Genomic DNA, 288358 nt, shown 5'->3' on the forward strand with positions numbered 1-288358 from the left:
AGTACACTGGGTACGAGAGTTATGAAATACCGATGTAGGTACCTAAGATATGTGCTCACGACTGATTAATCATACATAACAAATCTTACTTCATAGTTAGTATTTTCGATGACATCGACTGCTGTGACCGAAATCGGTCGGGAGGATATCCAAATTTTTTTTCATATGAATTATTTATTAGATACTTTAAATTTTGACAAAAACAAGTTGATAGATAAGTTATCTTGTTTAATGGCCTCTTCCTTAAAAAAGTTTCAATCTTAGGACTTATCGTTCAGGGTTAGACCACTGATTCTAGGGTTCCGACCCTCTGAGGAAAAACGAAACCCTTATCTCTTTTGTATCCGATTGTCAGTCTGTGACAGCTGTTTTTTCTTGGAATCTGGTTATTTAATTTACGAAAACACATTAGGTTATAGCTGTAAGAAATTATTGTCGGTACGTAATCGATAGAAGAAAAAACAGACTTATACTTTTAGTTACATGCATGCAAAATGTATAAAAGGTACATAGCTAAAACTGTTTAGTAGTCGCTTGATGTGGGATATTAAGAAGTAAAGTTCTTAAAATAGAGTCTACGTCAGTCAATTGTATTTTGTCAAAGTCAAAAAAAAAATCTGTTTGAATGAAGAAAATAAGTAAAAACAGTTTTATTCAGTATCCAATTTGTTGGAGTTATATTATATTTTTCGCAACATTCACACAAATATATAAATTATTATTTATGCTAGTGACTGTGTCTTGTATAAAGCAATATTTAATAAAATTCATTAGATACTAAGTTTTAATAAAGGCATTATGAGAGTTTAATACACGAACTAAAGCCAGGGACATATGAATAAAAAATGAGCTAAGTCATTACGTGGAGCGTTTTTGCTTCGTTCGCCGTTGACGATGCTAATGTATTGTATATTGTGAAAGAAAACACTTTCACGAAAAAATCTACTTTGTTTAAAGCACACGATGGTAACATAGTAATAATAATATATAGAATAGATCTATCATAATACATATAGTTAACGCATCGCTCCCTTAAGGAAAGGTTAGAACTGCTTCTCGCATTATTTACAAGTGTATTATATGTTATGTTCACTTACATATATTATCAGCGATTCAACGATAACTAAAGCTATTTGTCGACGTATATTTGTAGAGAAATTGTCGACAAAGTATCATGAAAAAGATAACCTTAAAAAATTTGTGCGTCAAACCCCCATTATGAAGTATCACCGTAGAATAGAAAATACATAGTAATATGTACTTCAGTAGTTACTTAATACTTTGATAGTATTAACAAATTACCCTTTACATTATTATTCTGTATTCAACATGATTAGGTTAATTCTCCTATTTATAAAGATATGAATAACGAGAAATATGACTAAAAGATTAACTTCTCAATCAATGGGGAACCGATTTACCGTATAGAATATCAATTATTCACCGAAACATTTTCTTTTACATGCCAATAACCATACCGTCTTAATAGAACGTCGACGTTATTAAGAGATAAGGTATTTTTCTAGTTTATATATTAATTTATTATCGTCGTAACAGCGGGTAAAGTTGGGAAGACGTTGGAACTTTCTCAACAGAGTTTAGCTGCAAGCCGAGACTAAGAACCGATGTGTACTATCAGATTACTATAGACTGTATCGAGGAAGCTAAAATTACTTCATATAAAAGTAAATTTACGTGTAAAAGACAGCTACTTTATATATTTCTTTTATGTGGTATATTAAGTTTATTTCGTACTTATAAATCTTATCCATCTTAATAATATTAAAAATGCGTATGTTTGGATGGATGTTTGTTACTCAGCTACGCCAAAACTACTGAACGGATTTTGATGAAATTTGGTACACAAGTAGTTTATTACCTTAATTCTAATCCTGGGAAATCTTTGCAAGTAGTCCAGATGCTAAATTTGAATAATAAAACTAAAAACTGCCTTGCTTCCATAGGAGAAGGCAGAGACTAAAGATTGCCACTTTTTATCTTAAGTACAATTTATTCTAAGTATCTTTCTGTATAACACATTTGGCTATACCTTAACCTAAACAATTGACTAGCAAACAAGTAAAGAAGAATTTCGCATTTCTATTAGACGAGATGTCTATTGTGAATCTCCTGGATAGTCTATTGTGAAAGGAAAATCTGTAAACGCGTACCAACCCTTAACTCAATGAGGGGATAAAGGAGGACATTAATTTTAAACACCTTTCTATACATTAATAAGGGAACTTTAAGTTATTAATGTTAGAATTTGTTATGAGATTAGTTCTGTCGTAAAATATTTTATGTTAGGGTACGTTCGATGTTTTTATTGCTATATTTTATACACTAGGTAAGCAAGCAGAAGTTTATAAGCGCAATATGTGTCATTTTATTAGCAATGATACAATAGTAACTACGGTCATGTGGTTTTTGTAACAAGCCGCGTTATACACAATTTTAGCCAGACCGTTGTCGAAATGATATAGGTAGTCTTGATTGCTGCCGACACGTTTGTACCAATCATCTTCCATTAGGACTTACCGTTTCAAAGATGTGATTCTCGAAATTGTGCTTTTCGCGCATACTAGGCTAGTAAATGAGTGATTTTTATATATTAGGTCGAGGAAAAAGTCTTTTCGCATTATAGTATGTATGAACTTGTAATAAAATCTCTTTGGCTTCAAGAATCACAAATGAGTACACGGTTTATTAGGCTTCGTTCAGTGAGCTCGTGAGGTACCCAAATATCGAGTTTTTTTGTGTAGAGAAGAGATTTTATTACAAGTTTATACATACTATAATGCGAAAAGACTCTTTCCCCGACCTAATAATTACTTAGTTTTGTAGTGCATACAGCACATCATTTCAAGAGTATGAACTGACGATGTTTCTCAGAAATTTGAAGGATTAAGGTATTGTAAAGTATACCTACATATGATGTATATATGCTTTATTTCATAGAGAAACACTAAGTCTACAATGTTGTTTCAAATTGCAACACATGAATTAAGGTAGAGTCTTATTTCATCAAATTAATCTAAGTTATTACTCTGTGCACGTTCTCTGTTTGGTGTAGAGTGAGCACTGCAATTATATTGCACCCAATTCTCAGTAATTACTTCAAAGATATTGTTACAGAGAAGTGAAATTAGTTGCTAAAATTAGTTCTCGAAAATGATGTGAAATTGGCATTACAACCACTAACCAGAATTTAGTTTTGGGCTACTTTAAATAGAAGCTTTTTGAGTAATGAACATGTATGAAAATTTATTGGATAGCCTTTACCTAGTGCTTCAATAACGAGCATTTTTTATTGTAAAAAAAATTACTGATAAGTACACATATTTAAAAAAATATTGATATCTTTACAAAAATAAATGTTTTTTTAGCTTTTAATTTACTAAACATGTATATTTCTAGACACAAATTAAGGCGCAATCATAAGAATGAATGTGACACATAGTTCTCAATTTCCGAAAAAGCCTGTGAAGATGTTAAAGACTTTTTCGGAAATTGAGAACAAAAACCAAATGTGAATCGTTCAATTGTATCGACTTTAACCCACATTAACCTTCAACAAATCAATCTTATCTTTTTCTCCTCTAAAAATGTAGTAAATCCTGAACAGATTGCATTAATATTTTATCCAGCGAGTATATAATACCAATCGGAGTCTGCCTTCGGAAAACAGATTGAAATCCATTATTCTATAACGAGTGAGATTTCCTCCGCACGAAACTCAATTGTACGAGTAGTCTTGTTACCGTACAGGTAGGTGGGGTGAATGAACTCAAGATGAAAGGATTTTAAAATTAATGGGTTCTTTAATCGTCTCGGAAAAGTGGATATTGGCTGCAGTCTGTAAGACTTTCCGTTATATCGAGTGGGCAGTACCTATTGAAAGCATTTTGAAACACAGAGAAAATAGAAAAATCGTATAAATATTGACATTTGATATAGCTAAACTTTATACCGCTTATTTTTGCAAAAAAGTAAAATAGATTTTTTATGGAACTCTATTAGAGAGCTTTTGGTTGAATGGTTTTTATGGTTGTTTGCCACGTCAAAGGCATTTGAGTGGCTGAAACCACTTTGACACTAGCTTGACCCATAACCATACGAAGGAAAAAAAGAGAGAAAGCAGAAACGTTTATAATATAAACTAATCTCTGTTAAACACAAGTGTCATAAAACAGTACCATGCAGAAGTCAAATAATTTTAAACTACATCAAAAGTGAACAGTGAAGCCCACAAAAGATCAGTATACATATCAAAACAACAGCTTAAACCAGATTCTGTGAATACAATAATTAAGGCAAGTACACGTTACGTAGCACCCAGCCATCAGATTATCCTGCTGTCGGGAGATTTACCAAATACCACGTTCACAGACTTATTTGAGCTGGTAATATGCTCACGAAATGGCTCCAACGTTTTCGGCTATTTATATTTTAACGTCGAATCTGCCAGTTACGGCGGATTTCGGTCGTATCGGTGCAATTTTGGATTCGTGTTTTAGTATTTCCCCGCTGTTATTATCGTTTGTGGCTTTTGTTCAACGATTCAGTGTAATACCTACTGTTGAGTGCTATATATTTGTTTATAGCACGATTAACAATGGTGATTACTGTGTTGTTTTGGTATAATTCCTGAAATTTTAATGGAAAATCCACAACTGCAGCAAATATAGTTTTATTTGAATATATTATTATATTATGAACATAAACTACATGCAATGTTTTATATTCCAACTACGTAGGCATAACAAAAAAGGGTCGTCATAGATTCAATGTTTAATAAAACGAATTAGAAGTGGCAGTTACAAAAGAAGAAAAAACGCCTGAGAAATATTATTATTTATATAGTAATCTCTGCATCACCCCAAGTTAGACCGGCAGAAAATGCTCTTGCGTTTAGTCCGGCAGAAAGTGCCTTTTGCATTAAGTTCGCCTTGATACATCTTTGTATAATAAGATTAAAATATAGTCTCCTTATCAAACACATTTTCAACGGCATTTCTATCACAGAAAAATAATACACCTTCTATTTATTACACTCTGTTTCTACAGTTAAAATAGAACAGTAATAAGTAGTGTATTTATAAAATTAAGCCAACAGTTGAAGTCGTCATTGTATTAAGCGTCCTTGCCGCGCGCACATGCTCCGAATTGTCCCCACTATTCATTAAACTCCGCGCCCGTTACATCCCGACTCTGCAGTGGACTCGAGTGCGTGACCCACTACTAAGGTTTTTAGTTAATATTTATTGCACTTATAATAGAAATGTGAATGTTTGGAGGTTTCAATAGATTTTCGTTTCTTAATCACGCCAGAGCTACGGGTTTAATGAAATTTGGTTGACAAGCTGGATCGCTGGATGGATGAATTTAGTTTAAACTGGTGTAGAACCGAATGTAAAAAATCGTCAAGAATCGTTTAAAGAATTTTCAGAAGTCCTCACAAGATGGTTACGTCAAAGTAATAATATATTGGCCCTAATTGGACGGTGAGAATAAGTTTCATCGCTTAATTCTGTGTTTTATATTCGCGCATTGCACAAGCCGGCAACACAGCAATCTTCAACTCCAAAGCCTTTTACCAACTTATAAATTAAGCGAATATTACCAAAAACTTATCTATAGATACGAAACTCCATTCCATTAAAATCTGGGACTACCCACTCATTTTATCTGAAGCCATTACACTTATAATGAAACTCAGACAATATACCTACTCATAATTACCTGCAGAAACTTTAAACGTCGTACAGAAATAAGTTTGCGTCGCTAAAGTTTCGGAAAAGCGACTCAGAATGCCTAAGTATGCTATTAATGTTCCTACTTGAAATTGATGGATGTTTTCAAGTCGACACTCGCGATATTAAGCGTATAATCTTCTGAAATATTCCTTCGTTCAAGCCTGATAAATATTATTCATTGAAAGATATTTATGTTCTTCAGCTTCTTTTAATCGATAAAGCTGATGTTCTTGAAGAATTTGTAGCTAAAAAATCTTACTTTAGTATTTATGTCTTACATGATTCTATTTACGACATTCTCAAGCACTATAAAGGGATTCTACTCTTCAAATTCTGTAGAAGAACTGATTCAACAACAGAAAGTTGTCAGACCATATAACAATTTAATACAGAAGCAATTTAATTTTACAAAATTAAAACAAACCCCGTACAATCTAATAAGATTCTCCATAACCGCGACACAGGGGCGGAAAATGATCAACTTTTCCTCAACATTATACCGACGCATGTGACGTCACAAGCCTGTGACTACACTTATCTCGAGCAGAAATTCCACGCACAACACGCGTACCGTTCATAAAACAATTATACTGGAAACTTTCTTAATAATCCGCCTTTCCCTCCCCTCTTCCCCTTCCCCTTTACACCTGTAGTACGGATATGGCAAATGTAGGAAGGCTGTCGTTTCACTCTTCGTTGCTCGAGTGCAAATGACGAATGACATTTTGAGGTGAGTTTGAAGTCATATCCGGGAAATGACGATTCTTTTGTTGATATAATTATATATTGGGTTTATATTATTTTGCTAAAGTCAAACAAAACAACAGCTGCAAATTTATTTGTTGCTTATAATTGCTTTCGAAATTATATAAAATCTAACACTACGATACATCACCGACCTAGAGACACAAAGCTTAAAACCAAAAAGGGATTTAAACGCAAAAGACTATACTTTCCATTATTCATATTTTGTCATGTTTCAGCTCGTTTTGATACCGGTAGATTAAGTTAAGGCGCTTAGCTCGGTGGCAGTAGGAGTTTTACGACACAAGTTACGGTTTATCTTGTAACCAGATGTGCGCTGATATCTGTCGCGAGTTTGTGTCGTACGCACATCATTATGTAAGGGACATGTACTGACTAACTGTTGTTTTAGCACATATAACATGTTACCTTAGCATAGTTTTAGATGTATTTTCTTTGATATTGCATCATGCATAGAGAATCTCATTAATACGGTTTGGTATCGTAGTCCGCTATGGACTATCAAAAGAAAGCTCACGTTGATGTTAAGTGTGTATTTTTTTGCCTATCTGTTTATGCGGGTAAAGCTGTTTTCAAAAAGAAATTAGTAGTCAAGGAAGAGTTGAGAGAGAGAGGTAAGTTTTTAAGGGGTCATAGCAAGTAATGTTCTTTGCTCTTTGCCTACACCTATGGGGAAAAGTGTGATTTTAGGTTATGATATGTTTACCATGCCAAAATGCTTATTTTTGGACACAAACAAATGAAAATTGCTTTAGACAAACATTTAATTTTAATTCAAGTTTAATCCAAACGAACTCTACACGGTATCTAGTAGTGAACACTTATCAAAGTTCTCATAACAAGTAGTTGGTTCATGTCAACTAATCCGACTGCGAGATTTCTTCGCCTTTGTTCTAACTTATCTGTGTAACAATTGACGGTGAGATGTACTTAGTAACGCGAGTTTACTTTGTATCTTTGTGAGATATGCTTCAGAAACCGCGAGGGAATTTCCATCCTTAGGGATCAAGTGTTCGTTCTTCATCAGAATAAGCTGCAACTGTTTGATATTTGTTGGCGTCTGTTTGTCTTTTTTTTTTCTAATTACATTCTAAGCTATCACCGGTTTTATTTTAATACTAGCTGACCCGCGCAACTTCGCTTCCGTCACTTAAGATAGAATGGGTAAAAATTTTCCCCGTTTTTGTAAAATTTTTTTGCTACTCTGCTACTATTGGTCGAAGCGTCATGATATATAGCCTATAGCCTTCCTCGATAAAAGGACTATCTAACACTGAAATAATTTTTAAAATCAGACCAGTAGTTCCTGAGATTAGCGCGTTCAAACAAACAAACAAACAAACAAACAAACAAACAAACTCTTCAGCTTTATAATATTAGTATAGATAATATTAGTATAGATTAGTATAGATTCAGTAATTTTTGTGAAATTGAGTAGTCAAATCACACAAAAACTCTCAAGTAGAGTGTGTGTGTGAGTTGTGAATTGGCGTTCTATGTATTGTATCGCTAATTTTCGATATTAATGTGATGCTTGAAATCGAGTACTTGACGATTAAAATAAGCATTTCGCTTTGATCCATCATCAATACCGAGAACTGGTCCCTTCTCTGCAAGTTTAAAAGGCTTTCTTCCACCTTATGACAATACATTGCCATCACAACATTAGAAAATTGATGAATGGAGATCGCACAAAGCGCGACATCTATCGTCATTTCGTCGAAGTTAAGAGGCTCTTGTTTGACGCCTCTATGGGGTATTTTGATTGATCGACCCTAAGCATGGGATGCTCGAGTTTTTGACAGTAATTTACTGCTTTGTTAGGGAAAATTAATGTTGACGGGTTGGCTGCGTCGAGCGGCATATCTATCGATTTATTATTCGAAAAATGGACCCGGCTTTTCCAAAAAATAAATGCTTTTACAAAATTAGATAATTGTACGCAGCAAATATATGTTATGTAACCTAATTCAGATATTGTATACACCATTTTTACAAAATCTTACAACAAATTTTACAAAATCTTGTCATCATAATGTTGTTAGTAGCGTTTCGACAAAAGCCTTTTCAAGCAGTAAACCAAATTACACTTTTTGAAGCACTATTAAATAACGATAACTGTCCCAACTTATTATTTACACATAATATAATTCTATTCTATTGATCTCTATTGATTGATATTTTCAAAAAACGCAACAAGGGCTTTCCGTACAAAAACGATAACAATTACCGTAAATAATTACATTTAAAAATGTAGCTAATTAGCCAAATTTCCATTAGTAGGGGCCACAGTAGCACTAGAACCGCAGTTATCTGCGCGCATCTCTCGGTCGCAACAAATATGTAAAATGCAGAGTATTGTGAGCTCGTTAGAGTGCTCGCTACTTTTGTCCCGAGTACACATTAGTACGGTCGTGTGCCTTGTTTAGTTGACATCCAACTAGTTAGTCTATTAAAACTAGCGCTTTCGAATATTGAATCAAATTTCGGTTTGAATTTTATGCAAATGTCATAATTTTTGTCAAACTTCGAGATAAATAAGCTTGTTTGTTGCAAAGAGAAACTTTTCTGTATGTGTTACCTTTCATCTACATCATCTAAATCTGTATAGGTTATTTTTGCGTTATTTAATATCAAATAATAATATACAACCAAATGTAAGACTCTTTTAGAATTATTGCTGAACCGTGATATAAAAAAACATATCATTATTTTCCGCAAATTATTGTATTCTATTGTAATAATGTAATTTTGGTTAAATAAATGATAATAAAGTAAAATAAAAAAAAATATTTAATAAATTTTTACCCAAATTTTTTCAGTTGTTTTTACAGAGAAGAAGTAAAGAGCAACAAACATCCACCTCTACAAACTTTACGATTAATTATAGTAGAACGCAGTATACAATCAATACCTACACCTATAAAAAGCTCAGTACCTACTCGGCTCACCAAATGACGTAGATAGGAAGTAATTGTCAATTTATGCACGATCATTATCTTATCTTAAGCGGCATGCCGTATTACCGCTCTTATGTAATGACGGAATGTACTCATCTATGTATAGATTTCATGCGAATTGGTAAGAGAATACGCAGGTAGTGTTTATTGTAGCGAGAACTTTGGTAATGGAATAGACAGGCTGTATTGAATTGCGAATATAAAGTTTCTTGTATTATATTGCGTATGGCAGTGGGTGAAGTGGCCTTTGGAATATACATTTTTTTGGTTCTTTTTTTTACGACATTTCCTGTTCTAAGAATTGCTCCTGTGTCGCGTGGACTTATAGCAACATAGAAACAACGGACACAAAGTACAACAAGACCCGAAACAATAATTTGTGGATCGCACGAATAATTGTTCCATGTGGGAATCGGACCCACGACCTTCCGACGCAATGGTAGCGGCGCGGCGTGACGACGTGTTAGAAGTTAGATAAAAGGTTCAAAATATTAATCAGAACCAAATTATTACCCTAGTTCTAGTAGGGGCAGCAAGTGAATTTAAAGCTAAACAATGTTTTTAAAGACTCACGAAAATAGGTTCTTGTTTACTTAGTGCGGACAATTCTAGAAGTCTCTTTTCACTCAAGCAAAATCTCTTTCCTGTCGTTTATGAAATGTATTGTATTTTGTCTTAGTTTTCAGTCTAGTCTACGTATATTTTTGACACTTCCTTCATGATACAATATCGTCTAATAATATAACTAACCCGAATTCGGTTCAATATGAAAATCAATATCGCAATCACCCATAGCACGTTCTGATCCGAACTAGATGCTAAGAACGGATGACCGCAACACTATCAGCTAGCTCTATTACGGAATATCAAAGAGGAATTGAACCGACGACCTCACGACTCACTCACCTTTGACCGACGGGTAATAGTCGCTCTTATTGAAGCGGTATCAAAGTGATTGTGACTTGTTACTGGCTGGCTGTAAATCAATTGAATGGGTATTAAATATTTTAGGTTTTGTTGTCAGGTGACTCGTAACTGGCGGTCCTGTATGATAAGGTGCATGAATGTGAATGGAGTGAAAGAAGATTGAAGGCATCACAAGTTGTAAACTGTGGTCTCTAGCTAACTTAGCCTTCGTGGAGATAGGCATATACGTATTCGATTTATTAATTTCGTCTGTTGTAGAACCGATTTTTATCCTCTGTTTATAATGATTAAATTCTATCAGCAACTTTTTCAAGGTTCTTCACGGGTTTCGCATTGTTTTACTGGTAAAATCTTGTTTGTCTATTATTGAAAAATCAGCATTTATTATTATTTATAGACTGGATAGTCAGTAATATTCAAAACTTCATAATATATTACTTTTATAAACTATACCAATTATCATACTAACACATTATATAAAGGAATAGACATTTTTTCAGGCTAAAACGTCTTCAACAATTTATTTAACCGAACTCAAAGATCGCAATGAACTCAAAGATTTATTTAACCAACGTGTACACAGTACATCGATATAGCACAACAAGCACTAGATACGGTCTAGATTCCATCCTATAATCTAGATTCCGTAGCGTCGTCGGTCCATCTCCCTTACAATCGATATATTGGGTCTGTGAATAATAAGACAGTTCGTGTACCTGTGACGATGACCTAAACGCCGTTTGCACTTTACTACAAATGTATAGTACACTACCTACCACTACCTGCATGAAAGCAACAAAAAATACTAATAAATTTACACATGCATAGAAATACGTATGCATGCTTGCACGTATATTCGCACGCATGCACGCATAGTTAAACGTACACGTATGCACACCTGCATTTTATTGAATTGAAATATACTTTCAGAAGTGCCTCGAATTACGGACTGTGATAACCAAATAGTTCGTATTTTTAGATAGAATAGACAGCTTTTATGTAATGTTTTTAAATAAATGCTATTTTCATTGTGGGTTGACATAAAACAATGAATTCTTTACCAAAAGACCTTGAACTAAAATGATCAATTTAAGACGTTCTACTTTCTTTTAATTTTTGTCCCAATTTTTATTTGGTGGGAAAAAATTAAGTACAAATTTGAAAGGGATCTTTGTAACGAAGGTTTTCCCATTGAGGGAATATTAAGTTAAAACGTTTGGTGTAAAAGAAAATTAAGAGCGCTTGATTTTTTACTTCATTTCACAGTGAATAAAAAAATCTATTATCTTGAAACATTTATTACATCAAAGTAAATTTAATTAGGAAAATAAATGGATTAAGTCTAATGGCTAGTACTCATTGGGAATTCAGAATTACTCGCCTAGTTTCGTATTTAATTACGGCACTTAATTATAAATCTAGAATGATCTGAATTAAATTATTGTCGAGTTAGATATTCTGGTTAATTTACGTTCTGGCTAAAAAAATTTAGAGCATGCTTTTTTACGGGAGTTATTTTTTTTGTTAATGTATTTTTAAAGATGAGAATACGAGAATGGCACACTCATCTTTAAAAACATATTATCAAAAAAAAATGGACATTGTGAGCATTTTAGATTAACCTTTTACGAGTATAAGTTAATAATAATAATTTTCAGTTCAGTTAAATATCGTTTGTGTGTTTGGTTAAAAGTGTAACAATTTACAAAACTACCTACTTAGTACTTAGGTGCTAGTGGCGCCACCTACTGTACATAGTAGTACTAAAGTGTGTTGAAATTAGCTAGAGTGTAACCCGAGCAGGATTAACAATATTTAGTTAGGCGAGCTTCGTCATTTAGTTTAGTCTTGACCTTGTGCCTTGGTGGCCATTTTCAGACTTAGTGTTTGTGATGTTTTATATTACTTTACAAATGATAAAACTCTAAAAATATTACATCTATCTATAAGTTTAGTGAGTGAGGGTGTAAATTAGATTTTTGTGGTTTCCATGTTATTTCTTCGGGTACTTGTACATAAAGAAAGCTTTCTTCGAAATAGGTTTTATACTTTAGAAACTGTAACAAGTTTTTCAATTTTTAAACTAATATCTCTGGTTTCCATCTACCCCTACGGGTGGCAGGCGCAATTTTATGTAGTACGTATGTATATGTATCTCTAACGTCTACAAGAATGGCAATATAAATACACTGTACAAAGTTATTTCTATCAGATCACTTCACAAAAACAGTATATCATATCCTGTGTCAATTTATCTATTACTAGCTGACCCGCGCAACTTCGTTTGCGTGTATCCCGCTACTTCGACAAATACAGTCAACGCACCAACACATATTGGATACTAATTTTCAATTCACAATAACTTCTCTTTCCCTTAACCGCGTTTAAAATATTAAAATGTTTTTTGGTTTCTGTGACTCTTCTTTGATCGCCCCCCCAATCAGTTTTTGGAAAAAATATTTAAGTAATGTACAGATTTTTTTGGTCTTATATGTATAGATCAAAGTCGTAGTACCTACTTTTTAATATTATTTATTTAATGTACCGTTTTTTTATATTTTTTGTTTTTTTTTTATGTACTTACCTACTTTTGTTATATACATCTAACTATTATTTTCTTGTTTACTTTTTAAATTATTTACATTCTACATTTTATTACTTTTACTTATTTTTTATTTACATTTATTTTTAGAAGATTAACTTTGTCTACATTTTTTGAAATATAATATAAGGTATACATACATTTTCATTTTAACGATGAGAAAGGTTTCCCATATATTTAAAATTAAAGACTATCTACAATTAAAAACTACCTGTAGGTAGATATACATGTTATTTTTTTTTATTTTCCTTTTATTCTTTTTTTATTTTTTTTTCTTTACCTTTTTTATGTATTAGATTGTACTTTATTTATGTAGGTACACTATCTATTTTAATTTTTAATTTAGTACTTTTTGTATCTTTTATATTCCTTATGGACTTTTTTTTACTTTTTATTTACTTAAAACAATTAATTTTTAGAAGATTAACGTTGTGTACCTACATTTTAAACTTATTTACTTTTTACATTTTTATTTTATCTTTACAACAATTATTACCGATCGCTTCCAATTTCAAAGTGCTAATGGGGAGCCGCTGCCGCCGACGCGCTATCTATAGGGACGCTGCCCCCGCCGCCGCGGCCGGCCCGTACCGTGCCGCAATACTAATATCGTGATATCTCCTAAACTATATGTCTAAATAACACACTGTAAACTGCAAAAATAATCTAAATTAAATGCTCGTGATGATGAACTTACTTATTTTGATAAGGATATATGTATTATTGGTTATATCACCAGTTAAACATCACCCAACGAATTAAATGTTTTTTAATACAGAAAAGTAGTTTTTGTGACTTAAATAAAAAAGCTGGATATATGTCATCGCAGACTTTTTTGTAGAACTAATAAAGACCAATGTTTTTGCTATACATTGTTCTTACTTGTATCCAACGGTATAAGCGGCGCACGCACAAATGCAATCTTCAATTAGATTTTTTTTCTGACTTCTTGGACATAAATCGCTATAACTCAGCTAACATAGTTTCAATGTATTTCAATTATATATAAAAACCTGTCGGAGAAAATACTCTTTCTATTAGTGAAAACCGCATCAAAATCCGTTGCGTAGTTTTAAAGTTTTATGCATACGAAGGGACTACAGACAAAATGGGCGACTTTGTTTTATACTATGTAGTGATTTTCCTCTTCTTGAGCAGAATATAGAATTACAGCGGCATATTTGAGGAAGTAGGGGTTGGAAAACACCCTGTATTATATCGACGTTATATTGAGGTATATTTTTATTATATAGGTAGTAATTATGGAATGCAGCTATCGCGATATTTAGCTTTCTTTGTCGCCATTAGTGCTAGTGAATACAATTGCGGGACCTTAGGTCTCGTTTTAGAAGTCTCGTTTTTTCTTGAGCTTTCATGGAACTAGATGTTGAGGCCGTATCGATCGGGCATATAAAAAGGACATTATTTGACAATAAATAAAAATGGTTTTATGATCACTCACACTCAAAGATCAAAAATAAAGAAAGTTTTTGAGGCTTAATGCTCGATCGACAAAACCCATGAAGTAAGTATTTTTTCTCCAAGTTATTAAAACATAACTTCACTATATTCTGATACCTTTAATACAGAACTTCACGATGATAAAAAGATCTGAAATAACAAAATACAAAAATCTGGAAACAAATAATTCTACTCTAGAATAAAAATACTTATAGAGATATATCCAACTGTAAGTCGTTGACACCTGATTCCCGTGTCTGACACTAGTGGGAGTTCAAACAGTACATTCCTGAATGTGTCGCGAATCTCAGACATTTGCACATACCGAGCACATTTGTACATCACACTTAACGTCTTTCTGTATCCTTTGAACACACGGCGAAAAAGACTTTGTATTATGTCTGTTCAACTGCATTGCTGGATTTTTGCTTTTCAATCGCGGGTTAGTGAAATTTTTATAAGACTTAAGAATGTAATGTAATATTGGTATATTTTTTAACAATAATTTTAGTCTATGTAATGAAATTTTGACTATTTTGTAAGTAGTCTTAACCTCGTTTAGTAGTTTGTAACCTGGATTAAATTCTTAGTGTCTTGTCCAGGAGCTAAACGCATTTGTTTGTAACAAAATATTGTTTTAAGTGAGGTCCTTCTTTGTGTGCTTCTTAAGAAGACTACGCCAATTATGTCTTGCTCAAAACCTTGAATAAGATTCCACTTATTCACCTACCTGTAATGTAGTACTTGCTTTAATCTTATGCAAAGCTATCTTCTAAGTACCTTATCCTATACAAAGTCAAGTAACATTACACAATCCGTTTCCTCTGTGATTCAGTAATATTTCCTTCGGACGACTACCGACTACGACTAGTGTCCGACACGGAACGTCACGGATAATAACAAAGCGAGCGGTGCGGAACTAGCTCCGGGCACTTACTGTTAAATATTGTACTATTACTTTACAAGTTACAAGTACTACACAAGAGGTATGTGCTGGATTGTACAGATTTACCATTGAAGAAGTCCTATTGCCTGTTATACTGAACAAATGAATACAATTTTGTTTTAAACCGTTTTAAAATAGGCTACGTAGAGCCTAATATTAAAATTGGAGAATTAATAAGAACGACGATTTCTTAACCAGTATTTCTCATAAGCCGATAGAATGGTACATAGACGACCGATGTTTTAAGCGCTATTAACTCCTTCTATGTAAGGCCTATGAGATCAAATTTGCGTACCAACCAGTAGTCTTTTAATCTTGCAACTTTAACAAATATTCAACCAAAACGTACTTTGCAAAGTCTAGAACTTTTAAATTAATGAAATCTCAAGACTAACGCCTGAATAGCATAAAGTTTGGGTGCACTATCATAAGTTTCTGTCAGAGGCATGACGTCACGGCTGACGTCACGAACACTGGCTCGTGACGCCGCTTTACCCACCGTCCCGAATAACAAAAGCAAGCTTAAATCTGTTGCTGACTTACCCTTGAGACATACATCTCATTTGAAACTCACTTTGAAATAGGGTAGCCATAATTATGGTCCTCTACGAAGGCAGACTGTACTTACAATTGTTATCAAGTTGCTGTATGAAACTCAGGTATTGATTAACATTTAGGTTTTGGAAAGAAGTTCCTAATTACGCTTAGTAATTTTTAAACCCAAAATCTTTCAGAAGGACGATTTTTAACTAGTCTACTGTCTATTATTGAGCCGAATTATATTCATATACTTTCATGTCAGATATTATTATTGTAGAAAGATTGCTTTTAACTTTACTCTTAATTTTATTTTATTTTCTCTTAATATAATTCCTTCCAGATATATATTCCCTATAAAACAATAAAAAATACGTGCAAAACGAACCATACGGAAACTACATAGTTAAACTAACAATTTTTCATACTCGATCATTTCTTGTTTTCAACATTTATATAAAGAATCCGAAATAACCATAAATACTTGGTGGCCCTACTTTCAACGTACTTTATGCCTCTTACTAGGTTATGCTTTATATTTAGAATGAGGCTTTATAATTAAGAATGTCTTCTGTTGTACTCTGTCTTTGATGTTTTAAGACGGGAAAAATTCAGACAGGTCTCTTTTTGTTGTTCATTCGTTTTAAATATTAATTGTTATAAGACTGTTGTGGGCCTGTAGGCTTGTTAATAAGGTCGTTTATTTAAAGATACATTTCAGAACTATTTACTCCTTAAAATATGATTATTGTTAAATAATAGAGTTTGCTATTTAGGCGTCTAGTTCCTATAAGAACCCAGACCAATGATAAGGAACTGTCAAATTCTCGAGTGATAATTCTATCAACGCCTCTACCGGGCGCCGTCGGAACAATATTGCAGTACATTTTAAATGTCAAACTCTCGACATTTCATGGTACTGACGGCAGAGAATCGCGCTACAGGATCCTGCTACTGAATGCACCATATAACTTATTTGATCCTTCTAGTTATTGTTTTCTGTCATTTTGAGCTCATAAGAAAATTCTTCAGATTTTCAAACAATAAATGTCAATTAAAAATAATTACAAAATAATATTTTCCGAACAACATTAAATATAAATTACGTAAAATGTTCATCATAACCTCACAATGTTCGATACAGCAAAATTAATATGGCTATAAACGTAGGGAATTTCACTGTCGACGTTGGAATGTTCTGAATGTTATTGTGCCTATTAGACAAAGGCAATCATTAAGCAATTATGGGAAATGCTCTGATTGCCGCCATGCTCATAACTGAGACCGCTCTTTCATTTATAAGCTCATATTTTTGCTCGTTGGCATTTAAGTGTGTAGAATTTGTGTTGGTACTGTGACATCATGACTATAAGAAAATCTGATTACTTATTTTACTTATTACGATGTGATAGATGTTATTATTATTTTGTTAAGTAAGGTAAAGGATATCAAGCAAGAATTTTGGATTCTTAGCAGATTTCAGTGGCATAGTGTTTTGTTAATATAGGTTAATAAAAAGTACCACTATATAAGTTCCAAATTAAATATATTCTGTTAAGACATTTCTGCCTGATAAAATCTATACTTCTATACCGTTGATATTATAAATGTAAGTTTAGTTGTTTGTTCCTCAATCACGCCAACATTATAGGCTATAGAGACAAGGGCAAGAGCTAAAAAGTACTAAATATATTAACTATTACAATAATTATTGTATACCACAGAAATATAACCCCTACTCCATCTCAAAAATTATCCCATTCATAATAGCTTCCCAGCCAACTTAGTAATAATTTCCTCACAAAAAGGCAGTAACCACACAAGGGCTCACAAACAGGGAGGTTTGTTCAGCTGTGTAAACGACATGTAACCGGCAGATAATACTCGTCTTGGGTTACTAATTCACTCATCATGTGATACGGTTACATCTGCTTCACCGCCATATTGTTAGTAGGAAATTGTGGCTATATGATAGTCACGACGACGTTTTAGGTAATGAAATGAACACAATATTGTGGAGAAGCTTAGTAGACTTGTAAAATAGAATTTCTTAGTATTTGACAAGTAAACTCTGATGTTAAAGAGGTTAATGCCTTCATTCAAATGCGAAAGCTTGATTTAAACTCCATATAATTATGATTCTATAAAAAATCACATGTGGATAATATGTTTTTTTCATTGGGTAAGCAGCACTTACCCAATAAACGTACTACTCATTCAACTTCTATTTTAATAAAATTATTCGCTTATTAAAATATCACTTTAAACTAATTAACGCATTTCATAAGATATATTATGCCTTAATTACACCTACTTAACATGCTTTACTTGGCTAATTTGTCTCAAAACGTCGTCGAGTACAATAAGAGCTTTCAAGGTGAAGAGAGTTGATGAACCCTTAATTACAAATTGAAATAAAAAAATATTATGAACCCAGAGAGTGGGATAAGATGAAAGTTTTATGAATGTTTTTTTTTCTTGTCCCATGTTGCGTGAGGTCGGCGCAACAAGATTTATCTAAAAACGTGCTGATGTTTTTACAATCGGCCGATAGCCTGACGTCAAACCTTAGTATTCATAATTATGTAACTGATTAAATATAATATATAATATCATAAACTTACTTGATTTTTTGTAAAGTAACGTTTATTCATCGTGTTGCGTTCCAAAATCTCAAATAGACGCTAATATCGTGCCGATTCAAATGAATAAGCAATATATTAAATTATTTTAATGCTTTTTTAAATAAATACATAACTTGGTATAATATATCTACGTCTGAAAGATATCAAAAACGTTAAGAAGATTTGAATCCACAAAAGACAGGCCTGTAAAGAACCTTAACGTACGGGATTTTAAAACCGCTGAAAACCAGATTTAATATACAAAGACTATTTATAAAGATTACTGAGGCTCGCAATGTTGACTGAAAACCGAAAAACCCATGTTTTTTCTTTAATGGACCGTTTTTAATCGAAGGATCGACTGTTTATTTCGAATATGTCTATTGAAATAATATTGAGTAATGTTACAACTTTATATCGGACGTCCATGACTGGTCTTTACCAGACAGCAAGGAGATGTATGTTTTTTAAAAACAATTTCTAAAGTTATAAAATAGATTTTGCTAGAAAACAGATAACAGAATGATAGTATTTTTAACGAGATGTAGTAAATTCTACTTCCTATACTTTATGAAGGTTCCGTCTTTATTCATGACGTGTGATAATGAATTGGTAGATACTATTTTTTTGAGTTAAAATGGTATTCTTGCGATAGCATAATATATCCTAGAACTAAATAATTTACTTAAAATCACTCGAAATCAACCGCTCGAAACAAAATGCTTATTCAAATACATAGGTGCTCTAATGTAGCAAACTATCAACCTCCTAAAAATATTTTTCAACGGCTTCATGTCAGATTTGTCGAGTTATACCCGATGAATTATGATGACTGAAAAAATAAACATATTCATGTTGATTGGACTGAAGGCAGTAAATGAATCCGGCAGCCATCGCACCGTCCTTTGTGAAGCACAGCCTTTCATCCACGGCGCGGATTTATTACCAATTGGATCCTACCTATCGTATATTACATTATTTACAGTATAAAAATATAGTTCGTTACAACTGTGAATGAAAGTTGAATTACCTTTCATGGTTTTTGTATGAATTTTATCGTTAATTATGTTACATGATATTCTTTTATTCGAAAGGCAATTTTTGGTTTACAGTGGGAATTGAACTCAAGTACAAACTAGTATAAGATGTGAAGTCAATTTATTTTCGTGAGGTTAATGTCTATCTCACTTACTTAATGGTTAGGTAACGAAAAACAGTTGCCTAATTTCTTATAACAATATGATATAAAATTTTATTTTATTGTTTCTATCTACCAATAATGAGATTACAAACTTACTTATCATTAAAATGGTCGTTGGTTATATAAACAACATTCACTGCAAAATATTCTTCGCTACAATTTAAGCTCCGTGTGAGTTCATATCAATTTAATGCGTAGGTACCTAGCATATTTCTTCATCTACAAATTTTCAAAAAACAAAAACCATATTATAATCAGATCAAGTCATAGCAGAACAAAAAACCTCGTCCTTTGATATCTTATTTACGTTGTCAGAATTACAAAGAGAGAAGAAGGGCCAGTGCGTACAGAACAATCGCTTGCCCAGTCCAGTTCCGCTGTATTGTGATGTCATAACTCATTGTAGGGAGTTATTTTTGGCAACTTATTGTGCTATTATAAGATTGTTATATAATGTTATTTTGGTTTGTATCTGTATATTTAGGAATTGGTTGTAAAGGTCATAATAGTTCATATATAATAATGTGATAATTTGTTGTAATTTTGGAAAAATACATATTATTATAAGCGTAGTTATTATAAGAGGTTTACTTAAGATTATTCAAATGTCAAAACCTATTGACCTACTGTGTTCAAATATAATTTTTGAAAGATATATTATGTGACTGTAGGTCACTACAGTCACTTTAAACGAGATTATACGATAATGAACTAACAGTTTAAACAGATGGGACTGTCAGATTATAGGGCAAAAGCTAAGTAGGTACTTTACCTCTCTTGTGGCAAGTGTATTTTATTTTTAAATCGAAAACAAGATATATTTTAAGCCACAATTTTGTATATCACAAAATAGATACAACTACAAATAAAAATACCTAATTCAATTCATTATTTTCCAAGTATTTTTACAATAATATTTTGTACTAAATTCAAAGAAAACCATCTCGTTAGCAACGCCCGGGGGCTGTTATCAAATTTGTTAAACTACTAAAGAGCATTCACTCAGACAATTTACTTGTTCTCAAGAATGTACATCATTATTTCAATGTAGAGCATATTATAGAGCTTAGTAGTAATAAAGGGTTTTATAATTGTGTAGGCTTTGTAATTATTATGTATAATATAAGGCCTTTTGTTTCCATGATCCGTGTGCATGAGGTAGCGAGATAATTTTAATGAATTCATTTTTACAGTGAGTATAATAGTTAAAATAAGTTTAACAAATAAATTATGTCCCGATTTAGTACTTGCATTTCTTATAATTATTAAAATAAATAATAGTCTATGTGAGGTAACAAGAGTTATGCGCCTTGGTTTAGTGAAGAAAATGATAATAACCTATTATATACATATAAGCGCCAAATCAATTCTGTAAGTGGCAAGAAATATTTTGTATAAAGCCAAATAATAAATATTAATAACCACTCACACACGGTCATCTGATTCCAAACTAAGCAGAGCTTGTACTATGGTAACCAAATAATTTATAAACATACTTATATACTTCAGAATAACGACGATAGGTATCGCGGAAAATCATTTCAAGTGAACAGAAATGTGTTTTTAGGCACTTCCACAAAAAACGAACACAACACTCAGTCCTAAAGGAATATGTATGTAGGTAAAAGAAAAATAGCTCAAAGCGTCGATACAAGGTCAATCGTAGTCTCGTAGTAATAAGTTAACTTCAGCAATGCTAATAGATACGAATGGAATGAAAACAGGCTCGTCCCGAAACTAAATACTTTCTTGTTAAAGCAGCCGGTTTTGATACAGTTGTATTGATTATGCTGTTCGTGAATACGAATTCATAGGATCTTTAAGAGGCTAGCGGCCAGTTTTTTCATCAAAAGTAACAGCCAAATTATACTGTTAAATTAAAAATGACTGAAATAAATGTCAAATAGAAAACAATAGTTTTGGCTGTTACTTTAGATATGTATGAAGAAGCTCGCCGTTAAGCAAGCGGAAGACGCAGTTAACACTCATTCTTGACCGAATGCACCTTTAATAACATGAAATCAAAAAACAATATATAAATGAAGTGTGAAAAAAATTGCCTTTATCACACTAGAAATGATAATAAATGTCCGAAAACCGTTTTTCGATTGACCGTTTTATACCAAGTTGTCTTTTAGTCGTCTATTCTAAGCAAAGTGATCGTAGTTATTGCTGAATTTGATGATTTTTCATCTTTAGTGAAGGTGCTTCTTTCATATCAATCGGCACTTACTCTTTCACTTGACCAGTAAATGCTTGCTCAGTAAGTCAGACAAATCATTTTTAAACATTTATTTATCGTTTTATACCGCTACAAAGTTTAACAAGCCGTAGAAAACACAAGGCACGTATTGAATAAACTTTAACGACACACTCACTATAAAACAGTGGCGAATGCGTCGTCTATAACGTCACAACATTGTCGGTAACCGTTTTATTCGTTGGAAAACCTTTTATGTTCACAGCCGAGCTTGGAATACCGTACTAAAGAAATAACTTGCACGCATCGGATAGACTTTAAAGCTAACAAATTACGCGATTTACTATTGATTCTTTAAAAACACTAGATTTTTTGACTATAAATATGTGTTATATTAATAAAACTACTCGTTTAGTTACATAAATTATGAATGAATTTTCAGCATAGCGCTTATACTCGTAGTTTTGAAAAGTTATGTGATTGTGAGAGAAAAACGTGTGTAAAGTTTTTGCACAATAGAAATGTGTCTGTTGCAGTTTGTATAAGCCGTTCTTAGATGATAATCAAGTCTGCCAACCGACGTAATCTACATCTATACTTAATATTATAAAGCTGAAGAGTTTGTTTGTTTGTTTGTTTGTTTGTTTGAACGCGCTAATCTTAGGAACTACTGATCCGATTTGAAAAATTCTTTCACTGTTAGATAGCCCATTTATCGAGGAAGGTTATAGGCTATATATCATCACGCTACGACCAATAGGAGCAGAGTACGAGTAAAAAATGTTACAAAAACGGGGAATAATTTCACCATTCTCTCTTATGTGACGCAAGCGAAGTTGCGCGGGTCAGCTAGTTCCTTCTAAAAGCAATACTTAAAGTCTATGTAATACTAAAGTATAAAATATAATATTTATCGTTATAAATAAAAATCTGTTGTTGAGAACAAAGCCAAAATAACAGATTAAATAGCCAACATTGTTGCGTTTTCAATTCAAACGAAGCGTAAATTGCTATTATAGGGGTTTATGATATTCCAGAGTGCTTATCGGGAAAATATTTACCGAAATATTAGCTCGTTGTCAATAAGTATTGAAAAGTCAATGAAACGTGCCGTTATCGGCACGGGGGCCGGACGACACGAATATTTCCACATCATTATTATTTATGAAAATAATAATCTACGTTTTGCGAAGGAAAGTAATTGCTCTTTGATCGATCATGTCATTAAATGTAAATGGGATATTTATTTTTCTTTTCCCGTAATGAGATGAGATCCGTGGCTTGAGCACAAATACGGGACAACAAAAATATTTCATGGATGAAAATATTTTGCTTAAATATTTTATGCTAGGCTTCAATAATGATAATTATATTGCCATCCTCAACAACGATAGTTTAAATGTTATATAATATATTGGTATCCCACGTATTGTATTCAAATTATGGCACTTGCATTAACATCTATTCAATAGCGTTTTTTGTATATGAGTTTAAACGCTATTGAATAGATAAACTACCACTAAATGTATGACGTACGTAAGTATTTCAACATTATGACGTAAGTAACGTAATAATGTTGAAATACTTAACTCAGTTCACACAAGGCATCGAAGTTCTAAACAAACGACTACACTCACAAAACAAAAACACTAGAAAAAACAGTAAGAAATCCGTTCAACAAAGAAAATCAATCACTTCGATAAAATCACTCAAACAGCTAAATAAAATAAGGGTTGTGCTACAATCTCTGCTGGGAGTTACACGTTCTTAAATTAAAGACAAACAGACAATGTTTGTTTAGGCTTGGAACTACAACATTCTTTAGCGTTACACAAATATACCACAATGTAATAAGTTTCATGTGTGATTGTGTGGAAGTTTACGAACAAACGATATTATAATTACGAGATTTATTCCTTAAAGTTGCAATGTATGTATATTTACTATTGTACTGTATGACAAGATGTATGGATGTGAATGAAGCAAAGGAAGTTTGTAAGGATCGCACCAAGTGGCGTTCTATGGTCTCTGTCTACCCCTATGGGAAGAAGGCGTGAGTTTATGTATGTATGTTTGTATGAGATTTATTCCTTAAAGTTACAATTTATATTTACTATTAAGTCGTCAGGTAAATAGGTGTTTTGATATGATACTACGAAATGAATGGGCTTAAGAATTTGAAAGGTTTCATTCAATATACTAAGTACTAACAACATAATTAATTGAAATAAACTTCGACGTCGCGTCGTTTACAAAATTCTACATTGCTAAAAACCGGTAATTTCTTACTGCTTTGTATTAGGTACTTAAAATGTAGAATGCAATTTCGATTCGACTACTGAGAACCACCTATCCCAATAACCTATTTTAAATAAAATTTGTATATTACTTGTTATCAGCAGGATTTACAACTATAAAATACACGACTCCCAAATGAACAGTTCTATAATAACATTATTACAAACTTTTAACGCAACCGATCTCAAGGGAAAGTATTACCGACCGAAAACATAACGCACATTATATCCTAATATATTATTATGACTTTAGGGTGTTAGCGATTACAAAACGAAGTAATTATACATTTGATTTATAGCGGTTTATAATTAAAGATAACAACAGGGTCTAGTAACGTGTGGCCTAATCTACCTGTAGGCTAAATATGTCCTTGCGAAAGCTCATATAAAGTTATCGGGAATTGTTGTGATAATTTCTTGTTAGGTGGGCAGTTGACTACTATTTGAAAGCCACTATGCTGTACATTGTATGCCCTCTTAGATTATACTGATTAACACGTTACGTCAAAGCAGCAATGTACTTAATAGTGACCATCAATTTGATGTACACTAGTTGTCAACTGAGATACGTAATACGCTCACTGGTCTTGATACGTACTGACAATTACTTTTTCTTTAATGTTGAGGGAGACAGAACCTTTTAATTATAATGCAGCCCTAGCTGTGATCCCGACATACTTATTTCTAATACCTATCTATAATGGTAAAAAAGTATGTAAAGTTTATTATCTTCCTACGGTTCAACAAAGGTCCTTCTATTTTCCACGGTATTCTAGCGGAAAAAAAAACAACACTTTCAAACATTGTCTAGAAGCAGCATCCATTGTATAGATAGGTGGGTGTTTTTTTATTATAATATAAAATACCTAAAAATCGTATAATATTTTTCGTAGCCATTTTGTCCAGGGATTATATCAAAACCTTCGAACTATGCTTGAATAAGACCATCCAAATCTTTATATATAAAATATCTGGGGGCACGGAAGTGCCCCCGCAAGTCGAGCAAAAAAAAAGCGGCACGGCCGTAACATCCTTTTCTCGAAGCAATTCGGGCTATTTTTGACACCCCTATAATTTCGTTGTGGATAAAACAAGAAGCCTGGATTTTCAGCAACTAATCAGTCATTGTATAAACACGGTATATTTAAAATTTCAGTTAATTTGAACCAGTAGTTTAAGAATGACGACTAGTTAAAATTTTGAATTTTGTCACTCACTGATTCACTGACTCACTGACTCACCGATCATCAAAAGTCTAAGGTACTTCTAGCAGACTTAGAAGCTTAAAATTTAGAATACAAATAGGGTTTAGTGTCTTAATCATGGGAAAAATTTAATATTTTCTAATTTCGGTCCAGTTTTCTAAATACACCAACTGCAACAATAACTTTGTAATCTCATATAAATGTATAAGATTACAAGGTTACATTTGCAGTTAATGAATTATTATTACTGTAGAAAATAAAATAAATAGGTGTAAATAGATACCTACTATATGAGGCATAACGGGAGAGGGTATAGGGTGGGTAAGGGTGTTTAGCCCATGAAACTGAACAACATTCCCATAGGAAAATATGTTGAATTATGAAAAAAATACGTCTTTCCATACAAATTGGACTTATGCTCGCTCTACAAAAAGAAGTGAGATGCCATCAAAACCATTCTGTAAAAACCTCAAGTCTCGCCGTAAAAAGTTGTGAGATCTATATAATACCAAGTCAATTAATCTATTTAGTCTCTACTTAAAGGACCTTCTGTCTTAAGTTATTACGTATGTTATTATCATGCCAATTTTTAAAAAAATACCTTTAAAACAAATAGATCGACTTGGTCATCGCAAGAAAACACAAATTCGCCATTAACATTTCAGGAGTATTAACTTCTCGTCGTGCTGTGTAGTGTGATACATACTAATAATCAAATCATGCGATGGCCAGGTCGGTCTATTTGTTTTAAAGGTATTTTTTTAAAAATTGGCATGATAATAACATACGTAATAACTTAAGACAGAAGGTCCTTTAAGTAGAGACTAAATAGATTAATTGACTTGGTATTATATAGATCTCACAACTTTTTACGGCGAGACTTGAGGTTTTTACAGAATGGTTTTGATGGCATTTTTATATCACGTATATACTGATGGATAGATATAAAAAGAAATGAGAATTCCGTTAGTAATCCGAACCCGTTCGGATTTGCTTGCGGATTTACCTGTATTAACTTTTTGATTCCATGGACGTAGACTTCATCCGATACTATGAGAAGTTTAATCAAGAACTTACCTTAGGGATCAACAAAAATAACTCTGTCTGCTTTGAAAATTTTATACATAGAAACATAATTAAATAGCACAAGAAAAACGTGACTTCTGAAAATTAGCTCAACATTTTTCACGAAAATAAAGAGAAACTGATTTGATATTGCTGTTTTCTTTTGTTTCTTACTTTTTCAGACTCACGGATAAGTTAATCTTTTTCTATTTTGTAAACTCTGCCATGTAATTCACATCAATAACTTATTTTCTTTAAAAGATAGTAACGAAGAATGTATCTTGTTTCACAAACTTCGTTAGAGCTGTTGCATTTAAAATTTATAAACACGTTTTTTAAAGTTCCACGAAGTATACAGAGATAAAAACTGGGCACATTATGCGATAGTTAAGAATGCGTCCTTTACTTTGTTTACCACAACCCCTAAGCTACAGACCGCTGACTCGGGCATAATCTGTGCGATCACTTCATACCGTCCAATCGTGACCAGCCCTAAGAAATTAAATCCTAACAACATATTATTTACCTTATTCTAAGGCGGTAAGGTTTAAATTCCATTGTGAGTAATTTTCTTAATTAAAAGTCAACATTTTCAGGAACAAGCGAATTTTCTAAGTTAGTACTCTCTTTTGATATTAACCAGTGCGTTGTTTTCGTTTTAAATGAGACTCAGATTGTGTTTTGTGGTCTTGTAGCCACTAATAAGTTACTTAGTTAAATGCTACTAAGCGCAAATCAAATGTTCTCAATTTTTCTCTCTCATATAATCATACATACATAAAATCACACCTTTTTCCCACAGGGGTAGGCAAAGACATGAGAAGGCTTGAGAATTGTCATGATCCTTACACACTCATATTATTATGATCACTCATTTTTAAAAACAATTATGATATACTCTACCTCTACTTTCTACTATCATAATTATGATATAGATAGGGGGGGATATAGGCTTTCTGATAGATATACTATGGTAAGCAAGCATAATCGATAGAAAATACCCCGTTAATGTAGACTTAATTAACAACAATAATCCAAAATCGCTGTTACGTGTTCTCAAAGTACAGAAATATTAATGTAAAAAGCTAATAGTCAAAAAAGTCTATCTTATCTGTCTCTATATATTTGACGAAAGACAAACGCACAGCATAAAAAATTAAAGAACTTTGTTTACGTTAACAAACAAAACAATTCCCTTATATTTCGAAGCGAACAACAAACCGAATATCGAATAACAACAACTTGGTGTTAATATCGTGTATTGTCTCTTAATCCGTACATAATCAGCTAATAGTAGTGCTCACTAATTATCCGATATCGCAGGCTATCACGGTGTACTAAACAGATAACACAATTTCGGGTTAAATCGGCTTAATTCGCGGTTAAGTTACGGTTACGGCAGTACAAATGCGAACATTTAAATGCATTGGATTGTTAGTTACGATTTCATCGCCTTAACTCACGGTGTGTGAAATTAAGTGCTTAGTTAATCGATACTGTTTTAAAGGTGATACAAACACGCATGTATTTCGAAGTTGTTTTTAACCGACTTCAAAAAAAATGGTTCTCTCGATTTATTTTTTGAAAAAAGTTTGCTTTGGCTTGGTGCTCCTTATTTATTGAAGACACTCAAGAAATAAAGTACTTCCTGAACCACGACGAATATACACGAATTACGAATACACACGTCGATATAAGTTAGTATTTAAAACGGTTAATTAAAAAACATAGTATTTATCTATCGCGCGATAACTTAACAAACCAAATCTAGTTATATTAATGGTCCAAAACACCTTCAAAACATACTTTCTGAATTTTTTGTGTAAAAAAATCTCAGTTTAGTGTGAAAAAATATCCACTAGCTAATAAAGCCAGTCACAGTAAAATTCCCAGAATTTCTCATTGAGTCACAAATACTAACAAGTCTACAATACTCTTGAAAAAAAATTTACTCCATTTTTCACTTTCTGAAAAGTAAACACTCTGTGCATACAAATTACTTAATAGAAACGTGCCTTTACGTCTGTGTTGTGTCGTCAACTACTTAATTTATATTAGTACGAATGAAGTACTATCAATGACATTAATTGTCAGATAAGCGGGTGTTAATCGGCGTTAGTAATGCGTTAGTGAGACTATCAACCACTAGGTTTAGTACTACTATTGTGCTATATATTTTTAGATAAGTGTAGTGCTGCCACATATTATTTATGAACAAAGTAGCTTTTGCTCGTATTTTGGGAATATTCTTGTAATTTTATTTATTGAAACTGTAGGTTGGATTTTCAGGTCTCATATTTGTCGTGTAATAATACTGTGAGCTGTGTTGTGTCGTCAACTACTTAATTTATGTAAGTACGAATAACGTGCTATCAATGACATTAACTGTCAGATAAGCGGGTGTTAATCGGCGTTAGTAATGGTGAGACTATCAACCACTCGGTTTAGTAGGTAGTATATATACCTACTACTATTAATTCTGCTATATATTTTTAGATAAGTGTAGTGTTGTCACATACTTTTTAATTACAAAGTAAGGTGCTTTTGCGTGTATTTTGGGAATATTCTTTAATTTCATTTATTGAAACTTTTGATTCGATTTTTCAGTAGCGTGATTTTATGTTACTATCGACTATTGACAAATTTTGTCTCTAAACCTTATAAACTCCACTTAGGTGTGCTATAAGAACAAATTTTTAAGCACATTTGAAATGCCAAACTCTCGGTACTCGATGGTACCAATTTAAAAAAATCGAGCTTCTGTTCTTTACTTTGCATCTCGTAAAACATAAATAAATAACTACTATACTAAAAATCTCTTTAAGTGTTTTTTGTCAATATTTATTTGGAGGAACATTTTTACATTTATACATACATACATAACTTGAATTAAGGAATATCTGAATAACAATAAGCCTGAATAACATAAACCTCGAACATTATACACCGTTCCGACTTCGCCCACATATAAAAAGATCCTAATAATATTATTCTGTGTTAGAATATTCAATAAGTACTTGTAGTCCGTCGATAAAACGAACATTTATCTAGAGTGGGAGTTTTTAATACGTTTTATTAGCTTCATTGGAGTTTGAAACAAAGTTTCCTTCACCCACTCATTCATGGACCAACAGGTGTGGGACTTATTGTTTAAAAAAATATATGATATTTTTCATAAAGTCCTATTTATAACGTTAGATTGGAATGTATATAACGACCTACGCTTGAAAAACATTTGACTAAAAGTGATATAAACAGAGTTATTGAAGTGGTATCTACTATCGACACGGTCCAGCATATGGAAAGTCAAAATAATGGATTGAAAAACTTATAGCTTAAAAGTTCCAGTTTGAGATCCTTCGCAATCAATCATTGTTGCTGAGACTGTAAACGAGTTGCTTTCAATGATTTTTTGTAGGAATTAATTTGCGTGTCTATTTTCAACAAACAAGACAATGCAAGAGTGATTTAGTTTGAAATCCCGCTGTAATAGCAGTGATGCTGGTACACTCAGCCGTAAAAACTAAAAAGCAATTACATCAAATTATTCAAACGAGCAAAGTTAAAAATCAATGTTTCAGAAAGCTTTGATCTCAAACTCGTTATTTGTTAAATTGGTCATGAATACTAAATGGTTCATCCATTTAAAACTATCACTTTCGCTTATTCATCCAAGAATACTGAAACGAAAATATCAGTTTTCATTAAGAATTTATGGAAAACATTTTCAATCAATCAAACGAACCATTTACGAATATTTCGAAGAAAACTTCGTTACGTAATGATGGCTTTGTTGAAAAGTCTTTAAGTTATGAAAAACGTCAAGGAATTGCGCCCAAAAAGGTACAAGTAATTAGGGATGTATTGTTGAGCCCCGGGATAAAAGTGGATAGGAGACACCCTTCCTCACTCCTTAATTAAAGTATAACAAGAAAATCTCTCTGTTATTTGTATTTTGTTTGTATGTTTGTGACCTCCATTTGTTAAAACGCCGGTGACCCAGATCAAAATTTATTTATACAAACTCATTTAAAATTAAGTCTTTAATGGTATATTGCATGATATCAGGAAAAGTGGTGAAAGGGTTAACCTTCGGGATGATTAATCTTGTTATGTGATCGCCAAAATTGAGAATATTCAACATACTAACATAATATTAAGCCTTATTTACCCCAAGTTGTGGGCAGAGTTTTTCCATGGAATATACCACGGAATATTCCCAAATTTGGCACGTTATCAAACTCAAAGCTACTTTCAGAAATATTTTATTGTAAACTAGAAATTACCAAAAGCAATAAGCACGAACCGAGAATCAAACCCGAGATCTCATGATTAGCAGACGAATACACGGCCGATTGAACAGAGACAATCAATCAGTCATACTTAGCATCAAAAATGGAATCAAACCTCATAAATCTTTTTTAATAGATAGATACATTACAAAATGTCTTAAGTATTAATACAAATGACAACGCAAGTATTTAGTACCTTCCTTTCATATATTAGTGAGGGTAGTCCCGGATATCCGTGTCCAGTGGCTATTGTGGGCGACTGTACCGCACTGTAGATGTTCGTCGGAACGTGAGCTCAATAGTACTTGTGGTACACTCGGCTCGAATATCTTGTTACATACATCGAGACTAACCGTTGAGGGGAATAAGGGTATTTTGCTTAAAGTGCTAACGAGAATGTTTGTGTATCTCATATCAAGGCTGAAATAACTGACACACTTTGAGTATTTTAAGCTTTCATTCTTTGCGATTTTTTGACGACCAATTTAGAATGTTACATGAAATTAATGTATTAGATGGCACATCAGGAAAAAATAATATAATATTGCCAGTCAATAAAGCTTTTCTGCGAGAATTAAATATTTTGAAATCTACTATAATTTGCATTTCGCTTAAGGATAACAAAATCCATTCCAATCGTAAAAACTGCTTCTTAAAATACTGCATACAATATATTAGCCGTTTATGATTTATTACTATTAAGGAATCTTGCCAAATTGTCAAATGTACCTCAATATAACATGACTACAAATAAAACACCGAAACCCAAAAAGTTTAGGTTACCCTATTAACTCAATTTGTTCGTTGTACATGTGAATAGGAACCCTCATTCATTCCATTCACTCTTCATTCACTCCCGGTTAATCCCAGTGTATCTGTCTACTGTCAATTGTCCATTGTGACCGAGGGATGGTAATCTCCGGTCAAGTACCCAATAATATCCCACCCAGAGCCCATAAATTGTAATAGATAGATTTATCTTTTGGGAGCTATTCACATGTACTCTTTTTTTGTTAACAACGTGTTTTAACAATTATAGGGTAAAAAAGATACATTATCGTTAACTAAGTGCAATGTAGTAAAGCCTAAAGGTCTGCGGCATCCTTAAGTCAAATAAATATTAATATTTCAAATAATGATCTTCATAATATTATAATCCAATAGTACTTTAAGATACCTGATGAAAATGGCGTTGAACGTTTAGTTTTTCTCGAATGAAAGGCGAAATGTCAATTTAATGACGACTACGTTGTGTCTTTATGATATTTTTCACTGAGGAATCATCAGACAGATTAGTACAATACATAACCTAGGCAAAAAACGAAACTGCGTGAGCCCTCCCAAATACCTTAACACAAAAACAAATCCGCAACACCTCTAGTTTCCTAAACACTTGACTGGTAAGAAACTCTACTTACCTCAAGCTCTGGCGAGATTTTGACAAAGAAATCCCGACAAAAAGATACAAAGAAACATAAGTACACTACGCCGGAGTACTCTTGACGACAAACCCTAAAAAAACGGTACATTATACCAACATTACGGTGCTAGGTCAACAACATCGTGTGGAGGGTGTGAACGAAAATATTACGTACCTTAATGTGGTGTTTTAAACGTACTGTGGACTTTTTACCCTTATCGACAACCGAGAAGCTGGCAAAAAAAATTGTATCACAAATTGATTAGCGCCTTTAGTGTTTTCCGCGAGAACTACTTTCAAACTAATTTCGAATCTCAAATGTTCGTTACTCGATAGTACCGCATTGCCATGGTCGATACTCGAAATTACCGAGAAAAGAAATTTAGTTTCTGTTTTTTCAAATATAACTAAATATGCAAATTGAAAATCCTTACCTCGTGTTTTTGTAATGCGTTATGTGATAGGAATTATTTACATCAAATTTTGAGCTACTATATACGGAAAAGACACTCAAAAGTCAGTTACTAACATATTATGCAAAGTAATTACTCACATCAAACCATAAACTAGTATTACTTTAATAGAAAGATAGCGGAAACTACTCTCAATAAAATAACTAAAATTCATACAACGGCTACTAAGCCGACATATTGTATGGTGAATTCTCCCCGGACGCGGTTCAACGTGAAGATAAATGAAACAGCCGTAGAGTCGTAATCTTTATTGTTAAAGGTGCACGCACACATGTCCAGTCGGACACTGATTGTTATCGTGACACATTTTGCAGCTCCATAAGGCTTATCAGTTAACCAAGGTATCAAGATTTTTTTTATGAAAATCTGAGCAGCGCATCTAGCTACGAACTATTTTTGCTGTACATTTTAAATATCAATATTTCAATACTCGATAGTATCAACTGTACAAAATCACGCTACAGATTTACTGGTCCGTCAACTCTTCGTTGCGGCGGGCGTGCCTACAAGCGGCTAGCTACGAAACTGTGGTGTGGCGTCAACAGTTTTATGCAAAACGTGGACAGAAATACCCTCGAGACACTCTCATTCTGTCCGAGCCGTCAGGGCATTTATTTAAGTTACTTCAGGTTTACGCCAACCGTATGTATACTACGAGCCTAACCGACACATGTACGCGATAAGACATGCTCAGTTTACTGTTGGTCCTAAAAGGGTTATAATTATAATGTCCGTGGCTATTGTTCCTGATTTAATTACAAAGGGTTGCAGATTGCGTGTGTTTTGTTCAAGCCTGTTTACATCTGCGGGGGTTGTGTGATAGATACCAACATTAAACAATGAATTTGAAATGTATAATACTTAAGCATGATATAACTTGCTATTTCCTACTTCATCTGCGTTAAAATTATCCAGAGCAAAGTACCTATATCATATTAATATTAATTCTATCGATATGCCAAATAGAGCTATCGCTGCTATTTTTTACCGATTTAAAAAAGGAAGAGAATTTCAATTCGACGAAATTTTTGTAGCGTGATTAATAAACAGTTTAAACACCCTAACATCTAAGTTTACATAATTTAATAAGCAAAAGAAAGGCACAGAATTACAGGAATGGGCATAAGCTGGATCTGAAGCGTCCTGTACTCCTGTACTCAATAGTAAACTAAGCAAAGCTACGTATATGCATAACGTATCTCAGTTGATAACTAGTGTACGCCAAATTGATGGTCACTATTAAGTACATTGCTGCTCTGACGTTACATGTCAACCACTATAAACCAAAAGAGAAACCGTACACACACAATGTACAGCGAAGTGGCTTTCAAATAGTTGCCCACTAAGATACGTATGTAAAAGCCTCCCTGAAAATAACAGAATGACATTTAAGTAATTAGAAAGTTAAACTTAAAGTTTAACTTAAGCGATCATCTCGCGTAAACCGCAAGACCAAATACAGTTTCTACAAAGTCCCACAAAGCTACATATTATTTCAACATTAGTACTAGTTTCCTAGTGAAGTAATCTAAGCAAATGTGAGTAAAATGAGCACTTATGTAATTAGCACTCGGCTAAGTGTTGCCTTAGGCCCGAGTGATTAATTACCCCTGTCTTTGAAATCTAGATCTATCTTTGATAGAAGACTATTTTATCTGCGTACTACTTACCGTTTTAGGCTGGTTGCCTGTCTCTAGGTAAATTCTGGTTTTTAGGATGACCTTTAACGTAATTTAAGAAAGTATGTTTTAGGCCACTATATTTTTTATTAACGCGTTGGTTTAAAGTGTTTAGGTGTGTAAAACAAACACAGGCATATTGCGACTTCAGTCACTCTTGTGTCTTGATGGGATGGCAAGACGACATGACGTGGCGAGAAGTTTGTCACCATTATACATGTATATAAAGTTAATTAATAATTAAGTACAATTTCGTACAATATTTTTAAGTAGTAATTATATTTTGGTTTTAAGGCTAAAAACACAGGGCTACCCTAGTACAGGCTCCAAGTCTCTTAAAGGTGACCTTCTATCTTTAAGATTCATTGTAAAAGTGAAAAATTGTACTACCTTTGAAGAGAAATATATTTTTTTTTATTTATTATATTACTTTTAGTTAGTTCATATAAGATACTTCTCTATTAATAAAAACAAGCAACTTATCTATAATACAGGTCTACGTAGATTTATTAAGAGACCTTCAAGTATTACGAACTGAGGAACCTTCGTGAATATAACATGACAACCTTTCCTCCCCTTGACCGCTGCCCTAATAATTAATAGTTAATTAATAATAAATATTGTGCTTTGTATAATTAAGTTGTGTCTTGGATAATAATAGAAACTTATATTCGGCACGTGGATACCTGTACAAAATCATGTTATGTCGTATAATTTAGAATTATACGGTGGCGCGGGAATCATAAAATACTGCCATACCTGATTTGTTAATACAGTATACTATTACATTCATACTAGATAGTTACTTGCAACTTGCGTTAGTTATATAAGAATAGGGAAAACAAAACCTCAATTTCTATAATTTCTGAATAATTATTTTGCTTTAAACACACCTGCAAGCTTAACAAACAATCAACATTGGTTTATAATATATTTCTGATTTTACCTGACCTTTGGTTGTTGTGTTTCTTATGTTCGTTGAAAGGCTTTAAAATCTTCCATATAACTGAATGTTTCTAAGTAATAGAGAATGATGACGATCAGTTATTTTGGTTAAAGAAGCATAATTTCAGAAGTTAATGTTTAAAATTTCCTCCAAACCCCCATGTGTGAAGTTTTGACAAAGTAGACCCATCAATTTGTCCAAATCTGTTCAGTCATTTGAGTTAAGGGTGGCAAAATAAATGCATGTGCGTACAAACTCAAATAATCTTTTTGGGTTCCACATATAATCCGATTACATTTCTACACAACTTCCTTACGTTTCTTTTCATTAGAAAAATCAGACTTATGTCTCAAGGAATAAGAACTGATTTTGATTGTTTATAAAATGGTAGGATTACTGTTTATTTTCCGATTTATTTTACTTCAAAGGTACGTAAGATTTTCTCGACCGAACGTGATTCATGCTTACAGGTAAAAGTTTCAACCAATGAAATGTGATGATACCACTTTTCACTACTTAAACACTCGGAACAATTTTTTAGACATTCTGACAAAAACATGTTTTATTTTTAACTTTTCATGAGAATGTACTTAGTAAAGTAAGTGTAGTAGCATTGGAGTTTCAGAAACACTTTTCGTTTATAATTACCAATGAGTGATTGTCACTGAATAAAAGGACCGATTTCCTACCACTATCTTAACAACATCTATCAAATAACGCTATCAACAATAGCTATGTACAATACATAGATATGTATATCAAAAAAATATCAGCGCCCCTAGCGTACTTCGCAAGAACTATAAACTTCAACAAATTTTAAATGTCAAACGCTCGCTTGTCGACAAAACCCACTCAAAAGTAGGTATTACTCGAACCAGTAGTCGTATTTAATGCTTTCTTGTTGAAAGTTTCGAAGACACTAACTTCTTACTTGCACAAAGTCAGTGACCTGTACCTGAACAATATTCAGTATAAGAAGTATCGCTCATGAATCGATGTGCGATGTGTTCGAACATAAATATTGACTTTAAAACAGAACGCGGGTGCGACCGGCGACGGTACATTATCAAACACCTATTCACTATTTACAGATTATGGATATACGGGTGGAAACACGGTCGTGACTAGGTACAAGATGGTACAAGACTTATGCTCAAAAAGATATACAACTTACTTAAGGCCTTATTTAGGAAATAGTTATAGGAATTAATGTACATCGAGGTACTCATTAGTACTATTCTTCTTTTATAAGGAGAAGGATTTTTATGTATCTTTCTAAGTTAAACAAAACGTAGAGTAAATGGAGTGGGATGGATTTTTAATATTGAAAGCGTCAAAATTTTGAATTGAAATGAAGCATGTATAGTTTTGGTCTAGTTGATAGACTTTCCCGTAATATAATAATTAAATTTTTTTTCGACTACGTTTAAACCTACTTACTCCTTTAAATTTTAATAGTATTTTGTACTGTCGTACCTATGTTTCCACGAAGTACAGTGACACGTCTGAGGTAAGAAATAACATTTTCCAGTCGTTGACATAACACATGGACGGCATAAGTCTTCGACTTATTCTGAAAATATTGCTTTAGACTGCGGCCCCACTGACAGCGAGTAGCGATTTTAAAGAAATTACCGTACACGCAAAAGTGTATGAAATAATACTCTTAAACTCAATGTTTATTCGTATAATAATTTTAGAAAAATATCTGAAATCAGGCCACGAAGGCGACAAATACACGCGTAGTATCGTCACTCCTCTGTCGTTGAAAAATAATGTTTTTAAGTGTGTCGAAAATGTCCTCCATTTGATATAAAAACTGTTTAAAATAATACATTTTCTTTTATATAAAACACAGTGCTGTCTCTACAGCTCAAGCGGTCAATTTGTAAACTTCTTTAAAAGTGTTTGTCGTGTATAAAATCGCTGTCACCTAGCAGTGGGACAGACACTCTATCAGTAGCTGAGACGTATGAATGTCTGTCAGGGTTTTGTGTAAAAAATACTGAGAGGTGCCCACCACATCGTCTTAATAAAACTCAAAAGTGTCGTAAGTAGAAACGAATATACATGAATGAAATAACATTATCTAAGTTTTAGTTAAAATTTATGTTCACTCCAGTATATTTTTTTAAAATCAGGCCACGAAGGCGACACATACGTAGTGTGTCCACTCCTCTATCTTCAAAACATATTGTATTTAACCGTGTCAAGTATAGATATATAAAAACAGTTTAAAAAATACTCAAACATCAATAAAACACAGTGCTATGTCTTGAGCCCGAGCGGTCAATTTGTAAACTTCTTTAAAAAGTGTTTGTCGCATACAAAATCGCTGTCATCTAACAGTGGGACAGGAGCTCTATCAGTAGCTGAGACGTATGAATGACTGTCAGGGTTTTGTGTAAAAAATACTGCGAGGTGCCCACCACATCGTCTTAATAAAATATTATTCGACTAGAGAAAATGTCATTGATATTTATTGGAATGTTTCGAGATTTTTTGTCGAAAGAATCTATTTTGTACATTTTTTATTAGAAATAATATATTCGTGATTTTCAACTTCGCGTGGGGGTGTCTATTAGACGAAAGTATCTGATTATATTAGATCAAATAAGAAATTATATTTTGTGCTTAAAGTTCTTCATAGCCGAAGCTAGCTGATAAATAAAAGCTCCCTGATATTTCTACATTTTACATGGTGTTCTAAATCACTTCAAAATATTTTAATTGTTCCCACTGCAGGCTAAAAGCTTCCTTTCCTTCTTCTACCTATCTCTATCTAAAACTATCTGAAGCCAGTGTTTATCACGAGACTCCAATTCCAAATCAATGCATGAAATAGCTGAAGTAGGCGTGTTAATGGTGGCATAATGATGGAGTAAATCCTATATTCCCAAATGGACAATTGAACACTTTTCCCAGTCAGTTGTACAAGGAAAATTGTCACGTTTTTTTCCATCCGGGACACTAATAGAAAATGGGGCGAACCGGACGAAGTGACCGCGGGACGAAATACCAGTTTTTATGGACGATTTCGTCACAAAAACTTGTAAGCGTCGAATAATGAAGGTCCCGGGAGCTTTTTGTGATTTTCCTATAGTTATGAAGTTCATGGGTGAGTTGGGTTAGATTAAATTCTGATGGCTATTTGATTGTTATGCTTTAGTAGTTATAAATTGTGTGCACCATATTACTTTTCGCTCTTATATTCCACTATATCTTTCATTCAATACTTTTAATCGAGGTATTATGTCCTTAGGCCTTAAAATTGGGCTTTATTAAAAAATATATATTTTTGTAGGAAGCCGTGTTATTTTAGGTCCATTTAATTGTCTCTAACAGAAACTAGTAAACGAATCAAGCTTCAAAACATTATCTACTGATATTAAATTTGAAATGAAATAACAATATTCTGCTATCATTTCATACACATATAACACTAAACCGTAAAGCAAGCGGCACGGACAATATAATCCATAAAGCCACAATACGATCGGCTATCAACGAAAACATTATGCCATGTGCGGCGCGGCCAATTTAGCCGGCCGGCTATTTGTGACGTCATCGCGTGGATTAGACCGCGGTCGCTCTGTCCACCGCATTACTCTGTACTGTGTAAAGGCAATACATGATTTGGACGGGATGTAAAGTTTAAAGGTGAATGCGTTTATGTCAATGCTGTATTCTGCCTTTTCTGAAGGGGTGTTTTTCATAAACGTAGTGTTTTGTGATGTAAAAATAATATTTGGTAGTATTTGGTGATTAATGCGATTTGTAATCTTTTAATGTGATCATTTGTACTAAAGAACTATAAAGTGATATAGTACAGTTGGTTTTGGTGCCTACAATTCCTCGTTGTGGCGTTTGTTACGATTATTTGACTCGTTTTGGGCTTATTACACAAATACCCATTATAGAACATCATCGCTTTTTTGCCCTTCAGAGATAAGAGTTAGAGTTCTTCCTTTTTCATCTTTCAAGTTATTCCTCTCAGAAGTTTATTCTATTGTTCACCGTTCAATTCCTTTAAAAAATCCTTTAAGAAAAAAGCTCAAATATATTTTTTTTTATTTAGAATATCATTTAGCATTAACCCTCTTTAATTACAAACGTAACGAAACCGAAACCTACGAAATATCGCCGTACAATTAGTAACAAAATTTAATCAAATACGATACAATATAACATGTTCGGCCACAGAGAGAGGGCTTTAATTTAATGCTATCTGCCCGTAAAACGGACCCTAACTTATTTGACTATAACTCGCTAAAGGACTGACCTGACTGTGGTTAATTTAATTCTGTATACTATAAATAGGGTTGCTTGATTAATGAAATAGATGTATGAGATGTATGGAGAGTGTATTTTCAATACTACAGTAGGGAAAAATCGGTTACGTATGAGTATATTATATGTACGGAGAACAACGAATGAATGAGAGCTTCATATCGACCGAATTATTTATTTATTTATTTATTTAAAAAGCATGGACGACTTACAGCTACATTAACTTATCAATGAAAGTGACATAGATACAGCTAGCCAATTACAAGTCGACACGTTTAGAATTAGAGTATACATTTTATTCTATTATGCATACGTCTCTATGCGTACAACCATTGCGAAGCTTGTAAGATTGTTTTTTTTTTTTTATAGTTAGAAGTTAAGCTAATACAATAATTTATTTAAATGACATTATACACCTTTGAAAAAGGAAAAACTAATAGACTTCCTAACCGTATCCACCCTGGTACAAAAGGGATCAATATCAACGAGTTTGCTGAATTTATTAAAGGTTCTGCTGGCACGAATTATAAAAGAGTTTTGTCTGTAGTTTGACATAGCGAAAGGGACTCGTATTGGTGGATTGTTGCGGGTTCTAGATGGAACATTCAGACTGAATCTGGACAATAGGTCTGGGCTATCAATATCATTCTGAAGGATTTTCGATATTAAGACGCAGTCTGATATATCGCGACGAAGGGTTAACGGCAGAAGATGGAATTTCTTACAAAGATCGAAGTAGTTATTAGCCTGGTATGGTATTTTTTGATGGTAACAAAGATATTTGATGAACCTTCGTTGTATGGTTTCTATTCGGTCAATATACTTTTGATAGCATGGATTCCAAATTTCACATGCATACTCTAACTGACTTCTAACGAACGTACAGTAGAGAATTTTTAATGTTTTGGCCTTTGTAAAACTTTTTGAAAGACGCATTATAAATCCCAATGACCGAGATGCTTTGGCCACGATAGCATCTACATGCGACTCGAAGATAAGCTTGGAGTCATGATATACACCTAAATCGCGAACAGAGTTACACCGGGGTAATGGATAACCGTCTAAGGTATAGGTCATGGCTAATGTAGACCGCTTACGGGAATATGTCATCACCGAGCACTTTGAAGGATTAAGATCCAGCATATTTGCTCGGCAATAATCCCCGAAACGTCGTAAGTCAGCCTGAAGTGCGAGCATGTCATCAAACGATGATATCGAGGCATAGACCTTCATGTCGTCGGCGAAGCACAACAGATTAGAAGACTGCAGGCACAGGCCGATGTCGTTCACATAGACTGTAAATAAAAATGGTCCCAGCAAGGAACCTTGAGGGCATCCGCTTGGTATAGGGATCCAACTAGAAATATAATTGTTTAAAGCGACAGCTTGTGACCTGTTTTCCAAATAGGAAGAAAACCATCTGAGCAGATCACCACATACACCTATATTATTTAATTTGCTAAGCAGGATTGAATGGTCTATCCGGTCAAAAGCCTTGCTGTAATCAGTGTAGACGACATCGACCTGTAAACCCTTGTCCATAGCATCTGTGATAAAGTCATTTAATAAGACAAGGTTTGTGACGGTAGATCTACCTTTTAAAAAGCCGTGTTGAAATGGGCTAAATGAGTTTTTAAGAGCAGAGTAAACCTGATCATACACAATTCTCTCAAAAAGCTTGGCTATAACACATAACTTGGATATGGGCCTGTGGTTTGAAATCTCTGATTTAGCGCCTTTTTTATGGATAGGGGTAATAAACGCTGATTTCCATAATTTAGGAAACACACAAGCACGCAAGGTCATTTTAAATAGCAAAGTGATAGGATTGGCTAGAGAGACCGCGCATTTCACAAGTAATTTAGGTGAAATGTTATCGGGCCCAGGCGCCTTTGATGTGTCTAGTTTTTTAAGAGAATTGCATACGAGATCACTGTTAACAGAGATAGTAGATATATGATAGGAATGAGCTGGCATCGCTAGAGATGTAGTCGAGTAATTAGTAGTTGATGAATCAAGAAAATTAGACTTAAAGTATGAGGAGAACGCCTCACAGATTGATTCGCCTGTAGTGAAGGTTTGGTTGTTATAAGTTAAGGTGCAAGGGATGGCATGTGAATTGTGTCGCTTCTTCACATATGTCCAAAAGTTGTTAGGATTACATTTAATTGACTCTTCCGTGAGTGCTAAATAGTTGTCGTAGCATTCTTTCTCCATGGTTTTCACTCTATCTCGCAGAAGCCTAAATGTTAATTCGTCCGATTTGTTCCCGTAAGTCTTGAATTTTTTTAAGTATTTATGTTTTTCTTTTATAGTTCTTATAAGTGATCGGCTGTACCAGATAGGATATGAATTGTTACGTGAAATCTTGTGAGGAATGTATATTTCTTGGAGATCAAGAAGAGCGCGGTTAAAGAAATCAACAGATTCATCTACCGAACGGGATGCGAACTCATAATCCCAATCAATCATATTAATTCTACTATTGATACTGTCAAAGTCACCCTTATCATATAGAAATTTGATTCGTGGTGCACTCTGTAATGCCGTGATTTCAAAAAAGTTTATTTCGATTAAAAGTGCGGGGTGATAATCATCAATTGGTACTAATGGATCTGCACTAGAGGTGACACCTACTGACGTAGTATTAGATAAGACTAGATCGAGCGTTTTACCATATTTGTTGACTACACTGTTACATTGATTGAGATTTAATAGTTTTAATTCGTCAACTAGAGCATATTCGTCGATAGTGCTGACATTCGTCGGCACTAAAGATAATTGACCAGAGGGGAACCAGTTGATTCCACTCATATTAAAATCCCCTGCGATAAGGAAAACGTCCGAATCGTTGCTGATTACTACTTGATTTAATTTTAATAGAAAGTTGGTAAGTTGTGAAGTGAATGAAAGGCCTAAATTTTGATTACATAAATATATAACGCACAGATATAGATTAATGAACGTGCGGCTATTAGCTTTTCTTACTCGAATACTAAGCCAAAGATCTTCTGCAGTGGAATGCAAAAATGGGTGAGATACAACCGGCAATTCTCTGCGCGTAGCGATAAGTACCCCACCACCGCGCGATTGCCCCGTAGTGACATAATCCCGGTCACGGCGCCATACAATATACCGGTCATCAAATAATTCTGAGTCTGATATTCCATCCAGTAGCCATGTTTCTGTGAGCATTATTACGTCATATGACTTGCACAATACTTGACGGTAAAATAAATCAGTCTTGGTACGGAGCCCACGAACATTTTGGTAATACAACTGCAAGTTGTGTATTACATTAACAGCCATCGCCATAATAAACAATAACATGATAATTTAAACTATTGTACAATTTAAGTTCTTCAATAAATAATACATGAGTAATTGGATAAATGAACAAGAAACCAGGAAAAACAAAAAGTCCGTAAAACACAGTAATAAACACTTTTATAACCGAAATACAAGTCAATAATTCAGTGAGTTTATAAAAAGTAACTAATGCAGACCACCCTCCCAACACAAGTCCCAATATCCGTGCTACAGTGACCAAACAACAATCATCAGAAGCAAGATAAAACTTAATAGTTGAATGCGTACGTATAAAATTCGGAGAAATCATGCAAGTAGTGTGTACTATTTTGTAATTGTAGGAAAAAATTAACTGTAAATAACTCGCGGTTAAGGTAAAAGAGATAGCAACGTAAAGCGCCCTATATAATAAATATTGCTTTCTATATAATACAAACACTGGCTGGCTAATGTACTTAAATAAGTAATAATAAGCAAAGTGCAAGCTTTTTAATAAAACATAATCGTCGCTAATAAAAGTAATTTGTGGGTAAGCTTTCAATACGTTCACTAAGTCAAAGTTGTAAACAAGTTTGCGAGCGAGCGAGACAAAAAGCAATGTGGATGCCGTGCGCAGGAGTGTAAGCGAGACACAGATGTTGTTATTAGTTACGCCCTTTGAACCGAGGGCCAGGTAGTAGAAAGAACAATAGAAGCTAACTCGATGCTCGCCCAACACAGGTGCGCTAAACCTTTTGTACCAGGGGAAGAAACTAACAATGTAAACAATAAAAATGAATAGCAAAATTGGTAATAAAAATATGTAATGTGATAAGTTATATCTTAAACAATCTTGTTTAAATCAAGCTCGCTTCTTATAATTAAGACTTTACTATTGGTATCTTTGAGTATATGTATTTTACCGTGCTTAATCCATACAAACTGATAGTTTTTGTCCTTAGATACTTGTTTCACTTTACTGAGAAGCTTCTTATGGTCGGCACTTAAGTGGTCATTGACGTAGACTTTATGAAATGAACCAGCAAAGCCCAGATCAGCCGTCGATAGATCCTTCACTGCACGCGCTGCCGCAATAAAATCTTCTTTAATGTAGCGGTTCAAAAAACTGACTATTATAAGTTTTTCTTTAGAGTTGTACATAGGCACCCTATATATATAGTTTATTTGGCTTTTTGGGAGGTTATAATTGATTTTGTGATTAATTTTTTCCATTATAGTAAATAAATTTTCTCCTTGCTTGACTGGTACACCCTTGATTTCTACGTTATTGAGACGAGAACGCTGTTCATATGTAGATAGCTCATTTTTAGTTCTTTGTAAGTCAGTTTGCAGGCAATTAACTTGGTCTTGAAGCTTTTCGAGAACTAAAACTCTGCTTTCGACATCGCTGACTCTTGAACCGAGCTCGTCCAGCTTCCCACACGAGTATTCACAGGATGCTTTAAGTTCAGTTAACTCATCTTTAATCGTCCGCATGTCTTCCGCCAAGGTTGGTAGTGTAAGCAGTTGTCTTTTCATGTCACGTATCTCCTTTAAGACAGTATCAAGCGTGACTTGCTCTGGCACCTGAACTGCTGGTGACGACGCTCTACACCCGGCACACTTCCACTGTATGCGTCTATCAGCGCCAAGCTTCCTCCAACCTGCCTCGGATATACCAGCACATCCGAAATCCAAGTGTCTTTTACAGACCCCACACTGCACACCATCGTTGAACTGGTTGTTGCAAGCGGCACAAGACTTCATCATATTATAAAGATATCACTTAGTGAGGATAGGAAAAGGTTGACGATTTATGACTTGTTGCAACGGAGCGAGCGGTACGACCGAGAGTATGCACAAGACTGATTTATGATTATAAAAATGTAATAGTTCGCTGTATTTAAGATATGTATATGGAAGGAGTTTCATTGATAAAGACACGGCTATAATCACAAAAATGGTTGTCAAATTAACATAATTCTCAATTTACAAATACCATTTTATCAATGGATAATGGAACTTTAAATATGGGTATCTGTATTTAGTAACCTTAATCTGAAAACTTTGAAGTACAGCAAATATTTTTGACTTAAGATAACTTTCTTTATATGGTAAGTTTATAAAACCATCTATGGTAGCTAGTTAACTATCCGATACGTAATCAGCCGTAAACAACATCAGTCATTAATGTACATACAAAAACTACTCAACTATATGCAAACGACACACTCTACCCTATTCTATCCTACAAAACAATCCATACCCTACAATTCGCTGTATACGATCACGTTTTATCACATTTCACAGTTAGATCCAATTAGAAGGAGTTGTACGGATGCTAGGCACGTCCGTAGTAAATATTAGGCGTATATCGTGCGTGTCATCGCGACAGACGTGAAGTGAACCGATCAACACGTATCCACGGAACGGCTCTTGTATTTATCTATAAACTATACCCATTCGTGTTCAACCTTTATGGCTGGTGGAAGTTACAAGCGATTGGACTAAACAAAATTTTAACGTAGTTTTGAGTATGTTTGTATATATATAAAAACTATAATAGAAAAGTGACCGAGCCTTTTGATGAGCAGCTATTTAAGTAGTTTAAAGTTCTCTCTTCATCAGAATTCATCGTTGAGAACTAAAGCAAATAGACACCGTGTCTTTTTAACCGGAGTTATGATTAAATTGATGTGTACTATTTAGAAATTTGCTTTCATAAACGGTGAAGGATGTGAACCTAAAAAAATATTCGCCATAGATCATTTTAAGTAATTTCTGAAGAAGTGCCCAATCTACTAACTTCGACTTGAATTAAAGATAAATCTTTCTATACGATTGCAACAGATTGAAAATAATCTACGCACGAGCTAGAGAAATTATCTCTTTACACTGTACATAGAACGAACAGCTTAGATTTTGTGTAAAAAGAATTGATCGTGGTCCCGCTATCGGCTTATCACTTGTAGAACAACCGCTATCATCTATGTATGTTAGGAGCGATGTTATATTGACACGTATTATCGACCAATCAGTGTTTTCCTCCCGAGCTTTAAGACATGAGCAAACAAACCTTTACCAATATTGAGTATTCGTGTCGTATTCTTTTGCTGATGTTCTGACAAATTATGCTTTTGAGGATAACTTCGAAAGAAAATAAAAATAATATATTTTTTTGTTCGTACCAATTGATTTAAGAAAGCATTTACCGTCGGTTTCATATTTTTAGATTGTCACGCTTGTTGTGGACGGAGGTGTAAGGTGCAAAGCTTTAAATAAATACTCTAGCAACAAATATAAGTGCCATAATAAATAACAAGCAACAAAGACATTGAAAGACCTATTTTCTTTTACCTAATCTTATAGAGCTTACAAGAACGCGACTTTAAACGTAGTTTATTAATGACGATAGATTAATTTTAGGACTAATTAAGAATCTTTTTTAAGCAAATAATTTGAATTTCGTTATTATGATAATGTAAATACGTCATAGGCAAAAGCTTCAGTGATTGTCATGAGTGAAATGGTCCAGAAAGCAATAGTGAACGTCATTTAAACACAAAATCATGTTTTTGCTTGTCAAAATGTGTAATGGATTATGTTCAATAATTTTTGATGAGCTTGTAATGACGTCATAACAGAAAAATATACTCCGTCATATTCCCATCTTTAGTAGGTATTTTGTAAAGCAACTATTGACCAATTGCGTTAACACACCTTTAAGCAGTCACCTGCCTGAAGAATTAGTGTAGTTTTATCTTTTGTCATGCAAATCAGTGAATGCAATATATCAAAAATCAAAGCGTTTGTAAAATTAAATATTAAATCAATATCGTCGTTTAATATCAAAGCCTAGTCAGATATTCAAGTCGGTATATTGCCTTCAATTCTGGGAAAAGCAATTATTTTAGTTTAGTTTTGTATCAATCTGAGTTATACTATGTACATTCATAAAATTTAGCGCTCATAGCTAGGTGTGCTCACTAGTGATCGATCACTGGGTTAAGCAACCTGTAGTGCGGGCATTATATAAATGGGTGGGTGGGTTTATGAACGGAGCGTGTGCGTTCTTAGGATGGCACGTAAAAGGTATCATGGTTGTTGTATTAAGATAACACTCGTTACACCATGTCAAAGGCCTTCCCAACTTTGACACTAGATTTACCACTAACCATACGATAAATAAATAAATCTGACTGTATCGCGGTGTACATTCAGGATTTGTTGAAAACGTATGCGAGTAACGTAATCCTAGCGATTTAGAATACTATGCGGTTGTTGCAGTCGTCGTTTTTTATTTAAATCTGAGCTCGGATAACACTTGTTTTTTTTAACTGAAAATACTGAAAACCTTTACAAAAAGTTAATTTTGATTTTCCTTATTTTTGAAATTTATTTAAATAGTAAGTAGTTTTTAAATTTTTTGGATGTTGATATCAATTTTGAAAATTGATTTATTGGCTTGTGACGTAACGTCTCAACTATCAAGAAAGTTTGCGATGGTCATTAAAATCATAGTATTATTGCGAAATAAGTACCAGAAAAAATACCGAGACGAGAAAAAATTGATTAGTAATAATAATGTAAAAAAGATTTTGACTAAATTGAAGGCATATTATAAGAAAACAATCACAGTCACAGAACAAAAATGTTCCAGTCTAGATTCTACTTTTTCGTAACTTGATTAAGATATCTCACTGTAACTTCACACTCTTACAACATCAGCTAATAGCTTATTTACCCTTCGCAAATGACTAAAGCAAATGTCTTGTGTGACGTCATCGGTTACGTCACAGAAAAAACACACTTCACCGATTGCCACGTTACGATGAGTCAGTATGCCGTTCATCATAAAACCTTGACTTTATATGACGTCTAAGGTCCGCCATTACTTTGATAGTCTTAGCTGGAAATGGCGCAAGATAATTTTGTAAATGGATTTTATCTGGGATCCTGAGAATTTTATGGGTGAATAATTAATAAAGAATTGCTCAGCTGTAATAGAGAATCGTTTTAGTAGGAGAGAAACAGTGGTATGGAAGTATACTTTTGTTAATGGCTCTTAATACATTTTGATACTCAGAACTTAGATCTTGCAAGTCTGATGTTTAATTGGCATTCATTGTATGATGCACTTACTCTAACACTAGCTAAAACCATTCTTAATCTACAAATATCTGACTCTGAAACTGAACTGATTGAAGTACAAGTTTCATATAGGCTACAACTAAAAAGTGAAAACTCTTTTCAGTTATAAATATAAAAATTGAATATAAAATACACGCAAGTCTATAAATCATTACTTAAATACAAATCCATTAACTTAATAGTTTCGAGTTGAATAACAAACATTTATACAGCACATTAAATATCAACTTAACAAATGAATATCTTTATCAATTTTATTCTATTTTAAACCTTTCGCAACACACCATTTCATAATATGTAGTGTCCTTGAACTTCCATTGTGGCTTGTTCAAGGTCAACCTTGTCATTGACAAATGATTTGAGTGAAACAAAAGACAGAGGAAATGCTTTCAGCTTTCAACATGGATGTGTGTGTCAGTCTGTCACTGTAATGAATGTGTTAGAGTCCGACAACTTAGTAGAAAGCTTCGGTATTCACGATTTATCTAGATTATCATGTGCTACAGCGTATATTTCCAAAATTAAGTAGCTTTATCAAATGGGCTACCTTCAGTTGTATAAGCCAGCGAGTCACTGATGCCCAAAAATCTGATAGTAGTCTAAATATTTTTGGATAACTCACTCACTGATTCCAAACTAAGCAGAGCTTGTACTGTGGTAACCAGACAACTGGCAAACGTACTTATATATTTCTAAACACATACTTACATACATATGTAAAACAACCAGGTTCAGAACAAATACTTATGCTCACCACACAAAGATTCTCGGGTGGGATTCAAACCCGCCATACACGGCGCTATGGTTATTGTGGTGTGGTGAGCAACTTCACCACTGCGCCAAACGTGTACTTATAGATCCACCAGTCTACCGTCTTGCATACAAGTCTCTCTGTGTTGTTAGACTATAGTTTTATATGTGTGGGTATATTTGTCTGTGTGAGTCTGCCCGTCTTTTCCATATAATGACTGCCAGTCGTACACATTCATACACAGTTATGTATGTGTGGGTGTCAGTCTCTGTTGTTCTGTTTTGCAGAGTCATTGATGAGCAATATCTAGGCGCAGCATTATGCCAGGCGTTGAAATATTCAGCCTGTATGTGATATACTAACTTTTGAGCTGTAGAGGGTGTTGCCTTTTGAATTCTTTTTGTAATGGGTTTTTTTGCATCATCTACAATCGTATAAGTCAGATCGTATCTGTGTTTTAACTTGTCTCTTACTAAAATTAAACTTCTTTTTCGCTTTGATGAAATGTTTTTTATTTGAAATTGAAAAATGTGATTTTTACAGTTTAGAATGCTAGAGCTACCTAAATCATGCGAACAAAAAGGAATCAGAAAAACCCTTTCGAAGTAAACACTTTCACTTATTAAAAAAGTTGGATATTTTCGACAGCCCTTCATAAATAATTTTCAGAAATAATAGTACCTATAGCACGATTCTCTACAGTCGGTACTATCGAGAATTAACAGTTAAAATGCATAAATGATTAACACGGTGCCTGCTAGAGCCGCTGATCAAATTTTTTAACAAAATTTGCCGGTACTATCCGGTTGCCGGTAGTGGATAGACGATAGAAGTAGGAAGGAAACCACCCTTCGGAAAGGTAACAAACCATCAAATGAATTGCTATAGAAAACTGATATTCGATGAGTAACGTCCAAATATTTGCCGAGAGTGCTCTCAAAACGAGGAAATGAAAGGCCCTGAAGGAAAACGTTAAAGAGATAGTGTTTCGTCAATAAACATTGACGTTCTTTTGCGGACAGTATCGATTGATATGAACCATTGAGGATATTGTAAGTAGCAGGAAGCATTACTAAGGATAGTAGTAATAAGCTGCTTATGATATTTCAAAAAGGATTTTCTTTGCCAACAGATCGTTACTAAATTTGTAACTAGTTGTTTACTTAAATGAGTTTTTTGAAGGCGTTTTTTGAAGAGATGCGTACATAGTGCTAAGGCATTTATCCTTTTAAAGTAGGCATTGTATTGTTCTCACACGAAACGCCGACGAGTGTTTTCAAAGTTAAGGCTAGTTTATGTTTCGTAGCTAGAACGTCAAGCCGGTTCGTTTGTTACTCGTTTATTAAAACTTCGTTTAGTTACTTCATTTACTATTACTTAGAAGTTACTAAATTGTCTTAATTAAACTTACTTTGTCATTTATCTTACAGATAGTTTTACGTTAGATTTTAAGCGTCTACCCAAATCAAAGGGACCGATGGTCATTTGATTTGTGACCTCACAATCGGTAGCCCTCAATCATTTGTCAGTGACAATCTCAGTTTACCCCTCGTAGCACCCTCTTGTTAAATTAATTTAGTTGCTATGGAGCCATTGGGACCTCTGCCAAAAAATGAAAAAATCTTGCATAGTTACTGCTAGGTGTGGTTTTTTGGAGCCGTTGTTAGCAGTATGTGCGTTCAAATTCCGGTTTAATCCGATTTACTTAGCTACTAATAAAATATGTTCGAATTTAATCAAAAAGTTGCCTTTATTTTATAATCTAGATTACTTGTTATACTTTGTTTGACTTAATAATAAAACTTGAAACACGAAGTAAGCTTTTAGAACCAAATTATATTTTTACAAATTACGAGTAGTGTTACCACAATTTGGAACGCTACTCGGAAAGGTTTCGTTGCAAACTACTTAATGATAATATAAAGAGGGTGACCACTACCCAACATAAGGCCTTCCACACATTGGGAGTCAGGATAATGCCAGTGCGAGTGCCACGAGACGAGTGCCAGTGCCATTTTCCACCAGCACTCCACACGGTCTCGCTGTTTTTCACAAGAGACTAGTGAGGCAATTTCCTACTACTATCGACAATCAGATATTAAAAAAAATAAGAAATCCCGAACAATGCTTAGCGAGTACCTTGGGAAATGATTTTTTAGGACATTTTAACCCTTTGACTGCCACGGTCGGCTATACTCGACAAATCAGAACGAGCTCACAACGCTATATTTTTGTCGACATTTGCCGACGAAAGCGTCGTGAGCACTAAACTTTAAACACTATGGACTGTAGACCCTACAGGCGCCCGAGTTGCTTACAAGCTCGAGGGACGCATGCCCAATGTGGGCAAGACCTTACAATAACCTTATATTAATACGGTAAATCCCTTGTTTTCTGCGCCGTTTTTCACAAAAGGGTTGAAAAGGGACAAAACACAATGTCTGTTACAAATGGGTCGATTTGGTACATGCGTGATAATTTGGGGGGCACATTAAGGGAGTCATCTTTGTAATTACAGAGGTTCTTTATATAAGCTGTTTACATTTCGTAATATCACGGTCGTATTTCCATAAAGAGATTTTGAAAAGGTTTATTAGTAGACCTACATTTTGAATTAGATACTTACATATTTTGTGAAATAATTTTAAGTGAGGTAAATTATTGCATAATTCTCATAACGCGCTGGGGAAGTAAAGCATTTAGTTAGGAGCAATCAATATACGAAATATTTTTTTGTTCAAGTGTGGAATCTAATAAAAAAAAAAAAATCACTACACCTCGACAGGTATATCCAAATGACAAAAATTCTTTTAAACCAAAGCAAAAAATACTTACCTAAAAATGCTGGCACATACAACATCCAGCCAACACAAACCGCAACACTATCCAAGCTATAGGTATTTAATTTTTTTTTTTTTTAAAGACAACTCCCGCACTAAGAATTGCTCTTGTGTCGCGGGGACTTTTACAAACATACAAACAACGGACACAAAGCACAACCAGACCCGAAACAATTATTTGTGGATCGCACAAATAATTGTCCCGTGTGGGAATCGAACCCACGACCTCCCGACATAGTGGTATCGGCGTGGCGACCTAAACCACTGAGCCACGGAGGCAGTCGAATAAACCTCTGAAAACCATTTAGTCTCACCTCAACCAAAATCCTCTAACGACTTCCACAATCCATGTACAGTCAGTTGAAAATAGCAAGGATTTTTCGAGATTTTGGTTAGCTAAAATACGGTATGTTAGCGCTTAAGGGAGTTAGTAAGGCGGCAACCTGATCCAAATGGACTCCGCACTGCAGGAACTGTTTATTGGTGTGTAAATACAAAATGAAATTCTACGAGCTTTTTGGCCAGTTTCGGAGTGCAAATGCAGATACAGATATTGGTATTGGGTGGAATTTACGTGTTTTGGAAATTGGCTCTATTGTAACTACTTTACGCCGTGTTATTTTTTAATCTAATTCGGATATTTTCGCGATATTTTATAAACGCATTATTGGCTTATTTAAAAATCTTTGCTTAATCTATGCAAAAAATAAATTTATACAATTCAATTCAATTCAAAATAGACGTTTAAAAAGTTGTAATAATATTTATGCCGGTCATTGTACATCGATAAAACATATTTTTTGTTATAAGAACTCGATTTTACGTCGATATTATCAGCTCAACACAACTACTAGAAATGTAAATTAATTCGTACTAATATTAGTTTCTTGTTCCAAACTTTCGGGTCAAACGGAATGGCGGTCGACTGATTACTAATAGATAAAGATCTCTCTCGACTTTTGTTAACAAAAATAATGTTATCATGAATAATAACACTAACTTTACAGTGTATAAATGTCACTGAATTAATTTGTATGTTTATAGTAATATTACACGCAAATTAGTGATGTTTTTTCAAGCAAATTGTGATGTGTTCGAAAGGTAAGTTATTTCGTGTGGTGTGATTTTAGTAGTAATTATTGTTTGACTATTAGTAGTTGAAGTTTGATAATAATATGACGTTTTGATGGGGATGGTTTTATAATGAAACTATTATATTGCGTGCATTTATTATTATAAATCAGTCTTGAAGATGTGCTAAGTATCCCTAATAAAACCTGAAATATGGTAATTAAATTTAATAATCTTAATACCCACTGGTGAAACCGTAACAAAAAAAATATTTCATTATTGGGTTCATTAGCCAAGCGGCTGATTTGTCTGTAGCAAAATGTAGCAAAGGATGCACTCGTAGGCATCTACGGTTTTCGTAGAACTCTACAGCTACGAGCTCGTAGCAATTTTAATTCGATTTTAAATAAGTAGCTTAAGCACAGCTTTTTGAGTTATAAACTGACAAGCAGTTACCCTCTTTACCTGCGATGCCTTTGTGTTCACTTTTAGAGGGAAACCCGACGCGTAATTAACTTTAATTTGGAACAGCAACAGCTAAAAATAGAAGCGCTTTTCATCATTAATATCATGAAATAAAAGGCTAGAAACAAAAATTTGTTAGGTAAAAAAAAGTTTTCTGAAGTTACTTGACAGTATTAGCCTTTTTGTCACCAGGCACTTTATTCTCTCGACTCAAAGTAAATATATGAGCTGCTTTGATGATATCAAAATGGATAGCCATCTAAATAGATGAAAATGGGCATACATTTATAGTCAATAGCGTCACTCGGTGATTGGTTTTTTAGACGTTCTTAATATAAGTTGAAAGACAAATTCAGGGATTGGTTGAAAAGCAATTGCAACTGTGCTTATTTAAATTTTAAGTTTCTAACTCCAATTAATGTCTATGCAATGAACTCGTAAACATGTAGATCTGGGGGCACGGAAGTGCCCCCGCAAGTCGAGCAAAAAAAAAGCGGCACGGCCGTAACATCCTTTTCTCGAAGCAATTCGGGCTATTTTTGACACCCCTATAATTTCGTTGTGGATAGAACAAGAAGCCTGGATTTTCAGCAACTAATCAGTCATTGTATAAACACGGTATATTTAAAATTTCAGTCAATTTGAACCAGTAGTTTAAGAATGACAACTTGTTAAAATTTTGAATTTTGTCACTCACTGATTCACTGACTCACTGACTCACCGATCATCAAAAGTCTAAGGTACTTCTAGCAGACTTAGAAGCTTAAAATTTAGAAAACAAATAGGGTTTAGTGTCTTAATCATGGGAAAAATCTAATATTTTCTAATTTCGGTCCAGTTTTCTAAATACACCAACTGCAGCAATAACTTTGTAATCCCATATAAATGTATAAAATTACAAGGTTACATTTGCAGTTAATGAATTATTATTATTACAGTAGAAAATAAAATAAATAGGTGTAAATAGGTACATACTACATGAGGCATAACGGAAGGGGGTATAGGGTGGGTAAGGGTGTTTAGCCCATGAAACTGAACAACATTCCCATAGGAAAATATGTTGAATTATGAAAAAATAACGTCTTTCCATACAAATTGGGCTTATGTTCGCTCTACAAAAAGAAGTGAGATGCCATCAAAAACATTCTGTAAAAACCTCAAGTCTCGCCGTAAAAAGTTGTGAGATCTATGTATATAATACCAAGTCGATTAATCTATTTAGTCTCTACTTAAAGGACCTTCTGTCTTAAGTTATTACGTATGTTATTATCATGCCAATTTAAAAAAAAAATACCTTAAAAACAAATAGATCGACTTGGTCATCGCAAGAAAACACAAATTCGCCATTAATATTTCAGGAGCATTAACTTCTCGTCGTGCTGTGTAGTGTGATACATACTAATAATCAAATCATGCGATGGCCAGGTCGGTCTATTTGTTTTAAAGGTATTTTTTTTTAAATTGGCATGATAATAACATACGTAATAACTTAAGACAGAAGGTCCTTTAAATAGAGACTAAATAGATTAATCGACTTGGTATTATATACATAGATCTCACAACTTTTTACGGCGAGACTTGAGGTTTTTACAGAATGTTTTTGATGGCATATATTTTATCATACTAGGTTTACATTTACCACCAAACCACATTGTCCACATCCACTAGATGCGAAGGCTTTATTATGCAAATCTAATTTCCTAGCTAGCCCGAGGGCAATGACCGCTGCAATAAATAATCCTACGTTTATATTTGACATGGTTATGAATATAATAATATTTTGAGACCATCACGGTAAGGTTGACTTACTACGTTGACAAACAGGACTTTATACATATATATATATATAAGTATATATGCTGGTTGAAGTTACCACTTCTTACTGAGTAATGCCATTAACACATTTATGAAGATTTATGAGCAAGCTAAAACAAACTGTATATTCGTGCACTATAATATAAAGTCTTGAGATTATTAGCGCGATTCTCTACGGTCGGGATTATTAAAAGAGTATTAAAAGTTTGACATTTAAAATGTACTACCAAAATAGTTCCTACGGCGCCCGATAGAGGCGCTGATCAGACTTCATACGTTTCTCGATAGCTATCGGTAGTCGATAGTGGTAGAGAATCGAGCTACAGCATTTTTGGTTTATCACATTTAATAACATAAGGAAACGCATCGGATGTTGGTGATAAGGAGGGATCTAAATGGCTAGTTAGAGATCGTTATCTAAACCGCCAATGACATCGTGAATAAGTTTGTTGTTGATGTCTTGTATTTCCTACAATACGTGTATTGTGTTATTTCATAATAGGTTTAAGATGCTGATCAATTTACTGTATATAAATTCATGATCGATGATGATAGCTTGCTCCATACTCGTTGAAGTTGTTACAACAGGGATACTCTTATTTATTTCTTTATCTCCCTCAAGAGTCTACTTGACTAAGACGTATGTGAAACAAACTTTAAGCCAGTCTTTGGTTCTTTATATGTATACATATAATATATTTTTACTAGCTGACCCGCGCAACTTCAGTTGCGTCTCATTAGAGAGAACTAATTTTCCCCGTTTTTGTAACATTTTTTACAGATACTCTGCTCCTGTTGGTCATAGAGTAATGTTGTATAGCTCATAGCCTTCCTCAATAAATAGGCTATCCAACAGTAAAAGGATTTTTCAATTCGCACCAGTAGTTGCTGAGATAAGCGCGTTCAAACAAACAAACAAACTCTTCAGCTTTACAATATTAGTATAGAGACATACTTACTTTCTTTTTTACCATCTTACATTTTTCTTCCCCTCCGGGAATGTTTTAATCAAAGAATGTTCGTTCCCAAGTTTCGTTGTAATCGGCCTACGCATTAAAAAACTTCAGCCGCAAACTTAAACGTTTTTGTTGTACCCTTTTGGTCATTCTTTATCACTACGTTCGCAAATATTTTACTCTGTAGTGTTTCTTTTCTAACTGCTTTTAAATCTTAGAAATAAAAACCTCTTGTTCTTCTGATAAAAAAAATATATAACGAACCTAAAGCATTGTCACATAACACGTATGAATTGGAAACATATATTAAACAAAAAACTGGTCGAATTGTTAACCTGCTCCTTTTGAAGTCGGATAAATGCCATATTTATTGACTAACACACTAGCTCTCTTATTCTGATAAGGGACCTTAGCTAGGACTATAGCCTTAAACTGGGACAGTTAAAATTATTTGTTTATCTAAATGTCTATCATCCAATAGCAGCTCATTGAATTTAACAACTGTTCTGTCTTACAAAATTGTGCAGAGTACAGCAACAGTTACTAAGATTGTAATAAACTTTTCATATGCTTCGATGGTCTTCGTGAAACTTATTGATGCGTGCGACTAAGCTTTGGTTGTTATAACTTCGAGGGCAAACTGCAGGTAATCACTTTATAATTTAATCAAAGTTAGGTTAACTTGTAAGTGAAATCAAAAGATATGCGTAGCTGTAACTGACACTTAAAATAATCATAGCTTAAGCAAAAAGTTTTTACTGGCTTAAGTACGTTAATCTATGAAACAAGTAGGGTAAGAAAAAACTATTTTGTGCATGCCAACACATTCAAGAAGGATATTTAAATTCTTACTAGGACGCGAACTCCCGGAGCAAAATTGTTATTAAAAACATTAATGGAACCATGGTGCATAGTTATATTACTTCTAATCTGACACAATAACATATGAACTCGCAAGATCTTATTTAATTTTATACAAACACAAGCGACATTAGCGATTTTACCTTAACTTATTTAAAAGAACTGCCCGCCATTCGTGATTTTCAAAACATCTTTTAAATAACATTAAAAAGTTTGAGCGGAAATCCTGAAGAAAATGAGTGGGGCAACCTCAGAACGAATTCAATTTTATTTATGGAATATTTAAGTGAGAGGCCGCTTGAAATGAATATTTCCCGTTACTACTTCTAAGTGTTTTCACAGTAAGTTCATCTGAAGCGAGAGGGATTATTCAAAGGAATAGCTTTTACTCCTCTTTCATATTATTCTAACAAGCTTATACTTAAGCTCTTTATAATGAAGCCTTTTTTACCTTACTGTTGAATAGAATATCGTCGATTTTCAGACTGAAATTGTCGAAAATGTATTAATCCGTTTATTTTTCTCTGATTTACTAAAATGTTATTTATTATTTCTGAGAATCCATTTTTGGCTTGTTGCTAGTCAGATTACACACAGACACAGAAAATACGAGAAATTGTGCCGCGGAATCGTTCCCGTAAGTCTGACATTTGGAAATAATTTTTATATACCGGTTCAAGGTTCTCTTACTCATTTAATTTTTGAAATATTTTTAATTTCAATAAAAACTCACCATATTAATATAAGTTTCACTTCACAGACTCAATCAATATTTCATAAAACACTATTTTCATGTATTTGGTACCACCGTTCACGTATTTATGGTCTGTAATAAAAGTTATTGGTCACGTGCGCGTCGTTATTTAGGCACAATGCTTTCTCCCGAGAGAGGTTGTATTTCACGATGCAATGGACACTACAGTGCAACGGTACTAGTATAACTTACAAATACAGGCTATATTTTAGGCACTGCGGCAGTCACATGTTGCGTTTTATGGTCTTGGATCTCTATACAGGTAATTTGGGATTGTATTTTATATCGATTTGTGGTGGCAAAGAAAATATTTTAATTTTTGAGCCGTTGGTGGCCGTTGGATGGAAAAGGAGAAAAGAAAATTTGACCAAAGTAAGAGTGTAGAACAGACGTATGTTAAGTAGTGGTCCTCAATACATTGTTTGTTAATATAAGCATCTTTACAAATGCTTTTGAGGAATTACAATTTGGATTTAAAACTTTATTAGCTTACTTCTAAAACACACTTAGCGCCGTGTGTTGGTTATGTGCTATCTATAGATTTTATACGCAAAAGCAAACCGTATTTATAATCATACTTAATTTTATTCCTCTTTTTACTCACCTGTCATAGTGACCTACTAAAGTATTAAAATAAATGAAAAACAAAGGTCGTTGACCGCACGCAATTATTTTCGTTCATAATTTCCGATTTTCATTTCATTATAACGATTTCAACAACATGTCATGTTCAGACACTTTTAATATCACTATTCAATTCGAACACAATGAAGAATGAATGTGGAAAACGGAACAATGTGAAAAATATATCATTTTGTGTTCCGATATACGTTATTAAAATTTACAAGTTGCTGAAAAATATAGCAACTAACTTATTTAGGTCGCCACGCCGCTTCTATTGCGTCGGTAGATTGTGGGTTCGATTCCCACACACTCTTTATGCGATCCACAAATAGTTGTTTCGGGTCTGTCTTACTTGTGTACTTTGTGTCCGTTGTTTGTATGTTTGTAAAAGTCTTCGCAACATAAGAGCAAATACTAGTGCGGGAATTGTCTTTTCAATAAAATAAAATTTTGAACTACGACTTAAGTTTAGCATTTAACATTACGTTAAGTGCGTTCTATTTTGAATAAAAATTATGGAAAAAACATACAACGAATGAAACAACAAATTTCAAATAAACCCTAAAATTACTTAACAAGCATATTCCCATTTACAAAACGATTTACTTTCAACAATTTAATTCAATTTTAACCCGAGTTGTATGAAGCATCGCCCACGTAAGACAAAGTATTCTGGCAGCTTATCGCAATGATTGATCGCGAGTAATGGCGCGAAAGGGATCCAATCATTAATCAATGTAGGTATGGCAGGAACGTAGAATGGGCTATTGGGTCATAGTGCGTGACTAATTCCCGCTTGGTTTCCTGTAATGGTACTCAAATGATTCGAATGTCTAAGATTTAGTAACAGGTGAGAATGTCTATTTAGTTTTTTTGCACTTATAGCTATCAATAAGTTTTTTTTACGACTAAAGTTTTGAAGTGTATTGTGATTCTTTGGTCTCTGCCTACCCCTGTGGAAAAAGGAGTGATATTATTTATGTATGTGTGTCATGAAATGGTTTTCTATCATAAATTTACTAGAGTTTTTATTAACCTTGATTAAAGCATAACCTGTAAGTACCTAATTGTTAATCTACTCGAAAATGCTGGAGATTGAATAAAACTAACAGCTTGACAAATTTAAGTACTTCGCTGTCTATCATTTTGTTTTAGTTGTCGCATTATGCCAGAGTAAGTAATGTTTTCGAGATAGATAATTTTACATTCAATCTTTAAAATGTAGTTGTACACTATACGGTCCTCCACGGTCCATATAGGCATTGCACTCTGGTTTGCATAAGATACAAATATTCATTATTTATATACCGTGCCTTCTTATCCTCGTCACGTATGTTCAGACGTGTTGCTAGTCTGTTTCAGCCACAGTGAAACAAACGCTACATACTCAATGAAGACAGGAATGTAGGTACGGACTGCGTCAAAAATATGTATGCGCTGTCACATTTACAGCAGTATTTAAGCAATGAAACTAGGGAAATTTCTACTGTATATTAACTTACAAGTAATTAAACAATTACTGCGCATTGTTTGGCGGCAACAGCAACAATTTAATAGATAATAATATTATTGTACAAAAAAATCTAATTATAAATTGGACTGTGCATATATATTTTTGACGCTGACTGTACTAACATTGCCTTACTAAGGGATTGAAAATGTTTTTCCAATACTTTGAAAAATTGAATTCCAACAATGTCTTCAAAGCAAATCCAAATTAAATTTATTTACAATTCATTTATGGAGGACTTAAAAACTTTGCGGGCAGGATAAAAATATCGTTGAATTTTAAGTGAAAAAAAAGTCAGACGACCGGAAATTTAAGGTCTGTCCCGGATTCATGAATAAGTTGGGAAATTCCTCGCAAAACATCCAACGTAACACAATATGTCGCATACTCAGTGCTACAAAGGCGTATGAACAAATATGTAACTTTTTATCGCAGTTTTGAATAGTTCAAGTTAAACTTTATTCATAACATAATGTTTTGTACAAAACAAATGTTTATGGTTTCCTTAATTCTTTATTTTGTCAATTAAAGAACTTAATAAACCAACATATGCATGTAAAATAGTCTTAATGTCTCCTTTTTTTTTGCATTTTTTGGCACTCAGTATCAGAAACATAAAAAAATATTCCCGATTTAACAGTTTTAAGGCTCTGATGTGAAGTAGCTTCATTCCACTTACGCTTTTATTTTCCGGGATATGTATATTTTTAAATGGCAACCCTGAATTAGCAATAAAAAAAGGACCATATTTATATTAGCCAGCTGTCTGCTTTAGCGGTTTTTGAGTGAATGAAACAATTACAATTTTTCACATCAATAAATTAGTATCTTTTTGTTTGTGAGATGAAACTGTGAGACAATGGGATATAATGAATTGAATCAGTCATGAATATTGCAGGCTTATTTACAAAACAATGGGTTGTCAAGCGCCGAGCGTGTTATCCAATTAAAATAATTTTGCTTTCATATTTTATTACGTTTCTGGATTTATAAATCTAGACTTTCACCCATAAGTGCGGTGTGCATACCTTTACAAAATTTAATAATTAAAGAAGAAGCAGAATTTTTTACCACTATTGAGTGGCGACCACCAGCTAGATATTGAGAAATTTAGTATGAAAATTTAATCAGCGCCTCTAGCGGACACCATAGGTACTATTTTTGCAGTACATTTTAAATGTCAAACTCTCGATACTCGATAGTTGCGCAGGCAATCGCGTTACCGGATTCTTGTGTTTTTTATCTATACCTCTGCCTAAGTAAATAACTGAATAAAGAGAAAAAAGTTTAAAGGAAGTACATACTCGCACATCTGGAATTCAGTTAATCTTTTCATCTGGTTCAATCTATAATTTACTTACTTCAGTATTCCCTACACGGGTTTCGTCTTAAACAAAAACCAAGGCCATATTTTTCCGAGGTTTTTCCTTCTAGTTCCTCAAATAGGTTAAGCAAAATATTTAGGTTTTGATTTCAACTGCAAACGTCACAGATTACTGTGTAGAAGTAATTTAACTGGTGAAACGAGTCAACACAATGTATCAATAATTCTACGAAACGACAGTCAGGTCGCCGCCCTAGTGCACGACATCAGCAGTTCCAAGAAACTTTCAGGCTTTAGTGTTACTGAAAGCGACTTACAATAATTTTAGCTATTGAATATTATGGGCAAGGGTGTATGGAGCAGTAACTAAATATTAAAATAAAACAATTGCTTTTTAAATAGGCTTTATTCCATGCATTGTTAAAGCTTATGCAGTGGGCAGAAAAGTGTTGATAGCAATGAAGATTTCATTATGATTACTGATTCCAACATGAACACGTTAAACAGGAATTGACGGGCCATGCGTTGTACTTTGGATTGCCTGACCCATAGCACAGGTTATACAAGCCTGGGACAGTCTGACTATCAATGAATATTTGTGTGATTAAAAAAATATAATAATGACATCCTTGTGGTCATATATAAGGTTTCGAATACACACATGACATTATTTTTTTACACCTTTTGCACTTTCCACCTATCAAGCGGTTTCTAAATCGCTTCTCGCTCTCACTGTGACACTGACTTACCCGGTACTACGCTTTATACATTATGACGAATGAACACGACACATTCACGGCTTATACTCATATACTACTACGTGTTTACTATTGATAATGTTTTACTATCGCTCGTATAAATACATAGGGGTGGTATAATTGTATGACTGTTTATGACAGCAGCATTATAGAGGTGTGCTCTGATTTAATCCGTATTGTTATTTGTTTACGGTTGGTATTTCTGTGGGGTTTTTTTATTTTATGAGTGTTGTACGATATGCCGTGTGGTCCGATGGAGATTGAAGATACCTTATTGGTTAATTGATTAGCTTAGAATGAATATGGGTTAAATTTTTCGCCATTCGGCTACGGAATCTTAAAAACCACGCTTGAAAAAGAAAAGGTTTTGTTTGGGTCCGTTTTTTTTAAAGCTTATTTAAAAGGGCCTATTTTGTGTCTGACTTCTATACTAAATTCATAACCTGGATAACGCTTATTTTAAATAAAACAATACCTTCAATAAATAGAAATAAATAAAAAACTTTACTTTATGCAAACTTACTTTAAATTCAATCCAAGATTTGCAAAGATGTCTTTATTACTATACCTAATACAAAGTTATTGAAACTACACCAGGCAATTGAAGTTGTATTAATAATTAGCACAACAGTTCCACTCGGCTGTGGCGTGAGCTGCCATTTGAAATTATAATCACGACTTGCAAGTATTAATTTTGGTGAATTTATTACCCTCAGTCCCCTGTCGGTGGGTGTGATTGCAGTAATATAACTGAATTGGTTTGTGAAGCGTTTAATTAGGTGCTTTTGTTGATTTCCTGTCTAAAGTTAAGTTTAATATTTTAATATTTCAATTGCAATGTGTTGCTTTATTCATCAGAATTTATCTATGCCTTCATACTGTAAATGCAAAGACCCGTCTGTGTGTTACACTATTACTACAAAGCCGCTGAACCCGTAATGATGAAATTCACTGAAAAATTAATGGAAAACGGACCTCGAACGCAGGGCTTTTTAAGTTTACAAATCTACTTTGAAAAGTAAGTATAGCAATTGAAATATATTCGAGCGGAGTCACTGGGGCAGTTAATTTTTTTTTTAATATGTGTTAATTGGTCTACAACATGTTTCGATGATGAAAAATGCCTTCTATTGATAAACAACGTTGTACAACGGTTCACTACAAAATTATTTTCAAGCACATCTTGTTACAGACTTACTGAAGTTTTTTTGTATATTGGTTGTATGTAATGGCACTTTTTTCATTATTGTACGACGGAAATTATTATTTCTGTTGTATAATATTCGGCTATTTACGTTGACTTTAATTCACAGAAATAAAGACGGCTGTTTAAGAACCGTACCGTAACTGAGGTTTACGATTTTTCTCGGAAGGAAATTATTTTGTGCTACTTTAGAATGATAAGTTGGTAAACATATAACGTGTACCTTAAATAAGTAATAAAAACCTGAAAATTAATTCTTACTTTCATTTTTACTTTCAATAATCATATTTAGACATAACATAAACGAAAGATTTATAACCGTACATAGGCAAATTAGTTCATAGTTTAGTATTATTAGGTCGGGGAAAAAGTATTTTCACATTATAGTATGTATGAACTTGTAATAAAATCTCTTTGGCTTCAAGAATCACAAATGAGTACACGGTTCATTAGGTTTCTTTCAGTGAGCTTTATTTGTTCAGTATAACAAACACAACTCTAAAAATATTATAATACTTTTCAAACCTATCACTAGGCTTATAAATAACTTATTTTTATCTTAGCAGTTATATTAAAAATAGTTTCAAATCTAAAAAAAATGATACAAAACTAAATAAAAATCAACACAATAAAGTCTTTTATCGTCTTCCTGTAAACCCCTTCCCAAGCATACCAGTAAAAGATCTTGGAATGTAACAACATAGTACTAGGTAGTAAAGAAACGCGCATTCAGTTCTAGAGAATAGTTTAGATGTTGGTACAACTGTTCCTACAATGTTCAACAATACTTTTATGCGTTTTTCTTCTTATATTTCAAAGCTGCTTACCGCTTTGTGTCGCGAATTTAAATTAAATTTTTATTTTTAGTTCCTTTTTAACTACTTATATATGTAGATACTAGCGGATTTCGATTATGGTTTGTAGCATAGCGATTTCTTCTGAAATTAAGTGCACAGTTCTTGAATGAATGTTAAATAACCTGTTAGAAATATGGGACAACTATGTTAATTCCTTCTGATAAGCTATCTACTACTTATCCAGTAGTAGTGAATCCTAAGAGTCGTGTTTTTCATTCATCATCCAAATTGTCAAATATCCGTTGTAAGATTATTGACAAAAATGGCTTTAAAGTTCTCTATTCTATATTTAATTTTGATAGGCGCCCATAGCCAGTTGCGCTCACCGGTCGGTAAACGATTTGTTGGTTAAGCAACCGTTGGTGCGGTCATTCCGTAGATGCTTGACGGCATGAGGGAATTTGAGCTGGGCGACTCCGTGCTTCGGAGGGTACGTAAAAAGTCAGTCCCGGCTGTTGTCTACTAATATAACAGTCGTTAAGCCATGTCAAAGGGCTCTCGGTCGGCTTGAACAACTTTGACACTAGATTGACCACTAACCATACGACAAACAAACAAAACGGTATATAACTTTGTAATTACACTAATTAATTACTTAATGAATTACTTTATTAGTAATTTATTCAAACCAAACCTAACATCACGGCTCACATTTCCCGGAAGGGCCATACAGAGGTGATGTTAATAAAGCTACACATCGCGAGGGGTTCATTAAAAGCCTATGTAAAATCAACATCCTGTAAAGTTCTAAGCCGAGTACACTAGGGATGTTACGATACAAGGTTTCGGATATGAAATGTGTCGTGTTATCCGCTAGTTTCGGATACTTTCCATTTCCGGATGTAAGATTTTTTTTTAACTTCTCCTTTTCTTCTTCTATCTTCTTTAAAACAGACAACTACCGCACTAAGAATTGCTCTTGTGTCGCGGGGGCTTTTACAAAAATACAAACAACGGACACAAAGTACAACCAGACCCGAAACAATTATTTGTGGATGTCACAAATAATTGTCCCGTGTGGGAATGGAACCCACGACCTCCCGACGCAATGGTTGCGGTTATATCGGATACGGTTTAGGATATCTGTTAGTTTCGGTTACGAACCTGGCACTCCATCACCGTTGTATACACATAACTAAGAGTATAACGCGAGTTCGCATGATGTACAAGTTTGTAACAAACTCTTGGGTCAGTCCCCTGGGTGCTATCATGTCGTTTGCTCGCTTACGACGGTTATGTCGCAGACAAGGTTTTAAGTTCATATTGTTATAATGTTTCCTAGAAATTCTGGGACTTTCTTAAGTATAATTTAGAGCATAAAATGTATCAAAATATTACTTAGAAAATGTAACATGAATGTGACTTTTGGTTTGTCGAATTTGTAGGCAATTGGATAGCCCTAATTCATAGTCCACAAGTGAATATTACTTTAGTTTAGCGTAGTGACTTTATTTGATAAAAACTTAGCTATTAGCTTTTAGGTTAAAGGCTTATTTAAGCCTGAAAACCTACAGACTGATGAATACTCGAAGTCTTGTGTAAAGATACGAGGTCACTAAAATAAACTAAACGAAATACCACTATCTCTTTCAATGACCTTCAAAAAAAGTAATTTTTGAATAATTCAGCCAGCAGCTCTATTGACAGTAGCAAGTCAGTTTTCTGTATACAAAGAGCTGTTTAACTAAAATTATAATTTGAAGTACTTCTAAAAATAATTTCTACCTAAAGTGCCGTCAGTGACGTCATCGTGTTATTTATGTCAATTGTCAAAGTTTAGCATAATGGTACTGTTATGTAAATCGAGCGTTTTGATTGTTTAGGGCCTGCGCACGTCAGTCGCATAGATTGTACGGATTTGGATCCTGTAACTTAGAATTAGATCGATATAGCTTGAGAATGTGATTATATTTTTTCGATTTTCCTGCCAATCTTTAGGATTACCGTAAGTGCTTGACCGGTGCCACCAATTAGAGATCAATAGTAATCAGATTTAATTATACCTTTGTTGTCACTTTATCTACCCAATATATCCGACACTTAACTGTAAACCGTAAAACTAGTACTAGTATTTTAGTTTTATTTAAAAACTAAAGTTGTGCTCCAAAAACATACCTTTAAAACAGATTTTACTTTCACAGAACTCACTCATTCACTTTCGTTTTAATCAGGCTTACCTTCACCGAAATAGAAAAGAAAAACCGAATAAATACTCCGCTTTTTACCACCCAAGTTTTAAAGTCCTTTGTTAAGCCGATAATATAATTATTTTCACACTACTAATCTTAAACAGTTGCACCAAAACATTTGCTAAGCTCAAAGGCATTCTCACTGAGAAGTAATAGTTAGCTAACCAAAAGCTTTAGCGCAATTACTATCTAGTTGGCTGAATCTTTAGTAATTCAGAGACTGTAATGAAACCTCGGGATTTGTTGCGGTTTTATAAAACAACAGACAAACGAAAACGAACAAGCTGCGATTTTGTTGAGTAGCTGTGAATTTGTATTTATTTGGTGAAAGTATCTAAGATATTTTTGTTATAAGTGTTGATTGTTCGATACTATTCAAAGGCAATGTTTGAAGTAGACGGTGAGGTTGTTACCAGTTAATCATGTGTGTTTGATACCCACACGTCACACACATTTGTGTGTAATCCATCTCCTCTAGAAGATGCATTTCAAGGTAAAATGCGTTAAACATTCAACGCGCAAGTTTAAAAGTAATGTTAGCAGAAGATGTCTTTTATTTTAGGTTTATTAAGTTTCTAGCACAAGATAAATTTAATGAGAGTCAATCGAGCAATGAATAATTATAGAACTTATAAATTTTTCTTCCAAGAATATTCTGGATACTTTATAAGTATATGCCAAAATAATATGTTTAGCAACAATGTAAGGTCATTGTCGTTTATCGCAAGTTGCCAAATGCGGGCGATGAAAGCGCGGTTAAAAGTCGTTAGCTGACACGCAAACTGGCAACGCGACAAATTGGGTGGGGATGGCTTTATGGGCCATAACAGGAGCGATTTAAATAGGATTTTTTTCAACTTCGGAAAACGTTTGTTGGTAAGAACAGTACAATTTTAATAGCAATTTTAAGACTTAATTATCTTAACTAATTTAGAGTGTTGAAATATCAAAATCACCTATTGTTTTATAATGTTCAGAGTGAAAATCCTCAAAGCAGTTGAAAGAACTGACAATCAAAGTTGAGTCATAGGCTTCGCCGTACCCACATTTTGCGATGATGAGTTTCGATGTATCGAAGTAGCTAATTACCTTTTCCAATATAGTACCTTGTCAAATCACGATCTGTTAGGTCCATCAATAGTTTATTCATCCACTAAAAATAAAAATAAATATACTAGCGTCTTCTCCTTTATTTAAACGAAATAAACAGTACATTTTACCAACATATAATTCTTTTGCACAAAATTATCGTATCCGAAAAGGCGAAACGTATATTCATAAAAAAAAGACAGAACGTTTAGCGGATAGCTCATGCTCGGACGAACATGAGTGTTTGAGTCTGTTTACTCACAATACTCGCTCAAGTATAATATGTGGAAAACGAAATACATTACTGTATCGATATCTCGTTGTACACGGTTAAATAATTCGCTAAATTATGTGGATTTGTTTTTTTGTGAAATATTTTTCGATGCTGTATTTGTGGGATATGTTTTGAAGATACCTACCGCTTAAAGAATATAATTCATTCGTTTGTCGGTATTTTATCCCTTTTGCTATGAATATAATATATTAGAATTGGCATTCGACTCACAAGCGACATAAATCGCACCTGAATATGACAATTTAATTGACAACATAATAACATCTAGTTGATTATCGTGTACTGCACCAATAGCAACAAGGTTAATTACTTATTTAAAGCAACAGTTATTACAGTATATAATTATTATGAATTCTTTAATCGTGTCAATTTTATAAATATTATTTCGGGGAAAAATCTCTTTGGCTCCAAGAATCACAAATGAGTACACGGCTCAGTCTTTTGCAGTGGGCTCGTGAGGTACACAAATATCAAGCTTTTTGTGTAGAGGAAAGGTTTTATTACAAGTTCATACGTACCTTAATGCGAAAAGACTTTTTCCCCGACCTAATATAATAATGTACACAGTACACAGAATAGCAGTAATTTTGCGAATTGCAAAGTTAGACACAAATACATCTACATTTCATATACCGAGCGCTGCGCTGTAATATCAAATTAATTTAATGCTCTATAGTAATTTCGGTCAAACAGTTTAGACGTGGCACGTGTATCTATGAAGCCCTGACCTTTCAGTGCACACTGTCGGACTGTCGGCTTTCCCAGTATACAACGATCTAAATATAACACAGTTTTATTTGTCAACTTAAATTATTGATGTTGGGAATCGGTTTGACTGTGGCCGAAACCAGTGTAAAGAGGTTTTTTTTCTTTTGACTCATTAGTACAGACTATATTTAGCTAGAATTTTGTTTTCTAAGCTGCCTGTTTGTAGAATTCTATGAAATTTAATTCCGCTTAAAAAAGTCTTTTATTTTGTGTATTTCAACACTTTCGTTATCATTGCTTTGATCCATATGCGTTGTAGTAATATTGTGATGTGTCTGTAACTTTGGCTAAATAAATAAAAAAATAATGTAGTTGCTATCACGTTTGCAAATAATCAACAATATTTTTTAAAGTATTCCGCTTATTATCGTGATCGAAGTTTATTGTCATCCTCTTACCACATACATATATGCATACATATGCAAACCACAGAATGCCACTTGTAAGATCCTTACAAACTTCCAAAATCTCTTACTCCTATAACTTACACCTGTAAGAGTAACATATGCATAGTCATGTTAAAGCGGTCAAGTGTGTACCGTACAATGTGTGAACGTTACCGATTCAATGAAGTCGAAGGTGCGGTGCGAATCATTTCAGGTGAACGAGTAGACCATCCATCTGTGAGTAGTACTTAATATACTGTTAGATTACAATGTTGATTTGAAATTGTGTTTGAAGTTCACTTTTGTCTCTATGATTATAAGTAAGTTGGTTATTGAAAACGTTCCCAGCCGATTCTGATTGATTGCATTACATGTGGGATTTAAACTCACAACTTCAGCTTATCACGTATCTAGACAACTAGCGCGCGTTAAATTGATGGCCCTTATTCAGTACATTTAACGTAATGTGTGAATCACAATAATCTAAAGGAGGACTCAATTTATAGCTTAAGGTTTTGAAATAGCTGTCAACGCAAATACGTGATTGCCCCACTGGGCTGCAAGTTTTGTCTTATTTGATTCTTTGAACGTATACACACAGTTTTTTGCCTAGCTTGTTCGAATAGTAAACATCAACTGAAAATTACCTATAATTTCATAAAAAACATGTTTTCTACAAACACATAAAGGACAAAGGTAAATAAAACATGCCAAATCGAATCTAATTTTTATTTCGTCGCTTTTAGGACCCCTACATAAGAAAAATACAACGATGCCAAAAAGATAAGAATTCCATTCGTTTTGCTACAAAGTTTTCCATACATTAAGGATTTACATTTTCACAATTGTATTACGACGACAAACTCTAAAGATAATGCTGTCACATCGAATATAACATTTGTTTAACAAAACCACAGAGTAAATACCATTAGTGATGAATGTAGGATTTATGTACAATCCAGTGAAAGGATTACGGTTTGTTGACTTTGGTAGTACTTTGAAAATATTAGGCCTTAACTCTGTCAACGCCAACATGTTATATTATTGATATAATTCAGTTTTTGAGTCTGTTACTCTTCTTTTTATTTGATATATGTAGGTATAACGCGGGGCGTTGTGGAGGTTTTTTTTACCCTTTTAAACGTTTTTCGGTATATTAATACGACATGCCATTTGAAAGGATTGTGTTCAAATAATTCCAGTTTACATGAAACAAAATACTTTTAAATATTTGTCTCCATTTATCGTATTTTAAATACTTTAAAGGAGACTAAAAATACGTAAAAAAAATTATGTATATTTTTTGGAATTTAATATTACATTCGATATGACAACAGTGTTTACATCACCTTAGATTATTGACAGAATAAATATAGTTTTATATAAATAAATAAAGAACACAAATAATTAACAAACGTAACATGTTTTGTACTTTAAGAGCTCTATTAATTATGTACAATTTACTAACGAAAATAAACTGAGACTACAAGAAATTTGCCGGGCGTCAAATATCCACAATACGCATATTCATTATAGACTGTTTAAATAGACAAATCTATTTTGATTATTAAAATTGGATGCAAATAAAAATAAACTCACATGAGTACTTTTATTTCGGTCTTTTGAAAGAAAACCTTTTCTGCATTTTCTTGCTTCTATAATTTCTGAAAATATGATTTATGGAACCAACTTAATAACATAGCAAACTATTGAAAACAATAACATTTAACTATTATTAACCAAATTTAATCTGTCTACACACAGCAATTTAAGATGTAATTCGTCAATTTTACTTTTTTGTTATTGCTTATTGTGTTAATTTTCGTATTTATTTGACGCCTCGGATAAAACACAAGATAAAAGTTGAGTTCACCAAGTTATTTACTAAATCACAGGTCTTAACATTACACCCGTTACTTGATACATCTCAACGTGAAACAATAACAAACAATATTAATATGTATACATACTTTGGATGGCAGAATACGGCATTAGTTCTAACTATTCAAGATTTACAAAATGAAATAGGGTGTACGCTAAAACTATCGCGGGCACGGGTCGACCTCAAACGATACATCATAATATTGATCAATATCATAATTTTTCTTTTTGTTTTGTGAGCCTATATGTCTATATTGATAGATACGAATGGATCATAAACATAATCCTCTTTTTGTTTTGTGTTGTCGGGTAAATGTGATATAAGCAGTCTGTTTAACGTTTATTTTTCAAAGTTAAGTTATGAAAGATTCAGATAATGAGACAGCTAATTACAGAGTAAACCACTGTCATAATTCTATCTGATAATCTTACCGATACTTATTCAAAAGAAGTGAACGCGGGGCTTAATTCTTTAAGTTGAGACAAAAAGTCGGTTCTATGCGCCTGCGCAAGTTTTACCGTACACCCTTAGATCTAATAGTACTGAGAAAGTTTGTGGTCAATATTTATTATTACATCTATTTATTAACAACCACGATATTTATTCACACTGGAAAGAAACTACACCAAAAAAACATTTTAGTATGTACGTTTATTAATAAAAACATCAAATTGAACTGTCAAATTATTTTTTTTCCAAGCGTAGTTTCCCCACACGGTTTCTGCGATATATTCACCTACTATTATACTTATAGTATTATTATTTATGTCTAAAGTGTCATTAGTACTATCAACAATATTTACAACACTGACTCTTTGTTCTAAGTACCTAAATCTATTTTGAAACAAGTGATCAACTAAATAAAATATGATTATGCACCAACACATATTATTTTATAATATATAAGCATACATTATTATGTTTTTAATGAAGAAGAACACTTTTTGAAGGAAAACTAATTTAAAACATCGCTGTGAAAGTTTCGTATGACAAGAGTTTCATTCAAATTTGCGTAGAGTCAAAATATAAATCTGCTTTAGTGTGAGTTGCTATAGAGTGTAGACATAGCAAGAGATTTATTCTAAATTATTATAATGTATTATTCTGTTCAATATTTACCTGGCAGTGCCTATTTATTATTAATTACTGAGAACAACGTTACTTCGGATAGATGCTTTACATCGTACTATTTACATAAAACATAGATACGCTATATCGTATGAAAACAGATAAATAATAGAAAATGAACAACAATGAAACCCAAACAAAAGTTGAATTTATATCTACTATCACATGGATTAATACTTCTGACTATTTTAATGTCATATACATCATATAATATGTAACAATATAATACATTTCTATTAAATTAAGTTTATGAAATTCACAACATCTCATACATTAAGAAACCCCGTTCTCAAGTAAATTACCTCTTTGGTCATTCCGGAATTATTAAATAACTCACATTCCATAATTCTACGTATTTATAAAGTGACATAATTACCATGTGATTTAAATTACCTTATATTTAAACGTACATTTATCTGATGTCCACAGTTTACCCCTGCAAAGAGCAATATGTGACCACGACATGTGTCGAACATAGACAATAAATTATTTTACTGCTGTCACCATTCTAATTAATTTAACGTGAATAATTTTAATATGTACAATATATGCTTTGTTATCTAATACACATGTCCACACATTCGCTACTTGCAGATATAAAATGGCTTAACATTATTTACTTTACATCATCAAAAGAAACCTCGAGTACATTTACATAAGTAACGACTAGTTGGGTAGAAACAGCCTTTTATAATACACAAGTTATATAAACGAATGAAATCGACAAATTCAACATTGTTAGACCTCAGTTCTATATAAAAAGTCTTAATTAGATCACAGTATCTAGGTCTCTGGTATCGACCTCCGGCATTGTCAATCATAGAAAACTCTCCGAAGCTCGGGTTTCCTCCCTGTCGACGGCAGAAACTATTTCAACACCCTCATCGTAGTTGTACAGTTTGGTCGTGTTGTTTATACAATAGTGTTGATCAGGGTCACCGTACTGGCTGTGGTAGAACTCCTCTCGCATCATATGGTTCAAGTTAGAACATCGGAAGAAGAGGATCTCTTGGAAGGGCTTTCTAAAGTCCCTGTTGAGGGTCGCGTAAATGACTGGGTTAAGCAAACTGTTCAGGTAGCCCAACCAGAGGAAGATGGCACTGACTGCGTCAGGGATGGCGTCTTCTTCAACGAACGGTCGAATTAAGGCTAACACGAAGAATGGCAGCCAGCAGATCACGAATGCTGACATTATAATGCCGAGGGTTGTTGATGCTTTGCGCTCTTTGGCTAGTTGGAACCTCAGCTTCTTATTATGTGTAGCTGATGGATGGAGCAAGTCTTTGGCGATGTGGCTTTTTTGAGCAAAATTGGAGAGCGACGATCGAATCCTGTTAGTCGATACTTTCTGACTGCTTTCAGAGGACTGTCTTCGCCTCTCCTTGACTGTTAGTTTACCAGGAGCCACCTGTGTTGGTGACTTGTTTATGGTGTGGATGGGCATCGTAGGAGTCTTTGGATGCTGCAACATCGGGCACTGTGACTCGTTAGACTTTCGCTGACCGCTGAAGCATCTCCCGATGGTGCTTTCTGTTTTATCTACGCTACACTGTAACAAAGAAATAACCATATGTATTTCCTGTTTAAATGTTAACTAAAGTGTGTTGGATAAACTAGCCCAATAAATAAAATACAATTTCTCTTTTGACTAAAGTTATGTTTTGTTAGAGAATTAAATGTGCGTGAGTGGCCCATATTTTCTTATTAGGTGTTCGCGTCTTTTATACAACAAAAACTTGGACATCATTTATCAAGAAACTTTGGAACTTAGATTTATTTTTCGTTTTTCCTTAGAGAGACAAAGTTTACATTGTAAGAACTAATTTATATAAACACTTACGGTGGTGTTTGTGCTCGCTGTGGAGCCTCTCGGGGGAGGCTGCGACTGGGACTGGTTGCCCAAAAGTTTTGCTTCCGCCGCTCCGCCATTCTTCACGTTTATCTCAAGGTAGCAATGTGTCTCCAAGTGTGACTGAGCTCTTCTCTCGTCTTTTACAATCTTCCTAGCAGCGCTAAATATCTTATAGTACACCACTACCATTACAGTCAGTGGTATATAGAACGAACCCATGGTCGCGTAGATTTGGTACACTTTGTTCTGTGACACAGAACAGAATGTTTCAGTCTTCTCATTACCTAGTATTAGGACCGGCGGCAGGGATATGAAGGCTGCGCTCACCCACACAATGAACACGCACGACAGCATTCTCCGGGGAGTTCTCTTAACACCATATTCTAGAGGTTTCGTTATCGCGTAGTACCGATCGACGGAGATCATGCAAAGATTGAGGATGCTTGCGGTGCAAGACAAAACATCGCTCGATACCCAAAAATCGCAAATGACCGGTCCGAAAGGCCACGTTCCCATAATATCGTACACGGTGGCTACAGGCATCACTATCAATGCCACACAAAGATCGCTCACTGCCAGCGATACGATTAAGTAGTTACTCGGTCTTCTCAATTTTCTAACTAAACGGACAGCAACACATACAAGTATATTCCCGATGATTGTGCCTACTATAACTATCATAAAAAGTATTATTAGGAAGATGGTAACGGGAAGTGAATATTTTGAATGTTTAATGTGGCCGGGTCTGTAAAATGTGGAGTTGTCTTCTAAGAGTCCAGTCCAGTTGCCTGTGGAGTTTATGTTACTGGCATTGAACTCCGGACTAAGAACTGGTTCGAAGTCAACCGAGGCTAGTGCCGGTTGCAAAAGAATAGATGCCAGTACGAGAAGACACGAAGGTAAAGCAACAAAGCTAGGCAGTGAACGGTAGGAGTTATGACTTTGAGTCGCCATACGAATCCCTTGGTTGGGTGTCGATTAATTTGTTCGTATTCCCGACGTAACCATACATTGGCTTTGTTTCTCACTGTGTATGTCTGCGATGCTCAAATTGCGTAAACGAATCAAGTTTGGAAAATAACCTCGTCGCGAAGCTTTTTGGTCTTAGAGTGGCGCGTTTGATTACAATTGAGAATGGGCTTTAATTGACATATTGCTTGGATTGTGTTTTCAATTCGGAGCAGAGCCATTTGACTGTGAGATGGCGAGGAATTGTGGTCCTTGTGCTGTTGTGATAGGTAATGTTTTAGTTTGAGTTGGTTTCTTTGGCTGGAGTCAGCGGGGTGTGTTGTTTTATTGCGCGAGGAAGGCGGCGCGAGCGGCTGCTACTCCAATATCCCGGCTGCGGATTGCTTCATTAGTGCCGTTGATTGGTGAAGAAAATTTCCGATCTGAAAAGAAAAGAAAACATTTTTAAGTACATTTCGATGAAGCGGCTAAAGGTCACCGGTAACTTAATAAGTTACACTATTTTTTCGTACTTTATTTTCCTCTTGACGCTTTTTGACTTCGATAGTTTGTATATTTTATGGTCTCAGTTTTATTTTATAATTTTGTACCATCGTTTACTAAAAAAGAGATAATATTTTATATGAATATTTTATAACTAGCATTAAACATGTGATTTGGAACGAAAAATATAAAACTAATAAAGTTTTCAACAAAGCCTAATCCCGATTATTACTAAAACATAGTAAGCCAACAAAGTTATTTTAAATTTTATTAAAAGGTTTATAATATTAAAAAGTTTAATGTTACTGATATAGTTGTACAATACACTGTAGTTGTTTCAAATAAACTCAGTTTATCTCAGTTAACAATACTAAGCTAAGTCCCTGGCTCTAGAAAATGCAGTCTTGAAAAAGAAAATTCAATTTAAGTAGTTCTTTGGCGTGAGAACAGATTTTTCCTCGTTGCGAAATATTATTTTCTAGTGTAAATTGCAGCTTAAGAAATAAGATATTTAAGTTGAAGTAAATTTAAAAAAATATATTAAGTGTTTGATGAACTTTTACGATGTTATCATAATTTTATATTATTATTTATTATTAACTGGTAAAATACTTAAAGTTTTCTGTGCTTGAGAATTGTTTCGTTTTTGGGTTTGTTTCAGCTTTAATATTTAATTTAAGTCCGAGTGAATCCTTAACATAATCAGGTCATAATCAGCCAAAAGTGCAATGCCACCGTTTTTGTAAGCTAGAAGTCATACGCGATTTCCACAAAATTGCATGTTATTTTAAAATTCTGCATATATGCTTCAAATAATGTAACCATGCAAACTTATGGCCGTGATTCCGAACAACACGTAAAATACCATCGATTTTCACCACACCATATTCTAAAATTCTACCAATATATTATCTACATATAGCCATCGTCGTTTAGCCATGAGTCGGCGTATTCCACCGACGCGGCGGGCGCCATTAACGGAAGCGCCGCGTCACGGCCTCAGGTGACTGTAATGTTTTAAAGTGAACCGTGTGGAACCATGCTGTGATTTTACATGGCCTGTTCTGTGGTGTCTATTTAATAACGTATTGAGGAGTTTAGGGACATTGTTTGGGGTTGCTGGCTTTGTAAATATGGCTGTACAATGGAAATAACTGTGTTTGTTAGCATGCTATATGTTAAACAGCTATATTTAGCTTTTTATGATTTGTTTCTATGATCGAAAATGGGTAGATGATTGTCTGATTGTCCGAGATATCCGATCCGTTAAAGAAGCAACTAATTGTTAATTAAAAAGATCTACTAATTCTTGATACATTAACATCCAATGATTAGGTACTAGCATATGGCAGAAGAACTAATCCAAAAATATTTTTAGCTAGTAGAAACGTCTACAAAATAATAGATAAGAAAACAGTATTTCCAAGTTATAAAGCTAGTACTTAAAATATAATAAAACTCGAAAGATGATGCACAAAATCTAAACTTAAACGACAGAAACGTGTTCTAAGAGCTATCTCTAAAAGGCGACAAAACAATTAACCTGATTGATAGCCATCACACAAAACTGGTCGACACTAGAATAGGTCCCTCGCGCCTAATAGGGACCCAGTGACGTAATTATGACGCTATATACATTTTTAATTATTATTTTTACGAGCAACATTGAATGTTAGAGCCGTATAATATTTTTTATGTAGCCTTCGTGTAAGGTAATGAATTTTGTGCCTTTGTCTCGGTTTTCGGTTATTTATAGATATTTCGTAAGAGTAAAGTATTGTGAATTTTAATGAGAATTCTATTGATTATTATTTGTGATGATATTTACATCTGTATTTTTTTTATTAATTGAAGACAGTATTCTTTTTGTGTTCTATGCCTCGCGTCAGAAGCGGTAAAACTGTAAGTAACCGGTCTGTGCTTTACTTTCGGTATTGTAATTGCCGTATGAGGTCTCAATGAAAGTATACCTCAAGAAATTCAAAGGATATTTTAGTTACACTTCCAGATTTTAACGCAATCGTTACAGCCATTTAGCAGTTAAAACTATAGCAGAAAGATGTTTACGTACATTTATGTAGATCGTATACTAAAAAATATGAAGAATGTATCAGTTTCGTAATTAAACAATTACTTTCTTCAATTTATAAACTCTTCCAACATAGAGTAGAATAAAATTTAAATAAATATTATTCAAGGAGATCATCTTTATTCTATCTCTTGAGAAAATTGTAGGCTGTTTCTGAGACCAGAATAGGCAATGTCCCTAGACATAAATTATATTTAAGATTATGATAAATCTCATGATAAGGCAATTTATGAAGCGGTTAAGGGCCGGAACGCTTTTAAGGGTTAACCAAAAATGACTAGGATTTATGTTAAGCTATATTTTAAAAGAACATGAAAATATACACTTTGCAAACTGTTTGTTGCTGACTATTTGCCAGCATACTACGACTTATACGTGTTTAACTTACAGTAACCTGTCGATCACGGAATCCCGGTATTAATAACTTATGGCAATAGGTTCATACTCTACAACATAGTACTGAGATTGTAAAATTTGGGATAGGAATATTTGCGAAAAAAAAACTAAGAGATTTTTCAGAACAATTGTATATTGAAATGCTTTTTAAACCTGTAAAATAGATTCAATTATACTCAGCAGTCAACTATTAGCGTAATAGATTTGACACATCATATGAATTTATCGAATACATCTTTATCTTGGATTTCATTCAGCATTAGTAATATAATAAAGAGAGTATCGAGCCGTATTTGTGATATAAATATCTCATCGATTTGCGTGGGCTGGATATACGTGACAACTGGGGGATAATACTTGGAGTAAGGGATTTAAGAACAGATATTCATCTACTTATTGAGCCAATGTAATTTGATATGTGGGCTTATTATTACGATTACGGTGAGATGTTTACGAGATGTACGCTTTGCTTTCGTAACTTTAAATTCGGTGGCATCGTTTTCGTATCTGCGACTCGGTATTATAGAGTTTTCTTTTTTCTTCTTTTCTTTTCTACTGATACCGATCAGTACTAGCAACCGGCTAGATATCGAGAAATTTTATACGAAAATCAGATCAGCGCCTCTACCGGGCGTCGTAATAACTATTTTTGTAGTACATTTAAAATGTCAAACTCTCGATACTCGGTGACTCTAACTGTAGATTATCACACTTCAAATTAAAAAATGTCTCTAGGAAACATATTAATGCCTATATCAATTGTACACAAAACTTCTTCTGTACCGATAATTTTGTAAGTGAAGTTTGATCATTTCAAACACTAATTGGCTTATAGAACATAATTTTGCCTGTTTTATCTCTTAAGTAGATTAGTATTTTGGTTTCATATTATTACAAAATAGAGATAACTTTTCGCTTTCATATAATTAGCGCCTAATTAGCCTATTACCGTGTATCCATTACAATTTCAAATTCTATCATCTGTCATTAGTGAAATGTGTCGTGAAATAATAACACAACATATGTATAATAGATATTCAAACGTAAATCTGCGAACATTGGTGGCAAATCATTGAGGAATAAATTAACTAAATTGTCACAGTATGTAGCAGTCATGTTTTATTTATTTGCCACCTGTGAACGATTTGTCGCTGCCCTAATGATGAATGGGAATACACGCTGTATATAAATGTTAGAAAAATGTGTTTGGACAGTCACAAAAATGGTGGACCGTTAATTTTTTGATTATTTACTAAAATAGCTATATTTGTCTGTGTGTTTTTTTTTCAGAGATTTATTCCATTGATGTAGTACCAGTCATCAGTTTTAGACGATCATGACGTCATGTTTTTTTTAATCTTCGGATAAATTTTAGTAATAACATATACATTTACGAAGCTAATAAGCTATTAAAGAATTTATGGCAATATGCTTGCTCCCTATTACATGAGACTAAAATTGTTAATCGTTGCAACAAGGGTGTATTCCTATACTTTACGGTATAACAGACGTAAAGTTATAAATGTATGTGTCCGAGACTATTTTAATTTATGTCTCTACCGAAAGACGTTCCAAGAATATTGACAATTCAGAAAAGTATGATGCACATTTTCAGGTTCTACGTTACACAGAAATGGCCTTCTTATTACCATCTAAATAAACGCCTTCATCGCGCAAAATGATTCAACATCACGTAACAATACAACCGCAAAAAACAACAAAAGATAAAAATGTTAAGACATATCTTAAGACTCCTACATGTTCCGGTGTTTACGTTCAGTAATGCGTGTGAGAAACAACCATTCATTTTATCTTACTGCCACTTGAGTGTTGTTTAGAACTAAGTAGAAGAGTGTTGTTTAGAACCTTAAAATTAAGGTTTTTTGTAAGCTTTTGTGCTGTTTTTAAATATTTTTGTAAATTACATGCAACTTTTAATTTATAGCCCTGTAATTATTATTATTATATTCAAATTTTCAGTGTATATGACGACGTCATATTTTCCATACTCATAACAATATTAAATGGTAAAAAGATCGTCGCTCTAATGCTACCAAGTTGAGATTTAACAGTTAATGAATAAAATTTCAATGCTGTATCCGATGAGACTGGGAGCCGACTTCAACATAGTTGGAAGGTTTGCCTGAATCTGAATCTTAATATGTTGTTATCAAAAATCATCTAATCTCACGAATTTTAGAATATACAAGCGTACTAAAGGAAAATCAAAGCATTTCATCTTATCTTTATTCGTAAAGAAGTCTCTGTGAAAACTCGAAACATGCACGACAATAATACATTAATAGATAACCAGAGGCTGTCAACATTTTCCTTATAAGAGTACGTACGTGTAGCAATTGTCTGTACATATGCCGACAATGGACACTTTATATCAGGTAAAACGTTGACAGTAAGGAAGGTTCGACCTCCCTATTATACTTGACATAAATACTGGCGTCTTGGGAAAAGAACTGGAAAAAATGTTTGTAACACGTGAGATAAAATATAAAAGAAATTGTTACAATGCTTGAAGTTTTGGTAGCAAATATTTTTGTACAACATTTGAATTTTGCATCGTTTATAGAGGTGAGCATAATAGCTACAAAACATTTTTTTTCAACTTGATACTAAATGTATTTCAAATAAAGCTTATATCCAGCCCGAGTATTTATGAATAAATATTAATGTTCATAATTTTATTTTAGTCCCAAATATCCAAACACAATTAGCATTTGCGACTTATCAATTCATATGAATTCGTATTCCATCTATCTAGATGAATTGGTCTCTTTATGTTTGGACGATATAGGAAATATTTATCTACGGTTATCTAGATTAAATTGAACTCATTTTTTTATATTTTGTGTCTTTGTATATTCCTAAAAGATCTACGTGACTGGAAACGAAAAAAAAAATAACACACAACTCTATAAAAATGTGTGTCTGAATGTAGCAAAATATCTAAAGCGTGGTATCCTGACATGTTTACGATAAAGACAGTACTTTGTTTCACATACTCATATCCTTGAATCGTTATTGCAAGCCATTCAATATTGAGCCAGCGAGTAACTGCGTGCTTTTCATCCCCAATAACATTATATCAACCTGTATTTCACTTCAAGATGTAGCTTATAATATCCCAGGCTTTATCGTTTGTTATCTTATCTTAGATTTATTATTCAAAATATAATACTATATAATACAAACTCTGAAGATATATTTTTGATCAACTTTATTTTCATGAACAAGCTATCATCAAACTAATAACAATAATATTTTATTCTTGTTTCGCAAATTAGCCTCGCAATGCTCATACTCGTATTAGGGTTTATCCTTAGTAAAATAACTGAACCAATAGATATTATATAACCATTGGTACTATAACAATCATACTATAATAATTTAAATACTTTCGTGAAATAATAATGTATTGAATTCGTTAATCACTAAAAATAAAAACAGTAATGCTTAACAACGCAAAAGGTACGTTACTTCAAACGATTACTGTCCCAAACAGGTCATAAAATAGTCAATAAATGCAAAAGTATCATAAAAAATAAACCTACAGTGGTGAAAAAGATACATCCAGTATTCGAAAGATCGATTGCTCTAACGGATAGTGTGGCCTATTTCGTCAATAGATTCGAAGCGATATGATGGATCTCGCGGTCTATTTTTATTTTATTCCTCTCCCAGATATTCTAGGCAATTTATAAACTTGGTCTTACTTGTGTCAAAAGATGAATTGATATTGGTCCAATATTCGTGCACAAGGCTATTTAACGAGTGATATGAAAGAGCGCGAGATCGATTAGTTTGTTTATTGATTTTTCGCCCGCTACTTTAGTTACTAAGCGGAGATGAAATTTGTATTCTGAGTGACACTTTACGAACATGTATTATGTATATCGTGTTGTTATTATGTATTCAGTGACTTCACTATGTCCGCGAGGCTCAAGGGATTTGTCGTGCAAATAAAATGTGTTTATGAAATCTGTGTCGTGTGTAGCTATTAAGTGATATGAGAGTCAATGATATTTAAAGTGACTGTTTTTCAAAAGATTTGGCAATAATATTCAAAGTGTTTGGCAAGACTTTTAGTTTCGAATTAAAAGTACTTAACTAAATTGAATGTGCAAATAAGCAAGCGTACATCTTGAATAAAGTTGTGTAGTCTTCTACAGACAGTCAAAGTGTCTCAAACTTCAAGTACTCTCAAAAAAGCTCTCTGTATAAAACTTATAAATATGAACAGTAGCTACTTCTTTCCGACGACACCCAAGTATACATCCATATTACCTACAAGAGTCTTCCCAAGGCTGTTGTCCAGTCAAAAAGGGCGCGCATGAAGGGCATTCTATATGATTTATCGTGCCTTGTCCACTACACTCGCTGTGTCGACCCACATCACTTGAATTTTGCCTCCTCTTTATTCCCCTGTCTACTTTCTCATCCCTTTGTGCCCTTAGAATAATTAAAACGGGTATTAGTTTGGGCTAATTAACTTTAGCAAACATACCTGATAACATAGGATGAAAAATGGTCCCCCAATTTACCTATTACAGAGACAAAAGATTATCTTCGAAATTAATATCTTTGTTCAGACTGACGCAAGATTTTGCGCAGTTGATATTGCTTCTGACAGTTGATTTTAAAGAATGAATGAATCCATAATTTAAGACTTGAATGAATTCAGGAAACCATTTCCATTTGTAATTTAGATAAAATTTTGCGAGCCTCAAAATTCGTAAGTAACCTTAGTCGACGTTTAACCAGAACGTATTTCCTCCTTACATAATATATCTTCATTGTTTTACACGCAAAAACTGGAAAAGTGAATAGAAAATTAGGGGCGTACTTTATATGAATAATGCGAGGCCGGGGCCGGATTACGGTCGGGTAGGTCAAAACGCCGAAATGAAGGATTAAGTGGTCACATGTTGCTGAGACATTGGGTCCTACGGCGGAGCATAATTACAATCCCCAAGTTATTACAACCCACGGATACCTAGGTACATAGGTACACAGGCGCAGGTTTACACCAGACATTACGGGTAATGGGTTGTGTCGAATGGACTCCTTTTGGAGCCTTTCAACCAATAATTTCGCTAATGAAAGGTCCAGAAACATCTGATCTAAAATTCAAAGACTTGTTTTTACGAAAATCGCTGGACGTTGACCGAAACGCAAAAAGGGTTGTGATTTTAGCTTCGTATTTTTGCCATTTCTCACGCCTTTCGGTGAAACCTATTCTATAAATCCGTGCGGACACGTAAACATTTTGGGGCCTATTATTTCTGAAAGCTTTTCAGAAACACGCGTGCGACAAAAAATAATTTTGGTAGCAATGAATTCCCATATCTATTTGTTACAATATCCTGCAATTGAATACAATAAAGCGTTTGGCAGCCGATGTAAATCTTGGTCCGAGATTTATGTATGGCCTACGCATAATGTCCACATTTTGGGGCCAAATTATGGCTTTTATTGCGATGGGAAAAGGACATTTTATTTGGGATTTCTCTATAAGTTTTGGGTATCTTTCGTAATGTGCTTTATAGTGAATATGTGAGTAATAAATGTGAGATATTTACATAAACAGTAGACATTTTGTAACTTTAAGTGAGGGTGCATATCAAAGTTTAGTTGTTAGGGAAGTGGGATTGTTTGTAGCGAGTTGATTGTTGTTTGTTTCGTTGTGATTATACGAAGTAGTTTGAAGGATTGATGCTCGTATGTTATGTAATCTAATTTACAATTTAGTGTAGCGTACAACTTACAGTTTAAAACATATACATATATGTAGTGCTTCGAAAGTTCTTTGAATTTAGTTCTATTTATAAAATACTCGTTGCTTTTAGCTCTTCCATTAGCAGTTATTTGTTATTTTACTACTTATTTTAGTAGCTTTTGCTTTATTAAGCAAAAACCCTCGTTAATCCAATACGAATACGTTTTGAGAATATTAGATTAGGATGGATGTTAGTTTCTTTTATTTATAAGGTACATTTTAAAATACTAACTTATAACCTATTTACGTAATGTTAAGCAAATGCAGTGTTTCATATGTAATTCAGACTAATATATTAAATCACGCCTTTTCATTTGCCATCAGAGTTGTCGGAGATTAAAGAACGCCACTTCCTACGATTTCCTCAAACTTGTTTTGCTTCATTTACAACCAAATATTAGCTTATACAGGACTGCCAGTTACGGGTACAACGCAAGTGACCTTTGAATTTCAGACTAGTCTTAACAAAATACATTGCGTATTAATTAAGAATAGGTATCACCCAAATGTGTGTACAGTGAAAACAAGCTCGTTATTTGTTTGCAGAGCTCAGACAAAACCGCAACCTGTTTAATTAAAAAGTTAGAAAAACGTTCGCATCAACGAATATTTTATTTACGCGTCTGTACGTGTCCTCATTTTTATTTTTATTTTGCCACATAATTATGTTGTTTCCGCTTGAATTTCAGATTAGCGGTCTGTTTAGTATGCGAAAGAGAAAAATTCTCATGTCGAGTTGCGACCTAATTTTAGCCGAGCGAGCATTTTGTGAGCATAAAGGTGTATTCTTTGAGGTTGCGGCTATACAGATACTTGTATCTTTTGAATGGTGTAGTTAAATCTTTTAGCGTTTTAAAGTTAAATATGTTTGTGTTTTTGCGTAAGCAATTCATTTGTAAAACTCAACACACGACTTAACTGTTCTTGCAGATGCTATTACAGCGTTTTTTGTCTCAAACTGAATGATAGATTTGATCTAAATATTTCAAAGTTTATTCTGTAAATAATAAATCGAAAAAGCAATCTACATGCGCCTTATGTTCTAGCCATTGTAGTGAAAAATACTACATTTATTCCATAAAAAAATCGCGTTCTCATCTCATATTTCTTTCAGCATCTACAAACTTTAATAAAAACTGAATGCTAGTTCAAGAATAAGAGAAAACGTACGTAAATCAGTTCTTAGTAAGTTGTGAGACGAGTAAGATAAATAATACGGTAACATCTGCTGGTAATGGCCAATTGGCTCCGTTTTACTTCACAAGTTCTAACAAAGGACTGGCTGTGTCTGTGCGTTACTATAAATGTATTGTGCTGTTCATTATTGAGCTTTTATTTCATTGAAGGGCACATTGAAGTGCATAGAACTGTAGCCAACAGTCGGTACTATCTAGTATTGAGACATTTAAAATGTACTGCAAAAATAGTTCTGATTGCGCCCGTTAGAGGCGCTGATCAGATTTTCAAACAAATTTTCTCAATAGTTAGACGGTTGTTGATAGTCAATGTTTGCATAGAATCGCGCTACTGATTTATCTTTTCCTAGTAAACTGTATTGTTTTCAGGTACTTAATATTTACCTTTATTGAATTGATATTCTGTTTTAGCAAGTCTTCAAATTATTACTTATAGTTTTGTATCTAAAAAATGTCTTATATAGTTCTACTAGTTAATGACAAAATAAGAAGCTTTGTTTAGTTCAATCGACAGGTACTTATGTATGTATGTTACTATACACGTTACGATATTGAAGTATGTAAAGATTTTCAATATTATTCTAGAATCCAGTTACATCAATCATTTAATTTAGATTTTCACCGTGAAATTTTATCTCTTATTGGCAAACAAACTATCAATAAATGACTACTTTCATCCCACGCACACAAATCAATAAAAGATCAATACCACATCCGTTTCACGTAAAATACTGCGAAAAAAATATCTAATGAGCACAATGAGTACTTGAATCAAGGCCACGAGATACCCGCCTATAATATTATCAAACACTTTCCAATATTCATTTAATTAAATCAATTGATAACGAATGATAACGGAAGCTGTTATCTACACCCACGGGTGTCAATATTGGGTACGCAAATTAATATTATGGTGTTTTGATTATGGTGGTATGGAGATCAAAGGGAATTTGTTTCTGCCATCAATTTTGGTAGAATTTGTTTGGTCAGGTTTTTGAGGCGAAAGGTTCTGGCAGAATAAATAACTTGTGGAATTGGTAGATATACACAGTTATACATATGTTCATACATAATACGTCTTTTATGCCTGAAGGTGTAGACAGGGGTGTGATACACCCACGTTTCACTATTAAAAACATTAGTTATTACGTAATGGTGAGCGGGTCTGTTGCCATTTAGTATTTTAACACGCACATTAATGCGATCAAGAACTTAAAGATCGACACTTTTGTGTTCACAAAAATTGATGTTTTATTGGAGCCTAAACTAAATTTAAAATTTGAAACACTTTGATATTAGTATGCCCATTGCCTATGCCAAAAAGGAGTTCTTTTGATTCGAGACACGCCGTTGCATTTTTTTTCATCCACTATTTTTCAGCAAAATTTTGTTGCAGACAGAAATGTAACTCATGAGAGTCCTCTTATATCAAATTCCATAACATTACAGAACATTAACAAGTACATTTTCTCTAAGAGGTTGTATTTACTCCTATATTACTTGTACAGCTGTTTCAAACGCTTTTCATTCCACAGGAGATGAAACGTCAAGTGTGTTCACGCCAACTGCAGCGTTCACACTTCATACTCCCTTAATAACTTGTCGACAGACAAACATTCAAACAAAACCATTTACTTTATATCACCACGCTTGTTGTACTAGAGATGTATATAAGAAACTCTTGTATATACATAACGTAATAGATATAATATACATAATACGTAATGCTTGTCACAGGCAAAGGTGTTAGAAGTTACACCTATAATTCACATTAAAAATTGTTAGTCTACAAAATAGCGGATGAGCCTATTGTTTTATTTCGAGCACGTTGCCAAACTCCGGGCTACTGCAGAAAACAGTTCTTATTGCTTTACACCGGGCAAGTTGTCAACCTCTGGAATGCTGTAGAAAACAGATTTTTTAAAACAGTTCTTTGCCCGACTAGGGAAACGAACCCAAGATTACGTGATCAGTAGTCGTATACCGCTTATACAGAGTCTATTTTTAGATATTACTTAAACAAAGTCATCGTTATTTAAACGAATATGTCATCAAAACACACAGCTACTTTTTGTTAATTATGGAAACAAACATCCGTATCGACAGTTAAAAAAACGTATACGATTTGAATATCTTTATATCAGAGTAGGGATCATAGAACGGAAATGAGGGAAACAGGTACGTTTTGAAATTCGATTTGTTTGGATACTGTTATGGCTTGTTGAATGACATAGAGAGAATTTAAAGATGTTATAAACAGTTTCAGATCTTTTTAGTAGCGCAATTCTGTCGAATATCGAGAGATCGTCTTTTCAAATGTACTGCCAAAATAGTTCCTTCGGAGCCCGATAGAGGCGCTGATCAGATTTTCGTGCAAAATTTTTCTATAGCTAGCTGGTTGTCGGTAGTTGATAGTGGTAGATAATCGAGCTACTGTAGTTGTTATGGGCTTCACTGACGTTGAGGTAATATGAGAAGTCCTCGAGATGAGTCCCACTGTCTTTTTGTGTGTTCATGATTATTGCAATGTCGTTTTTCAAAGGTTTTGGAAATAAGATGGTCTGTTTAATGTAATTTGTCTAGTAGAAGATAATGTGCAGGGGTCAAAGTTTTTTCCATTCGTTAATGTTTGATCGCGACATTTTACTATACATAAGTCATGGAATAATTTAAAACAAAAAAGTGCAATGACCTTATTTCAACAAGTTATGTAAGACGCAAATTCTTACATAATATTTTACTTCCCCATTTGCCTACAAAAGTAACGATTAACTTTGCACTTGAACAAAAATATTCCAATCACTATGTTAAGTATATGAGGCATATCATGATCTCCAATAAAACAAAACGAGGGTTTAATCTTCAGAACAAAAAGCTGTTTTGTTGCGCAAATTACGCTTTTAAAACCATGAAAGGCGGGTTACATTGTGTAACGTTAGGAATATTGTAATGAGAAGGTACCATTAAAATAATTGGGAGCTTGTGACGTAAGTGCGGTTAATTTCAACGCTTATGAAGGTTTTTGTTCCGGCCGTGTGTGGTGAACGTTGAGAAAGGTGTGCCGTCTTTGTGGAAATTCTGAGGTGCAATTCTTTGAACGTAGATACGGTTGTTTGACGGCAATGTGATGTAATTTGGTTTTTGATGTAGAAGTTTATAAAATGAACGCGTTTAGATAAAATTAAACAATATGGCTTTACTTGTATAGTATTTAAGTATATTAGTGTCGTAATTTTTTAAGCAATTCGAGAAAAGTGTCATAATCTTATTGCTTTAGTCTCCAGTCCATGTTCACGGATGCTAAAAAAAGCATTTCGGACAGCAAATTTTGTTAAAACTGGAAATAATAAATTGCTCACAATCTAATAAATGTTAGAAAAACCCATGAGAATCTTTGCTGCTTCAATTTACCCCACGAGGTGAGTTTCGACACTGAATTATAACTCAAAATTCCGATACCGTATAACAGTGGATTTTGCAATAAATCAATACATTTTTTGTTGTTAAAGTATTCTAAAATAGTTCGTGCGTCATTCGAAGGGGCGTGCGTACGTTCACATTACATATTAACGGTTCTATTATCTTGAAGAAAGCTGACTGGGCGCCTCAAATATTTATGTTGGGAACGAATATGGGAGTGAAAGTGTCGGGATGGGACGCTTTAGTACATGGGTTGGGTAGTTTATGGGTAAAGGGAATAAAAGGGATAGTGTAGATGCGTTCATGGTGAATATTTTGTAGTAAACTCGTTTAAATCTATCTAAAGTGATTACATATTCTTCATACACTTTACTATCGTAATTTATTAGTATAAGGTAATTATTCTACAGATCTTTATAAATTTTAATGACAATGCTACAAAAGAATTTGTAAAGTACGCAAAAGAATGTTTTTAGTCATTACCAACTCGCATGGAAACAACGCGTGATCAAAAATGAAACGTAAGCAAAGCAAAATCTAAAAAAAAATATCGTTCATTCTCAATAATATTTGTTTTGATTCTCATATTATCAGCTTCAAAAACAAGGATATGTGCGATTAATGAATATTCAAGCGGTGACCCATGGGCTTTCGCTGGGCTATACGATAACGAGAAAATTCGACACCGAATATTAAATACAATTAAACTCTCACAAAGTACAAATTTATGGAAAAATAAGCTTTTGTAATCAAAAACCTTTAATATATGGAATAACATTATAATCAGAAAAAGTAAAGGAATATTCTAATGAATCTGCGTGGGCTTCTATGTTTGTAAATGTATAATTTAACATGTCTATAATTTTCTAACGTTTCGACGTCTATATTTTTTCTGATTATAAGGGGGAGATGTAAAACGGAAGGCTGCCGGCTTTATCTACAGCGCTACTATCGCAATCGGCATGTTATCGAAAAAAACATGTATGAAAATCTGATCAGCGCCTCTAGCGGGCGCCTTGGAACTATTTTCGCAGTACATTTTAAATGTCAAACTTTCGATACTCGATCGTACCGACTTGAGAGAATCGCGCTACTGTTACTGTTCGTACACATAGAGGTTTGCTCCAACTTTAAAGTTAAAGAAATCGTTTGATTTTTTTACAGAACCTTTGGAAAACATTTCTGCATTGGAGCACTTTGTAAATTAGACAAGGGTCACATATTCAACGCACTCATAATAACAGCAATCTAATCTTCAAACCAGTTTCTCGTGGAAACATCTCGAGGGATCAAACAACGCAATAGGATATATTAATACACCTCAGACAAATCTCGAGGGAAAATATAAGCGTAATATTACCACAGAGTTTACTGAACCAAGGCTTATGCCGATGCATATCTTGCTATATATTTATGCAGATGTCGCACGTGCAGTAGAAATAATGCACAAGACAAAATTAGCATATATTATTTAAACAAAAAATAATCTGACCCATGATTTCATTGTTTTTGTTAACTATATATAAATATATATGAAATATTGAAAATGTGTGATCAGCTCTGGGGACTAAACATGGACATCACAATTTCCGAAATATAATTCACACATTTACCAGTACACCTACACAATGTATCGAAAAGAATATTCTTAATGGTCAAAAAGTTTGCAATGCCTAAGAGTCGCAAAGTCTCACAAAGAAAAATGCACCAAAAGAATAAAGTCGTAAGTTCAAATTACCACTCGTTTACTTACGGCATTTTTGCCCTGAAGTCTCGATACTCGGCTAGCGTGAATATTTGCTCGATACGGAAATTAACTTGCCTCAAGTAGGCGTATAATCGATCCGGTATCATTAACTATTAACCTCTTGTCTGAAACACACCATCGTTAACTTACCGTCTTAATCCCTACTAATCTTAAACGGTAAAGGAAAGATGATTTTAGCTACAGGTTAATTATGTATTAGATTAGCGCGTTTTGATTTAAAAATGTTTTAGGGAAAACGGAAAATTTTGAGTCACATTTGGGAATGAGAAAATATTTTGACAGTCCGCATTTTAAAGGAATAGTAGCCGATGTTAAAATCAAAGAACAATTAAACTTTCTATGAGTTTAATAACTTCTGAGTTTTGGTAGTTTGAAAGATAGGATTCAGATATAAAAAAAACATCTTCAAAGTTTGAGTAGGATTAGCAGCAACGATATTTTAGCTAACAAAAAATTACTTACATAATAATATGTACATACTTGCATCAAATCACGCCTTTTCCTCATTGGGTTAAGCAAAGACCAGAAAACGCCACTTGGTACGAACCTGACTTTTTTGTTTCGTTCGCATCTATACATCTTGTCATTGAAAAAATATTGTTTAAAAATTTATTATTTTGTTAAATTAGTTAAAACTAAAGTAAATATAATCAAACTATGGGGTCAGTAGGTATGTCTAAATATATCTTAATACTAATACACATCACAAATTAATATCCTAAACAAGTTGAAAGTTTCTCCAGACGAGGTGAAGATCAAACAAGTAAGACGTCCGCGGTACACTGTCTAGCACGTAACCGACTGAATTATTCATCAGCAGGCCAGATTTACTCCTACTATACTGTTACATGACATATTAGATTCTTGCTGGTTATTTTGATATCAAATCTAGATCTGTTGTAGTTTATATATTTTTAGTAATGGTGAGAATTTGGTTTGTTTAAAATTGTAGCTAACGCTAAATAAAGATTTTATTTTCTGCTCGATTTTTGTAACTTCTGGGATAGTATTCTTAAGACCCCTTTAAAGCACAGAAGTGCTTAACTTAAATACCATATCATAGCTGAAGTTTAGTTCTACTTCAAAAATGCCAAGCTCACTGATCATTTATTTATCACTAGCTGACCCGCGCAACTTCGCTTGCGTCACATAAGAGAGAATGGGTCAGAATGTTCCATGTTTTTGTAACACTTTTTACTGTTACCTCTTCTGCTCCTATTGGTCGTAGCGTGATGATATAAAATATGCTTTTTTTTTCACGAAAAATATTCTCAAAATTATTTATATCTCTTAGTATAACGAAGTCGCGCTAAGGCATATCCGCCATTAAAACAGTTGCCATGGCAACATAATTTTGTTAATTCAATGTCATTATAATATTGATTTCTCGCGACTTCGTTGAATTTTCTGAATTTTCCCGGGAAATGCGTCATTTTCCCGGGGTAAAAAGTAGCCTATGTCCTTTCTCGGGTATTAAAATATCTCCATACCAAATTTCATGCAAATTGGTTCAGTAGTTTAGACGTGATTGAGTAGCAGACAGACAGACAGACAGACAGACAGACAGACCGACAGACAGACAGAGTTACTTTCGCATTTATAATATTAGTATGGATTTGTTAAGCGCAAAGGTCTAAGAGCATCTTAAATCACTGTAGTAAAAATTTAAGATACGGTGGTAACTGGCGGTATTATTTTATTTATTTATGAGATTAAATGTAGTTAAGAGGTGTTTTGGCAAAAAATTATACATAATATATAGTAAGATAGTTTGGAACTCGTATTCAGCGCTTCCAAGATGTAAAAGGAGAAATAAACAACACTGCCTGGAACAGACCAATGAAATTACCGGTCAATTTGTGTAGCAATTTCCATTCGTATCGATCTAAATGTAACACACAATCAAACTGTTGACCCAATTCAATGATCACGCAGTTCTCGTAATCCGGTGATAGACCGTGTTGGTGTGAAAAATGAGGCACGATTCTCGTCTACCGTCGACTATCAACAACGGGCTAACTATCGATAAATTGTGCGAAAATCTGATCAGCGCCTCTAGCGGGCGCTGTAGGAACTATTTTTGTAGTTCATTTTAAATGACAAATTCTCAATTCTCGACAGTACCACCTACAAAGAATTGAGCTACTGAGCATTGTTTCTTACGTAACCTTACATTATAACCCTTTTTTAACGTATGGTTAGTGGACAACCTAGTGTTGTTCGAGCCCAAAATTTCTTTAACATGGCTTAATAACTAAACGGTATACTGGTAAGCAATATCCGGGGATAAACTTTTTATATGCCTTCCGCAGGATGGGGACGCTCAGTTCAAATACCACTATTCGCTCACCCATCTATAGAATGACTTCGCCAAGGGTTGCTTAACCGATAAATCGTTTACCGAACAGTGAGCGTAACTGGCTATAAGCGGCTTGAATATTAATACAACTGACTTACTTATTATAATAATATTATGTGTTTCGGCTTAATACTAGATTAGTGCCTTCGACGTAGACCTACAATGTGCTTTAGGCCGTACTTAAGGCTTAACGCAGGCGAAAGGTCGACGAAATTACTAGATGATGGACTCACAAGTTATTCATGATTAGGTGACTAGGCTTTAGACGTCTTTTAATATAAAATAACTTATATTTTATATCAGTAAAAAAATATGCAATACGAATCTGTACTTTCTGGCACATCAAATTTTTACGGATATTTTTTCTAGCGCTACACATGCCATGAAAACAAAATTTCTTTATAGCATGTTTTTTGAGAACAAATACCTGTTGTGTGTGACAAAAAAGACGTAAAAAAAATAGTGAAAAGGAAACTTAATTTTTAACAATATCTTAATAATACAACTGAAAAAAAAATACTATTATAATTGCTTCATATAATTAAAGAACCACCAGTAATTCTTTATTTATAGAGTTTAATAACTACAATACTACAAACGCATAACAAACAGTAGTACTAGCTTTATTGCTTAAACAACTTGGTACCAACTATTGCCTTGCACTCGGACTTGCTAACGAGATGAAACACTTCGCAGTTCAATCTGAACCGGTGAGATAGGTTCAAATTCATTCGACAATCAAGAGAGCAAGAGAATGGATTAATTTCAAGTGGAAATGTATTAATTAATATTATAAAGGAGAAGTTAACGATGTTTGGATGGATATGTTACTCAATCGTTTTTTTATCGACGAAATCGTGGGCAGAATATAGTCGAAATTATAATTAATTTCAGTTTACTTTTGTTTAGAAATGTGAGTTTGTTCAGGTTTTGATCTTGTAAACTAGTAAATAACTTGAAATAGCATTAAATGAAGCATGAAAAACTATTATGATATGTTCAGTAACATAACTATAAATTGAATTATTTTACGTATTTGAGGTTCTAAAATGAGTAAAGCATCGCGTAAAGGGTGCAACGAATTCCTGGCGACTTTTCCACCGACACGCTATTGTCAATTTAAAAGTAGGAAACGGAGCGCTTCTAGCTTGAGTGTAAAGTACTACTTTAAAACGTTAAACACTCGACACGATATCGAAAGTTCCTCAATAGACTACAATACGAACAAATAAGTAATTGCTTCTTCTAAATAGAACCTTTTAAACATCAAGGACTCAGAAATGAGTTGTCTTTTATTTTCAACTTTAGTTTTAAAGGTAAGTGAAAGTAATCTTCGAACTCTATAGAAGATTGCGTCCATTCTTCTCCTTTGAAGTTCTAGAGTAAAAGATAATAAAGCTGCGTTCACACCGTAAAGTAATGACATTATTTAAATTGAAGACGTGCCGGTAAAACTTAGTCCACGTACATTGAGGAAGCCGTTTTTCAGCTTTGCGACATTAGCATTTTAATGCGAACATTACAGGATAATTACTCGCAAAACAGACGTAATTTTGGTAATTAGCCGTTAAAAAATAACGACGACAAACGTTTATTTGATTTATAGTACCACTTGTTTCCATACGCGGCTAAATCTGTTTTAAAATTCCAATAGGTAGGTAATTTAAATCAAATTTTGATTTTAATCTCACACACTAGCTAAAAATAAAAAAGAGTTATCAAGTCCCTGTCACAAAACCGTGGAATTAATTTAACTTAAAAATAACGTAATCTTTCATCAAGAAAGGTAAGTCCCAGACGATCAGGAAGTTAAAGAAACCTTAAACTAACAACGGTCTATGTTTCTAATTCCAGTTCAATTAGTCCCACCAATACCAAAGCAATACATACAATCAATAAAGACGTTGCCCAAATCCTCCAAATATGGATGTTAATACAAGTACGAAGGAAACCACGAACAGACGTCTAAATTAAGGTTTTGTAGCACATAAGGTTGTAACAGTTTTCTATGCCCGAATCGCCTCGCCGAGCTTGCCATTTCCATTGCTAATGCAGCCCTGTACCAACTCCATTTCGCTTCATACAACATTTTAGTATGCAATCGTAGATTTACATACGCTTTTATTGAAAAACCTCACAGAAGCTATCTATGCCCCTTTTAGCTTACGGACGATGGAAAGCAATGTTTTCAGCTTTGTAAAGTGAAATTTTTAAGAGGTTTTTGTGTTTCGTTTTGAAAATACATTGTTGTAAGTCTCAAAGAAATTGATGGCTGTTCGAATTTGTATTATGGATTCTAAAATATTTTGCTTTTGTTGCAGCTGAATTTTATTTTACTTGCAAAGTATTTTTACTTCAATAGCAATTGCTATCGATTATTGATAACCTATTTTTGTGGACTGTTGTATGCAAAAACGATCAGCGCCTCTAGCGGGCACTATAAGAACTATTTTTATAGTACATTTTGGACCGTGGAGACTGGAGAATCACGCTACACATTCGTTTTGTAGCGGGAAAAATATTGTTTATGATTTCAATGGCAACTTAAGCATAATCAAGTGTCATATTTTTATATTAGAATAATAAGCTTTTCCGAACAAACTTCGAATTAATGAAAAATAAAATTCCCAGCAATCTACTTAAGCTGTTAATACGTCTGAGGTAATAACGACCTCATTAATTCAAGTTTTCTGTTAGGAGAATTCTTAATTATGAGCTCATAATTAAGGATTTTCTTATGTAATGAACAGAACAGTCTAGAACATTTTGACGTAATCATTTTGAGGGCACGATGACTTTTGTGTTACTGTAAAGAAAGGTACCGAACAGAAAGATATTTATTTCTTAACTAAAATGTTACCTTAAAAATAGAATATAAGCTGTTCACTAATATAATACTCGTGTAAGGTAGTAGTAATAAAAAGGTCTCAGAAATAAATGTGAAATTTCACCTCTTGCCAACTTTTAGAGTCAAATACGAAAAATTTATAACTGCCTGTCAACCGAACGGAAAGAAGTCAGACATAGAAAAAAGTAACTCGCAAAACTATTCCGTTTGCCAATTTTAGTCTGGTACACTAAAAAGTAGTTTTCCATGAAACCTCTTTGCGTAATAGTTTGTTTTTTACACGAGGAAAACCGGTGAAATGGAGCGGAAAAGTATTTGGAGAAAATTGGATTGGAAATAAAGTAAATCGTTCGGTTACTGAAATAGTCGGCTTTCCTATTATTTGTTCGAACGCTATTTGCATTTAATCACTTCATTTACCTACACTTGCTGATATGGAAATATATTTTATGAATTCTACTTGTTTTTGAAAGGGTAGGGAAATGGGCGATCGAAAGTTTGTAATACGTTGGTAAGGTTGGAGTTTTTGTTCGGTATTGAGTTATTTTATTCTTGTTCAAAGAGTTTTTTATTGTTCATTGTATAGACTTTGGTACTTGTTGTAGCTTAAACTTTTCATACAAAACAGTAATAAAACATTTTTTACTGAAGTTTAAGGTGTTATGGTGTTTATGGTTGGTTTTTGGCCCTACTCTATGCGACGTGGATGAAATACAGTTCGCTTTTTTTTTGTAAAATGTACTGTGTGCGAGTTTAAATTTTAATCATTCTCGATGTAGTGTAGCGTCGGCTAATCCAATCGCAGCGGACCCAAAGTGTAGTTTAGGTCGTATAAGGCCTAAGGAATAACCAGTAGGAAGTGCCCTCAAAGTGTCAATTAAAAATTCTATCAAAATCTCTCCAAGAATTGCAAAATAGAACAAAATAGTGTATTTTATCATAACTATCTATCGTAATTTCTTTAGAAAGCTGTAACGTTCCATAAAATGACAATAGTAAAGAATTACATACTTTTCCCTCGACATCGAATGAATAGATGTTCAATTTTATCAGGTCACTGCTTCTCAATGCCTTACCTATAACTTTTGCTCTAATTTCTGATTGATAATGAATACGAGTGAATAAGGCACGAAAATATTTTTACGACTCTTTGTGTGAGAACTTTTGTTAGGGAATTGTATAGGTATCTGCTTATGTTAAATAAAAAAATTATGTAGAAATAGACTAAACTTTTTTATTTTCTAGTTTAGCATTTTTTCATTTAAAACTTTTTAATCATAATTTTAATTAATTTTTTCGTAGTAAATATATGTTTTTCAGAAATTAAATATTGTGATGATCTGGGAATTTTGATACAAAGGACACAGAACTTATATTAATTAAAATATTTTTTGGTTTTACAAGTATTGATATGTTTTTATAGTTGATGTTTATTGTACTCTTTTTATTTAATATTTTTGTTTTCTGGTAAAATATAAATAAATAATTAATCATTTTCCAAAACCTTCCGTGATTATTCGAATAATCACTCAAATATTATAATCATTGTCATAGGTACGTGTATTTCTAGATTATTATCTGAAAGACACAAAAGGCAGTATTATCACTGTAGACTTTCATAAAACCTTTTGTATTATAAACAAAAAAAAAATCTTCCGAAAACGTATGCATTATCTACAAAAACACGCATGTATTTTTTTCGTAAAAAAGCTGCGATATCGCAAATCTGTTTCCCGTGGCTTATAGTATGGATAAACAAACATAAACAGGAGATATTATGACCCGTGTAAATTGACACTACGCAGCCGAGACCCTTGGGGAAGGTCTCTTGAACCTTCGCACTTGATAGTGAAAGTTTTAGGGCTGATAGAATCTTAGTTCTTATTTTTTTATCCTCTTACAACCGATTGAACGTAACTGTCTTGATCTTTTCTATTTATTCAATAAAACAATGAGCTTTTGAACAATTCGATTTGTCGTAGATTAGTTACTACATACATAATATCATGTCTGATACACCCGAAGGTGCAGACGAGTATGAAATACAACCACGTTTCGCCATGTATTAGGAGGTAAGACTATTGCCATTTACTTAGCACGTTACTAAGCTCTGGGCCACTATTAAGAAATATTATTTACGAATTTAGAAAAAACCAGTAGCACTTTGCCCGACCCAGGAAACAAACCTGAATCCTCGTGATCAACAATTGGATACAATACCAACCTAGACCATAATATAATGTCCAACATTAAAATAAAAAAGAACATACAAACGATTATCGTACCTTCTCGAACCAAACCAACATTCAAGGATTAAGTGCCTATGTATACGTTTCTCTGTTGCTCCAAACATAATACTCACTTCAACTTTGATACTTAACGCTAAGAAAACTGTAGTATATTTCATACATAAACAATACCCAATTCATAACTTACACTCAGCTAACGCCGCTGGGAAGGTAGTGAGGAATACTGTTGTAGTGAACTATTCTTATTCGATAGGAATTGGAAACTACGCTAGGAGAAAGATTGAAAGAATATCAGCTTCTCGGATTACTACCTGTACTAGAAATAATAAAAGACATTTTATAACCAAGCCTAATGTTCTATCGTTATTTTATCAAAGAAATACCTGTTAGCATGTTAGTTCTTAGTCATTTGGTTCAATGTTGAAAGTTATGTTTAAAAAACATTCAATATTTTCACGGATGCCTGTATTTTTTTATGTAAAAATAAAACTTAAATTATCTATAGATCATAACGCCATAAAACCCATAAAATATTCCAAAAAACCTCCCACAAGCAAAATATTATTCACAATATTTTTCCATGGAACATCCAATAACGATATCATAACATAAAAGAGATGTAATCAAAACAACACTTTGCAAAGAACCAACGCATTTTACCATAATTAAGCTGAGTACATTACAGTTACAAATTTCTAAGTATTCCTCAAACATGATTTGCCTGGGGAAGTAGAAGCTTAAACAGTGTCTGTACCCAACATGGTTGGCCAACTTTGTTTGTCGAAAAACGGGGGTATTACTAACTCTATGTCAAAGTTGAAACCACAATAGACAAGTTCGCCCAATGCTGTAAGCTTTAATTAAATCAAGGTCTTGGAATATTATGCTGTTTCGTGTTCTCGAAATATCATTGCTTCTCTTTGATTAGTTTCGGAAATTCAGGAATTGGTGCAGTTTTGAAGAGTTTTGTTCGAGTTTTGATACAATTGCGAATCTCACACAAGTGTAAAGTGAAATGAAATTGACGGAAAATTAAATGAAGTGTAAACTCTCTTTATTGTACACTGTATAATAGTTAACCTGTTTCATACGAAAAATATTGATGTTAAAGTGAGTAGTGTTTTTTTATGTGGTCTTAATTAGTTTTCTTCAAGTTATGTAGCAATTATTGGCTGTAAAAAGTGGTATACGCATGGTATAATATTATGTTTCGATATCAACGATGTTACTAACGAAAGTAGCCCGCAGTTAAATCTCATTTCCTCACTTAACTTCAAATATCATATTTGACGAATGATATAGGTTATTTTCCAACGAATCAGAATATTATTATGTACCCTAATAATATAAAGTATCATAAAATGTTCCGTAAATTCATATTTTATGCAAAATATCTGTGTTTTTATGTGAAATGTGTCTTCATATATTTGGTCCCATGTTGTTTTTCCTGATATGGGTCCACATTATGCCCGTGATTTTAATCTTTGTGTCCCATACAAGGGCCCTCCCTGGGGCGAGTGTATTTTAAAAAGAGTTGATCATCTAAAGTCCAGGTTAATTACTTAGCTGTCTGTTAAATAAAGAGCTCATTAAAGGCGGGCAATTTATTCTTGAGTAAATGAGGACGTTTTCTCTAGAGAAATAGTGACGTACAGTTGCAGGAATTATTCACTTTAGATTGTAAATCTATCAAGTTGAGAAAAAAACAGAAATAGTTATGTAGCTTTATTACAAGTTTCAAGAAAAACATTTATAGAAGTGATAAAAATAATATATATCTTTCCCGAGTATCTGTAGCACGATTCTCTACTACTATCGGCTATCAACAACCGGTTTCTATCGAGTAATTTTGTATAAACAACACCTTTTGTTTTTTTTTCATTCAATTAATTTGCGATTGCACGTATTCAAACAGCTTTACAGAAACAAAACAGCTGTCAAAATGAAAAAAAAAACAGCTCATTATTCTCTAAAAACAATATTAGAAAGCATTCAGCGTACACTATTCTCGTTGTTGTATTTTCCTTTAACTTTTAAAAAGGGCCTTGTCCCCTACATTCGCTATTAAAACTTTCCCTAAGCTTTTGTCCAACGGATGTTGAGCTTCTTAGTTTGAAATTAAGGAAAACTTTATCTAGCGTCCTTTTTATCTTAGCGTCAGCCATTTTACCTTAGTGATGACATAGATACTTCGTTTATTCGAGACATGAAGAAGTGAATACAAGTTGTATTGCCAATCTTTTCGCTTTTGATAATAATACATTAATATGTATTACAGGTGAAATATAATTTAGACACACTGACTTACAAATAGACTGTTATAGACAAATGGACGAAAAATCTTTGAGGAGAATCATTGAAATTGTAATTTTGATCAAATTGATCGACATTTAAACTAACGGTGATGGGAAAAAAATATTGCCTTTGTTCAAAACAATTACAAACTTCACTATTGTATCTAAAATCTTACATTAACTTAGTCCTAATCCTAAATTTATGTAAAATTTCAGTATACTCCTTCATACATTAATGAAAATATGAATTTTCCATTACACCCGCGTCACATACATCGGGCTATTCAATGCGCGACAAAATAAAGGTATACGCGGATAGAAAATAAAGGGATTTCGGCCTTAGAGCCGGATTTTGCGAATCGCACGAACAGACTGGAGTCGCTTTATCGTATTAAATTATTCAACGGCTCATAGTGGATGTTTTGAGAGTATTATCATGAATGTTTATAAAAATGTGAACACTTTTAGGAAGAGCAAGTCTTGCAAGAAGGTCAGCACTTATTTGCATACATATTATACGAGGAGCGTCAAAAGACGGGGTATTATTTTCTCTTTTGTGCAACGAAATAAAAGTGTGCTATCTTTGAGGTGAACGTTACTTTTAGTAGCTTTAATCACGCTCTTGTTAGAATGCTCGTATATAATCTAAACTTTGCTGTGGTCTTCATGGAAATTGTTGTTAAGCATGTAATGTATTGGCGTGGAGTATTAAAACTATGAAAATACTAGAAGTCATTCTTTTTATGGATATAAATGTACTAATTATATAACATTTGCGCGATTGGATATCTCTCTGAACTATTGATTACCGAGTAACTAACAAAAAATAGATCAGCGCTCCTAGTGTATTAGCGAGAACTTTTTTTCTAAGTAAAAAATATCAAGTAGTTGCCACTTGATAATATAGAGCGTAGGAAATAGAACTACAGTTTTTCTTTAAAAAATTGTCGATAGCTGCTTGATAGTCTGTAATAATAGAGAATGGTAGCAAACCGATCTTCTGTTCTTTAAACAAAAATATTCCATAGATCGGTTAAGTTTTTTTTAAGTAGGACCGTTAACGTTTTAACTTTACCAAGTTATTATGACATAAATTAATGATGTTGCTTCGCGATATGGCGTAGGACATTTTTTATACTTCGTAAAGAATTATAACAATTTGTCAATATAAGGAAAAATTCGTTAGAAATTGTTTGTTTATTTCAAATTATATGTTATAGGCTATTTATAAATTGTTATAATCAATTATTTAATGTACCTATATGGTTGAAAGGTGATGACAGTTCGTTACTTAGTATGTGAATTTTTTTGTTGCTACGTAAGATTATTATATTAACTCGTATAGAGTTCTCTGTTTTTTAAGTGTTCGGGTGATACCCGAACACTTAAAAAACAAAGAACTCTCACACATGTTTGTTTGTGTGTTTAAGGGTTTAGAAATGTAATACTTATCTACTTATTTACAACTTTTTTGCTGTTTGCTCCTTGTCCATTATATAGAATTCGACTAAGTAGAAATATGTACATTAATAATATCACATATCATAGCTATTATACTTTGGGTCACTATTAAGAAATATTCTAATTTAAATTATAAGCAAAATATTATATACTTTGGCCGACCTAGAAATTGAACTCTAGACCTCGCGATCAGCAGTCGGATACATTAACGACCGCGCCACAGAGGCAGTAAAATAATAGAAAAACCACATAGCTTATTATGGCTTATCTATATTTGTTATTTATTTTTAATGCACATGGATACACCTGAGACACCTTAAATACCTTTCATAAAGATCGAAGACAATAAGGAAACAACAGATTAAAAAAAAACATGTTTTACATTACATCATACATCGATGAAATATATCTAATACAGGGTGCTATTTAAATCACAACCGCGCAAATAATTCACTCTATGTTTATGTATAAAGATTACTCTAAGTGTTTACGTTCTACCAAATGTTAGAGCAGATTCCTCATAATATACAGGGTGTTGACAGATGTTATGTTTACTTTATTGCTTTTATAACAGCGGTTAGTGTTTTATGTTAAATTCTGATAATGTAGTGTAATTGTTATGACTGTGATGTACTAATAATTGTATTTGTTTGTTAAATGAGAATTTCATTTTCATTGTAAGTGAATGTAATCTAAAGTTAGTTATAATAATTAATTGAGTAAATAAATAAATTTAACCTATTACTGTCCCACTGCTGGGCAAGGATCTCCCTTCGTACTAAGGGAGGGGCTAGGTTGAGTCTTCCACGCTGTTCAAGTGCGGTTGGTGACTTGCATACCTGCGAGTACCGTGTTAACTGTTAAAGAACTCTTAGGTAAGCACAGATGTTTATCTTCGCCGTCAGAACAAAATATAATTATTGTTAGTGTTGTTGAAATATTCTTTACTATGTTTCAATATGATTTAGTTGTAGGTCCGTTTGTACAATATCCGACTTTTATATTGTTGCAAGAGATTTTTATATGGCAACAAACTATAAGGCGGTGAGAAGAAATCTTGCTAAATCCTATATTCATATGATAACCAAAACTCAGGGGAATCTCGGTATGAGAAATCTTATGGCATACGGTGGAGGTCTTATGGCATTCAAAACGAGAAGGATCTCATTGTGAATGAAATCCGCGCTCAACAATGCGACTGCAATGGGGTGATAGCGAAATATATGTAGTATATTTTTGTTAGCTATATTGAGTTTTCCATTTCTTGTAGAAAGGTTCAATGTATTGCGACAAAAAATATGGTTTACACTGGTCAGATACGAATAAAGAAAGAAAAGCAATAAATATGACCAAATGTTTGTTGAGGCACCCTGTTTGTCAGTACTTGTTTTGTTTCTAAGCTGTAATCTGAAAAATAATTTTATATAAGTGTATTAAATAAATGAAATTTCTTCTTATTAACTAACCAAATTGCAAATTTGATACGAGAAAACAGTCTTATTTATATTTAACAATTTACGAAAATGTTAAAGAATTCACTTGCCTTTTTTTTACTCTTTTTACTGAAAATCCTTGTAGTACTCTCGATAGAATATGCAATTCGAGCGATAAAATATTACTTACATACATGTAGGGTTGCGAGGAACAATACATTGTATTTGTATGAGAATCCAATCAACTTTAACTGATTGTTACGTATTAGGGATGCCCCGATAACCGATAAAAAACATTAAACTATTTTTATTCTCAATCAAATTCTTCGGATTTTGAAACATACTGTTATAAGAGTAACTGTTTTGTTATCTATTTGACTTATTATATGAATATATTCGAAATAAATCTAGTAAAAGTAATCTGTACTTCTAACAGCGTTTCAGATTTCTTAGGGAAAAAACCTCATAATATTTATTAACATTTTCTTACCATTATGTTTCTTAACGTTTTCATTGACATATCGGGCATATATCTACTGTACCCATGTATAGCTTAGTAGATAATCCTGTATCAAGGTTTCAGCTAAGCGGATAACAACAATACAATATCATACACAAACCGAAAAAAATATCAGGAAAAACCGTATATCCGTCATCGACAAACGTGTACACAAATATCCGTATCGGAATCCGATCATGTCTGACACCCCTACGTACAAAAGGTACGAGAGAAACGAATATTTACTCGTTCACGCAGCTGTTGCGTGTTTTGTTAGCGTTCTGAAAACTATTTCGGTTTTTTGTTGACAACCCTAGCTTTCTAATTATTGGTGTTATGATTATCTGATGGTAAAGGTAATCTTTTAATTGGGTTGCTATTTGAAATAAAATGTTAGAAAATCTTGAAAGGTTTTGGTGTTGATTTTATTTCGCAACCATAATCTATAATCGGGTGAATTTCGTTTAAAGTAAGTATAAAACAAGATGTAATCGCAATGACTGTAATAATGAAAATAGTTTACTGATACTTGAACTACTTCTTCTTTACAACGAAAGAGTATATAATTATTCAATTTAAAATACGAATTTTACTTTTACTTTTTATCGAACTTCGTTCAACCAACACGTCGTCATAATTGTAAAGAAACATCTCTTTTAAACAAAACCCTTTCTTTACAAGGAAACAAGCATTAACATGTAAATAAATTCAATAAAGCAATGATCTTTTCAGTTTATTTACAGTGCGCTGTTGTCGGCTAGTGTAGTTTTAGCGACACGTAACCGGGTCACGTGAAATAGGTTTCCTATTTCTATTTTTATTGGATCAGGGTGTGAGAGCTTTTAAAATTGGTTGGTTTATTTTTATTAAAAAATCTTGTTTCCGCGCCGATTCGTCCACCAATATATCAAACTAATATGAATATGTGCAAAGCCTGTTAGAAATAGAAATGTAGTTATCTAACGTCTGTTTTTTACTTCGAATTTTATGCTAGGGTATATTTTTAGCTTGTAGGACTAACCTCTCCTTCTTTCGACAATACAGCCTTACTTCTATTAAATACAGTATGTTGCCTGAATCGTTTTAAATATCTTACCACTAATAGCACTAAAAAGCCACAGATGGTTTAAAGCAAATTTTACCATAGCAAGATGCGAAGAACTCAAAAACAATCGCCCCCATAAAACCGTTTACAATTCATCCTAAATTCCGAACCCAAAAATTCTTCAACGCCACAACATAACAACAAAAAAAGGATTCCACCCATTCACGGCACATGTAATCCCGTAACAAATTAATGGGCTATCCATCGGCTACCTTCCAATAAGGCCCACTGTCTAATAAAACTGAACGATGGCTGACAAGCCGACTGGCAGGCGGGGCCTAATAAGAAAGGTTTCAATTACACCGTTGATCGATGGATAAACTATGTCTAGAGAGCGAACGGGCTTTTTGCTATAAGTAAATTGGTTTTAGTTAATTGTTTGCGCAAGAAATGTCTTTTATGTGTGAATGAGTGGATATTTCGGTGTTTTTCCTTTTGTTTCTAATGGATTGGGTGTTATTTGGAGTGTTAGGAAGAAATGAACTTTGTTTTTAGTAAATATTTCTAAGTGAGTTGTAAATATAGGTTATAACGAAATAATTACTGGGTGTGGTGTATGAGAGATATTACGAACGTTTATCAAGCTAGTTATTAATATTTCATCACCAAAATATTAAAAATGGATTACATTAAATGGTATGACGACGTGCGCTAATACACATAAGGATAAGTACTTATTTATAAGTTTGCAAGTAAAAATATGTGATGTACAGTTTTTAAACGCGAGTCTGACGGTTCATATCCTACTCATTACAATTAACAACTTGAACCCAATTTTAGAAAACTTTCCAAGCCGGAAAGATGAACTATATTTACAGCACAAACTTAACGTCAAAAGTAAGCTACGAGTTATGTTTAAAATCCATCTATCACACTAACTATTATTCTTGGGAACAATCTTGGTAAAAAAAAAACAAACAAATACTACAAAGACCACAAAATATTTGTCAAAATACTTACTACGTCTAACATTGTATTGACATTGAAACAAGAATTTTCCAAAGCGTGTAATTTGATTAGCGCCTCGTTACGTGACGGTGTGAGAGTGTGCCAAGTTTACCGTCACTCTGTAATACCGTAATACCACTTTACGAGTTATTACTAATATTGTTACAACTAGATCATTACTTCTATGTAATGCTGTTATCTTTTAATGTATTGGTAGTTTTGTTAGCGTATTATGGAGTCTCACAAGGCAAAAGTTAAGCTAGTTTCGCAGCTTATGAATAAAATATTTGCTAAATAAGGTGACAACGACTGTATGAAAACCACTGTGAAAGTTTTATAAGTTGAGCCCTTTGATAAGTCTAGTAGTATCACCCGATATTAGTAGACTATGACTGAAAAAAATAAATAAATCTGTTTTATTAAATTAGGAATACTTGGAACTGTATTGAGTACCTTTTTTTTTCTTACAAGGTCAAAAGTAGTTGAGACATTCAAATTTGTTACTGCTCTACAGCTGGGTTAGAGTTTTTTTCTAAATATGAAAAGGATTAGGCTTTATGTTCATGATGCTTATCAAATGCGGGAACACAATAGTTACTAATCAATTTAAAGTCTATATTACTGATTGCAATGTCATGCATAATTACGAAAATTCTAATGATAGAGTTGTTAGTTTTAGAACGAATCAAGTACTCTCTATAGGTGACCTGTGGTTACTACTAAACTATCACTCGAAAATAATTATCGAACCGTGTTAAATTGCACAAACACAAGTACCATTGAGTACAAAAGTGCTTGAGGTTTGTAAAAACGTGTTACTGGACACTATACGCTTGAAACAATCCATTTTTTTGGGAAAAATTCTATCAAGAGTGAATAATAATATGAAACTGATGTAAATGCTTTAGGTCAACCACAAATCCATAGGATTATGTGTAAGCGAAATATGTATAGGTATTGAATTGTGTATTAAAATGGTACCAAGGCTTTTCACAATATTTTATTCAGTAACTTGTAAGTGAAATATAAAAAAACACGATGAAATTATCATAACGCTTCTCAAGTTTTTTTCGACTAAAGTTTACTTATAGCAAAAAAATGAACAAAATCCAATAAAATAAATCCGAGCCAATATACAGCAAAGTAATACATTTGTGATCAAATATAAAAATAATATTGAAGATATTTTCGTAAGCCGATGTCGGTTCAGTGATGGCGAAATTATGTTAATATAAGCCGCCCGGTTCGGTTCCCTTGCGAGGCTGTTTGTTCGGTTTCTGCTATATATTGACTACGTGGAAACTATAAATATGCAATACTCAAGACTTCATATTTGTTGGGTACAAACCAATGTCTATTTTGGTAGGAAACGTGGCAGAGATTTTCTTATAAGCTTATCCGTGATGAAAATAAACTGTAATCGGATTTTTTGGTTTAAGTTTTCTTTCTTAGTAGGCGCAAATGCTTTCCTGGAATTATATTTTTTAGTAAGTAGTTAAGTGGTTAAGTTATTGTTTATCTAACAGAAAAAATAGTAAAGCGTAATGAAAAAAGTAGGCTAAAAGTAGGTATCACGAAGTAAGTACTATAGTCCGACGACTGAGTAGTTTCTGTGTATTTTAAAATTAAGTTCTTGGCACACTGTCGACGGTTGCAATAGCGCACTGATGTTATAATTTGTGAATTTTGTATACCACCAGCCACAAAACTTGCATATAAGGCTCTTTACTGGTTGTTGAACTATAATGCTCATTCAAAAATTATTGAAAACTAACAACTACCTATTATAGATAAAAAAAAATTTCAGAAAAACAAGCAAACTTTCTGTATATTTATTTGCTTCCCGTCTTTTCTAGTCACGGACAAAACGACAAAAACTCTAAACCAATTAGCGTCTAAACACAAATGTCTTTCGTCTATTTAACGCCCGCTAGTTATCACATTACCGACTCTTTGATGTCATTCCAATTTCTACTGTATTACTGAGTATTATAGTTGTTTGTTTCTTTTTATTATTTTGCTAATGAATCGTTTTCCGCTTAGTTATTTTGTTTGATACAGTGGCACATAATATAGGATTAAGATGTTAAATTGTTTGTATTTTTAACAATACCATTGTTTTCATTTTTCGTGTAGATTTCATGTTATTTCAAGCAGATGAAAATATAAATATGCTATAAGTGACACATTTATATCGATGATAATTAACCAATTTAAAATTGCCTTTCAACCACATCCTTCTGTTTCGAAAAAACGCCAAAATAATCATACCGACTCACGGAGAGAGATAGTCGCGGTAATTACCTGAAAAAATAAAAACACATTAGTAAAAAAGTTTAAACAATAACTATAAATCAATATCAATGCACCTATATTTAGACACAAAGTTATTTGCAAGTTCTTCTTTTCCTCTCTTCTTATTAGATTGTATTTAACTCTTTAAGATATAGGCACGGGTTTTCAAAAATATTCAATACTGTAGCGCAATTCTGTATAGTCTGTACTGTCGAATATCGTGATTTTGAAATTTAAAATGCACAATAGAAAGCTAAACAGATTTTCGTGCAAAATTTCTTTATAGCAAACCGGTTGTCGTAGTCGACAGTAGTAGAGAATCGAGCTCGAGTACCTAAGATTTTCAAGTGTTGTTATCGAATACGTAGCAAGGAGGCGATTCACTGACGTATCTTAGACCATTTATCAAATATATTTATATCTTGGGCGTGGGAGTGCCATTCTAACTTCTACATAATATATTGAACTTTCAACCAAATATATCGAGATGACGATTGATAAAATATGTAAAAGGAGTTGCAAAAGTTAGAAGTTATTTTCAGCTTCGTAGATAAAATATATTATTTACTATTTTTTTTTGGGCATCGTTTGGTTTAGTTTACTTTAGTAAAACAATATTTTTTTAGAACTTTAAGCATACACGTATTTTTAGTAATCTTATTCCCTTATGTCGGGTACAGTAAGAGTTGCCTTTGAGATAGTCGAATAAAAAATGATTAGTCAACTGTTGGTCCTACTTGAGAATCAAACCCTAGGCTTTGGGACAGAGTTATGTAATTATACAGAATTGAAATATTTATTTAATTTTCTAGTTTAACAGATACTATGCGTTAATCAATATTAATCTGGGGGCACGGAAGTGCCCCCGCAAGTCGAGCAAAAAAAAGCGGCACGGCCGTAACATCCTTTTCTCGAAGCAATTCGGGCTATTTTTGACACCCCTATAATTTCGTTGTGGATAAAACAAGAAGCCTGGATTTTCAGCAACTAATCAGTCATTGTATAAACACGGTATATTTAAAATTTCAGTCAATTTGAACCAGTAGTTTAAGAATGACAACTTGTTAAAATTTTGAATTTTGTCACTCACTGATTCACTGATTCACTGACTCACTGACTCACTGACTCACCGATCATCAAAAGTCTAAGGTACTTCTAGCAGACTTAGAAGCTTAAAATTTAGAATACAAATAGGGTTTAGTGTTTTAATCATGGGAAAAATTTAATATTTTATATTTTCGGTCCAGTTTTCTAAATACACCAACTGCAACAATAACTTTGTAATCCCATATAAATGTATAAGATTACAAGGTTACATTTGCAGTTAATGAATTATTATAACTGTAGAAAATAAAATAAATAGGTGTAAATAGGTACCTACTATATGAGGCATAACGGGAAGGGGTATAGAGTGGGTAAGGGTGTTTAGCCCATGAAACTGAACAACATTCCCGTAGGAAAATATGTTGAATTATGAATAAAAACGTCTTTCCATACAAATTGGACTTATGTTCGCTCTACAAAAAGAAGTGAGATGCCATCAAAAACATTCTGTAAAAACCTCAAGTCTCGCCGTAAAAAGTTGTGAGATCTATATACCAAGCCGATTAATCTATTTAGTCTCTACTTAAAGGACCTTCTGTCTTAAGTTACGTATGTTATTATCATGCCAATTAAAAAAAAAAAGCTTTTAAACAAATAGATCGACTTGGTCATCGCATGAAAACATAAATTCGCCATTAACATTTCAGAAGCATTAACTTCTCGTCGTGCTGTGTAGTGTGATACATACTAATAATTAAATCATGCGATGGCCAGGTCGGTCTATTTGTTTTAAAGGTTTTTTTTTTAATTGGCATGATAATAACATACGTAACTTAAGACAGAAGGTCCTTTAAGTAGAGACTAAATAGATTAATCGGCTTGGTATATAGATCTCACAACTTTTTACGGCGAGACTTGAGGTTTTTACAGAATGTTTTTGATGGCATTATTTATTCACAGACATTACTTACTTAATTAAAACACGATAACAATTTCCAGTCCAGCACTAAAGTCATAAAAAAATAATAATTCTACAACTCATTCTACTTGTATTATCTTTTCTAATCTAAAACACTATATCGCCTAGTAATACAATAGTTTAACCTCATAAGACTAGACCGATGACCTTTTTACTCTACTGCGTAAAGGAGGGTAATGTGTTTTATATTCGGTCATCGCCTTATCCGTTAGCTCATTGAATTAGAATACATTGTTTGTGTATTATCACATTTTTTAGGTCATAACTGTATAGAATAAGATATAAATAACGAATTTGTTTATAAGAAAATGGGTTTTTGCTGTGTTAGAGTTAACACTACATTATGGTTGGGTATAACCTTCAGGTAATGAATTTATGGTTTAGAAAATAGTGCAATTCGTTTTTATTTAGCATAAGTCTATAACTAGTAACATTATAAAAAGGGAAGATTTGTTTGTAAGTATGATTGTAACGAATTGACTCAAAATGTACTAAACCGATTTTTAAATTCTTTCACCTTTCAAATGTTATATAAGCACTGGTTAAATTAGGCTTTTTTAATTGACAAGAAAAATAATATCCACCCGTGCGAAGCCAGGATGGACCATTAGTAATTTATGAATTAACATTTTATACATATTTTAAATCAAAAATAAATAATCTATTATTTCACTATACTAATTCAGAAAGGCTTATAAACGAACCATTTAAAAATAAAGAGCATTAAAACACCTAAATAATATTCTCTTCAACAAAACTAAAGTAAATCGTTTGAACGAGTGTCGTGAGAACGATTACACTCTCCCGCTCCATTAGGGCTTAAATACTTATGGTGTTTAAGCTTCAATATGTCCAGAACTTAATCCTGTCGTAGACGAACTGAAATGTCACTGACCGAACACTCTCCCTATTTTGAAATACCTTTAGGGATGATACTTATTGAACACTAAGAAAGAGTTTTTGTGAACTATCGTGATTACGAAGGATTAGACATTTTAGTTCTGTCTTTTTATTAAGAAGTAGACATACATAATATCATGCTAGTTTCCTATAAGTGCAGAGACTAAAGAACGCCACTTTGTACGATCCTTACATCCTTACAAACACTCCCTGGCCTCATTCACATCTATTTATACATATTTTGTGATACAGGACCATTTTTTATTTACGTCATTAAGAATTAAAAGTTAATACAATACATTTCAAAGAAGGCATATTTTGAAATTTGATAGAGGCCTATTTTATACACACGAAAGCTTAAGAAATTTCTTATTTCTTTTAGATTGGAAGCCTATTAACATAATAAATAAAAATCATTGGACAATACTTGAACTACAAAAAACCTGAAATTAAGGTATATTTTACTTGCATACAAAAGTCCAAAATTCAATTGATTAACACAGATAGCACTTTATTCAAAACAGTAATAGCGAATAATTGTATCAGAATCAGTAATGTTGTCATCCCTAAGGGTAAAGCAAGGGCTAAACAGCCACTCTCTTCCTTCCAGCCCTTTGGTAGTGGAGTGAGGAATCCACTCGAGGATTACAGGCCAAAGGACCATTACGAGTAAATTAATATTTCAGAATTAATAACCCAAGCCATAATGACGGCAATTACACCGTTCAACTTGATCAAAAATTCTGTATTTAAAACCTTTAGTTCGTAACACAGAAAGAGCGGAAGCGTGACTGTCTTGTGCAATAGCGCGATTCTCTATAGACGGTACTGTCGAGTATCGAGAGTTTGACATTTGAAATGTATTGCAAAAATAGTTTCTACGAAGCCCGCTAGAGGCGCTGGATCCTATTATCATATAAAAATATTCGATAGCTAGTCGGATAACGGTAGACGATAGTGGTGCGTTCTACTTTGCTTATTTTACTACGTTCTTTTTTACGCATAACACGAGTGCAAGTGGAGTAAGGACGTACTTTTCCAGTTGTAGTAGTAGACACTTGGCGATTTTTGTAGTTGTAGACAATCAATGCGTTTTCCGCGCGTCTTCTGACCAACGTTCAAACCTTGCACGGTTTGTTTGTTTGTTGTCGTCCATACAACTACTTGAAGAAAACACTCTCATATTACCGCTTCGACCCGCGCCCGTCCCGCAACCACGCTTAATGTGTTGCGCTTTATTCCTTTCGATATTATCACCAAAGGGATGCTTGATGCTTCATTTATTAAGAAGTTCATTTCGCAAGAGTTAATTACTTAATAATTTTAGGGAGGCACTCTGGAGGCCTTTTGACCTCTGAGATTGTGTTACTTCCGCCGTTACCCTCTTTTGAAAAAGGGAATTCTATACAAGGTTAAGAATCATAATTAGAGAATGTTAAAAGCCATTTAATACAGGTATGGGTGAAGTCTTAAATGGAATTATATTACGTGATACTAAATGTTAAAGTAACTCTTTCCATTTATGTTACCACTTTGAAGACTGTTTTCCAGCTTTTACCAAATATTATATCTTTCAATTGAATACAGAAGCAATGAAAAGCAATTTGTTTGCCGTTATGAACTAGATCCTTTGAGAGTTAAAAATAATTGAGCAGGCATTGATTCATTGAATGTATAGTCATATTATAGTGTACAGCGATTAATTTAAAACTATCTAATCCTACGAGGCCATTTTTAGCTTACTATGTTCTCTTACAGTATACAAGTAAGTAGATTATTAAAATGTTAACCACTCTCTAGAAATTATGCGTATAAATATGAAAGTATGTATCCAAAATAGCTTTTTGTAATAGACTCATTCTTTTAACTGAAAACTAATTTCCTGGGGGAGCAATAAAAAGTAACAAGTATTTGTCCTCACGCTATTCTGTGACGACCACATCAGTATTATTAATATGTTCTACGAATAAATTTGTATTAAAGGAAGCCCATATAATAATCATCATTCATTTTGAATTAGAAGTGAATGCAACTCGCACTCGTTGTTTTATTCGTTTATTGAGTTAAAATTGAATGATTATATGTAGATTTTGAATAGAAGTTGGATAGATATTTGAAAATGAACAGTCATGCTATCATAGAGTAAGACATTATCCTTACAATTATTAACCTTTACTTATACCCGGTTTTGGAGTACATTTAGCGGTAGTTTATCTATTCAATAGCGATTTTTTTACGTGTTAAAACGCTATAGAATAGATAAACTACCGTTAAATGTACTCAGAAACCGGGGGTTAGTGGTGTTACCGTTAGCAATAAATATTATGTAGTTTTTTGCACGACACCGCAGTTTGCTCTATTTCTCATGCACTTTAAAAAAATGGATAACCTTTATTCAATTAAAAAGAAGAGGACCATTTCGGTCGGTTTTAAAATATCACCGGATCAATTAAGAATTTCATTTTATATCGCAGAAATGCACATTTATATTTTGGCTACACTGAATATTTTTTACTGGATATGTAAATTCAATTATGGTATACTGTCCAACGTTGGTTAAAGTTGGTTTTCTTGTTAATATTGCAAATATAGTGAAAAAACAATAAATAAAAAAAACATAACATTAACACTGTCGCAACTGAAATAAGCTGTTTCTCCACAGTCGGTATTAACGAAAAACAAAAGTTTGACACTTAAAATGTACTGCAAAATAGTTCCTATGGCCTCCGCTTGAGGCGCTGGCTGACAAGATATTTATATATCTTGATAGCTAGCCGGTTGTCGCGCCACTTTTGGTTGAAATGCCCAGGAATAACTAATTCGATTTTAATATCCATTTAATTAAGAACCTTCGCTTTGTTATCAAAATAAAAAGCAAAACCGTGCGTAGCTGCCATATTACTAAAAACAATAAGAAAACAACAGTACAGTTCTTCCATGAATCCTACATAAAATAAATCCAAAACACCACTTATAACATAAGCCTTTTACTTAACGCCAACGGGTATAAGCCCATCACATTTCAAACTAATATCACGAACAAAACACCCTCCCAAGTTCTAACTTTGTATGTAAACTTCTTACACATGAGAATGTACAAACAGCCAAACATCTCGTAAGGCGATTTTGCTTTCGGTACGTTTGTGGTGAACATTGGTTTAAGCTTTGCGGTTGAACTGGTGTACGATGTTTCTATGCTTAGCTTATGACTTTGCATTCATTAGACAGTTTTAGAGGAGAATTTATACTGTATAGTAGCACTTTAAAATACGTTCGCGTGTTTTGTTTTTGAATTTGTTTGTTAAAATCGGGTTTTTATGAATATTGATGATTAAAAGGTGCTGAACAAAGTGAAAATTAAAGACCAGTTAAATTTTTGTCAAAGCTCAGCATGCGTGTTGTGTGGCTGAGCTAACTGCTAGTGTCCGTCACTTTTGACAGCCACTATGTAATAAATTGCTGTTTTAAGGTTTCGAATAAATCCTCATTACCTTAGCAAAGGAACAATGTACAGAATAATGGCTATCAGGTAGTTGTCAACGAAGATATACAATAGCTCCCCTGTAAAGCTTAGCTGTTGCTTATTTCCTTTAAAAACTACATATGGAATAACCAGACATGACTATCAATTTAGTTATTTAAGCAATGGCAGATAAAGGTCATATTCCAATAAATAATCTACAAATAGCAACAATATAACACGTTTTCAACACGAGACTTCTATAAAGATTACGTTTTAAACTGTTACCAACAAACTAATCTACAGTTTTATTTTAAGACTATCAATTATTCGTTCCATTTATATGATTCATGTTGGGGTTTGACCTACAAATGTTATGCAAACATCAATAAAAATTATCTGACTAGTAGGTCTCACTGACACACGATATCAACTGTGAACTGTGGTCATTTATCATAGCGATTCGCTACTCGTAATTTGTATGGTTTAAACGGTAGTATAACTTGATAAACATTTTTATTTAGTGACAGATCCAGAATTTTCAGGTTGTGTTTTCTTTTAGATTTTACGTTAGAGCGACAAACGTACCATTTCCTAAGAATGGACTCGATGGAAGCCAACTTTCCACATTTATAAGAATAGTTATTTGAATTTTTCTGTTCGATTTTATAACGGAATTTTTTTTCGACAGTTCAATATTATTTACTCAAAACGAATGGGACGGTTATTATTCAAAATATTATTATCTAAGAATATAAGATGGTACATAAGTATAAATTCTGTCTTGAAATAATAATTAGTTACTCGGCTGTAATTACGCTCATTAAACCTACTAAGATTTTCTCCGTGTATCTACTTAGTGTATTATTATGTAGGTACATGACTAAACAGAGAATAAATTAATGAAAATTTCTGTACGAACGTGTTACTAATTAGAAACTGTACCAAATATAGAATTATTAGTGTGTGATACTAAGCTTGATAATTTTGGTGTCTTTTTAAAATATTTGTCAAAAGTAGCCCGGTTTACGTGCCCGGTAAATGACAATTAACTGGCCCCTAATTACATGGGACGTAGACTGTAAATAGCGAAACGCGGTTGTATTAACACGCAACTCTGCCTAAACCTTTGGGTATAATAAGCCTGATATCGTTTATGTAATTATGGTAAATTAGATGCTCTTCAAACGCAAGCAAAAGTAATTTTAATATAGAAAATTGAAATCTTTCGTAGAAAAAGATTCTGTCAAAAAACTTAAGGAAGTAATACATCATCATTATGATATCAACAGGAGTAAAATTAAAAAGCAATTTAAAGTAATTCATTATTATTTAACCGTATTTCAACGGTTCTCTCTAATCGTAATGCCCCATTTCCGTAAAGACGATGATGTGTGAATTAAATAATCACCGTTTTATTGATTTTTGGCAACTATTCAAATAAAAAAAAAAACTTTTTAGTGGTCATTTAGAACCATAAATAACACATACGACACATTAAACGTCAACGATTTAGTAGTTCTTTTGATATCTATAGATATTGTGTAGGTACGTTTTGAAGCCATACCCATGTTTACCAGTTAACATCACCAAGATACTTTTAAGAGCTGCAATATGGAAAAAAATGTGACATGTCCCATAAAGATTTGCATTTCCAGTTTGAAATTTATCATAGATATGGTCGGCTAAATTCACCGCAATAAGGTTTTTTAATCCATTTCATCTCTATCGACAATGAGCGGGGCTATGAGCACCTCGAACCGCGAGATTTTAATTCTGAAATCGCAGACAGCATGTCTTTTAAACAGCATCGATGTAGATGCAAAATGTCTAATACAAAAAATGTCATGTGTGTGTACCTTTATCCCATAAATCAAAATAAGCCAAGAGATCACCACTTGTTTTTACAAGTTTTTATTTTATTTTAATGGATGTCTCAAACAATAGAGACATGTCTCTGTAGGCGTGTATACATTTTGTATGTACTATTTATAGATAGCTGTTTGCTTTACGACGATGTCTTCCGCCGTTAAACTACGTCGGACAGATTTGAAAGTAATACACTTGATGTTGTTTTGTTATGACACTAACAATTTATGTTGCCGCAATACAAAATTACTTTATCTACTTAAATAAATTTAACTCATTAATGTCTCACGGTCAAAGAGCCTCCTCCCGTTATAAGTATTGAGTATATTTTAAAACATTTTATTAACAGGAACTGTATTGTATTTTTTAATCAACTCTTGGGCATTGATAGTAATTATTCTTATTTTTGTTTCATTTATTAGTATTTTTATTTCAATTGAACGCATATATAGAAATTATTCTCGTTTTTAAAACAATTTTTAACTTGTTTCCACGGATAAATACTTGCCAATCAGCACTGCAAATATTTGAAATAAAAAATCGGGAAAATGTAAATAAAATGTAAAAAAATATACATTAATTGCATTTCCCCGAATTCATCAGCTGGTTCATGAGAGAGTTCCCACAAAAGTAGATGTCCCCTACAGTTACCGCGCGGCTATTTATGAACATCTCGGTACGGAAACGCTACGGGCGATTGCGTAGCAACTGCTAGGGTCGGCGAAAATATCATCATTACAAAATACATACAACGCAACGAAGACGGAAAAAATTACGGGCACCATGTTTTTTTGGTTGCACTCTAAAAATATTTTTGCTTACAAAATGAGTCGAATTTTGTAGGAGCTTAAAGTTAATACTTTGCTTTTATTTCCATTCTAAGTGCATGCGCATCTAAATGTGATTAAATTATCTAAATGCGGGATATTATTTATTTCTATCAGGGCAGCAGGGTCAGCATACAATGCAATTAGTTTTACAATAACCATTTTTTTGCAAGCCGTTTTTTTTACTATTTTAACTGCTATAACTAAAGAATAGATACAATTATATACTAAACTCGGAAGCCCTGCCAACTCGGCATTGACATTGCACAAAATGACGTGTACAGACGGGTACAAACGACACTTTAATTGCATCGGCGTCGTCTTTCACTGTACATCAGTGTACGCGACTGTACGTCACGCTTAAAATCAGTCCGGCAGTCTCGAAATACTTTGACCATCAATCTTCATATTTGATACTATGAATAATTACCCACATAGCAAATAGATCATGTGCAAGAATAGAATAGAGATCATATCGCAAGATGTTGTGAGAGCCGATTTAGATGTAATGGAGTGTCTTTGATGGATTCATACTTGACTTTTCAGTTATAATAAGGTTCGAAGGTCGAGGTTGAAACTTTTGATTCTGAGTTCTGATATAAATATACATTCCGAACAACCGGGACCGACTTTTGCGTGCCCTCCGAAGCACAGAGATGCTCAGTTGAAACACCACTATGCGGTCACCCATCTATAGAATGACCGCGACAACGCTTGCTTAACCAACAGATTGTTTACCGACCGGTGAGCACAACTGGCTATAAGCGCCTCAAACCAAGACACAGATTTGTTTACACACAGAAAATTGTCCTTTGTTATCATCGCGGTACGTAGAGAAATGTGACTATCCTCTACGTGGTGGTAAATACCCTGGTTATATGGAAAAGATAGCGTGTACGACTTTTTTTCTAAATTACACTCCGTACAAAAGTACGTCTTTGTCCGTACGTACATGGATCAATGAAAATATAAACGCGTTTTTATTAAAAATATCTTGAGTTATATAGTGATGCTGGAATCCCATAATTTACTGCGGGCTTGGGCCCTTTAGCTTCGGAATTAATATAGGGACACGGTGGGATATGATGGCTTAACCCTTCAAAGGACTGACAAAGGGATTTCGGAGCAGCCATAATGATTTAAATGAAATTTGCAGCACATAGGGATTGTGAAATGAGAAATCAAACCATGGTGCATTTTTTAAATACTCTTTTAATTGTGCATTATAACTGATATATTTATGATACTGGTATCTTTTATTTTATTAAAAAGATTTTATTATATGGATTTAGTTTAGAATTAAGATATTTTGCATTTTAATACCAAGCAATTTGTATCTAAGGTGCAGTAGAGCTGCAAGTTCGTTTCGCCCGCTGATATTTTGACTATACTTCGAAAATAAAATTATATTACACACTTAAGATAAGCGGCCATCATTTACTCAATCTTATGAAAGCATATACGTATTTTCTCCAATATAAAATTACCCAAATAACCCATAAACCCCCTATAAAATTAACACACGTACATAAAACGAAAGATCCTTTGCCGAGCACTAATTGTTTACAACTAGTTAATAAATCTAGTATAAACAATCCCGAATGGAAGTTGAACAATAACGCGAATGCCACGTGGTTAGTGTTGGGTAAATTTATGTTGTTTACAACACTAGTCTTTGTTCAAGAGTAAGGGTCGAATATGGGTATTTCTGGTGTTAATATATCGATAATGGCGTAGCTCGATTTCGAACTGTATACGATTGTGTCAAGTGTTTGATAATAAGTGATTAATGCTACTTCAATTGGTTGTTATTGCTTGCGTCTTGTAGTTGTATTTCCAGTATTTTTTAATTTTGTCACATGGCTTAATCTAGGCTATAGCCGTTTGGAGCTCGAAGAGCCTCGAGAGCCTGCAATTCAAAAACATGTAGTAATTTTTATACGAGAATTACTGTAGTGTGTGTCACCTCCCTCTCCTATATGTATAATATACTTGGTTTGTAAAATAATGAGCATTATACGGTTGGTGTTACAACAAGATACTTGTACAACGAACAACACCTAATACTCTGCGTCTTGCATTTTCATCTGTCTTTAAGAAAAACTAAATCCTTCCAGTCCCCTAAAGGTCAAATAAAAAACTAGGGCAAGAAATAGTCCACATCCAACCAAACTAGCCGAGCTAAGTACTCAATAACACTTAGGAACAGACCACAATCTAGGGTCACAGATGTTTCAGGACTTGCTATAAATTAGCCTCACTCTTGTAACTTCTAAACAAATGTTTTAAAACACTCACAAAAAACTCAGTGCGAGTTGAACTCGCGCATGGACGGTTCTGTACCATCTATACTAATATTATAAAGCTAAAGAGTTTGTTTGTTTGATTGTTTGTTTGTTTGTTTGTTTGTTTGTTTGTTTGTTTGAACGCGCTAATCTCAGGAACTACTGGTCCGATTTGAAAAAATCTTTCAGTGTTAGATAGCCCATTTATCGAGGAAGGTTATAGGATATATATCACGCTACTACCAATAGGAGCAGAGTACGGGTGAAAAATGTTACAAAACGGAGAAAATTTTGACCCATTCTCTCTTATGTGACGCAAGCGAAGTTGCGCGGGTCAGCTAGTTATTTATAAAAATGCCTATAAAATTACCTCAAGGGGAATATTGCTCCTTTAAATGATTTTTTGGCAACAGAAATACAACTGTCAAAATGATCACAATATTAACTGTCAAAACTTCAACTGTCTATCACGGTTCACGAGATATAGCTTGGTGAAAGATAGACAGAGAAGTTTCAGTAATTAAGGCCTTGTTTTTACCATTGAGGTACGGAACCTTAAAAAGTCCATCGAAGAATAAATGGGTCTTTAGTTAGAAAATAGTCGAGTGTTTTGTTTCAAAAGCCTCTTGTTATTTTATCATTAGGACAGTATTTGGAGACCCGAAATTGACATCGTTTTTCATCTTGTTCGTTTCATTAAGAGTGGTTTAATAGTCTGGTAATAGTTTGCTTTTTATTTTAGTATGCAATATTAAAATACTTAATTGTTACATAAACCAATTTCTGGTTTTTATTCAAACCAATGTGTGATCTGCGATAAAAGCTGTTTTTATTCTTCTTTGCTCGGATAAAGATTTGTTTTATAAAAAAGTTTTCACCTGTAATTCTCGTGTTCTTATTTTTCTGGGAAACTTTAAATTATTTCACTGCCTTCTGAATTAACCCTGTATTTTGCTATAATAATTTCAACTCTTCTGAGCCATTTTCGGTTGAATTATAAATTGTTAGACCATTTGTAAAAAACAGATTATATTTGCATTAGTATGTAACTTTTATCTGTAATACCTTTGTAAAGACCAAAACATACGACATCATTTAGACTGGTTTTGTTAAACGGCATATTCTACAGATGTTAAAGTAGACCTTTCTGCCTTCTGTCTAATGAAATAAATTCTATCTAGTTTCAGTGTCAGACCTGACCTGAATTAATTGTAGCTTGTTTAAAATTTGCATGATTTGCGTAAATATACCCTGTATTTCGGCAGTTTATAATTAGACTGGCTATAAATTTAGGAGAACAATTTATTTGTGGAACTTGTCTTATTTATTGGTTTGGTTTCGGTGTTCTGTGGAGGTTAAAGACGAATGATCTTAGGTAAAATACTTGTTATGTAGTTGTCTGTAGTAGTTCGTTGTATTGTGAGATGAGCTTTGATGTTTCAACTATAGATGAAATGTTTGACGTATTTGTTTGAGTAATTAGTGTTTAGTTCATTGAATTTTCTGTCTTTAATATAGTCTCACATTTTCGTCTTCTTAATTAGTAACTGCAAGCAGAAATCTAGTTTTTCGAAATATTGATTTTCTTATTACAAAATTAGAATTTGGCTCTCTTATTGCGGAAAGAGACCCTTGTCCGGTAGCGGACAGTAAAAAGTTACGACATGTATTAAATAATTGTACATTGTAAGTTACGGATAAATACATTATTCTTCAGCTTAACACAATAACCCAGTCACCAAGTTAACCAAGAATCACAATCGCAACTCAAAACACACAGTAACAATTGACCCAAATGTTGGTTACATTCGAAAATGTGTTCTCCTTTATCTCATCCTTGTTCTACATTCATACACAAGCATAAATGTATTATGAAATAAAGTCCTTTATTTCACTTGAATCTTTGCACAAATGGAAATATTCAAAGATTCAACAAAAGCATAAATAAATTATATAAAGAAGAAGCATCAACCATTTTATAACTCGCGATTGCTTTCACAAGGTTTTTATGAACCGGTAGAGATAAGAGACGAGTATGTTTGTGAAATTTTCCTTATATATACTAATATTATACAATTGTAGAGTTTGTTTGTTTGATTGAACGCGCTAATCTCAGCAACTACTGGTGCGAATTGAAAAAAATCTTTTACTGTTGAATAGCCATTTTATTGAGGCAGGCTATGGGCTAAATAAAATCACCCACTCTCTCTTATAGTTAGTTGCGCGGGTCAGCTAGTAAATTATATAAAGAAGCATCCACCATTTTATAACGATTGCTTTGACAAGATTTGCATAAACCGGTACAGATAAAAGAGGAGTATGTTTGTGAAATTTTCCTTATTTCTTATAACACAAGCCTTTTTGTATCTCTCAGATAACTATCAACTGAAGTGGAAAGGTTCCAGTGAAGTGTTTTGAAGAACCGAATATGAATCGCTTTGCTGGTTTTACGAGATGCCGCTGAAGCTGAAAGGGAGATAATGATTTTAAAATACGGTTTGTTTTGTGTAAGAATATTTGTTTATGGTTTTTTTTTGTGTGGATTTTGATTATATTTTATTAAACTTATATATTTGAAAACTTTTGCATTATTAATCTAGTTCGATATGTGTGCAAATTACATTTATTGACTGGCTTGTATCTCTACTATATAATCGAATGTGCTTTATTTGGTATTAAACCATAACTCTACAGTAAATACAGAACATAATATTTACAATTTAATAAGGAAAACTTCAATATTTCGTTCGTTTTCGTTTGAAACGTTTTAAAAACTTCATTGACAAGTTAAGTGTTAGCGTGTAGGTAGCGTGTAGGCTCTGTGGCGCAGTGGTTTAGGTCGCCACGCCGATACCACTGCAACGGGAGGTCGTGGGTTCGATTCCCACACGGGACAATTATTTGTGCGATCCACAAATAATTGTTTCGGGTCTGGTTGTGCTTTGTGTCCGTTGTTTGTATGTTTGTAAAAGTCCCCGCGACACAAGAGCAATTCTTAGTGCGGGAGTTGTCTTTTAAAAAAAAATAAAACAATGCAAAAAAAATAAATAATAAAAAAACAAGGTAACTAAGTAATGCTCTCGTATGTACAACAGCTTTATTACTGTACTTTATTAATTTAAGTAACTTAGAAAATAAACCTTTCATAAAAAGCGACATTTGAAAACGTAGAAACAATTCCCATCATATATCTCAATAAAGACAATTAATTCGAAACACTCACTTTATTTCTAGCTTCGTGAAACATGCTTCAGCTTATTAAGTGTAATAGACGGGTTGACATAATTTATTCGTCATTTTATGGTTTGTGTCGACATGCGAACGTTGTAAAACGCTATAAAACTAGGCTGTATTTACGATGGTCGTAAAGAACACAGTGTCGACGTCATTTTAAGCTGATGAGTGGAGCATGTAACGAAGCTTAGTGTAGCTTAAATTGAGATCATTGAATTGTGATGGAGTGAAGGGAAATAAGAAAAACAATATGAAAAAAATCTTAATACAGCGTCGTGATCTATCAAAATGTCGAATTCGAGTTTGAGAGATTATTAGAGCTGCTGAAAAGTTACCTATACCAATTTGAATTTTTAATTGTTTTCAATTTGGTGGTGTGATTAAGCATCCGATGGTTGATTGTATAAATACCGAGTAATGACGTACATATAAAAATGAAATAAATATTTCAATTACTTTTTTTATGGTTGTTAGATTACAGTAAACATTCATCAAATACTTGTGGAATATTGAAACGAATGTTTATTTTTACGTTGAATAGAAATTAGCCTAGCAGGTTTTCATAAAAAAATATACCAAACATAATTTATCTACAAAGTCATGAAACAAAATAAAACCAGTAAACGTGTTAAAAGTTACAAATACAATAAATTATTTGTAATTTACGCTACTGGATACTGCGATTGCAATAAAGTTTTTGCTTAAGAGAGGAATATAAACGGGAAGTGAGTGGGTGAACGACGGGACGGTCGTAAGTTTTAATAGGAACACGTCACATGGAATACGGTAACGGAACCAGCTTACGGGATGAACGTTATTTGATTTCAGAAGTTAGAATAACCGTTGGTGTCGTAGTTCAGAAGGAGGATTTAAGAAACATCATTATGATAAAGTTAAATAGATGCATTTTTTACGTTATGCGTTAATTGCATTTGCTAGTTTCTACCTAAGTATAATTGACTTTGTTTTTTGTAGATATTAGGTAAATATCTATTTTGAATCTATCAGTAACGTCAAGATTATTTTTTAAAAGCTTTCACAGCTTTAATAGCTTTCACTGGGCTTTTGAAAAACAGTCTTATCACGGTCACAAAAAAAGAGCTATCCCAAACCAAACCTAACAATTATGAAAATCTGAGAATCACATAAATGTTCTACGAGGGAATTTTCGATAGTACCTGATACACTGACAGAGTTTTGGCAGAAGCCAATAGTATAGTAATACCGCAGTAACCATTAAGCAAACGCATTTCTTACATCTATTCCTGCACCATATTCTTTCAAAACAAAATGTCTTCTATTTACGCAACATCCCAAAGAAGGTAAAACGTATTGTAAGCCAACCTTTATCACATCTTTATTGTGGCATTTACAAAGATACTACGGCTCTTTACTCACCCTCCATTACGACGTATTTTAACAAACGTTCCACAAAATTATTATAGAGATCTCTCTGCTATTTACTATAGCATAAAATAACCTTTATCTTCACAAAGTATCAAGCTATTTCCTACTCTATTACCTTTATCCTAAAGTTCATTTTACAATTGTTATGTAGCAATGTTACGTCATTTTATATCCAAGTAGTTTTCTGTTCTAATTCAATGGATAAATCAATGGTGAAGAATGTGAATGGTATCTATAGGTAGTGCATCAATTCTATTGGATCGTGTGGGTCAATAAACTAGGGTTATCTATACTACTCTTTTCAGTTTATTTCTCGACTTTTATTACTGTATTTGATGGGATTGGGTATTGAACTTTTCAGCCATTGGATGTACTTGAATCTCTCGTAAGTATATAATTAGGAACTTTATCATATTCTGACCAAACCAGTTCTTGAATGTCAAGTGGCGTGGAATATCCCAAAGATCATATACAATTTCCTTTGACTGATGTTGGCTAACCCTCGAAAACTTGAATATTTAGATCGGATAAGACGACTAATTATAATTTCATCGTACTCTTTGGATTCAAGTTTCCTTTAAGCGTACGTGTAATATACGCATATTATTATATACTAAAATCATCTCAATTGCAAAGCTAAGTGTGGCTTGCTCACATAAAAATTACGTTACATGAAAATCATTTTCAAAGAATGATTACGTAAGACATGGTTTATTTTACAAAAGCAAGTGAAAAGTTACCTTAAGCCCAAAAATATCAGTCTAACATTAATTATAATTAATCACAAGTCGATGTAGAACATTAATATTACTTAGAATATATGAAACAGGAAGGAGAAATAACATGTTTGGCGTGCGGCGAACATCAAAGATAATGGGTTGAAACAGCTCGCATGTCTATCACACACGTTGTGAGGTCATGACACGGTTTAAGGGCTTACCAACATTAGCTACATTTTTCTTTAGGGATTACGGCAAGCATGGTTTAATGGTGTGTTGTTTTGATCGCTGTGGTTTTGTTTTTGGGAAAGAGTGGTGCTGTATAGACTGTAAGTATTATGCGATTACAATGTAAAACATTTAATGTAAAGATAGTAGTAGATAAATAATAATAATAAAAAAAATATTAAATCTTAAATTTATTACCAGTCTAGTATTACAATATCTTACTTATAGCTATGACAACCCCACTACGCGCAGCCTGTATTGGAGCTATCAATATACACCAGTTACCTGATTGGACTAGTTAATTTAAACTTAAAATGTACTATAGATAGAGGTACCTATTTATTAACTAGAATAATAAGGGTAGGGATGACCTTAGTTTCAGTGCAAGATGTATCTGCAATTCCTATGTATACTAAATAAAGAATTACTCTTTCTTTGTCAATCTTTGTAATAAATATTTATTACTTTTTTTGTGATAAATATTTATCTATACTATACTAATATTATAAAGCTGAAGAGTTTGTTTGTTTGTTTGTTTGTTTGAACGCGCTAATCTCAGGAATTACTGGTCCGATTTGAAAAATTCTTTCAGTGTTAGATAGCCTATTTATCGAGGAAGGCTATCTATACTAATATTATAAAGCTGAAGAGTTTGTTTGTTGGTTTGTTTGAACGCGCTAATCTCAGGAATTACTGGTCCGATTTGAAAAATTCTTTCAGTGTTAGATAGCCTATTTATCGAGGAAGGCTATAGGCTACATAACATACGGTCATTAGGAGCGGAGCAGCAACGAAAAATGTTACAAAAACGGGGAAAATTTTGACTCATTCTCTTAGGTGACGCAAGCGAAGTTGCGCGGGTCAGCTAGTTATTCATAATAGTCTTACATAGTCAAACATTATGTTTTATCATTCGTAGTTTAAAGTTTATTATAGCTAATCTGCAATAGGTTTTAGAAGGCTTTGCATGCTGCACGGTGATAAAGTGCGTATTGTTTAATGTAGGAAGGAACGGAAGCAGTGCGAACGATATTGTTACTACGGAGAAACTTTTATTTGTTACAAATGTTGTTTCTTTCCCAGATTTGTTTTTCAGAAAAACAACGTTGACGCAAATCCAGTAAATGTTTCGGAAGCCAAACCTTTGTATTTGTTTGGGGTGGTTATCATTGATTTTTATACTAAGAAAATGCGTTATAATAAAAAACATTTTAGAGAAATAGTTTGAGTAAAAAAGTTCCCAACTCGTACTTAACCACCGTGGTAGACTCAAGGCCTAACTCCTCCCTTATTCCGGGAGGCCGGCTGCCCAGCAGGAATATAGTAATGGGTTAAATTTGTTTATAAACTGAAATAGTAATTTTGAAGAAAAAAACCCACACGATGTCAGTCTTTTAATTTTGTTTACATCTCAACTGTTGATTAATTCGCTTCATTGAACAAGATCTTGAACTTGACAGTAACATTGAAACCATTACAAGAATGTGGCCTTCCTAATGCGTTAGCGAAGTCTATTTTAATGGTGTTCCGTCTATGTTTATATCAGGGTTCTAAATTCGTACATTAAATCACTTATTTTGAACAATTTTACGTCAGTGTAACGAGAATGAATAATATCTTTGTCGACATTCGATGTTCTTATAAATGAGGGCGATAAAAGCTTCGCGTTCCCATCCGGCGCCGGGCCATGAAACATTTTCAATATTCCAACATAATGTTTCAATCGCAGCTGAAAATCAGGGTAAAATTTTAATTAAAAACGACATCTGAAAGGACTTTTCGATAAAAGAAAATTATTTAAATATTGAAAACATTTTCGAATGAGGTCGCGAATGAGCTGGTTTTTGTGTTCTGTTTGTATATGAAATACTTTTTCAGTCTCAAATTAATTACCTCGAAAGTTTATGACAGTATTTACATAATATTCCAAGGTGTCTATTTATTAGGGTTTATTCGTCAAGTATTAGGGGCGGTATTGGAAGGAAATTCAGCAAAAACTCGTTGTGGGTGAGGCCAAAAAGCCGGGCTTTAAAGCCGCAAGAGTGATGAGGTAACCGCAAACGACGGAGCTGCTAACACCGTACGCCGCAACACCGCCGCCGCCCGCGTGCGGTGCACGTCACTGCAGTTTTTTGTTAAAATAAACCAAGAGCCAATACACACTTCCCGTTGAAAAAGAAACGACATGGTTTGAAATGGTGCATGTTATGAGCAGTAGTAAACTGAGGCGTTATTCTCATGTACAATTTTTGATATGAATTATGGTGTTGAAATATGAAGTTATACTTCTTCAAATTCGACACTATCTAGTTATCTTTTTCTCATGCGACCAAACGGAAGCTAACAAAGACACGAAAGTTATTAGTAAATAAAATTATGTAGTGGTTACTAGATTAATTATATTTTGAAAACACCTTAACTTTTCTGGTACCGTTGATTTTTATTAACCAGATATTTCTTTACATATTTACAAAATTACTTACTAAAACCTTATGCTGTCAACTTTAGCACCTAGAGTCGAACAGTATCAAGTGAAAAAATTACTGTATAAAAACGATACCGACTTATACCTATGTATGTAATAAAATCACTAATATTTTCGCTACCCGTTTCCGCCTTTCACTTGCACCGCACCGCTCGTCTTTCGTTAAAAGCAGTCTGTTCATATTGTCGGACGTAAATAAACGGCCCTAGATCATCACAGGCATTCTTCCAGAAACAACATTATTTTTAGCCGCAGCTCTATGTGGTATATAACGTTCACTTCTGGTTTAGATAACTAGTTCAACATCTAATTATACGGTCAATGGAATTTTATTAAGTAAGTGTAGTCTATGAATGAATGCTTGTAACATTATATTATACTCCGTGGCGCAGTGGTTTAGGTCGCCACGCCGGTACCACTGCGTCGGGAGGTCGTGGGTTCGATTCCCACACGGAATATTTAATTATTTGTGCGATAAATGTTTGCATCGGGTCTGGTTGTACTTGTGTTCGTTGTTTGTATGTTTTTAAAAGTCCCCGCGACACAAGAGCAATTCTTAGTGCGGGAGTTGTCTTAAAAAAAAAAACAAATTTGAGTATTATAAGTGTGTTATAAAGTATGTTCTAGTGTTTTGTGGATTTATTTAGCCACCACAATGCCCGGCTCAATTTACTTTCTAGTTTCGATTAAATGGCTGAGATGTCTCATTGAAAATAAATGTGTGTTATGATGTTCCAATCAAATAAACAGTAATACATTCAATTATAGAAAAGTATTAAGAGTCAGAGTGTTTTCAATATTTCAAGTCTTGGTTTCACAGAATTTGTATTTATACAACCTGCATTTTAAATCGAGTAGAGAGATACTTGTAATTTCATTTAATTAAAATTCATTTTAATTATACGCAATAATTAATATCATTTTTTACTAATTAAATTTTTACTTTGATATTAAATCGTTGAGTAATGAATCTTCAAGTTAAATCAACAGCCTATTAGACAACAAAACAAATGAATCGAATAACAGCATTAGTGTTAATGGCCAAAACAATTTAATTAGTAAAAGAAATCATTCATTGTTTAAGGTCAGCGATTTGAACTTGAAAGTTTTACTAAAGCTTGAATCACACTGAAAACGGGAGCGGGTCGGGTGCTGCCTACCATTTCAGTCAAATGACAAATACATTTACAAATACAATAGTAAATACATAATAAAATACAGCGTTGGTTCAACCTAAATACATATTTCAAAAAATATAATAAATAAAAATAACGTGCAATCTTTTCAAAAACTTTATTGCCGTGCTCACAACTCTTCTTCAATTAAATAACTAACTGAGTAGAACTTAGTGAGAATATAGTGATAGCCTTTCACTAAACGTCGTTTACAATGCGAGAGTCATACTTCTCATTTTATTCACATGCAACGCAGGTGCGGGTCGTTTGCGAGTCGTCGTTCTCCCGTTCCGACCCGCTCTCGACCCGCAATTGCGTTTAGTGTGTAGTCAGCTTTAGTTGTATTTGGTACTCATCTTAGTTTGTAACTCAAATTAATATTTACGTGACTGTCCCCCAACTTTCGTAAACTTATTTTTTTAACAGGATTTCGTGTCAATTTACTATAATTTATTGATAGTCACGAAGTTTTATAAGAAGTCTTAGTAAAACTTTGAAAAAATGTGATAATTGAATAAAAATATAAATGTTTCTGATTAATTAGATCTTAACGTAATTAAGTTTTTTGATAAATGATTCTGATTCAAGTGTTAAAGGTCGTTTGTAAACACTATTTGCTGAAGTATTGCTTTAATTAACGAAAGATTCATTATTATCTTGTTTTCAATTAAATTAGATATTTGAGTAATTGCTGCAATTTTTCTTTGAGAAATATGAAAAACTACTTAAATAACTGATAGTCAGTCATAATTTTTTAACATCTTCATTGATTTATAACACTCCTCATATCTTTTATATTACACATATTATATAGAAACTACAGGTTAACGTAGCGTACACACATTAAGCTCTATGTAACTTCAATATTTATAAAATCGTTGATCCCACATTATGGTAGGAACACACTAGGCCTTTTGCTATACACTGGTACTTACCGACAGATTACAAACTCCAACCTACATCAATATCTATTTTAAGCAGTATTTACAAACTCAGTAGTAAAAACACAGTAAAATCTAATTTTCATCGAATAAAATAAATGTTTCTACCAAAACATCCAATCAGTAGTTGAAGACATAAAAGTCTTTCAACAACTGCATCTGGTTACACGCTGTTTTTTAAATATCATTTAGTACGATTTTCAATCAACTGTTACTAATAATATCGACAAGATTAGCTGAGATTCTGCTTCGTTTAAAAATAAAACTCTATTACACATTAATGTATGTATATGTAGTACTTTTTGTGGGAGTTTATTTTGTAAGATTTGAAAACATCTGACTTGTGTAGGAAAAGCTATTAGATTAAAAAAGTAATGCTGAAGAGACGGTTTGACTACATTATTACGTTTTTCTATGTATTTTTTATTCAACAAGCAGCGTTACAACATAATGTTTAAGCCACGTCAAAATTTTATGAAGATGTTAAAATACGGGTTTTTTCTTTCCGATCTGGGATTAAAAAGCGAATAATATCGACTTCTCCCACGAGCTTTTGATTAGTAATATTTTTCAGTACAGTGGGCTTATCACGTATCTCAGTTGACATCTAGTGTGCGTCAAATTGATGGTCACTATTCAGTACATTGCTGCTTTGACGTAACGTGCTAACCACAGTATTCTAAGGGAAAAAACAATGTACAGGGTAGTGACTTTCAAATATTTGACAACTGAGATACGTGATAGCCCCCCAGGTCCGGTAGTTTCAGAAATAACTCTCACTAAACAAATAAAAATAAAAAAATAGCGGATCATAATACCAATACCTAGTAGATTACAGTTCTAGGCACTCCACAATCTGTTTCATTTAAAAGAACTAACAACGAATCCATTTAATCCGTGTTATTTCTACAAAACAAAGAATTACTTACGGGGAATTTTAAACCACCTACAGTAACGGTGTGTAGAACAAAAACAAAAGAACGAACGAAGGAAGCAATCGGTTTGAGCGATCACCGCGGAACGGTTTCCTGAACGAACAAATGGAACGACTTAGTTCAATACATTCGTTCGAATTCAATAGTTTTACGAGAAATATTGTATTTTGTTTGAAGAAACATTTTTCTTTACGTTATTCTTTGTTTGTTGTTCTACTTATATGTTGGGTAAACATTGGATTAGCATAGTTTTGTGTGAGTCAATAATACTATTGAGCTTGAGGTTTAACTCAAATAAAGCTGAGTAAATATAGTACTTAGAATTACCGATAAATGTAACGTTGTTTAGCATATTACTGTATATTTTGTCAAGAGATTTGGTAAATTTTGAGTACAAACATGTACATAAGAAAAAAACTCTATATTGTAGATTGTTTAAGAAATAAGTCATGTTCCTTGAAATTAGGTATTGTCTATAATATTATTCAGCACTATTTATTATTTATAAATTATAACCTAAATTGACGTAAATCGATAAGACTTTGAGACTATTTAAAAACAGGAAACAGCAAAAGAAAGTGGCTTTGTTCCAGTCCATAAATTCCTTAGAAAACGGAAGACAAATTTTGAATCAAATTTAGCTATGATTTGAAAATAAATTAGCCAATTGGAGTTTACATATTGTATGGAGTAGTATATCTTTGTCCAAAAACTATGTTATGTATGTTACTCATTATTAGCCTACTTATCTACACAGTATGTCTTTGAAAGCAGCTGCATTATTTAAAAAATTTCATTAATATCCACCTTCATGAAGCAGCTGAACCTTTACGAGTTAATATTATAAAAAGCTTTCTCATTTTCCTTTTTTCTCCGTTTATTTTTGCTGTAAGCTCAAGTTATGGTGTCACAAGTGCGCGGGAAAATAAAACATCTTCTCAGAGCGACGATCAGCCCAAGAAATAAGTTGTTTAAAAATGAACTTGCTACACTTAGAAAACTAGACCTTCAAAAGACTATTTTATGCCAGTTATTTTTTATTTGAACTACCTAAAAAACTATAAAAAAACTATAAACTAACTAAACTATAAAATAACCTTCGCATAAATATATCCCGATATTAACACCAGGATGTTTTTTTACTGTGTCAAATGAGATGTGTAAGTAACTAATTCTAGTTTCTTTAAAATTAATAGGAGTACAATGCTTATCTTACGTTTTATAATTTAATTACATAGTACACATAAAGTTAGTGAGCCTGTACTAAGATATAATGCTGTATCACAGGCAGTTGGATAAATCAAGTATTTGAGTATGGATAGATGAAGCTTGGCTTGACTCGGTACTTACGGTAATAGCTCTGAAATACCTAAAAAATCGTTCATTCTTCTTTGCCTAGAATAAGTACACGGTAATGTACTAATCCATCTACTGGTAAGTAATCTATATTTGTCTATTTCTATATCTATGTACCTAAGTAACGTCGTCACCTTTTTCAGAAATAGACTTAGACTTTTACATAATGGAATATTGAGCAGGTACATAGTAATCTACTAATTCATCCATTGGGAAAATATTTATTTTAGTCTATTTTTATGTCTGTATATCTCAGTAATAACGCCACCTTCAGAAATAGACTTAGACTTTCACGTAGAATATTTAAACCTATATAAAAGTTAATATAAAACACGTACCAATTTTACCCAACACTTTCATTACGAATTTAAAATTCAGTCTCTCAAGAATACATAATGAGGTAAATAGGCGACACACTTCAACAAATGAACTATTAAAATATACTACGCCTCGCAAATGGGTGAGGGAAAGTGGTTCAGGTATAAAAGCTTTATACTTGGAAATATGGATATAAAATTATGTAAGAGTATTAAAATTTACTACTTTTTCGTTGTCTACAATAGACCGTCAGGACCTTAGATTAAATGTATTATAAAATATCGGTTTTGAAACGTAGCTTTGTTCTTCGCATAATCGATGACAATCTAGAGTTTGGTAAAGTATTACGGGTATAGCAGGTGTATGAAAAACGTTGTACATATTATTTTTCTCTTAATTTTCGTATTGCCTTTCTTCCAAGTGGTAAGCGATATTGGAAGAATGTATTACTCCTATGTTGTTTACGCAAAACTGATTATTCGATGGATAGGCAAGTCCAAGATTCACACGGTATTGTTTTTAAGAAATACATCTATAAGAATGTTATAATTATATCACTGTGACCATATAGGAGTTTGTCAACGAGGCACAAATTCGTCATGTTTAGTCCAAAAACAGGCGCATAGTCATTACCTTTAAAAGATGACATATGATTTTGTCAGATTATTTTCGTTTACAACATAAGCAGCACCCACTCATCAAATTATCTGTTCATTACTCCTTTCTAAGTAAATAATGTACGTTCCTTTATTACATTTGTGAAGTTCATTGTACTTCAGAACACGTCACATGTCCCTTATGTTCAAAGTATAAATTCTCCAAAGGTATTGAGGAGTACGGCGTCTAGTGTCAAGTCGCCGATAGCAAAATTTACGATCCCAAAATAGCGAAGCGTAGAATATTACAGAGCTTTATGTCCCCACCGACGTGATAGAATCTCTACGTGACCGAATAATGTCAAAGTATTATGTGAATTATTTATTTTTACTGGCATAAACATAGAAACTGTAATGTTCTGGCCAGTTTTGTGGACTGAGACAAAGGCGGCGGAATACAAATGATTGTTTTGTGGCTATGAAGTGCCTTTTTGTTATATTATTCTGAGACTATTATTGATATTAAACGATAATGATAATTATATGATCATAATGTTTTCTAAATACACTCAATAGTCTCTACACGTTGGATAAAGTGTTTTTATTCTACATTATACCTAGTTTTCTCTTCAGCTATAATAACGAAGATTTGAATTATATTACTGATTTAGCTATGGCAAGGCTACAGTTATACCAATTGCACTTTCAAAACTACGTCTCAAATACACTTATTCAAATTTCATCAAAATACTGGCCACCTGTGCAAAGAACATCTGTAGTTCAAAGCAATCTGTCACGTAGATAGGGCTTATGCAAATAAGCCCTAGGTTGTGGTCCCCACTTGTTTGACACGAGTGAGCTACGAATCCGTGCGAGTAGCCTACAACCCTACATATTTAATTTCAAAGCAAATGAAAGGAGCAAGATTTGAGCGCAGAAAAGCCTATGCATATGACATCAGGGTAAACAAGTTTGGTAAACGATGTAGGCTTTCGTGAAGTCATCTCGCTCCAATGGGTTTTACTACCCGGATGACTATTTCTGGAGGAAATTTGGTTTGAAAATTCTGGTTTCTTTTTAGAGTTTTCTGATGGACAAGACCTTTTTTACTTCAATTGAACTGTGCGTTCTATTTTGCCTCTTAAAGTATCTATGGATACGGACAATTTCCGTTTTATACTATTCATTAGTAAGTTACGATTGTGAGCACATAAATACCAACATATTATCGGTTTTCAAATTGTGTTCTGCGTCTATAACATTACTAGATTATTGTTACGTGACAAAAAGGCAGATAAACTTGTCACTTACAACTAAAACGAGCAAACATAACGCCTTTATAGTAACAATATCATAAATGCCGTGTATCCCAATTATCACATATGCCAACATCATTTGCCTCAACCTTATATTAAATTTCTGTTTGAGAACCTTGGCATTGTTTACTAAGACGTTGGCTGCAAACATTGGCGCCAATGTTTGGTACACAGAAAAGCTCAATTTGTACGAATTACCTCTTGTGGTTTTTCTAAGGCCAATTTCTTAGAAGGGTTTGTTTGTTCACATGTACCCACTTAAGGCTTTATGTCTACTATAAGGTGACCTTGATGTGCTGTAGTGGATTATAAATATTGGGTATTCTAGCATAAAAAAGGAATATTGAAGTCGTTTGAGATGCTTAGTAGGTAAATGAAGAGATAATGGTTTAGGAGTTAAAAGATATAAATGCGAAGCTTTGTGAGGCACGATGCACATAAGTATGTATGTTTTTTACTCTATCACCGTAATCTACTGACTGCGGGCTTTCTTTACTACTCTTTTCGAAGTCTCGGGCAGAATGTAGTTATTCATAATTTTCTTAGTAATACTAATAAAAACGTAGGAATTAATGATCTTGGGTTCCAATTACTAGATTGGATAGTAGTATCAGAATTTAATGAGGACTTAAGACTATTATACAGGACTTTCTAGATCGAAGTGCTCCATAAAATTATTTCTATTACAGGTCGGTTCTTAAGGTAATAATTCGTACGTGGCACATTAATGCCTTCCTTGAACTTTGTCATAGTAATGAAAATGTATGCACTTTGAAATAGTGTTTTAACACTGTGAAACAAATGTGTAATAAATCAGTGAGTTAATCACGCAAATTAAGAAATTAATTAAGATTGGAAAATGTAACCTTGATCGTTTTTAATCAGTAAAGTGAAATCAGCCATTAGCAGCTTGACAAATGATCACTAACATTGCAAGCTTTTAAATACTCATTTTACTGCATTTCTATTTCAGGCAAACAACTTCACTATGTAAAACAAGTTAATTAAATATTGATATTGTGGCGCTCATAGCCAGTTGCGCATACTGTTCGGTAAACGATCAGTGAGTTAAGCAACAAATGGCGCGGTTATTTTATAGATGGTATAGATAGTAGTATTTGGACTGAGTGTCTCCGTTCTTCGGAGGACACGGAAATAGTGATGGCACTTTTAACGTGTCATGCAAATAAAAGTTTAAAATAAAAAAAATATATTTTATAGAGAGGTTACCTATAACATACTTAATTATATTCTTAATACACTTTATAATATTAAGCGAAAAATTGATTTCTGATTAAACGACAAACGAACATTTCTTTAACGCATGTTACGTATCACTCAACATCGAATCTTCACATTCGACTGCCTTACTTTGAACTAAATCGTTATTGAGTCGATAAGGCGTACAATTCCTTTAACTCAAAGCTCCCGTTAGTGGTTGTACTAATCCCAGGTCCATAATCTTTTACTCAAATACCTTAATTCACACATCGCGAAGTTGCTACCTTCTTAATGAGTGCCTTATCGCGTTAATTTGTATTCGGTTTAGTTCACGAGTTTAGATAACTTAGTTTGAGCTAGGTAAGTTTGTTCGTTAGCTCGTGTGACATTTTGTGCGGTTTGATTGAACACGTAGACGTACTGGGACTTGAGATTTCAAGATAGATAGCACGTTTTTCAAAGGCATTTATAGTCGGATAACTTAATAAAGAGCCTTGATATGCAAGATTAATCTAGACTATTATTACCAATTCTATTTCTTTTTAAAATAAAGTATTAACTGGCTATCACCAGCTGCATAAGTTGCTGCAGTACTTAATTTTGTAATAATAAAAATCTGCATACAAGTCTCTCTACTAAGTTTCTGGACTATAGTATGTCTTTCTGGTTTAAGCTATAAGCATTGTAAGTTAATATTACAGAGGGATTAATGTGCTCGTATTGTATTGTTTATCTTGGCTGACTTAACGTTTTGGCCGGGTTCCACTGGTTGAGTTAAGCTAACTATAAGGCAGTTTGCATAAAGTTTAATTATGGTGGCAAATGCATGGTTGAACCAATTTCCGTGAAATCTATACTAATATTATAAAGCTGAAGAGTTTGTTTGTTTGAACGCGCTAATCTCAGGAACTACTAGTATTGGATATTTTCTGTTAAGTAATAATAAAAATCCGCAAACCGCAGTTGACCAGGCCCCTCCCTCATTCCGGCAGGAGACCCTTGCCCAGTGGGACAATGAGTTAAATTTGTGGTGGTACTAGCGAAAAAAATCATTCCAATATAATTTTTTTCACATCCAAGAAATACCTAACACGACCATCAAATAATTCAATTAAAACGCACATTCCCATTTCAAAACAGAAACCTCCAAATCCCAATCGTGTTCAAAGCAGCCTTACATTGGGCATAAAGCTGTAGTAATCGTATCACTTCGGTACAACCGAGCCTCGAACATAACTACGTTGTACTGTGCAGCTCTACGCTTAATATGATCCCTAACGGGTCAATGAGCAGCGCTGCCAACACTGCCAACAGAGCAGCTACTGTAGTGTTACTGTGTGATATTGTTCGTAGAATTTATAACGCAGGATGAATATTTCGTGAAGGTGATACAGGCACAACTTGCAAGTAATAGGTAACATATGATTTTATAGAAGCTATTTATGACCATTTACAGTGTATTCGATGCAAAGAGACGGGTTTCGAAATCCCTGCTTTACTAATATCTAAAGCAAAGTTTTTCACTTCTCTGTCAATGAGTAGAATAATATGCGGCTTTACTCATTAATTGAATATGTTGCCCTATAGTCGATTCATTTTGAGCATTCGATGTGCAAATATTTGTTTATGTTGCTCTTTATCATTAATAGGTGCGGGTAAAGATAAATATTGCTTTTGTCGAAATGTTCAGGTAATTTGCAATAATAGCACCTTATTGTGTAAGAGAACTGGACTTTTGATGGCTATCAAATTAGATATACTAATTAAATACTGACTAACTGGTCGAAGGTCAATAAACCTTAGTATAAACTACTAATGGACTAGAAATACCAAGCAATGTTTTCAAATATATCGAAATGTTGTCGAGTCTAGCTTCACTTCAGGCAAGTTAATGCTTAGATTAGTGTTCAAAAGTTCTAGTACTTTCGATATAACCTACTGGAGCACTAACTTTCAGTTTAGTGGCTGAAGTTTTGAGGCTTGGATGATGTGTAAAGTTTGAAAACAGGTTACTTTAGTATGATGTTTTAATATCTTACCTTAGATACGATGACTGTTGAGTGAAGGTAGGTTCTTTACCTGAAAAAGATATGAAGGAATAATTAGTTAATTCCGTTTAATAATATTAAAGATAATATAAAACGATAATTCACTAATATTTGTTAAGTCATGGTATTAAAAGACTAACAAACGAAATAGTAACAAAAGATACGAAAGCTGAATAAAATATTATCTTCAAGACAAATTCGATTAATGTTGTTCTTCAAAAGAAATCAGTTTAAAGTAGGTTACGATATTGATAGCTGATATTAAATTATAATCAGTTGACTGCGGGGTAAGTGGGGTCAAATGTGAAGTCATGATAAAGATCGCTACTGGACCACGTGTCTGCGTAGTGTGATTCTTGGTTTTAATATAGTAAAATGTTATAGTTAAACGTTCTATAATAAAATAGCTCAATTTTCGATAAAAATGTTCATGAATTTGTAAGTCTAGCGTTAGTCAAAGTCTATTTACTTACTAATAAACTAGTTCTTATTTTTCGCCCAGTTTAAAATATTAATAGTCACATATTATATCCGCATGCGACCACTATATTTTGAGTCCATCGCAATCGAACAGACAAACACGGCAATCTATTTTATAATGAAGTGATTAAACAAATGTTATTATAAAATACCAATGTATTTATTCAAAATCTATAACTAATAGGGTGAAATTCTGTAAAAAGAAAATAAAAGTACCCGGTTGTTATGACAGAGTTTAAAATACAAACACCTCAAGATTAATGGATTTTAGACTGTTTTGATATTTTAAGCTCCCCTCTTTGAGTCTTTGCTCATTCTGTCATAATTCGTCTTCAGCCATTCTTTCAGAACCATCGAAGTAGAACAGTTGCTTAGAAACCAGACTAAGGTATTATTCTTAAGCTTGGGAGATAGAGAATATCGTACAATTATAACTTTTAAACTCTCGCGTTGCATGTTTATTGTTTAATGTATAATAGAATACGGGAATTAACGCGAACACGCATTTTACCTTAAAATGCCTAACGTTTCGGCGCAGGTTGCACTCGCCGTGGTCCCAGGCTGACTGGCTGACTGTAGAACCTGCGCCGAAACGTTAGGCATTTTAAGGTAAAATGCGTGTTCGCGTTAATTCCCGTATTCTATTATACATCGTACAGTTATTTTAAGAAGCCTAAAAATAGGCTGCTTAGAAATTATGCCTTGTAAAATGTACGGCTTAGTTTTATTATTGAACTTTAAGGGATTGACGTAAGAAATTATGTTATCATTTTAATGTATGTAATGCTAATATTTAATGTATTATTAATTTCGTAATTCTGTTATAGGTAATTGAATTCTTAATTCTAAAATAAGTACTTTAAAATTAAGATCTAATCACGTATACACGTAATAACGTATACACGTTATATAAGAACATTTTCACTGGTTAGAACCATAGCATGAAAAATTTAGTATCTCACTGAACTTAATGTACATCGATTGGGAATCAGGATAGCATTAAATTTAGATAATGTTTATCATTAAATTATTTTTTTTAGTTTCGTGGCCTACTGCTTACCGAGTACCTCTTTCCTGGACTTTTTTTTCTTCACCTTTTCTTTCTAGCCGTATGAATGCATGCAGATCAAACCGCGATCATTTTTATTACTTATTTCAAATTATAGGTACTTAATTTTACATTCCTTTAAACATCTCTATTTAATATTATAATATTAATACCTTCCTTATTTAATAGTATCAACAACAAGCCCATTTAGCACGAACATAATGTTCTACGAGTAATGCCAGTAAATCTTCTAAAATATCCGTATGCCATGTACAAGGAACGCTTGGCTTACATCGTTCGCTTTACTAAATTAATTTAGGAAGCATGTTATGACATGCGTGGAGTAATTAATCTCAGTTAATTTATTAGTTTCTACTCAGAAACTAGACGTAATATGCTATTCAAAGAAAAAGTGCATTCTTAGAATTTTGTATAGTAAACACTTTTTTGTAGAAAGAGGATAAATAAAAATAGAAATCAATATAATAATATGTTGTTGTTCATTTATCATTAATCATCTCGTTCAGCATGTGTTATAAAAGTTGAAAATATAAAATTAGCTTTAAAATTGTATGTTTAAAATAGAATAACTTGCTTTAAAACGTTTGGAAAGTAGTTATACTCATAAAAAACAAAACGTCTTCTGTTTACAATACTGATAAATCTTAAACATGTCAGCAAAACGCTTAATTTATCTCTAAGTAATGTTAAGCAACATTTATGAGATTTATAATGTCTTTAAACTAGAGATATCTTGAGTATATGTATAAAGGCGGTTAAATTAACTAAAATAAAACATTGCTACACAAATAATTATTCATTACTCTCACACTACTACCTTCCTGGAGTAAAAAAGCGGTACAAACTTCAACCAATCTAAATTCCACACTTTTCCTTTACGTTTCCCAAATGATTTGCTCTGAAAGATACCCCAGTCTATTAAGTATGCGTTGTCAGTCGTTCGCAACGCTCAAACAACGTGTTATAGCTATAAAGTTGAGAAGGGAAATGTAAACCACGGCTCAATTTCCTCACGAATGTTTTAAGACGGCTGTTACGGTTATTTAAACGAGTAACGCCGGTAGTCATGCATATGGTAGTAGATGGTTGTTTTAGGAAGCTGTTCTTTTAACTGATGTCTTATCTTGATAGGTGATTGTTGGCGTTTTATTATGGTTTTTATTATTTTATCTATTGTAGGGAGTCCAATGTAGTAACGCATATAAAACGAAATAAAAGATTGAAAATTATAATCATGTTTAGGAGACGATGACTTTATTGAGTTAAAAGTAGTTAAAAGTTAAGTAGCGTTTATTATTGAAAATCAATTATTTTACATCATACTTGTGACAAAATACGTAAAAGTTCCTAAAATTAACTCTACTATAATCACTGGGTAAGTTATGTATGACTGACTATAACTAACATAAGTACACTAAACTACATAAACAGTGCCTCGATTCTTTACTACTATCGACTACCGACAACCGAACTGTCATCGAGAAATTTTGTATGAAAATTTGATCAGCGCCTCTGACGGGTGTCGTAGGAAACATTTTGGCAGTACATTCTAAATGTCAAAATTTCGATAGCTAGCCGGTTGTCGGTAGTCGATAGTGGTACAGAATCGAGGTACTGTATGGATTATACAAAGTACATATGTGGCAAAGTAAGGAAATCGCGCCATATCGTTCGGATCAAGGAAGTGTATTGATGTTTTTTTGAAGGGAATTCTTGAAACGTATGTTTATTCCGGCATTAAGTAAAAACTAATGAATGACTATTGACATAAATGCGTCGTGGAAATACTAAGCAAAGTATAAATGTTATTAACATTTTTATATAGGATTTTAATAGTCAAAATCGTAAACGTCTTAACGATTTTCTTAAAAAGTGATGGTCTGCATCGGTTACGATATTTACTTATTCAAATTACGGAATTAGTTGTTAATCAATCGAATTTGATTCCGACCAATGTGAAGACATTCTGTGTACTAGCGAATTATGTAACGTGTTTAATAATACACAAATTATCTAATTTTATCAATCACTTCATCAATCTTATTTTTTAAGCAGCGCTCAATCGTGCGCTGGTTTCAAATCTAAGAGGATTAAGTGTATCCCTTAGTATTTAACACATTTTATATAGAATGTTAATTATGTATGATCTAATCCAAGTAACGTTCCTCAGATAATATAAAACCTAGTTATTTATCAGTAATTCGGTGTGAAAGTTGGACGCGCACTGATCGCTATCAGCCGACCTTGTACATTGATTGATCGGCTATTGATTGATTGCGCAGTTATTGCTTAATCCAACACCTCGTTATTAGATTCTAACGCTAAATTCTCAGAAAATTGTATAGTTTATGATGCGGTTAGTAGATGGCTTGCATATTTTTTGTTAAGACTGTACAGAATTAAGGTAATAATATGATATAATAATAATAATAACTTTTTATTTCAACCAAGAGGTCATAGGAACAGTGAGATCACAGGACATATAAAAACTTAAAACTAAACATATAAAGGAGATAAATAGATATAAAGGAGTACATAGAATTAATTAGATATACCTATTTATGATCATTCAAAATCCAATGGTGTGAATAGTAGGGAAAATGCATTTATAATTAATCTTGTCCTGTCCGTAGATAGCTACAGATCCTTCTTCATAATATGATGGGATAGACATATTCCATTACGCCGTATCAATGTAGCAATATAGCATCAATATTGCATATTGGTATTGCGTTTATGCCTTGGATATTACTGGAAACGAGGTACTTATTTATAAAATTGTGAAGAATAAGACGTTAGTCCACTATCCAGCTGCTACATATATATTATATTTTAAAAATCAACTTCAAACTGATTTAAATAACTGATATTATACCGGGATCAGGACCATGCTATTTTTTTTAATAATTCACTTAAAAACAGTTGCCGGCAAAAGCTAGGTAAATTACAACGTTGCTTACTTCCACCCTAAAATAGAAATTGCACAGTTAATTATAACATAATTAACACTATTCTAATATAAGATCAAATGCTAAGATTACATTGACCACAACGATTCGATTAGATTGTGAGCTCCGCTAACTATTGGCTGCAGTAATTGAGTTGTGGCCAATCAATAAAGAGCAGACGCTTTCACAAGGTTACTTGGTCAAATGGAAATTATTAGTTTGTTTAAGGGGTTATTTAGAGGGGCGATTTCCTACTAGAGATACTATCGAGTATTTATGTCCAGCTACCTAAAGACAAACCCTCTTATTTATAAACACACTATAAACCAATTTTAGTTAAAAAGCTCCTATAATATGTTTTCTAGTTTTCATTTCGCTAAGGAGTGAAAGAAACGAAACACTTGATAAGCCTTTCATAACTTCATATATTTTTATGAATAAGAGGGTAAGTTTGTTTAGAAACCTGAACTTCATGTTTTTACACAAAATTTACAAAAACACCCAAAACGTCGTGTATTACATAAGTATAATACACGACATTTTTGGGTGTTTTTATCCTTTTCGTACTCGCCTATTATTGCAAATATTTATCATGTCAATAAATGACGTCTCGATAAGTTTAAGTAAAAATTATCAACATTATTCTCTTTTGCTAGCCGTCTAGTGATAGAGAATATATAGTTTTAATATGAAATATTCATTTTATTACATATAACAAGATTACTTTAGCTTAAAACATTTTAATGAAGCATGTAAAGCCCTCGTCGTGCAAGTACCAAGCTTATAGTAATTATACAATTTTATTGAACATAGCGCTATGTTAATTAAATCTAATAAAGATCTCATAATGGATTCACGAGTGCTTGATTAAAACGTTGATCAAAAGGAATGCGCTATACCATTTAATTCAAATGTTCTCAGTTAAATTATAGACAATTACTCATACTGAGATCGTGTAATTTACACTTTAACTATTTTCTTTTTTAATTAAATATAATTTATTCTTTAAACTGAAAAAAACATCTTATTTTAAGGCATTCTTAAAAGAAAAGAACCATTAATAAAAATAAATTTTCGTAAAATACGTTTAAAATTATGTAAGAGAGTTTGAAATCTATGACGCAATCGTTAAAGGTGACTTTCTAAATGTAGAATAGAATGAATAAACAATAGTATTTACCATTACAGCAATTAGTGATTCCTTGCCCCAAAAACGTCTGTTTTCCAAACAAGAAAACTTAATTGGAACTTTGCTAAGGTCTAATCAGAGTGTTAGAACTTTTTGCTAAGTCGACGCACCAATTTTATACCTCCTCGGTGCAAAAAGTTAGAAAAACCGACTAATGGTTGTTTTGACACAAAACCTATTACATTTCTGGTGAAAAATGAGTTTTTAGTTCGCGATATTTTTCCTGAAGGGCAGAATAAATTCGATTCATATTTAAAAACATGTTTCTAGAAAGTTAGCTTACTTTTCACGCTATTTAATCTTGATTTCATAGTTCAGTAAGTTTTAGGCTTGATTAATGGTTACTGAAAACTACTAGATTAGTAAGTAAATACCCAGCTTTAAAATTGCTTTACTGCTATTTAAGATATCGCTGCTGTGTAAATAATATATTGAAATATATTAATTGAAATAAATATATAAATTAAGGCATTTATTTGCGTGAATTTGACTGAATCTATCTGTGGAATTACATTTGAATTCCAATATTTTAAACGATAAACGAATGATAAATTATAAAGAACTTTTAGTAAAAATATACATTCACAAGTTAATAATCCTAGGATACTAAATTTCCATTGAAGTGAATTTTATTAGCAAAGAATTATCAAAAGTTACTAAGTCTTTACTTAATAATTCCTGTACCCATACTCAGTTACTATATTTTAGTGCTATAGTAAAATATAACAGTCATTACATTTATAGTATCTATCAATAAGTTCTTCATGTACTGGTTTTATTAATAGAAATGAAACGCAACGAGAGGTTTTATAGCCTTAAGTATATGGCTTTTACGAATTATGGACTTAGGATATTGATAGCGAAGGTGGTAAGATATTAATTCTTTATACATATTTCAAAATAATATATTCGTATGGAGGCACTACATTTGATTATTTACGTTTGCTAGTAGTTATTTTTTTTGTCATGTGATATTACTATGAATATTCGAGACTGCTTGATAAATAACACTTGCAAGCAGAATCAAGAAAGTAAAATATTTCCATAATTAGGGCCCATTTAATTTAAGTCTTTTCTGAAAACAACATTTAATATTGTAGATTTTTAAGAACTTTTAAGACGTTTTTCCTGTGAAATAAAGACAATGAGTTCGCATGTATTCTTTTATTCCCTAATCCGTATAAGATTCCTAAAAAAACAGATACCAAAGAAACAAAACAAATCACTGATAATTTTCTTCCAAGTTACATCACAGCGATAACATAACAACATCGGCGATACAAATCAAAGCAATTCCCTAGAATTCATAGCAATATTTATGAATAAGCACCCATACAAGTCGTTCATACAATATTCATTGGACTGAACGTCACTGCCCAAATTAGCCTCAGTTGGACTTTCAAAGGTAATACTGGTGGTTAGCAAATAAATATTCTGATGAATGAAAGAGGCACGCGAACGTTTATAGAAATAAACCGTGGAAATATAGATGTATTTGTGAATGTGGGTCCTCATTAGTTATTTAGTTTGTTGGTGTATTTTTGCTTTTGATGTTTTTTTTTATCGTGTTTGCATTTCCACTACAAATTAAGACAGCAAAAACATATTGAATACGATCCAAGTAACATCCGGTTCACTATTTTTGGATTAGTATCAATTATTAGTTTAACTATAACATTTCACAGATTAACAAATCTTTTAGTACGTTTCTTGTCATTCTGTCTCTCAGATAGGTTATCCGACACGTATATCGGATAGCATGTAAACAGGCCAGTTATGTAAAAAATAAACCTGTTGAAAATGCTAAATGCATATATGACATTTTTTTTATTATTTATTTATTTTAAACTTTATTTACAGAGCTGTATAAAGGCGGACTTAAAGCTCGGGGCATTTTTGCCAGTCTACCATAGGGTGATGCAGAGATTGTTGTGAAAGTGTTTACAAGAGGAAAGAGAGTGTTATGAGAAAGGGTGTGCAAATAATTGATAACAAATGTTCCAAGAGTAATGCTCTATCCATCAACATATCCTTGTCACTTGACAACCCGCTAATCGGCCCGCAATAATCCAATACAACACAATACGGCTTAAAACTAATTCCCGTAATCTAATAAGACGTATTGTTCCGCTATTAATCATTCTGTTGCATCTAGTTTAATCCCTGTTTCACTGTTGCTCCTTTGATCCCTAATATATAGTAATATCACGCCTGTAATACACGAAAGTGTAAGCAGAGATGTAAATAATATCGCTATTTAGAATTTTAGTCCTATGTAATAGGAGGCGAGTCTATTGCTCTCTACTGGGCACGTTACTTAACTCCGGGCTACTATTGAGACATGTTTTTTTCATTGAAATGTTCTAATAATTATTAGAAAACATCAATAGTAGTATTAATCATAACAGAAGAAGAAGAAGTAGTTTACCCGACCCAGGAATTGAGCTGGAGATCAGCTCATGATCTGCAGTCGAATCCACTGCCAACCATTGAAGGCAGTTTTTAATCCATAATACGTATACTGGGTGTATAAGTTTTGAGTTTATACTAAGTAGTTTCACCTGCAAATAACATAAATCGATGATTTTAAGTGTTCAAGCTTGTGTAAAGTGGTTTTGGTAGTTCTAGGAACTTATGTTACGTATGTTATGCTATTACGTATGTTATGCTATTACTTTGGAAGTATAGTTTCTTACTTCCATACGAAAATGTTGGTTGCAAATGTAGACGATTTGTAATGCTTTTGCATTATAAATACAAAACTATCCTGAATTTTAGTAATCAGCAAGGTGATGGTTAATGCTTGTGTTCGAACATGACAACTTTTTTTAAAAGCATTTATATTTATATACCAAAATTACTAGCACTTGTACTTACTTGCATATAATTATACTATACTAAGTTAAATTACGAATTACAATCAATAAACATGCAATTAACAAAGTACAATCATGTGCATAAATAAGTGTATTGCTTTCGAGCTTCAAGTTCACACGATACATTTAATCTTTCTTTGTCTTCAACACTTATTTACGTCACGTTCAGCACACAATGTACGCCCACGCAACTACCCCTCTTCGATTGTTTCTTATATTGCAATACACCCCTTCACCTCTATAACTAGTATACTTATAACACTTCACAGGTTTCTTCATTCAACTCAATTAACTTTTTAATATATGTCTTGTCTAAATTTCTTCTTAACTCTCTATCGCATGTGCATATATAGTATGCACTATCGTATTATTTCTAAACAAAATATAACGTAGCAAACTACGTAAAAACTATTTTTTTTGTAGAGGGTTAAATGTTCTGAGGAATTATTTTACAGTACAGCTCTTGTTAAGCTCGTACCTAATATAAAATTGATGAAAATATATGACAGACTATACTTTTAGTACTAAAACTCGGTACGTAAACCTAAAACTGCACTCTAGTATTCAATCAATCATATTCCATCACAGGACTTTGATAACGAGATAGAAGCATATCCATATGAAAACTTTTCACACTGCGCCACTGTCTATAACCAAGTCGTTATTCAAAATAAAATTTTCAGTAAGCCTGCCTTTGTCATGCGATCGGTAGTGTATCCAACTACAGATCATGAGGTCTCAGATTCGATTCCCGGGTTGTACAAAGTACTACTTGTCTTTTTTTATTTATTTTAGAAGATTTTCGGAGCTACGTTACGGTGTTTGGTTACGTGCCCGGTAAACGGCAATAGGCTCGCCCCGCATTACATGAGACTAATACTGTTAATGGCTGAACATGAGTGTATGGGTTACAAAATATCACTCTTATCATAAGCGTGATGTTTTGAATGTATGTATGTACTTTATTCAAAGTAACATTTTCAATTTGTCTCTATATTTCAACATAGCTTTAATTATATCGACTCAGAGTAATATGAATGTCGTTAAAAATTAATATGATTTTCAAGCGAAAGTAGTTCGCATAACGATCGTGTTGAAATTTCTACAAGTTATGAGCCGTGGCATAAAATAAATTTCATAAAAATGCACATCAAAATAAAGCTTTTGATGATACTCGTAAGGTTCAAGTAGATATTTGTGAAAGGCTGAACGCAATGCGCCGTGTTTTACATGATAATAAATCTTTTAGAGCATATCTAGTTGATGTTTTGAGCGTTCATAATGCATCAAAAAACATGTTTGCAATTTATTTCACTTAAATTCAAAGACAAAAATAAAAACGATCTAGAATTTTTATAAATTACTTAAAAGTTGAATGTACTTTTAAATAACTAAAGTTCATAGTAGTTAGACTTTCTAATACCAAAAAATCTGTACAGAAAAGTCTTGGACGGATAAAAAAAATAGGACAATCTAACACAGAAACATTAATTCCATCTAGTTTCGAAGACATGACAGCCAAAAATCAGCCGACAGACCACAATACATTAATCTGTCGGGTCCTAAAGGCCGAGTCGTAATGGTTACAAGTAATATTTAGGTCGTTTCCATCAGCGTGCTACTGTGTCACAAGATTTTGATTGATAGCTTACCATGACTGTGCTTTTTTGGTACATTGTTGCGAATAAAGGTGGCTGGTATAGCTTGTTTTAGATCGGTCATCGTGAACGAAACATAGAATTCGCTGAACCGTGAATTTTCGTACTACTCCATGATACATATTTCAATCTAAATCAGACTATTTCACCGGATTATATTAAATGCCGAATAGATTACACTTCATTAGACAATATATTGTCTAATTGGTACATAATGTACAGAATTATGGTATAATAGTGTTTGAAAAAGAAGTCATAACCCTCTCAAAATGCTTCACAATACTTATTTTAGTTACAAAATTTATTTGCTGTATAATAATTTACATAAAATTTGACCTCCCAGCAAGCATTAACATAATAAATATCAAATGAAATGCCTATAATTGAACAAACGAGAGAATATTTCAGCCAATAATATATTCATTTAATTTGCAATCTGAATGTACATGTATAAATAATTACGCACGATTACATTCAATTTGGAGCAATTGTCACTTTATGACAAACTGTGTCTGGGATGAATAAAAATGATAGTTAATGGCTTGGTCAGACTTGTTTGGAAGTTGGACTACAGTAATATACATTTTTTTGCGCCGACCTTGATATAACTTCTATTATGTAATGGTAACTTCTATTCAACTCGCATCTATATACTATTCCTAATGTAAAATAGAATGTAATATCTAAGCAAAATATAAATTTCTATTCATGAAGCAGCTTTAATTGGATCGATACTTTACAATATTGTTTATACTTAAAAATAAATCTGATTTACGATTCTTGGAAATCATCTTTAAGACATAATGTAAATATGCTTCATGAAGTGATTATATTACTAATATTACGTATGTTAAAATCTGTTACAATAAATATAACTTTTGAATACATAAAAGCACACACAGTGTGAAATAATCGCTAGAACGGAGATGAATGGTGGAACCGTTGACCTAATTACGCCGGGAACAATAAATTTTATTTCTAAATACCTCGTATCAGTATCAAAGGTATTTTGTACTGTAACGTTTTAAAGAACTTTTAGAGCTAGCTAGTTGACACGCGCGATCAACCTTTACCTTAACATACACTTTTTTTATTAGTCACCTCTCATATTAAGAATTGATCTTGTGTCGCGGGGACTTTTACAAACATACCAAGGACACAAAATGCAACCAGACCCAAAGTAATTATTTGTTGAACGCACAAATATTTTTGTTTTATTAGGAAGCCGAACCCACGACCTCCCGATGCATTGGTATTTACATTAATATTTTCAGGATCGTTTTTAGTAAAAAATAGTATCCTGTATTTGATCCCAGTCATTAACTATCTCCGCATTACGTATTTGAAATATTTATATGAATTTTATGGTCCCGAAACTGAGTGATGTTTCCTATAGAAGATTTAATTGATGGTAAATTTGGGGATGTCGGTCAATGGATAGAAGTCTCGCCTATCCCTCGTTATATTGTAACTTGAGTTTGTAATTGGAGAACAATCGGTGTTTATAGTAAACCCTTGCTTTTCCCTATTTATTTAGCGTAACCCGTTTTGTAAATACGATAATGGCTATTTGGGATTCCATTGAAGCTTACTTGATTTGAAATCACAAGCTAATTCAACTATTGAGGCGACATAAATACTACTTACAGAGTCGTAGTGTTCATGTTTTGGTTATAAGACTGCTGATCATGAGGACATGGATTCAATTCCTGGGTCAAGAGAAGTGCTAGTGGCCATTTTTAATTTTCCCCAAAAAGTAAATCGTGGTACATTTGGGCTTATGCCTACATCTTCAAGTAGATACAGGAGGCGTGCACGTTAACAAGTTTATCGCTGGATATTGTTTTTTTCATATGCGTGAAAAATAAAAGTCGTTTGTAAGGTCGCTGACCTGCAAAGAAAATAATTTACAATATTTTGTCTAACAAAATGCAAGGGTAATTTAACAATCCATCATGCATTTCCATTAACGAACGTTACGGAGCATTTTTACAGCAAAAGTATTAAAACATAGACGCTCATTTCGCCAACAGCGAAAATATTAAAAATCTCTTTAATTTTTCTTGCTGTTTTTGACATTGAATAAAGTTTAATCAAATAATTATTTAGTGAAAATCTAATTTTGAAACATCAAAGGTCCCAAATCTTCTATTTGTTTTAAGTAATCTGTTTTCAGAAGGTAATAAATAAATGTGATTTCTCATTTTTATGCCGTTTCATCGTGATGTTTTGTTTTTGACATTTCAATTAACCAACAACGATTATTCTAATTCCTTTATTTTTCTTTTGTTTAAGGAAACCTCAGATTAAATGATAATCGGATTCATGAACGAATTAATTTCCTGTGGCTATTTTTGTTTAGAACTTAGAGGGGTGTGAAAAATACATTATTTGTAGAAGAAGATTCTTTGTTACTAAGGAAACTTACTAGATAGTATTTATTTTAGTTACTGAACTTAAGCTGATTTTAAAAACAAAAACAATCCGATGTTTTAACTTCGATTACTTCTATTACCATGACATAAATACATGTAACCTGTGCCGGAACGTCCAGTAAACAGGAGCAAAAATGCATGAGTTGCGTAACATTAAATAATAGCTCTGCACAATTAAGATGAAACCCGAAAAAGAGTAACTACTGAAAAACTTGGGTAAAATTGTGAAAATGTGTAATTTTTTTCGGGCAGTTAGCTACAGAATATAGCGATAGCACTAACGAACGGCTCAGTGACAAACCGTACGGCAGTTTCAATCAATACGAGTCTAAAATAACTCAATTTTCAGACGGATTGCTAGTTTTCCCAGGTTAAAAAAGGGCCGGTCGATACAATAAGAAAGAACACGTGTCATGAAGGTTTCTCATAACTTTGACAGCTGACCTAATTACATACATCCTTACTTACATAAAACAAACAGAAAATACTTAATTAACTCATAAAATCAGCGGAAAGGAATGTCTAAACAATTTACATGACGTTTTCCTTAAGAAATAAAAAATGAAGGTCAGGATATAATGGTTTTTGAAACGTTTGTTTAGTAACCATCTTGTAATGACCTGTGTCATTTTGAGAGTAATGACGCAATTATCATAGGCCGATTTCGTTTGAGCAAATTAGTTAAACTTTAAATGTTTATGTTTTATCTTCTGACACGGTTTTTGCACCGCTCGCAACAATTTAGGGATAATTTTGTTTTATTGAATAAATATTTTATGAGTTTGTTTAGAATTGGGGAAAGATGGAATGTTATCAACATTTTAATAAGAAACCATGATTTACTTGGTTTAAAAAATAATTTACGCTTTTGCCAAGTGTTTTCGGTGTTCTTTATTTCCATAACTCCTTGCAATCCAGGAGTATTTCTTAATACAGAATCTACTTCCTTTTAACAAAAAATACGAGACTAATTTCTTAAAACTTATAATACTGAAATTATCTGTAACTTTGTATCAGTTAACCTTGAACCACAGTCTTATTGATCACTTTATACGATATTGATTACTTAACATACGTACGATAGACTCCAAGTAACAAGACATTAAATGGTTTTGACAGTAATAATACAGGTTGGTTCCTGCCCTTCGCTATGTCTTTAAGTGAGCTTCCATTTTTTTGTTGTGATTAAAATTTTGTTAAAACGATTTGAAATGCTTTTTTGTTTTAAGAGATTACGTACAAATAAAGTTTATAAAATAAGAAGTGGACAAAGCACTGCTTATAGGAATTGCATGCGGTTTTAAGACATGAATTTCAGGCAGAGTGAATTGTAAGGTGGATTATAATGTATAATTTGTAATTTTTCTCGAATTTGTCTGAAATGTGATAATAATATTTAACATACGAAAGTATTGCATTGCAATTAATCTCAGGCAGAAAAACTTCTACGGGAATTATTTATTCAAATCAAATGAGACTTTTCTACTAAAAGTCTTTACATTTTTCAATATAAGTCACTACTTAGAGCGTTAACCTTTGATCTCAAACATCTTCCTCCTACATACGTATTAATAAACTTTTTAATTTACATTTATAAATATTAATAACTACACGGTACTAAGTGAAATAGAAGCGTGCTGTGTCAACACAAATCATGTAATATGTTGTAATATCGCGTGACTTAAAGCCTACATTCCTAGCGGTCTAACTGTGAAAGAACCTATGTTGAGCCTATGTTGTTATTTTTCTAAAAACTCTTTTGAAAATCATAGTTTAACTATAAGAACGTTGAGTGTTAACTACATTTGTATATTACTTTAATAATTAGAGTTTAAACAAAGCTGCTGGTGTTCTTTAGTCTTCATAAATAAGTAATTGATCTACATTAGTATAAAATGTGAAAAGTTTGGATTTTATTTTAATATTCAGATCAATAAATTGTTCGTTCTTTCCGACACCAACATAATATATAGGTACCAGGCACAATAGATAAGTGATAAATCAATAATATACCAAATGAAAATAAATTCGTGAAGGCCGTTTAGTGAAGTCCCACTGATAGAAAAATGTATCGAAAATTCGTCGTGTAGTTCATAAATCTTAATTTCTTTTGATATTATATAAAACATCACGATTAAGGCCACAGACTAAACCAATGCCACCTCAGTCTCATGTCTTAAACCAACACGTCATGTTTATCAATTTCCACAAAGATAAATGATGTTCAGTTCAGCTTTCATCCGGCCTAAATACGAGAGCATCGTATCGCTGTTCCCATTCCAATGACTTAGAAAATCCGATATTTTAGGTCACCTGTCCTCGGAGTATGGATCAACGCCAAAGTGACGTGGAACGCAAGATTAATGGATGTAGCTTACATCTTTATCGCTCTACTTTATGTTAAACTTAAGAAAAAAACACTTATGCAAAGATGGTTGCTGAAGACGTACTCGAAAAATATTTTGGGGTACCTATTTCATCTTAAGGCCTTATATTCTCTACCCTTAAAAATAAATAACTACGTAGGTACTCTGAAAAACGAAACGTTAAATGTAGTCTTTTAACCGACTATCCATTTCTTGAGGAAGGCTACAGGCTATACAAAATCACGGTACGATGAATAGGAGTGGAGCAGCAGTAAAAATCTAAGGAAACAGGAAAATGAAGGTAGGTGACTAGCTGCTATTAAAATAATAAATGACGTATTGTCCTGCCTAAAATATTTTGCTTCCAGTATAAATATAAAAAAACACAAAATAAACCAAACTGCATTAAAACAGAACTCACTAAGAATAGAAGAATGTTCTAATAATAATAAAGTATTTTAATGATTTTATAGAATGCACATCGCGCCGAAGACTCTGTTTAATGTCAGCTATTTGCTGAGGCATGTTGACCGACACGCTCAGCGGCACCTCACGGGGCTAAATATGTAATGTATGTTTACTAGAAGCCTGTAGGTTTACATTTAAAGTGTTCTTTATCATAACTTTTAATTTTTTTTCTTTGCATCTTTGTATGGATACGGGAATCATTCTCTTCCTTTTGAATACCTTGGTACGTAAGTGTTGATATGCCTAAAAAATAAGTCTTAGTTTTTTTATAAGAACAAGTAAGTTCTAATAAAAGTACAATAAAATTATAATAACTACTGTGGAGATAAACCAAAAAAAAACCAAATAAACAGACTAGACACTATTCAATTTATTAAATTCTTGATGCTGTAAAGTACTAGGTTCCAATGATCGTATTATTTTCGTAATTATTAATCTGAGACTCAACATACTATATTAAATAATGATTATACTTGTAACGAAAAAAAATAACTTTAACATAATAACTCTATTCGCTAAAGAAGCAAATATAAAAAAAACTAAACGAGCCTAAATCATACCGATGATGTCATTTTAACGAAACTGATTTATGTATTTCGATAACAAATTAATGACTGATTCATTACTATCAATATAATTTATGTGATATTAATAAATAATAAATATAAAATAATCGTTAGCATAGGTAAATAAACTATTAGGCAAGTCATAAATTGTTTCCGATTGATGTTATGAGTAATCACTTAGAGTGAGTTGACTATAAAGAACTAATAGGTGTGTGTTTTGATTTATTTTTATGACATCTCGCTTATTATACTCAAAGATATTGGCAGTTATAAATACGCCCACACTATTTACCATATTATTATGTTTTATATCCTGTATTAAAGGACACTTTGGTATATGTTATATCAAGCACTTTTCTAAACACCCCACGCTAAGGATTTTCGTAAGAAAAAAACTTGGAAAACTCTATATCCCGTGACTCCGAAATCCAATCCGAATTCTCGTCGTTAGTTGCATTGAAAGGCTACCTCCCTCTCTAAATATTAAGGATCATCCAAAAAAAAATTTTCGTTACTCTTAACTGTTTCAGATAGTATATAGTTGAATATTTAGTAAAATTGATTAAAGTTTTTAATATTTATTGAAATACAGAATTCATTATTTGTTTACCACCACGAAGGGAAGGCTATTTATTATTTATTTTAGTTAGGGAGCCCACTTAAATATCCTGTCCCAGTTCGTGAACTCTCATCAAAGAGTAAGTAATAATGAAATTATGATCGCAAACTAAAGTTGGCTCGGCGTAGGGTCTGGACTCCAGGCCTCCTGGGAGTCTTACATTATACCCACATAAAAAGTTTTTAACCTTATTGTATTCATACTTGTACTTAAACTAGTAAATTATGTTTTGCGTAGATTAAATAAAACTTTCTTTTGTATTGCTTTCTTTATTATAGCTGAATCAATTCCCGGCTTAGTGGTGGGATAGGTAGCATACCTACTCCTACAGTATTATAAGAAACGAAAATGTTCATTACTATGAATAAAAGTTTGGTTTAGAAAATGCTTAGTTCTTTAACTTTAAATCATGATAACGTTTGCAATAAGTTTCACCCAAAATAAGAATGAACACGATTCTAGCTTGAGAAGTGTAAAAATCTTTCCATGCCATTTATTGCCTTAATTTTGAAACGTTCTTTCTGGGTACAAGCTGATTCTTTTAGATTATATTTACAGTAAGTGTTTTAAGTAAAGTACAGTACATATGCAAGAAACTTTCTTCCTTTTAGTCCTAAGTTAGATCATAAGCTTACCTTTGTGGAGGGAAAATAAAATAAATGTATTATTATTATCACCTTTTCCAGACTTAAAGCAACAGGCATATAGATCCAACCTCTACCAAGTTTGACTCGCACATCACAATATAATCGGATCGCAGTCAGACCGATAATACAGACGAGAAAATGATTTATAAAGGATAAGTACATACCCTTTCACCGAAGATTTAAATACTAGGAAAGAATATTTGAAAACATTGCAAAACAACTTAACTACTCATGTTATTTATTTAACCTATAAGAAAACGACAGTCCACTTACTAGAGATCTTTAAATGTAAGGTTCGCGACTGTCGGAGATATACAAAATTCAACATTAAGAATTTCAGTGACCTGTATAGTGTATGCTAACGGTGGTCTATTTGATACTTTATTCTTAAAACGCATACAATTGTTCATTATAATGTAGATTGGTTGTGCATGCCAAGGCTAAGATGTTGGACTATAAGTATTATTTGGACCTATCATTGAAAATACGCCCATTGATAAATTTATTTTCCTTAGACTAGTAGTCTTGATACTACAAATAAACGTGTTCTAAAATACGATTTCGTCACCACAAATCCATCTAAAAAATAATGTGACAGCTCAATTTTATCACGATATTTACATTACATGTTTATAATTCACCTCAAACCACGAATTGATGATCTAAATGAAGCGCTGTGTCAATAGTACGTGGATATATTATTTGAACAAGTGACTTGTGTCAATAATTTCATTGCTGTTATTACTCGGTGGGGCCACGGTCATGAATATTTAGGAGAAATTAATGTGCATATTGATCAGTTTTTTAAATGTGTTTTGTGTGGGCTGGTAAATGAATGAAACTGAGTGTGTTTGACAGTGAATTGATTCGATTGAGGATAGTTTCAAAATATTGCGTCTATGATGCAATGTTTTACAGTTATATAGCATCTTTAACGATTTTAGATACATATTATTATTAAATGTAATAAAAACTATAACTTGTATACAACATTCTGAAGTTAGAGCATTAGTTACCCAAAGTAAAATGTATACCGTGGGTTGTTTGATACAGATAATTTATTTAAGAATCTCACAAATTCTTAATCATTATCTGGAGTAATCGTGCGTGTCTAGGCTCGCTACTAAGTTATCGAACTATAGTTTGGTCGCTAAATATAAGACTTATTTAAAACTAATAAAATCAATAATCTTGTAAGTCGATGTGTTTTATGTGATGAACAATAACTGTGTTTGTCCGTACAAAAACTTTCTAACTACAGTTTTATATGGAAAACGCGACGAAATATTTTCCTATTATGTAAATGTAAACATAGACAGTGAACAAATACAAAACAAACAACTGAAAACAAATAAAATAGGAGCGCAATTCTCAATAATAACAGTAGTTGATAAGAAATCTGATAAAGCAATCTATTATTTAAAAATACAAGAATATTTGCTCTTGAAAAGTAAATAAGTGTTATTTATTTATCGTTATGTAAAGATGTGTAGTGTTTGTTTTGTAGTGTCCGTATTATGTGGAGTGTTCACGTTTTCCTCCATGTGTATGGTATGTATTGTTTTATGTATGAAATGGACAGTCTTACTACGACTCTTTTACAAAATGATTGCTGATGTGACGTCATCCAAACAAAGGATTTTCTCTTGCAGGTGATGAAGAGAGAGAAATACAGAAATACGGTCTCCGTGGCGTAGTAGTTAAGGTGGTCGCCACTACCACACACGTAACAAATATTTGTGCGAGCCACAAATAGCTTTTCGACTCTGCTTGTTATAGTCCTCGCGACACAAATGCATATTTGAGTGCGGGACTTCTTTTTAAAAAAAACAGAACAAGAAGAACTTAATATATTTAAACAAACGCTGAAAGAGATTTCGATAGATATGTATTGTGGAGGAGCCTCTCTGCGAGAGCTCAAAGTTCTAAGCTTAGCTCTAAAATAGGATAGCATATTAGGTAACAGGTTGTATTCAGGGTATATTCAACAAGTAGTAATGAGAGTTAGCTTCTACGAAGGCCTTTTACACCCAACACAATAACCAGACTTAGTTAGAAAAGCCCAACCGATTTCACGGAATAATAACGTAGCAGTTTACAACTCATCCCATTTCCTTTTACAGTGTAACCAGAATTGTTTGTTGTAAAATAAGGGTTTAATTTGAACACAATGTAAACAACTTTAATAAATATAAAAGTTATATATCTACTGTTTTTATAAACGACCAACTTGCGGACTAATATTAAAATGTACATCGTGAAACAAGGATAGTGCTCTAATGTTTGTATAGTGCCATCTCATTCTAACGGTCGAATTTGGATCGCTTCAGTAGGTTAAAGTACGGCCTCCGAAACACAAATTGCTCCCCTTTTAACTGCCAACCGCGGAGGGTTAAAGCTAGGTTAATCTTTTTTATAAAATCTTCCGAGTTTTTGTTAAGAATAAACGCAATTTGTACCGTTTATATTTAAGATTGCCTTCGTCGTGAACGGACACTGAAATATTTAATAGTAACGCCTAAATTTATACCATGTTCTGTTGATGTTTTTGAAATGAGATTGTTATTATTAGATTATTGGTTTCTGGATTAAACTTTATTATTTAACACTACGAGTAGTTTTTTCAATAACACGTTTCTTGATCAGCGCGGTGGACTTAAGGCGACTCCATCGTTCGGGAGACCCTTGCTAATTTATACATTAAGCACAAAGATTAAAAAACAAAGTCTATCGTTATTGAATAGTATGTTAACTATAAAAAAAAATAGAAAAGCTACTTGTTTTTTTACGCCTGGCAAGGGTTAACGTATAAATTAAGCACAAAGCTTAAAAAACAAAGTCTTGTGTATTTGTTGTGCACATAATTTGTCTTTTATCTCTTTAGGGAAATGCAGAGGCAATGTTTCCAGTCTGTATATAAATGTGTAGATCGTTGACGTCAAAAGTACATGACGCAAAGTAATAAAAACAAATTAGCCGGGCGCGGAGGGCGACGCTACAAAATGCATAGCGGTCGAAAGGTTAATGATGATTTAGAGGAAAAATTTGCTTTTCCATGAGAACTGTTTATGCTACTTTGGATTTAATATAACAATTATGGTTGCAAATGTTATAAATATCTAATATCAAAGAGCAGCCAATTTCTTTAACCGATTTTCTGTTACTTAAGTAGATCGAATTAAGCCACGACAACAATCGTGCAATTAATGAATGAAAAAATGAATCTAAGGTCTTAATGAGTATCGATATATTATCTACCACTCCTTTCTGTGCAATCTATAAGCATCACTTAGTTTTCTCGATTCTAGTAATTATTAATATTCAGTAACAGCACTACTGGAAAGCTCGAGAACAAGAACAACAGAACTAATAATAAAAACCTTTTTGCGTTTTATATTTGTTAGAAACCTAGTAAAAATGTTAAATATTTTAAGTATTAGAGATACTCAATTTTTTTTTGATGATGTAACAGTTCAATATCTTAAAATATTATTATACGTTTGCTGATTCTAAGAATCGTTCTATTTCTTGCTGTGGGTTTTGACAAATCGCACGGGTGTGGAGAGACCGTTTGTTTTATAAATATTTTTTTACACGTTACTGTACCTACTAAAAAGACGTGTTCAAGTAGGTTAAACATACATTTTTTTATGTATAACTTGATATTACATAAAATGTTTGTTATTGTAGTTAGCTGTTAAATAATGATGTTTGTTGAAATAAAATCAACAACCAAGACATCTCATGACAGCGATGTTTAATTTTTTTAATATAAACATTTATATCGTTGTAAAACTGACCCTAATGAATAGCTAAAAGAAGCCATAATATTTTCAATTCATGGTTGTAAAGAAATTAAAATTAAAGTCATACTTGCATATATTTTCCCTAGTTTAAGCAAGAAAAGTGAACATTTCTACGTGAAATATATTTTTAATAATACACCGTTAACATTACAATTAAAATCGAACTTGCAAATTTTTTACTTATTTTAAGCAAGAAAAGTGAAAAATCGACTTGAAAAACTGTACCAAAAGTACCTACCTACTTTCAATGTTGGCTACTGCACGCTTCGGTCACTTTGTTATTCAACCGTAGAACGTACTCTAAATCATTCATTCGTTTCCAAAGTATCCCTGTTGCAAAACTTTCTAATTTATTGTTTTTCTTCACCTTTTGTTCAACAAAAATGAATGTTTTATTTGCAGTAGTTGTTTTAGATCTTATGCCGAACATTTTTTTACAAAAAAAGCAATTTTTTCTTCTAAAAGCAATTTTCTTCTCTACTTCATATTCTATTTCATATTGTATGTATGTGAGTAAAGCAAGGGAAGTTTCTGTGATCGTACTACGTAATGTTCTCGGGTCTCTGCTATGGTGAAAAGGCGTAATTTTATGTATGTAGGTCTATGGGACCAAAGGTAAATTTTTGCAAAGGACTTACTACCTATCTGTTCCGTTTGCTCTTTTATAAATAAAATTTTGCCATTAAATAAAATTACTATTTTCTTTGCAAAAAACTATACAAACTATAAACAACAGTAAAAACTTAGTAAAACCAAAATAAACAGCAATAAAATCCGTGTGAAGAAGTAAAATAAAATGATTATATCAGACGGAACGATAATAAAAACGTCAAGTGTGAGCAACAATACGACGAACCAATCAACGGATGTTTACTTAATCTACACATAATATCACACCTGCTATATCGGACGGTATAGGCAGAGGTGTATAAAATACACCCACGATTTGCCTAATATTATTAGTCATATGTAACAAGGGGCAAGCCTATTGCCACATACCGGACACGCTACCAAACTCCGGGCTACTATTGAGAAATATTCTAATAGAAATAAGTAAAGACCTATAGGTACCTGCTATGCCCGACTATGGCATCAAATCCCAAACCCCATCAACAGTCGGATATACCAACCGAGGCAAACATAATCAATAGTACATGCTAATTCGCCGTTTCTATTCCGAACCACAAGTCATTGTCAAAACAGTAATATGAATGTCACTCATGTAGACATAGTACACGCGTATCGGATTGCATAATCGCGTTTCCTCTGCCCATCGCATCAATGTTTCCTCCTTAACTTTGACCTTGTTTGCGTACGATAACAGACAGACGGTTTACGATGTTATTGCATTCTCCGTTTTTGGATCACTTGTAGTAGCGCGATTCTCTACAGTTGGAACCATCGAGTATCGAGAGTTTGACATTTAAAATGTACTACGAAAATTGTTTCCATGACGTCCGCTAGAGGCGGTGATCAATTTTTCATACAAAATTTCTCGATAGCTATATGGTTGATTTTCGAGAGTAGTAGAGAATCGAGGTACAGTAGCTCGATTCTCTATTACTATTAACTACCGACAACCGACTGTCAAGTCGTCGTGAATTTTGTAGCAATATCTGATCAGCGCCTCTGACGGACGTCGTAGAAACATTTTTAGCAGTACATTCTAAATGTCAAAATTTCGAAAGCTAGCCGGTTGTCGGTAGTCGATAGTGGTAGAGAATCGAGGTACAGGATAATAAAGTTAGGTGTGTTTTGCTAGCAGGTATTGCGTTCAGTTTTATTGCCGTCAGTATAAAAAGTCTAGCTTAGTACTCAAGTTAAAGGTGAACGGAATATACCGCGCCGTCGTAAACGTTATGTCGTTCATTCTGGTTCGAATGCTCTTAATTTCATTTGATTAATTGAAGCTAGACTAAACAAAAGCAGTTTTAAAGTGACGGGTATAAAAGTTTGATGGTATGAAGCGTAAACATTCGTAATGTTTTAGAGTTATTATGAACTTTTGATACATCTATCGTCTGAAATAGAAGTAGAGTAATTGATATTAGGAGTGAATAGGAAAAGTAGGTATTGGACAAGCGGCAACGGCTCATGACTTTTGAACATGTTCCTAATAATGATTAAATGAAGTATATTGTTCTCTGAGCAGTCAGCTGACAACTAAGACTAGCGCAATATGCACCGAAATGTCAAAAAAAACGAAGCAAATATCCAAGATTGTTTTAACCCAGATGTAATACAACTAAATAAGATTATTGTCATAATTTTAATACAGAAAACGACTATGCATAGGCTAACTGAATTAAGGAGTAACAAGTTAGTATACAAGTATTTGTTTAACACATAGTTACTCATCATTTTATCTCAATAAAAGGTTTAAGCTTTGATTATGATAACTGGAGGATAAAAATACAACTAAGAAGATGACTCACTGTTATTTCAATTCTGTAAATCAGATTATACGTATATATGACTAATACATAAAAGATAGCGATGTCACTCTCAACAATTTGAATAAGTACTTAAAGAAGTAAATGTAATCTTTTGAGATTCGGCATTGGCAGTGTCAAGTGGGTTTTTACTATGATTCGGTAATCAAGTTTCAGAGATAAATATGATTAAAATATATTTTCTGCTTTATCATTGTTGGGAGACGTCGTGTACCTTAGAAACAAAAGCAGTAACGTTCCCTTTCTCTTGCGTGATTCTCTATAGACGATATTATCGAGCATCGAAAGTCTAACATATTAAATGAACTGCAAAACTAGCTCATACGTCTCTCGCTAGGTGCACTAATTAAATTTTCATTCAAAAATTTCTTCATAGTTAGCCGGTTGTCGATGCTCGATAGTTGTACAGAATCATTCTACTGTAATCAAGTATGAGATATAAATATATTTTCTGCTCAATCATCAATGGGAAGCATCACGTACTGTGCATTACTTACAGTTTTTTTAAACCTTCTAATAAAGTAAAGAATGTTACACGAAAAATACGATCAAGAATATTCCATTCTTGTTTGACATATCAGCGTTGCTTGCACTGCCCGTATTTGTCGTTCAGTTCAACTAACGTCAAGGGGTTAACGTCAGAACAAGGGGGGTATTACTCCCCAAATATCATAATTGTAATATTGAAGTAAATAAATATTTAATATCTCCATAAAATTATTCTTTTTTAAGGAATAAACTCTTAGATGCCTTGGTCTTTACTAAATAACGTAATGATATAAATGTTTGATATAATACAGAACAATATTCTGTTAGTACAAAGCAACAAAACGATCGTTATAAATTCACTGACATCCGGTCTTTCATCCGTCAGAACTTAGAGGTTCATTCTTAAATATTCAAGGAAGGTTTCGAGCGCCGAGCAAGTAATGCCCACTTGTTGAATAAAACAGCAATACTCATGTGAGTAAGGCTCTTATCACATGTACCTAGACCGAATTGATATTTGTAGAACTAAATTACCTACTGAAAACTATACCATACAACATTAAGACGCTATTACATTTCCTAAGCGATCGATGGTTGACGTCTATCAATCAACCAGTGGTTGAAGAATTCAGAGAGAGTCAATCTTCAGAAGCTTCTTTTGTAAGATTTAAGCGTAGTTCAAGACAGTACAATAAAATCGTGGCTTAGTGTATTCGTTTGTGTGTTCCGACCCTAAGGCCTACTATATAATATGACCAAAGGTTTGCAACCCCGAATCGAGGGCGAAATTCTGAATAATGTATAAAGTTTAACGGATTAAGAGTACAGAGACATTACTAATTAGGGATTACAGTTATAATGATAAAAGGCTGTGTAGTAATGGAAGATCAAAGAGAGTGTAAGAAGAGAGAGAGTAAGAGAGTGTATAATTTCGCCGTAAGAGAGCAGTAAATGTAACAGATAAAAGCGAAAGGCTATTTATTTTTTGGTATCTTTCTTCACTAAAATAACGAACGATTTCTGCGAATGTTATTTTAAGATGTGCGAAATACGATTATAACTATCTTTAGAAAAATATACTGGAAACTGTTTTTAGAACTTATAATTGTCCAGTCATTAGCTTGGGTTTTAGTACGACTATTTAATTATTTAATAGAGCAGTTCTTGCTCTCATAATGAATGTGATCAAGAGAAAATTTAACCCATTACTACCCGAGTACTGCTGCTACTTGGTTCGGGTCTTCCTGTTGTGAAAAATTGGAGACTTTTCATCAACCAAGAAACAAATTCTTTTGTATAATAATATAGGCTCTTTGTTTTATAAAGGTTAGACAATTTTATTTTACCAAAATTATTTTGGATGTGTTTGAAATTTAAGCCTTCACGCGATTATTAAAAATAAATTATATTCTATCTAAATCATCGTGAACATCATATGTATCTTACGAATCTCGTAACATTATATTAAATTTAAACTTCTAAATGTTTGAAAATTTACTATGAGTATATTTAAGGTTCACACGCAACCACAAACTAATTCAAAGATTTACATGCAAATATTCGGTCTACATTCATAAATACGAGAATCTATTACCGAAATTATTCTCATGACATTGACCATGGAACGATCGTGACCTTCACCTCTGTATCGTTTACAACATCCTGTACATCGTTGTATTATACTGTGACAACATGGATGGAGCGTGATCAATACGTTTATGACATGCATTGTCACTTATTGTACATGAACTGATATTACAAGTGGTTTAGTGGTACAGGTGTGTACTTAGCTTTATTGTTGAATAGGTTTTATAAGGGTATTGTGTGAATTTTGTAGTATTAAAGTATACTGAGATACGAGTTTACTAGATTAAGTTAATACTATTTATACATTGCAACTACAAGCAAAAATAACTATAATATGCTTAATGGCATATATTTCAAACCTTAGACTAGTATTAATTGTCACATTTGCTATCAATACCTTTCAGTAATTCTTCTCAAAATTTACTTATAAAAAAGATTAAAAACGTGAGAAAATTGGATCCGGGAGCTTTATGTTGAAATTACTTATAGTAGGTTTATTCAAGTGTTTCGATTTTGAACAATTTTGTATAAATGCACATAATAAGTTCTCATCGACATTTAACCAAAACCATTCTACAAATTTTAGTGCACAAAGCACCTCGCGCTAAATATCTAACATCGGGGATTTAATATATTAGTCAGCGAGGCATTATATCGTATTAATTAACAGGCGACACTTGTGCCCTATCTGTTTAATGAATAAGCTACGGTAGCGCGTGTTATTGGCATATCGTTGCGATAACTACAGATAAGCGACTTTGAGTATTTTATCTGTATTGATAAAATATCGTAATGGTCTGTTTCTTTTGTGAGGTAGTTTCAGGTAGTGATAGGTTTTTTATAGCTTACTACTTGTTTGAACTAGGTTTTCTAAGTTAATTAAAATATTTTTAAGGACTCTTGCAGATGCTGGGGTCGTATTTGCTTTAATATGTATATGATGGTAAAAAGTACGTTTATGTATTTGTGCTTGTGGCAATATTTTTAGGTAATCTCTAACAACACAAATTAAAGGCTTTACTGTACGTCAGACGTACAATAATTATGTGTCGTTGTTGTGGCTATTGGTTTTTACTCAAGTCTCTTAGAAACACTTTTAAAATATAATCGTACATGAGTGCTGTTAACAAAGTGTCAGAATAAACATTTCTTATTTCAATTCAAAACAAGCACAGGAAACGATGACGTTAGTGCCTTGGCAAGAGATCTCTACCGTCATAATCTTTGACTAACTTTGCTTCTTTCAATTCATGTCTTACCGATCAAAATTCCCGTGTTATATATGTATTTCCTGTGTTTACTAAACTTCCCTTACGGTAGATATCGGGTAAATAAACAACAAAATTATATCTTTCATTTTCCGTACGTGAAGTAAACTAAATATTTATGACAACATCGAATGTCTCAGAAGCTATTGCCAAAGATTGGAGTCATCCATAATTCAAATCGACTTATTTTTCTTGGCACATATTGCATAATTTCATCACATTAGCATACGCAGTTTGAATTAATTTGCATAATTCTATTCATTATGTCTATCAATCTCGTTTATTGACGTTTGTATTGATTATAATTATATATCCATAAATGATTACTTAATTTTACTTAGTTGTTACATGCATTTACGAATTTAGTCCTTTAAAACTGGTGGTTTGATTTTAGTTTGCTTCTCTTTTGGCTTTAAAAATATCATGTAAAATTACACTGGGAAGCCACTGAAACACATTAGTTTTCAATAATCTTTTATTAATATTAGATATATTGACAAAAAATACTAGTAATAAGCATATAAATCAAAATTATCTATTATCCACCGTGCCTTAACTCTTTTACACAATAAACCGTAAACAAACACAAGGTTGTTCAAAAAGCACTGTGCAAACAAATAAATTAGAAACAGCCTATCCATTTCCAGACTGACTGATGTACAAAGTCTAGGTCGTCTAGAAATAGCCTTCTTAAAATTCAGTGGTAGCGGTCTATCTTCGTTACTCAATTAAACTGTGGACGGAATGAACATCGATACTTGTAAATAAATCAAACGGACGCGAGGTAAACTTGGTTTATATTTAAACCAACCTAGTGTTGACCAAAATAGAAGGGCAGTTTTGAACTACTGTTGACTTAGCGAGTGGCTATCGATAGTTAGTGTGGGTAATTTATAGCTTGTAGCATAAGAAAGTATGCAAAGTCCCAGCCCGCATTTAAACAACATGATAAACTCGAAATCTAGCCTCTTATCTTACCGGGAGTGATATTGAGGGACTGCTGGGCAATTGGGCAATAGTGGGAACTTTTGCCCAGTTGCCCAACAGCAGTAGAACAAAAATTGTTATTTTTTATCAACGACTTGAAAAGTGATATAGATATTAGGAATTTCTAAGCACATTATTTCAGAACCTTATTACCAATGTTTCAAATTATTGACTAAACAGAAATTTAATAGTATAACTATTGATACAGTAACGGTTATCTCAACATTAAACTATGTCAAGAAAAAAATAAAATGAATAAAAAATCTTACGACGAGTCAGTATTTAGATTTCGTCTTAGTGGACTGTATTCGAGAGCTGTTATGAAACTGAGCTTGCCTTTCAGTAGCGAGATTTTTAACAGTCGGCACTATCGAGTACCGAGATGATATTTAAAATTTACTATGAAATAAGTTCTTACGACATCCACTAGGGGCGCTAATAGTTTTTTTAATTGATTGTTAGTCGGTGGACGATATTCGATATCAATGAAAAATCGCGATACCTTTTGATTTAAATAAACCTACAGAGTTGTTTCATAACTGTGTCTTAATCTAAGAGTGATTATCTGAAAAAAATATTGGTGTGTTCTTGTTTGATAACAATATTCATTTACAAGAAATAAAAACAATAATCACGAAATTAATTAAAATTTTTGTACTTTAATTATCTTTGAATCAAATCGAGCCAAAGTTTGTAAATTATTGTACTGTATTGATCTTATCGTTCGGGTACTACCCAAAATAGTTAATCAGATTGACATGAAATCTTTGATAGTTCGTATATTTGATAACACGTCATTGTGACTATATTATCATAGATGTTAATCTATGAATGGCGCCTAGATGATTGGCCTGATAAATATCGTACCTTACACAATATGTTGATATTAAATGACGATTTATAATTGTTGTAATAAATGTTTAAAATACTTAAACGTCATGATAGTTTATTAACTCGAATGTATACTATTTGCCTTTAACTTGGTCAAAGGTATATTCTCTATCTTAATTAATTTAGAGCCAGTTTCACAACTTTTGGATAAGTTTTAGATAAACTATTCCATTTAAAGTGACTATTACGTTGGTAAACTAGAAGACACTAGGTCAGAAATAATGAAACTGGCCATTATTCTTTTAAATATGCGAATATTCCTTGACTATAGCTAAAAACGTTATTTTGTTGAATAAGAATTTGAAAAATTACGAGTCCATGCAGATACTAACAAAAACTCGTTTTTAAATTGAAATGAAGTCATTTCATTTAAAACAATATTACTAAGATCTTGACACTAAAACTTAGTACTAAAACCTAAAGCGTTGTGTGACAAAGTATAACAAAGTCTAGAAGTTTCCATCATGCTATCACCTGCCTTTAACGAGGCTTTCCAACCGACTTACGACTTCCACGACTTAATAGCCAGCTGTCGTTGTTGTAAATGTCGACTTTGTAGTGAATTGTTTAAGATATATTAGGTCGGTGAAAAAGTCTTTTCGCATTATAGTATGTATGAACTTTTAATAAAATCTTTTCTCTACACAAACAACCTTATGAGCCGTGTACTCATTTGTGATTCTTGAAGCCAAAGAGATTACAAGTTCATACATACTATAATGCGAAAAGACTTTTTCCCCGACTTAATATTACAATACTAACTTCGACCCCTGTCTTTGTTTAAATGTAGAGATATTCTTGGAAAATTGGTATGATAAAGCAATTGAGGTAACGGATTATTATCTATGTGTCAATTTATATTCAAACTAACTTTAGCACAGTAGTAACAACGTAGCACATGTCCTTCCCGGAATATTTCTAATATTAGTATAGATGATTGAACTGCTATGCTATATACAGAGTTATTTTACACAAATAAAGTATGTGTATTTGTATTTGGAGCTTGATTTTATATTTATTTAAGCTTGGATACGAGAGATTCGTAATATCTTTCGTGCTTCATTACCCTGTAACTCAAATCATAAGTCAATGGCTACAAATAGTTTAAAATAAACAAAAAAACCAATGACTAACTGATTTTATTTGAAAATAGAATACGAGTGATGACTGTTAATTATCTGTCTGTCTGTCAAACATGTCCGCGTTCTATTTTTCTTAGAAAAAAGTTTATTAAACCTAAAAATTGTTGCGTGTTGCCAAGCTAATGAAGCAGAAACTATTTTAGATACTGAAGGTCGTTCGTTACAATATTCACAATTAGCATTTTAGAGATAGTTGCGAAAATCATGACATCGTTTTGAAAATTCATACTTTTTATCTTTTCTTTTGTAATATTTGCTAACGTCTGATGGCTCATAGGAGTATTCTTAGTTGCTAATTAACGTCTTAGATAAAGCATCGCTTAAAATTTGATAGTGCTTTCGTATTCGACTACAAGGCAAACTACCTAAACACCTAACTCAAAAACGACTTATCGGCAATCTATATACCACTGCAGCGCAATTCTGTACAGTCGGTACTAAAGAGTACCAAAACTTTGAAAATTAATATGTTTTGCAAACATAGTACAAAAGAAGCCCGCCAGAGGCACTAATCAGATTTTCATACAAAAATTCTTGAAAGGTACTTTTTTTGTTTAGGTTTAAACTGGTCAGATGCATTGATCATGTCGTTAAAGTTATTAATATCCCTATAGACAATTAAATTCAATAAAACAAGCACATAAACTCACGTAACATACAAAAATAAAAACGTTAACCGCATGTTTAAAGCAATTCTCTTTTAACTCGCACTTCACAATTAGAAAATGTAATATATTGTACATTCTGAGCTCATTAGCTATGCACACACGCTACAGTAAATGCGTATTGGTGTTTATGATACCGAATCACGGAATAAACTTTGCACCATCCTACTGATATTATAAAGGCGAAAGTTTGTGAGAATGTATGTATGGACGTTTGTTACTCTTTCACGCAAATAATACTGAACTGATTACGATGAAATCTAGTATATAGGTAGCTGAAGACCCAGTATAACATACATGCTACTTTTTATCTCGAAGTTCCCGAGGGATCGAGATTTACACTGGAAGGGTTTCCACGCGGATGAATTCGCGGGCGGTCTCTAGTATACACATATTTTAAGGTTAGTCAGCAAACAGATTCCCAAGATCTATTAATAAGAAGTGTATATGATACTGTAAAAGCCCGAACGATGGTAAATCCTAAGATTTTCCGGTATAACCTAAGATTTACCAACTCGCAATGGTAAAAGTCCGAACAATTCTTTTAATTCGAACTTTTACCTATACTCACTTGATGATGCCGAGATGTCGCCGGAGCCCCGCTTCGCGGGGCTCCTCTTTCTGGGTGGTTTAAAAAAAATAACCACGAAGGCTAAGGTGCCACCTTAGCCTTCTAACCTAACCTACCCATGTCGCTTTGCCCAAAACTCCTTCTTTAAAACTATGTCACAATATATAATTATACCGTGAAATAGTTATAAACATAGTTATGAAGGAGGATTTTTTTATATATCGTAACATAGTTTTTAAACTCTGGCTTGTTCGGACATTTACCATTGAGAGTTGGTAAATCTTAGGTTTTACCGGAAAATCTTAGGATTTACCACAGGTCGGGCTTTTACAGTAACATATAAAAACGTAAATAGTACTCAAGAGATGCAATTCATTAGATTTATAAGACGGTAATGAGTAAATTACTTGAATGAATTCTGTGGAGAAACTAGAATTGAAATAGATTGTGACGTGATGTTTTAAACGGTCTCACCTGTTATGAACATTGACTAGGCTATTTTTAGAACGTACTATGATGTGCGAGGACCTAAAGGGTGATCATAAACTACTTTCGACTTTGTGTTCGAGTTGCCTCCGTGGCGCAGTGGTTTAGGTCGCCACGCAACGCTACCATGCATTGCGTCGAGAGGTTATGGGTTTAATTTCCACCCGGGACAATTATTTGTACGATCCACAAATAATTGTGTCGGGTCTGGCCGTACTTTGAGTCCGTTGTTAGTAAAAAAAAACTATCAGGATATTGTATATAGTATATAGACAGACTTCACTACATCATAAGATGTATTTTTACTATGCAATTGATTAAAAATCGAACGTCGATACCCTTAATGTTATTAGAGTATTGTGGTTGGTTTGCTGTAGCGAAGAGAGAGAAAGAATCCATACTATAATTTTAATTGCGGAAGTCTGCATATCAATCTGTATTTTACGCTTTAATGTCTAAACAATTGAACCGATTGCCATGAAATTTCATGACAATTCATGAAATTTTGTATAGAGGTCATTGAAGATCTAGAATTAAATTCAGGCTACTTATTTCAGCTACAAAGAAAACAATTCAGTTAAAACGAGTTTACAATATTTTGATGTTGTTGATGAATAAATATTGCTTTTCGCTTTTACGTAAAAAGTAGACTAAATTGCGTATGAGGTGGGCAGGTGTAGTTTTCTACTATATTTTGTTTTTCATTCAATACATGTTTCAATTTAGTGTTTTGGGCAGAAAGTAATATTAGTTTTTGGAGCTATATAATTTGAATTTATAGCCTTGTGTTATTTTATACGCTAATATATGTTTCTTTTTTGTGTAATATATGAAAAATATGGCTTCTTTTAGTCGTTGTTCGTGCTAAAATTGTTTATTTATTCTTTACTTTATTAATTATTCAATTCAATAACTAACATAAAACTCTTAAATGTAACGAGCATGTTGTATGTTAAAAAGATATGTTTTTGGTCCTTATTTATTGCTTCTTGTTAACAAAGAATTAAGACTAAAAACACTACCAAATTACATACTAATAATACAATATTACATACCAAATACTTATATTTCCTTAAATTGATCAATTATTTATTCCAATCCATAAGGTTTTCCTCCAATCATACAAGAGTTAAATTTACCATCAAAATCGCTGTATTATGTTCCCATTCGTGCGTTTATAGGCTTTTTTGTGAGTTGGTAGTCGAGGTAACTTCATTCCCCACATTAGGACCTTACAAGATCGATAAAAGGGCTATCAGGTAGAAGAAATCTCGTTTTATGTCAATAAAGGTTATGACCTTGTAATCTTAAGTGTATGGCTTCACAAACGTTTCGTCAATGGAACAAATAGGGCATAAGTTCGAGTGGTAGTTTGACGATTAGGTTAAGGGATTTAGTTCTTTATATTGTCGTTTAGGCCAGGTAGATAGGCTGAATAGAGGAGGTATTGTTTACCTTTTACTGACAATAAATAGTTTTTACAAAACTATGAGATGGTAAGTACTCTAGGTAAACAATAAGGGGTCACAATAAAAAGCAGAAAATGATTAAGTCTTTAACTATCCAGGTTTTTGCTAGCTATTGCAGTTCAATTGGAATTGTCAAGACCGGTACAAAAAGTTGTAAATGTATATCGTTATAGTTGTAATGTAGGTATCATGTATCAATACGAGCGAAGCACAAAAGTTTCGTACCGTATCGTAGCAAATCGTAGCAAGTAACGTTCTCTGGTTTTACCTATCTCATGGGGACATTTTTTTTGTTTTCTTAACCCGTTAATGTCCCGCTGCTGGGCACGGATCTCCTCCCGTAAAGAGGGAAGGTTAGGACTTGAGTCGGGGACATGGGAAACCTTTTATGTAGGTATATTTATTTATATAAAACTAGTATTATTATTACAGTAACATAGAAAGCAGCATACTATCAGCTTCATTAGGACAATACCTTTACTAGGCAGATTCGATGAAGCATCATTTTAATACCTTCAATGTTCATCGCAAAGTTTCACGGCAACTTTTAACAGCTAAGCTCGGCTTAATTTATTATTCCGACTTTTGTCTACAGATTGTGTTCATAGCAGCTTGGTTTACACGTCGTTGGCTCTTGTACGTGATTTGATAGCAGATTCACGATAACGCTTAGATAAGGATTAAGGAGTCCTTCTAAACATTCTATTTATATTGTCAGATTAGGCCGGGACAATGTGTTGAAGTAACATTGTGTTCTATTTTCAGGAAAGATGTAGACATTTATTTCTTGTTACTCGAAACTAATCACGTTCATTCCCTTCTAATATTAGATGGTATATTATGTTTCATAGTCAGACCGAAAACTTTAAAATTATGGCAATTTGAGTGAGATTGATTTAATAAAAGTAGATAAGTGTAGTTCATCGACTTTTCATATAAAGGCAAGGAATACTTAGAAACATATTTATTTATTAGCATTTTATTTTCTAAGTTACAGTTTCTGGACTTCTGTAAATAAAATTATGTGACAATTTGATTTTGAAGATGGAGGTCTAAATAAGGATATTACTTATTTCACCTACACTTATTTGGGTACGTACTTGGGTTCGTACCAAATAACTTGGTAGTAACTGTGACTCATAAAAACATCGAGAGAAGGGCACTGTCAGATTATTCATGTTTTTACTTATACTACTCTTATTTAACTTAAGCATAATTAGCATCATGGGACCTGAAAATGTATTAAAGATTCAAGAATACATTGTGGCTATACATAACAATTACTAATCAAAAAAGGTACTGTTTTTGCCACAATGGGTCCCCAGAGTCCAATCGGCCGGTACTTTGTAAAACTTATGTACAGACAACTACAAAAGGCACTGATCAACACAATTTTTCAAAACATATGTATATAGTTGCCTTTTATATCACGCCTTTTTCCATATGGGTAGGCAAAGACCAAGGAACGCCACTTAGTACGATCCTTATAAACTTCACTTGCCTTATTTACATTCTTACATCTTACATCCACACACAACCGCCTAAAAGTATACTATAGTAAAGTTTTGTTGAAATAAATATGAAAGCTTTTTTACATAGTAGTTTTAATACGTACTTGAATAAAAGCCGCTATTTTTGTTCCCAATGAACAATTTCAATAAATCTTGGTTATTTTTCAGTATGTATGGTATCGAAAAGATAAATTAAAATTTTATTAGTTGCTTTTATTGTTGACTACACTTTGTAAGTATTGTTCAAGACATCTAGCTATTAGAACTTATTGTGTTAGCTGGACGAATAAACGGACTATTTTTTGTTTCTGTGGTCAGTAATGTTGAGTAACTTTTTGTTTTGTTACTGAAGTCTATTTCTGTTACGTGATAAGTAGCTTTTTTTGACGGAGACAAGAAGTTTCTGAGGGCTTAATTCTGTCTTAAGATATATACATAAGAACAACTTACCAATGATACAGATGTTACTAAGAATATAAAGATGTAAAGAAAAAAGGTAGAGTATTGTCCACTGAAAATAACGAATACAAAAAGAACCTTCTTCTTTTTAAAAGTCGCGTATAACGGGCTTTTCAGTTAAAGACTGATGTCACGTCAATTATTCTTGAAAGTGTTGTGTATGTGTATACATAAGTATAATTTCAATACCTAGCCGCACGGTTCATATTAGTATCATTTCTAGTAAGAAAGCTTGATGATTTCAGTATTTTTTCAAAGGCTAGCCACCGGCTCGATCTGTATAGAATCAATCAGAATCCAAATTCTGATACAAGTGTTACAAATAAAAACTACCTGGCTTTTTTATTAAAAGTCCTTAATTCAATACAAACGCAATACTCCTGTACAAGAATGCGAAGACTTCACGTACATTGTACACGCAAGTTTCAGTCAATACCAATTTAAACTACGGTTCGACATAGTTTCGGTTTTACCATTGTGTTGTTAGGTTGTTACCTAACTACGGCGCTTCTGCTTCAAATTAATGTTCTGTGAACTTGTTTGTCTAGTCTAGTTAAGAATAACATTGTTTATGTTATGAAAACACTACTATAATGTTGTATATATTTATATACACACTAGCTGAGCCGGCAAACGTTGCTTTGCCATATAAAAAAAAATTGTGTCACTTAGGTGTATGAAAAATAGATGTTGGCCGATTCTCAGACCTAGTTAATTATGCTCACAAAATTTCATGAGAATCGGTCAAGCCGCTTCGGAGGAGTACGGTAACGAAAACTGTGACGCGAGAATTTTATACATTATTTATATGTGACTGTTGTATACGAGGTCTTGTTTTCGATCCTCGAGTCGCCCATGTTGCTGAACGGTTTTTCCAATTTCTTTCTTAAAAAAAGTTAGTGTTTGGTTACGTACCCAGCGTGCCTAGTTTAGGATATAAGGCCTTTCTATGGGACCTCCAAAACTCGTTACTCGCCGTAACATGCGTAAAATATCTCCACTAGACATATGTCATAAATATTCGTTCAATATTTTTTGGTATACTGTTTTGATGTAAAAAAGAATTAGCAGGTGATCTTTTTGCATGAGAGGGATTAAACGATAATTCCAAATACCTTCAGGCCTTCATGTTACCCGGACTTCACACATCTTGAAGTATTGCTTAAAAACTCCATGCTTGAAGAAATCTTAAGTACAGGTTTCTTTGGGATTTTGCCACATTTGTACCTCAATACGAGCAAAACAGGGGCAATGTTTGATCAAATCTTAAGTATAAAGTATGAATTCATATCAGAATGATTCCTAGTTTCTGTTTAATTCACAGACTCTGTATCATATCCCCACTGTATGTCAACGATAGCAAGAGTTAAGAAAAAAATGCCATTGATAAGTAAAAAACATCTGGAAGTTATATTTCTAGAAGAACATTAGGTTGATGAACTAATAACAAGACTTATTATATTACAGTACACTTGTGTACATAAAATATAGTCTAATATTGAGAAACATAATGAAAAATGATTACGTCTCCGCAATCAAATGATTGTATATAATTTATTTACAAAGTTAACAATGATAAATGAATCGCAGTGGACCGTGGGCGTATTGTATATTGTGGTACACTTCATAACTGTAATTTTCTTAAATGATATGAATCATTTTGTCCAAGGACCGTAGTAGTTTTATAAGTAGTAATTTTCTTCTCACCTATTGAGTTATTATTGTAAACAACGCCTTTGAACATTGCTCGATGGATTACAAGGAAGGCTAATATTTTGCAGTAGACAAGAAATATAGTTTTTTGATGTCAAGTATTCAAAGTCGGTGTATACTTGCCCTAAGTAGGCCCGTTCTCAATATGGGGGGTATTTTTAGATTTAGACCGGTTTCATTTTTTTGCCAGAGTAGGGAAGGCAAAATTCTTATTTAAACAACTTGGTTTGTTTACCAAACTATACAATTGTTGTATACTTATAATTGGAGGGTTGTTATATTCTTTTAGAAACAATTTTTACAAAATATAATATAATTTTCAAGGAGCCTAGACTGTGTCGTGAATTCAAATCTATGCTATTTGTAAAGCCACTATATATACTACTAGGTAAAAATACAGTAGTTTTCCTTAAATAGTACAAATCACTTTGTTCAGACACCGTACTATGTACTTATTGTAATAACATTGTTTTGTTTACACAACTAAATATGTGACGTCCGGTATTATAAAGAATAATGGCACCGATTATTTTATATATCGTGAAGATAACGATAAATATTTGTTGTTGTCGAATTCTAAATATTGTGAGTAATGTTTACAAGTATTCTTAGAAATATGTTTGTTTATATTATTGTGAAATTTGGTGTACTTTGGCAATAGTCACGTTAGAACAACATCTTTTTTGGTGCTGATTTATTATTAATAAATTACATCATGGCTTGATAATTAAGCGATAAGTTAGGAAAATAGGTTTAATCAATATTTTGCCACAAATTTCAATACACTAAGTACACAAATTTAATTGATTAAATTACAATAATATATGATGTTTAAAAAAAACAAACATTTTTTATTTATTATTGGATTAGATTATTTGGTCTGTGAATGTCAAATGTCTATTGAAGTATATTATTATTTTATCTTACAAGCAAAAGGTCTATTTCAAAATCATGTTACGTTTCCAACTCATAGCTCTAACGATACAATATTAACGAGGCTCGTATTCAAAGAGGTTGCGTGAGAATGTTCGTCTGTATATCGACGCTGATAAGCCTGTGGTTTCCGACCTACAGACCTACCCTTAACCTAGTCCCTAAAGCCACAAACTGGTTAACTAGATGAAGAGTACAACACTAGAATATTCAAAGCATTGCTTGTATTAATATGTACATAATTTAGTGCTTTGTTTCTCAAGCGGAAATTGTTGTAATAGCGTGATGTAATCGATAGGTAAAGTTTGATAGATGAACGATGCCATCGACAAAGATGTTATCGATCTAATATCAAACTCTTTATGACATTTAGACGATATCAATTTAGTTCGTTTAATGTATTCTAAAATATTCTTCGTTTGCAGTACTGTATAATATTAACATTTTGAAACGGTTGCTCAGGTGTAGCGACATACTTAGTCTATGCCTAAAATCAACGTGTTATTACAAATTCGTATTGATTTAATGTAAATCTTAGGGAAATATGTATCAGATAACTAGTAAGCATATCATTGCATATTTTTAGGTCATTATCATGACTTACGTAAATCGCATTCAGCACCACAATGCACAAAACGTGACATTACCATCACGTTTGTGCAAATTCACTGATTGTGTGAATGAACTGAGAAAGATAAATAAATCTTACTGATAAGCAACTTGCACTTATATTTATGTAAAAAAGTGCTCTCATTAAACAGGAAAATGTAATTTTTATTTACTTTTATAACTGGATGCTACTTCAAGTCTCACCGAGTTTATTAGGTTTTCCATTTACTGCGTAGTAACTATTTTACTAACTCTACTAACTGAAGTACTAGTGGCAGTAAACGCTAATATATAACGAGGAGAAAAAGGCATTAAAGTTTTTTTTTTATAAGACTAATAGAGCAATGGGGAAAGAGTTTACAGGTCAGTCAGCTTTTATTTTTTTACCCATTACTGTTTCACTGCTGGGAAAGGAAGAAAGGAGAATTTAGTTTTAAGGCCGCTTTTCCACCATATTTTTTTACTGAACCGATATTATACTTATGAAAAAAATTGTATTGATGGATATATTATTATGTTTGTTACTATTTGGTAGACCGGTACTTCTCAAAGAGTATCCAGTTAGAATGGATTTTGGTGTTATATTGTACACACATAATTTGAAGCCCCGATGATTCGATAGGGTAGTTTTTATACCGCGAAATATTTCCACATGGGCCGGAACTAGTATATTATAATGCTTTAATTTATATGTACTGAGATGCGCAATCGCGTTTGCTCCGATGGCTTAATACAGATTCAGAAGGGTCGCTGATGCAAGTGATTGCTATGATAATCAACTAGATCTAACGTACAGTACACAACCGATCGATCGATCAATATCATATGATGTTTGAAGGATAAATTATTTATATTAATCTACTTTTGCTGGATGGAGAATGCTGTGTTGAATAGATTTTCCACATTTTCAATAAGTATAAAAAAATCTCAGGTAAACAAGGCGTCGTTTTTTTTTAATTTATATTTTACTGTTAACCCTTTTTTCAATCATAAACTGTTGAGCATTAAACAACTGACTTAGCTTTATTAATATGTGAAACGTTTTTCCTCAAACATATTTTCATTCAATAACGATAACAGATAACAAAAAACTTGTAAATATCGAAACATATGTACATTGTCGCATCGTTATCGACTTTCATCGAAGTATTTCCGACGCCATCGAAATGTTGTCATTTTCGATTGTCAAACTATCGATACGTGAATATCGGTAGTCGGTTTTACATGAATTTTACATACCGTGATTAGAGATAAGGCTTTGACGTTAGGCGTAGGCGTCAACTGTCAACGGATTTCCTCGTGGACAAAGTTGAAGATAGAGAAGTAATTTATTTAATGACTTTGTATGATTTGAATCATTTTTTATTTATTTATTGTAGCATTCGGAAAAAGGGCTCTATTTAACCGAACTGTCAACGTAACTTATTGATGACTGTAAACAAGTTTTAATAAAACTTTAGGAGTACTTAAGAAATTGTTAAAAGTATTTCACAACAGTATAAAAATATTCTATAAAAGTCGAACAGGAAAGTAATTTAAGAAGTATTACAAAATGTAATTCAAATCGTGATGCAAAGAAACTTACATCAAGTTCCCAATAAAACTACTAACTCTCAATTGCTATAGAAATCCTTCAATACAAATTCTGACCGAAAAGTTTCTAATTGCATTCATAGAAGGAGGGGTCAGCGTAACTAGTCATCCAGTGATCCTTCATCCAATCTTTAAGAAAATCTCCTTAAGTCCAATTTAGTTGGAGCTCCGCGAATATTAAATTTGAAGGTTCGTCATTCCATAACTTCGTGGTGGTAAATTTGATTCGCTGAGCTCCGGCACTTTCGATTTAGTGGAAGATTGGATGCGCAGATTCTAATAAATATTTTTATGGAACTTGTGAGTCTTGACGATGCGAGGTCTTGTCTGCATACCTTTGTTATGGCGTGTGCAGTTTTGTGCAGTTAGTATCGTGAAAGTTTGCGGTGCGTATTTAAGACTTTTCATTGTTTATTTGTATATGTGTTGTATAAAAATATTGCTTAAATGACGTGGTAGCGATTAAGATTAAGATAATTATGAAATAAATCATAATTTTATGATTATTTTAAATTAATGACCCATTATTTTTAATGTTAATCTCGCAGACTATTCTATTTCATTATAAATATAAGTTAATTAAATAAAAATGCAAATTTTAATATTGTAATATAAGGTTTGATAATTATTATCCATTATCCTATTGTTAGAAAATGAAAAACATCGTATTTTAAATATTCTTAGTCTATTCGAAAAGTTTGTAGATAATTACTTTGGAAATCAATTGAGATTTTTTAGCCTCAGAACATTAGTTCAATTGCCGTTGCATTATAAAGTAGGTACATAGATACCAATTACCTGTTGCGCGAATTTCTACCAATATTAACTTTCGACTATCGGGTAGCTATCCACAAATTTTGTACGTAGATCTCATCAGCATTTCCCTGGTGGATGGATGGATGCCGTATGTACTAATTTTGAATTTCATACTCTCGATACCCGATAGTACCGACTGTAGATCATCGCGCTAAAGAGTTAAAATGACAACAAACAACTGATATCACTCGCTTATAGTCCTAATAAGATTGAAATACGAATATGAACAACATAAAAAAAACCATTTGTATAAAACATTATAAACAGTTAAAAGATGTTCGTTTCAGATCAGAGAATTCCAATTAGTTGAATCCACACGAACCGTTCGGATTATTTTTCTGTAACAAACGTGACATGAAACTCCCGGAAGAATTTAATTTAGCTACGGAAAGTGCAATAATTACTGTTGCAATCTAATTCTGTTTCAGTTGAATCAGTGTTTGTTACGTTTTAGCTTTTATTTTGTGCTCGTTTCACCGTGAAATGGAGTTTTGTATCTGAAGTGCAACTAATTGTTATCGTCCTCGGAAAATAAATTATAAAGCGCGCTTAAGGATTGCCACGCCTCTAACATTACCCGGGTCGCCATGATTTTAATCCCTGTTAAGAAAAAATAAATATGTATTTGAAAGAGCGATTCTGTGAGTTTTAGCGATTCTAGTCTGGAGTAACACGGTAGTAGTAGTGATTTTTCTAGGTAAGTAGTAAATACTAACTGTTACAACAGGTCTCTTTATGGAAATAAGACATTTGTCTTCCAATCCATTTGTTAAGATATGAGGATATGAAAAGAAAATTACGACTTCCAGTTGAAAAAAACTACTTCTATATTATATTACGTATAAGTATTGTCACGTTTTGTAAATTGCTTACGTAAAATTCTGGCACATTGTACTAACAAACCGAATGACAAATGCTAATGAAAATATAACAGATGTGCTCCTATTTCTCATAGAAGATAAAATATAGTATCTCGATTAATTTTCCTTGTCGAGACTTGTAACGAAAATACGCCCACGTACAGAAAAAGTTTTCTTAAGAAACACGCTTAAATCTACGGTATTTTTTTGAGGAAAATTTTACGAAATATTTCGGCTATTTCTTAAAGAACTGGGTTTTGCGTGTCATAGTAAGGCTTCGCAATTTTATTTGTATCAACGGCTTTGTAAATCACGTGAAGGTATTGCAATACAAGTGAAATATGCAATTTCACAAATACACAAATAATTAACTGAAGTCTCTCTTCAAATAAATATTTTTAAATTATTTAGGTTTTTGTAAATAAATACAAGAATCTCATTCATGCGATTTTGTCAGTTCGCTTGCTGTTATGTAGGAAATTCACTAACAGCGCTCCCAACCTTTATGTTAGTAAATTTAAAATGTAGCTTAAAGGTTACAGGATACTATCGAAACTTCGTAATTGCTATCCCGTTACAACGACACTAAACGTGATTAAATAAGTTTACGCCGAACAAGGAAGTGTCACCAAAAATATATCTTTAAACGACCTTTAGACAAATCTTGTTCTAAAAATAACAATTCCCGATCGTTTTCTTTTATCACGTACGATGAAAATTCTTTCCCGAGTTTATCATAACGGTAAAACGCTTCAAAACTCATAAAATAATACGAGTTCATTTTAAAATCCCACACGTTTTAGCAAAGAGTTCACGGAAAGAGACACCTTTTTATTTTGGTAAAAAAGCACAATATACGGCTTATTGCCGACCAGCCGAGAGAGGCAAAAGCCGAGTCTCGTCATTTATGAGCAGAGCCCATCAAAATTGTTGAAACCTTTGAAACGTCGCATTGTGTTGACATAAAAGAGACGATTTAGGAAATATACATTTCCACTTTTGCGGCTTTCGTTTAAAAGGTTTGTAGCAAAATTTACTTGGCTGTTTAAAATTAAGCACTTAGGTATTTCAAAAGACATCTTTCAATTATATAAGAATCTATTTATAGTCATGTATAATGCCCGTGAACTTCAAATGAACTCGAGTCATTGTAATTTGGTTATAATTTCAATTGTCAAAGTCCGAAATTAATATGTGGTTTGAACATTACATATTCACGATTTTTCCACCTCACAAAATAACATTCGATGAATTAGCTTAACATAAGATTATTATATACTAACGTAATATTGCGGTAAGCAACTCAATACAAAACTGTTTTTATGGTCTTAATCTAAAACTTAATCTTTCTACAATATACATGAAACCAAATATAATTTAAACCAAGCAAAACCTTAACGACTATAACATAGCAACTTAACTCTTGAAATCAGATGCTCAACCACAAACACAATTTACGATAAGCAATCTCCCTTTTAAAATCGCTGATCATTCAGTAACTACAGCTAGTTATGTGCCATTACCTACTTATATAATAAAAGCATTATAATTCAAAACGATAACATGCCTATTTTTACAACGGAGACTTTAATAAAAGAATTATGTTGTACCCCAAATTGCAGGCAATGAAAGCCTTCAATTATTATTTGTGGCTCCGCTGAGAGCCGTAAAAACTCCGAACTATGTAAACTTGGCTTGATAAAACACGGTTGTAAATGAAAAACTTAGGTAAAGTTAGACTGTGTTTTAAAAACTCGTTGGTCGTTGCTAGGACACATTTTGGACATCCGATATGGTTGCAGGATTTACTGGCGACTATTACCGCATTTCAGATTTGATTTACGTAGTATCACAATATGTGTGGTTGAGTTTAAACTCTTGAAAATATTGTCATATGGAGATTGTATATATAATTTAGTAAAAAATATATTTTCGAATTTGATTTTATTTAGACTTAAGTTTGTGCTTACAGTAGTGTGTCTACAGAGAATAGTGTGATTATTCAGTAAATTTTGTACTAATGAACTGGCTTAGAACTATTGGTTTTGTTGCAAATAATAATGATGATGCACCCAATAACATCCGGATCTAAAAATTAAGGTTCACTTAAACAAATTACTGTTTTTACATTACACTAAGCGACGTGTTTGTAAAAAGAACTAGTGACTTAGCAGAAAATAAGAATATTTGTATGAATCACTGATGACTTCAAACGAGTGAAGACGACGAAATTAATTTTGTCGTATTATTTCTAGATACGTATAGAATATAGATACAATACAATGACAATCACTGAAGTTCCCACGCAAAAATATTTTAAGATTACTATCGTGTACCTCGATTCTCTACCACTATCGACTACCGACAACCGGCTAGCTATCGACATTTGACATTTAGAATGTACTGCCAAAATGTTTCCTACGACACCCGTCAGAGGCGCTGATCAGATTTTCATACAAAATTTCTCGATGACAGTTCGGTTGTCAGTAGTCGATAGTAGTAGAGAATCGAGGCAGTGAACTACGTATGGAAATTCACCATAAACGATAAGAGTAACAAAACTAGTGTAGCAATCTTATACAGTCACTATTGAGTATCAAAAGTTTGACATATAAAATGTACAGCATAATTAGTTCCTTCAGCGCCCGTTAGAGGCGCTGATCAATTTTTATACAAATTTCTCAATAGTAAAATTTGTCGATGGTCGATATTGGTAGAGATTCACGCTATAGGTTTCATTGTAAAGCGACAAAACCAACTAACTTTACATAACACGTAAATATACAAACTCCGAAATGTCTTTTTCAAATAGCTATACTTAAGATTATTGCGTATTTGACCTTAACCCCAAAGTTCAATACTTAAAACACGAAGCCTTATCTGTGGTTGGATAAAATCTAAACTGTTTTACGATAATTTCAGAATTAGGCTTTCCGAGATTATAGGTAATGAAAGTATAAAACTTTTTATTGAAGCGAACGTAAAGGTATAAAAAGGTATTTTTATTTACTTAGTAAATTTTGCTTTTACTATAATTATTTATTCAGGTAGTTGAGCTAGTAGTAATCTACTTAGAAATCAGGGTAAATATTCACTGAGCATTTTGATGACTTTGCCGTCCAAAAAGACATATTTGTACTTCGAGTTATAGTTATAACGTTTAAAACACTGTGAAATCTTCTAGTAATAATCGTTTTCAGTTATCTTTTAGTATCAATATTGATCAAGTACAAATCTAAATGAGTTTAGAATCAGCAAAAGAGCTGGTAAACAACAGTCTTTCCTTATTTTATAAAAGCTGATTGTCTGGCCTATGGCCTAAATATTAATGTAGAACATTTAAGATTTATTTGAGCACAAAATTTAATCCTGTAAAAAGTAGTTCAGATATAAATTGAAACTCCAAATTACTAAACAGACAAGAAATTCTACGAACAAATTAATTTACAAATCCCAAGTAACAAATTAATATTTACAGATAAACTCAAAACTTTCAAGGTCTATTCACCTGTTTCTTACACCTAAACTCCAGCACTTAACTCAACAGTCATCTCAACTGTGAAACCTTCTACCTTTACCACTTTAAATATTAATTTAGAGCACTCTTGATAAATTGCCGGGCTCGTTTGGCTAACTCCAAATAGTTTATAAAGCTGACCAAGCTGAGTTAGTTCCAGTTTCGAAGGAGTTAAATTATTGATTGCTTTTAATTCTAGTGCTCTGCTTTTGAAGGTAGATAGAGGACTCTTGGAAACTTCTAGGACATTTAATTAATTTTGTAACGCATTTCCATGGAAATAAGGAAAGTTTTTCTTTGAAAATAAGTTCGTGCGTATGAAAGCTAGTGTTTTCATGCGATGGTAAGTAAAATAAAATAAAAAACATTTATGGTATAAAGTATGATGACAAAAGTTTTTCCTAAAAAATCGTTCTATACTTTAGAGTGAAACAATAACTGTCTTACTAATAATAATGCTCTGATTACTTATACAGTTCTGCATCAGTTTTATATTTGCATAGGAATTATAAATACAATGCACTGTAAAATTTATCAGTGCTTACACGTCATCTATTGGCGTGATAGTTAGGGAGCATGATATAACTTGCCAGTCATTCAGTTTTTTTACTCAGTAGTCACAATTATATTACACATATTTTGTATACTTAAGAGGAAGATAAACGAGACGCGCGGTAAAAAATACTGATGACACGAAGCCCTGCTTGAACGTGTATTTTTTGCCTTCAAATTGTTTTTACGCAATGTAAACAGTCCTGCGGCAATTATCTTTGAAACGTAAACAATCAAATATTGAAGCGTCTGTGTTTTTATTGAATGTAAACATTTTAAATTTAAATTGGTATACGTAACTGATTCTGATTTATATCACCTTTATCTAAGTCGTATTGACAATTTGGTTTTTAATATTAACGCAGCATTTACGAGCTATAAAGAGCATGCAAATCGTATTTTATTATCAAAACCAGAGTTTATCCTAAATAGCTGTTTTTGCAGTTGGTAATATGACGGAGCAGTGAAAATTGACCTCAAAAGTACGAGATTTAAAAAAAGAAATACACTATTAAGCATTAAAAATAATTTAGAATTTCCGATTATAATTAAAAACTCATCGAAACCGACCAGTAGCTTAAAACCGTTACTGAATACGACTGGACACCGAACAAATGTGTATAAATCAGTCGCACAGACATCAATAAAAATAATATCTACAGTCTCTAAAAACCTAACATTCCAAACCGAAATTGTAACTGGATATAAAAGATACGTATCGAGTGGCGTACTAAAATAAAACGCGAAAAAAGCCTGTAATTAATAATTGTACGCCGATTGGCAACACGCTCTTTGTACATGTCACAAACTTTTGTACCGTTATAGTGCGCACACATTTTTTTAAAAGTTATCATACGTCGAATGTAATAAAGCATAGTTTTATAACATGTACTCATACGTTGAATGTTATATAGCAAAATAATTTAATAACACACTGCAATACCGGCCTGTCTGAGTACATACGAATGGATTGTAGTGTCATATAGCATTTTATGTTATAACGAATTATGCTATAAATTGAATGGATTATTGTTGAAAAATGTTGCGTTTTCGTTTCAGGAAGTTTTATAAACCATTACTCGAATTAAAAGGTTCATTGACCTTTATTAAATGAAAATATTATTTATTTTCAAATAAATTAATTATCTAAATCCTCGTTCTACCTCTGTTCTAAAAATATTATAATCATTTAATCCCCAGAGTAATTATCATAATTCCAATTATAATTCTTCGTACATTGTTTCTATGCTTGTAAAACAATATTTTAAATCGAAAGCATGATATTTGATTTACAAACTTATAATTTATGATCTGCGCAACTTCGCTTGCGTAACATAAGAGAGAATCCATACTAATATTATAAATTCGAAAGTAACTCTGTCTGTCTGTCTGTCTGTCTGCTACTCAATCACGCCTAAACTACTGAACCAATTTGCATGAAATTTGGTATGGAGATATTTTGATACCCGAGAAAGGACATAGGCTACTTTTTACCCCGGGAAAATGACGCATTTCCCGGGAAAATTCAGGTGGCGGACGAAGTCGCGAATTTTCAATATTATAATGACACTGAATTAACAAAATTCCGTTGTCATGGCAACTGTTTTAATGGCGGATATGCCTTAGCGCGATTTCGTTATATTAAGAGATATAAATCATTTTGAGAATATATTTCGTGAAAAAAAAGTATATTTTATATCATCACGCTACGACCAATAGGAGCAGAGTAACAGTAAAAAGTGTTACAAAAACGTGGAAAATTCTGACCCATTCTCTCTTATGTGACGCAAGCGAAGTTGCGCGGGTATATCTAGTAGGTCATAATTTTGCCCCGTCTTTTAAACATTTTTCACTGGTAGTCTACTTCTGTTAGTCGTAGAGTGATGATATATAACCTATAGCCTTCCTCAACATATAGGTTATTTTCTGAGATTAGCGCGTTCAAACAAACAAAAAAACTTTTCAGCTTTATAATATTAGTATAGATATTAAGTATGTGAGATCAAGTAGGTTTATGCTGCTGATATTTTATGAATAGTATGTTACAAAGTTTATCATCACTAACAATAGTTTCAATAAGGACAGGGATTCCTCTATAATAAGGCCTTGTAAAGTGGATGAGGTATTTGTTCCCTTTATTTCGTTTACGCAAGTCACGTCAATTATGAAATAATTTTACCAAACATGTGTAGTTTTCGGTCTACAAACTTTACTATGCATTTAACTACGTCCTCATTTACCATGCGATCTTTATCCCAATAATAAATCTTCCTAAATTATATTCAAGTACTTCGTGCATATCATTTCATGACAGGTGAAAAACGTGCTTTCCAAGATATTGAAGTCTCGACCCCGGGAAATAATATTTGAACAGAAAAATTGGTAGATACGTTAAGATGACATGTATTAACCAATTTTTCTGTTTTTGTGGTCTCGAGTTCGAATCTCGGGTCGGGCTAAAGCCTATATAGGAAGTTAAATACTCCGCTCAATGTGTGACAGAGACATTCACTCATTAGCTATATGCATAGCAACATATTTATACATGATGTACATAATGTACATATCTACCAACACTAAGTTCGCCATCGCTCCACGTAATAACAGCTGGTTGAACTGTTTATCATACAAACATATTGACAGACGCGGTTAATAAGATGCGAACACACATATGACAAGCCAATATTCAATATATTATAGCTATAGATCAATTCATTAACGACATGTCATCATGCTTGTTTTACTCGAAAGCGTAAACAGATATAATACATAATATCACGCATGTTGTACCCAAAGGTTTAGGCAGACATGTATGAATTACACCCAATTTTCGCTAATTACAATTTTAGTTCCATGTAAAAGCGAGTCTACTGTCATATACTGGCACATAACCGTATTCGGGGCTACTATTGAGATATAAATAAGAGAAGTCCAATAGAACCTTACCCGACCCGGGAGTTGAAACTGAGATCAGCAGTCGCATACGTTCAAATTACGAAGGCAGCCCTCTTAGGCAGTATGTCATGCAAATATATTGACAGACGCGGTTAATAAGATGCGAACACACATACGACAAGCCAATGTTCAATATAATATAGCTATGTTTCGATTCATTAACGCGTATGTTAGGTAATTCAATATGTATATAACAGACGATGTCTCCCGATATTGTGTGTTAATGGTCTTAATTATTCGTGTAATTTAGTATCAAAGTGTTCGTCTGAGAGCTCATTGGATCTCAAAGATATGATAGAAGAATCCGTTTTTTTATCAAATATTTAACTACGGCTATATAACGAAGAACTTTTGTTTTCCAACATTATAAACAACAATGTGGTATCAACATTTTATAATATTGGGTAACAGAAAGGCCATAATTGGACATATTCGTAAGTTATCATGCTTAAGTGTCAGAACCTAAAAGGCGTTCTAATCCACTAGTTCTTAGACCTTAAGGACACTTGAAAAATCTTGATGTGGGTAATTAAATCAAAGAAATATTCCATACATAATATTAGACAGGAAATTACGGGAAAGTGCGGAGTATTTTACGCGACAGTATCAAGCAAAATACGTTGATTCACAAATCAATTAAAACACTAGTGTTCCAAGTGTCACACATTAAATTTGCATACTCACAAATCGATTCTAGGGTGATACTATTCCTGCTATGCTTAACCTTAGCTACATATGTTTTGTCACATAATTAAATTTGTAACAGATTTCCTCAGCTGTTAGAGTAAGTTCACACGGCGTTTTGCGTCGTTGCAAAAGATTTGATAAAATGTCTGCTACACACTACTACACTATAACGTTTCTTATGTCCGGTTTTTGAGGTATATTTAGCGGTAATTTATTTATTCGTTAGTTAAAACGTTTAAGCTGATATAAACATGACAGTTTGACTAGATAAACTACGAGTAAGTAGCGCCAAATGTGCCTCAGAAACCGGGCATTAGATGATTTGAATTTTAACACTGCATGAGTATTAAATATTACTACAAAAAACTGTTTATACTTTGCCCGCTGTCTTATTATAGCCTGACTATTCCTAGTAGGTTTATTATTTCTTAAGCAGTGCATTGTGGGCACATTATAAAAATATAACGTGAAGTTACGCAATGACAACGCTACGCCTACGCAACGTAAACGCAACGCTCTATCTAGAGATGCTTTTAAGTTGTTACCGTGTAATTATACAAAGCCTTGACAAGGAGGCTTTCTGTTGAGTAAGTGTAGGTTTCCTTTGTAGTCGTTACTTAATGTAAGGTAAAGCTAGTGGCTTGTTTTGATCCGTTCTATCAGCGTAATGTCTGTGTGATTTGTTTTCAAGACAATTTTCTACTTTTATACTGTTTGTGATTACGTTTAGGATTTAAATATATCTTTATTTTATAAGGCTACTAGTATAATGTCAAATTAAATAAGTATACAAAAGTTGGTTTTTATACATACAAACTGAATATTTACAAAAAAAAGTCATCAAATTATTAATTTCTATCCATACTAATATTATAAATGCGAAAGTAACTCTGTCTGTCTGTCTGTCTGTCTGTCTGTCTGTCTGTCTGTCTGCTACTCAATCACGTCTAAACTACTGAACCAATTTGCATGAAATTTGGTATGGAGATATTTTGATACCCGAGAAAGGACATAGGCTACTTTTTGTCCCGGGAAAATGACGCATTTCCCGGGAAAATTCAGAAAATTCAACGAAGTCGCGAAAAATCAATATTATAATGACATTGAATTAACAAAATTCCGTTGCCATGGCAACTGTTATACTAAGAGATATAAATAATTTTGAGAATATTTTTCGTGAAAAAAAAACATATTTTATATCATCACGCTACGACCAATAGGAGCAGAGTAGGTAACAGTAAAAAGTGTTACAAAAATATGGAAAATTCTGACCCATTCTCTCTTATGTGACGCAAGCGAAGTTGCGCGGGTCAGCTAGTTAAACAATAAACGATGCATTCTTACATTCATTGGAGTTATTTTTCTCATTATTAAATATACATATATTTACATAATAACTACACAACGTACTTTTACATCATACCCTGACAGCGCAATAAAACGGTTATCTATTTTCCGACGAAACAAACAGTTTATTCTTGCAAATCACATTTTAAACTGACGGCTATCATTTACCAGACATGCAAATCTGTGATTTTTGACACTACAATAAAAAACAAATGACAGTTGCGTACGTCAACATTAACCTATTGATGGGAGTACTAAGTCAGCGGCCATTGACCTTTAAACATGTTATTTTTAAAAGGTCTGTTATTTCAATTTGCGTCATTGGGATAATTTTGACATGTTTTCTGTGGTCAGGGTAAAATACGTTTTTTAGTGTGTCTGGGATGTCAGTCCGTTGACATTATATCTATATTTATATGATTAAATTTTACAGGTACAGCGTAAGTAATATAGATTTCTCACTATTTTGTATGTCTGTAAACTACATTTTTCTTTAAGTTTTAAGATGCAAACTTGACCTTCTACCTAAGCCTTAAGCAAGATCTGCAATTGTTATAGTAGACAATATTGTTCTATAAGTTGCGAGTTTCTGTATAAAAAAGACACTATGATACTTAAACCAGAGACTTTTGTAATGTTACATGTCAGTTTAAAAAATTATAGATCTTGTTTTTATACTGTAGTATTTTGAAAACCTAGAGACACAGTTTTTGTATTTAAAAAATAACACTTACGGTGATATACTGATGACACTAAATAAGTTGATTGCTAGTCTGACCGACTGGTTAGAGATGTCCATAGTAATCTGCAAAGAAAGAAACACGTAATTAGGTTCTGAACGTAAATACATTTTAGTTTTTTATAAAATATTATTGAATTAAGTTTTAGGAATATTTGAAATTGATTGGAAAATATGCCTATTCCTATGGGAAAAAGACGTGATTTTATGTAGGTATGTAACAGTATGAATTAAAAAAGTGGTTTTAATGGACATTACAAAAAACATTGTCTTTATTGATATAATAAAGACAATGTTTAATTTAGTGATTTAAGAATTTTTTTACGTTTTTTTTATCTTCATAGGATTAGGCCGTTGTTCTGTATAATTTAGTTTTTGTTCAGTGTTCGAACTAAACCAGTATTTAACAAATAACCAGACTTGATCTGTTTTCTAATAAGAAATATCAATCGCGATGCGAAAAAGTACGTCATAACACAAAAACTGAAGTAATCAAAAACCCAATTGGTTTACATTACTTTTCGTAGGCATATTAAACAGGTTCAAAATATCTCAATGATTTTTAGATTACAAATATTTTTGTTCCAATATTATCATGAAGTGGACATTAATTTTCTCGGAGTGGAATAGCGTATTCAGTCTTTAGACTACCAAATGAATTTGGGCATGTATGATAAACCTCTGTTAACTCCTTCGAAAAGGTTAGCCGTAGTAGGAAAATCTTATACACACCTACTTTTAATTCGGCAGATTAAAATAAATCAATTAAGCAGTTTTTGTTCCGCTTCATAACTTTGTACCGATCAACGTTTTTAATTAACAGGTATAACAATAAAAAAGATTATTGTGTTAACCTTTTTAGTGTAAAGGACAAGAGAGCTTGAGGCAAAATAAGCAGCTTAGTGATTTCGAATAAAAGCGGAAAGAATTATTATCAGATTTTGGGGGTATGAGTATATCCGAATAAATCTAATGTACGCGAATTCTACAGTCGGTACTATCAAATATAGTGAGTTTGACATTTAAAATGTACTGTAAAATTGTTCCTACAGCGGCCGCTACAGGCGCTGTTCAGATTTTGTAAACATATTTTCTCCATAGCTATAGTATGTAATATATCATTGTTTGTTTATATCGCGCTGCTGTTATTCTAATTATGGATTTATACGATATATAACACAGCTTTGTAAACAAACGATTGAAATAGACATTTTCTCCGTATCTGTAAATGGATCATCTCAAAACAGCTTTAGACTATATTTATATTATATCCCAACCCGCACTTGGGCAGCGTGGTGAACTCAAGGCCTAAACATTACGGGAGGAGACCCTTGCCCAGCAGTGGGACATTAATGGGTTAAATTTATTTTATATTATATCGATATAAGCTTACTTTTAATAAAGAGACACATGTTCTACTAAGAGGAGAAATAATTAAACGTGTCTGCAATTTCTATCCCCTAAGAATCAATTGTATTCACCCTCTACATTAACAACACATAATACGACAGACACTATGGGGTAAGGCGCGGCACTATCTAGGTCGCAAGTACCACATCCCTATAAACATAATGAGATGAATAGAAACTGTACAACATTATAATGGAGAGGGAATGATGAGCGATTTTCTCGTTTTTGTTCTGTAGTTATGAGTAATACTCAGACTGTTCGCGGCTTTATTTGTATTTAAATGTTGCTAGTTACGGTTTTTAAAATCAAGATTTAGTTTTAAATACATCGAAAAGTGTTACATTAAAATATTACATTTATTTATGTTAGTAAAAAGTACAACTCTTTCTCTCACACATAATTTTCAAATGGCCATAGTATTATCAAGAACGGTATAAATTGCTTGAAGACCAATAGAGATAAATATTGTAATAGCGCACCTTAATAGTCTTGACTAACAAAATGATGCTTGATATATGAATTTAAATGTATATCATTTTTAAAGAATAACAGTATTAGATATCGCTCCTTGAATACAAAAGGGTCACAAATCGAAAACTATAAATTTTACAGGAGAGCCAAAACAAATTTTTGAAACTGTTTTTTTATAATATTTTATATATTTATTAATTAAATATAAGATATTAATATATCATTAGATGCGTATTTTTTAGCTTTATCTATCTACGATATAAACTTTGTAATAGCTGTTACCTATTAAGAAAAAAAAACATATAAGTCCGTTTTGCATTCAAAATTTGAACCAATATCATGAGAAATATGTCAAAAATTAAACACAGTTTTGCAAATAAAAATGGTTTATTGTAGATTTTTTGGTAAAAAACCGTATCAAAAAGTTAAATCTTATTAGTAAATAAAACCATAAGTGAATAGACACCAGGAAAACATTGTATTAAACAATCTAAATTAAAAAATCTTTACTTATTATTAAATAAGTAATATAATAGAGATCAACTTTGTGCGTAACTTTCATTATTCAGTAAAATTAAACATCAATCATCATCATCAATCAATGGGTAACGTGACGGGCAGACTGAGTGCAGCAGGAGTATTAAAGAAATAAGATAATAGAAAAGTTTTATGAGTTTAATAAACCTTTATATTTAGCATTCGTGGATTATTCCAAAGCTTTTGGCAGCATCAGTCATTCCGCCACAGAATCATCACTCCATAACCAAGACCTTAAGAAGATACTATGTAGAATCGAAGCTACATACATCAAACTCATCAGAGCAATATACAACAATCTCTCTAAATCCAAAGAAGCGTGAAACAGGAAGACCCGCTATCTCCCAAATTACTTACCAGCACCCTCGAAAAAATTTTTAGGAGCCTGGCGGCAATCAAAAGGCATTGTTGTTAGTGGCAAACAGTTAACAAACCTTCGTTTTGCAGACGACATTGTTCTCTTCTCTTCCTTTGCATTGGAACTCGAATCAATGCTCAAAGATCTGAGCACGGCTAGCCTTCAGATTGGACTAAGTAAGAACCGGACAAAAACCCAGGTTATGACCAACAACACAAAACGTAGGGTCGAGGTAGGCGGGCACGTCATTCACTATGTCGACGAGTACACTTACTTGAGCCAGATAACCTCTTTTAACAACCGACGGGACAAAGAGTTGGACAAACGTGTCACAAGTGCCTGGAAGAGCTCCTGGTCCATGAAAGAGCTAATGAAAGGTAACCTTCTACTGTCACTAAAGCGGAAGCTCGTCAAAATGTTTATACTAGCCGTCCTAACCTACGGTGCCCAAGCATGGTCCCTTACGGAAAGTAGAAACCGAAGGTTAGCCAGAGAGCGATGGAGCGTAGTATATCAGATGTAAGAAGAACAGATCACGTCCAAAATTCTATACTGCGCTCCCAAACTCGCATAGCCGATTTAGGGAAGAAGACCGCCAGGTTGAAATGGAACTGGGCCGGCCACATTATCCGCATGCATCCGGAAACGTGGGCCCGCATATTTACCAACTAAATGCCAGAGGATGGTCATCGCAGACGCGGGAGACCTAAACGGAGATGGCGGGATGACCTAGACGCATTTGAAAAGTTCTAGTCGGATCTTGCCGCTAAAAGGGCGATTTGAAAGGGCAGGGTCGCTCCTTGCCTTTCCCTGCATCAAAATGTTAAATTTTGTTTTGAAAATTTTAACGAAAACTTAAATTATTATCATGCCAAACGGCCATATTTATGGCCTTCCCATTCTACCATGCTAAAAATAATTATTTATTCCACAATAATTTAATGCAAAAGGGACGTATTTCAAAATATGCTACTGTTATATTACAAAATATAATAACAAATACTAGTGTTTCAATGCAAAACGGTAGTTTTCAGAAAAATGGCACTTTTGTATTACAAAATATGGTAACAAATACTATAGTTAGAATGCAAAAAGGACGTTTTCCAAAATATGTCAGTTTTGTATTGTAAAGTATAATCACATTAACTTGAAATTTGGCACCCAACACAGACGTATTTTGGATTGTGGCTTTTTTTCACGCAACTGACGAGCATTTGCGTTGAATCTCCGGGCGCAACTCACAAAGTGGCTGTTTTGCACTGACATTACCTGTCAAAGTGAGCTAATGCAAAAAGGGCAGTAAGTCAGTGCAGCCATAATATAAGCTAAAATGATGGGTGTTTTTTTTTTACTATAAAATATAGGCGGTTCAGGTGTCATTTTTGCAATAAAACGATTTTCATTTTTTTTTGAGTTGTGGCCCTTTTGCATTGAAGGAGCGATATGTAGTCTGTTATTTTTAAACTACAAGTAAATTGAGGAAACTACTCTACAACACACTCATATACTACACACGAGCGATACAAGTAGGAACAAAAACTCGCCCATCCGGTGTCAAAGTGCAGCGGCAATACAAAAACTCAGTACAACAGACTGATCAGACACTGTACAAGAATTACCGGTATTACGTCATATTTCTAACACTAGTTAAATAATGATTGTATGGAATATCAAGTAAATGCAGTATTTTTAAAGTATTTTAATTGATTAAGTTCTTTATCTAGACAGTATTTTGACTATCTGAGAAGTAAATTTAGTGTTTATGTTTTAATATTATAAGGAGTAATAGCTTCATTGAAAAATCTCTAGGATTGATTGCTGAAGTTGTCCATAGCTATTTGTTCCTATTTAAAAACTTGCTTTCCTAATGACTTTCCCATTTTATTCACTACATTATGTTTATTTGAGCTCCCTATTCTTAGCAAAATATAATAAGGTAACATACTCAATTCTATACAAAACGTGAACGTTCTGAAACGGATGATAAGTAGATAAATAAGTTTTCTTTAAACATATTTTTGAAAACCATATTTTCTTATGATATCTTCATAATAATTTCAAATTCATCATAATCAAAAGTGTTGATAATAAATTTGCTTTCATCTAAACTTTAATATAGAACTAGCTATCCATTCGTAACATGCATATCAACACTTGTCAAACATACGTCTACATTTCTAAGAATTCACCAGTTTGCTGATCACCCAACTCGGAACACAAATACTAGGAACTTGAACGTCATTCATCAAAGTTGGATGTATGAATGAAAGTTTAATCAGTTCCGAGAATGTGAATGTGTGAAAATAATACATGTTTCTTACTTCAACCACGAAAATACACATTGGTACATTAAATAAAGCTACTATTGCTATATTTTTGACGAGCAACCATTAAACTTTTATTTTCTTAAAAATACCCTCATCATAAGATATATTTGTATTAGTCAACAAATTTTAATTGCCTGCTGCCTGCCTGCCTGCTTTTCGATATTCGGGTACAAGAGTTAAATTCCATAGAAATAACTAAGATCATTATTGAACAAGTCGAATTGTATGGAATTTACTAGGCTTCTTTGAGACTATATTAATTAATATTAACAATAAACAAAATCTTAATAATACTGTGGATTATCAGTTTCAAGATTATCCAAAAATATTTGAGCATCTCATATTTCAAATTATATAAATTAATATTTTCTATTAAAATATTCTCATAATTTCGTTCCATTGTATTTAAATAGTTAATTACTCTAACGCTAGCCTGAAACTTACCTGAATTATAATATTATCTATTTTCACAAGAATTGTTGATTAATGCGCAAGACAAAGCTAATAAATTATACACTTCTGAAATACTAATCGATTAAAATATTCAAGAGTTTTCAACAACCTTTTCTGAATTAGTAATTGGAGAAAAATAGCAAATTAGAGACTTGTTTTTAGGGCTTTGCTAAAAAAACAGAAATATTTTGTTTTAGTAAAGCTGTGGACTCTCTTTCAAACGTACTACCTCAAATTTGATCATGTCTTTTGTGTTCTTACGCCCATTTTTCTTAAAGGGGATAATTGTTTTAGTATTGTCAGGCTTTGACAGCCGCACCTTTTGAGGCACGAACAAAAGTGCATTGATTCTACCTGTTATCTAAATCATCTGTAATAGATAAATATATGCCTATAAATTCTCAGTTCTTTTTAAATAGATTAGTCGTCTTACGCGTTTTTTTATATCAGTTTAAATGCTATTGAATAGATAAACTACCGCGAAATGCACTCAAAAACCGAGCATTAGTAGGTTATACAAGAATTGTCACGAACAATTTGTTATACGGCACACTACACATACTGTAAGCAAATAAATATTTTAAGCACGGATAACTTCAATATTCATCATTCATATTTTTTTAGCTTAGCGAACCGTAAAACGAACACATCTTTTTTTTACATTTTTTAACGTAATACAATTATTTCAGTCCAAATCCGTTCAGCTCGAATAATTTATCAATAAACATTCAAGCATGCACTCGCGTGAAATTATTATAAAGTGTACCTACAGTTTTGCCATAAATAATATATTTTCAAAATGTTCACTCAATAAATACAATATTATATCATAAATTGTCGCTATGGAACCCGAATTGCTTTCAGACTATTCTCCAAGTAACAATAAAATAGAATATGAGGATTCCCTTTGAAATAAAATTAATTTGACTTAATACCTACCGGACGTTTAATATGACAGGCTTTGATTCTATTTCTAAAAAGGGATTCGTTATGAAATAATTTTCCGGAAATTCACAATCGAAATATTAAACTTCTGGTACTTTTTGTAATCGTTATTGCTTTTTAAATTTATTGAGCTAATGCAGGATATGGAGGCATTTTTTCCCTTCCTGTGCCAATTTTTCCCGACATCCCGTCTTCAACCTCAACGAAATTCAATTTACATATTGCCAGTACATGGGACTTACGCAAAAAAGAAGCCAAGTCGAATAAAATCTTACGAACTAAAAGTTTCAATACACAAAGATGTTTTTAATACATAGCTGAGGAAAAAAGTCAAAACAGTATTAATTAAAAAAATAATTAAAAGGACAACTCCCAGTAAGAATTAGTCTTGTGTTGCGGGGACTTTTACAAATACACAACATCGGACTTTAACTACAACCAGAACCGAAACAACTATCTTTGGACACAAGAATATTAAAATTTGGTCCGTGTGGGAATCGAACCCACGTCCACTTAATCATTCCGGCCTTCATGTCGTCAAAAGAAAAAAGTCGAGAAAAATATTGCTTTAGAAATTGAATATAACTTTGTTTTGTCTTAAGCTGTTAAAATCAGAAATGAAACAACTTTGCTTCAAGCTGCTAACTTTTAAATTTCTTAAGACAAAGTTTCCTCATGTTTTTCGGACTACAAGACTTTCATCCAGTTATAGTAGTTTTAGTGTTTTTCTTTACACTTCCGTTAAAAAATAAAACAACGATGAAAATTCTTAAGAACGAGGCTATATTTTGTCCGAAATATAAATAGCATCATTGACGTTCTTATGTTATAACAATATAGTCGTAAAGTTGAATGGACCAACGTGACTGGAATGTTAGTTACCCAAAGCAATTATGGTCGGAAATTGGCAGATCCGCTGTTTGGTAGATACTTGATCTAAAAGATACTTGGCACTACTAAAAGTGTTATTAGATGGTACGTATAATATTCCACATTTAATTATGTTGACATAAATATAATGTTGAATGAGGCAAAGGTAGTATGTTAACAATTGGCGTTCTTTGGTCTCTGTCTACCCCTATGAAAAAAGGGCGCGGTTCTATGTTTATATGTAAAAAAAGCTGATTTACTAACGTTCTCAATTTATTTTGCAAAAATAATTTGATTTCAATTTAGAAAATTTGCTTAACATTCTTTGTAATACGATGTTTTAAGATTAAATCATATACAAATACTAAAGAAACCTGAAAAATTATGCTCAGATTACAACTTCTAGGCCAGTAAAGTTTGTCCTTGTGAATTTTATATAGCCAAGTCGTAAGATTTCGCTGAGTTCCCCACCCGTTCGCGTCACCCTATAAATTTTTATTAAGGCCAATTATTCGTCAGTATCAAATTTGCAGCTGAGAGTGCGGAGATAAAACTTCGCGACGTTAATAACGTTTAAATAGGTACGTAAGTACATTCAATAGCGAGAATAATATATGAATGTGAAAATAAAGAAAATGTTTGAAGGCTCGTCTCTACGACTGGTGTAACTTGGTCGAAACGTCGCATCGGGTTGAAAACAAGTGTGATACCCTGAACACACAACAACAATATTTTTACCAATAAAGGGAGTAAATATTATATTGTTTATGAGATTTAAATTAATTTTACTTAATTGCTGGCTCAAAGCAAAAATAAAACTTATAGTTTCATACAGATAAGTACGATTGAAAATGTGACAGTGTATAACTATTACAACATATTTTTGCTTCCGAGTGTACAAGACAGTTTTATCAAGGTTACGCATTATGAAATTGTTTTCATGATAGTTATTACCGTTATTTCCTGATAAACGGGATGTTAGTGATATCGTACGAGTTTTTTTTGGCACAGATAAACGTTTTTAACAATAGTTTGATAGTAAGACGCTCTATTTTATTAATTTCCGCTCGTGAATCGCTATTAACGAGCTTGGCGTTGCTACTTTTTTATATAACGTCTCTATCGTTATAGAATACTATTAAAAATGACGGAATTTTTCTACCATTATTTGGCATTGCAATAAAATCTAACGACGCATCTGCGCAACATTCGCCGCAGAATATTCTGTCCACGCTCGATGTTTTATTTAAGTCGCCTATGTGCCGTAATGGGTAACGTTAATAACAGCGCTGAAGCTTACGTCGCCGAAGGTTCGAAAGGTGTGTCGGTAGTGTACACTAAAGTCATGAACAACTTGAAGGTAAATCAGCGACTAAACAAATAGGCTACTTTACAACGAATTATCCCTTCCCGAAAACTATAGATAATCAATGTATTCCTATTAGCAAGGGAACAGGCTGAATATATTTCAAGACGACGTAAAATGTGATCAGCGAGACAACACAGTAAACAATATAGGTTAGGTTTGAAAGGAATTAATTGTCCGCCCTTTTTTATACATTGTTTTAATAAATAACGGCATTTTACTATCTTTACTTCACTTGCAATTATAAGTTTAGTGACAGACCTGCTCTATGTATGGTGACGAAAGTTATGCAAATACGTCGCTATTCATTGTAGCGCCGAACTTTCTGTTGCCGAAGGTTCGGGATGTGTGTCGCTACACTAAAGACGCGTGCATTTAGGGCAAATCAGTGAGTAGGCTAATAGCACACCTTACAAAAAATCTTCCCTTCCCGTAAATTGTAGGTATCAATGTAGTCTTATAAGCAAGGGAACGTGCAGAATATATTACTGAAACGTCACAGCATCCATAACACAAGAAGATATACAAACAGAAATAACCTACGGTCATGATCAGAAAGCTTTAGCCGATGACGTATGTGATCAGCGAGACAACACAGTAAACAATATAGGTTAGGTTTGAAAGGAATTAATCGGCCGGCCTGTTTGTACGTAAACATGGTTGCTAGTGCTACTGATTGTTTATACAGTTGAAACAAAAGTGGTTTGAACGATAGGTGTAGTAAATACTTGAAAGGATTGTTTGTAAGGCTTGTGGTTACCACGATTACGGTGTGTGTATGTTTTCGATTTGATTCTTTTAATAATTGTCCCCCGTTGGAATTCAGAATAAAGTAGCTTACAAAAATGAGTACAAAAACTACTTGGTTCTTAAATATCGTAGATTTAATATAAATGAACACAAACCCTTGCTTATTTCTGATAAATGCGCGGTAAGTTCATACTTACATGCCTTATTCCTATAAGCAATTTAGTAACTCACAAAAAAAACCTGCACAGATAAAAATCCTTACGAATTTATTTAATTGAAATATCATCATACCTGCTTAGTGGTTATTAGTACTACGCATATAACCTTTTTGAAGGATATCCTCAACAAGTTTAATTTCATCAAAATATGTTCAAACGCTTTTTCAGACATTTTTTACTCTAACGGTCAAAGTACTTAGTCTTGTAAAGTAGGTATTTGATAACAAAAAATGTGTGACTCCTACCACTGATTTAAGCTAATGATAATCTTAATTTTGATGAATCAAAATGTAATTATTAAATTGCTGGGTTTTTTTACGATGTGTCAAATTGCCTTATAACCTGTAATTTGCAATGATAGATATCAACTTCTGTTAATTAATTAAATTAAGCATCCACTATAGATGCGGTTCATTCAAAACTGTTTTTGCTGATCTGTGACCGGTTTTTGGTCACATAACTTGTCAAAAGCTAGAAGTTATATGTTAAGAATATCAAAACGATACACACATCAATAAAATCTGAGATTTTTTTTCCAGATATATATATATTTAAACTTAATTAATCTGAGCTTGTTTAAGTAACCTCTCTATTTTATAAGTATGTTCGATTTAATAATTGGATATCCAAAGAACGTATATTCAAATCAACAAATCACCCGGCTTAGAATAGAATCTAGTACGTAAAATTTTGTCGAAAGAGGTAATGCCAATTTAACGGGAAAGTACTACAAGATACACACACTTTCACATCCATAACAAAATATTACCTACGGACAATATGGATTATCCTGACTACTAATACACCCACACACAGAACCCTTGTCTCCTAAACCATTGTATGTATATCGTAGGCATTATAACCTATGTCGTAGACATAAAGGATTACCTTTAGACCGTACCTTGTACCTAAAAGATGAACTGATTTACAATTTCAATTGTATTTGAGCTAGCAACAGGAGATAATACTCCATAGTTATAACACAATAGAAATTTACTTCAAATTTGATGTGAAAAGTTGTAGTAATCTTATTATGGTAGTAATAGCTTAGCTAATCATTTGCCTCCTACGCTTGTGGTCCGAAGTTCATACCCAAGGGAACACATAAATATTTTTTCGAATTATTTTATAAATAACTAGCTGATAAGATAAGAACACATAAGAGAGAATGGGTCCGAATTTTCCCCCGTTTTTGTAACATTTTTATTGGTACTCTGCTCTTATTAGTCGTAGCCTGATGATATATATCCTTTCACGATAAATGTACTATCTAACACTGAAAGAATTTTTCAATCGGACCAGTAGTTCCTGAGATCAGCGCATTCAAACAAACAAACAAACTCTTCAGTTTTATAAAATAAATAAAGTATAGATGATAAGTGATCTAACTATATGAAGGAAACTATTGTGATGAAATCTGAATGCCTGAGAGTTCTTACCCACAGTTCTTATAAGAATGCAAAGTCCACAACCAGCGTTGGTCAGTGCTGGGAGGCAAGGTTATACTCATTTCTTATTCCGGTCGGAGACCCTTGCCCAGCAGTGGGACTTACATTTCAGTACGTTTAAACTTATTAATACAAAAGTCGGTGAGGGGTGATAATGTCAAATGTAGGGCAACGATAACAAATTCTTTTTACTACGAGAGTAGAAAAAACGTGAGCAAATTTATCAAAGAATTAACAGATATAATACTTAAGAATAATACTTTCTTGTAGGTGATAAGAGTAAGGAAATATAATATAAGAAAACATTAATGTTGCTATTATTGTTCGAAGGTTAACTTTAAGGAAAATGTCTGAAAATAATTATAAAGGCACTACTGAACTGTCAATTTAACCTTACAAAGTTTTAAAGCCTTTTTTTGATCCTACGCCTAATTCTATCTTACCCAGTCAGCAACCATTAGTGTTAATCAATAACTTGTCAGTTGGTAACACTAATTTCCAACATTTGACATTTAAAATGTACTGCCAAAATAGTTCTTACGGAGTCCGGTAGGGGCGCTAAACAGATTTTTGTGTATAATTTAGCCGGTTGTCGGTAGTCGATAGTAGAGAATCGAACTACAGTAGCTCAATTCTCTATTACTATCGACTACCGACAACCGACCTGTCATCGATAAATTTTGTATGAAAATGTGATCAGCGCCTCTGACGGGCGTCGTAGAAACTTTCTTGGCAGTACATTCTTAATATCAAAATTTCTATAGCTAGCCGGTTGTCGGTAGTCGATAGTGGTAGAGAATCGAGCTACAGAACATTTTGTCGTTCAACTTCCTCTAATAATGACGTGTCGGACGTTTATCTCAGACCTTTGGCTCGGCCTAATTATGCGTGACCTTCAATTTTATTCGGATAAGACTGTAATGGCGGCAATATTTTAATAATACGCGACACAATTGCGAAAATATTTTTGCTAAACAATTGAATAACGTTTTTGTGATTGTTTTGACTTCTTGTATTTTGACTGTAATGAGAGGTAGGTTTTATTGTTAGCTTGCTTCGATGGGTGTATAAATCGTAGTTACGAATGTTTATAAAGGAAAATAAAGATTATTGCATGATTGTAATAGCGTGCAATGGTACCAGTATAATCAGCATGAGCTGCTGATTATTATACGTAGCGTTACGCATAATAAATATAACTGAACCAAATAAATTAAATTTCAATTGGCTTAAAGTTATACTTACATGAAAAATAATAATATCTATACAGTCCTATGCAAATTCCTAACATATTTATTTTAGCGCGTTTGTATTGCACAATATTTTTTAATACTGTTCTTACAATTGAATTTGTAGTGCATTCATTTGTTTTAACTAGGTGGAACGAAGTAGCCGAGTAGCGGTACTTTTTTCGCTCCATATCTAATCAAATCTGGTTCAATTTCATTACCCTGACATTTCGGATTACATAAAAGTGCAATTTTAGATATAAACAATGGAATTTCTGTGTAGCGCAAAACGTTTGATTTGACAATAACAACGTTGTTGCCCACAGGCCACTACAGTCCGTTGTCTGACCTAGTTTGAGCTGTAAATACTATATCAGTGTGAATCGATGAAACTAAATCATAATACAGACGGGCTATTATGTATCTCAGTTGACAAGTATTTGCCAGTTGCGCTCACTGGTCGGTAGACGATCTGTGAGTTAAGCAGCCGTGGGCGCGGTCATTTCTTAGGTGGGTGACCGCGTAGTTGTATTCTGAGCGTCTCCGTGCTTCGGATTAATTTAATTATAACACCTTAGTTTTTCCGTCAGGAAAATGAGGCAAATATATCCTAAACCGTATAGTGTTAGCTTAGCAAACATAAAGCATCTTGCTAGAAAACACGACAACGAAAAATATGCTACAAGAATTTTCTCACGTAAACAACGCGACCACTAACATCTAGTCAGTGTAATATCCAAGTTTATCACATAAACTATAGTTTTATATAAAAAGTCCCATGTTCGCACCACGTGTGGGGAAGTTTGAAATTTAATTAAAAATATTTGCTGGCACAGCGCACACTGATCGCGTTAGCCGATAGCTTTCGCTTCCACCGCTAATACATCTATGGCCGCTTGTTTACCAATATTAAACTAAGTTTGTGGATATCTGAAAGAATAATGTAACTGTTCTCTATACCGTTAGGATGTCTAACCAAGTTTGGGAATTTACTGGTTTATTTGAGTCTAAATTAATGATGACCAAAGTAATCAGATTTTTGTCACTGTTTTAGAACAGACGGAAGATTAGGGTCAGTAATTGAAACTAAATGATTAATGCTTTTTATTATTTACTTGATCATAATAATGTGAAAGTTGACCAAACTACAAAATTGTTTCACGTAGAATAAAATATATATTGGAATGGTAGTTTAAGTGATGAAAACGATATTAAGTGGAGGCTGTATTATCGTTTCAGATTAATTAATGAAGCTTGATTCCAGGAACAAATAATAAATAGTTATTGAGATCCATTTAAAAAGGTAAGTGTATTGATAAATTTTAACATTATTACAAGATTTTAACTGAACATTACTATAAAGCAAAAAAAAGACCGTGAAAATTGGCGAACTAAAGAAGATACCAATACTCAACTAAGGATAGAAGCGGGCTGAATAGAAAGATAGTTAGAGAGACAGATAGATAGAATACTATTGGTATTTTTATCACTAAACGTGATCTTGATCTTTCCCCAACCCGCTTTTCGCCAACGTGGTGGACTCAACCCCTCTCTCGTTTGAGACGTGACCTTTGCCCAGCAGTAGGACAGTAATGGGTTAAAAAACGTGATCTTACTGTTAATAACTACAGCTTATAAGCGTGACAATAAATGATTGCGTCTAGAACATTGTCTTAAACATAATAGGTAACACGCATAAAACTAACAATTAGTTCTTTAAATTAACTCATATTTAATGCTATTGTTCTTCTTTAGGCATACAAGGCAGATCTGCATATTATTACAAATATATACGTCATTGGTTTTTAGTGAGAACATAATAGATGTTTTCAAAACTACGTGTATTGGTTCGTGTCGTGACCAAAGTAATTTTTATGGGTGTGATTGAAAGTAATTATAATTATGGATGGTTTTTGGAATGGAATTTTGATTTTTACCATGTTTTTCTTAGAGGACCCATTTTTTTACATGTGTACAGATTTATCTATACTAATCTATACTATAATATTATAAAGCTGAAGAGTTTGTTTGTTTGATTGTTTGTTTGTTTGAACGCGCTAATCTTAGGAACAACTGGTCCGATTTGAAAAAATATTTCAGTGTTAGATAGTCCATTTATCGAGGAAGGCTATAGGCTATATATCATCACGCTACGACCAATAGGAGCAGAGTACCAGTGAAAAATGTTACAAAAACGGGGAAAATTATGACCCATTCTCTCTTATGTGACGCAAGCGAAGTTGCGCGGGTCAGCTAGTATACAATATTATGTAGGTGTGTTCATCTCTACAGCAAGTCAAGTATGTAAAGACACAAAGAAAAAACAGTTCTACGAGCAATGTTACATGTCTACAAAAATACTGGCTGCCAAAAATGTACGGCGGGAGCTATTTGCCACGTGTTTGCTACGAACGGTGACCGTCGCAATGAACGACAACTCAAAACGCCTTTGAATTACTATAACTAATAACTGAATAGGTGATATCGAATGTAAATAATTACAAATATTATGAAGGTATTTGTTTAGGAACTAAAGTGAATTTATCTATCTAATTTGAGTTTAAACTGGAGTTCAAATGCAAGTACAACATTTATAAAAGCCAAGCTTTGTTTTCACAAGTTTCAGTTGTGAAAGCAAATATATTGATGTAACCTGCATAGCGAATACCTGTGTGTTCTGGCTAATGTTTCTGACCGAGAGTGAAGTCTGCCAATCCTTATTTCACTACGAAACAAGATTCAGGAATTTCAAAATTGTAAATATAAAATTGTTGAGTAAGGAGTGAATTAAGGAAAATGTTCTTTAAGTGGTATGTACCTTAAGCCAATTTCATGCTCAAATAAATAGAATCGAATCTAGAGAATTTATCATTGCACCGAAAGTACCCGAACGGTTGAGTAACGCTGCTGACGCTTTATGCAATTCAAAAATGCCAGTTTTCGTAAGATATAAACCTTACATTACAATCTCAATTACATCTCCCGACTTTGACCACAAATTAATAAATATGTCACCAGAAAACTACAGGCTGCTTCCGATGGGGTGCATAGCAAAACTGATTAGTTTTGCTCTGTCCCCCAACGTCTAGAGTAGCAAAGGAGGGGGTGACACAAAGTATCAAGAATGATCGAAGTGTCAACCTGGCAACAGGTACCCCCACCCCTAAGATAAGATATATTGACGTTGCTATCTCTAACAGAATACACGAATAAATTTAAACAAGGGTTTACACATACAATAGCTAAAGTGCACGCTACCTTAAAAGCATGTAATACATTAAGAAATATTAAACAAATAATACATCAAATGATCTCAATACATAGAAATGTTTAGAAGCAAGTATTTCCATGATACTACGCTGCTTGTTAGATAATCGCGTGATCAGTATGCGGACGCAATATGCGACGTAAAAGCGTATGAATAGTATGAATACTTACAGCTCTTATGAATTCGTGTCTTAACTAACTCGCTTCAACGTTTTGTATAAGTGTTGCTCAGTAAATCTCTTTGGTGTAGGTTCTTTTAACATACGTATATGCCTGGCCTAACATCATATGTATATGCCTGGTATATATATACAATGGTGTATGAAATAGGTAATACTGTAGCTTCCATGTAAGGTAAAAAATGAAATGGTAAAATTCACACCTGTTCACCGGATTGTAAATGTACTATATATAGTAAGAATATGGAAAATAATAAATAAAATGAACGTCTGGATGTACTTTCTGACCTGTCTAATTTTTAGCATCTTACTCTACAAAACATCGAAATAAAAAAAAACATTGTACTAAAAATATGAAATTAATAAGTCAATTTATTAGTTACTTCTATGAGTTTTCAATGCAATGAAGAAAATCTATTTATAGCCTATTTTCAATTTCTTCGAGAAATAAAGAGAAAAATTTCAAATCTTTCTAGAAGTCATACGACAGTCACTCAAACGAATTATACGTGCCAATGTTAATACTAAATCTAATCTATCATTGATCTATGCTGTTAGTATAATAACAACGATCTTCATGATCGTCTGCCGTACATTAATGGTGCTACATAATAGGCGAAGAGTCAGACACAATCGATTATATTAATCGTTATAACAATAATACAATGACATTCATTGTATCTATGTACTATATCACTACTACATCTGATAAATTGTTAAAGATATTGTCTGGTTACTATAGTAACTCGTAAAGATAGGTATTTTGCGGTTTATTAGTATGAAACTTTATATAGAAAGCCTTATTTCATTCTCCAAATAGTTCAAAATTTAGCAAAACGCGTTCTATCCCTGAATCTGGGGGCACGGAAGTGCCCCCGCAAGTCGAGCAAAAAAAAGCGGCACGGCCGTAACATCCTTTTCTCGAAGCAATTCGGGCTATTTTTGACACCCCTATAATTTCGTTGTGGATAAAACTAGAAGCCTGGATTTTCAGCAACCAATAAGTCATTGTATAAACACGGTATATTTAAAATTTCAGTCAATTTGAACCAGTCGTTTAAAAATGACAACTTGTTAAAATTTTGAATTTTGTCACTCACTGATTCACTGACTCACTGACTCACCGATCATCAAAAGTCTAAGGTACTTCTAGCAGACTTAGAAGCTTAAAATTTAGAATACAAATAGGGTTTAGTGTCTTAATCATGGGAAAAATTTAATATTTTCTAATTTCGGTCCAGTTTTCTAAATACACCAACTGCAACAATAACTTTGTAATCCCATATAAATGTATAAGATTACAAGGTTACATTTGCAGTTAATGAATTATTGTTACTGTAGAAAATAAAATAAATAGGTGTAAATAGGTACCTACTATATGAGGCATAATGGGAGGGGGTATAGGGTGGGTAAGGGTGTTTAGCCCATGAAACTGAACAACATTCCCATAGGAAAATATGTTGAATTATGAAAAAAAAACGTCTTTCCATATAAATTGGACTTATGTTTGCTTTACAAAAAGAAGTGAGATGCCATCAAAAACATTCTGTAAAAACCTCAAGTCTCGCCGTAAAAAGTTGTGAGATCTATATAATACCAAGTCGATTAATCTATTTAGTCTCTACTTAAAGAACCTTCTGTCATAAGTTATTACGTATGTTATTATCATGCCAATAAAAAAAATACTTTTAAAACAAATAGATCGACTTGGTCATCGCAAGAAAACACAAATTCGCCATTAACATTTCAGGAGCATTAACTCCTGGTCGTGCTGTGTAGTGTGATACATACTAATAATTAAATCATGCGATGGCCAGGTCGGTCTATTTGTTTTAAAGGTATTTTTTTTATTGGCATGATAAGAACATACGTAATAACTTATGACAGAAGGTCCTTTAAGTAGAGACTAAATAGATTAATCGACTTGGTATTATATAGATCTCACAACTTTTTACGGCGAGACTTGAGGTTTTTACAGAATGTTTTTGATGGCATCTGAATTAACTTGTCATTTGAGACGCTATGCCTTCTTATTTGCTTTATTCTCTTGTCGACCGACTTGTTATACCGATTTTGAGAATATATTAGGGTAACAGAATGTATTATGGAAAAGAATGGCTTGTAAATGAAAGACTCAGACTTTGGGCGTTAATTTCTGCTTCATAAACACCGCTCGTCAGTTCTTTCAGGTGACCAAATCGACTACAAAATTAACTACTATTATAGTTTAGCGATTTCTTTGTGAGTATACAATGCAATATAAAGAACGTATATTATTATTTGTATATCAAAGGTCATCGTAACCATCTTCTAAAAGCGTTACACCTTCAATGGTGCACTCTTGACGTCATAGTGTACATGGAAAGTTCTGCGGTTGTAAATTATTTTTATACTTTATAATTTATAACTATAGTTACTATAGTACTGTGTACTTTACAGCGCAAGTGCACGGAACGGTTAGTGTAAACGAATTGATGTAGTAGTATTTTAACTCTACATGGTGTTTGCTCAAAATAAATTCTACCTACATTTTAGAACAGTATTATACAATTGTGCCTTTTCATCTTTGTAATAGTCTAGTCATTTCATATTTTCAGATTGATGGTTTTCTTGCCTAGTCATTTCATATTTCCAGATTGATAGTTTAAAGATACTCCTCTCAAAATATCAGATATCTGTTATAACAAGTGATATTATTTCACATAATACTTCAAAAAGTCATTGATATGCCTTGAGTTGAAACCTCGAAAATTTTCGTTGGGAAAAAGAAATTATTGTGTTGATTTAGCTAAGTATGATATAGTGTCAATCGATAGGTACTAAATACCGTTAACTAATTACGTATGCAATAACTGTTTAAAATATTGACTTTTGTACGGTCCCCTACTTCGGTACGATTTGTAACGAATGAACAATGACTATACACAGACGAGAGTCATCAGAAGTCTGACATTTGTATTCGTGAGGTCAGATGACTGAAGCCCTATGCAAATGGCAGACTGTAGCCAGATGTACCGAGCCGAACAAAATATAGAAATTTACAACCTTATATGCATAAAAATTAGTTTGGCATAGAAAATTAAAAGACGAGAGAGTGAAAATAGATTTTAGGCACATAAGTTCGATTTATTTATGACAAGATGCATGGATTTGAATGCAATTTGCTGCTGTTTTGCAACAGGTGTCAAAGTTGACATTATACGTGCCCACTAAAGGGAGCTCTATATGCGACCCATCTATGGAATATTTGTTCCGAGGTTATTTAACTTACTGATCCTTTACCAACAAGTGAAGACAACTAGCTATGAACAAATAGCTCTTACTTACCAACTAAAAGCCAAAACTTTCCATTCATAGAAATATTTCGACAGCATACATTTTCAACACTAGTCTTTCGCTCGTGCTTACACATCTTTCTATCTATCTATCGTAAAGTTAGTGGTCAACCCATTGTCAAAGTTGTTCAAGCCGCCTAAAAGGCTTATGACATGGCTTAACGACTTATCTTAGTCGATAATAACCGGGACCGATTTTTTATGTGCCCTCCGAAGCACGGTGATGCTCAGTTCAAGTACCACTATGCGGTCACCCATCTATAGAATGACCTCGCCAACGGTTGCTTAACCCACATATCGTTTACTCATAGCTAGTTGCGCTCACCGGTCAGTGCTTACACATTGTCACATTCTTAAGATTCTTTTGATTATGACGTAGTTCACACGTTTGTAACGGCCTATTTACTATCATATCGCCTATTAACGCCCAAATGTAGTTAGAATACGTCACCAGACAAGCCTATTGTCTCCAATGATTCATAACACACCAGACGGTTCGAACAGCCTTCCAGTCTTATCATGTTATCTGCTAAGGTTTATCGACACAAATTCATAAATACAATAAAACTGCCAAATATCAATGAACTCGAGTTTATTTGTTTATTGTGTAGTTGTAAAGTAATCTTTGTGTTGTTTGCCTAACCTTGTTGCATATGGAATGTCGTTTTGACGTACTGAATAATAAAAATACGTTGGAAAGGTTTTAATGGAATTTGGTATTAGTTTCATATTAGAGGAAATATTTAAACAAATTTTGTAGTTTAATGTGTCATAATAATATAATATTTAACTATGGATCTACTCAGTTAAGTATTTGTTATGTTCCTCAAAACGTTAAATTGTTTGTTCTCTTTATCGATCAGTAATATCGAAATTATAATGTATTAGCTGAAAATTAAATGAGCCCAATAAGTGTATAGAGTTTAAAACCAGGAGATTGTGGTCTTTTCTAAAGTCAATGGAAACAAAGTTTTATACAGGAATAACAATAATATTAAAACTAATTTATTTAAATCAATATAGACATAACTAATTAGACTAAAAGAAAATAACTGTTTCAGTTTTTTTACTTACTAACATTTTAAGTCAAGAAAGAAAGTAGATACATAATTTATTCACATTTTAAATTATTCTTTTACAAAGTTTCATTAAATTCAGAGTAGCTTTCTGAGTCATAGCAATGTTTTAAACTAGACAAACTTGCTTTTGCTTTCAGAGCTAATTAAAAATAACTGCTAAGTGCTTCATTGTAAAGGCTCAAAAATGTAATGAAGTCTGTCTAAATAAAAACTGAATAGGTATTGAAATAATTATGTCATACTTAATTACAATTATGCTTTAAATATAGTATCGTAATTATTAGTCGTAAGGATCCAGGTTCGATGACAAAGGAATGTAAGTAAAAGGTTTTTTGTATAAAAATATGATATAGGATTCATGATTAATGGGAATAAATTTTATTACATTCGTTAAGGTTACATCCCTTTTCTAACAACTCCATCTTACAGCTCAGTAATAAGCCATAAAGACTTCAGATACAATCTAAGAATAGCGTTTTTATTCATTTCATAGATTATTTTACAAAAAAACAAATTAAAAACGAGCTCACCCTCAAAGATTTACGTGGCAACCAAAATATTCTACTTATCAAAGTCAAAGACAACTGTGTATTGTGACGTCATAATTCAGCATTTCTCGTTCATTGTACATTATTTTCTGTTATGCCTATTGTTTACGTGGGACAGTCGCGGAACACGGAAGAGGTTTTGATTTACTGACGTGTTTATTCAGTATTATCACCAGCTCGGGTAAAAGGGTTCCATCGCTTAATAATATGGTAATAGTTACAAAGCTTTGCTCAAACAATAAGCTGACGTTCTTGAGGAGTAAATAGGGAATGATACGAAATTGAATAGTTAAGTTTAAGTAGTAATATTGTAGTTTATTATCGATACTTGCAAGAAAATAGTGAAGTATTTCATACGTTGTTATTAAAAAAATGTTTTTGCTTAAAACAGTATTTAATGCATAGGTTTAGCAGATACCTTTTTCGAGCAAAGGCATGGAGTATGTGTAATTTTCCTTGAAATATTTACAACCCTACAAAAATACTATACCGTTTTTCCCCGTTGGTATTGGCGGTGAACACGTAGAATCAATTTCTACGATGCTCTTAAACTATTTTTTTTTTTAATTTTCATTTGACTTTCTTCTTCTTCTTCTTAGCGGGTCGATGGCAAACAAATTTAAAAAAAATACTTTAAAAAAGATTATTTTTCTTTTCCCATATTCGCTCTGACGTCATAACACGTTACTAGCCATGTATGATTTATTAATAAAATTCAATTAAACAACTCATCTCTTAACTAATAAGCCCATTATTACATTAAACTATTTATAACAATGTAAAATTCTTTAATAAGAGCACGACGCATAGTAATTCGTTCGTAAAATACTGAATTATGTAAATGTATAGCAAATAGAATATGACAGAGTATTGTGAACATTCCTTGTCTAGACTCAGATGTCAATTAGTGTTCGTCTACTAATTAGCTCATCTTTATCAAACGTTTTAGTGAAACCTGACGCGCTAAGGCGTCTATTTTTAATTTTTATTTGTGTAATAAGTAATATAGTTGTTGCTAAGTAGAATTTGAATTAAATTTAACGCCCGATTTGACTTAGTTTTATATATAAATAAAAAAATAAATAAAAAATAAAATAAGCCTTTATTGCTGTACTAACTTACACATAAACATTATCTAAATACAAACATAGAGGTTAGAAACTATTAATTACTTAATCTAAAATATTCTCGGCATTCGGCTTATCTCCCCTCTTAACAGCTTGTCTTTCGACATAGGCCTCCTCTAAGGATTTCCATTTGATTCTGTCCTTTGTATATAGCGTTTTATATATAGTGCTTAGTAAATAAATACGTCAGAATTTTCTTGACTACATAAGTTAATATTATGAGCAGCAAAATATGTTCATTGGTTTATGTATACCCGCATGGGTAAAAACATGATTTTATGCATGTGCAAACAATTTCTTATAGATAAACTTAACCTTGCAAAAGTTTAACTTAATAGTTCATCTTTGTATCATCATTTTATTAAACATTTTTTTATTTTACACTGATTTGGACAAAAACGTACTATTCTGATAAAATATTTTACATTCTATTTTACAGACTAATAAAGCAAGAATGTCTAAGTTACGACTTGAGGCACAGGTGTATTCCCGACGTTTTCTAAAGAGGGACCTATCTTAAATGTGACAGGGGACTGGGCCCATGGATAATTGTCTGTCCGATTGTACTGTCACACTGTCAGTAAATATTTGTTTTATTTCTTTAGTAAATATTCTAAAATATAATGTTAAGCATTATTCAATATTAGGTATAGTTTCATTCAATATTAAGTAGACGTACATCGTACAGTTTATAACGAAATAAATTTAACCTATTAATGTCCCACTATTCAGCAGGGATCTCCTCCCGGAATGAGAGCGGGTTTAGGCCTTGAGTTACTGTAGATAGTGTAATTAAAACAATTTCTTAAATCTTGTTTAGATGGGGACTATAATTTTGGAACACACATGCTCATACCATAACATTGTCCCTTATGAATGACACAAACTTAAACAAACATTTAATAAAAATACATCAGTATAAACATTCCCACGACTGACCTTTGCCTAATCCTATTACGCAAGAGCCGACCCTACACAAAGCCAAAATTAAAGTCAATTTAAAAAACATACTTTGTCGTCTGAACAGCGGTGTATGTGACTGCCGATCACGGAGTCTCGGGTTCGATTCATGAATTTTGACTATTTCTATTGAACTATTTTTATTTTATTGTAAGGAAGGTTTCTGTTTAGTAGACTGTAAAATAGTTGTTTTTTTTGGAAGCAAGACTCCTGATACATTATTTTAAACCGTTGCTATTCCACGGTTAAGCAAAGGTGTACATCTGAATGAGAGAAAAGTTAGGCCTTAAGTCCATGACGATGGCCATATATTAAAATCAAACAATGTCTTTTACAAAACACAAAAGCTGGTGGAATTCAAAACACATTCAGATTTATCAGGCGTCAATTTTAAATAATTACTAATTGAAAACTTCCTATAAGACCGCGTATAAGAAAGGACATCGTTTCTAAACAAGGTACTCGTTACCGATACAAGTTCCACAATATAAAACTTTTGATAGAAGAACGTAATAACGTACAAAGTTTGCGCTTAGTCGCGATGTTGCGGTAATAAATAAATTGTGACACAATATTGTACCGGCTTTCGTTTATATTCATAGCTGTAGTGTGAAAAATACGCTGTCTCTTTTCTGTTTCAGTACTTTTAGTAGGTGTGAAAAGGATGGAGATAGCTGTTGAATATATGTTATAAGAATTTAAGAGTCTTCACAGTGATTTTATTAAAGTTGGGCATTATTTTTAAAATATTTTTGGTTACAGTAAATAACGATCATAATATTAAGATTGTGTAATAAAATAAAAGATTATTTATTTTATTACACAAGAAAAAATATAAGGTACATTATAATAGGTGTGGTAAGGATATTTTGGAATTATAATATTAGAATAAAAACGAGAATTTTTACAGTATAATTATATAAAACTTAAGCATTATTCAAATATGTTTCCTAATATGTAAAAGTCGTTGCTGCAACAATCACAAACTTCAGCAGCGCAATAAAAAGCGTATAACTCACTTACAATGTTGCGTATATAGTTAGAAATAGCCGATTAGTGGTTGTAATAAATTAAAATTTAAATTAAAATATATTACTAAAACCTTACAACATAAAATTCGCTTGTAAATTCAGGATTGTTGCGGCTACATAGTCGGTAGGCTTTACTCATGATTAAAATCCCCGGTCGAGTCCGAAATTAGTCTGAAAACCCAGAATTTTTAAGTAAGAGTTCGCTTGAGCACTAGTTTATTTACGAAAATATATTCCAACGGGTTTTTATTAAAAGATTAGCAGAGTAACATAGATTTCTAGCATTTTTTTAATGTGAAGTTAGCGCATGAGACAGCGTGTTTATATCGAATTAATAATTTTCACCCTTTTGATTATTGTCTGCTTTACTTATTAAAATGATTTTCGTAAGAAAGAAATGAGATATTTAGAGTTACAAAGCGCGGTCCTGCACTTGACTGGCTAGAGAACTTACTGAACAGAAGTGTACCTCTCTATAGTGCACACACTTGATCACTATAGATAAAAGTTTTCATAATTAACTGGTTCCAGTGAATCTGGCCACCGTAACCGACTACTGGCTAGGAAGTAATTAATTCATATACATTAATATCTTGTTCTATTTTTTCCCTTCTATATCAGTTTAAAACATCAACATTAATGACTAAATTAACGACGCGAAACTTATTATTATATCAATTAAAATGAGCTACAATTTTTATTTAACTACACATTTTAACATTTCACACATAATTAAATATACCAGCGCACATAACGTGACAACATTATTTCAACCAACTACATTCACATGACACTGTGTGATTTTCATGCAAATACTCTCAAGGAAGACGGGTGTGATCTATTTCAAATGCAAAATCGATTCGTGTGGTGTAAATAAACGTGTTAATATGTATATTAGCATGCAGAATGAGGCGAATGCAAGGCTACAGATATATTGTTTAGTACATTTTACTCTGATAGGCTTTAGTTTCCGTAAAATTGTGTAAGGCTGTTTTTTCTTTGAGATTTGCTTTTGAATTGATTTTTTCTTTGGGTATTGGGTGCTAAAGATACGGTTTACAAATTTTTGGTGTATTTTTAACCGACTAATTAAAAATAATGAGTATGTATTCATAAACGGTTGTCCGTGATTATCACGCGACTGGATGGACCGATTTTGACGCGATAATTTTTTACCATTTTTATTCGGCATCAGTATTTTTTACACTTAGAAGAAGGGTTTGTTAAGTGTTTAAATTTCCATGAAATAAGGTTTTCGGCTTAACACGTATATCTATGTATGTTTGTCGTTATTACTAATTATACTTTATTTGATGAAATTCAAGTAACTTAACTTTTAAAACCAGTTTTTTTTGGTTTTGGTTTTGGCTTATTATAAAATCAATCCGGGTTGAAACCGTGGGATTTTTTTATACACACTTATAATCATTGCACAATTTTATATCCAAACTAGCTGACCCGACAGACTTCGTCCTGTCAAAAAGATTTGTAAATGTTTTTTTGCCTACATATTTAAAAAAAATCTCCTGAACAGAACCTTCACCCTGGTGATAGGACGTTGTGAATAAAAAATAATTAAATACAACATATATAAGGATTTAAAAGTAAGTAATCGCTTTATTGTTAATCATGTGAATCATAATTATTATTATTATCATTGCTTTGTGGTATACGATGTTTTTTGTTTGATTACCTGGCGCATAGATAAACAAATCTGATGGTTTTCCAACACGGGAACAGGCAACATACAATTGACCATGTGAGAAACATGGGTTTTCTAGATTAATACCACAAACACTTAATGATTGCCCCTGGGACTTGTTTATAGTCATAGCAAAAGCAAGCCGCACTGGAAACTGTAGTCGTTTAAACTCAAATGGCACATCAGTCGGAATCATTGGGATGCGCGGTATGAGAACATCTTCTCCTTCATACTTTCCTTTGAGTATAGTTGCTTCTATCACATTGTTTAGTAATTTTTTTTATCGCTAACCGTGTACCGTTGCAAAGACGCGGTTGGTTGATATTTCGCAACATTATAACCACCGATCCAACCTTTAATTGAAGATTGTGAGCTGGCAATCCTGGCAAATCCAGCGAGTTTAAAAATTCCGGTGGATAGTTGACTACATCATCTTGATTAGTAGCCGAATCAACTGATTTATATATCCTCAATTCGCCTGTAATTTGTTCTTGAATTTTGAAATTTAATTCATTTACATCTATGTTTTTTGCAGCCAGTATAGCTCGTTCGCTCAACCAATCATAGTTTCTGTAATTTTGAGAAACATCTGGAAACACCTTTTGAATAAGTTCATCTTTTGATTGAGTTAACTGACAAAAACTTTGAGGAAAGTTAATGCAGCCAGTCAACATGTCTATAGGAAATTTGCCATTACCAATGTCAATGAGTTGTTTAGAGAATATGTTTCCAGATTGGTCATTTTGCAACTCGACGCGCATATTCTTGCTTAAATGTAGTACTTTAACATGTTTCCACAAATTGGAGGACTTTAGACATGCATTGAGTTCATCAGCTGGCGTTGATCGTGGAATCACTGGCAATGTTTGACGAAAATCTCCTGCTAATAAAATCATTGCACCACCAAATCGGTTATTATTGCTCCGTAGATCTTTTAAGGTTCTGTCTAAAGCCTCCAAAGATTTTTTATGTGCCATCGTGCATTCATCCCAAACAATCAATTTACATTGCTGCAAAACCTTTGCCATTGCAGAGTTCTTCGAATCGTTGCAGGTTGGAGTTTCATTGCTTTGCATATTTAATGGCAATTTCAGTGCTGAATGGGCTGTTCGACCACCTTCAAGCAAAGTTGCTGCGATTCCCGACGAAGCGAGTGCAAGTGCAATTTTATTTTGTGAGCGAATTGTTGCTAATATTAATGAAATCAAAAAAGTTTTTCCTGTACCACCAGGTGCATCTAAGAAGTAAATCCCTCCAGTTTCATTATTTGTTACTTTCATAAGAGTTTCAAATACATACTTCTGTTGTTCATTTAACAGTGGAAGATTTGTTTGAATTAATTCTTTCAAAGCGTTGAGATCATACAGTTTTTCTCGATGCAACTCTTGGTTAAAAGCATCATGCATTGGACGATTGGGCGCGGTCAGGCCTAATTGAATTAATAGTTTGTTTGACATTATCAAGCACATGTCCTCAATTGAAATCAATGCTTCATTGTAAATTTCTTCACTGATTTGTATATTTGGATTTCCCATTCTATTCCGTATTTGATACAAAATATCATCACACATATAATCTTTGTACTTGATCCACAAATCAATTGGGTTTGATGGGAAGCATGTAGATATGATTATAGAAAACAATGTTCGTATTTGATGAGCGTGTGATGATATTACAGCATCATTGAGAGTTTGATCCCAATGAGCGTCATTTTCAAGCAATTGCAAACGTTGACAGGCTTCTCTGTAGGATCCGCACAATTCACCATCAACAGTTCGTAACTGTTGGAATGATGTTGGGCCACGTACATTGACTAATAGCAGTCGTAAATAAAAACATTCATCATTGCTTGGATGTACTGAATAAATCCGGCCAATCGCATCGGTGGAATATACATCTGTATATCCTGGAACTGGTTTTCCTTGTTTCCGTCGTATAAATCTCCTTGAGGATTGATTCCAGGTATAATATTTTGGCATTTCAGAATATAGCAATGTTTGTGCGAAATCATCGTTTTGGCATGTCTCAAAAAAACTGGTTAATGTAGTAGATGGTGGCTGAGCAGCTCTTTGTACTGCGTTCTGTGCTGTAAAATACACTCTTTGTCCATTTTCTAGCTGACCCGACAGATTTCGTCCTGTCGAAAAGATTTGTAAATGTTTTTTTGCCTACGTATTTAAAAAAAATCTCCTGAACTAAAACTGGTTAATGTAGTAGATGGTGGCTGAGCAGCTCTTTGTACTGCGTTCTGTGCTGTAAAATACACTCTTTGTCCATTTTCTCTTTTTTTGAATGTCACCACGATATACGAATTTGTTTCGTGTATTAGTTGACAAAAGCAAACTCAATAGGTTAGGTCACAGACAATATTTTTTTTTTAATTTGATATGATTTGAAGTCAAATCCTTTTAAGCCGTACGAATTATTTTGTTTACGTAAAATTTGGATATTAAAAATAATAAAACACTGTTGGTAAAGCGATTTTTGTTTGACTGATGTAATGACGTGGAAACTGATGCATTTTATCTCGCGTGCCGAAACTAATACAAAAGAAACGCGAGTTTCGGAACGCGACATTTAAACTCCTCCAACTATGTATTCTGTGCTCCAACGAACACACGCACATTGTTTTGACAGATACGATCTTTGACTTTAGGAACACACCTACATTGCTTAGACAACAGTGAGTGCATGTAATTTTGATATGAACTTTATACCATAGCAATAAAGCTCAAATTGACTACGTTTTAGTTACAAATCATTTGTATGAGAAAAAGAAAAGGGTTATTTTTAGGATTTTTCCAGCGATAATTCTAATTTTTCTCGCCGTAAAAACCATCCTTAAACTTCAACGAACATTTTAAAAAAAGATTTGGCCAAATTGGTCGAGGCGTTGTTGAGTTATGCGCTTACCAACACATTTTGCGATTCATTTTTATATTATAGATGATGAAATGGGGACTTCAAATTGCGCAATCGTCATGAATTTGCCAATTCTAAAAATAGTTCGAAGTTCGTTAGTATTATGAAACAAGGTCAAATAACATAAAACTGCTTATAAGTTTATTAGCATTTAAGCAGAGGGTTTTCGTGCAAAGGGCACATTAGAGCAGGCATTTTTTGTCCTCTTATACGACAAACGCCTAAACTTGAAAGATAATTCTTGGAACACAGCTATCATACTAACTGCAAAATAAAAATAAAAAAGGCATGGTTACATGACACAAGCTGTTTAATTCAATATTAACGATTCAAACTTAACGGGCACTGTATCGTATAAAGCACTTGAACAATTAAAACTGTGCGAAAACGTCGTTCGTCTACAAAAAATTCAGCGCTTGTTTCCTCAAAATAATTAAAACGACTTAACATTAACCCCCAGTTTTCGTGCTACATTTAGCGGTAGTTTATCTATTCAATAGCGTTAAAGCTCATATTATAAACATGACAGTTTGAATAGATAAACTACCGCTAAATGTGCCTCAGAAACCGGACAAGAGCGAAGTTTCAATGATCGGCTGATAATTTGGCAAAGACTGGCAGACTTTAGAAAAAAATAGTTCCTTTGGGTACTAAAATCGTAAAAAATGCAAAAGTTGAATCACTCGTAAATATTTAATTACAAATAAGTGCAACACGCTTTGCCCTAGTAAATCAATAATTAATTAGATAAAGTAAAGCGGACGTGAGACGACACCGTTGACCTTTAACTGGTAATGACTACATCTTATCTTATACTTAAATATAAACGTGCTTTATAGAACGTGAATTTAAACATCTTTAAATTTGGTCATTAGGCATTATGAAACGAAATGATATTATCAAGACGTCATATTGTGAGATTCAGAGTTTAGAAGTATGTTTCAGTCTTTATCGTTGATATGACTTGCTACTTGTCAAATTGCTGTGTATTTATGCATGAGTATCGGGACTCACAAAACACATATTTGCTTAAATATTTATTAGCATAGACAAATTGAAGGCTAAAAGTCGAATAAGCCGTCGAAATCAGAGCAAAGGTGATCAATAAAAAAATATGTCGCAGAAACAATCAAGTCAAATCAAAACTGCAAGCTATCACAATGAAATGCTATAACTAATGTCCTATCCCTTTCATATTTTCTTTGTTATTAAGAAGAAAAACGAGATAAACCGATGTTTATCAATACCAGCTAACCTATGACGCACCTCCAGACCAATAACCCTATATCAACGGAACACTCTTTCAGTTCGCCGTTACGATGCGTATCTTACACATCAACACTCGACATAAACAAATCACGGCTATCGATCAACAATGAAGAATCAGTGTTTTATCTAAATCTAAGTATTTTGACAGCTAAAAAACGTTTTTATCAATATGTGGACGTTGTACCCGAAGATATTAGAAAGGCTAGATACCTTAAGTTCACTTAATGGTACAAAAATATTGTCATTATATTTATACTTATACTCGCGTTAATGTCCCTCCTAAAGCGTGTTTTTCGACAGCTTGTAACTTTTTAAAATATAACTATCATATAAATAATATTATGTCTTGTCTGACTATTAATTTTAGAGATTAACGCAATCAAACAAACATGAAGCACGCCGGTATTTTGGCAGTATGATGAGGTCGCAATTGTAAGTAATTTTTTATACCTGTAGAGCTGTCAAAATTCATTGATTCTGTGCAAACTCATTGAATATTTTTTATACGTCATATACGTTTCAAAATGTGGGGTACTTTCTAACTTCAGATTTGCGGTATCTAGTCTACTAGATATCTACGAGTGTAGACGCACCTAAAGTTTACGTTTAAATGTAAATCGATAGAAACGATATTTACGAAAGTTTCTTCGAAAGATTGATAGTGTTGACTGACGATAAAAAGTTGAAGTGTGGAAATTACATGGCTACGCGATTTGCGAACAGTTTGATAATATGATATCGCATTTGAATTCTATGATTTTAAGTAGTTTTTTTATTGCTCTTATCTCTGGAATGTACAACTGATCAGGTCAAGTCGTAAAATTATTTCTGACAGTATACAGAAATAATATAATGTCGATTGCACCAAAATACGGAAATATAAAATCAATAGCACCAAATAAGTAATTAAGATATCCAATTAAAATTCAGACATCCATATAAAATTCCCGCGATTATACAAAAAATATAGATTGTATTAAATCTACGTGATGATCCTACATAAGATTTGTTTTTTAATTAGATTCAACTTGTTATTATTAATTTGGCTCGGCCACGCCTCTAAATTATGATAAATTTTGGTAACATGTCATGATATCTGTGGCTCAAAGCATTCGTACTGTTTCGCTGCATTGCATATTATTAACCAACGCTATTTACGAACGATTGGGTTATCATTTTCCTTCTTCTTATCTTCTTAGTCGTATATTAGATATGTAAAAGTTCTCATGGTTTTTTGTGATTGTTTCGTCGCATTAGTAGCTCCTTAGTAGACGATTAGTTGTGCAGTCAGCATCAGAAATATACTGTATACACAGTCACATTTTCAATCGTACTTTTTGTTTGGAAATATGTATTTAATTATTGTTGTTGGCCATCAAACTATGCGCGGTGGTTGTGGAATTGTTTAGTAATTTAATGTGCAAGTTCACAAAAGATTACACAGCAGTAGGACAGTAATGGTTTAACAAAAAAAATGAATAAATGCTTTTAAAAATTTCACTGCACTCTGTATGTATATTATATGTAACGCTGATGGCAAACTAAAGAGTTTTCTAAAGTCACTAATATTTACTGGTATATATGCGACGTAAGTGTCATTTACATATATGTATATAGCTATATATAAAGTCCACGTTCCCAACGCGATGCGTTCAATCAATTGCGTTTGATAGCGGAGCCTTGTAATCTATTGCTCTTGAATATCACGCACCTGGCCTTCTTGAAGGACTTTGTGATAAGTGTTTGTGTATTACGTCTTATCCCGATGTTTCCACTCATATTTACGCTACAATTGATTTCTGGTAAATATAACTTCATTATAATACATCTATGTTATTGATTTTATATACTTTTGACATATTAAAGCAGGTCGTTCGGGAGGAAACCCTTGCCCAGCAGGTGGGACAGTAATAGGTTAAAAAGAAATATTTTCGCCCAAACATCTAAACTAATATTATAAAGCTGAAGAGTTTGTTTGTTTGTTTGAACGCGCTAATCTCAGGAACTACTGGCCTGATTTGAAAAATTCTTTCAGTGTTAGATAGCCCATTTATCGAGGAAGGCTATAGGCTATATATCATCACGCTACGACCAATAGGAGCAGAGTACGAGTACAAAATGTTACAAAAATAGGGAAAATTTTGACCCATTCTCTCTTATGTGACGCAAGCGAAGTTGCGCGGGTCAGCTAGTTCATGTATATTCGGGTATATCGCCTTCTCAATAATGATTTGGTACCTATTACTTCTTTGTATAGGTTTAATTTATCGACGTCGTCTATCGAAATAACGTTTTATTATCATCATTTTCTTCGACTACAGCATAAAAAAACATTTGTTACTCTTTGAAGACCTGAAAAAATAAGAATCACTGCAATACTAAACAATGTTACATCTTCAAAACTTATCAGTTGTTTAAGCGTCCTTATAAAACAGGAAGATAGTGTAGATAAGCAACAGTAGCCATAAAACTGTGACTAACTATTGATAAGGAATCGACATACCATCATATATGACAAACAAAAACCATCTGATTGTACTAATGTAAAACACACACTTACGAACTGATGTTTACAAGTCAGTTAATTTAAAATGGCGCTTAAGACGTTTTGTCACTAAAACGGGAGATAAAAACGGCATTCGATTTATGCCTTACAAAACTAAGCGATGTTTGAGTACCCTGTTGTTATGTAGCCAGAAATTCAAACCTGTAGTATCCTTTGTTCTATCGATATTATATATCCCTGAATTCAGACTCAAGTTTTAAATTATCACTACATATTGTAAAATGAAAGTCGCCGTGTCTGTCTCACAGTCTGTTCGCTATAAACTCAAAATTTACTCAACGGATTTTTATGCAGTTCTTACCAAAAGACGAAGTATTTCCCGAAGAAAGCTTTAGTGTATAATTTGTAAAAGTTTATCCGGTGTGTAATCCAAACGAAGCCGATGCGGACCGCTAGTAAATTAAAGTAGTAAAAGAGTCATGAACGATTTCGTGATACTGTATGACATTTAAAACGCACGATGAGTAAAGGACTGTAGTTTTATCAGTATCAATATAAAACATAATTTATAATTGATGAAATATCGATAACATTGCGGTCTTATTACCAATAAATATGAAATAATTAAAGCAGGAATTAATCGGAAAATCATTTTAAAATATGAGGTTTAATTATTTCAAGTACACCAATCAGATACGCGTGGAAACGGTTTCGTATTAAATATCGTACGAGTAATTAAAAAAATATTAATGTGTACCTCGTTAACGTGTATTGAAAATTAAAATCGCTTTATAAAGCCTTTGTTTATTATCCCCTTAAGTCTCATAATTGGATAGTTAACAACATAAAACAATTATAAAGTGACCGGGATATATTGTTTATGTTTGTATTTATGACAAAATGACTTAAGCGACCCTGATTTCACGCTGGTTAGTAACAAGCATGAGACAAAAAGGCAAATTTTATTATTATTTATTATTTGACGCATTACTTTCTCAAAATATCAGTGGTGACAATTCTAAAATTGAGATTTTACCTCATAAAATTACTAATTGTTAGAAAATATTTACTTAAATAACATAAGCTTAATTAGAAATAGATTATAAAAGCAAGCTCTGAAAGCATTTCATATTAAAGCATGTTTCAAATACACTCCAGCGCATGCACATTACTTAGCATGCTACTTAAACACTTCTGTGTGATCAAATGTTTAAAAAACATATTTATTATAGTTTTATACTATTGTATAACATGTTATACAATAGTATAAAACCATTTCCGAATATTTCGGAATATAACATAGAAACTGGCTGTCAATGGAGACCAATTACACTTTTAAATATGGTATCGTCTTATTAATTTAAATAAACGTGTCGTGTGAGTCAAGGCCGACGCAGCGACCGTATGGTAATTAATATGTCTATTATTGTACGGTATTTGGTAAGCAGTAATGTATATTACCTATTATAATAGAAAAATTAACGTGATTATTCATTTTTCTTTTGGTTTTCTGGACGTTTCGGCGCTTGCAACAAGGACTATTATGTCATGGTAAAATTTTACATCGACATATTCGCACCATTTTTCAAAACATTTTTTTTTCAGGCAGTGCACATAGTTAAAATTTGATCGTAACTGAGCGTGAGCATGGACCAGTATTTCATATACTAGCTCGTCCGCGTACAGTGTTATGCCTTATTTTATGTAGTGGATGACGCCGTGGTGCACTAAGCAACACACTGTTTCATCAAAACTCGTTCAGTAATCCTCTAGAAAAAGAGTAACAAGTAAACATACATACATCCTTATTTACTTTCACATTTCTGGTCAAATTTGAAACAGGACATATTCCTCGATTCCTAAATCCAACTTCGTAACATTGTAAATAGCAGTTGCATCAATACTACCTGAATAGCTCAGACAGTTACATACATCAGATAAGATTAGTGTCTTTATTATCATGTTATCAAATTAATACTAAGGAATTTCCGTCTGGAAAATTCTTGAGTACAATGGACGTGCTATCCAGTAAGACGGAAGACCGGCGTCAACCAGTTGTAATCAATTCAAGTGAGTGTTAGAAGCTGAAGCGATGCAGTTTATGCGTCAATAGATATATTGTTGAAGTATACGTGCGTGATACGCATGTGGTTTCATTAGTTATTTCATTTCAGAGCCATTCTTGGGTTGACATTGTGCCCGCAACTTGACCGAAACTATTCGCCGGGGTAAAAAGTTTCATATGTGTAAATAAGTATAGGTTAAAAAACATGTTGAAATAAAAATTATTCAGCATTTTTTTGCATGCAAGAAATATTCTTATGTAATTTTTTTAGCACATTACACTATTCCAGTAATATTGATTAAAACTATCGATACAAAAGTAACTGATTCGTTCCGTCAAAATGTTAAACATTTATAAGTATTTGCTATTTGTACTAAAAGTCTAAAACGGTTCTTTGGAGGTGCAATAAATTTAAAAAAGGATGACTTGGCCTTTAGCGTGTGTTACGAAAATTAAAGGATCAATAAATATGTTGTGATGTTGTATTAGTTTTATGTTTACTGTTTTGTTATTAAAGAGTTGGACAAATGATTGACATTTAAATTAACGAAAATGTTTTGTTGATACGGTGAGCCCACGGATTTAATCAATTAATGGTTTATTGCCAAAATGTCAATTCATCAAAACAATCAAGGTTTTAATCCTTTCATTATACTTTGTATATATATAAATATACCAAAATGTATACAAGAATTTTAGTCACTTTGTTGGCTAGGTTATCATTCAGTTCATCTATAAGCTGTAAACCCTTAACTTTGTAAAATAAAGATAAAAATACTGTTATGAGTACTAGGAAATATTATAGAGACCAGTCTCTATAACATCCAGATGTTACTTAGCAAATTAAATGTGTGTTGTTAGAAGATAAAAACAAATATTTCGGTAATTATAAAACAAGACAACATTTTTTATCATACATTTATTGTATCACAAAAACTATCTAAAATGGTTGTTACATACAAAAGTAGTCTCCACAGATACCCACTCCCGGTATTGCAATTTTCAGGATACAACCCTAGAAATAAATTTAAACAAACAGTTTTCTACTTAATATGGCAACCAAATTAAATTATAATTGCAGTGTTATCAGCAAATAATTATACTAATCCCCTATAATTTGCTACCTCATTTGATTTTCATTGATTTGGATGCTGACATTTAGAATAATTTATAAACTAAAGCTGTCTGTATATAATTTTATGTCTAAATATTTAAATTGATCTGATTGGATTATGTCAAGTTTTGATGTAATAAGTAACAGCCATTAATTATTTTGTATGGTATTTGTTACCTGAATATTTTGAGAAAGAAAAAAAATTACCGAATTTTGTATTTCTTCCAAAGTCCAAAATCTTGCTTACAAAACTCTCTATTACGTTGTTGGACTGTACAAATCTTGCTAAGACTTGATTTTTAAAAGACACTTTCAAATTATTAACATCTGTACAAAACAAGCTCGATTCCTTCGTACCGAATATTTAGTAAATTTGTGTTTCATGGGCCAATTGACCAATGTCGATCTTAGTTTCAAAGATGAACGGAGTACAATTGATTGTAATTGTGCACCTCAATTAGTTCTACTTCAGCCTGTCATCCCAAGAGAGATCAGGTAAAAAAATGATCTAAGTTTAAGAAAAGTCTCTACATTTAAGGTTTTAGAGGATTATTTTGATGATACTCATAGTAGAAATGAAATGTCAGTAGCTCAAAAATAAAAGATTGCAACTAACGGAAAATACACTCTACGCTGACACATTAAATCATTTAGGGTCTAAAATTAATTTTCACGTAAATTCCTATATCTTTAGATAATAAAAGACTGACACAGAAGGTTAAAGGTTAAGGAAAAAGGTAAGTATGTTTTTTCAAAGTAAGCACCCGTGAAGAAATATTGACGATTAAAATGAAAATCTAGATAATTTATTACTATTGCATTCTACACACAATTTCATTTAACACCTAAGCATGTATATAACAGAATATACGTAAAATCTGTGACACTTTTAATATCATTAGCATCAATATTGTAAAATAAAAAAAGTACTTGGTATTAAAATGAATGGGTATACAGCAAGGCGTTTAAGTGAGCGTGAATATCAGATGTCTTCAATGAAAAATGTCTAGAAGTTAGACTCTCCCAAGCTTCGTTATTCTGGTCATGTCATCCGTAATAAGGAGTACAAACTTAGTAGAAACGAGCAGTCTGAAGACATTCAATGTTCTTTACATTACACGTAAAATATATAATGAGAAAATTTTGAGATTTAAATCATGAAGGTCATGAATTTGATCTTAATAATTTACAAGTTCTGTAACTTCTGCCCACGACTTCGTCCGCATGAAGGATTTTTACTGTGTAAAAAATATCCTATGTGTTGATTTAGGTTTTGAACTATTTGTATACAACATTTTATCAAAATCCGCTTGGTAGTTATAGCGTGAAATTTTGACAAACAGACATACATACAACTTTTTCGTTTATAATATTAGTAGGATTATATGAGGATAATCCCTATGATTATAATATCATAAGAAAAATATTATAATAGTAATGAATAAATAAGAAGCCAAGTTAATCTTCCACTAACCAAATAAAAATTATGTTAATGTTATTTTACATTGGACGTGTTCATAAAACCAACAAAAAACTAATTTATTTGACACACTCCAAAACTTCATATAATTGTTTTTCTACTTTACAATACTTTTGAAATTTAATTTCAGTATTCAAATAAAGATACTTTGGACTTAAAATACGGGTTATCTTCAATTTTCATTTACCGTAGAAATTTCTAGAATATCTACAATTTTCAGACTCTTGTGCCACTCAGATTACGTGGATTTGAACATAAATTAAATTTTATTCGTACTAGTTGCCTTTTTGAAAGTTACTTTAATATTTTTCACCAAATAGTTGTAACTTAAAAGCTTATTCAAAATTCTATTTGGCGATTTGCAGACTAAAATTTGCAGCACGATACATTCACTAATTGTTGCATTTTACATAAATATAATAAAGTAAAGTAAATGTATACAAAGTATAAGTGAGTATTCGGACTAAATAATAAAAGTCCTAGGAGGTCTAAACTTGAAACGACCGTGAATAATTGACCTTAACAGATCGAATTAAAGAAACATCAACGCATTCTTCTTAGTCATAAATCTTCGCAAACTATAATCAAATATTTAAAACTGATTGATTTTTCAAACATTACATTCATCAATTTAACAAACAAAAATAAAAATTTCAATGACTTTTAACGAAAGATCAAAGCAGATTTAGTTCATTTGTACACTCTGTATCTTTTATAATACACATCTAAGCAAATGTTTGATATAAACATTGAATTAGATGATGTAAATGGTAAGTGTAAATTTAAATCCTAATGTAATCAGATTTATAAACGCATCAATTGATTGATGCATTACTGCGCTTAAAGATTTGACATAGACTTCAAAATACTAAGAGAAGAAGAACAAGATTAATGCACTCCTTCAAAATACTGAAATAGAAAAGGGAGCTATAAAATTCCACTTCCAAGATTCAAAGACAAGACAAACCAAGTAGATGTAGACTGACAAAGACCTTTACCAATGAACTACAATAAGCTGAATTAATTTATGTGCAACACCATTAATATCCATAACGAATTCATTAAAACATTTTCATCCAAACAACATAAATTTATAAGTCGTTATCGCAATCTACAAAATAAATTAAACACGGAATGTATCTATCGTAAAACATATAGCAGGACAAGACACTATTGTAATACACGAACAATAATTGGCTACAATTAAATCAACACACTAATCTATAGATAATAATAAGAGAGATAATACAATTGATAATGATACGAGTAATTATTATGATAACGCTGGAGTACATTTCCTTAAAGAAATTGTTAGTGACATGCCTGTATATCCTTGTATACAAGAAGTCATAAAGCTAGAAGGATTTAGATGCAAAGGATTGAGTGACACTTACTGCAATCACGTTGGAAATTGTCTTAGTCGTTACTGATATCTGTACTTGAAACAATTCCATAATGGTAGTAGATATAGGTGAAGATAAGGAAGCGCAACAAGGTAGGTTAATGTTTTATGGTAATACGGTTTATAATATGAATTAACAAGAAGTTTATACCGGTAATGAATGGGATTGCAGATCAAGTACTGCGTAGGAATAAATTTGTATAGAGATTATAAATACAATAGAGGTTGTAGATATCCGTCTTATTTGATTAGTAGTTGAATTAGTTCTTCAAACATCGAAAATGATCGGTCAGAATAAATGCGATGTTCAAAACTAAAAAAGTGATATCACTTCCAAGATTCTTAAGATTGTGTTAAAAGAATTAAATAAAAACGACAATCCAAAACAAGTTTTGAAAATGTTCAACAAAAAATATTTCAAAACAATTTCTTATCACAAGCGGCGACTGACGGAAACCGTCAGTATCGGTAATGAGCAACAATTATCTTTATTTCAATTCTAATCTATTTCCATTACAGAATGTTCTTGCAAGTAAAACAAAATCAGTGGGACAATGAACATGTATTTCTTTACAAAGTGTAGCGTGACAGACACATAGCCTATGAATTGATGGAAACGCGCACTTGAAACACAGTTATGTAGTTGTATTTCAATTTGCGAGATCTTAACAGATCAATTGAGTCTTCCTCTATTTAAACGACCGTGGTGGCGATACCTACTGCTTGTTTGAACTACATTCACGCTTTTTTCATTGTTGTTTGTTCGATATATGAGACGAGTTCTTTAACTGTTCCATCAATATTTTTTATGCGTTTGTATGCGTCCGTGAATGTTTAAAGTGTCGTATTATGCTTTAGTAAATGAAGAAATGTACAAAAGATAATTTCGCAATTATCAGATTATTATCAAACTTTTATTACACAGAATCAAAATCTATAAGTCGATCAGTGTTGATGTAATCAATTAGGTAATCAATAAGTGATGACTAAACTAAAACTGAGCTCGACTAAAATTTTGTTCATAAAAACTTACTATCTACAGTTCTCAATTTCTCCAAAGATTATTATATTATTTTGAATTCACTCAAGTGTTAAATAAAGATAATGCACAATAATATTAAGCCTTCAATCAATTTAACCTCAAAATAGATAAGGTGTCGAATCTTTTGCCAATACATTTTGGATTTGAGCCAAACTTATTCATATAACAGGCTTTATTAATATAGTACTGAATTACTTCTCACGGATCAAGGATCACAATGTTCAAGAATTTCAATATTTCGTCTTACATAAGAACTATGAACACTGAATTATAAGTGATTTATTACTCTAAAGTATTACCCATTGTGTATTATTTCTAATAGGTCATTTATGTACCTATTACGATAGATTTGCTTTGTGTTCGGTGAAAACATGGTAAAGAAAATATCAAAATTAAAAATTTAAGTACCTATTCGATTTCATTGTTATATTACAACAGCTTCCACGTAACATAGCAAATTAAAATAATTTATATAATACATCTTCTAAATGTCATAAACTTGATAATCGATATGATACTAAATCTGCTGTCGTACTAATGAGTCTCACTTTTCTATTCTGTCGAATGGTTAATGGTCAACCTGGTGTCAACGTTGTTCAAGCAGCCCGAAAGGTCTTTGACGTGAGTCTCATTAACTTCAGAACTTTAAAACCTATAATTTTCAACATCCACAAAATAGAAGCTTGATAAAATTTGCGGAATTATCTCGCGTTCATCGATGAAAGATTTTGGAGATATTCCAAACATGATCGCGAATTTAACAGTAATGCCTTAGAAAATGTACGACGTTGGAATTTTCCTGTTACAACGTCAACAAGCCTTCATTCAATATAACGAGAGATACCGACGTGTGTGACTTCAAAGACAATGATATTTCTAAATAATGTACCGCTCATTTTCAGGGATTGGCATTCAGTAGCGCTATTTCCTACAGTCTTATGCTATCTTATAGCGTTAATGGTATTTAAAATGTAGTAATTTGGTTAACAATTCTGATGATATCTATAATTGCTAGGTAGGTAGCTCGATAGTACTATGAAATCTATTTTCGGCTCAACATTTGGAAATTTCAGAATAAATTTTTCGTAAATTCAGAATGTTTGAGTTTATACTTATTAATGAATAAACTTGCATGCATACAAAATTTCAACAAGGAATAGTGTGAAACAGAATATTAACAATATGAAAAACACGTTCAAATCGATGTCAATTTCAGTTTACATAAGACTGTACACTAACATTTCACTATCCTGAATACCTTCGCTTAATAAATTTATATTGATTGACATTGAAACTATACTTGATATTTTCTACTCTAGACGTACTACGTAACATTAGGAAAATGGATTATTTGCAAACTATGTACCATGGCATTAAAAATACATCAATCATGTCTTTGTTTCTTCTCGTTCATTATGCATTATGTGGATCAAATTGAAAATGAGCCTTGTGCTGTATTTACTTGTCATGGTCGATATTTACTTCAATAATTTCATTATCGAGAGTACTATTATTTTAGACAAGTACTGTGTTAAAATTAATATTGTGTTGCTGAGACTTTATACACATAGAAACGTAAAGTTCTAAGGAACATTCAAATAAGAAAAGACGAAATTCTGTTCTTTGAAAACGATACCGTTATTATTTTTATTGACAATTATTGATTAAAGCGAACAAAATACTTTTTAAATCCAAAGAAATGGAGTTTACGGTACGTAATTCCTAATTATTTTCCATAAAAATAGTCTAAAAGCGGTCCTAAGTCTAGTCTAATTAGAACATAGTACTTAAAAGGGGAGTAGCGCCCATTATTAAAGGAAGCTTCATCTATCAAAAGATTCGAGTCTAAAATATTTGTGAAATATTTAAGATATTTTGAGAGTAACAACATTTAGTCGATGGGAGTTCATTTTATGAAGAGACTCTTGAAATAATTTATTAGATACGGCCTTTTGAGATTGTATAGATGCTTTAAAACTTTTACTATTGGTATTATTTATTTATTTACCAGTTGAGCTTTCGCATTTTTCATATTTTACTTTTTACAAAATTATATTGATCATAATTTTTTTATAGCATCAGTTTGTCTTTTAATTTAATAACTTAATATTTTTATTTTTTTAACCACAAACATAGAAATACAGCAAATTAGGATCGTAAGATAATACTCATGCTTACTTTTGTTAATATTTTGCTGTATCTTTATCCCCCTGGGCATACCTATTCTTAGTAAAAAAATGGAAAACATTTTTGTTGGGAGTGCAATTCATTATTATTTAATCAAAACCGTATTTGAATAAAAAGTTATTAAAAATGTTAATATTATAGTTTCCGGTTATAATGACAGCTGTTTGACACTTAGCACTCACAAAAAACATATCATTTAAATGTCACGGTCATTTGGTATCATGTTCTCATTTATTTGTTTGTTTATGTTTATTAAATCATCTCTCTTATTGGTACTGTTTCTTTATTCTGTAATAGCCAGCATGAAGGACTGTTGGTGCTATATACTAATACAAAAGGTGTATCAGATGTTCGGCTGTTGGCAGATAAAGACGTGTTCATGGCTGAACCGATTTAAGTGGTAGTCTGGAAAGGTATATTATATGCATAGAAAAAGTTATTGAAAGTTACATGGAGCCGCGAAAACCATGTATAAGTTGTAAAACCAATGTAAATAAATAAAAATGTATAAAGCCACGGTTAAGCAGTGATCCGCAATATCAATTAAGTCAATCATATGTATAATTTCTTATACCTTTCTCGTATTAAATTCCAATTATAATTCTTGTACACTTGACCAAGAAGAAACCTTTTTTATTACATTGACGTATTTGTAACCCGTTACGGTCACTTTTTACACTAACATTTTCGCGATCTATGACTTTGAACGTCTGTATAATTGTAAAAACGTTTTGCATATAAAAAATGAGTTCGTAGGACCTTAAACACATACTCAAAGGAAATTGGGCATGGCTCATTTTTTGTAGTATTTTATATGACGTAAAGCAGATTTGAAGATATGATTACGGACGACAGAGGTCAGTAATTATGTTTAAAAGATAATAATGCCAAGATTACTTCAGATTTATAGATGTTTGGTTAGTTTCCATCTTATCATACGATTGTGAAGAGTTTCAAAAGTATGTAAATATTTCGGTTATGTAAATAGTTCTCACATTGTCAAGATAGTTTAGTCTTGGGAATTATTTGAAAGTAAATAATAATGGAAAATTAAGAAAAATTATAGTTACGAAAATAAATAAGTAGGTATCTGACTAATTTATATAATAAAGTAGAAAATACATACATTCGTAAAGGCAGAGAACAAAGAACGTCACTGTGCACGAAAAGCAGAAATTACGTTTCATAATTTTCGAAATGCCCTGATCAGTTTTTCAAAGAAAATTTCTTAATTGCTATTATACTGTCTATACTCAGTAGCGGTAGGAAATGTCTCCCTGATAAAAAAAGATCCAGTTGTCTAAAATAAATAGAGGTTTCAACCGCAGTACAACACCAAAGTGCGAAGCTTTACATGTTGAATTCAAGCTCCACAATTTATATTTATGAGACACCCTGACGTAAGCTTCCATCAAATCATAACTGTCTCTAGAAAAACATCAAAAACAAACATTGACGACCAAAACTCAATAGTTGTACAATAACAAGAACACGAGTTAACACATCGCCGATTTAAAAGACCAGTAACAAAGTGTTAAGTGTGTTTACGTAATAAAATACGAATTGTGTCTAATACACGATGAATGGTTATATTTTCTTGCTATTCTACGCCCGCGACTTTTGTTCATATTCTATCATACCGATGACTGCATATTGAAGTTTTAAATGGAAATTAAATGTCAGTTTAATTGTCGTTTTTAGTTGTAGAGATTAGTGTCTAAATATATCAGTATCATTTTTTGAAATATGTTTTGTTAAATAGGCACTTAGTGTAAGAAAAAAAATATGTTGTAAGCAAAATTATAAAATAAGTAAGTATAAAAAATATTGATCGTTTTCATCATCATCATGACATATTATTTGAACATCGATAATAATTATTATAGGCTCATATTTTACTGCGCGCAATAATCACATCATGAAATCATAAACAGAAGTTAATCATCTACCAAATGATGAAAGTTCCATCAAAAACCATCCTACATTTTCTACGAATGAATTCAACAAACGAACAGTTCAATACATAAAATACATACATATATTTATTTAATGAGTAATGTAGATGCGACACAGTTGTTCTGTTTATCGATCTCTTAAGTGGGTAAATAATGGTTTTTCATGGAGAATGGAAGAGGTTAATGTGGATACCGGATCTGTGGATGTGAGTACACTTGAGTTCGCGCGTGTGCAATCGATGTTTGACTTAGATTTTCATTGAATGATGTCAGGCTTTACTGTGTTTTGGTTGAGTTGTTAGAGATCTTGTTTTATATAGACGGCGATGGTTTTGGTATAGTTTTGTATAGCTGTTTCATATAAACAGTGAATATAATGTCGAATAATAATGTGTATCTTTTTATTGGAAAGCTGTTGTTTCCCGTGTGGTACTGTTAAAAATTTTGAGGTAGCAAAAGTTTGGGATTTGGTCTAGATTGATATAATGGTCATATTGGTTTCGTACTATATAAATATAAAGTGATATTATAAGAATTTTAGGTTGAAAAGAAATTGCTTTGAAGTTGATTTTTTGGCACGAATTATGACTTATTGTAATTACAACGCATTCATGTCGCCTCACATTCAACGCTCCCGTAAGTGAAAAAGTAACTCAAAAATGTTAATGTTTCGTGTTCTGACTGTTAAAAAAATATAAGTCATTGTCACGATTTCTATAAGTGACGTACTCATCCGTACCACGTTGATATCACGGCCTATACTAGCTTTTATAGTGCCTGATAATGCATACAAACATCTGTCAAAATCCTCCTGATAACTGATTTTATTACACTTAATCAATACTTATCTGTAGGTGATGAAATTGGCCTGTCTTTTAATAATAAAAGATGCAATAGAGATGACGTAGGAAAGGTACGTACAATACTTTAATAAAGTCAAATAATTTATTCATTTGGGACAAAGGACGGCACTTTTAATCGTCAAAGTTGAAATTACAAAGTTACCGCAAAGTCGGGAAAATTAGATCCTATTATGAGAATACTGGACAAACTTACATAAATTTTTTATCTACTTTGGTTATACAAATACGTACATATACCATATACCGTGCACGATACTAAACTCCGTACTACTATAAGAATAATAAATATAAATGAGAAAAAGACAGACAGAAGCAGTCAAATGCTAGAGAATACCTAAAACAAAATATATTTTCCGAATTTGGAAAACCTATTCTCAAATGAAAACACAATGATACATTAGCACACAATACGAAGACAAACCTAATAAGAATTAAAAGTACTAAATAATGAACTTGTGTTTATGAAATCGCGAACTTTGAAATCGCAGTCACGGATTTTTCTATTTTTTATAATTCATTACTGTCCCAATGCTGGGCAAGGGTCTCCTGCCGAACGATGTAGGGATTAGGCCTTGAGTCCACCATGCTGGCAAAGTGCGATTTGGGGACTTTGCATACCTCAAGAAATGCATTATACAAATTTTTGACGTGTAAAATTTTACCAAGATGCTTTCTTTCACCGTAAGAGCAAGTGATCATTATTTCTAATACACACATAACTTCGAGAAATCAAACATTCAAGGAATGCTAGAAGCAAAATAAACGGTGGTGTATAATTCACTAATAGTTGAAACGTTCTGATAAATATTACTACTATTGAACTTGTGTCGGCTCGAGGTGGTCGATTGTCCGTGAACTACTTACTATTGTAACCTATTTTCATTCGAAGACATGACTATGTAATTAGACAAGAAACACGATGTACGTATAAGTTTGTAGATGATGCATTTGTATCGAGTTGAAATTGTGAAATAAATAAGTGAAATAGATGGCAAAATTACAAGCAAGAAGTTATTTAAAATAACCACATTTGGGTTGCCTTTGTAAATTTTTGAGAGTAAACTAAGACTGACTACACAAAAAATAATTTCAAAATTAAATTCAACTCCAACTTGTGACTATAAATAAGTTAAAGAAGACAATAAATTAAATGTCTTATTAAATTATATTTTTACTATAAATATCCACTGCAAACAACTAATTTTGTGTGTTTTCTGTGTTTAACAATTTCATTTTATTTCGAAAAAATCTACCAATTTTTAGTTCATAATGCACAAAACATTGCAGAAGTCACCTTTTTTATATTGAAGTCAAGACAGGATTAAAATTCCTAAAATAAAAGACAGAAAAAACGTAGCAAACAATGAACAAATCAATTATTCACCCAGTCCAAAGAAGCTACCGACATTAAAATTACAAGCAATTATAATAAACTCAGTCGTAGTTTCAATGTACTGACGTCCCTCGGAGTTTAGCATTACTAATGTGCTATACAAAGTGAAGCTTCACATTTAAATATATTTAAAATTTACTTTGACTTTCAAAATTTATAGGAATGACTCTTATTCTCAAAATTTCGTACCTAAGAGAACATTTTAGATGTATTTTAGTCGGTCAAAATACTGTAAGCCGATGTTTTCTATAAAATATCTTAGGAACAATATCGGTACATATTATTATGTCGACACGACTTAAGGATAAGCGCCTGTTAGCATATCCGATAGATATCAGAACAGCAAATATTAAATAACTAGCTAGCTTTAATTAATCAGTAGACATATAGCCGGAGCTAAGTATTTCAATTTAAAATCCATCCAATACGAACTCTTAATTTGGAAACAAACTATATTTCAGCAGCAACATTTATTACAATTGTTCACAAACATTTTATTGACGATTCGTTCAAACAGTTCTTGTGTGAAAACTATTCATATACAAAATGCTTAAATAGGTCAATCAATCAAATAGATCAAGATAACCTGTGTAATTATTCACTAGGGGACGTCGTCTCCCCCTTGAAACGCCCTAATGAATGGTCAAAGAAGGATTTTGTATACCCTGCCTGGTGCTTGGTTACCAAACTATTAAAACAATTCGCTTTTCTTACGACTAATACTACAAAGACTTCATTGTCTAAAATATCTTACTATTTAATTAATAAAAAAGTTTGATATATCTTGAATTTTCTTTGTATAAACTATTGTGTTGTGTTAACAGCTTATATTACAAGATAAATATTTGTATTCAATTTTACCTAGAAAATTTTGAAGAGGATTTGTTAAATATGATTAGAACCTCATATTTTCTTTTATAGTTAAAGCTAATTTATTATATTCATAATTTTATTATCTATTGTAAAGATATTATTTGTGGTACAAAAAAATGTTTAAGTTAAATTAATATAACATATTTTTGAAGTCATAATGACTTGTAAATAATTGTAAAGATAGATACCTATAACATGCTGTTAAAGTTTTATTGGAAATTAGTCATAATCTTTTCAAAGATGATGACTGGACCTAGGTGATTACCCTGTGCAACACCATTTCAAAATTATCGATAATAGCTGTTTTAAAACTAGAAAGGGCTTAGATTTAGATTTATGCTTTTACTATCTATGATTAACTGTCTGAAAAAGGTCGTAAAAGGGGCCGAACGGTGTAGTGGGGAAGGTACTTACTACCTTTTATGATACTGACCTTCGCATTTCTAAAATAATTAATCTACGTAATAAACGTACTTAAGCATTACATCATGAGATTCTCATGTCGTTGCTTTTCAAACATGGAATTTTACTAACATGTTTTCATTAAAAACTATGATAACTGTTCTTAAAGGTGTTACGGTAGACGACGTCAGTGAAAAGCTTTGCTAAAATCTTTAGCAAATATGTGTAAAACAAATTGTCAACGAGCCCAATGTTTGTTGGCTCTCGAGACGTCATGAATTTTGTATTTCGATGATAGCGTCTGAGATAAGTATTTGCAAAACGCTGTAGAAACTTCTATTCTTAATTCTGTAACGACGTCTGTAATCTTAACTATTTATACTAATATTAATTGCTCGAAACTATCAATAAACGTAAGATTCTTCATTATCTCTTTCATTTTTTAAATGCGCGAGATACCGCCATTTGCGCATCATTGTTTAGCCCACATTATATTATTTGAATTACTAATTAGAGCCCTCCTCGACAATTTATATTGTTTGTTTAATACATCCATTATGGAAAAGTATGTATTTTTTACGTTACAAACTTGACCTTTAGATACTTAAAGTTTTTTTATTCTTACTTACATTTTTTCAGCTAGCAGCATTATTTCTTTGTCCAATAATTGTACTTATATTAAACACACAAATATTTTAACTACTTCACACATATAGTATTAATAATAAAACTATCTTATACTTAATAGTCAATTCTTTAAAATTTGTTCGCCTGACGCACTTTAAGATAAGATAATTCTAATCGAAATAAAAAAATATCTAGTTTCTATAACTCTACAACACTGTGTTCACAGCACTTCACGTTCGATATTATTATTTATATTTACAATCACATAGAATTCTTCGTGGTCGTATTCATGTCGGTAGATGAGACGGATCGCGGTCGTCCGTTCGAGACAAAATACGCGAGCCAACTGCGGCCGATGCCTCGCTGTGCCGTCGACGCGTGCGAACGCTCCGCACCTGTAGCTCTCCACTCCAATTCCATGATATTTTTGCTCTTTTATCTAATTATCTTCTGATAATGTTCCATTGATTCATCGACAATAATATTTTTCGTGATTACTATTTAGGCAAAGGTTGATTTATTTCTTGTGTTGTTGGTTGTTTCCTAATTGTAACATTAGCGAGTAATCTGTCGGTGTCATCAGTCAAGCTGTCACGTATCATTTTACCTCAGCACCTCATCTCAGTTATAAATGTGACTTCCTATGAGTGATGTAAGAGATTGCTAAGGGCTTACATCACGTTGATGGGCCGAAGCGTCCGTTTGTGTAATACTCACACCAGTTGCGGATGACTGTCATGCTTTTTGATTAATTTAATGGTCTCTTTATGATTATTGTGCATTCCTAAAAGTTAGATGTCAATGTCGTTGGTATTTATTTTCTTTATTTAGTAAGCCAAAAGTCCATATTACAGATAATAATGTGTTATGGGCAGGATTATTGAAAGATTTTTTGGAGATTTCAAGGTTTCACGACACGTTAGACGTCTACTTATATTATATTATTTAATGACACGGAAATAACCTATAGTCGTTTCGGTAAAATCAAAAAGCATTCATTTTAAAAAATTTAAATTGTATTCAACATGTGTTAGAGTCTCGTGACAATCTTACTAAATTTTGGCGATCACGCCCACAGTACGAAGAATATGGTAATTTTGAGTGTCATAAAAGTCTTAATGTAGGTAATGTTGAGCTTTATAGGTGTTTTATAGACCTTGATTTGGGTAGACGTCTCGTTTTGTAATCTGTTTAGCATACAACTGGTTAATTGTATTTAAATAAATACCTGGTTTACATAAAAATAGATTTGAATTTCCCTGTTACATTAATTCATTTGATTTATGTACGCATGTTGGTAATGCATTTGTATGAATTTGGCTATAAGAAATTACCTATTCCTAAGCTAGGTATTGTATTAGTAGAACGTATTAAGTGTCCCTGTGTTGTACCTTTATTTTAATTTTATTCTATAGTGTTGGTAAAATTAAGACAGACCTTAAAATCTAGTAGGAGGTACAATGTACATTACAAGGTCTGCTATTCAAATTGATTTTAAGCTGTTTATTACGAAAAATCTCCGGCTACTTTTAAGTATTTTTTAGCAACAATCAGAGTGGAACTGTAAAGATTTTACTTAATGTAGTTTTAACTAGCAACCGCGATCAACAATTTATAAGCACAAAAAAGCAAAATCTTAACTTCCTTGGCTACATTTTACTAGCTATCTTATAGTTTAACCTAATATCACATCAAAATCAGAATGTTACTTCAAATCGAATTAAGTACGTAAATTATTCGTCGTTTCCTACAAAAGACATGCAATAACGGTATTAATTCTGAGTTTACTTGCTTTATCCAACTGAAATCAGTCGATTACATTATTCATAATATGAAAAGTAATGAAAACACTAATGTGCTTAACTTCAATCTAGAACATACGTAAGCATTTAAAGTAAAATTCTTATACTGGTTCAACAGGTAATGAATTGGACAATGGATTTTTTGACTTAAGTTTAAAAATTATTCGCTAGATGCTATAATTTTCAATCTCAAGTCATAATAATAGCCAAGATGTTATTATGTATTTTTGTTTTTATATGAACGTTTGTAGAACCACAGAATATCATAATTAGGTATTTTGCTCTAAATTAAAAAAAGCCTTTACCCGCGATGATTTAGAATTGAATAAGTGAAATGTAGCACTTTTATAGCAGAATCCAAAAAAAAATCGACAGGAATAGATGTGTAGTGATGAAGATTAAATTTTTATCAAAATAATTTTTAGTTTAAAAATACCCTATTCATAGATTCGCATTCAGATTGCCACACCTTCGTATTTTCTCCGTATGCAATACACGGGAATTATAGCTAGATCACATATTTACCTTTGTTTGCTTAGCTATATGAAATTCCGTTAATTATTTCGAATCTCTGGAATCCAATATCATTGCCTACTTCCACGTACACTATGAAAACGTCAGTCACAAAGAGCTTTAGTTTACCGTCTAATATTTTACGATTATATAGTATGATATTCAGTAGCACGATTCTCTACTACTATCGACTACCGACAACCGACCTATCATCGAGAAATTTTGAAATGAAAATCTGATCAGCGCCTCTGACGGGCGTCGTAAGAACTATTTTGGCAGTACATTCTAAATGTCAAACTTTCGATACTCGACAGTACCAATATGAATAGTTTTACTATTCGAGATTAATTAAAATTTCATTCGTAGAGAGCCTTGCTATGCACGATTTATCTAGATTATAATTCTGTGATTTTCTACTTATACTAGCGGACCCGACAGACGTTGTCCTGTTTACACGTCAAAAAAACATTGTCCAGCGGACAAAATTGTGAATCTAAACCATTCTCAGATCCCCTTGAACACACACAAAAAATTTCATCAAAATAGGTACAGTCGTTTAGGAGAAGTTCAGTGACATACACACTTACAGAAGAATTATATAAATAAAGATTATACATTCTCAGTTTAGGTTGCTACGCCATCCTTGATTAACTGTAGGGCTTAGCAACCGGTAATATTTAATGAGCCATTCATTTTATATCTCTCACATAAACCATTACATCAAAATCCGTACACGGAATATGTCAAAACCCATACAAATAAGCCTTACACACCCCTGGAATCAAACACAAAACCCTAGCATACTCATTTAGCTACCATAACAATGAAAGTCTAGCATTCAATTCATATACCTATAAATAGTCATAATGTATTTCAACTATAAAGTTGTACAAAATATTGTCACGCGTTGATGAAATGATTTATTAATTTAATACCATGAATGTCAACGTATCTCACTTTATCATAACTAAATGGTATTCGTTTAATGGCGCTGATGACTTTTATTACAGTGTAAATCATCAGTTAGTAGAGTGTAAAATGATGTGTGTTTTGTATGAAAACATGTAAAGAGACGATTTTTATGGTATAAGTGTTTAATAATATTGTTCTCCTCGCCGGTATCGGCTTCGACGGTCACTTTTATTGAAACCAGCAATATGAACAGGACTCTGTTTATAAGACGCAAGAATTTGCACAATGCACAAGTACGCCTTCTATGCTCTCGATCTCATCGAACAATTCACTAAGAATCTTGTTACAAGAAAACAGAAGAATACATTTTTGGCTTACCCGGGGCTTAACGACATTCGCATATACTTGTTTATTAAAAAAGTTAATATTTTTTAAATCCAGTTAGCTCTTAATTAATTAATTACGAATTAATCCAATAAGTTAGCTGAATTAGTGAATAGAAAACATAAATATTTATCACATTTTCTTCTGTAGTAGCAGTTTTAGTTTTCTTATTTTTTCGCCGATCAAGTAAGACAGTTGATTGTATTTCTTAAATATTCAGTAATACGTAGCGAATCCTGTAGCTTACACATCAAAATGCCATATTTTAAACAAGGCTAAGTAGAGTATTTTAAAATACTACGAGTCGCTCGTCGTTAAAGCGATAGATATCGTCTGGAGCTTGATCTAGATGATTTGAGTTGTAAAAATATACGATCGTCTTTTATAGTTCCGCCGTTATAAATTCTGCTCCATATTTGCAGACTCCTTCAGAATTTTTATTGCCTTTAGATTAAAGAAACGCTGAACAATTTATAAAGAATTCGTAGTTCCGTTAGTAATCTTCAAACACCAGTTTGAAAAAGACATAAGTACTCCAGTATTGGCGCTATCATAAGCCCTTCTTCTGAAGGTATGATCTTATCAACTAGTAGTAAGAACTATTGGTGATTTGGTATTTCCACGGATTTTAGTAAATACCAATGAGATAAGGGATTTGCTGATAGTGTTTTGTGTATCGATTTCCGTAGCAATTGTTTTTGTACTGTGATAGCCGTTGGCCTTTCCGGAAGATTGTTTGTTTAGAGCTAAAATAATGGCTGGATGTTTATATCCGGGATCTGAATAAGAACTATAAGGATGAACAATTCATTCTATATATCAATACAATCTGGTGGAGTTTCGTTTAATTTTACAATACTGATTGTCTCTGTTGATTTTTGGGAGTACCTGGGATTTTCAAAAGCGGCCCGGAGTTTTGCTCCGTACACGATATGTGAGATAAAACTCGTCACCTAATACAAGGGATCATCATACAAGTTAATACTACGTGCCTGGGACACCTTAAATGTAGGTGCCTTGGACTTAAAAGCATTGACATTATAAAAGTACAAAAATATTCCTGTGACATATTTTTTTATTGGTAGAAATATGATTAATTTTGATAGAATGCTCTATGAATAAATATTAACTTTTGAATTGTACTACATAAATAGTTTAACTGGAAATAAAATTAGCTCGGTCGTTCAACTTTATTGAAATCTGGGAAACTCGTTTCCAGGATATCGTGCGAAATTGAATATAATTAAAATATTATTTCATGCATTTATATTTTCTGTAGCAAGTTATAAATTAATTATATGAAAGTACGCAGTTTATTGACCTGTAACATAAAAGTAAATTTTATTTCATTTTTGTAATTACGTACTATCATAGTTAAGTGTTTTCTAACTTATGTGACGTTAGACCCGATTGGACGACGACATTCGTAAGGTCGCCGGTAGACACAGGTTGAGGAAAGCAGTAGACAGCAACGTGGCACGCTCTAGTGGGGGCCTATGTTCACCAGTGGACAGTTATAGGCTAACGATGATAATTTATTTGTTGATATCATAGCAAAATCAACTGCTTCCGTATACAACTGACTCCAGGACTACTCAAACATTCAAAAAATATTATTCTATCTTCTACTGGCACTACCGTAATCGTTAACTCATTGTACTCAGTGGCTTGCTTGAATTTCAAAGTATTTTTTTCTTCAATTTTGCCAAAGCGATATTGTCCATCAGGCACTGCCTTAAATATGTCTAAACCAAAGCAGAATCCATCGATCTAATTCATACATACAGTCACAACTGTCTTAACAACTGGTTTAAACTTAAATAGCCGTCCGCACAGATTTGGTTGCGGATACAGTGATGGATCGGTGCACCGTGGGGGGAGGGATGACGTCACGTAGGAGATTAAACTTCCGATGGAGAAAAGTCAGGTGCAAGCCGCAAATGGAGCGTGGACACCTCGTTATATAGTTTGAAAAGTCTTACGGCCAGTTTCTTCATCAAAAGTAACAGATAAAGAATAGGGCTTAAGTAAAAATCATATTCAAATTAGTTCGGCAAATAATGTTATTTTTACTTTGGCTGTTACTTTTGATGAAGAAACTGGCCGTTAGAAGTTCTTATCACTAAAAATATTTACACATTCATTCGACGAGTAAGATGTATTTTAAAGGTTTAGAGCTTACACGATACCTCAAAGCATCGGTTATTTAACAACTTAATCCTGCTGATTTTCATTCAACAATTGTTTAAACTATTATTCACTAGCTACCTCCTGTAGCAACAAAAAAGCTAGGTTTTAGAAGCTACATACAAAATCGAATACTAGTAGTAAGTTATGTTGGTAGTATTTCTACATTTTAAGGTTAGGGGACTAAGGTAATCGGTTTTAAGTTTGTAAGTAAAATAAGGCAATGACCAGCGATAAGAAGATGTAATACCATTAAAAAACTACGCAACGTTCTTTATTTTATTTTTGGGAATAATAAACTAAAGTCATTATGTATTCTTTTGTTACTTTAATATACTATTTTTTAAGTAATTTTAAAAAACAAAATTAATTAACACATCGTAAAACATAAAAAACAATCGTTTTAAAACAAAACAACATGTAATTATATTTACATTAGGATTTATTACATTATAAAAATATGTTTACTTCACCCATACATTAATTACTGAAATGAATAAATCATAACTTTGCGGGCATTGTTTTTTAATGTTATTCGTGTCGCGTCTTAAGTTTACATTAAAAAATATTGTTTGAATGAATAAGCAGTGCAATATAATCCAGTTTTACTAGAATTTAAAAACTTTTAATATATATATATATAATTTTTAGGCTTTATTTCAACACCAGAGATTTTTTAAATTGATTACAAGATTCGTCGAAGGTTTTGGTGGTGCCTTCTAGAAGGCAATAAACAACATCAGCTTCTTATTCACAAACAACAGAAAAAAATATCATAAAATACGCATCAACAAAAACAAATTAAAACAATAAACAAACAAAACTATCAATCGGCTTCACAATAAAGTAAAGCGACCGGCTTCCATCTCTATTTACGTAACGATCCATTTATATTTCAAGTTCAAGATCCCGCCATTTTCACTACACCAATTGGCGAGCCGAAATCGAATCGCGACCAGACTGATATACGATTATTTCTTCCGACATTGCTTACCCACCGTCCGACCCGTAAAAATTTATACGCAGTAAAGAATGAGATAGTGAAAGAGCACTACTATTTTACAAAAAACTCACGCGATTCCCAACCGTAACGACCACCATTCATAATTTTTAAACGACATTCAAGATGAATTCTCCCTGCTTTATTTTAAAGTGAGAAAAATGTGAGTTGGTGGTTAATGGTTGCGGTGTCTACGGGGAACGTAAACTGAATTTATAGAGCCTTCGGAACATTTAAAAGAGACTGATAGGCGAGAGCTCCTGTGTCGAAACTGTAACTTTGTGGAGAGGCACTTATTCATAAGAAACGACTTTAGGGTGGTTTATAATATTCTGTTTTGTGATTAACTTTCGTGGGAGTGAGTACAATCGCTGCAGTATGCTTGTATACAAAATTTTATGGGTGTTTTCGTCAGCAATAAAATTCACCGGATATACCGTGAGTTCACTTACCTCACCGAACAAAATTAAACATTTCTGTATTTTCGTTTTTGGTGTATTTTATCGTCATCATTGCGTATGGGATTACTCCTTCATGGATCACACATTTATATCTAAGTTCCTCAATCAGACAGCTGCTTATGTCGTCTACAGCTGATTTGTCCCACCGGGGAAATACCGCAGCGGGCAACCGACCAAAACCTTAACTTCGTAGTTTCTTGACATTTTACATTAGGTACCTCTAGCGCTATTTGCCGGCAAAATTTCCGTTATGACACATTTCATCAAAAGTTCTATGAAAAGTAAAAAAGCTAGGTGACCTTTTGGTAGTTTTCTAGTCTCTCATTGTTCCCACCTTACAGTGTTATGAATCATCCTTTTTTATACCTTCTACTATAGATTTATGCGCTGTAAAATTTGGTTCTCTATGCGTTCGTTGGCGTTTCGATAAGATTTTTTTACGGTCTAGTAGTGGGTGTTTTTTCACAGTTATTTACGATATCCGGGGCGTGATTTAGACTTTTCCGTCGCGACGGAACAATTTATGTCAAAATATATTGCGTTTTATGGAAATCTGGTTTCCGAAAGCTTGAATGATAGGCTTATGTTTTTGACTTTAGATGGTAGATTACATTTAGCCAAGCTTTCGATACTATCGAGTCATTGTCGTATCGAGCGTTTGACTTTTAAAATTACTCGAAACAATATCTGTTTTATACCCCATGGGAAGAAGGCATGATTTAATATATGTAGATTGTAGGGATGTAATTTGTGTTTGAAAATAAAATAGTTGAATAGAACGTATCATCACACAAAAGTGTCTTGTGTTTTTGTATGAAAAAACAAAGGTATTGATAACAAATAAACACCTTTAACACAAAATTCCAATTACCTATTTACTTGCAGCCCTGATTGAATTCTCATACAATCTGGAGTAGTCACCGCTAATCTATTAGTGGTACAAATGACCAATCGCGCAGCATCCGGGCCAAACCGCAAGCAATAGCTAGTACACGCATGCGGATATAGTACGTAATTACCGAGATTATCAACCGTAACTCATTAACACGTAAATATTCGAACAAAACACGAAAACCCACAAACACAGGTTATTAAACACGAGAACACATAAAATGTCGATGACAAAAACTTAGTATAGTTATGATTAAATGTACGCACAACTTTTTAGAGATGAAACACCATAATCATATTATTCTGTTTTTACACTTCCACGTAGTTTCCGGATATGATTATTGATTACTGTAGTTTGAGACTGAGATCACTTTCAGAAAATTCTCTATTATTGTTCCTTTTAACCGACTTCAAAGAAAGAAGAAGGTTTTCAACTCAATGCCAATTTTTGTCTGTTTCTGAATAATTCTGTAACACGTAGACCAATTATATTATTAAGACAAAAAAAAATTACGTGTCGATGATTCGTTTTTATTGTAAGATCATTTTGTTAAAGACATTATTTAACGAATAAAAATAAAAAGTAAAAGAATACAACAAGATGTTTGTTATCAATCGCTATCTTTATCACTAGCGATGTTATCTTTGCGCAGCGTCTGGTTGCCTGCTACAGCAGTATTAGCCAGATTTCTACACAGATTTATATTTTAAGATAAGAAAGCAAATACGTCATATCCTACATGATTTATAAATTCGTGGAAATGTTATATATTATTACTCATAACTCCTTCAATTTCATATTGGATCATAACTTTCAATATACTAACAAGTAGTTTCTGCACACAATTTCGTGTACGCGATATGTTTGATCAGAAAAACGTACCTATATTCATAATAACATAAATTATAAATACTCACATTTGATTTATTGAGTAATAGATGAACAAGCATACAAAAAGGGTTTTATTATAACTACTTTTAAGACTTAAACATAAAATCGCACATTTTTCCATAGGAACATGCAGAGATCAAAGAACGATTCTTAAGAAAATCTCTGGCTTCATTTACATCTATACATCTTGTAACACAGGACCGCCGGTTACGAATACTATGCACCTTTTTACAAGAAATCATCTACATAATATTGTGTATATCTTTTAGGAAGACCCTCATGGCGTTTATGTTAAGGATAGTATAACACGTACTGTTTATCATATTTATTTCTATAACGTCAAATTATCCCAACAATTGACTAATGTTATAGGAATTATCCAAGCCTAAGTAGAACCATGACCTCTGGGGAAGTCCGGCTTTAAAACAAACTTGTTAATGAGGATATAAACGCATTAAAACGTTTATTACGTAGTTTAACACCGTGGTGTGAAAATTCACAAGTTAATAAAATAGTGGACAATGATCGCTTAGAAATGTTGTAAAACTAACTTATGGCTTTATATATATAGGATGGGTTTATCTGGGTTGAAATAATTGATCCTTAATACAATAGTTAAATTAGCTTATTGTAGTTTTCTTTTTTCTTCATAGTTTTGACTGTAGCCAATTTGGTGGTGACATAAAACAAAATCATATTCCTTATTGATACACACAAATTGTTTTAAGACTATATTTCTATTATTAAGGTATAATTATGTAACTATTAAAATTAGTATCTTAAATGTTAACGGATCATTTTGTCTTAAGAGATTTTAGTTATGTGATTTAAGATTAAAACACTTACATCGGCTTACATCAGACTTACGATTCTACATATCTTAAACAAATCACTCACATATTGCAACCTCACACTCATACAGAAAAATTACGGATTACTATGTTAAAAGATCGATCTAAAAGTGTGTAACAGTGATTCATTCACAGTAAAACACATTCATATATATGCGGAACTCGTATTTACGTCTGTCACCGCATCAATCTCCTTCAGTCAGTTCGGTGAGCAATCCAAGATCAACAGATACTTAGTGGGTAAAGACATGGTGGCAGTGCTAGCGGGAATGCATAAGCGACAGTATGAGCGAGTTATATAAGGCTTTATAAGCTTAGGATCGATTGTATGAACAATTGTAATGTAACTAAGTAAAAAGAAAATAAAACGAAAATGTTAAGCCTATTTGCAAAAATATTTATTACATGCTATTTCTGCTCGTGCTTCTTTATTCAAAAAATAAATAAAAGTAGATAAAGCCGCAGAACACTATTTGTTATAAATTTTAAACTGTCATTTGTAAACATAAATTTATTTCAGGAAAATAATCAGCTTCCCACACAGACTAAACACTGAGAGAATTTTGTAAAGAATTACAAAACATTGAGTTTGACTTTACAAATACGCAGTTTTACTCTTGCACTCTAACTTAAAATATGCATTTCACACGAGGGTTTATTTTTTTGGTAATATTCAAAATTTTTATCGCGTCTCTCAAACTCTAGCAATAAGGCTTTGCCTTACATAGCGAATCAGTCAATGCAAAATTAACTTTGGCGCGTGTAGTGTGTATTCTAATGTATAATTTCAAAGCTATACGTTCCTGTTTACATCACTATTAATCTAGATTATTTATACTAAGCATTCACTATTCCATTCATTTTAAAACAGTTGTAAAGGAGAAGCTGCTGTATCTGAATGAACATTGTATCTTAACATTTTCTTTGGCTTAAATAAAATAAGAAAGAAATGTAAAAATATTATGGCTTATAATGATTATCGCCACACACAACTAAAGTCTGTCCTTTTGTAAGTAAAACATCATTTTATGTCGTTAAAATAGCCATTAAATATTAAAAACAATTTTGGGACGTGAATATGTGGACAATTCCCAATTTGATTTTCTTAAAAATGACTCTACAGTGAAAACGGGTCCTAAACGTCTTAAAGTATGTGACTTACATCCGTATTGATCGTGACTTGAACCTCAAGTTATTCCGCTGGCCAAAACATCGGCTGAAACCTTTAACAACAAAGTTAATTACCAATGGCCTAGTTATTGTCTAACAAAGATCTAACTAATTAATCATTATATACCATAATGACCACTTCGAATTATAGTTTCTTTTACTTCTAGTTCAATTCTAAAACCGTCATAACTTTGTAACATTCACCGAAGTAATAAATGCAACAAAACTTCTAACAACCCATAAATATTTTATAACCATGATTCTAGTTGAAACTTAGTTTGTTTAAAATGAAACTGACGTGGCTTGAATAATTCAAGCGCTACTTAAACTGGACGAATTGAATAATATCGGAGGCTCGGCTGTGATTAATTAATTTTCTTATTACATTCAAATATTCTGAGTTGGAATAGTTTTGCTTAATCAAGCGTAATTAAGGCTTTTGGATTTAATTAAGACAAGGTTTTTTGAATAAACACAATGACAAAGAAGCTTTGTTACAATTTATTAAAATACTTCTGTAGTTTCTGACTCATACTAAAACTGGGATATTGTATGAATGATCTTTATCATTACAAAAAGACGTAAGTATATGAAATGGTTATGACAAAAGGTTAAGTATTTTTTTCAGACAGCGCTGAAAAAATGTTTTATTTGTATCCAGACACTGGCACTAGAACTACCTATATTGAAAGTATTTCATGATTTCACACAAGATGATGTATGGTTAAAAACAAGAAAACAGACGGATATTAAATAATAACCGTCATATCAGCACTGCATCGTCGTATACACAGTAACCAAGTATTAGCAAAATAAACTAAGTCATCATATTTTTTATACTATATTCTACTTAAGCCCATCAGGAAGCTACATTAAGTTGGCAGGCGGTCCTCGAGTACTCGTCTTTCAACGACCATTCATTCAACAAGCACTGCCACTTTACCTAGCCGAGTTTATTTTTATACCTTTCTACTCCACTCCACTTTAATTAAACTCAAAAACCTTAATAAACGGTTTTATAAATTAATACGACACCGTTAGTGCTGTTGCACACTGTCGACATGCAATAGAACCTTATAAGGTTTGAAAGTAACAAAAAGTTCTTTCTTCAATTGATCTGGAATTTCATGGTCACTGAAAGCTTTTTTACAGTAAGTTGCAGGGTAACTTACACAATAGAACTCTTAAAGATGGAGGTCCATTAACAGCGACTTTCGGCACCTTTAAAAATAAGGTTCTGTGACCGTAGTTGCTGAAAGAAGGCAACATGGTTTCAGCTGCTAAACTATTCCTTTTTTCATATAGCTATATATATGTAATATTGGGGATGAAAAAGGAATACTTCCACTATAAGCACTGTCAAGAATGTCTCAAGAGCATAATTTATTTTTAAATATTTTAGCATAAGTTAGCTCCTGTTTGTCGTGCGATTGGTTAATACTTATAAGATTAGAAACGTCGCCATCGACTAGTCGTTCGTTGTCTAGTCGCATTTGTGTAATAAATCTAATGGCTCTCAATATTGAGCATCGAATGATACAAAAATATAATTCAACTTTATTTTCTTTTAAGTGCCATCAATCGAGTTGCTGTTCAGAATAATATAAAATTACGTGTGGCTTAAAATGTTTAACTCTTTAGAAATATATTAGGATTTTTTCGTTGCATTTGTGCTCTTCAGTTAAAATGATTTTTATGGTAGGTAATTTGAATGAGTTGGTTTTAATCAAAGGTACACGACTTATTAATGAGAAAGAAAATATTTTTATGCATCTGGTGAATATATTCAGAGTGAATATTAAAATTTAAGAGCAATTTTATGACAGGGCACGTCCAAACGTGCGCTTGAAACGATATAAAACAAACTGTAAGTTAAAAATATGTACATTTTTTATACGGTTTCTGAAACATGAATTTGACCTGTATTAAGATTTGAAATTTTATTTGAAATTTTTAATTTGGGTCTTAAACGCGGTATTTTTTTATAATTTCTGCCGATCTATTTTTACAGCCCATATGCACCCAATGTTGAGTGCAGCACTCAGTAGCGCGATTAAAAATAATAGCAAGTAAGTAATCATCTAATTGGAACCATCGAGTATCTAAAGTCGTAGTAGTTACTACTACGTAACGATTCTCTACTATAAATTTCTCGATGACAACCCGGTTGTCGGTAGTCGATAGGACTACCGGCAACCGGGTTGTCGTCGAGAAATTTTGTATGAAAATCTGATCAACGCCTCTGATGGACGTCGTAGGAAATATTTTGGCAGTACATTCTAAATGACAAACATTCGATACTCGACAGTGCTGACTGAACAGAATCGCGCTACTGATTTTCATATAAAATTTCTTAATAGCTAGCCGGTTGTCGACTGTGGTAGAGAATTGAGCTACAGTACGCCTTTCACACGATCCTGGGCTTTTCTGAGCTCTAAACATTTAACTATGTCATCCAACCATCTATTTTTCGACCTTTCTTCCTTCCTTGTGACCTTGGCCCATTCCATTTTAATAATTTACCATGCTTTATTTATTTCCTGCCGTTTTGTCTTGGTCGCGTGTAGACTTACGCCACGTGTACAAGATAGTATGGTTTAAAAAAAAAGAAATTTGGTCATCGACTATTTTGTTGATTCTAATTCAAAAGCAATAAAGTCAGTCGCCATAATGTTTGTCTGACGTAAAATTCATACAAAACAATGTTAATGACTTAGTATAAACAATGCGTATGCATTTTTTATACAATAACAAAACATCACGTGACTACTCGTGTTACAAAAAACGTGTAAAAATTTTATACAAATGCAATAACAAAATACAGTATCTATTAAAATGATGATTAATGTTATAGTAATTGATACTTAAGCGTTTGTATCGGATTTTTTGATAAACAAATGATTTATGTTTCCGATTTTGCATTGGAATTCGCAAATTGGAAATCAGTGACAGACTTTTGTTCTATTTAGTGCACGGATTCTTGTAATAATAAATCAAATACAATTGCAGTATCTATAGAAAAGATCAAATTTTGGCAAAGATGTTTCGTATTTTATTTTCATACCCTTTTACCATTTCGTATAATAAACTTAGTAAAATATAACGACAACTTAGTAAAGAGCCTTAGCAGGCGCGATTAGTCTAGATTATAATATTTTTCGCGTATGTTCAAAAGAAAAAAACCGTGGTAATAAGGTAATCTGCATACATCGGACTGATGTTCTGAATCCTAAATGTTGTAGTGCCCCCGCCACCAACTCTGCGTGTAATATGGACCCCCATTAAGTTTAAGGAGTATAATCTGCTAGTAAAATATGGATTTTTAAATAGGTGACTCACTGACCGTACTACGTAATATCCTTCTGGCCGATAATGATTATAATTTCCACAATCGACCATTTACTGCTTAAAATCATGTTCCTATGAATACCTCTCCCTTATAATTGGGGTGCCATTACGTATTTGTGAGCGAACGTTTATCCGGCAACGTCTAACACAAACGGACGGACGGTCGGGCCTCAAAATGATTCCATTACCAAAATCAACATTCATTTATTTTCTTGGACCCTCCAGGCACTTTAAATCGTTAAAAATGTTAGTGGGTTTGCTGTCAGGGTTAGAACGGTAAGTACTGGTGAAATACTGCCTACTAAGAATATTGTAAAAAAAATATTTTATTTGATGTACTGCGCGATTTTCTATAATCGGTACTGTGGAGTGTCGAAAGTTTGACATTTCAAAAAGTACGACCAAAATAGTTCCTACGACGCCCGTTAGAGGCGCTGATCAGATTTTCATACAAAATTTCTCGAAAGCTAGCCATTTTCCGAAAGTGTTAGACTACGCGCTGCTGATGTGTTAATGCATAGTATATCTAATTATTAAAATATTCATGTGTATACTTTTACTATACACTTTTTACTAGACTCTCTCTCACGTGACATCATTTTCGAGCTGAGAGCTTTTCCCTCAAAGAAAACTAAGACTTCATTTTTTCTGTACATACTACACAAAACATATACTCGTCTCGTCTCGCCATAAACTCGAGCCCCGAATTGCTATGTTTATGAATGCTCCACACACGCGTCAAGTAAAAAACAGCTTTCTACCCACTCATTTCATTAGAAGCCTTCAGGCTTCACAATACAGGCCTCATAATTCCATTATCATCAGTTGCAAGTCCTGAAGAATAATACTCGTATTTGTGTGGAAATAAAGTGACATCTACCGCGCAAAATGCCAATTCACGAACAATGGGACCCTTTCAGTGGAACACGGAACAACACTCACGGAATAATAAATTGATATAAACTGAGAATTCATTATCATTGCAGTGATCTGAGTGGTGGATAAATTGCTCGGTTTGATGAAGGTTATTTGTATCCCACCTTAATTATTTTTGCTTCGTTACGACCTTATGAGCTCTTTTACAAACGTAACAAATTTATATTAAACTTGTTATGAAAAAAAATTGAAAAGGGGCTGTCTATATTTCTGCCAAGTCGATATGAATACTCTGGGTGTAGTAATTAACACACGTTACATAGAGCCGTTTTATAAACTTAATATCAACGAGTATTTAATAAGTATAGCTAGGTAAAGGCCTAATATAAGGATACACAAAAATAGAAGAATATTTGTGTATAAAGTAGCACAAAAAATCCTTGCTGAACTTAACTTTTAATTCTTGGCCTCCCCTTTACTTCGCTTGTAACATGACATGACCAAACTCGCGTTCGACAACACTGTAGGCCAAGCCCACTAATAATAGGTGGTCAACCGACACTGCAGCCGTCAAAACGAAACAGAATAAGCGAACAACACACGTTGGCGAACCAAAATTCAGTAAAAGGCTCGTGCAATTTGAGTTTTGTAACATACATTCTGTTTCCACTTCAGTAATAGACTGCCTCCGTGGCGCAGTGGTTTAGGTCGCCACGCCGATACCACGGCAACGGGAGGTCGTGGGTTCGATTCCCACACGGGACAATTATTTGTGCGATCCACAAATAATTGTTTCGGGTCTGGTTGTGCTTTGTGTCCGTTGTTTGTATGTTTGTAAAAGTCCCCGCGACACAAGAGCAATTCTTAGTGCGGGAGTTGTCTTTTTAAAAAAAAAAAAAAAAAAAAAAAAAAAAAAAATGTACTAGATTTTCACAAGCGTCTTTGCAAAGACCAAAATAATGGTTTTCTATTGGAATAGGTTTGCATCCGAGCCTGTGATAGCCATGATGTTGGACAGAAAATCTTCGTGTTCGAGCTTGGCCTGGCCATATTTTTGGGCAAAATCGAAACTAGCAGATTGGTAAAAGAATTTAACAAAGAAGGAGTTGAAATGTTCATAGGTACTTGAGTTCTAAAATTAGCAAGGAACTACTAGTAGGAAATGTTCAGTTGTGTATGTGTGTGTACTACCGAAAGCTTCAAATACAGGAGCAGATACTTTATATATACTCGTAACAAATCATGTTTTAAACGTAATGCCCTAGATTTCCTATATAATTCCTTAACAAGCCGTTAGTTACAGAGCAAGCGTAGAACATAATTTAGGATGCCCATGATTGTATCGGTCTGGTGAACTTCGTGTACAGAATTGTTTAATATAAATAGACTGCTAAAGATCGGTTTTTGTTTATTGTTTGTAAGATATCAGTTTAGCTAGTACCAAATGAGAATAATTACATACTTGAAGATTAAATTCGATTAAGTTTTCTCAGGGCTTTATTACTAACCATTTTGCTATAAGCAATTTTTTTGTTTCATCACAGAGAAGTTCGTGCAACTTATCGGCTAATAACTTTTGCTCTAGATTTATTAAACACATTTTGATTTTCTGGAGTAAAAATGATCTTAATTATTTGTATATGTCCTAATTTTTATCTAAATCCGTTCAGTTGTTTTTGCGTGCAAAAGTTACAAACATACATGATTACGGTCATCCACATCAACTATAACTGTACAGTTTAGTAACCGGTACACTACTGATAGTTTAAGAGTTAAGTAGTTGTGAGTGCGCAAGTGAAAGAAACTTCTTCCCGTAGTAATTTATTATTCTAGTTACGTAAATACAGTTTTTGAGTTGAAAGGTGACTCTCACACACGTGCGGACGCTCGTTTGTTAAAATGCACACTAAATATAAATTAATTATAATTACAAAACAATCAGCCGATTTGTGTAAGATCAGCGGAATATCAACTAAGTGTACGTAAACCGTACATATTCCCAACCCGGAAGTAATAACAAAAAAAGTATTTATTAATTAATGAATGAGAATCACCCGTACAAAGAAGAAATTGTTGAAATGTATAAACTAAAAATTCATAACAAAAACATTGGTTAATAAGTTTAGGTATCTAAAATTTAAATTGGATATCCGAGGCAGACTTCGAACAGGCACATTCAGCATCGACCGACGCCTCCGCTCGCGGCTTTGGATGCGGGCGTATGCTCCTCGAACGGGAACCGAACAACGTCTTTATCCCAGTAGTTGGTGTTACAGTCTGCACTTCGATGTCCTCGGTTGTACCCGTAGGGTTACTGATGTCACACGTATTGCGGTTGCAGTAACCATGTTTACTCGCCACCCATACGGCTATCGCCAATCCTACGATAGCCAGTAGTATATAGGAAATGGCATAATGGTGTATATCGTGCGTTGTTAACGTCGTCGGTGCAGGGAGTTGTTCATTGTTCTTTAGGGATCGTAGACGATTTTCGACCACAGCGATGTCTTCGATGTGTGTCGGTTTCAGCAGCGAAGTAGGATGTGTGTCAACTATGGCATTTATCGTTTTATCCAGCGACGGAATTTGGATGTCGTAGTCCTGCTTAACATTGCTGTAATATTGGTTGTGAGAATGTATTTTTAAGTCTCTTGTTTGGAGAATACATCCTTCTTTCAGAGATACAATCGATGACCCGTTGATGACGTGCACTCTGACTTCACCATTACACACGGTACGTATATTGCACTCGTCACAGCACGTCACTAGCCACGTGTTCGTGTTGTGTAACTCGACCCAAGCCGTGTCGCATTCTAATTTCTTTGTATTGCAGGTTGATGTTGATTGATGTCCTAATAATTTGGCTTCACAGGGAGCATTGATGTTTTGTAAATTGAAGATTGGCAAGTTCAACATGCAGATGAAATTATCCCTTCGCCGTTGAATGCAGCGACTTAGTTCCTTTTCGCTAAATCTGACGTAAGTATTCTTCTCCAAGTTTACAGCGATGTATTTGGATGACACGGAAACCACTACTGTATCGTTTGATTCATATAAATTCTTCATAGGCAAAGGATAGATTTGGTAAACAACGAAGTCTTCATCGCTCGCCAGTGGAATGTGCAGCTCATACATAAAATAGGTATCCGTAACTCGAGCCTTGACGTAAATCAATTCATATATATCTTTTAATTCGTCTTGGATGTTCACTATGGGTAAAGTCAATGTCTTGGGCAACTGGCCAGAGATAGTAGTGAGCTGTTGGATCAAGTTGGCTGGAGTAAGCAGGTGAATGTCGATCCGACCTTTATAAGTATCCATTAGTGTGCTAAAAAGAGTTTCTTGAATGGTTTTTAAGTTAGATAATAGTAAATGTGCAGCAAGTGAAGCTGAAGTAAAGTAGGAGGTTGCCATAGCCACTTCGATTGCCGATTCGATCTTCGCCAGCTTAAAGTCAGTTTCGTTCATGAAGGTGTCGATGAGTGTAAACTGGTTGTTCATGTTTTGCTCGTTTTTCTTCAAAATGTCATTCTGAATTTCGACAATAGAGGTTTGGTTTCGCACAAGTTCTAGTAGATGGTTGTCGTTGTTCTGAATAGTTTGAATATCCTTCTGATATTGTTGAACAAATCTCTGATCTAGAATTCCAAAGAGACTGTTCGCGACGTAACCGACTCCGTCAATCAACCCCCGTTTGTTGCGACCCGACAAATGTTTGTGTGGGGCCAGTAGTATGTTGTTGTAATGCTGTAGAAGGTCCAATTCGTGTGATAGTTGACGTATTGTTGTTTCACAATATCTTGGCTCCAAACTTTGACAAAAGTGTAAAATATCCTGTAAATAGTTTTCAAACTTTTGAACTCCGTTCCAGTAGGTAGATAAGTTGTAATACATAAGCAGTCTCCACTCGTTATGGATCAATTGTGCTTTTCCAATAGTGTCGTAGTATATAGGACGATCCCTGCCCAAACTTGCGATTTGAACACTTGAGGTGGCAACTCCCAATAGTTGGGTGCGACCAGTTGCGGAAGCAATCAGAAGAAGTACGGTTGTTAACATCTTCTCAATTGTTTTAGGCTCGTAGATGTAGACTGTGTATTGCTTAACTTGTGCGATAATAATGAATTTATTATTATATTGTTTGTAGGTTATTGCGTAGTTTCAAGTGGTAGCAGCGACAGTTTCGTAATCGGGCGCTTCAATATGCTAGCTTGCGTTTTTACAGTTGCAACTCGCACGTGTCCGTCGCTACCAGAATGGACTTCGATCACGCGCCCTAGAGCCCACTTTCCTGGCGGAAGGTTATTGTCCTTGACTAAGACGATATCATTGATTTTGATGTTATGTGTGGGTTTTAACCACTTGCTTCGGGCTTGTAACGTTGTTAGGTATTCCGAAGACCAGTGTTTCCAAAACTGATGAAACATGTTTTCGGTTAGCTGCCATCGTCTGCGTAAATTGAGATGGCGGTCATCGTTGTAGTCTCCTAGTGGCAGCGTCATGGTTGGACTACCTGTCAGAAAGTGTCCGGGCGTCAAATAGTAGTAGAATTCGTCTGGGTCTTCTGAAAGTGGGCAAAGCGGCCGTGAGTTCATGCACGCTTCTATTTGACACAACAAGGTTGAAAACTCCTCAAAAGTAAGCTTTTGTTCGCCAAGTACGCGCCGCAAGTGGTATTTCATGGAACGCACCGCTGCCTCCCAAATCCCACCACCAGTTGGCCAAGCCGGGGCATTGAAGTGCCACTCTACTTTCATTTTGCTTATTTCATTGAAAAAGTCAGGAGACAGTGTAGTTTTAAATATTTCGTATTCGTGATTTAACATTTTCGATGCCCCAATAAAGTTTGTCCCACAATCTGAGTAAACATGGCCAGGTGTTCCACGTCTGGCACACATTCTTTGGAAAGCACTGATAAAAGTTTCAGTACTCAAATCAGAAACTAGTTCTATGTGCACGGCTTTTGTTGCCAAACAAACAAAGATCGCAATATATCCCTTGGACGTCTTAATCCCTCTTCCTTTGTTTAATTTGACATCCACGTGACCCGTGAAGTCGACCCCCGTGTGCGTAAACGGGCGCGAAGGTGTCACGCGCGGTGAAGGAAGATCAGCCATTAGTTGATAGGTTTCGTTAGGTTTAAATCGATGGCAGCGTACACACCGTCGTAGTTGTGTTTTAACAGCTCTGTTGCCCCCTACTATCCAATATTGTTGACGGATGTAGACGAGCGTAAGTCGGGCACCCCCGTGTAAAGTTGCCGCATGAGCTTGGTTTATTATCAACTCGGTTAATCTGCTAGTCCTAGGAACAATTGCGGGGTTTTTCATGCCAGGTGGTAGGTTCGTTTTATTTAAGCGTCCGCCCACACGCATAATGCCCTCTTGGTCCAAATAGGGATATAGTTTGCGTATAGAACTTTTGATAGTTACAGGTTGACCTTTGAGTAATAGATCGTATTCTAAATTGAATTCAAGTCGTTGAATATTTCTTGTTATTATAGTCATTGCGTTCTCAAGTTCCAATTTTGTTAAACAATTATTGTGAAGCGTGTGCCGAGCAGCGTCAAATTTCTTGTTTGTTGTAATGTTAGTAATAAGTTTCACATTGATCGTCTCGATGTATGTCTTGAGAGCTTGGTATAATATCTTCAATTTCCCAATACTTCGACAAATCAGATGTGATAGCTAAAGTTAGATGACAGTTAAAGATTCTTAGTTTCCCGCATAAGATCCACCCCAAACGAGTTTGCTGGGCGATGGGTGAATGCTGATCACCTTTCAACACTCCGTCCAAGATGATATCCGCGTAAACATCAGCTCCCAGAAGAAAATCTATTGAGCCAGACACATTATAGTTCGGATCGGCGAGTTTCAAGTTTTGAAGATGTGTCCAACCTGTGCTTTGGAAAGTGCTGCCAGGCAACTTATTGGTTAAGTTAGTCAGTATCAAAGCTTGTACATTGAATGTAAAATCTGAGTGTATCGACTTGCAGTGGAGCTGTAGAAGGCCCTTGCAGTTGCGTGACGTAGAACCAATGCCGGTTATAGCAGCGTCAAATTTGCTTCGAGGTAAGCGTAGCAGTTGCGCCGCATTTTCAGATATTAAGTTTGTCTGTGACCCTTGATCTAGGAGGCCTCGCAAAGTGACATAGTTTCCGTCGGCAGATTGCACCTTGATCTGAATGGTAGTTAATAAGACTTCTGTGCCATCGGTCGCTAAGTGGTGAGCGCCAGGTGTAGTTGATGTTGAAGGTCCTGGATTCGAATTCCGATCTTGATCCCTTCTAACATTTGAGTCATTATAGACAGGTTTATTGAAATGTAATAATGTATGATGTTTCAAATTACATTCGCGGCACGTTTTCTTCGAACTGCACGCGACATTGCCGTGGCTGTATAAGCAATTTTTGCAAACTTTGAGTTTTGCAACAGTTTTATTCCGTTGCGCAATGTCCATGTCGATGAACTTATCACACTGCATCAACACGTGATCTTTATAGCAAAGAGGACATTGTCCGTACGATGCATGAAAAATTTTAGAGTAGCCTAATTTTTTCATGTCTTGCTGCTTGTTAGGAAAATTATTGGGCTTATAGTTATTGTTCCATCCTCTATTGTTAGGCCTATGAATTTTGTTTTCAATGGTCTCTTTAGAGCAGCCCTTTGCAGTTTCGTAAGCGAGAAATTTGAGTTCTAGGAAACCGAGGAATTCCTCCAAATTCGGCAATTCTCTGTTGTTTTGAGTTTCTTTTGTGTATTCGTTAAGAGTAATCGAATCTAATTTTTGTGACATGTTGTAAACAATCATTGGTCCCCAATTTGACACCTCAACTCCCATGTTGCCAAGGCCATTCATACACTCTGTAATTACATCGTGCATGCGTTTCATGTTGTTGGCGTTAGGGTGTTGGATAGCTGGTATATTCTGCATGGTACTCATGAAAGATGTGAACTGTAGTCGACGGTTGTCATATCTGTGCGATAATATCTCCCAACATGAATCGTAATTATCCCCACTAATAGATAAGTGTTGGACGAGGCGCTCTGCTTCACCCTTAAGTTTTGTCTTCAAGTACTGCATTTTTTGTGCCTTAGAGATACTGGGGTTGTTGTGGATGGTTTCCATGAAGATGTCCTTGAACGTAATCCAGTGAACATAATTTCCAGAAAATTCCGGGATGTCGATTTTTGGTGCGGACCGCTGATAATGTACACTAGACCACATTTTACTATTTAAAGCCCGTTTTATGTTGTCATATTTCTGTTCAAGAGCTTCGTACTTTTGACTGTAGTCCATAATCAAATTGGACCCTTTTAGTTCGTCTTCCAACTCCCAATGAGTTTTGTCAATCAGCTCCCATTTTGACTTTAAAATGGTAATATGTTCTTCGAACTCCCACTTCTCAGTTATGCAATCAAGGTCAATCTTCGACATAGCTCTGTATAACGCCTTAAAATTTCGTTCTTGTTGTATGATTAGTTTTTGTTTTCCGTCGTCCATAGCGTCGTCGTCCATCAGTCCGCTTAAGTCAAAATTCACGTTTATTTGTTGTTTTCGTTGAAAGGAAAGTAAATCCACCATATTCTTCTTAGTTTTATACAATCTTAGTGGGGCTTATTAAAATTACACGACTTATTTATATTACATAGAAGACAAACAGATAAATAAATATCATAATGGTGTTAAGATAAAAACTTTTACCTTTCAATACAATCATATAAAAAGTCATCGATAATTTTTACCGAATACAAAAGCATTACAGTAAAATTTTCATCGTAGGTAATTAATTGTAAGTCAACGAACTTGTTTCAATTAATTACCAACTCTCAAACAGATCAATTAAGTAATAGCAATTGTATTGTTCATTCCTCAATTACGTGAAACATCAGATTTAATTTATACAACGGTTATTTATCGTTTTGTATTATTTACTTGCAGTCTTATTACTACATTTGCTTTTTCTGTTTGTTGATTTGGGGTATGTCTGATGTAAGTCACATTACAATATGTTATAAGAGGAATAGAATAGATATATATTAGTTTGTTTTAATTTAATTGTTTATTGAGAAATGTCAACTCGAATTTATACGAAAGCAATTTTTAAGTCTGGCAGTACATAGTACTTTGTACTTACCATATTATAAATACGAAGGTTACAATGTATTGATGTTTAGTACTTACTCAAGTCAAAACTAGTGGACAGATTTTTATGACTTTTGGTACACAGAAAATTTATAGCCGGGATACATAGGACTTTTTGTCTTGGGATTCATTTCAAGATGAAACACGCTTGTAATCATTCTTGTTTCCAGAAAAAAGGTCTATTGTTATTTTATTAAAATAATAATTCCTGCAAGTCACTCTTACTAAGCTATCAAACTACTTTTTGTAATAATTCACAAGCATTCTCAATACATCTGCATAGATACAATAAGAAAATTGTCACTGCAAGGCGACAACATCTCGAATATTTTTCGATAAAAACGACCGTGTGTCATCACCCTAAACCTAACCTTGTAGTGAGTAAAGTTCAGGCATAATCTTAGCAAACACCCGGATATTACGCAGAAAGCGTATTTCTGTACTAATACAATTTTAGCTAGTACATTTTTTAGTTTGGCTCATGTCAAAACACCCGGTGGTTCCGGACGGGAATATGTCAAAACATTTCATCCAGATTTTTTTTAAATCTATTTTTATTTTGAAAATGTGATGGAATTGATTAGTGAGTCAATTTGTGACGTAACGTGTGTTTGATTAAGCCATGATCGCTATCATGAATTACCACAACTGCGGTTGAAATTCCAGGCAAATTAAATCTGACGGATTTTTATGACGCGCATAAATTCTGGGAATATTCAGCTCATGTTTTGAATTTTTTTTATGATATTGCTAAGCGCAATTTGAAAACAGTTGTATACAGCTTTGCGTCCACTGCGTGAGCATTGAAGGGTACAGAGCGTTCAGTCCGTACGAATTTGTCACATCGTATTCATTTCTATGGATATTCATTTTCCCGAAATGCCGATTCAGTGGACGCGTCACCATAGAAATTAGTATAAATTAATCAAGCCTTATGGTTGGTACTTTACGATTCTGCAGCGGATGTGTAGCTTTAAGCGCTTGTTGTACTCCATAAGGTTTCGTCGATGACATACATAGGAGCAATACCAACAGTGTAATTTTGTCCCTGAAGGGCTAAAAACTAATTGAAAACACCCATTGGTATTCTCAAAATGGTCGTCTTTAAAATTCCAACTGCAAAACAGTAAGCAAACAAATAAATCAATTAACAAAAGCCTTCATCTAATCACTGCAAAGGAAAGCTGTGGATACAAGTCGAGGTCCCATAAGACATCGATAAATAGGCCAGTCACGTTCTGAAATAAAGCCATAAATCTTTTCAACAAACGTGGGGGAATTAAAACGTTTGCTGCAAAATAGGTCATAACGATATTAGCGGAATAGATTAGTAGTACAATGGGCGATTGAACAATCGATTGACGCTACGTCAATAGTGTTGGAGGAGAGATATATCTGATTTTTTCTATGAAGTCATATGAAATGAAGAACCTCTTCGAAACAATGTTGTATTTACCTTAAAAGCTTTAAAAGAGTTAAATCAAGAAGGAAAAAAGTTGAATCAGAAGTACAAAATTAATTTTTGAACAAATAAGTAAAGATTTTAGAGCAGACCCTAGCATCAACGTGTAACGGATTCGCGCTACGACCGCGTAGTGGTAGGTAACAGTGCGTGAAGAAGTGAACGTGCAGCAAAGGGAGAGGGCTTCTGCGACCTCCAAAATACTGAACACGAAACAAAAAACATCATAAAAATCTGCAAAGATAGCTACAAAATTTTTTTAAACCCAAAAATTATGTACAAAATTTCTGCCTATCTTGTGGAGTGCTTTGTAAACTAGGTTCATGTGTAGCGAAGGTATATAACATTATCAGGTATAGATATTTTAACTCAAAAGCTTACGCAGCTGACTGTGGCCTTTTTGATACAGCTACTTTTTAGAATATACACAGAATTAATTACAATCTAGACAAATCGTGCACGCCAAGGCTCTCTACTAAATTCTTGGAGTATAGCTTGAATGTACAAAATTTGTGTCTAATAACATTGATAGTTTAGTACCCGTTCATAATATGCGACTGACAGTATTTACAACAGTATCAACTAATTTCCATTAATAAGACTACCAAATTCGCCTCGTGTGACGTCACACATCCAAGGCCAATCGTCTAACAGTATATTGCATATTTGCATTCATTTGTTTTATTAAGACGCTGTTTATTAATAAGTTGTGAAGTTGAAAAAATATGTAATATTGAAGTAGCTCAATGCATTGGATTTATGCATTGTAGAATTTCGTATTTAAGTAACTTTTATTTTTTTTCCTCGCATGAACACATTTCCCGTTTGTTGAAGAAATTATAAAAAACGAAATAGTCGAAATGGTCTAGGCGATAAATGTTATTTTTATAAATTAGGTTTGTATTATAATAGGCTGCAAGTTTATTTAGAAGTATGTATTCGAAATCGACAGAATCGCATTCAATATAATAACGAAATAAATATAAAACTAATGGTAAGAAATATTTTTTTTTACGAAAACGAGTTAAGAGTTCGAGATTTGTTCAATCGTCTTGTCTTATTATCCAATGATGTTTAAAATATATGTATACTAACATCAAGAAAATCTTCAAAAACTCATGTCTAGTGTGTAACTGACCTTGAATTCTACAGTTGCCAAGTCATAATTACATAACCACGTAAAAACTTAATACCATCTGACATTAATCCTTTTTGCTAAAATAAATTATTGTTATCGTACATAGCAACTGTACAAATACGTACAAAACAATGTATTTTTATTTGCAATTCAATGTAAATGGCGTTTACACAGCTTTGTGAATGCGAATTGAAACACCAAGAAGTTATATTTTGTTAAAACCTTGACACGTGCTATAAAATATTTTTTGTAATTAGAATAGGACATAAATGTCATTGGACAACTCACACACGGTCTTTTGATTCCATACTAAGCAGAGCTTGTTACTATGGTAGCAAAATAACTGATAAACATACTTACATACTTCTCAATACATAGTTATGTAGATAGATTGACAACCAGGCTCAGAACAGATAATCGTGATCATCACACAAATAATTATATTTGTCCCCGAAATATTCGAAATAAGGAGTAGAGACGTTTATTTCACAAAATCTGCTTACCTGCTACAGTTTCACGTACTAATTCTTTCATCAATAGTATCAAAACGTTTATAGAATTCTTTTTCAGTTAAAATTGTATGATATCAAGTTAAAACAATAACCTAAAACACATACATTTTCATTATTTACATAGGAAACCAGAAAGTTTTCCTATTATTATTATAAGCAAAAGTTTTAATTATAATAGCTCTCGAAGTATTTCATTGGAGAAGACTACGCAACTACCTACTATAAAGTTTTTTTAACCTTTCATGAGCAATTTTTTACTAAATTCCACCAAAAATTTAATTTCAGAGAAAATCTATTTGAAAATGATGACGTTCGTTTCTCACGGCGTGAAATTATCCAACTCTAAATATTTGAACGACGATAAGCAAACCAAATTATAATTGCGTCAATGAAATCACTACATCATAGGGTAAAAATACCACAGTTTTATCTAAAAATAATTAAGATATTAAGATAAAATTGTTTGAACTTGTTATTTTATTACTCAACTAACAAACCAGCGCGGTTTCGTACGCGTTTAAAGTTTCACCCTGTATTTTATCTGTATAAGGGCAGTGTTTTTGAAAGAGGTAGTTGTTATATATCATATCTCCATGCAAAATTTCACTATAATAGATACAGCAGTTGAACCCAAAAAGCTCAACAAACAAACAGATTTCTAGTTTCGAGGTTTTTTCCTTTTCTTTGTACTTAGCATGTTTTGCATGTTTTGACTGAAATACGAATAACAATGATTTTATATTTGTTGAGGTGTGTCGCAACCGTATATTGCGCAAATGTCACTCTTGTTAAAAACATTTTGTTTTTCAATTCGCTTTAAATACTACCGGGAATCCTTTTGAATATGAATGTGTAGTTTGATTGAAACAAAACTTTGATTTTACACCGATAGCAGTGAACCATATTATTACTGGATAATTGTTAATTTTAGGTTGAAAACATAAAATGGTTAACCCCCGGTTTTTAAGGTACACTTAGCGGTAGTTTATCTATTCAATAGCGTTTTTTATATTAGTTTAAACGCTATTAAATAGAATAACTACCACTAAATGTACCTCAGAAACCAGGGATTAGTGTCTTTTATAGCTACCTACATACTAATTCTACAAAAATGTCTTTAAGAAAACCCTATCAAGATCCTTTTCCAGTTCACTTGCATCATATAAAACATATAAAGTGTAACGAATCGTACGAACACGCGTCGTAAAGTGTCAATTTGATAACCCATGTCACACGAGCGGTCCCTATGGTGAACATCAATTGAGGCCCCGAGGAACTCCGGGTATAATTGGATAACTGCTGCACTATTGAATAGTGATTGATCGCCTACTGTTTGGACCGACGTGTCAGTTGACGCAGTATTTAGCATAAGATCACGTCTCTATATTGCTTGACAGGGTATGTCTACATGTGGCCAATTATGTTTGGGAGTCATGAAAATGTCGTAGCTAGTTAGACAGTAGTAGCGCAATTTTTACTAATAGTTAGAAGAAGATTTGAAAATGTTTCAAACAAGACATTATTACGATTAATTCACACGTTTTACGAGTTTTTAGGCTTGCGAATTTGAAAACTCTGAAAGTGTAAACATAATATTTTGTACTTAATTTGTTGATTGGGATATAATAAACAATAGGTAGGAATTTACAACTGCTAGCCTTAATTCTCCTATCCTGAGAATATTTTGAAAATATTTATAACCATGCTCTGTGAAAAAGGTCAAAATAATTTCTAGAAACCATCTGTTCTTAGAAATTGTCCAAACTTTTTGGAACGTGGATGTATTGTATTCTTTTACGTAGTCTTTTGTTGAAATAGTAATGATTTCTGGTAAATCTATCAATATCTGAAGTCTACTAACAAATTCTAAAACTTAGAGTCAACTATGAATTAGCATTTCCAGTCATCTTTGTGTATCTTATCAATTAAATCAATACTAAGTTTTGATAAACTTGTCTTATGAATTAATTAGACTGACTGTAGCCTACAGTGATAAGGGCTCACTTATCAGTCAGTTAAAATTGTGTAATCGTTTCACGGTTAGGGTCAGAGTCGTAACGTTAGTTTAGAAGGTAAATTTTATTGCTATATCAAAACAGTAGGGCAATTTTCTCGGCACTACATGCATTTCAGTCGCTACTACATGAGTCGAAAGGTTGTCATTTTAAATTTCCTTAAAATTTAGTTCCATCCGTTTCCGCTAGAGGCTCTCATATGGTGATTACTAGCCGGTTGCCAATAGACGAGAGTGATAGAAAATCAAACTACAGCTTCTTTTGCAATCAGCAATTTTCGGTATTATGTTACGCAATGAGCGTCAAGCATAAATATCTATTGGTTCTGTAAATAAAGAAGGTGCTGTAAGAGGAGTAGTCCATAAAATGGGTCTTAGTTTTTTTTAAATTTCTAATTACTTTTAGCTATTTTGCGCTTGATACAGATATTATGATAATATCCAAATTAATCATACAATGTCGTTGTATAGCAACAATATTACTTCTATTAATATAATACTGTTATCTCTTCGCCTAATCTGGTGGATATAATTAGAGACAAAATTACACAAATAGTTTTTCACACTGCCAACAACATTTTCGTACGTGGCGTAATCGCATTGCAATCGCGCGTGTGACAGAAAGAGTGTGTTTGTATGTAATGTAACTAGTTAAATAAACAAACTGGCGTTATTTTCTATTACGGCCAATAATTAGCGCAAAAGGAAAATTTTAATTATTGCAAATCGTATTTTCAAACGGCAAAAATAAAGTCACTGATTCCATTTTGAATACTTATTCAATGAAACAGATAATGTTATTTTGGACCTTACTAACACAGATTTAAATACAATAGGTACAAAGATTTGGGCAATATTTAAATCCATATTAAAATTTATTATTATAGAGTAAATGTTACGTTTGTCTTGCATTCATTTCAAACGGCGTAAATGATTACCCAAATCAATAAGTCTACACAGGCTAGGTAGACATCAGCCCCGAGTAAAAGTTAGTACAAAAAAATAAATAAAATTACGCCTTCTGTTTCACGCATTAAGATTACAATTGAAAGCAATCGCAATTAGAATTTCAAATATTTCTTGGCAAACGAATAGTATTAATTACTAATGAAGCGGTCATTAACCTCTGTTAATAGAAATCAAGAAAACATGCGTACTTACGCATGGAATATAATAGATAATTTAAAAATACTATTAGGTTTTTACGTAAACAATATAACCGTTATAAAAAGAAATAGTGGCGTGATTTTCTACCCTATGTAATGTCTGTGAAAATCGGCACCTCTAGCGGGTATCGTAGGAACTATTTTTGAAGTACGTTTTAAATATCAAGCATTCGATACCCGATAGCACCGACTATACAGAATCGAGCTGAAGTAGCGCGATACTCTATCAATAACTATTATGCTGGGGCTACATTAGCGAGCGAAGATTCGTATGGTGTTGGCGCGACAAAAACATCGTGTTCGGGTATGGGCGATGTTCTTGTCTACATTAAGGCGGGCGAAGATTCGTGTCGAGTTGACGCGATGCATCGTGCCTTGTGCTGTTCAGTTTGTTGTGCGGAGACGTGAGCGGTAAATTAAAAATGTTACTCCACTCCTTAGTGAAAAAATTAAATGCACGTCCGTCTCGCTTCAAAGTCTGGACGACACTGAATTGACGTAGATGTAGCCACCTAAGCGAATATTGGCGCGACAAATCCCTTTGATTCGCGCCAGTTTACCGACAGCTCCTCGATACTACATCGTCTTCGCCCGAATACTACGCGATGACACGATGAACCCGGCCACATTCATCGCGTTAACACGAATATTCGCCATAGCCCGCTAATGTAGCCCCAGCATTAAGAAATTTATCTAGCGGGCGCCGTAGGTATTTTATTAGCAGTATATTTTAATTGTAAAATTTTCGATACTAAAAATCGATTCGACTGTAGGGATTTGCTCTATTGTATAGACTGGCCGTGGTAGCATAGAACAATAAATATGCAACGTAAAAGTTTAAAAGTTATGTCTGTAGCTCAATTCTCTATTACTATCGACTATCGACAACCGACCTGTCATCGAGAAATTTTGTATGAAAATCTGATCAGCGCCTCTGACGGGTGTCGTAGGAAATATTTTGGCAGTACATTCTAAATGTCAAAATTTCGATAGCTAGCCGGTTGTCGGTAGTCGATAGTGGTAGAGAATCAAGGCACTGTATAATGTCATTATCACTCATCTGTTTCCTAAGAAATTTTCTAATGTATGCAACTTTGGAAAGTTGGAAATCACTTGCCGCTTTATAAATTACTATCTACAATATTCCTATAGGATTCACAATCAGATTGAATGTTCACAATGTTCAAAGTGCATGTAAAGTTTTAGATTTATAGCAAAACTGCTTTCGCGTTTAGATAAGATAATAATTTATGCGCTGAACTTTGTCGTTACTATTTCAATTTTATACTAAGCAACATAACTGTGGCGCGATTATAAAGTTTTGATATTATCATATTACTTTCGAGTCGAATGTTTGCCTGCTTGTATTCAATTTAGTTGAAATAATAGTTCCCTTGATATTAGGGTCAATGAACAAATTACACCCGTTTTCAATAACCCTTCAGTAAGGGTTAGGTTACCGTTTGTTCTACTTTAATTGGGTTATCTACATGTTCAAAAACAGAAGACAAAAAGTTGAAGAATTGAACAAAACATTATTTACAATGTTTTGTTCAATTCTTCAACATAATAATATTGTTTTGAAAGAGAATTCGTTAATCACCAGTTTGGTCGATACCGATACTTACATATTATGTACTTAAATGTTGTAAACAAACAAAAATGAACACTGGTTTCTAAATAAGTTAAGAAAAAAACGAAAATTTTATTTAATCATTTTATTGTATAGTTTAGATGATAATCATTTTATAATAAAGCTTTAATACCATTTTCTCTAATATGGGTAAGTTTTTAATATATAACACATACTAACTACAAAACAGTATTTGAAACGACAAAATTTTTCCACACTCAAATTTTACTAACACGATTTGGATTGGCAAAAAGTTGCGGCTAAATTCCAAACGCTCGCTGAAATTAAAACGTAAAACAAACCATTTTACAAATTCGCGCTAATTATAACATTTCTTTCATACATTTTTCTTACTACCAACTATAATTCAAATGCATATTAATATATCATTTGGACTCGGACATGCAAATAAAACAGCTTTAAATGAGTTCGTACGTATATCATTCATGAAGAGTATCAACAAGATATATCATATTTTATTTATGGCTGTTTAAATACGTGTTTTTGCAGGTGGAGAGTATGTAATACGCAAATGTTGTTTCCACAGAACACATCATATAACACGTTTTTCGCCGCATTTTATTGCAAAAAATATCAAAGTCGGCTTAACCAATGTCAAAAGCAATTTTTGTGCAAAAAATGCATTTTTGTGTTTATCCTCATAATTATAGGTACACTATCTGTCCTATTATAAGGATATAATATATATTATAATATATCCTCTATCTGTCCTATTATAAGGATATATAATATATCCTTATAATAGGACAGATAGTGGGCGCTATTATTAAAATGCAAAAAATAAAATAGAGCCTGGAAAAGCAATACGACGAAAATTTAGTAGGTAATAAATAATAATAAATTTAACCCAATAATGTCCCACTGCTGGGCAAGAAAGAGTCTCCTCCCGTAATTAAGGAAGGATTAGGCCTTGAGTCCACCACGCTGACCTGACGGGTTGGGGACTTATTTATATTTAGAAGGTAATTCTATAAATCTTCTTATGCATAATAAATCTTTATATGTATGGGAAGCGGTCTATCAAGGGCCTTTAGTTATAGACGTCTCAATGGCTACATCTATGCTCCATTGCGCTTTCAGCTGCAATAATGTATTGCAAATGAGATAAGAGCTTATCTAGTCTCTAGTGCCAAAGTATCTACACGCTCCTGAACAATACATGTGTACCAACTTATATTGAATTTAACGCTTATAAATAGCCAAGTATGTGAAGATATGATCATCAAAGAATGCTAGGTATTTCAGCCAAGAGATTTGATCTATGAGTAGAACTAACGAATATAAAAGAGAGTTGACACCTGTACTATATTATGTTTCTGAAGTTCCTAGCTATGCAAAAAATGCAACTTTTAGCGTATTACATTAGTTGGAAACTTCGTCGGATCATATCAAAATCTGTTTCCAGACTAATATAAAAATAATATAATCCATAAAAATATCACTATATTGCTAGCACGTGAAAACGCAGGCAGGGTGATAGATGATATCACAAAGAAGTAAAAGTATTTTTACGCAGTCAGCAAGGAAGCGGTGGTCTGTCGGGCTCTGCCGTCGGTTAGGCGTTCCGGCTTTCAATTTGGGCATACCGACTAAAAACCTGACGGTGTTTCTTCGACAGCCATCATAACGTGGCCAGGACGCGGTACCTCCAATTGGATACTCCGCGTCAATTCTGCGAACCCTACCACGCGAGAATCTTGCATACAAGGCCCTTTACTAATATGTTGGACTACACCATGGTCTACCTAATTGACTCAACCATATTCTGTAGTGAAACTTTAACACGATAATTACCGTTAGTGTTAATTACATCCAGGTGAATTACCGCCGCACATTATTTATTTACAGGCTGCGTTTGCTCAAGACGTGTATGACGGAGGTTATAAGCACTAGGGATTTAACATACTTAGTAATTCATGCTAATTTGGCAATGTATGGAAGCTTAGTGACTGAGCTGTTGCAGCTGATTAGTTCTAAGGTAATATGAGTAACATTCTCAAGAGGTATCGTAATATTGTTATTGTATTTCTCTTCATTTTCTCTGCACTCATGACAAATAAGTTTCGCCTGATTATATAAAAGGCAATTTATAACAAAAGAGGTGCGGTTTCCTGCTACCGATTATTGAAAACCGGCTAGGTATTGACAATATAAAAATCGGCTCAACGCCCCTAGCGGGTGCTTTAGGAACTATATTTCCAGTATATTTTCAATGTCAAACGCTCGATACTCACTATTACCGACAGAAGAGAATTACGCCACAAAAGTCATAACCTCCACCAAGTGTATGTAAAATAAGTTATTAATATTTATTTAGATTTTTTTAAGAACCATCAGTTTTAGATTTTAAGTGATTCGAAATTGGAAAGCAACTGGAATTAGTTGTACAATAGATGACATAAAAAACGGTTTTCTATTTTATAATAATGCTGACACTTGAAAATTAACACCTATTTCAACGATTTATAAAAAGTCATGCGCAGAAAACATGTGACGGATCATAAAACACCCACAACTTTCACACAATCTCGGCCAATTACATCAAAAATATGACAAACCCATCGATAACACCCAAGACAGTTAGTTTCATCGGATTTGTAAACTTGTCGTTCTTTATTTCCTTAATTAATCATTCTCGAACATTTGGCTCGTAGCCACAATACACGTAAATACCTCGGCACTCCATTGATCCTTATTTATAGGGCATTAAGGTCGATAATAGTGTCTAATGTGTTACATTGTAGGAAGTTAGTGCGTGTGAGATTTATTGGTGAGGAGCGTAGCTTGCGGTTCCGCTTGTGTGAAAGTATTAATGTAGTTTGACTATAAAGATAGATGAGGTGGTAAAGTGAATTTGTTGAAGCGGGTAGTTATTTGAAGCCTGGAGAACAATGTAATAAAGTAAGTAAGTAGATACGTAAGTATTTAATCCAGTTACCAGTTTTGTAAGTAATTTCTCAGTGTAGTTTTACGAATAATTTTGATACATTTCTGCCACGTACAAGTACATTTTATAGGCTTTCATTTAAAGTTTTTCAGTCACATTGGTCGTGGAAAATGCTTTTTTGCATTTAATTCCGTGGCAATAGTGAAAGATACCGACTTGTAATATATGTATTATTTACGGGGATATTAAGCTATTGAGTATTTCATTATTATTAAGCATTTGACAAGAGAATTAAGAAAAAACTACATATAATTGTTATAAGTATCTTAAGAACATTATCATAAGTAGACTGAATTTGTAACCACTTATAGTGCTGCAATTTCAGTACTGCCGTGGGAAGCGTCTAATTCCGTACATACGAAACTATTACATAAACTAATAAACATTATTTAATTTAATTTTAGACGACACTAATTGAGAATCGTCGTACAAACTTCTATGTAAGCCAAATGGTTGTAATAATAATAATGTTGTACCACACCTTATACAATCAATATAATTAGATAGATTATATTTAGATATTGTTTGACGTGTGAGAAATATGACGGAAATACACTCGAAGATATCTTTAGAAGTAGTCTATTAATAAAAACATACATTCATAAAACCATACCTTCTTCTCAAAGGGCCAGACAGAGACTAGAGAACGCCATTTCTTACGATCCTTACAAACTTCCTTTGCTTCATTCACATCCATATAACTTGTCATACAGGACCGCCGGTTACGAGTACTACGCACCTGACCTTTTTGCAAGACTTCACCGATATGATCTGTGTATGTCTTTCTAGGGGGTCCGGCTTCCGGCGTTAACATTTACTGATAACAATATTTATAATATTAAGCCCTATAAAAATATCGTATTCTTGCTACTATCCACAACGTGTTATCAATAAAAATCTTTATATTATAGCGGAGATGCCTGACATGATATTGAGCGTTCAATGCCGTAGGTGACGTGGTAGAAAAGCGTGCTTTAATAAAATAATTGAATTGTTAAAAACCTTGCAAAATCGTATCTTTTTTTTGTTTAGCGTCGTGGCGATCCTGGCTATATGCCTTATTTGGCCATTAACACAGAATTAAATTATACATCAAAAAATATTTCTAAGTAGCATATTTTCGATTGCAAAGCAACCATGCTGAAACATAAGTCCTAACTTTCATCGTATGTTTTAACGGCGCATTATAAACCTTCTATTATGTACAAGTCCTAAGATAAATAAGGTACCATCCACACGAGAGTGAGTTCTGAGTAAATATAAGGTGTTGGCGAAAGATTGCAATATTATTAGAACTGGCCTTTTTCTCCCACAACCCTTCTGAATATTTATTCAGGACAGTACCTACTCCTGCCAACGTTAAAATATTTGACAAGCTATCTTTAAAACAATCTCCTTTTCATAACTTTGGGCAATTTATTTTGAATTTTACGACTGTTAAGTAGAGTATAAATTGTGTTTGGGGTCGATGGTTTATTGTTTAAGTTTTTTTTGTTTTATAGCAAACACAACCGGTCTATTGATGACAAAATATTCAACATTTCGGATCCCAATACACAGAGATTAGAAGAAATAGTTTCGTTCTATACTTTGTTTATAAATTTTGCAATTTGGTATAGACCTTTTAACTTAATATCGATTTAGTTATCTTGATCGATTTGCAACACACATTTTTTAGGGCATTTAATAAATATTTTTTATTATAATATTTGAGTTTCCTTGTCCAATTATAAATTGGCAATAGATTACCTCTAATACTAAATCATAAACTCCGAAATTCCTTGAAAATAGATCTGAAAATCCTCTACTAATATAATGTGAAGACATTAAAATTAATTAGTATAATTAGCAGACATATATCTATGTAAATAGTTCACACGTGCGTTTCGTAGCCGCCTCGCCGCGGGGGTGACAAACAAACAAACAGTGTACCTTCTCATTAGCGAGTTTGTTTTGTACTGTACATACATTTTCAGTTACGATATTAAATTAATGCTCTTAGATTTACCCTAGAAGTATGCTGTTTAAGTCAACATAATTTGATATCAAGGGTTAATATACATTATCTAATTATTGAAACTGATTTTGATAAAATTCCTCTCGTAGATATATATTCCATTCAATTAGTGATGGAACTAATTAGATGTGTATTTTGGTACTTGAATAAAACGTAAATATGTTCTACAATCATTAATTAGTTTAATGTTATTATGTGCGTACGGTAAGTATCTTATATTTGGAAGCAATTCGTGAATAAATAATAAAAGGAAGCAATAGCATGTACAATTATATTAGGTCGGGGAAAGAGTCTTTTCGCATTATAGTATGTTGAAATTTCTTTATGAAAAATCAAACATCTACAAAAGATAAAAACTATTAAAAACACACCTAACATTTTCCAAACCTAACAGTATGATATTGAACCGTCATTTCCAAATCGTATCTTCACCTACACCATTTGGTTTAGTTCAAACTATCTTTGAGCTTTAAAATATGATAACATAACACGTACAAGTCTTTTTGAAATGCGTCCATGAATGGTCCGCATGTAGCGTGAATGGGACGAAATCGCTTCCATTTCCACGGAGGAATCAAAGGGGGCCGGGAAATCTGGAACGGTGAAATATGAAGGCTCTTTTACACAGGGAATCGCTTCAATAGTTCTAGCAATTTCTATTTCGATTCTATAGAGTTTCATGATACTGACAGGTTGTAAGTTGGACCTTTTGTACGGATGTACAATGTTATGTTTGTGAAGAAATGCTAAAGGATTAAGCGGATTATTGCATAATTTAAATTTTAAGCATATTGATTTCAATTTGTTGCAATCATATATTTTTGAACGGGTCTATCCCACTAGTCCCGTTGAGTTGTCCCGTGACGGGACAACTGGCACTATTTTGTCCCAGTTGTCCCGTGGCGGGACAAGTGCTACTGTTTTGGTGCCAGTTGTCCCGTTGCAGAAAAATCACGGGACTAATGGGACAGACGGAAGGGTCAAAACAACTGGTTCCATTGAGTTGCTCTGTGACAACAGGTACTTGGTACTTTGGTAAGATAGCAGACGTTATACAAACTCGTACATTTTAACAAGGGTAGATATCAGCTCAAATGGAATATGCACTAAATTTGTGTAGAGAAATTGTAAACCCGAAAGTATTTAAACCTATATCTTTTTTATTTTACATTTATGGAATGGAAGGTCATAGATATAGTCACTCTTGTCAATTTAATTATAAAGTGAAAAGCCTAAACAGTAAAAAAAACTTCTTGTGAATTTAAAGTTTACATAGAGTAGCGTACAATTCATCATCTGCTATCTTACCAAAGTACCGAGTACCTGTTGTCACACAGCAACCCAATTGAACCAGTTGTCTTGACCCTTCCGTCTGTCCCATTAGTCCCGTGATTTTTCTGCAACGGGACAACTGGCACCAAAACAGTGTCACTTGTCCCGCCACGGGACAACTGGGACAAAATAGTGCCAGTTGTCCCGTCACGGGACAACTCAACGGGACTAGTGGGATAGACCCTTTTGAACGGGGTGAACTAAAAAAAATATGCGCTGCGAACCTGCGTTTTTCCATTTTCCAAGCTTCAATAACTTGCAATTTAAATTGGTATATTTAAAATAAATTTATATTCAACAAAGATTCATACACAACCACAACACACGTAAAATATTGGTTCAAATAACCAACTAAACTGTGATGCCACTAGCAATAATAAATACACGAAATGTCTGTATTAAACATACTTCTAATAAAAAATACTATCAATATTAGATATACGTAACGAAACCAAGTGTAAAAATCTCTTAAAGCTAAGATTTCATGCTTATTTCCTCTCCGTTTTCACGATGCATTCGTTGATAAGAGTAATACGGGAAATAGGCTGTATTCAAAGGCACAATATACCAAAGCCTTCCTATTTTAGAAACAGATTTGCCTAAAAGCTCACACAAAGTTGCATTACGAAATAATACAGACACGAAACACTGGACTAATCTTTGTGAAACGTAAGACTTTTGGGTTTGTTTTCTGACTCTATTCCATCATTTTCCATTTAACGTACTGCCTCCGTGGCGCAGTGGTTTAGGTCGCCACGCCAATACCATTGCGTCGGGAGGTCGTGGGTTCGATTCCCTCAAGGAGCAATTATTTGTGAGATCCACTAATAATTGTTTCGGGTCTGGTCGTGCTTTGTGTCCGTTGTTTGTATGCTTGTTAAAGTCCCCGCGACGAGCAATTCTTAATGCAGGAGTCGTCTTTAAAAAAATAAGAAAACGTACTTTATTTCGCTGCAAAAAACTTTACGTTGATATTTTTATTTTTAGTTTATGTGGTCCCACGGCTGGGCAAACACTTACTTTGCAGATTTCTACAGTAGCCTCTCCCCTGCAATTTGTATCTACTCTGTCTTTTTACTCTTTTGAAGGGTTTTAATAATCAGTAGGTACATAGGTAAAATAGCAATCTATATTAATAATATTAACATTTAAGTAACCCTGTTGCGCTGCCTTAGCTAAGTTAAAGTTTTACCGAAAAATACACTATTTCGCGAAAAATACTCACATGTAATTTAGAGGCACAAACTAAAGCACCACAATTTAATCTAAATTCAAATTAGATCCGGGTATAAAGTTGTGTAATGTTCATGTTATTCAATTTGAAACTTCGAACGGTTCCTGAACAATTTCGTGCCATAAAAACAAACTACCCAATCGGGGAATTGAATCTGAAACCGTTTAATTAGTTTCAGTGGTTTCAGGAAAGTTTCTAAAAAATATTCGTGCGCTGCAACGGGTTTACATGGAAGCTGTGTTATTGCATTCACGTAGTGGGACCTGCTAGAGTATATTGATACAATACCATAATACCAAAAGTGGTCTTCAATAACTATCATGAAGTTATTAACCATCAACGCAAATGGACAAGTATTGTTTTTAAAGAATTTTCATATTATAATTTTTACTTCCTTTCTTTTGCGTCGACCACAATCATACATCGAGTGCGAATGCGACGGCAAATTTTTTCAATAAACATCATCCAAGATGCGTAACACAAATAAGGCCTATGTTCTTATAAGTCCTATTTTTTTAATATCTCGAATAAATAAGGTTTAAGAAATAACCCTTATTTGGATTAATTACCCCATATAAAAATGTCGTAAAACGATGATTAATGATGATTTAAGTTTATCGGACCAATATTGTGATTACAACTTGCTTAAATCATCACATAAAATTTGGCTTGACTCTTGCCATCAAGAAAATTAACTGCTTAAAACCACAAAAGCAAATACCAGTTCTTCCACTATTTTAGTTTAGAACTTAGTTGTTCCACTAAGCTACTATATTAAGTTAACCAGCTGATCCAGTATCGATTCAACAATAAGAAGTCGACATAAATTGTAACTACGTTCTGAGCACGGCACTGCGTTCGCGCGAAACTTAATTTTCTAAAATAGCCGGCGGCCACATGTGCTCGCTTTTCAACGAAAAAGTCTACATAAAAATTCATTTCTAAATGGAGACCAATTTAAGATGTTATCTTCAAAAATATAGTCTCGGTTCAAGTTAGTAAAGGCCTGATTATTGGCGACGTGATTTTTTGTTCAATCAGTGCTATAGTTTCAAATAATTCTAGTGGCTAACCTAAGTCTAAAAAGCAAATCGGATAATTTTTAAGATTTTTTGGTTCAGATACGATATGGCTATATTATTATTTGCTATTCGTGTGTATCAGATCTCTTGGGTCTGATGAATAATTTAAATATTGTATTAAAACTTCATGTTATAAGGCCGTAGATACTCAATCATATGTAAGGTTCAAGTTGTGTAATCTCGATATCTGTCCTGCCCTTTAAAATTACAGTGAGGTATCATAGTAACTTTGAATAATGTAATAAAGTAAGATCAAACCTAAGAACTGTAAACCCACAAGACAAATCTTGTAACATAAACAGGAAAGTGAAAATGAGAAACCGTGTGAAATTGAATGAGGCGTAAACTGAAAGATTTTACAAGGAAATGGAGGCAATTCCGGCGATCCAGAGCATCTAGCTCTCGCTGCCACTTTATTGCGAATGACTCGTTTAAAAACAGTTTAAAATTTGCAATTTTGTCGCCTTTCTGCACTTGGCCGGCTTGATGTGAGCAGTGAGCTTTCAGACTTTCACTTATTATTAGTTACGGAACTAATGATTTTAAACTCTCGCGACTTGTACACATAATATTATAATGCAAACAAATAAGGTACGCGTTTAGGTTTCGGAATTATTGGCTTTGATGAAGATACATTTTAAGATGTTTTTTTTCTGCTTTAACGTAACATCGAAATCTGTAAAATTTAACTGCTAGACAGTTTTTGTAACATAAACAGGAATTATTATATATAATTTAATGATAAACTATATTCGTAAGTTGTGCTCTAATAGACGTTCTATTTGAGCACAATCTTTTTTGTTAGCGTTGAAATATAAACTTGATGAAATAGTTTCCATACTCCGGGTAGTTTAGTCTCGATTGATATTAAAATTTTCTAGTCATATCTTAATCATAACATACCTAGTTCCCTATAAATTCTGCAATTGCCTCTAATACTTAAGTACGTTTCAAATCCAACACACACTCAAACTTGACAAATTAATTTCGTACGTATGTTAATGAAATGAACAGCGATATATACTAATGTTTTATAAGCCAATAAAGCGGCTCTCAGCTGAGTTGTATTGAGTCAAATTCTTATTCCATTCTCGCGTTTTATTACAAACATCTGTATACGTATAACGAGGTGAATGTATATGTAGTGACAACAGTGATTGGATGGGTATTTCATTATATTAGATACTAATTTTGAATACTTTATTTCATAAATTGTTCATTTTATTTTTATTTTAAGAATAATAAGATCCAGATAAAAATAGGTTTGGGATTATTAAAATATTGATTTTAAAATGCCGGCTTAAGTAATCAATACTCATAATAATCATAGTACAAAATTGCTTTAGGTTGATAGCAAATGCTTTAAAGAAAATTTCATTTTGACTAAAATTGATAGTATTTTCAATCTACTTTACCCTTTTTTTAGACTGCATATCAAATATGAAACCCCAATATAAATTTTAATAAATCCAAAATATCTTTAAAGCTTGCAAAAATGAATATAACATTTTCATACTTTAAAAATATCGTGCACATTTCACAAGCAAATCACGCCACAACGTTCTGTGGGAAACGACATCGTATTATCTTTATAAAAGCTTAGAATGTTCTGCGATTTATTTTATTGAAGTTTTGTATGGCAAAGAAATAAGATAATAAAATGTTTAAGCATTTTGTGTGCGACTGTATTTCTGTAAGCACTTTATGACGTTGCTACGCTTAGGGACGTGTAATCGTAATCGTAGTGACTGTATCGGCGTGTGTTTACTTTTAGCCGTATAACAGTGTTGTTGTCGAATGCCAATTGCCATCGAAACCCTTCAGCCAATCCCTAGCTACATAAAAGCTCAATTCAACGACGAAAACATAAAAATGCCCATTTCGTATTTCACTTAAAACTCTCTCTTTTTATGGTGAAGCAAGCGTTGAGAACCGCAAAATATCGAGCGTACATTTAAGTATAAAACCGTGATCTGTTATATAAAAAAGTTTTCTTTTATCTCGCAATAATTGAATTTCTCCAGCATTTTCCTTGTACCGAGATATTTCCGTCTGTTTTAAAAATCAAAGGAAGATTTTTGCAGAAATATATTTTGCGTACGCATGAAAGGGAAGTCACCGATGGTGTATACGTTATTAAAGAGGCAATATTAACAGGATATTGATAACCCACCGTGCGAGTTTTTTCCTTTGTCATTTTAACGGTATTTTTATGAAAATCGACGAGTACAGGATTTTTCTTATTTTTACACGTATTTAAACAAAAGCGTGTATTTATCAATTTGATCACATTTACTCTCTTGTGTTATCAAGCTTCCATTTAACCACGCTAGACACTAGCCGTTTTCAAGTTAGAAACTTTGTATCCCTTCACGAACTCTCGGATATACTACTCTTTATAATGATGTTTACCTTCTTCACCGGAAGAACAACTGATATAATATACATGCACCTTAATACTTTCAGCAAATATCAACTCAAAACATAAACATTGTACACCAATACTTCACTGACCCCCGGTTTCTGAGGTAAGTACATTTAGCGGAAGTTTATCTATTCAATACCGTATACCTCATAAAAAAAACACTATTGAATAGATAAACTACCGCTAAATGTGCCCAGAAACCGGGAGTAATAAAATCAAATCAACAATAATAATTACATTTCAACGCAAGGTCATTAACCTACAAATCTCTAGATTTAATCTGCACTCATACTTTGAAATCCTCAGTAAAACTTCATCGTAACTGTGAAGAAACTTGAATCCTCTCCATTGCACAAAGTATGTTGGCTTCATAGACAAAACTAGTCAGTAGTCAGCTCTTTACCGGAACTTTGGATTAGTTTTAATGGCGCCAATTCCGTTGTCTGTTATCAAGAGATGTTTATTGTTTTGTATAATTTATTGTTTGTGTTTTGTTTATTAGGTAAAGATTAAACATATTATGTATACTATGCATACAAAGTCGGTAAACGATCTGTGGGTTAAGCAACCATTGGCGCGGTTATTCTATAGATGGGTGACCGCATAGTGGTATTTGAGCTGGGCGTCTCCGTGCTTCGGAGGGCACGTAAAAAGTCGGTCCCGGTTGTTATCTATTAAGTTAACAGTCGTTAAGCCATGTCAAAGGCCTTTCGGGCGGCTTTAACAACTTTGACACTAGGTTGACCACTAACCATACGATAAGAAGAAGAAGAATTACTTTATAAAATAAAAACGGGACGCATTTCAATTAAATTTGATTAACAGAAAGTTTAAAACCTGATTGAACTCATGGGATACTTTTTACCCCGGGAAATCGTCAGGCGAATATAGCTGCAAGCAGAAGCTAGTGTATTATAAACAGCCAATGACCGCATCGTCTAAACAACTGAACAATAACGCAGGTAGTGAACTGACATGGCAATCGCGTAATTAAGTTCAAACATAGATGCCTCGTTTGCATCTGAACACGTCGAGTTAATCGCGTTACATGAATTATGCTCTGCTACTCTCTGTATGGGACGTGTTAAGTACTTTACAACGAATTTTCAACAACTTAAGTGAGGAGCTTACACCCAGCTGTACTAAACGAACCTTGGCAAGCTTGAGCAATTTTTAGCGCGGTTTTTTAAACGAATGCCGCGAAAAGGAGACGTAGTATTAATTTAATAGTATTATATTTATACTATTTTGCATTACGTGGTGAGTTCATTGTCTTGGCTTGATATACTTCTATGTGTCTAAAGACTAAATTAATAAATTATGATTAATATTATTCTATATTGTATAATATCATATAGAATAATATTAATCGTAATTTCGATTGTTTTATCTCAAAAATCATTAGTTTTTTAAGAAAATAATAGAGATGGTTAATTATTGCTCTTTCATTCAGTTTATTTTCATTATTTCACTTATTATTATTTTTATTTTTTTTTAATGCTTGTTTCTTTTATTTATTTTTTATCTATTTGTATATATAGTAAGTTTATTGTTGTAAATTTAAAATGTAATTGTAAATATTTCCTTTTACTTAAATTAGTAAAAATTAAACATATTTAAATTAAAAATATAAAACATTCAAAATATTTGAATATGCTGTAGCATGAATATATGTATATTTAAGAAATTCAGTATTACGTAAATTTCATAATAAATATTCAATTGAAATAGCAATAAGAAAATGCATATTTTTGCATATCATTATCCAAATATTACTTAAACTTTGTGGGACATAAATAAATGTGTTGGTTTTTATTTTAAAATGTTATAAAAGTTTCTGATAAATACCTGTAAGTTGTCAGACTAAATCTTCGTACTAGAAATTAGTTTTTCTAAAGAGCTTTTTACCATAACTTTTAAATTATTATACTCATTACTTCTGAGAAAAATCACTAAGTATCCTTATTGTGCCTGTTAGGTATTGTAAAGTCTATCATACCACAGCACACAATATATATAATGATAATTTGCTATGTTCTGTTAGACATTATCTACATGCAATTAAAATAAATACAAATAAAAACCAACAGTATTTATCTGCCTTCAAATCGAAATAGAGACCTTTCAAAACATTTTGACCACCAAATCTGCTCTTAAAATGTTAAAATATACGACGAAGTATGTAATTTCCGCAACAGCTTATAACATAAACATATTACTTTAACAATCTACAGGGTGTTCACAGTTATGCAAGAGGCGCCAACGTTTCGTCTCACGTCGACTTGCGCTGAAATATCGTCTACAGGGCGTTGTATTTTATATTTTATTTCCACTTGATTTATTCTACGTGGGGAATGAAATATGGCGGGATAGCGCCATTTTGTCAAATAAATTGAAAATATATCATTATAATTTAATGTTTATTTTCGTTGGTGAGTTTTATGTGAATGTTTTTTGAGCTTTGTCACTTCACATACACGTGTTATCTGTTTATGTCCAAAACATATAATAAATATAAAATACTGTTTTTAATGCACAAAAAATATGATTTTATCAAAATTAAATATAAATTATTTAATTTCAGTCAAAATATTATAATAACTTGTGATTGTCATTGTTTGACTTAAAACATGCCAGTTGCTCGATAATCATTAAGACCATTGTAAGTATGAAGTTTTAAAAGAGTTTTATTTACCGCACCGAGCTATTTTTAAATTCTCATAGCCAAGTAACTAAAAGCATCAACTAAGTATATCAACATAGGTTGCAATAATAAACAACAAAGTAACTAAATGGTCACAATAAAAAAGACGTTAAATTGATTTTTATATTAAATTGTTGCAGCGACCTAAAAAGCTTTCCAACAAAAATCTAGAACATAATTAAAATAAAGTTTAAAGCCATACACATTAACATATCAAGGACTTGTAAACGGCGATAATGATATGATAAGATATTTAAATGATAATGAAACAAAAGGAGTAGAAACTAAGTAAGTGGCATTTTTTGATCTTGTTCTTACGTTAACCCAAGCAGATGTGAGCAGTAGCGCTATTCTGTATAGTCTGTATAGTCGAGTATCCAGTGTTTGACATTGAAAATGTAAACCAAAATAGTTCTTACAGAGCCCGGTAGAGGCGCTAAACAGATTTTCATGTAAAATTTCGCGCTAGCTAGCCCGTTGTGGAAAGCCGAAAGTAGTACAGAATCCAGCTACAGGTCGTCTTGGGTTCACTCAGATTACACCAGTTTAGCCTTAATTAATTATACACCTGCACTTTCATGCACATCCCATGAAAATCTACTTGGATGTGTATGGCGACTCGCGATCGGACGATTTTGTTTTAATAATATGTAGTGATGAAAATATATGTTTTGAATTAAGACATTCGCAAACATAGACAAAGAAATTCTATTACACAAACGAGACTGCACTAATGCAGTAATCTGTGAAACAACTCGACCGAAACATTGTTTTTTTTCTTTCATTACCTTCTTCAGTACGAATCCTTATTTAAAATCTCCAAGTTGTACCGCGCTAGATGCAGCGAGGAAAACTTTGTTAAAATCTTATAAACTCAAGTTGCTTTTTAAGAAGATAGTTCACTGAAACGAAACCTTTTTAAAGTATGAATATTTTAATAATATTTCACTGTTTTTGTTCGTAGAATTATATATAAAAAAATGTATGTATATTTTTAGCTGAGGTATTATTTTATTGAGACTGAAGAAATTTCTGGATCGTTGAAATGTTTGGAAGCTCATTCAAGCTCATTTATTTAGAAAATGGTTATGAAAAGCGTTGGTACGTTGCGTTTAAACGAGGTCCTAACTCAAGTTCTAAGGCTATAAAAATTAAGTAAGGACGCTGCAGCGAGACAAAAGTAGTATAATGATTGTGATTAAAGTTCAAACCAGTTTTAAAACGCAGTTAAAAACTTCCGAGTTGATCCATCATCAGTTCTTTTTCGATTTACATCCATCCAATATTATGTGATGACACACATTTTGCCGAGATTTAAAAGTGGCTGAAGGAAATTAAATAGGACGGTGAATAATGGGCCAATTTACATGTCATGTAGCCAATATTGCACTGACAGATGCTAACATTATAAAAAATGTATGCGCTTTACGTCAAGGTCGGAAGACAACATGTATACAATTATTTATGATTTTTTAGCCACCGCATGCGTGTAATGTTGTGATGATATACATTTATCTACTCATATTTTAAATATTTTATAACATAATCAATCCTGAATCAATTTGAGAGGCTTTGATTAATTTATCTTTGGTTCAGTCGATTTATCGAACAATTTTTTTTTTCTATAAAACCTGGTGATCACATCCTGAACAGCTTCGTAAAGCAACGGTTCGGGAGAGGATGAATGATGAATACCTATTGGTCCAAAAAAAGACACTAAGCTTACTGCCTGTAGACGCTCACATAAAAGACAACTAGCTTAAAAGTTTTTAGGTGTCACCATCAAATAAGACGGCACTTAAATACAGACACTTAATACAATACATTCGCAACCAGCACGATATAAGCTTTGCCAAACATCCTACCCAGTGAGCTATCCTCTTAATTTAAAACAATGTTTCTTCGCAACAATGGAAACAATTAAGCAACGTTGCATGCAACAAACAACGGGTAATCAATCAGACGGATGATTAAACTGTAGTATTGTGTAAACAAAATTGTACGCAGAATTGAAAATAAGCTTGTTTTTAAAGAGAGATTGAAGCGTTTGAAAGTTGAATTTTAAATTGTGTGGATTGTTTTCTTTTGTCTCGCGTCACGTTTGTTTTGGCGTAGTTTTGATTTATTGTCTCGTTTTATTAAAGATTGTCGTTAATTTTGGTTTCTACTCGTAAGTCGACTACAAATAACAATATTAGCTTAGCAGCCACATCAGTCAGCTTGTGACCACGGTCGATGTAATTCGATTCGACCCGTTGCATTATAATATTATGTGTACAAGTCGCGAGAGTTTAAAACCGTTAACAATATTAACAAATTCTCCAACCATGAGTGCAAATATTTTGCCGATCAATTTTGACAACTTATTAGAGTGGAGTCCTTAAAACCTATTGGAAACTGTTAGACATAGCCTTGACCTTCAAATATTAAAAATAACAAGGTAAATAAAATCTCTTCTCGCTTTTTCACATTTCTCTCGAATTTTTTCTCTGATGCAAATGACATGAGTTATGATTTACTAAATGAAATTATAATGCTAATGTAAAACTAGCGTAAACTCCCACAGTTTCCTATTTTCTCGACGGAAATAAGGTCATAGATTATATTCAGCCAATACAATTCCTGACAAGACCCACCGGAAATGACGTGGAGGTCTATTTGCAGCCGGAACCACAAAACTAATTAGGGCATCGTGAATCAATAGACAAATCTATAGTTATGTACCGATAGTATTGTAGCGCCCTCTAGGGAACTACAAGCGCTTAATCAAGCTACTGTACCCCATTGGGATTTGGACTTAAGTCTCTTTGGAGTTGTAATAGATTAATTTACTTTTTTCTTTTTCTAATGGCATTGTCTGGCTTTTGTTTTCTTAATCTGCATTTAGATTCAAAATATAAGAAGTACAAAAGACTGTTTTTTTCGTGTTATGATAAACTTTAACTATACGTCGCGTCGTGTGTGTTGTTGTGAATAAATATTAATATTATATTTTTCAAAATATTGCTCCTGTTATGATATTTTTGCATCGTGTCTTACACAACATAACACAATGTATAGCAACTTCGGGTAAATCCAAGATTGCAGTGGACTTGCTAATATTTAATATAGTGCAGCAGTGAAATAGAAAGAAAAAGTCTACACACCAACTCTATATAAAAATTATAGCTTATTTCTGTAAAAATGTGCAAAAGGATTTTTTAAATAGACCTTAAAATATTATTCGTATCACACAATACATTGATCGATCCCAAACATTTTCTTTGGCATATGCTATTGAAAAATCAAGTCCTTATTCTAGACTTATACTTCTTCATAACGGTGCAAGTGGCAGCAGTTTTTCGAGCGTTGATTTATTCCCCACCAGGTTTTGTCCGTCGTATGCACTGCGGCTACTTAGCATTCTCCCGCCGTGCCTTTTTACGGCGATAGCGTTACAATGAGCTAGAATACTGCCATCTAGGTGTGACTAATGGGACTATTTAAATTTCGTTTCAATGATACGGGAAAAGGATATTTTAGTCTGGCTACTAAGGTTTTGATTGTTTACTTTTGGTCTGTATAAATTTCGCTTAATTTTCGGATTATTAGTGTGTGGTGACAGTTACTCCTCGAAAAGTTAGATATTAGTCTATCGTAAAATATTAGACTTTACGTTTATAATTAAAGTTAATTCCCATTTCTATGTACAGAATTCCCTCGGAACTGAAATAAGACTATAAGACAAGATTTCAAGTAATTTTATTTCGAGTAAGTTAATAAAACCAGAAAAATATTTATTACGTACAAACGCCACATTTTTTCAATCCGTTCTTTAGTTTTTAGAAAAACAACTACAAACAATAGTCTTAGCTGTAGTCCCTAGGCGATTGTAAAAGAAAACTAAACAAAAACACAATTTTCTAATAAAAAACTGGATTATGTTGACAAATACGGAGACCCGACCGTTCCCTACAGTAATTCATCTCACTGTTCTAATCGTAGCGGACAAGATTGATGGCATACACCACAAACTTACACTTTATTTGACCGATGTTCTAATAATGCTATTTTGAGAAACGTGGGCGGAAAATGATAGAAGTTGGCTGAACAAGTTACCAATATAAAATGTTAGAATATTTGTTGCCGTCCGTCTTACTAGTTTCTTTTTAGTATGACTAATGATTGATATGAAAGTTCAATAAAATAGTTATTCTTAAAAAGAAAAAGGTTTTTCTAAAGTTTCCAATTTCATGGATGAATTTTAGCTATACATTTTACCTTCTTAAAGAATACAGCAATTATCACAATGTTACCGTTTGATAACATTGTCATTATTGTATATAGGTATTGTATTCTTTAAGAAACAATGTTCTTAGCCATCTGACTAAGAACATTTCTAACAAAACTTTGTATTAACTCCAGTCGTTGTACGACCTAACACATGATCACATGATTACACAACATAATATATTAGTATAAAATGTGAACAATACATAATTCAGAAATGATTTCACAACCAATTACATTACTATTAACAAAAACATTAGTTACCAAGTCTCAAAACATACTTATTTTTGACTAATAAACAAAAAACTGTTTCAGATTTATATGTTTATCTATACTAATATTATAAAGCTGAAGAGTTTGTTTGATTGTTTGTTTGTTTGTTTGAACGCGCCAATCTCAAGAACTACTTGTACGATTTGAAAAATTCTTTCAGTGTTAGATAGTCCATTTATCGAGAAAGGCTAAAGGCTATATATCATCACGCTACGACCAATAGGAGCAGAGTAGCAATAAAAAATGTTACAAAAACGGGGAAAATTTTGGCCCATTCTATCTTATGTGACGCAAGCGAAGTTGCGCGGGTCAGCTAGTGTTAAATAATTACGTACAATTCGGACTGAGATATATGATCTAAATGTATGCACCCGAACATGTTCTGCCAAGTTTTTCATACGTAAATCATTAATGAGACACATTTATCTATGCTATTTGAGTAACTGCTGTACTTGTTATAAAATAAACGTATTAGCATAATCTTTATTTATTTATCGTATAGTTTATGGTCAACTTAATGTCAAAATATTTTAACCCGCCTTAGTACTGACAATAATTAACGAATATCGTAATTGACAACAACCTGCGGGCTTATCACGTATCTCAGTTGACAACTATTGTACGTCAAATTGATAGCCATTATTCAGTTCATTACTGCTTTGCCGTAACTTGTTAATCACTATAACTTAAGAGAGAAAATAATGTACAGCATAGTGGCTTTCAAATAATTGTCAATTGAGGCAAGCAATAGTCCCGCGGAGTAGAATTTTCAGGAGCGAGCCTAAGCACGGAGACACCCAAATACCACTAAGCGGCTACCCATCTATGAAACGTCCACACTAAAGGTTACTTAACCTAAATATCGTTAAGCGACCGGTAAGCACAAGTGACTATTTTGTACCCAAAGTTGCAATAAAATATTTTATCATATTATCTTCACGTGCAAAGAGATCTGAGAGAAATATTATTCTGTAAATTGCTTTATTTTAAAAGTGCTAGAATGTTTCCACGGATTTACATTTAAAATAAAAATTATATGACATTTTTGTAGTCGCCCTTGCATCCGGACCTGTGGTTGTTAGGTACATGCATTAATTAAAATAACGTCGCTAGTTATTAAAATACAAATGAGGATTTCTAGAAAAATAATATTTGTTATTTGTTTTATTTAAAAAATACTTCGTTCTATGAATTAGTTTAGTGTTACAAATGCTATAACGTGATGCTCTAAGGTCAGTACTGTCGGTTTTCGAAAGTTTGACATTTAAAATATACAGCTAAAATAGTTTCTACGACGCCCGTTAGAGGCTCTGATCAGATTGTCATACAAAATTTCTCGATAGCTAGCCGGTTGTCGGTAGTCGATAGTGGTAGAGAATCGAGCTACAATAGTTTTTCGTCAGTATGATTACCTTAAATGCTTAGGTTTGTTTTTATTATAAAAGCTGTATTAGTGATTTCTACCTTTTTATTTCAATCAAAATTTATTCTTCCAACGTAGCAATCCTTAAATCACAGTCAGTCAGAAAGAGTAACAAAAACTGTCTGAATCAAAGCTTGAATACAAAAGATAAAATAGAAAGTTGGTTTCAAAGCTGACCGGTCAAAAGATCATCCTTCATTCTTTAAGACTTAAGTAAACAAATAAAAACTAGCGTAAGGCTGCGGTCTCATTGACAAAATATTAATTACATTAACGATTTTAAAATGTTTTGACTTTTATAGAATTATAAAGTAGCGGGTCCTAAGCGCGATTAAATATTAAAGGTTTTTTTTGTTAGCCCTTCATGTGTTCCACTGCTGGGCAAAGGCCCCTCTTTGCTTCCAAACCTGTCTGTCCTGTGCCATGCTCCGCCACGATGGACCCGCAAATGCCGTTGAATCGTCATTCCACCTACGTCGTGGTCGCCTTCGACAACGATGTCCATCGTGTAGTGTCCAATCTGTCACTGATCTCGCCCATCTCTCCGGATGCATGCGCGAAACATGGCCAAAGGTTACGATACCATATAAGTCGGTCGACGTTTCGATCGAATTACAACGACCGTGGTCACGAGTTGGCTATCTTCGACTTCAGTTAGCGCGTGACCATGTACAAGATTCAATTATTTTAAGTATTGGTGTATTCATCCACGTCGCTTAGTGCCAATTAATTAATTAATTGTTGGTTTAGTTTACTTAAGAAATATTAAGCGATATAAGTGGAAACGTATAAATCTGATTATTACCGTAGGTATAGTAATAGTAAACTTACTAGCTAGTTGTAGCATACCAATAAGATAGCTCTTTAATTCGAGAATTCGTTCTAGAGTGATTTTTTAAAAAGAAACAGCACGAGAATGTTCCTTCATGTAAATCATTACAGAGGCCATTTGTCTCTGCTATCTTCGCCGGTGACACTGACGTTCAAGCCACAGCGTTGTAGTGCAGTATGTTAACGACCGAACTTAGCACTTTGTCTTAAGTGCATACAACATGAGAAAGTTTGATCCTTTTCGGCAAGCACTATTAAAACTTAACTAAAGTTGGAAATTTCACAACATCTATAAAATAAATAGATGGAACACGTGTTATATCCATCGTTTATAATTTTCTAAAATAAAAGCTCATTAGCGCAATTCTCTACAGGCCATACTTTCCAGTAACGAGAGATTGACATTTTAAATGTACTGCCAAAATAGTTTCTACGACGCCCGCTAGAGGCGCTGAACCGATTGTTTTATTTTTATTTTTCGATAGCTAGCTAGTTAGAAGGCGATAGTGGTAGAAAATCGAGCTACAGGTATAAAAACGGCATTTTTTTAGAAAACATTAAAGGCCCTTTTAATTGCACCATAGTTTCTCATCTTCTATTTTTGCACAATTTTATAAAAGTGCATGCAAACAAAGTGTGGTTTTTCAAGTTTTGTTAAAAGTTTCACCGTGTAAGTATCTTAGATTGTCAATTTCTTGAAAAACGAAGAGTATGTTTTACTTGGAATCGGTAAATTTGAATCGGGAAATATTCATATAAATGTTTTATTATTTATAATATTATTTTATATTGAATTATTAAAATTTAAGCCGTTATCCTCCATAAACTACGTAAATACATAGCCAAATCCCACAAATTATTATTATAATAATGATAGATATTTTAACTATGCGTTGT

The 288358-nt window shown here is 33.1% G+C and overlaps 3 protein-coding genes across 3 annotated transcripts; all 3 read right to left on the minus strand.

The window, feature by feature from the left end:
* Positions 1–43777: 43777 nt before the first annotated feature.
* Positions 43778–44798, minus strand: LOC142983391 (uncharacterized). Its single transcript, XM_076130228.1, has one exon. It carries the CDS (start codon positions 44702–44704, stop codon positions 43778–43780), a length of 927 nt encoding a protein of 308 aa, XP_075986343.1. The 5' UTR covers positions 44705–44798.
* A 24519-nt stretch (positions 44799–69317) lies between these two features.
* LOC142983526 (5-hydroxytryptamine receptor 1-like) lies at positions 69318–235938 on the minus strand. The gene is made up of 5 exons (XM_076130452.1): positions 235549–235938; positions 187832–187902; positions 136402–136441; positions 73453–74855; positions 69318–73161 (listed from the first exon to the last, which is right to left on the minus strand). Exons 4-5 carry the CDS (start codon positions 74416–74418, stop codon positions 72430–72432), a joined length of 1698 nt encoding a protein of 565 aa, XP_075986567.1. The 5' UTR covers positions 74419–74855; positions 136402–136441; positions 187832–187902; positions 235549–235938; the 3' UTR covers positions 69318–72429.
* Positions 235939–256422: 20484 nt separating this feature from the next.
* LOC142983392 (uncharacterized) lies at positions 256423–258351 on the minus strand. Its single transcript, XM_076130229.1, has one exon. The coding sequence runs from the start codon at positions 258349–258351 to the stop codon at positions 256423–256425; it is 1929 nt and encodes a 642-aa protein (XP_075986344.1).
* Positions 258352–288358: the final 30007 nt, after the last annotated feature.

This window comes from Anticarsia gemmatalis, chromosome 24 (genome assembly GCF_050436995.1).
Source record: "Anticarsia gemmatalis isolate Benzon Research Colony breed Stoneville strain chromosome 24, ilAntGemm2 primary, whole genome shotgun sequence".
Lineage (NCBI taxonomy): Eukaryota > Metazoa > Arthropoda > Insecta > Lepidoptera > Erebidae > Anticarsia > Anticarsia gemmatalis.

What these genes read in the sequence shown, in the direction of transcription:
- LOC142983526 (XM_076130452.1), bottom strand. Translation starts at nt 74,418, where the DNA reads ATGGCGACTCAAAGTCATAACTCCTACCGTTCACTGCCTAGCTTTGTT. An exon ending in CAGCGAGCACAAACACCACC is followed by an intron (nt 73,162 to 73,452) that starts GTAAGTGTTTAT and finishes TCTTTGTTACAG; the next exon opens with TGTAGCGTAGATAAAACAGA.
- LOC142983392 (XM_076130229.1), bottom strand. Translation starts at nt 258,351, where the DNA reads ATGGACGACGACGCTATGGACGACGGAAAACAAAAACTAATCATACAA.
- LOC142983391 (XM_076130228.1), bottom strand. Translation starts at nt 44,704, where the DNA reads ATGATGAAGTCTTGTGCCGCTTGCAACAACCAGTTCAACGATGGTGTG.